General features: G+C 37.9%; 1 protein-coding gene across 1 annotated transcript; it reads left to right on the forward strand.

The window, feature by feature from the left end:
• The first annotated feature begins 105,568 nt into the window (after positions 1–105,568).
• LOC150082838 (sal-like protein 1) lies at positions 105,569–243,561 on the forward strand. The gene is made up of 2 exons (XM_090377622.1): positions 105,569–106,435; positions 237,973–243,561. The coding sequence occupies exons 1-2, from the start codon at positions 106,363–106,365 to the stop codon at positions 242,133–242,135; spliced, it is 4,236 nt and encodes a 1,411-aa protein (XP_090233748.1). The 5' UTR covers positions 105,569–106,362; the 3' UTR covers positions 242,136–243,561.
• Positions 243,562–246,932: the final 3,371 nt, after the last annotated feature.

Below are 246,932 nucleotides of genomic sequence, written 5' to 3' on the forward strand. Positions count from 1 at the left end.
TATCCTCAGAAGTGGTACAGTGTGATCTTACTCTGTCAAATAAAGCTTTTGCAACACTATTCTTATATTGTCCAGCTTGTGCTGAATTGAAATGGGTGTATTGACCTCTACACATGGGTTTTTTAAAAACTGACGTCTTAAGTCTAAAACCCACCCTGGAGATCAATACATCCAAAAATGACAGGGTCAAAGACCGCCTACCAAAAGATCTTAGTAGTGGAGTGGTTTATAGAATAGAATGCCCGGATTGTGGGAAGTGTTATGTGGGGGAAACAAAACGACGGCTCAGGGATCGTCTGGGGGAACATTTAAATGCCATAAGAACCGCTGAATACAACAAGTCTGCTGTGGCCGAACATTTTTGGGAGAAGCAGCATCAAATCTCCCCGGAGGACGCTATTATTTTGGATCGTGCACATGGATACTGGGAGCGTAAATGGCTCGAGGGTTTACGGATTAGTTCATCCAGTAGGAATACAATAAACAGAGATAAAGGTATACGTATTAATCCTATCTTTGAAACAATTATATTAAGGTCGGATGAACGATTTTCTTTGCCACGTTCCCGAGACATTTCCGCTTCCAGTTCTGACCATGTACCGATTGAACCACGTGGAGAAATACCACGTGTGGAGGTACCGTGAGCCTGCTACTTAAGGAGATGTTGCAGGAAGTTATATCACTGTTGAAGAAGGGAGCTGACGCTCCCGAAAGCTTCAGATTTTTAGCGCTTTTAATGTTTTATATTTTAGCAAATTTTATTGTAAATGACCTTTTTATTTCAGTTTTTAGCATTCCGTAATAGTTTATTGTAAATATATATATATATATATTTTTTTTTTTTTTGTAAAAATTGTAGTCATATTAAATTTTAAATTTTATTCAATGGTCGGTGTATGAATTTATATATTCTTAGGCATTAAATTTGCTATGTCCATATATCGAAGCATCCAAAAATAAAAATTATTACCAGGTAATTAATTAATTTACTTAAATAAACTAAATGCAACAAGGCATAATATTCAAGAGTTTTAAGATTCTATATAATATTGGTGTAGATACACCAGAGATAACTCTTAAAGAACAACTACGATAGTAGTGTGAAAGGCATCATTTCGTCTGTATCTCATATTGTGCTCTTCCTTCAACACGAGTTGCCCATGTATTGCACTACATTGAATAAGTAACGCTTCACTAATAGAGAGGACTGTTGTTACTAGTCTTAACACCACCCACCGATGAAAAGCCAACTAGCTTTGAAACGGTGCCGTCTGGGTGATGGTACTCACTGAGAATAAGTAACAATAGTCTTCTCTATTAGTGAAGGGTTACTTATTCGAGGTAGTGCAATACATAGGCAACTCGTTGGGAAGGAAGAGCTCAATGTGAGATACAGACGAAATGATGGCTTTCACGCTACTATCGTAGTTGTTCTTTAAGTTATCTATGGCGTATCTATACTGATATTATATTTATTAATTAATTTCCGTAGCCCTTTATTGCACGCGTTGCAATATATTATTTTCCCATCCGTTTGGTATGTGTCTTTAGACTCTTCTACAAAAGAAATCCATTTTCTAAAAAGCTCAATTTTGGCTTCATTTCGCCAAATACTGTAAAAAATAAGTTGAACGAATAATTCGTTGAACTCAGTATAAGGCGAAACTACTGTAAAGTTTTAAATTATAGCTAAATTGACACTACGGTGTGGTTGTGTCTAAAGAGCCAATCAAAATAACTTTGGATTTAGCCGCTCTTGCCCGCCAACGCTGGAATGTGAAATAATTAAATGTTAATTCCCACGGTTTTTTAGAAATATATTTTAAATCAATTTGATAAATAATTTGTTGATTATCTTAAGACGAAATATGCAAGTTTTATGTCAACAAGTATAAAATATGCTATTAAATATGATATTTCCTATTTTTTTAAAAAAATTATGACCTAATGTGTAAAATATGATGAAATATGAAATTATAAACACGCTTCTTTACGATCCTCAGACCATGTAACATGGACACACTAAGTTTCATGCCTTTATGTAAACAAAAAATGAATATGATAATACATAAAAATCCGAACCCTATTGATAAACATACAATCAAAATCCACAATTGTAAAGGAAGAAAATGGATTTGGGAGTATTCTAATGGCAGCAAAGCTCAAATTGATCATGTCCTTGTCAATTCCCAATGAATTCGATCAGTCTACAACTGTTGAGTATACACAGTCGAATTAAACTCTAGCCATAGAATACTCAGTGCACATGTTCAAATTTTCTCTAAAGTCACTTATTAACAAGAATGCTACTTTTTTCACAAAGAAAATCAACTGCGATAAATGAAATTAACGAACAGTATCAAAACATTTAAGGACATAGTAAGAAAAGCAATACCAACCATTGAGAAATTCTTTCCAAAAGGAAAGGAACCACTGATTTCCAATTAATATTAACAGCTGCTACAAGTGAAAACTAGTAAAGTAGCTGATTTCGACGATATAACATATAACTATATAACAGTAGATGCTTTGAAACATGGCGATCCTATGCTCACTGAGTGTAGTGCAACCTTGGTTGCACTACACTCAGAAACATTGAGACATGAAAGATACAAACTAAACGACATATTAAGAGGGGGGATTATAACTAAAACATTAGATCTGATCTCGCCAATTTAAACACTGGACTCTACGAAAGCTACAAACTGAGAGAGTGAAAAAAAATCAAACACCTGCGAGGAGATTGAACAATTTCGGATCCTATTTCGGATCCAAACGACTCTGAACGCCAAAGAACAAATTGATGTAGTATTTTTAGACATTAAAGCTGCTTTCGATAATGTCTCAATCAATTCCTTGATGACAATACTTGAAAGGCATTTCAGAATACAGGGAGGCCTATTAAAAGTCATCGTTTCCATTCTCAAACAAAGGCATTTCAGAGTAGAACATATAACCTTCCAATCGAACCACGTCGTCTACAGAGGGGTCCCCCAAGGTGGCGTCCTTTCTGCACTATTTTTTGCTGCTGCTTTTGCCCCTTCCTCTCTACGCATCCTGACTGCAGCTCTTACGCAGATGATATAAAACTCTTCATCTCGTTAAAACGCGGTGACAAATCTGACGCAATCAACGCCTATGCCACTGCCCTAATAGAAGAACTTGACCATTATCTTGAGAATATTGGCCTATCCATAAATCCGACCAAGTCAGCACAAATGTCTTTCACCAACTTGAAGAAGAAGATAAACATAGACATCTACATCAATGGTATTAGAGTCCAAATGGTTTCTCATCACACTGATCTAGGGCTCACCTGGGATGAAGGCCTGACCTTCCAACAGCACTTCGCCAACACTAAAGCAAAAACTCTGTCAGCAATGTGGGCGATAAGACAGGAACTTACTGGAGTAAACAACCAAAAACTTGCCACTCACTACATACAAACATGTCTTGTTTCGATTCCCATGTATGCCTCGACGACCTGGTCCTCTGCTTCCCTCACTAACATCAAAAAATTCATGGGTATCGAGTACTGGATTTTAAGGTGGTTGAACCGTGTTAATGGTTACCCTTTCACCATCTCGAGATCAATCATGTATGCCAACCTTGGTTGCACTTCTTGGAATCAGTTGCTCATTACAGGAAATCTGCGTTATCTCTGTCAACTCCTCACCGATCGCTTTGACGCTCCAAATGTCCATAATCTTGTTGTAGGCCCTAGGCTTTCCCGCGCCCTTTGCAATAGTGCATGGATTCCCCTAAGAAACTTATTACAGAATTTAACTATGCTTAGAAGATGTTTTCCGTCTAACATCCACCAAACGTACAACACCCTGAAGATTGATCCCTACAAGTTATGTGATGAGAAAGCATACGGATCTGAGGAGATACAGAAGATGTACCAACACATACAACTGTAGAAGTTTCCTGATTATCTCCTCCAGGATGGAATCTCCCATCAACTCTACTTTGCTGAAGAATTAATTTGTTTTAAATCATTATGTGTTTTGTATGTCCATAATCTTGTTGTAGCTTTATATGTATATATTAGGACACGTATGTGTTTATATGTCTCTACCTTTTGCTTGTGTCACTGTATATATTTTATTTGTATCTGCTTTATTTGCTCACTTTAGATGTTATTTGTTGGAATATAGAAACTAATGGTTACAATATTATATAGAAACTGTAAAATAGAAATAATAATGATATGCGTAATTTATGTACGATTTCTATGTTCTCTCTAAGTTATAATGTACAAATGTATATAGGCACTCTCCTAGCTGAAGGCTGTTCAGGGGTGAAGCATATGTAATAAATTGAATAATAAATAAATAAATAAATTTCAAAGGGCTTAAAATAAAGTCAATCATTAATCAAAGGAAAACATATGTTTTAAGAGTTAAAAAGAGAGATACCATTCAACTAAAGACTGCAAAGAACTACTGCCAGCGTGGAAGAAGTAATTTGAACACCTGTTTAACATTAGGGCTAACACTGTTTACAAAATACCTGCTGGCTTGAAGTGTTCACAAATTAATTGGGAACCCTTCAAGCTCAACAAAATTTGGACAGCAACGGCAAGTAAAAAACTAGTAAAGCAGCTGGTTTCGACAGTATAACAGTAGATGCTTTGAAACATGGCGGCCCTATGCTCACATATCAGTTTTTGTAAATCTGCAATTGGTCCATAACACGATCTTTGCTTATTATGAACGAGCGGTCTTATTATTCCAATCCCAAAGAAAGGCGACCAGACAAAATGCTAAATTATCGGGGAATTTCCCTGTTACCTTTAAAATATACAGAATACTGCTAAACAGAGTAGAATCCTTTATAACTCCAGCAAAATTCGACGTTTGATATAAGGATCACCGATAATCAATATTCGCTTGTTCTTAAATTAATTGACTTTGCTAACGCTTTTGACTCGATCAATAGAAATCAACTATTCCAAATCCTCCTCAGAAATTATGGGACACCCGGGAAGACTGTTAAAGCAAAACAAGACCCGCATGCAAACGCAAACACAAGAGTTTTAATTCAGGGAAAAATGACCGATCCTATTGAAGTGACCGCAGGAGTACTCCAGGGTGATGTTTTAGTTTCCTTCATAACTGCCATGGATTACATCTTTCAGAACCTGGAAGAATTTTCGTTTCCTGTTACTATTGAAACCTTAAGAATCACAGAGAATACAGGATCTTTCCCTTGCATTCGATGCTGTTGTCATTGACAACGATGTTCCAGATGCGGCGTCATATTTTCAGGATAGTACAACTAGCGCAAGATATCAGCTTGAAACTTAATCCACCTAAATACGAACCAATGTTAATCAATTTAACAGGCTCGATCATTCCAAAGAGCTCTGCTTGATTAGGTTTGTGACTTTCAGTAATTATCTATTTACTTATTTGTCGCACATTACAATTTAATCCATTTACAATGTGAGAGACAACTGTCATAGCAATTATATATAAATTAATTATGGATACTAATAAAGAGAATATAAATCGCCCTCGAAGGTTGCAAATGGATATAATCACCATCCTCTCCGAAATGGGTGGAAAAAGCGTGGGTTCGAATTCCGTCAATGAAGCGAGGAATTTTTATGCGCTTTTTCGCAAGTGACTGAGTTAATATCAGGCGAGAGTTTGGTAAATTTTTTTGCCCAGTAAACAGGTAAATCAATCACAGAATACTATATCCCAATTTGCAGACACAATACACTGACCCCCCTCCACGCACACAAGAATATAAATCCGTCTGTATGCTGAAAATGGAACAATAAATATATATAAAAACAAATTAGTTAGATGACATACTTAAATTTTCATTTGAAATAGTGTTAAAATAATTAATTATTAATAAGATTAAATATTAAAATTAATATAATAAAATAAGTTAATGATTGTATGAATAAATTAATGAGAATAAAAGGAATCATTAAAGTAATAGTAAAACGCCAATGAGAATACAAGGAATCATTAACGATTCCTTTATTCCCATTGGTATCTTGCTACTGGATAATTAATTAGAAAACCTCAGGTATAAATAAACTGTTGACGCACCGATTGCCAGAACGTACAGTCGGAATTGAGATTCGTCAAGCAGGAGGCTGGCAACAGGTAACAAATTCTGATTAACTTTAATATCAAATTATTCATATGGAATAGAATAGAATAGGTAAAACTAATAATGTATAATGTAATAAATAATATATATAATGTACTATGCATAAATTGTATATAGTAATTATCCACTAAAAGTTTTGTACATATATAAGTTTTGTACATATATTTATATTAATTTTAACGTAATAGTAATTTGGTTTATTCTTTTTCTTTTTGTCTTTAAAAAAACAGCCTATGTATGGTCTTAGGATGGGTTCTGGCAAGGTTCTCGAAACGTTATTGTAATGTATAGTGATTTGGTTAATAGTTAAATAAACTATCTTAATATTCACGTGACATAAGAGTGGTCATTATAGAAATCTAGGTTCCATGGAAAACCACCACGTAATGTCTTTCTCCAACTACATTAAAGTTAATTATGAGTCTTCGTTTCGGAGCGAGAGAGATTTATCTCTATTGGAGAAGTGCTAATGTATCGTCGATACATAAAGGCTAAGAGTGAAATGAGTAAATATAGACCGGCCACTCTAACTGGAGTGGTAGGGAAAATCATGGGGATAATAATAACGAGTGCAGTTGAGGCACATTTAAATAGAAACGGAACTCTGAATGATACACAACACGATTTTGTTAAGGGAACATCATGTCTAATTGATGAGCTCGATGAGGAAATAATATCGACATTGTTTATTTGGATTTTAGCAAAATATCTGACACAGTTACTCAAGCGATTACTGTAATGTATAAGCGGGAACATGGATAAGATGCTAAGATGGATCTCAGGGTGGCAGTAGGGCATGTATATATTGTATATATACATAGACATGTGTAGTATCTTATGCAGAGCAGCTCCAGAACTTTAGTTCAACTCCGCCATGGTACACTGGGATGATACAGAACTGACCAAAAGGCCAGAAAGATATGTAATGCTGTGTTTGTGCATGTTGTGGCTGTAGAGCATTTTTCCATTTATTTGTACACACAATTCTTTACATTTTATATACAAGAACTTACAGAGAAGATATATATACAATTTTATATACATTAGCATTATCATTCTCATTATACCTATATATATATACTATATTATATATGAACACGTGTGTGTGTGTGTGTGTGTGTGTGTGTGTGTGTGTGTGTGTGTGTGTGTGTGTGTGTGTGTGTGTGTGTGTGTGTGTGTGTGTGTGTGTGTGTTTTACCTGTATCAAGGGTGGCTCCTAGGCTTTAGCCCATCTCCACCTTGCACGTCTGTGGTGGTGCAGAAACTCAGCAAGCTTTTTATCGCTTGTGTATGTCCACCCTGCCATCAGGGAGCAGCCAACACCCAGGCAGCCGCTGCCTGCCCCCAGGCACAAGCAGCCAAGCCTGGGTCTACTATTACCTTAAGTGCCATGGGCACATGGCTGTAGAGCAGAGGGCAGAGGGTTGTGATTTATGGTTACTTTTCAGATTGATCTAACGTTAGAAGTGAAGTCCCCCAAAAACTGGTTTTAGGACCGCTGCTGTTTCTGATTTTTTGGATGCGCGACTCCTAATAATGATTTAACCATGCTTTTCAAAATGTATGTGCCAAAAAAAAATTCGAAAACCAACTCAGAATTTTGTAATTATTCGACACTCCAACCTTTTCGCGCTTTAAGTTGATGGCAAATGAGATAATAAGCAACGTCTCCTTTGATTCGGGAGAAAACATGTAAAGTAGAGAGAGAGAGAGAGAGAGAGAGAGAGAGAGAGAGAGAGAGAGAGAGAGAGAGAGAGAGAGAGAGAGAGAGAGAGAGAGAGAGAGACCATCTGAATTTAAAAAAAATTTAAAAAAAATGCTCTTGTTTATACTTCGGCCCGATCACCAGCAAGTCAGAGGAATTTACCATAAATCATGGATATAATCGTTAATCGTATTTAGTAGTACGAGATGATCTTGAATTATGTTCCGTTCAAAGAACCGATGTTATTGCACTCTCGATCCTGACTACTCGTCTACCTTAGACAAACTACACCAATTACTAGCTTTTAAGGGGAAAGAATGTGTTCAGAATCACTGAACACTGAGGATGAAGCACAGGAAGAAACAAATGTCGTAATTTTAATGCATCATTCAATCATTGTAATTTAATTACAAATACATCAATACATGCAGTGTAAATACATTGGAGCAAATATAACTGTTAACCTCATTGTGTTAAAATAATAATAAAAATAAAATTTCAGCAGAATGATTCTTTCTGTTCCTTATTTACACTTTTGGTCTGCTTCGCGCCCCCTCTCCTCTGAAGTACGAGCTCCGGGGCAATGCCACCGCTGCGCCACCCTAGTTCCACCATTGATGTCTACCATACTACGATACTCCGTACTGAATGTACATATTCGTACTATATACAGTAATAATCCGTCTAGTTATATACCGGACCTGCTACAGGATCAGAGAATTTATAAGAGGACAACTTATATTGCCGTATTTTGCGGGTGGATTTGAACGCAGTATACCTAACTGGAGTGTGTATGGGGGTACATGCGCCCGCACGCGCGTGAAATAGAATAAATTTCTGATATTCCCGCATGGGCAAATATTAAGAATTTATCCCTGTAACTAAGTTACTGCATTCCTTGTGCTAGCCACTTCCCTTTGTATAATTTAATAAATGGTTATTTTTTATTTGTCACTTAGTGATGTGAATACCTACGCCACTTTATTACCTATGTATCTCCTCTGGTTGTGCGATCATTAATCCTAATTAGAGAGGGTGCTGATGACGGTCGTAAACATCCACGTCATGTCAAATACTTTGCACCTCCGTCTTGATTGTGTGACTTCTCTCGAGACAGCGGCTTTGCTCTGAGGTGACGCTTAATATATCAGCGAAGCCATAATCCGTCCGATCCGAGAATTTCCGGGTGGAGAGAGAGAGAAAGAGAGAAAGCGATGGGTGTTACAGACAGCACGTTATCAGCCTGGCAGCAGACTTCAGTGACGGCGGGGAGATGAGAAGTCACCACAAGAGCTTTGGTGCAGTGCCGTGTCGACACCACATGTAAACACTGCGATGAGAAATAAGTCTCCAGGAACTACGGGGTTGTAGATAACAGGACTTGTGGTGTGATTGGTTGGCGACAACAGGATTGAATATTTGGTAGACACAATAGTGTTTGTATCCTGTAAATTATATGCATGGAACTACTATAGAGCGAAAAGTGTTTAATTTCAAATGTAACTGAGCGGATACCAACCTCGCATTAGGAAGTCAAATGTGATTGATAATAAGTACGTATTGGTTGAAAGTCGGCTGGGAATAATACGAACTTATCCATTTAAAAAATATATTTATTGCCACTAGAAGTAAAGTAAACAACAAATTTATTTGGATATTTATTTAGACAAAAAAAAAAAAAAAAAATTGAGAAGTATTTCTTATTTAAAGGGATAAACGAGTAAAAGTTTCCTTGGAAAGTACACCAAGAGACGAATGTAAATCGGCACGAGAAAGAATTATGGCCATTCATTGAAAAAGTGCCAGCCGACATAACTAATCTTCGATGTGATAAAATTATGCTCTTTGTTAGCTCCATTGCACTTAAAGCCCCATCAACAACAACAACAACATTTGTTAGTTTTCCCTAACATATATTCCTATTTCCCTAACATATATGTTACTTTGGAAACGACAATAAAGAAATTAGAAGACAATAAAGTTTAAAGAAATATAGTCGAATGTTGTTGTAAATGGGTTTTACTCGTAGGAGCATTAGCAACTAAGACTATTGTCTGTACATTGCATATGTTCTGAGGTCAATTTTCTGTTTGCTGGACGAAAAACCCCAATTTCAGGGAGAAAAAACCATGCTAACTTCGCTTGAGACCGACTAACTCCACGTTGTGATAAAGGCCCATAAAAATTCCTCCCGTCATCGACGAGACTCGAACTCAGGTGCTCCTACTAACTATGCTACCTACGGGGACCGCGATCCTACCAACTGTGCTACCCCACGAGGGCATAGGTGGATTTGCTGGTCAAATACTAGTCCATGTGTTAATACAAGTTGTTAATACTACATCAAGCTGGTTGTTAATCGTTTCAAGATTTTATTTAACTCTAAATATTTTTGGAATTAAATAAAACCCGAAGTAAATTAGGGTTACAGAACATTCCCGGTTTTAACCGGTACATTAAAAATGCATTTCTTATTATTTGTGTTTATTTACTGGACAGAACTGGCTCCGTCGACCGACCAACTAACTGCGCTGAGCACAGTCATAGCCAGTCCACCGAACACAATACCCGAAGAATATCGTGTTCAGCGGCACAATATTCAAAGTTCGTAGCTACTACAATGGATCCAATGAGATATTTCCGGTAGTGAGACATTTTGGTGCATATTAGCTTTTACCATGCAATGGTCAATGATTTTCTCCCAGAAAATCGCTTTCTCATCCCAAAAAACATATAAACCAACCAGGGCCTATCTTAGGCCTAGGCAAACTAGGCATGTGCCTAGGGCGCGTACTTTGAGGAGGACCCTACTAGTAGGGGGGCGTAAATGGAAATGGACACAGCCAAAATCGGTGATATCCAGTAGTGTAATGACGAGCATGAGTGCTTGTGTTCCTTATAAAATTTGCAAATAAAATATACTTTCAAATTGTGATGTAGTTTCTAGTTTAAATGCGCGTGCCGCCGATATGTTCAGATTTGTATATTAGAAATATATGCAGATTTATTTGCTTTACATTTTTATGTTGATTGTGTAATCCTAATTTTTTGAGGGCCCTATGCCTTATTTGTTTACTATTAAAGCAGGGCGTTAAATTAAAGAAACAGAACGCAGGAGGCGTTCTCAAAAAAAAAAAAAAAAAAAAAAAAATCAAAAGCCTAGTCCACCCCCCTATGATGATACCTGGATGTGCCACTGCCCGTGTATGAAGTTATCATTTGTATTTTATGATTAAAAAATAAGCAATAAAATATATGGTATTCGTCGTATACTCCCGTATACCTTCCCCATACACTTTAAGGCAGGGGTTCTCAAATTGTGATCCGCGTACTGGAATTAAGCTACGACACCATTTTGATCGTCATCGCAAGGTAGACATACAGCAAGTTATTTTAAAAGAAAACTTTTAATTTTATTTATTTTTATGTTTTTTCTTTCTCTTTTTCTTAAATACAAGACAAAATATGAAACTGCAGCTTTTCTGGGTTATTGTAATGTTTATTAATTACGTACAAGTTATCAAAATTATCACGTGCTTAAATTATGCATCCTGATTTTATTGGGTAGTGTACAAATGCACTTAAGGCATTTATTTCCCTTCAGCCGTGTTAAAAGTTTGGAAGGCATTACTGTAAGCCTTTTATAAAGTTATTCAAAGTATTTTTACCCGTTTAAAGCTCTTCAATACTGCGCAGTGTGTGTGTGTGTGCGTGTGTGGATATTTCACTCTTGGAATTCTTTAATTCGAGAAGGAAGAACGGGTAATGGTATTTTAGACAAAGATGAAAGTCTTCAGACATTCAGACGTATTAACCGACAAATAATGACTTCTAACGAAAGCAAAGAGGATGAAGAATACAACTCAGGATACTTAGACATGGATGGTATTATTAGTTTATCTACTTGTTATTAATGTCTTGCGGCATGGTTGTGGAACTGCTGGTGAAGAAGGAAATTCCGAATTTGTTCCCCGATATTAGCCCTTGTAGGAAGATATTAAAGAGAACAGATGAGTTCTCTCTTTATTGCATACTTGCAGAGAGTAGCCTTAAAGCTAATCAGAAATCCACACTGGTGGCCAGGGTAATTGATGACTGGTACATATTAGCTCTCATACCACAGCCTATAGGACGCCCGTAGCGTCTTCTTGTCACAGAGGATCACAGCTTGTGTCTGTCTGATATCCTGCTGACAGCTGCTTGTGTGGCAGGAACGATGGGGGTTAGGACGGCGATATCGCAATGCCCTTCGGAATGACAGCAAACTAAATAATAAATGAGCCATCATTTCTGTGCTGTTGGGGAAAGAGTTTAGCACATTTGAAAGATATGTGATGGATGGATACAGTTTGTGAGGAGCTATCGTAAAACTACTCTCTCCTCCCATTTGTCAAACAGTTTATTCTCAGTAATACGATGTTAAGATTTTAATTTCTGTAGTTTTTAAAATTAAATTAATTCACTAAGTGAAGTAGACATGGTGGGTAAATCGGTTTCGTGCGATTTCGTTGTTTCCTAAAATACGCGATCAAGTTGGAGTGAGTTTTCTTTTAGGCACGAGCACAGACGAATGGTCAAATGTAAATGCAAAATTAGGCAAACGGCTTGTTAAAAAATCCATGCGATACCACAAGTTACGGTAATATTCTTGTAGTACCTCCCCCGCCCCTTACTCTCTTGAAAATTCCTATGACCCCAGGTGGCAGTCTTATAGGATAACAGAAGATTTATTTATTAATCTCCTTCTTCTCCACACTCTTTGTGTAGAACTAAACGGTGTTTTACAAACTTTAATTTAAGCTAAAAAAATGCGAAAAAATATTTCTGAATATATAACTGTTAGGCGTAAGGCATTTCAATATTATCAGGCCACAGACTAATTTAGAGCAATGTTTGACATGAATTAATTTTTAAAAATAATGTGAGAACACGGGATCCTTACCACGTTCCCATTGGAAAATATGATTTTAGCGGCTGTTATCTTTGAATTACATAATCATTCTCGGTATTCAGAGTGAAGCGGATTACACTACTAATTCTTACACACAATTTGATAACTGGAAAAGAAACAATTTATAAGCATAAGTGAATTGTATTTAAAATCTATTGGCGTAATATGCAATCCTCAAGGCTAGAACAGTGGCTACAATTGCTATTCTTCCGTACCGTGTCGAAAAGGATTGATTTCATATCTTTTCAACCCGAAAAAAAAAAAAAAAAAAAAAATCGTACCAGCAATAGAACAAGCAATTTAAACACATGTACTGATGCCTCGTGCTATTAATTGCCTCACCGTTTACATAACCACGGTAACTGCTTTCGCATTTATTCTAAACACAAAGTTATAGGGTCGAATTGTTTGGAATTTGTTTAAGAGTATCCTAAATATCTGTAAATAGCATTTTCTATGATCGGCTGGCTGTTTTGCAGGACGAAAAACCAAAGTTTCCGAGAGAACACGCCATGCAACCCTCGGTTGATGCCAGCTACAATGCACCGACTGAGTGGACAGAAATCATGGGATACCTGCCTAGTAACGGGTAGGCCCACCTTTCGCCCGGATAAGGGCAGTCACACGGCGAGGCATTGAGTCCGCTAATTCACGAAAGCGTTTCACAGGTATTTCCATCCATGCTTCCTGCACCGCTGTCCATAATTCCGTCGCATTCCTGGGTGGAGGATCCAAAGCTCGAACGGACATTTCCACAGCATCCCAAAAATACTCCACAGGGTTCATGTCCGGTGAACTGGAAGGCCATTCCATGGTGGTAAAATCTGCGGAATGCTCTTCGAACTATGTTCTAGTCACCATGGCTCTGTGGGGTGGCGCATTGTCCTGCTGGAAGAGTCCATTGCCCTGTTGGTACACGACGACCACGAAGGGATGCAGATGGTCTGCAAGGATGGACCCGAAACCTGGACCGTTCAGAGATGCATCTAGGCGTACCAGAAGTCCCAACGTGTGCCAGTTGAACACGCCACAGACCATTACCGACCGTCCACCTGCCTGAACAGTTCCTTGTTGACAGCTTCGTGCGGTTTCCGCCAGATACGCCCCCTCCCGTCCGCTCGAAATAGACCCGTCTCCAATTATCCAAGATCCAGTGCCGATGTTCTTTCGCCCAGTTGAGACGTAGAGTCCTGTGTCGTGGTGTTAGCAATGGGACCCTGGTGGGTCGGCGGCTCCCATAACCTATTGCGGCCAATGATTGCCTGGTGGTCTTGGTGGAGACGTTTCTGGCACCTCCCTTGTTGAAGTCGGCGGAGATTTGCGCCACTGTCGCTCTCTGGTCTGGTTGGCTGAAACAATGCAAGACAGGCGACGACGGCCAAAGTTCATCTACCACCTTTCTCCGCCCACAGCGCTGTCCATGATGAGCTGTTATTCCGGAAATGGCGTATTTCCGATACACTCTTGATACTGTCGAACGGAATTAGTGCAATTTCTGTACCACATCCACGATAGAGTGACCCATGCGTTGGGCACCCACTATCATCCCTCTTTCAAAGTCGGTTAACTCATGACGTTTATCCATATTGACATTGAATTACCGTCTACGTGAATTCAGTGTACCTATATACCTGGCATGCGGTGGGTTCGTCACTAGCGAAAGAGGTGACAGCGTCGCTTTGCACAGGAACCAGTTATCCCATGTATTCTGTCCTTTCAGTGTACATGAAAATATCCAGATGGATCCAGTCTGCTAACTGCAAACTTTGGTTTCAAGAATAGTGTGTTAAAAATATATATATAAATATTTTGGATATAGCCCCAAAGAAGGAAGGAAAAACCTGTACGCCCTCTCCCACCTGATGTACATGGATGACATCAAGCTCTAAGCGCAACCGAGAAGCAACTCCAGCAACTATTTCGGATCACCGAAGAATTCAGCAATGATATCAGAATGGAATTTGGTCCAGACAAATGCAAGACCCACAGATTGTATCGGGGGAAATTAGTCGGACGAAACTACTAGCAGTAGACTGGTAAAGAGATCAAAGCCATGACAGGGGGAGAGACCTACAAATACCTGGGAATGATGTAGGCTCAGCAATTAGAGCACAATGAAATCAAGGGCTACCTGACCGATAAATACCATCAGAGACTCAGAAGTCTGCTGAAAACAAAGCTGAACGAAGGAAACACAGTTAAAGCCATAAACACCTATGCAGTCCCAATGCTAACATACTCCTTCGGGATCATAGATTGGACTAACACCGAGCTGGAGCTGGAGTATATCATGAGAAAGACAAGGACAGTGATGACCAAGACCCGCCAACACCATCCGAAGTCAGCCGTGGACAGATTGACAATAGCTCGTAAAGGGAAAGGGGCCTGATAGACCTCATCGAGCAACAATAAACAGTGATAGCTAACCTGAAAGATTACTTACATAAAACGCAGCAGCAGCACACTGCCAGGTCATAAGGAAGATAGACAAGCGGCAAACCCCACTCACCCTAAGCGGAGTCTCCTCCCGTCCAGACGGCACAAACAAAACTAGGAAAGATGGGCAAAGAAGACACTCCATGGCAGACACTATACTGTCCTCCATAAAGATCACATAGATAAAATGGCTTCCAATGCATGGCTCACGAGCGGGACGCTCTTACCCGAGATTCAAGGATTCATGCTCGGCATCCAAGACCAGGTAATAAACACCAGGAACTGTAAAAGAATAAGGAACCATTGCAAAGAAGCCCAGAGTGTCAGATAACACATGTAGACGATGCCACATGGTCTCAGAAACGAACCAACACATCGCCGTGGGATGCAAGGTGATCACCCAGAGTACACTCGTAGAAACGACCAGGTAACCAGGATAATACAATCAGAAGCTAGCAAGGAAATACCAGTTGATCAAAGAAAGTGTACCATATCACAAGTACGAACCCCAGACAGTACTAGAGACCCTAATCCACAAGCTGTACTGGAATTGCGCCAAAACAATGGACAAGACAATCTCGCACAACAGACCGGACATAACCCTTGTGGACAAGAATGAAAAGGCTACTATCTGATTGACATAGCGGTGTCCAACACTGATAACCTCGAAAACCCACGAAGAAAAGATCAGGAAGTATATGAACCTAAGACAGGATATCAAAGAGATATGGCATATGCAACAAGTAATGACCATCCCAATCATGGTGTCAACCACCGGTATGGTGCTCAAGACCTTACATAACAGTCTAGCAGCAATAGATCTCCCAGAGAACACCTACAAGGAACTCCAAAAAGTTTCAACCCTGAATACCTGTAAGATAATCAGAGTTCCACAACCAATAGTAACAACCACCCTGTGCACTTGGTACCAGTACCCATTATGGGGTAAACTCCTCCATCAAAGAAAAATATAATATAATAATAATTTCTTGAGTTGACCGTTTCTCATCTACACATGAAATGGCACCAGCAATGATATTCTTGAGTCAAAGAACAACCTGAGCATAACTGTTCCAGAGCCGAAAGCCTTTAATGTCTTCGGTTCAAAGTGTCTGCATCGATTCTCATCTACAGTCATTACTAAGCAATCTAGGAGGGAATTTCTTTTACTTAATATCGCATTAGGCGCCGAAGACACGATATTTCACGACGGCTCAAATTTAGATTTAGACAATCTAATTCGTTTTCATTTGAAATATAATTTCCAAATGAAAACGAAATTTTGATTATCTCACTCTCGCAGGTATGTTTAGCTATTTGATATAGAATAATACGCATTTCTGCAACTTTTTTTTTATTAGCTTTTGTGGCTTAGGTGACCCACTGTCTTTCTTCTTTTTCTCCTAACGTATAAATATAAGATGTTTTGAGTACTCTGGCAACCGGTTTGAAAGAGTAGAAGAGTTACATAACAGCATAGCAAAATATAAAATTAAAGCAATCAAATATTATGGAAAAATAAATAAACAGCGCAACGAGAAATAATTAAATTAAATTTTAGAACAAAGAGCATAACCGAGAAGCATCAAGTGAAGCGCCGAATGTTATATAAAAGCGAGTTCTTCATTTAGTAATATCTGTGCGAAGAACAAATAGTCTTCCTAATCAAAACACCTTCGTGAGAATTTATTGCAAATGGCTTGATTAGGATCGCCCTTACGAAGTGTGATTTCCACGTGGTTTTATGGCTTGAGACGGTTGAAGCTTGCTCGTCCTTTGGAGTATGCAATTCAGTCCGGAATTAGTCCTGTCATTTTCAATTGTTTGTAGAGTTTGTGTTTAAGCTGAAAGCTTTTGCTCAACTCAGGAGTCCACCATCCTCTCGTACGTTCAGAGACCCTTATTTTCTTTGAGGCTGCATAATTAGAAATTGTGACGAGCCAGCGAGTTAAAAGATCTAAGGCAAGTTGATTATCACATTGCTCAAGTGCATTCCAAGGAATTGCAGTGGCTGCTTCTAGACATTTATTAAGGTTGAGTAATTTTGGGCTCGTCATTGCCTTGGTGTGGACCCGAGTCGAGACGCTGTAGTTTGGAGTTGGAAAATATAAGTTAATTAAAATTGGCATGTGATCAGATTGAAAAGCTATTTCTGCTGTAGAATTAAGTTCACAGTTGCTTGATGACAGCACAAGATCAAGATGGTGGACACCCCAGGTCGGGAGATTATTAATTAGATGGATTCCTAATGGGTGAAGGTTATTAGCATTCTGGACTGAAGATGAACAAGTTGAGGGGAAAAGTTGAAGTTTCCACAGATAACATGCCTTGCCGAGTGACGAAGCCTATGAATGAGCCAATTAGTTATCTCATCGATCGTTTCAGCATCGAGTCATGTGGGGGGGGGGGGGTGCATATAACTGCAATATCAATGCGAGCAGATTTAAATTGGCACGACACAATTAGCCCTTCAAACTTAGTGGAATGGCTTTTGTAATTCTTAGTAACAAGTATGTGTGGTGTTTTATAGAAGAGTCCAACTCCAGCTCTCCTTTTGCCCTGTCGGGAGCAGAGAATCACGTTATAGCCAGCTGACACTACATATGGAAAATCCTCTTCATTTCGGTCACGCCAGGTTTCTGTTATGCAGAGCACACCAAAATACCGTACTGATATACCGTATTCCCCCAGCTTCTTTCTAAACATATCTTTTATAATCCATTGCAATTCCGTTTCATTAGTTTAACCTGCAAAATAAAAGTGAAAATTATATATGTGAACCAGTTTTGGTTCGCATATATAACTTTCAATTTCTAACTTCTACTTAGTACCGTAAACAGAGAGAGAGAGAGAGAGAGAGAGAGAGAGAGAGAGAGAGAGAGAGAGAGAGATAACCAAATCTACAGACGAACATAAATCATAAACAGTACAACTCGGGACTTCTGGTATCTTTTTCAGTTCAGTAAGCTGGCAGTAATTCTCTTGAGAACTTATTTTTTAAAATTATTATTTATTATAAAGCTGCACTTATAACTAAAATCCGAGAGTGATGGCTGTTTACAGTTTCCATCATGTGGAATGCGCTTCTTCACAAAATACGAATTATAGGATTGAAACCAAAAGATAGATTTCCCCAAATGGAATAAACCTTTTTTCACAAATGGAGACAATGTTTCTTTCTTCTTCTTCTTCTTCTTCTTATTATTATTATTATCAATTTATTACCGAAGGAATATCCTTTTACAGCTATGCAGCTAGTTGCTGTAGTTACGTGTTTAGAAATAAATACAACTGAGGAGAAAAATATTTCTTTTACTGCTGCTGTCTCTCCTCTTCTGTGCAAAGAAGGGAGTCCATCACTAGAAGATGTCTTCATCGAAACAGCGGGGTAATCATCAACCTTGATCGTTATCAGACTTGAATCCATCGAAGTATACTGAACGTATGATATTCTCTCCATGTCGGCACTTCATGGAACTCCCAAGTTCCTCTCTCGATCGTCAGCGTTCTGCTAAACGGTCGACTATAAGCCGGGACTACGGCATTAATTTGACATCATCTCAGCTGTTCATATTTATAAAGCCATCAATCCGCCCGTCTATCTCCCGCCGTTCCAAGATCGATCCAAACGGAGGAGAGCCCGTACACTCCGCGATCTAATCCCAGAGCGTGACGGTCTACGTGCTGTCGCGTTGCTTGTTGTCACACGTAATTAGCCAATTATGTCGGCCACGACCCCAATAAAACCCAATAATGATATTCATATTTAGTGACAGAAATGAGTCAGCGAGAGGCGCTTTCAGGGAACTCAATAGCCAACCATCAGCCCGTTGGAACGGTTAACGGAGGTAGCACGCACTTGGAGACTGAGATTTGAAAACAGTTTCGGATATGCAGAAAACATACAATTCCAGGAGAAAAAGAAATATTGCTATTTAATTTAATTAATTTATTTTTTGTTTTATTTTACTACTTTTTTTTTTTTTTTTTTTTTTTGCAAGCGACGTGAAATGGTGAGATAAGAAAGAGAAACGCAAAATTGGAAGTACGATATCGGACGAAGCAGCAAAAATTGTTTAGCAGGTGAAAGGAAATATTAGATGTAGAATATGACTGCTGAATACTTAAGTAAATTATTCAGCAATGAATACTTAAGTAAGGAATGCAAGACCTTGCAATAGATGCTTTTTTTTTTTTTTTTTTAATTGAAATCTCTTTATTTTACAATCTCTGAACAGCCTCATTCGAGTAAGGAATTATAAAATTAAATACAGCAATTATATCTCTTTCTACGTAAAATATTAATCTAGCGGTACTGCAAGCAGTTACGTATGAACAGTTAAGTTTAAGGAGGAAAATCGGTGCATCATATCATTGTATTTCATTTTGGTCAAAGAGGTAATTTTTATTTTTATTCTGTACTTATCAAGTTTTGTCAGCTTTGGTAGCGTAAGGAAATTTGCCAAACTCATTCACAACTTACAAGTTATGCGTTAATCAATACGGTAATGCGTTAACACAATAACAGTTTTTATTACTAAGAAACAGAACATACTATAGTTCCAAAATAAAAATATGTAAAAAAAAAAAAAAAACATTTTAAATTTTCGACTGGTCGAAAAAAAAAAAAACCAGGATTCCGGGAGATTAAACCATGTAACCCTCGCCCGAAATCGAATAACTCAGTCGTGTTGTGACAAAAGTTCCTTGCAATGTTTTCACACAGTGTAAAGTATGGTGATTATAACCACTGCGCTAAAACGTTGCAAGGAGCGTTTATAGTCGGGACATGCAGCATAACATCAATTCAATTTTAAAGATACATAAACCGAACCACTGCCTAGACCGCAGTCTATCCGTGGCTAGATCTTTGTATTAAATTGGGTCAGAAGCTTTATTCTAAATCATAATATCACACACTAGAGCCACTCAGAAAATTCAGTCATCTGCGCAAGTGTTCGTGAATTGCGTGCGTTCTCTGGCTGATTTGCCACTTTTCTGGACGAAAAACACGAGTTTCCGGGAATGGGGGGAGGAAAGGTGAACCTTTCTATCTACGCCCGAGACCATCTCAGCCAAGGAGTGAAAAATGCCCATAAAGGTTCCTCGCGCCACTGACGGGATTCGAATCCGGGCCTTTTCCACCTGGTCTGGGAAGGATGGTGACGATGTACTGTGTTACCACGCAGACACTTTATTCTAAATCAAATTAAATACATTAAAATGCAATTTAAAACATTAAATTCAAATACGAGAAAAGAGAGAAGGAAATGCCACTGAGCATTGATTAAGTCAGAAAGGACTTAGACATCAGCCCACATATCCCAGTGAATCACAATTCCATCCCTGCCACTGGGAGGTGGGCAACTATAATCTAACTTAATTTCTCCGCAATTGCGTTCTTCTTTTAAAAACAAGCTACGAACTCATTAAAGTGAAGAGCCTCTTATCAATAAACATGATCCATAGATTATGTTCTTGCAAAGAAATACCAAGCGATAACTCCAAGCTAGTTCTAATATCCACATAAATACACCTTAACATGATATGCTCTGAAGTCTCATCAGTGCCACATGTACACAAACTGCTCTCACCGATTCCCAATTGAAAGAACCTCAGTGCCAGTCCGTGTCCGGTTATAAGAAAAGTGGCATTTAGTCCAAATTGCAGCCAAGGATGTACCTGCACATTTATAACATCGATTATCGGTAGAAAAAAATGTTTGTCTACCTTTAATACATTCCCATTTTGACCGAAGATATTAAACAATTCCAGCAATATTCTACTCTTCTCATTCTTCGTATCCATTCTTGAATATGCCGATTATCTTTTATATCTCTGGAGTGATCTCTTTAGCGCAATAGTTTGCTTTCTCAAAACAGTTAGTTCTCTAGTCTACCACCAAAAGATAATCTTCTCTCAACAACCGTCTTATGATTCATAGTCCTAGAACAAGCATTAATTATAATCTCCTGAAGTTAATTTACCTGAGCAGTCGAATCTAAATTATCTCAATCCAGCATAAGATCACAGAAATTTGCAAGCTAAACGTTATTTAGCATCACATAGGCTTTGAACCACGGTCGAATCAAACGCGTATACCATTGTATTTCCGCGCATATCAGGCTACATCTTTTCCTATATTTGCTATTCCTGAATATCTTCCGCACTTAACCAAACATTTCTTTGGTCAGTTTTAGGATTTCTTAAGGAAATTTGCCAAACATAAAAGAAATGCCTATTTTATTCTAAATTTGGCAGCACATCCTCGCACACTATTTTAAAGTTCGATTAGAGAAATATGCCAAATAATTTTACAAGGAAGGAAATAACTAGCCATTAAACTATTGATTGGCGTGTGCGCTATAAATTCATTAATCAAATTTGTCTAACCTAACCTAAAAAAGATCATGACATCAGGCTATCTTAAAATATTTTTAAACAGTCCTGAGAGAAATAAAATTTCAACAAATAGGTGATTTTATTATAAAATTATGCATCAGAGCGATTGACTGACTGATTGGAATCATGTCAAAATGGCCAATGAGCGACCACAGGGGCAAAAAAGAAAAAGAGAGTTTGCTAACATAGCAGAAAAAGAATTAAGGCACATATACGCAAAATGCCTGCGTAGCTGGCTGACTTTTCTAGTATTTATATATAAATCAATTCAGATGCTTAATACATTGAACTTATAAATGTTTTCCATGTTATCTTCCCGTCAGTTAACATTATTACTTCAGCCATTACTGCAGAACTTTGAAAGCGTAGTTCGACCTTGAGGTCCCAACAAAAACTTCATTTTCCAATGCCTTCTGTCATAATTGTAGACTCGAGAACATTTCTACGTCTGGGCCAGACCTGTATATTTTACTTTGGCCATATGCCTCTGGATCTATTTTTAACTCTTTTAAGATGGCAACCGCATTAATAAAGAACATCCTACGTAGTCATTCTCACAAGTTTTTTCATCACTCTACACAGAACAGGTTCGTTGTCATTGCTTGTTCTTGTCCTATCACCGACCGGTATTTTTTTCCAAAGATAACGTTAATAACACCTGTTACCATTTGGGATATTGTACGAATATTACGGATAACTATGATCTGACTCCAGAGAAGATGGGATTTGGAAATAGTAAAAAGGTTTCCAGCGATTATGCTTAGCCACATACTACTCAGCCCAATGTGTTTATGAACCTACAATGAATCTTCCAATTATAGACTAGCATGTGAGACACATTCTCTGCCTATTCTATACTTACTGATTCATAAACACTGGGTTTCGTATTCCACTATAAGTAGTTGCATCTGCAATAAGTTTATAAAGCAAAAAAATGTTTCTGCGACAGTGTAGTGTTTGATTTTGCACTTTCACTTTAATGCTTCCACAAGACAGAGCATTACTAGTTGCTGGTATTATGAAAACAATCACTGTGCAATTAGTGTCCAGTCTGCTCCGTGTGACATTCAAGGAGGAGATACCTGCCGGGAATTTTCCCAATCCTTGGCCTTCGCATTCACCTGACCCGCAAATCTTTGATAATTTATTTTTTTTTTTATTTATTATTTTTTTTGAAAGGACGCATGTATAGAAATAATTCAATTTCTTTACCTTTACATTTCCTAAAAAAAAAGCAAGGTTTCTCTTGACCTGCTTCAGGTGAGGAAGAAAAAAAGCGCACCCAGTGAGGTGGCTGCTGGGATTCAGTCCTCTCCAAAGAGCCTTCGTCAAAATGAAAAAAATAGTAATATTCTCTAGATCAAAGCAGAGGCTCAGCCCTTCAGCTCCCCCAGCTACCGAGCGTAAGAAAAATCTTGGGTGTGCTACTGGTCAGGAACGTTATTCTTCATCTTCTTACAGTTATAGACCAGCATGTGGGACACATTCTATGCCTTTATTCCACTCTGCTCATCAGCGTCGCATGTTTTTCAAACCATTAGGAATATACTCCTCTTTCTACTCTCTCCTCTATCACTTACCAATGTTGTGTAGTTCCTACCCCACCACTGAAGAAATATCAGTGGTCCCGTAGTTTCAATGAGATCTGGACATAGCTGTGACGGTGTTGTTGTAGTGTTTATATCAGCTAAAAGGAGTACATATCGATTTTATTTTGTAAGGGATATGGAATTTATCAATGACCCTCAGTCCCCGAAAAACAATATTTGAATTTATATTGATCAGTCTGACAACCCCCTGCTTGTGACTGACTTAGTCCACATAGACGATTGATGTCTCTTGAAAGATCTTGGGATATTTGGTTAATCGATATGTTTCGATTGCATATTTTGAAATTGGAATGCGTAAATCAATGTATAATGAAGTGATTTAAATGATTCAGTGTGTTTCACGAACTTTTTTTTTTTTTTTGGAGAGAATGTGTTCCAAACATGATAAATGGAAATGTGTTGTTCGTATTAATCCATTTAAAAATACTGACAGAAATTAATTTGTTCCTTCAATTAACAAGCAAATAATATAGAAAATTTAGATAAAAAATATATCAAGGCGTTCCGTTTTTCGGCTTTGTCTCTTTCAAATAGACCTAAATATAGTTTTGATTTTATCAGTAACAAACGTTGTTTTATTATATTCCATATGATTTTTTGAAATCATATGGAAAAGCAGATTAAGTAAGTTACTTAACTATATAATATCGGTGTATATAGTTAATTCCCTAAACCCATAAGAAATTATGCCTTGTGCAGTTCGTTTTCTAGCAAGTTACTTATGTATAAAATGTATTTTTTATTATTTTTTTTTTTTACCAGGGCAATAGGCTATGAGAAAAAAAAAAATATATATATAACACGATACAGCACTGGAATTTTCGGCAAACAATCCTAAAAGAAATTCACTGCGATTGATGTAATGTAGATGTACGGAGTTGGATGATATGGTTGAGACTTGACGAGAGAGACGACATACTAGGCAACTGAAGTGTACCTAACTATGAGAAAATCGAAGTAACCTTCTGCATTTGTATCACCTCGGACATCGGGCGATAATTCTAGAATTTTTCGCTATCTCCATGTCCGTTTTTATGTATGTGAGGTGATTCCACGTTTCTCCAACTCTCCTATCTCTCACTGCTAATGGTGCTGGCGCAGATAGACATGGGAGGACAGCAGTCCTGCTGGACCAATCTCCAGCTGCCATCTCCGACTGCTGTACGAAGTTATCTGGGGTCCACCAGAACGGCCGTTTATTAACGTTAGTTAGCTTAACGTGGCAACAGGCCGCGGGAGGTAAATTTGCCCGGTGATTTGCAACGTGTGGCGCTACGTGCTAAGCCTAAACTGCCAGAACGTGACGTTGTCTCTCCGCTAGCATCTGCTGTATCGATCTACCAGTGGCTGTTGGGATCAAATCCGCTTACAGAGTAAGGTTGACTTAATCAGGTGGCCCAGTAGTTTTCAGGGTAAGGAGCAGAGAAAGCTTTCTTTGTTTTTCTGTACGATCACTCTGTCAGAGCTTGTCGCGGAATTGTCGGTAAAGGAGAGGTTCAGATGTGACATTCGGGCCAGCAAAGAACCTACCTCGCGCGGTCTGCACTCGAGACCACTTCCCCAGTCATTAAGTAACGTGCCGTAACAGAGACTAACTTGATTTCTTCAATTAGATATTTTAACCGGATTACGCACACATAACAAAAGCACTGCCAGCGTGACCTCGCCAATCGAATACTAGGTTACGATACACGTGTCGGGTAGTTCGGCTGAACACGCTTGTACTAGACCTGAAATCAAGGAATGAATTCGACAAAAAGTAAGAACGCAACAGTATGATAATAACAGCCGAAAAAATTGGTTTAAAAACATTAACTACTAATCACAACACGAATTACACAAACTACATTGCACACCATTGTGTGCTGAGAACTGTTTTTATTTTATTTTTTATTTTTTTATTTTTTTTTTTTTGGCAAAGAATTTAGATAACTTTGTTATACGCCTATCAGGAAAAAATTTACTGCCACAAAGTGCAATAGTTGTAAGAGTAATTAGCAATTTACATTAATTAAGTAATAGCAATTTACATTAATTAAGTAATAGCAATTAAAATAAATTGTGAATTAATTCTTAATATGAATTTCGGTACAATACAGTTATCACAGATGATTTCGAATCATGGGATGAAGCATGATTTTAAGTCTCCAGAAATATGATATTTGGGTATGTGCTCTTTCTGAATACAAGCATACTTTCGAATTTGAATTTTAAGCAATCTTAATTAAACAAAAAAAAAAAAAAAAAAAAAAAACTGATACCCATCTGTTTCCATATTAGAAAATACAGAGCAAACTATATGTCATTACAGTCGGTACTTTTAAAATCACAGATTCATATATGCGAGCCCTGCCCTCGCGGCTGGAACATTGGTTATGATCGCTATCCTTCCATACTGTGTTGATGGCGTTTATGTTGTTTTGGCGCATCAGCAACTTAAATTATTTTGCGCCGTATATATATTATGTTTGTAAATTACGTGTGGTCGATTTGCCTGTTTTCTGGACGATAAACTCGAGTTTCCCGGAGAAAAACTTGCAGCCCTCACCTGAGACCGACTAACTCACATTACAAACCTAAGGGGGCATAAACTGAAATTGAGGAAAGACAGTTGTCGAATAGATGTGCGGAAATTTGCCTTTAGCCAGCGGGTAGTTGATTGCTGGAACAAACTTACATCTATCGTTGTGGAAGTGGATAGCTTAAATAAATTTAAGGATGAACTGCACAAACTTTTGGACCGAAGGGATGGGTGAAATGGGAAGGTTTTTTTTTTTTTTTTTCTTTTTTGGCTGATGTTGCTTTCTTGCATCATATACATCTACTAATGCTAGTTCTGCCATGTTGCGAGAAAAGCCCATAAAAATTCTCGCGTCATTGACGGGATTCGAACCCGGGCCTTTTGCACCGTGTGGAAAGGACAGTTATGGAAAAGGTCAGGGTTCAAGTCTTGTTTACACGAGAGCTTTATGAGCTTTTTTTTTTTTTTTTTTTTTTTTTCTCCACATCATGGCCGAGTAAATCAGTCTCGGAAGAGGATCATATAATTTTCCTCCTGGAAATTCGGGTGTTTAGCAGACAGCCAAATCAGCCATAGAGAACACACAGTTTACAGACGTTATATATCGATCTCATGGCCTTAACTGTTTCGGGATTTTATCTAAAGCAACCAACTAGCCAACATAAACTGCTGTTTTTTCAGACATGGGTTATGAATCTGAATAGCTAATATTATATGGAGATATGCAAGAAACATTTCTATTACTGAATCCATTATGACTAAAATTCTGGATCGGAGACACCCAGTCCCACCTCCCCAGGAAACCAGAGTATTTCATTCAGCAGGCACACCGGCCACAGAACACATGCCATTTATAGATATGATCAGGTATTTTTCTGCCGGAACCCACCAGAACGGCGTTCAGGAAGTTAAAAATAAAAAATCATATCATATATAATAGGCCCTCGATTTAACGGACTTCGGATTTAACGGGCAAAAAATTTCTGCCCTAAAGTCAAAATTTAGAACCTATTTATATCTGATAGTGTCGCACATCAGTCTGATTCTGCGACACTATCAGACAGATGCGCTGAAAATTCCTTCTCATGAAATAAAGGCTGTTTTACCGCTAGATAATGCACTTTCTCACCCTAATGCTGAGAGGTTAGTTAGCAGGGATGGAAGAATTAAATGTGTTTTTCTGCCTCCTAACACTACTTCACTGATACAGTCAATGGATCAGGTGCAATCGTTGCATGTAAGAGGTTGTATAAGAAGTTTTTGGAAGAGGTGATGGTTGTTTTGGAAGAAACAGAAGACGCAGAAGAAGCTACAAGAGGCACCAGGACACTGCAAAATTTACATGCATACAACGTCAGATCTGCTATCTGCTATCTTCAACTTAGCAGTTGAGTGGAAAGATATGAAGATTACTTAACTACCTTGGCCAATGCTTGGAAGAAGTTGTTGTACGACGTGGAACCTGAAATGGACTTTGAGGGAGTTGAGGTGTGTAATTTTCGGGACACTCTTCTGAGGGCAGGCAACAAAATGCAACTGAGAATGATGTGGAACAGTGGCTCGAAAATGAAGATGATTCGGGCTATCAAATTTTTTGTAAGGTAGAGATTGTGGAAAATCTTCTTCATGGAGAACAAGAGGACGATGATGACAAAGACGAAGAATCAGTTGCAGCTCATCCTAAATTGTCTGTTATAAGACAACATATGGATGACATTATACATTATATTGAATCATCATCAGATCCTGATGTGCTTCCTTATTATGAACATTTTATAGAATTTCGATCTACAGTAATAAGGAAGCAGCACCAAGGTGTAAGGCAACTGAAGCTTGATGATTTCATCAAGATCAAGACCACTTCATCAACTGGACCTGTTTCACCAGAACCCTCTACCAGCAAGGAATTAACACCTCTCCCTCCAAATGACAGTTGTTTCTGACACTGAAAATTGTGATTCTTTAAATTAAGTTAATATTATATATCTTTTTTTAACATTTTTTTGTATTTTTTTATTCAATGGGATTTAAGAATTTTAAAGTATTTTTTCCCTCTAAAATGGATTTAAATGAAAAAACTAATGTTCACATTGAAAACAACTTTGTGTGAGCTTTAAGAAAAAAAAAATACAAAAAAAGTGGTGGAAACACTTCATTAGTTACATCGTATAGTTTTTGACGTGTTTAATTAAAATAAAGTTTGGTTCCTGTCGTAAATTTATTTTTATATTTTGTTACATTTTATATTTTTAACATTTATATTTTTAACAGTGGCGTTCATAAATTACTCAATGTACATTATAATAATATTTTATTCATACTTATACATTATAATAACATTTTAATACATCCTGTACATTTTAAGTTCGTTATTAATATATGTTTTTAAAATACATTCGATTTAACGGACTTTCGGTAATAGCGGACACCCCTTCCCCCAATTAGTCCGTTACATCGAGGGCCTACTGTATTTAAATTTAAAAAATTATTTCTTTTAAAATAAAAACTATTTAGTATTACTAATGCTGTTGGCACCACGATTTTCTAATTATTTTACAGGGGGAGGATACTCGTGCCCTCCTTTCCTAGTGTTCCGGAAGTTTATATTTTTTAAAAAAGCCCTGGATATAATGTACTGGACGACTCATAGCTTTAGATGCTTCGGCTCAAAACAAAACTGTGAAAGAATTCATCTTTCATCAGAACCTTTAAGAAACAAAACCTTTAAGAATTCATCTGGTTTGATCGAAAATCAGAAATTCCTCCCATTGCCAAGGAGAATCGAACCCAGCCCTCTCTAAACGAGTGGCAGACGGCGACGTATCGTACCGACTAAGACCCAACGGAGGACAACGAGCACGAACATGGAGTTGCACACTAATAACCATATAAACTGGTTGTACCAAGTTGAACTGATGCAATATAACCGAAATAGTCCATGTGGTAAAAAATCTCCAAAAAAGCAAAGATGTGACAGAAATTAAAACTTCTGATAAACTCTTCAAATGCTCTTCACTACACTTTCTCTTTAAACACATCAAGACAAATTTTTGTGCCAGATATAGATATTCAGAAGTGTGCACCATAAACTCCCCCCCCCTTACCTCCCTCCTCCTCCATTTCAGTCTTATTCCCGAGGTATGTCTTTCGTTCGGCACTCTTCTCATTCCTGCTAATTACAAATATTTGTAATTACAATTGTGCCAGATATAGATATTCAGAAGTGTGCACCATAAACTCCCTCCCCCTTACCTCCCTCCTCCTCCATTTCAGTCTTATTCCCGAGGTATGTCTTTCATTCGGCACTCTTCTCATTCCTGCTAATTACAAATATTTGTAATTAGCAGGAATGAATAAAAAATTGACATTTCGTACATTTTTCTATAGTGAAACATAAGCGGATAGGGAAATGAAAATGTAATTTATATTTTAATATAAGTAATATAATTTAATATAATATATCGTATTTTAATAACGATTTATTAATGATTTTAATAACTTTAATATATCATATTTTAATAATTTAGATAGTTTAGTTTGAATTCTTTTGAAAGCTAGGGCTCTGCCATGCACTATTTTTGCATATACCTCTCATAACAGGTCACAAGACACACACTAATACCGTATTCAGCAGTCATTGGCTTGAACCCGGGTTCAAGCCAGTGGCTTGAAGACCGTGTGGTCGTCCCTAAGTATAAACAGAAAATTTATTTATTTAATACAGAAGTATACGGACACCACCATTTTTGGAAAAACACTAGTTTTTAACGAACGAATTGATAAGGCGAAAGGCTCACCTTTGGCCCCAATGACCGCATCAGTCTGTCGCAGAACACTTTTCGCCAGTTCTTGTAGCAGGCAGCAGGAATTTCTGTGCATTGCTCCTTCAGTGAAGTCGTCATTTCAGCTATAGAAGAATGGCTTCTTGGCTGTGCTCTGATCTAGCGTTCCAGGTCATCACAAAAGTGTGCGATCGGCTTATTGGCTGGAACACGGAGTGCTCATTTCCCTAGACAAGCCAGACAGTGTATTGGAATTGTCGGAATTGTCCAATATATCAAGGTTCGAATCGAAGCTCCGAGTCTGAATCGTGAGTAGCAGTTTTGCACCATAATCTTGCCGCATTCGTTCTTCATTGTTATCTCGCAGATTAGTCAGCAGAATACTTGGCCGTATGCCATTTGTTTGGAGAGATCTGGTTCGATTCCCGTCGAAAACTGTAGGAATTTCTAAAGTCTTCTTCAATCGAAACTGTAGTTAGCCAAAATCAGCGGAGGGAGAAGGTTCCTCTCGTTAGTTATTTCGTGTTTTTTTCAGCCTGCAAATGCACAACATGCAAACAATCGGCATGCGAACACACGTTCTGCAGATATAGCACACACAGACCATTCCAGGAGCGCCACGTCTAGGAGGAGGAGGAGGAGGGAATATAGTTTCACAATCCCGCAATCAGCAAATAAACTGGATACGCAATTATTATTATTATCATGTTCTTCATTGTGGGCACAATACACTGTGGTGGATGGCGTTCTCCAGGCATTTCCCACATCCACTGTCGACGACCGTCTGATCGGACTGTAATTCAACTCGTCGTTCCGTAGGACCTGTTTCCACTGTTCCATAGTCCAAAAACGATGACTAGGCAGCACTGCAAACGACACATGTCGTTCGTCGGTAACGCGAGTGTTGTGAGTAGCAGCTCTATCACGAAAACTCATTCCATACAGCTTCCTACGACCATGGAACCCTTACGAACATCCTGTGGGCATCTGGTGCTCCACAGTAACGTTTTTCAAAGACGGTGCTCTGTTCGCTTTTGTTCAGGGATTCTTCAGGGATTGACGATTCCTATATGCCAGATTTTTTTAGCCTATTCTATCGTTTGTGCACTTACATCCTTCGTTCTTCCACTTCTTTACTCAATAACAACTGGCAAATGGAGGAAACTCCGGAGTTCGCAAGAAAACCCTTACTCAATAACAAATACATTGAGTGAGCAGTTTATTGATGCACCAACCAAAATTACGTACACTTTGAGAGAATTAAACGTGTGGCTGTCGCGACAATGATAAGTTGCTTATATGGCATTGGACAATTAAGCCTCTTGGGATTTCTCTAACACCTTGCGAGGACTCATTTTGTGTGTTTTTATGTATTATTTTTATTTATTTAAATCAGTTTTATTACTAATAATTTAACCCTCAAAAACTGTGATATCTTTCAAACCTGTCAAACCCTGCTTTGCATACATCTCGTTCGTACTGTCACTACATGGAGAGTGGTTTATGAATAAAATAAATAAATCTTATTTATACCGCGGGATGAGTTTGACCATCCCGAAGTAAAGTCAGAGGAGATCACAAAGTTGAGAGAGAGAGAGAGAGAGAGAGAGAGAGAGAGAGAGAGAGAGAGAGAGAGAGAAACAAAGAAAGAGTTCTAAAATACAAAAACACCATCATATTTAGCAGTCACAAGGCTTGAACTAAGGCAAACTCAAACGCGTGTATAGTACTGCAACCCAAGGCAGTGCAATAGTCCGGGAACCCGAGTACAACGTTGGTTTTGGGCGCCCCTACATTTTGTTATAGCTAGGCTATAACCATTTAAGAAACGTTTTTGGGTCCCCCCCCGTCTTCCCTCTGTGTTCGAGCCCTAGTACATAACATCAGTGCACCTTTCTCCCCTTTTTGCATGGCCCTACGACTGCCAATGAGTAAGGTACATATATTTCGTTCTGAAGGTTAACTCGGAAGTCCGGTAAAAGCATTTCGTCGTTTCTACTAGACGTTGAAAAAATAAACAAAATAATTTAATTTGTCCTTTATTCAGATCAAAGGAAACTTCTACGCATCCGACTTCTATTTTTAGCCACCAAGGCCAATGCAACGTCTTATTCGAAGGTTTGCAAAACATTGGATTAATGTGGTTTTCAAAGAATGGTGGCCAATTGATATCACCTTCACTCCTGGCTGAGTTGATATAATTTCCAGTTACCATCTAAGTCCAGCCTCATCCAGTTCAGAAGAATGCCATTTTCTGTGATTGTGTTGAAGGAGGAGGCTAGGAACGCCGGTTTCCACTTCAAATTATCGTCATTTCGCGATTAATCACCCTTGGCTGACCTGTAGCCGCGAGGCGTGAAAGCTCGTGGAACACATATACTTGTGAAGGTGCGAAATATGGCGTTCTCCGGGCGTCAGTTCTTCCAGTGTTCCTGTTCTGTCACACATGATTACACACAATCTAAACGGTCATGCATATTTGATCAGAGTACACCTTCCCGCTGAGTAACTCCCGAGCTATGAACATGGCGAAGCTACACCTCGCCACGCGCGGGCGAGCAGTGCCGCAGTTGTTGCTAATAACTGTTTTGCATTTATCTGACGCTCCGCTGAACGCCAGGGACGGTGATCTGTGGAATGCAAAGAATGTACGCCATTCGTGTTGCGTGCATGTTCCGAAATATGACCTTTGGACTGCAACCCAATATAACAGAGGCATCTAAACAAACAGGTGCCTCACGCATCATTCGTGAAGAATTTTTAAAATCTTGAGGCCGCTGGAACGTTTTTATTAAGAAGAAATTTTTAAACGTACATAGAATCGAGAACACAAATATAATAATAATTTATTTTATCATTATTAAACTAAATTGCACATTAAGAAATTAAAGGAAAAAATAAATTAATTAAATTGAAAATTGAACTGAATTTTATTTAATTATGATTTACGAAATTGATCCCATTCGCCATCGCCTGAGATTTTTACATTGTTTTCTGTAAATCTTAATTGTCTACAGATTGAAAAAAATGCAGAAAAATAAATGCGAAGAGCACAGTTAAACTCAATTACAGAGGCCCGCTATACAGGGGTCCATCCATTTAGTAGCCGTATGGAGGGATTTGTGTGGTAGTTCTTTTTGGGGGGAGAACGAGTGAACAGGGGAAATGGGTTAACTTAACGACGTAAAATTTGCTACACAGTTTCCTAAGCATACCTTAAATAATTCCTAAAATGGATCAGAGCATTTTTCCAATTTATAGCAATGTTTTCGTAAGCTGAACTGGGGAAAGGTGGGTGGGGGAGAGTGTTTGGAATGAGAATTGAGACCTGTCTTAAAAACTCCCCAGGAACATACGTCTCCATTGCTAGATTGCAGACTGCAGCCAGCTACACTATTAGGTATTAGGTATGTTCGGGGTCTGACGGGACCTGGGATTTCTCCCATCTCCGCGTATGTTCTCTGTATCGGACAAGCCAGAGATTTAAAAGTGTGTGGGATATTAAATTATTATTATTTTAGGGCTGCCTGTAATTAAATACATTAACCCGTATTTGTGTCTGTAAATTGCGTATGTTCTATGGTCGATTTGCCTGTTTGCTGGACGAAAAAACCCCAGTTACTGGGGAGAAAAACCTTGCTATCTACGCCTGAGACCGACTAACTCAGCCAGGGAGTGAAAAAAGCCCATTAAAGTTCCTCGCGTCATCGACGGGATTCGAACCCAGGCCTTTTCCACCCGGTGTGGGGAGGTCGGTGACGATACCACTGTGCTACTGCGCAGACAGTGTGTGGGATATGTACTATGTAGTTTGTTGTGCCCATTGTTCGTCCGGCCTGTTAGCCGCCGGGCCCCTAGTGAGACCCGACGTTACCAATACCCGCCACAGGGAGGCCGGCCGGGTGTTACCAATATTTGTACTCTGGCTGGTCTTGCCACTTACTTTCCTGGGATTTCAGTGGCTAGGACCAAAAAAAAAAAAAAAATTGAGGTTGATATTAGTGATACTTACAAGTTGGTATTAATAGTACGCGACGTGGGGCTGTGCGGTGAAAATGAGTTTTAAAAACAAATTGGTTCGGGCAAGAATTTTGATGTTCTCTTTTGATTTTGAAATGTAGGGCTAAACGCTATGCAAGACAAAAGTTTGGGGGGAGGATGAAGACTGGGGGGAAGAAACTGGAAATAAGGGGCCGACAGAGTAGATGGCCCCTGCAGGTAGTGAGGCATGCCCGTGCCCTACCAGAGTGAGAAAATTGGGGAGGCAAGGAGAGGTAAGCCTCTCCTCCCCAGGAGTTTGGAAAGAAAGATCGGCTCAAGAGAGTGCGGATTTGGGTTGCCAATACGTTGGTATTGGCAACCCAGACGACATACGATGGCACTCTCCCGGCGGGAGAGTGCCATCGTATGTCGTCTCCATCAGTTTGCAGGCCCTAAAAAGCTGGCCGTTGAGTCTCATCTAGGTGGGACACTAATAGGGGGTTAAATCTGAGATGTTATCCTTCCAGACTGCATGTGGTCTGGGTCCTATTTTCTGGTCATTATCTTGGGGTAATAATCAAGTTTACTGGCTGTCATTATGGGGTTTTATCCCTTCCGTGATGTTTGCTAGTCCTCACACTACCTTTTGTCATTATGTAGTGGGTCTATGCTGCAAGGTCTTGGGGCAGTGTCCCTTTGTTCTAATATCACGACTATTTAAAGGTGTTTTTCGCTTCCATTGGCGGTAATCATGACTCTTGTGGTTAGACAATATATTGCCACTTGTCTTTTCCCAGTGCATTTTGTAGTCAGTCCAAGGTCTGTATAGTCGGCTCCTCTGTGTCGTCTCGCTGCTATTTGCAGGTTTGTTTTGTCTCATTCCGTTAAGGTCTTCTGTATATGGCGGTTAGTGTTTGGCGCCTGGTAAATAATCTCTACCAGAGTACAATAAATTACAGGGTACACCTGGCCAGCCTCCTCGTTGGCATAGTACGGACAACGTCGGGTTCCATCTGGGGCCCGACGGCCGATAGGCCAGAAGAACAATGGGCACAACACATGATCCACACACCTTTAAATCTCTGACCTTGACAGAGATACAGCGAACACTCGCGGAGATGAGAGAAATTCCTGGTGCCGCTTGGCCTTCACCACACTTTGTACTTATATTGGATCTTTAGAAAACATTGTAACCACCGCCAGAGAAGTCACCAAAAATGGTTCCTGGTCCTATCCATTGATTTTGCTGGGGCGTTTGACACCCTATGGTGACCAAGCTTCCTTGGCAGACTCAGGAAAGCAAACCTTCCTGGCAACCTTTAGAGCTGCATCAAGCACTACTTGTCACAAAAGAACATCAGAGTGAAAGCATCACACTGCTCCGTAACCAGATCAATCCGTAGGCTCTGTGTTGGGCCCCCTACTATGGAACATTGTACTAGATGACTTCTTAAACCTGGACCTTGGATACGTTAAAACCCTAGCTTAGGCAGACGATCTTGTCCTCATGCTATCAGCAAACAGCAGAGCACAACTTCAAGTTTCCGGTAACCAGACCCTGTCGGCTTTACAAACGTGGACCTCCCAGCACCACCTCGAGATCTCACCATCAAAAACGTGCTCCATCCTGCTGAAGGGAAACCTTCAACTCAACAGACCGCCACAGATAAAAATACAAAATATAATAGTCAAATTGGTTGCACAACTTAAATACTTAGGCTTATATCTCAATAGGAATCTTCCTTTCTACCACATCTCACCTACCTCCAACAGAAAATTAAAAACTACAACACACTGGTAGCTAGAGTCACATGCAAGGATTGGGGACTCAAGAAGAGGACTCCATCACTTTTCTATAAATCCGTCTTTCTGCCGGCCATAACCTATGCCGCTCCCACTTGGTATAGAAAAGTCCAGACTACCGTCAATCAAAGAAATCTGGAAGGGATGCACCGCCCAATCCTGCTTACCATTACCCGGGCCTGCTGCACAGTTACCACTCACGCCCTCCAAGCCCTGGCAGGAGCATTGCCCCCTGCCCTGGAATCTGTACGCTACGGCCTGCTGAATAACCTGGTCAAGGGAAGAGCCATCACCTTCCACGCCTTCACTCTAAACACACTGAACAATCGCTTGACAGAAAAACACAGACTCACCAGGCCCGCTGCACACCTGCAGCGGGCCTGGCATCATCGATGGAATGAATGGCTCGCCAAAGGGGCCACCACAAAGAAATTTCTCCCAGACGTCCAGAAGACATTCCCGAGATCACCAGCCTGGCTCTCTCCGGGGTTACTAACCACCTATCTTCTTACGGGACACGGAGCCATCAGAGGGAAGCTAATCACATTTGGCCTAAGAGATAACCCACTTTGCTCCTGGGAGCATATTATGTACCACTGTCCGCTCTTTGAAGATCTCCACTACTTACTAATTTCTAAGATCCACTTCATCCTGAGGAACCAAGAACACCACCTACTGGAATCAGAAGAAACATACCATGCCTTCTCCAAATTTGCTCAGGATCCATCTCTTTGTGAGACGCAGGACCCTTCCACCACCGCCGCCGCCACACCACCATAACAGACTGTCTTTCCACCATCATACCCGACACAACACGTGCCTGGAAAGACAGTCTGTCTTTCCAGGGACTTGATCAGTTTCCAACCACACTGCATGTCAACGATTCGTCGCAGGGCATAGCCACTGCAAGAAGCAACCAAGCTGAAGCAGAGCCACTGAACTGAAAACGGAGGAACCATGACAATACTTGGCACATTCAACGCTCTAAATCGAGCTATACTGGACATGACACCTTATAAACCCACAGGATACTTGACCATTGTTAGTGACCGCATTAATTGGACAACCACTCCTGGACGTATACTACCCTACGGGTATATACTGTGTGACCACACTGGATATTGAAGAAATATGCAGCTTCGTTGCCCCTGCGCCATCATGGCGATCTAAACTGGGCACTCTTGCCTGGTTTTCTTTTACTCCCCTCCCTGGTAGGAGAGGGGGAGCTGGTCTTCGTCTCCTGGTGGGACCCCTCTCCTGGTGGGACCTGGGCCGGCCTCACTTGCCATATTGGGGGTCGCCTTCTCTATCGCCCCCATACTTCTACCTTTCATCCCCCCCAGTCTTCAGTCTCCCCCACTCCACCTACATCTAGCGTATGCCTCACACAAAGTTCACCTCTTAATTACGTCTAAATTAAATCATTTTACATATAAACATTGGACCTTTCCAATTCTAGCGTTCATCCCTACAATAGTTCCTTTTTTTTTTTTTTTTTTTAGGTCCTAACTGAAATCTCAGGAAATTAGATGGCAGGGTTTGCCAGAGTAAAAAATTTCAAGTTACAGGTTACCTGGTCTGCCTCCACGGGGCTTAGTGTGGGCAACGTTGGACCCCATCAGGGGTCTAACGGCTAAATGAACAATGATACACAACATTACACATACAAAATCCAGACACTTTTAAGTCTCTGGCCTTTACAGTGAACTGTATCACATCCACAATGAAAGCAACGCAGAAATGGCGGGGGAAACCCCCGGTGCCGTCTTACAACTGACACACTTTACACTTATTGGAAATTCTGTTGGCTAAAACGCTCCCTAGTAATGATGCCATTGAACATTTCAAAAAGCATTCTCCACTCTTCCATAGGATGGACCCTGTAAGACAGTCTACACTTAAAGACCAACTTCCTCACTCTAGGGAAGTTCGTCACGTAAAAGATGGGGATATCCTGCGGTGGAAATTCTAACTCAGCCATCTACTCCGAGCAGATTCCTACAGAGCAGCAATTCGTCGTCCTTCCTATAGGTAGAGGCCGGCTGAATTCCTTCCAGACATCATGCATGTTCCATGCAACATGCTTGACTTCTTCAACCAACTCCGGGTCGATTGCGAATGGATATGTCTGGAGTAAACCTACCAAACAACAACTTCTCATGTTCAGCCAGCATGATGTGAATTCGGACAAGTGGTGTTCTTCAACTCCGTACGAGCAGTGCTTAAAAACCTGTTCTGTTAAGTAATTGCCAATGTATATTCGTACATATGTTTTAAATAACCTCTCATTTTCATTCTGTGATAATAATTTCAGTACAATTGTCATTACTAAATGCTATTATCAGTATTGTAAAATCCATCTTTTACAGTTAGAGAACTTATCCTCTCAAATATTTATGTCTGACATGGTTGCCCCTCCCCTGACACATCCTGCCGTGTCTTGGAGAAGTATACTTCTACTTGATGTAAATGAAAATAAAAAAACGGAGTAGTGACGTAGACCCAACGTAGCGTCAGGTGAGGGTGCAAAAGCACATGCGCTTTGAGTGGACTGTGGTGCCTGCATAACTACCACATATAGTATTCATTGTCATAATTGTTGTATAATAGTTGTATTGATTGTAAAAATAATTAACGTAAGCTTCTCTGATCTAGTGGCCGTGCCGGGGTATGTTGTTGTTATTTGTTTTTTAGGAGCATTAGCAACTAAGGCCATATTGCTCCTGGGATATGCGGTGGTCATTCCCTGACCTTTCCGAATCCTCCGTATTTGGTGGTCACAGGCTCGAACCCCAGTCTAATCAAGAAGCGTGTGCTACGCACTACTCCTGCTCACCTGGCTACGGAGCCGTCCTTTGCCAGGGTATAAACGAGAACATTTGTACCAGGTAATCTGGAAATACAGAAAAATTTTTTAAATAGAAATATTTAAATGACTTTGAAAACGGCAGGTAGTCGGCCCCAATTGTGCCAGTATGAGTATCTCAAAACCTGCAACCTTGATGGGATTGTCACTCACCTACAAATGTCTCGAGTGAACCGAGATTGGTAAAATAACCAATCGTTGGTTCCAACAATCAACCACTCGCTGGCTAAAAGCAAACTTCCACACATCTATTCTAAAACCGTATTTTCCCAACTTGAATTTATGCCGCCTCATGTGCGTAACTGAGCAAGCGGAAGAATCCCATCATTACTGAGCTTGTTCAATCCATTCAAGGCGTTATACACCACAATCAGATCACCTCGGAAATGTCTAGTCGCCAGACGCTGCAATTTGTAGAACTAAAGCATTTGGTAAGAGCACTCCACTGTTCCCCTCACCAATCTCGTTGCCCTTCTCTGTACCCATTCCACCAGCTCTACATCCTTCCTAAAATGAGGCCTCCAGACATGCATGCAATATTTAAGATGTCGCCTGAGCACTGCCTTATACAACGGTATAATCACCTCCTTATCCCTGCTAGGAAAATTCCTGTATATCATTCACAAGATCCCATGACCTGCTCTGGCACCTGTCTGCACTGCTCAGAAAACTTAATATCTAACTGCACAATTGCCCCAGGTATTTTTCATTCTCTACCACCTTGAGTGTAGTACCACATAGTTAATACCTTTCTCTGGGGTTACTTCTACCATATGCAGTACTTTGCATTTGTCAATGTTAAACTTCAGTTGCCACTTCTCAGCCCATCTATCCAACTTTTCTAGATCCTGTTGCAGTAACATACTGTCATTACTATTACTAACAACCTTGCCACCCTTTGTATCTCCTGAAAACTTGAACATTAAGCCTGATAATCCTTCATCAATATCATTGATAAATATAGAAAACAACAATGAATCCAACACCATATCCTAGGCGACTCCACTAATAATACTAGTCCACGAAGAGCAGTGTCCACTGATTACCTCCATCTCTCTTTTTCCCACTCAACCATCCCTTTATCCATAGCAGCAACTTGCCCTTAACACCACACTGCTCCAATTTGTACAGCAGTCTTTTATGTGCAACAGTATCAAAAGTTTTCCTGAAATCAAATCGTCAGACAAGATTTCCCCTTAACAAACCCATGCTGTGTCTGAAGTATAACTGCCATAAGATGATCCTGTAGTACTTATTTAATCAGTGGCTCCATTATTGTGTGTGTGTGTGTGTGTGTGTTTGGTAGTTGTTGGCGCATCGGCTTTTGTGGCCATAATGCACCTCCCAAGGTTTTTGCAGTACTTTGATCCAAGCCCGAGGCGGGATTCGAACCCGCGACCTTTGGGTTGCTAGGCAGGCACTTTACCCACCCGGCTGGCCCGGTCGGCATGTGTGTGTGTGATGCTAACCTCGATTGAGGTAAGATCATTTGATAGCAGCGTCAAGCTGGTCACCTTCTTCGCTCTTCTTGGTGTTACAGGATTATTTTATTATATTTATTTAATTTTATTATGCGGGATTATGCTGGCTACATTGAAATGAGCATTACCTTTCTCCCCCTCCAGTTCTTCTCAATGTTCGCGGATTTTCTTGATTCCCTGTGTTCGCCTCGGCACCAATGGGAGTCAGTACATGTAAATCCGACTCTCTCCCGGTGGACGGTGTTCGCATAGTTGTAGCCCGCCTCCTCGGGGCATGGACGGGTTCTAGGCAGGCTTTCTAGATGATCGCCTTCCTAGAAGTGGCCAGAAATAACTAAACAACACCACTGCACAAACATAGCATTACACATATTTCTGGCCTTTTTACGGTGTGCTATGTGTCATTCACAGTGCACCAAGACGGAGTTGAACTAACGTTTTGGAGCCACCCTACATAAGATACAATTTATCCATACATCGGGAAATCCTTTTCGCCTAGGTAAATTCTTTTATAGCCGCAGTATATCTACCTTCAAATGGGTTCTTTCAAGGATAATACGCCATGTTACAAGGTCAGAACTGTATCTAACTGGATCCAGGAACACAGGAGTGAATTCAGCATAAAGCGGTGGCCCCAATCCAGAACTCAATATAATTCAACACCAGTGGGATGAGGTAGAACGAGCTCTTCGAAGTAGAGATCCGCAACCATCCAATTTGCAACAAATGTGAGGAGCAATTGAGCGAACATAGACTGGCATCCCACATGCAGGCTTTCGATAACTGGTTGAGTTCACGCCATGAGGAATTTAAGCTATCCTGAGGATGCTAGAGAAGGATTACTCACTATTCGGTGGGTGTACCTAATACAGTGACCATTCAGTGTACTGTGTCTATAAATTGAGATTATTCCAGTCGGTGTTCTTATTTTACCGGATGAAAAATACGAGCTTTTCGGGGACAAAAAACCGTGCAATCCTCGCTCGAGACGGTGTAATTCAGTCCGTCTCCGGCGAGGAGGACGATGCGGTAAGTCGATGTTTTCACTCTAAGAAATTAGAAGGGAAAGGACAATATCGAAATATGAAATACAGAAATAAGGCGCCTGCAAGCTTCTGAGACCTCCAGGATTTCCTATATACTACAGCAACACATTTCTAAATTATTCCACTGAAAACGCATCTATTCCTATATGCTAACGTTTTTTGACTAAACACTAATGGGCAGAAGTTAAGGTATTAAACAGAAAAAGTATGATAATTGGTACGATACTTTTTTATCAATGAGTTCGTTGATTTTGGGAGGAATTAAAAAAAATTTATTTGTATTTTCAATCCCCCACCCCAAACAAAAATATATGAATCTAATATTGGACCAATGGGGTTCGCAGAACTCAAATCGTTCGTCAGAACCCGTTCTTATCAACGGGTTCTGCCGAACCCCCTGCAGCTCAGTACTCGTACAATGCATTGAAATTTGGAACACTAATATATTATGTTATGATGTAACAAATTGTGTGAACAAATTGTGGACGTCTGAAATATGCAAATTAGCTCATGCGTTTACCCGAAAATCTCTCTATCTTGTAAATTCCTATGACATCTACATAATTCGTCCCAAATTATAACAGAAAATTTATTTACTTATTTTTTATACAGCAAAAACCATTGTAAACCTTAATAGAGTGTATGATTACCCCGAAAGATAGATAATATTCAAAACAGGCTGTCATGATTTTAATGAGAATGTTAACAGCATGACAATTGGTGAGACTGAACAATGAAATTGAGCTCCAGAAACCTAGGCGATATTTATGGCCACCTTATTTGCGACATATTCATTCTAAAGAAATTAGCCCATTAATTGCGCTCTATGGAAGAGAAAGCGTAATCGCCCATTAGAAGAAACTGGGGGACATCTACATTATAAGGTTTATGGATTTCGTTTGTCTCATAGCAGGCACAGTTTCTTTCCAAATGTACAGCTCCATACATGCATTGCACATTAAGTCTACCCAGTCTACCACCTTCGTAGTGGTTTCGTTCTCTAATGTTTATGGGTTGACTAACGGTCTCTCTCTCTCTCTCTCTCTCCAGATGAGGTTTACCGATCGATAATCGGCCTACAGTGTACATCTGGACTCATCTGTATACATCAGATTGGACCAATGCTCTTAAAACCAATTGACAGGCGTTGACCACTCGTCTGCATCAGTTCGCCGATCTTTGCACACAATTTCAGTTAGATATAAGAGGATAAGCTTCCAAACTCACCTATACCTTAACATTTTCCCACCTATGTAGAACACTTTGAAAACCGAAAATATCAAAGCACAGTGTGTATATATATATATATATATATATATATATATATACACTGTGCTGTGATATATATATATATATATTATTTTATAATTTATTTTAAATTTAATTTACAGATTTTATATTATAATTTTATAATATAAATAAAATCTATATTTTATTATTAGATTTTATATTTAATTAAGATTATACAGACACATTCTACTTCTAAGTCAACAGGCACTATTAATTTAGCTGTAAGGGAAAATGATGATCTCTGGCAAGACTCTATTCAAGGTCATTAATACACAAGAAAAAATAAAAGCCTTCATAATGCGTCAAAAGGAAAAATTCCAAAATCTAATTCAATGTCAAATGTATAACAGAATAGTTAAATATTTAAAAAAAAAAAGTAAAGAAGAAAAAGGCAAAAAAAAAAGTGATATTAAAATTAAATAAATAAAAATAAATGTAAATAAAATACCTCTTCCCTCAGCATTCCCAAGTAAACGCTTACAGAGTTCATATCTGTTATTAAAACTAAAGAAAACCACTTCAAAATAATGCCTTCTTCCCACCCCATCCCTACCCCAGTTTTACCTGCAAAATACTATTATCTAAACCTAAAAGATTAATTCGACAGACCTATGAACATATGGCGGACAAAGTAAAATCATAAAGTTGTAAAAATGCTAAGAAAGTTTAAAAAATCTTTATTGAACTTTCCATATCGAATCATACCATAAATAAAATAACTTCAGTTCCAGCAAGCAAACACTATTATATATGCATATAAGGATAAATCCGTGTTATAGGGAGAACTAATTAAAGTAAGTGCTCTGAATCTTGACACAATAAAGAGGAATGAGTCAGATGACCAGAAGCATTCGTCTTTCAAGAGGAAAATGGGTCGTCGCAGACTTCGCTTTCATCAGTTGTAATAGGAACCTAACCACTGCGTTGAAAATGTTATATTGCATTTCCAGTGGTTGAGTATGTTGCTTGTTGTTTGTATGTGGACTTTATTAGACACCTGTAGGAGTGAATCCAGTAAAACTTGAAGAACCATCAGAGGGTATTTCTTTCTTGTTCTCTACAAGCTTTTGTCTTTGGTCATTTAAAACCGCGTTCATCCCGTTCATTTATCCCCCTTTCCCTCCACCGGACGTCATTATTCGTAGATCACCCTTGTGATTATAGTGTCAACCCAGCGCATTCATATGACTTCATTCTATGTTATAAAATTACAGTACGAAAAGGCTTAACCTCTAATGAGATTTCATATCGGAAAAGATGCGGTCTCGAGGTTATTTTATTTACTTCTCACTTATGTGATCAGAACCCTGATGAAATGAAGCTATCCTCATTAGAGAAAGAGCTTCCTCCCTTTTGTATAAATTGTCCATAACCAAATGAGGTGAATAATGACGCAGCAAGGATGTAGGGGAACTCAGCGGGGCTCCGTACAGCAGTGGATCGTTGGGAGGGATGTTCACAACGACCATACACGAGCACAGGAGGGTTATAGCCGAGACGGAATTAGAAGCTAGGGCCTTGCGAGGATAGCGAGATGCAAGCCACATCATGGTGAGCTTAGCGATTAATCTTTCGGCTGACGGGGTGGCCATGTCAGTAGCGAGCCATGAGGTGTAACAATAATTTGATTGGCAGGGTCTCGCTCCTCGGCCCGTAATAATCGTAAAGCGGTCTCACCTAACACCGCAGGGGAGACGAGATTTCTCTCACCAGCCTGTCCTTCTATTCATCATTTCAACCCAGCCGCCCGTCATATCGTGCACGGCCCACTGAACTGTCATCGGGAAGGGAGACGCCACTCCACGTCGTCCGCGTGGCCAAACAGCTGTTCCCTTGACGGCCAAATAACGCGCACAAGAATATAATAGTGCATCGGATGACAAGCGGACATAGTGGCGAAGCAGGAAAAGAAGCATGTCGGGCGACATGACATTTATGTCCGCTTTTAGAGGACACTTCATAACACGATATAACAGGGGTGGTTCTATAAATGCGCGTGCAGGTGTATGAAACCTTCACTGATAAGCAGTAAAGCCAAAGAGCTCAACATGGGCTATTTATAAATGGAGATCAACTACCCCTTGTTTTACTCAACGAAGGTGATTAAGGAGTATCACGTGGATAATTTTAATTTCTTGCTGTTTTAGTTAATTGTTATTTATTAAGCCTGACGTAGCCGAGCGATCAGGAGCGAGAGCGCAGTAGCACACGCTCTTTGAGCGGACCGTGGTTCAAGCCCGTGACTACTAAATGCGATGAACGATTGAGTTCATGATTTATTGTAAACTCCTGTGGTCGCGCCGGAGTATAAGCAAGAATATTATATTTTCTCCGATTATGCCATTTAATTTATTTTAAGCGTTATTTTGACATCAGCATACGGTTTATATAGTTTTATGTTTTAGCGTATTAACTATACGTTTTAACTGTTTCAATCGTGCGTATTAATTGTTTTAGCGTTTTAATTGTGGATCGAAAGAATTCAGCATGTTTTTACACTAGAATTGGAATTGGACTATCATCTGGAGTAAATTTGCTTGTGTCTACTTTGACACATTTTATTCGTAATTTGTTTATTTTTAGATATGTATGCTATACGTGTGTAAAAAATGCATTGTAATGAATTAAATCAAGTTGGCCAGACAAGCTTTTTCAACAAATGCGCTGCTAAGATATTTTGGACTTGAAGACAAAATGCTTGGTTGGCTTTGTTCTGAATTAAAAAATTCATAATGTACATATCCTTTTATATTGAACAAGATCAGCATGCTTTCTCAGAGCAACCAGAAAATTCTTCCAGAAAATTCGGGGCATAACATAGAAGTCAGGATCTTCAAAGTGCTCTCCTTCGGAGTTTATAAGTCAGAAGGAGAGAACTTTGAAGCCGAGTACTTCCACTAAAAGTTAGTGATAATATATTTAGAGTGGATATACTTAAAGGATGCACTTCAGCAAACTGTAGGTGGAAAATCGTTAATAGCAAAGAGAGAGAGATGAAGTTTGGAAATGCAAAGGAAACCCAATCACGTGACATCTTTGAAGCTTCTGAGAGCATTGGAAAACGCGGATGGCGAATGCAATCAACAGAACTCGAAATGGTACTCAAAAAGAAGACTCGGGCTTTGTTGGTAAAGCTGTTTTACCAAAACAAAAACAAACAACTCCATGGCTTCGTTTAGAAAATACAGGAGCTTAAAAGATTAAAATGAGAATCACTTTCGCAAAATGTTCAGCGCAAAATAATGATAAAATTCAACCAAACGGGTGACTTATCCATAGCTCACGGCAGACAACATAACCACTCCCCCCCTTTCCCCACCAACGATTGTTGAAGAGATCGCTCTTTTTGTGGCCGAACATTCCTTGGTCAACAGTCCGTAACGTTCTTCGCCCATTATTCACTGATACCCGTATAAGATCCATGTGGTGTAACGGCTAACACGAACCAATCCACAGCAATAGGAACTCTGCTCTAGGATTTCTGGTAAGAATGGAGACTGACGATATGTGGCCAGGGAACATCTTGTGACCGATGAGGCTCATTTCTAATTAAGTGACAGTGTGAATACTCATGTCGGATGCGGGGATCATCATCTCTAGGTATTTGCTAACAAAGTGCTTCTCCATTGTTCAGTATTACTGTTTGGGTGGGATTACGAATTTTATAATTGAACCATATTTTTCCAATGGGGTTTGGGCATTTGTTCCAGCGACGTGACAGCCGAGCGTTATTGGAATCTTCTCCATCATCGTGTGATTTCTGTTCTTCGTGAGAGGAAATTTTTGGAAACAATTGTTTTTGCAAGATGGATCTCCTTCGCAGAAAAGCCAAAGTGAAAGTAAATGAATCCAACAAAGTAAAGGGAGACACAAAATAATAAGAGCGCAAAGCGTTACAGAAAAACAGAAAAAAGAGCTAATAGACTAGGTTAAATTAAAATACAATTTAGAAGGGTGACCACCTCCACTGCAACTCGATGCTTGGCAGACCGTAGTCCATCGAGTAACAGTAATAATTGCTATATCCCTAACGAGAAATCTCACCTGAAACGCTATGGCAACTGAACACCCAAACGAGAAATAATGAATAAAATGAAATAAAACGAAACAGACAGCCACATGACGCCATAACCTCAGAAAGCCGCAAGGTCAGAGTGACTGCCAAAAACGTGGCTGCATTTATTTCGTTTAAACAGAAATAGCTCGACATCAAATTCACTGATGCAGGCAGGTGGGTAATTTATATAGGTTAAAAATAAAAGGGAAGGATCTAAGTGAAGAGCCCCGGAGTGATCCTGACATAATGGGAAAGAACTAAACGTAGCACTATCTATTATCTAACAGATTTGCTCAGCAAATCTGTTAGATAAGTATTGGGAGAATCAAGGCAATATTGAGGGATTAATTCCAGAGTTTAAACTTCTGAATTAATAAAACATTAACGTGAGCAGTCCATTTCAACAAAAGCAGATGATCTGACAAGCAGCAAACAGAAGTAGCTCGATGTACACCATCAAAATCTTTATCTAGAAAGAGACTCATCTGTTTAAGCACCACAATCCGACTGAGCACTACATCCGTTTGAGTGCCACTATCCACGAGAGCTTCAAAAATATTATTCCTAGCAGTGCGACCAACAGAACAACCATCCAGTCCTACTGTAGGAAGAGTAAGCCTAATTATTTTCTTATTTTCATATTCACTTACGGGTGTCACTTTTCACAAATGACATCCACAATGAATTAAAACTTCAGAAGGGCTACCTATCTGCTCAGAGAAGCCCTTTTTGCAGTACACAGCATGAACCCCCATTAAGAAGCACAATACCTGACATATTTGTGACCTCATATGGTAATTTAGAGAGATTGCTCCGGGAAGTAAACACTCGCTGCTTAATACCATAGCGATGCATGAAAGCCCAGATGCAGTGATATTACAAGGTTAGCTCTGTTTGTGGGGTCGATCAGGATATGAATGTGTTAACAAGAAGCAGTCACAGAATTAGGTATGTCAAGATGCTTACAAGCCGCACGCCCCCCCTCTTCCCCCAAGTATTATTAATTTGTATTATTAATTTTCACAGGTTAAGAAGGTTAGTCTTATATGAAAATAATCATAAATGGCATCATAAAAGGAGATGCACTAATATAAGATTTAAATAAAATTTAGAACTATTACGAACCATCATAAATACTGATGGTCAGAGAATAGCAACAGTGGAAATACATCAAAATGCTTAATATGGTATATTTCTCTCAGTAATGCCACCTGTGTGCACACTAGTGCGGCCGGCGACCTTCCAGTGAATCATTTGGTGGCCTCGAGCACTTGTGATGCTGATATTTTCAGTACGATGATTACAGCTTTGGACATGTTACACGTGAAAATTAAAAAGAAATCAATAAAGTTTTGGCAGATTGGGTTTATTAGACAGTACGAACGGAAATACAATTCTTATTTTTATGCTTATCAGATTCCTTGGCAAGGCCCTGAATTCAGCGGTTGGGTTTTACTGCTAGCATGTTTGAGTATTTAATTTTATTAGAAGGTGGCTATATTATCCTCTATCTTCACTATTTTGCAGATGTCTATTACGTGTCTATTTTTTCAACTTCTCATACCATAAATTAGCCTTCTACAATCCTTCCTACATCTTTCAACAGCGCAATTATACACCATTACTATTATAATTAAAATACATACATTTAAATAAACAACTTAATCATTTTGTAATCATTTAAATAAATAATGCTATGCTGCTACAAATCTAACTAGTTATATTGCTAGTCTTTTATCACATAATATTTGGCACATTTTCATCATTAGTGTGAAGGTTGGAAACGTTGTCTCCCCGATGGATTATTTAGTTTGTCCCTGAATATGCCAACCATGATAATCTATCCATTTAATTATGTTGGCATTATTGTTTTTTTTTTTTTTTTTTTTTTTTCATTATTATTTTTCATTTCTCTCTATTAAATTTGGCCTCATCACAAATTTTAAATATCTCCCTCATATTTTACATTAATACAGTTATTTCTAATTTAATTTTGTTTCTAATTACTTACTGAATTGTAATTTTACGTTTTACTTTTGTATATTATATTTTATATATTTAAATTACATTACTATATATTACTATTGGATACTATTTATATATTATTACTGGGTGCAGATGAAGAACATTACAACTTAAGTTCCTAGAAAACGCAAAATAGAGGAAAAGAAAATGATATTACCAATACCCGCAATCTGGAATAAATGTAGAGGCAAAATTATAGCTATCGCCAAACGTAATTTCATTTCATATATAACAGCCCTCGTGGTACCGCAGTGACTATAATCACCGTCTTTCCATACAAGGTGGAAACAGGTCGAGTTCGAATGCACTCAATGACGAGAGGAATTTTTATGGGCATTTTTCACAAATGTGGCTGAGTTAGTCGATATCTGGAGCGAGTTTGCATGGTTTTTTATTCCTGGAACCTTGGGTTTTTCATCTAGCAAACGACCGATGAATACACGCAATTACAAGCGGAATATACTGGCGCCTCATAGCCTTACTTGCTTTGATGCTTAACGCACAGACATAACCGAACATAACCCAGATAATAAACTGTTAAACAAGAATAAAAAAAATATAAAATAAAACCCAAAATGCGCAGCCTCAAACTACATGCATTATACTTTGAAGTTTAGCGCATTATATTTTGAATATTAAGTGCGCGAAACAATTCGGTGCAGATCTCAAACATAAGAATCACTCGTTGATAATAATGAACCACATTTTATGATTTCACATCTATAAAATTTCCCTGCTATGCGCAGTAGAATTTGCTACAAATGAATGTCTGGATCGTTGAAAGTCGTGACCTGAAAACCCAGAATAGCTTTTTACAAATCGGGGTCACAGATACTTTTTTTTAATACCCCATTCCTCTTGTTTCCTCCCTTTCTTCTCCCGTCCATAGTCTCATATGCCGCATTTAGTATTCCAGCCATGGCAGCTTACGGAGCTCGTATAGGTCGCGTGTCTACATGTTCGAGACACGCTATTGCTCTCCTAGCGAGCCCAACGCGCGAGCACTTTGTTGTGAATCAGCGGGGAAGATGATTTTCGCAGCGCGAGGGCGTTACTGTCAATTGGTGATCCATTCATGTATGAAATCATATCTCGCGATTTGACGACGGCAGCTCATTTTTCACAGCTCACACACAAGCATGCCCGTCACGTGAGTTTCATAAACGATCCAGCAAAAGCCCAGATGCTCGGTTACATTAAATGACGAGAACACGCATCCAAACAGTAGTCGAAGACTGCGAGAAGGCAGGGCTCTCGTTATGAGTGAAGTTGCTGACTAAAGACGGGTTGTTTTCGCGAAATCGATAAATATAATGGGGTCAGAAGTTGAATATTACTAGGTGTTTATACTGAGGGCTATTTAAATTTTGTAATTTGTACACTCGATTCGCATGCCATATTTTAAACTCGTATTCTGATAGGGATTTCTTTGTCAAGAATAAATAATTTATTTTTCAAACATATTCCTCACTCACAAGGCACATAAACTCTAAAACTGAGGAAAGTTTAGAGGTTACAATAAAATTTATGACAAAATTTGATAGGCTTCAAGTGTGCTATTTTTTTCATTTCAAGATAGAATAAGACTAGTCATCGTTAAATGAACTATTACACCACAAACAAATACGTGTATTTATGACGGTGTATAAAGTTTTATAATAGTTCATCTCTTGAACTATATTACCTGCGTATAATTTAAAGACAATTAGTCAATTTTATGCTTATTTATACCTGAAGGAAACAGAACAAAACAATTTCTAAATAGTCAGTATGAAGAACACGCAGTACGAAATAAATTTGATGACGGAATTCAGCCAAGGTACAATGAAAGGGATTTGTCCGAGAAGAAACACAATCGATAATGGGGTTTGTGACATTGCTCGCGTAAAGTGACCAACAGAGTAATTTGTCTAGAGCGAAAGGAAAAAATTTCAACTGGTGGAATAATTCGTGAAAGGCAAGATGGTTTTGAAAGGAGAAGAATTTATAAAATTTATTTGAATGGTATTATTTTTGTGGAGACAAGACAATACTAAAGTAGTAAAAAACTGCAGCTAGAAATTTCTTAGAGACTGAGACGGTTGTAAGTCTAAGATATGACGAAATCAGTTTGACAGTAGAGATAAAGAACAGTTCGAAAAAAGCCTCCTAATTCTTTGAGCGTGTCTGTTGATTCAATTAGAGAATTGTGAAGAATATGGGTCGAAGAGCTCGAGTGGGAGTGGAAGCGACATAATTAGCATTTCAATTGTTTAGGAACATCTTATTATTTTTATTAAGCCAAAGTGAAAAAGAATCGACAAGAATGGAGCTCGTCACTGTTAGACGAATTAGTGTCTTTATAGAGTGTAAGTTTGCCAACGTAGTGTTCAATATTAGCAGACTGAAATACAGTTGCTAGATCATTGAGGTAGAAAATAAACAGAAGCAGGCCTTTAGGCGAGCTTTGAGGGACCCCTCTGATAGAGTAAACGGAGTTGATCTAATCCCCTCTCTTATAATGGTTGACGAGTACCGAGGCATTACTAAGCAGTGATCCCAACAGATATGGGAAAGGAGAAAGTAAACCATAGGAAGAAAATCTGAAAAGAGCGATATGAACAGAGTCAAACGCATATTATACATTAATGTAGGAAATTTAGTTAAGTAAAAAATGAGTGACCAGGGGCGGTTATGAAAGAAGGTTTTCTGGGGGGAAAGGCGTACTGGTTAATATTGACGAATGGTCGAATGCAGGAAACCGAGAAATTTGTAAAGTAGTCTTTAGAAAATTGTGACAATAATGTTAAGAATGAATCGATAGTTTAGGGGTTTAGCTTTGTCGCTCCTTTTTTTGTATATGAGGATAAGGAGGCCTCTTTGAAAGCTAATGAATAATAACGCGTTGAAAAAAAGTTTGTAAGAACTGCCGTTACACGAAAAACTACTTTTCTTGAAGGAAAGAGTAGGGAAGGTGTCAAGGCCAGGGGTGGCAGTCTTTAAAACGAGAAATCATTGAATGAATGTCATCAATAGCGAGGACAAGTCTACAAAAATAGTGATTTAGTGTTGGTTCAAAAGACTAAGTATGGACAGAACATGGCTGCTCGGGAGCAGTTTTGAAATAGGAGTAACAAAACGATTAGCTATGCAAAGAGGAAAGCTGGGCAGAACATTTCGACTCACTAGAACGGTTAGATGCGTATTGAAAAACTGAAAATTACTAAATCATGAATGTGCATTGCATCATTTATATGTTATTTATATTCTGTTATCCTTCGTATGTTTATCTCTAAATGGGATATACTCTATCCACCAAAGAATTATTCGGATACCTGATTCAATAACAAAAGACATTTATTTTATATCAATAACAGTGGGGAAGCTCTTGAATATAACTGCAACCTTTATGGATGCGTTGAAACAGAAAACATTCTTCTAAATCAGATTTCTAAACGACATCCCATAAGAATATCACTATTACTCTGGCGGAGAAGTTGTGTAATTGTCTTGGATACGTCACTAACATAATAAATACTTTCTTTTCATAAAGCAATGTCTTACGTTCAGTTCTTTATCTAGAAAGGGTCCTGATCCCTAGAATTCGTACAGTGAAAACAAAGCAGATGTTTATCATTTACAGGTCTCACACTATATCTACCAAATTCGACTAACTATTAAGTTTTATAAAAAGCGATTGATCGAATATTAAAAGCTTTTGAGGTATTGAAGGTATTGTTTTTTCTTGGGAGAAGAAAAGCCGCCAAAATTTAGTGTACATTTTTTTAATTGCCATTAAATGAAGCATATTTCCACGTTATGCATAATTTGCTTGGCTTGGCATATTCAGTAAGCAATTAATTATTAAAAATTGAATGTTCTGAAAATAAAATTGCATAATAGGGGTCATGAGTTATGCGCACAGATGATCGAAATGCTAACATTACTCAGTGAGGAAAAATTTGTGTTCGTAAGCGCTTGCAAAATTTTAACTGATTACAAATTCGGCGTGAAGAAATTATGTCATTTAAAGATGAAATATTTCATAATGTATAAAACGACTTGTGAATAATTAGAAAAATAAGCTTTATGGAATGGATTGTTTCAGAAAGTACACTAGTTTGGGAGGAACTACCAAATACAGTATGTATAAAAATTTTATTTATGAAATTTCAAATTGCCGTAAACTTATAATTTTGTCAGTTTTCTTTGCTTAAAAATTTCTTCTGAGAAGAGTTGAAAGAGAAGAATTATGATTGGAAGTCACTGTTTTTTTCCAAGGCTGTATTTCAACTTCCTAACTGAAATATTATCTTGCTTTTTGTTTGACATTCCAGCACATAATGGAAATGTCGAAAGAATATTTTCGAAAATTCATGAATTATTGTCAAAATTATCATAATTGGCCACACCACATAATTGGCTTTGCGATACCGGAATCGAGTTCTCAAATTATATTTTGAGAAAAATGTATAATTCATTAAAAGATATTGAAATTTAAAATCTACTAGCAATCACACTAAAAACTACTTGTATTTTCTTGAAAATTTTTCCTGGGATATAGCTTTCGCACACCACAATAATTAAAGTATGTGTTTAGAATACAAACTACATGTATCTCATCTTGTCAATATTCATTAGTCAGACAGCCAATGTAATTATTTTGCGATATATCAAATCATATTTTCTCTTTTTTAAATATTTCTATTCATTTTTAGAGCACACATTACCCAAACATGGCGAAGTTCGCATTGTCCCTGCTCCTGTTTTTTTTTTTTTTTTTTTTTTACTGTCCCGGATATTGGCTTTAAAATTCATTTTGTACAGCTGTGAACGTCAATATTTGGTAACTCTAGATTAGTCCTCAGCTCTAAGTTTTCTTCTTTTTTATTATTGTTTGTTTGTTTTTAGCTTTCCATTTTAAGAATGGCAATTTCTCTTCCGGTGATTTTTAAGTGACTACGAAATCATCCAAATCTCAATAAATATCAGTCGAACCTTTAATACTCTTGGGTTGTAAATTATGGTTACATATGCTCTTGAGGAAAAATGTTATTCGGTTTATCAGCCAATATTCTGATTATAGTCTTTAAATATATGTATAATTCAAACATATCGAAAAGAAAATAAGATATAACGTTGGCAATTATGGTTACATATGCTCTTGAGGAAAAATGTTATTCGGTTTATCAGCCAATATTCTGATTATAGTCTTTAAATATATGTATAATTCAAACATATCGAAAAGAAAATAAGATATAACGTTGGCTTCAGTGTGGATTTAATAGTTGAAGCGAAACGCACATATGCTGTGATATGTTTTTTTTTTTTTTTTTTTGTGCTAAAACAAGTGAGGCTCAGGCATCTGTCTGTAAATTGCTTGTATTCTCCTGTCCTTTTTTCTGTTTTTCTAGTTGGAAAAAAAAAAAAACAGAATTTCAGATAGGAAGATACTGTCCAACCGCGAACCCATATCATTCTCATATACGCGGAAAAACAGCGATCGTAATCACTATGCCACACGCGAAAGTAGATAATGTACTATGAAAGCACCCTGCAAAAAAAAATGTTTTAGACGAGCATAAACGCGTCAATTATCAATACAAGTGTATCATGGCAGTATATAATCAAGTTTCCTGTGTTTAACAAGTGATGGCTTAAGAACCACGAAATACGTAACAAGCAGATATTTAATTAAGATGAACTTTAGCTAAGGGTGGAAGAAAGCCACATAAAGAACAAAAAGCGATCCAGGTCTTGCATTTTAAACAGAACTGATCATTATACTGCACATTATACCGATATTGTAATAGGTGAATCAGGCGATAGAGATCAAGGAAGTGAAACAATAATCAGATGGAGTTAAAAAGGAATATTAAATTTTTTTCTTTGTATACTGTGAGATAGTTTTGTTGACGTCTTCTTCAGTATATTCCTTCTTATATGATCACTAAATTAAGCAATATATAGAAAATTGAACAAAATCATTGTGGATTGTAGAACCTTATCAAGGAAGGTTCTACAATCCACAATGAAATTTGTTTCAATTTTTTCCTATCTCAGCATCTCCAAAGTATTTTAACAATGTCCCACTACAGGATATGTATGTATCTGTGTACGTATGTATGTATGCGCCTATGTATGTGCGTGTGTAAGACAAAAGAGGAGCTTGGCGTCGTAAAATTGCCTCCTGTGAGCTCTAATGTTCTGGTATCCCTTTCATTGTGGATGTGATAATGATCCATTGAAAACAAGAGGCGCTGTTAGCGAGTCTTTGTTTAAGGTTAATTAACTCAATCTCAATTAGGAAGACAGCAGGATGCCTCCAAGATCTGCTTGCGTTCTGAAATTAACTTTAAACACATAAAGTAATAAACATGTCAGGCTTTATTTAGAGGAGACAACAAAGAGAATAACAAATGCAGCAAAAACTTCTTTCGGTTAAAGATAAAAAGTTGAAAAGGAAGCTAAAGAGGTAATGAGTACAAGACCAGATCCCCGCTTCTTACTGTGGAGAATGATTAGCGCATTTTCTCTCTCTTTCTCTATCAGTTCCCATTTTCGTTTTTTTTTTTTTTTTTTTTTTAATCTTCTTTGCACTACTTCTAATGTTTCCAAATAAAACTCGATTGTAGAAATTCCTACTTAAAGCACATACTAACTTGTATTACTTTTTAACTGTCATTATCGGAACATCAAAAGTCACTTTCAAATTTTGAGAAGAACTCATAACTTTCATGGTTATTAAGGAAGCTATCCTTCCTGCATATTGGGATAACCACTCACACTTATAAAGCATCATATTTCTGCAACGCGAGATGCACTTTATTTGACAGTAGCAGCTCCGTATTCTTAGATTAATATAACTTCAACGGATTTTTTTTTTTTATGACAGCTGGTTAGTTCACACTATACCATGAAAATGCGAACGTCATGTTTTCCTTTCCTTTCCTTTCATCCATTCAATGACATTCGTAAAACATGACATGCAGAAAACATGCTGTAGCAACCTTCTGTGTTGATCTCTCAAGCCAGAAAAAAATACGCTAGAAAATGACTTTATTCAGTGGAAAAACAAAGATAATAAAATAATAATATAGAATTCTGTTTGAAGATAATAAAACACACAATTAGCCTCAAATATGCACATATGAAAACTAAGGACGAACAAGCAGAAGCCTGTTATAACAGATGACATAATTATAAGTTAACCCTCTACATTTCCTGTATTCCTCCGTCATTCACCTATATATTCAGTAAACAATGCTTATTTTAATGTATAAAGTAATTCAGTATATATTAGAAAATGCTTATTTTATAATGTTATTATGAAAATAACTTATTTTATTATTATTTTTTTTTTTTTGTTGATGATGTGCTGTAAACTGTGCCTAGATTCGGTATTATCATAAGAGAATTAGTTTAAAAAGTTATTTCCTTTCTTGTTACCTTGTTTGCCAGTGTAATGTTTAAACGAACATTATCAAGCATAGATTTAACTAAATATCTTTAGCTGCATGCGTGGCTAATCTAAATAATTCAAACGGAGCTCGTAATACGGAAGGGAAAAAAAACGGTTTCCGTTCATTAAAAGATAAATGCTAACAAACGCGAAACCGCACTTACATTTCATTTTGAAATTAAAAAAAAGTGATTGATGGAACAAGAGAAGAACGGTGGAGGATGCCACCAATCGCAGAAGGACATGCTGTTCCCAGAGAACTCTAAGAAACATCTTGAAGCGTTCCACAGAGGTCTGTGATTAGAGTGCAAAACTTTCTGTAGAGGTTCAGTTACGTTGGTCTGCTTCTGTATAGCTCGCTATTGTTTTTGAAGTTGAATTTAAAGTTTCTTGAAGCCTGTGTGACAAGTTTCAAGCCGAACCTGGCAGAAAATCTCTAGCGCTACCTGTTTCGTAGTACTGGCTGTCTACTGGAAGCTATTTCTACAACATTATTTATTTCCTGCTGCATCCCTTCCTCCTGGGACTGATCAACATTCGTCATGAAGAAGAATTTATCAGGAAGTAAAGTTATGGTGTTTGTAGGAAGACGTAAATGGAGTGCTACCTTGTCAAAGGCAGCTTACTGTCTCGTGACGAGCCCTGCAGAGAAGTATTCATGTAATATATCTTTGTGTGGTGACCTTCCCATTTATCTTGCTCCTCTACGTCCGGGTATTGAGTAAACTATCAAACTCCAGAAGCAGAACTAGCGGTGTTTGAAGTACAGAAGGGTCATTTATTTCAGGAGCCTGTGGACGGAGCGGTCATTGTATGGCTAGGGAGTCATATTGACAGAGGGAGACACGATTAAATCTGATTAATGGGAAACAGTCTGAACACGCTCACCTACAACTCTACCCATATAAGCCTTAGGAAAAGACACTAATTCTAAACAAACTTTCCTGTCTGGGATTCGACTATTAGTGAGTTAACAAGAGATTAACGTAGAAATCATCTCTTAACTACGAGACCAGCTGAAGATGAGCTGAGTAAAGTGGGCAAAGTCGTAAATCCAGGTTACTTCAGGAAATTTCTTTCTCTATTACTCAGGTAGAAGAGTAGCTGATGGTAACAAAGGAATGGGAATATAAAGACTACACAAAGTCAATTTAAACTCAAAATAACAGCTGTTAATTATTTTAGATCTCTACAAGGAGGCTGAAGATGACAAAAGGAGCTCTAAGACTCAAAAACCCTAAGGGATCTCTAGAAATAAAAAAAAACAGCCTCACATATTGCACATATTAATTTCTCAGAGGAGCGCGTAATGATTAAAAAAAAGCTATAGCTATAAAAACATTGAAAAAATACAGTTTTTTTTATTTATAGCTATAAAATATATCTTGCCATCATGTCCATAAAAGTAGAAGCTTATAACGTATAACTTCATCATTACGTCGTGTATGTGACTGGTGTGTATTTTTCAAAAAAAACCTGGTTTCCGGGATTAGAAACCATGCAATCTTCGCCTGAGTCTGATTAAGCGAGGGTAAAAGCTCAAAAAAAAGCTACTTCCATCTAGTGGACGATCCAATCTAAGTCTTCTCCATATTGTGTGAAAGAACAATTTTAGCAAGACATTCAACTAGATATTAACAAAAATTACAATGCTGACTCGCGCAACATCTATAACAGCACGAATGCTGGTATTTAGCATGTAATTTGAAAAAAAAAAAAAAAAAAAAAAACAGAAGCATTTCATAGAAATTACAAAAAAAAAAAAAAAACACAAAATTGAATAATTAGTACAAAATAAAAACAGAATAGCCTTATTTGCATTTAGCGAGTGGTATGACTAACTATTCATTCACCCAGATGAAGTATCGGGTTTTGCCTTGGTACACAGTATCATAAAAATTACCGGATGGTGACCAGTCATCACCATCACAGTATTTCAGACTGGCGTGGTGATCACACTGCTTGTAGGCTTCTAAGATGCGAGTTGATCATTAATAAACCCTGCCATCAATAAACTTCAAGTAGTGTTCAGCATCTAGATGCTGAACACTTTGACGCATTTCCATTGACAAGAACCTGCCAAACTTTTAGACTTCGTGCGACACACTGTAGAGCAGGAAGAACTCTTAGGGTGTGGGGGGGAGAGGGGAAGGGATTCTCCATTGGTACAGCTGTCGCAAACTGGGCGTTGTAATTCCACACGTTTTCACTTTAATTGCTGCCACCGCAGAGAGAAAAAATCCTTCCCGAAATCTTTTTTACAGTTGAATACTTCCGTTATTTTTGAAGCGTAAGTGGAGAAAGATTATGGAGTATTCAGTATTTTCGGATTTGATGATTTTTGGTTATTTTATTCCAGTCATTCATTACTTACGGAGCTCGTTTCAACCCGGTAAATGATGACTGCTGAAGAAAAAAAAAAAAAAACGTAGCCAGACTGTACAGTGACACCACACTCTTTACCATTTAACAAGCCCATGACTGCTGTTAAATACGATTAACGTTTGTATTGACGATTTATTGTAAACTCCACTAACCTGGTGGTCGTGCTGGAGTATAAACAAAGACCTTTTTTTTTTTTTTAATTTCTGCTTAGCACGACAGCTGGATGTGCATATCTTGTGTTGAAAGTTTTGGATCAAAAATAAGAAGCCCGAGATCACTGTGGGTGGGTGGATTAGAATTCCATATTCCAGGTTCAGTTATGTTGGATGTGATTTCAGGGAGATTATCACTGATAATGGCTGTTGAGGCTCTTGGATTGTCAGACTGATCGATTGTTGATTGTCAGATGATTTCAAGATCAACAGCATAGTTGATGAAGTCTGTTTGCTGGTACCAGAACGGATGAATAGCAGCAGTAAAGGAGTCTGGAAAGAATCCTAGCCTGTGGTACACAAACATCAACTGTTCGTGTGTAGGAATGTTAATCTTGAGGCGGCGGTGTTGCCATCTTCGTCAAAGATTTCAACCTGAAATTTGTGCACGTCACATCTAGAAACTCCTTATTTTATGAAGCAATACTCGTGGCTGTGAAGTTTAATGCCTGTTTAATTGATTTAGTGGCAATCTATATACCCCCATCTGCAGATATTGCAACAATTGACGATGCTACGGGCTGGATAATGAGGAAGTTACACCCTTCTGCTACTCACATTCTCTGCGGCGATTTTAACCTTCCACCATATGATTGATTAGACCGGGGTTCGAGCCCGTGCCCACCAAATACGGAAGATGCGGAAAGGTCGGGGAATGACCACCGAAGCATATCCCCGGAGCAATATGGCCTTAGTTGCTAATGCTCCTAAAAACCAAATAATAACAACAACACCACCATATCTGAGCCCTCTCCTTCAGCGACTAAGGAACAATTTCTGTCCATTAAAGTTTACGATTATCAATGAAGAGCCAACGAGAGGCACTAATTGTCTCGACTTGAATCTATATTCTGGAATTTGCCGATTCAACATTCCACCAGAAACGTCTTTCAAATCAGATCACAACCCAATTACATTACTTCTTGTTCTGCCTATGCCCAGCTACAATTGCCATAATACTGTGGAAAATAAAATCATATTTTCTCCGACTTTTCTTGATCCCAAAATGTGCCTCGAGGGAGCACAGTCTGTTCCATGGCATATGCTTGATGGATGTGACCCAATCCTCGCAGTTGATCTAATCACAAGATGGATAAATACAGTCACCCTCTATGCGTCAGCCAAAACCGGCTTGGTGGACCAAAGATCTAGCGCGCAGTTTCCACAACAAGCAGTACCTTCATAGGCAGTGAAAAATCTCTGGCACAACCCAAGATCGAATCCTATACTCCAGAGCAAAAGCTTTTTTCAACAGACTCAAAGCATCAGCAATAAAGAGATACACCGATACATCGTTTTTTTTTTGTGTTACTGATGAAGTGTTGCCAGTGGATTACCTTCCCAAAAGGCCAGACAGTCACAGAGGTATCTGAGTAAGAACATTAAAGACAAACGTCGAAGAAAACTCATCAAAAGAGTCTTGTTCCACAAGGATAACGCTCCTGCTCACAAGTCTGTCACTGTCGTGACTGCGCCATCCTCCATATTCACCAGATCATCGAATGTAATTTGAAAAAAAATAAAAAAATAAAAAATACCTAGCTGGCATCCATTTTTCACCAATATGCGTAAAGCGCCTATTCTCTTCAACATGTTCTACCGATCGCATGTAATAACTCGACTCTCAGTGGAAGCATTTTCACGAAATTTTATATTTAGCTCTTTTAGAGCGATTTACTGAGCCTTCATAAATTTCATTAAAATCGTACTAATAAAAATCCAGCAATTATGATTTTATTTATTATTTTTTTTTTTTCATATATATCACATAGGCTAGCCATACACCGTATATTGTAGCTGAAGATTATTATGTGTGTTTCAGTGTGCTGATTGCAGGAATGAATGGGCAATATGACGGATGCGCAGAAGCGAAATGTTCTCCATTTTTGCACACATGTCGTTACTTTATGCTGTTTTTTTTTTTTTGTTATTAATCATGAATTATATTAACCAACTCGTTTTCCTAATAGCCAAAACTACAAACCACTACCTCTATTTTTAACTCTTCTCATTCAACTGTAAATACGGATTAATATTTTTGTACAGTAAGCTGCTGGTTTTAAATCATGTATTATAAATAATATAAATATAAACAGAACATAAATATACACTAAATATTTTAAATTATATATTAATTATATATATGCATATTAAGTTTTATGGTATGCTTTTAAATCCTAATGAAGTATTAGTGCATGCATGATAATCCTTAATAAAAACATTTAAAAATCATAATATAGAAATCTTGTGAAACTTTCGGTACGTTAAACTAACAATTATTTCTAATTGATTCCTCCAATGCGTGCTTACATTCCTAATTCTCAGAATACATACCGACACATTCGACTTAACTAAATTTTGCGTTCATTTATAATCATTAAAGAAAGTTATTTATGCATCTTTCTTATTTATGAGACTTGGGTCATAAATAAGAAAGATGCACACAAACTAGAAGCAGCACAAATGAAATTTTTAAGGCCATTATTAGGCTTTACAAGACTAGACCACCAAAGAAATATAGATATCCGCGAGAAATTAAAAGTAGATAACATTGTAAATGACATAAAACGGTATCAGGAAAAATGGATCAGCCACATAGAAAGAATGAACCCAGACCGGATCCCAAAATTAGCCTTTAACTACAAACCTACAGGCAAGAGAGATGTGGGTCGACCAAGACAACGATGGCGAGATCAAAACCACCTCCAAGAGCTACAACGGAACAGGTCTTAAAAGACCTAAGCCGGACCAAGTTCATGATGATGATGATGAAGACAGTTACGAAAAACATTTTGCTTTCGTAAGTCTGCATGCAAGGGATGAACTGCATGTTGCGCGGGTTGAAAAACTCGCTGAGGAAAAGCCCTATTCTCTTCGCCTTCGATCGGTTAACTATAGCCGGATTGAAGATTCATTTAAAGAATTCCTCCAGACTGATATAATTCCAAACTAGAACTCTTTAAACGTGACAGGTGCAAAAGCACTATACTGTCAGAGGAACCTTCAAAAGCACATAACAAAACTTTAAGACCACAATTTAAACATGAACATTTGGAATCTAGATTGATTCGATGTATGTGAACTATAGAAGAATTTGAATGAAAACTTCTTGAAATTTTGTTGTAATTTTGGCATATTTTAAGTAGAATACTTGGATTTTTAGGTATTAGGATATGAGGGACATAACACGAAAGTTAAGTTCTAGCTGGATCTTACAAATATATATTCGAAGCGAATAATGTATACTCTATTCTTCAATACTTGATACAGTAATAATACCGTAACCAGTTTCCGAACACTACATTTAAAAATTCACTTGAAATGTCGATTTCAGATTTATTCAGTGATTATTCAAGTTATTGTCCAATACAGCCGAGGAGGATAGCTCTCAAAGGTAACCACAAATAGTCGAAAGAGTTTGACCGGAAGTTACAATGCTGAAGGGCCACTCTAAGGCACAGTTCTAAGAATCAGGTCTTACTTGGATTTGTATCTTTCATTTGTATGTCACTAGATACGTAACAAAATGCCTCCCACAGACTCTGGTTCCTCCCGAGTAATTCCAAGAAGTCGATGCTAATTGCTACCATACTGTTATTGTTCTGTAGTCAGGAGAAATATTATCATCTCTTTTATGGTGAATTTTGACTCGATAACGCTGCTTCTAATGAGCGCCAGGAGGAAAACGGCACTTACCAGAAATGGGTGTGAGAATTTCGAACTTTCCAGGATGTGTTCTAACGCTTAATCTTTCAAGTAACTATCAGTGATATTTGTTTTTTTTTTTTTTTTTTTTTTGCAAGCGAAATGAGTAAAAAAAAAGTCCACTTAATTCTACGTTTTTAATGCCAATATTAAAGTATTTAGGTACAAGAAGAAATGTGGATACACGCAACTAAATCCTAATGAAATCGATGATCTTTTAGTTTATAAAGAGAATCATTATATATCATAAAGAACAGGGCATGTCACAAATAGACAAAAGTAACAGAATACGAACTGATCCATGGTCGCTGATGTCAATGTTTAAGAAATATTGATATTAGTGAATCAAATAAAATCGAGACAAATCAAATATTTATAAATTCTAAAATTAAATATTTCATAAGCTCAGAATCCTTTTTCAAATATATCGATGGCACTGCTCTATCTTAAGCTGCAGAAAAACTTAATACCAGCTACTGCCTCTAAAATATTAATGCAAATATTAATAAAGTTTCAGTAAATTTAACAACGCAGCATTAAAAACTCAGCATACAGTGTATGAAGTTTGAGTTACTCACTTCCAATTTTATTTGAAAGTTGTGCAAAATTTAGTTCACACAAAATGATTCATTTTCATCACGAAAAGAAAATAAACAACAACATGAAAACGTTTATCAACAATAGTCATAATAAGTAATTCATAATAAATAATAAGCATAATCACAGCTTATATAATAAACTGCACAGTTAATAATACTGTGTAGTAATAATTTCAGTAAAAATAAATGGGCCTGTCATTTTGGATTCCATAGTTTAAGGATAGATGAATTCTGTATAATCCAGAAAAGTTTTAATAATAAATGACATGAAGCTTTCAGGGTTAAATGGGCCCCTTCATCAGCAAATTCTAACGGCATAAAGACGTTAGGGACGAAATTTTAACAGATACAGAGTTGTACGCGCAGTGACGTGCGCATGGACACGTGATTCAACTATTAGATTGCTGCTCATTGTTGTTGCACGGACGTGTGTGGATTTGCTGCCACCGTTTATCCAGTTTCAAGATAGTTGCCTCCAAGATAGGGTGTAGCCTCGTGCCCTTGCAGCGATTCATAGTTCTTGAATTTTACGAAATGTTAAGCGATTCTAGCCAGAGGCGATGGCGAAAGGGGCGGGATTGGTCAATCACTTCGTAATCGCGTTTGCTGGGTCGTCAAGAAGTGTTCCGCGATTGCGAATTGATCAGTCTCAACCAAGGCGAATTGACCTGTCGTGCTCTGCAAGGCGGTCTGGAAGGCATCTCGAGCTCTCTCCTATGTAGCAGCTCCCACAATCTTTGCAAGTTGGGCGGTATACCACACCGCTGCGCAAAAGAGGGTCGACCGGAGTCTTCACGTTAGAAATCAGAGAATGCAAGTTCCTACCAGGTAGTTGCACGCATTTTATGCGGTATTTCCGGAGGATTTTTGAAATCTGGCCCGACATGCCCGGATAATAGGGAATGTAGTCGGTGCATATTGTCATGCGTCGATGACAGTCTCGGGTGGATCGTGAGTTCTTGCACTTGCAATAAGCACTTGTCTAATACGTGGGTTGGATAGCCACACAATTGACCAGGTCCGTTCTCACTCTGGAAATCTTGCTGGAATGGCTCTAAGCACGGGAGAATAGGATGCGGACGGTGCTGTTGAGATGGCTAGGAGCGTGGCCCAATCAGTAGTTGGTAAACTGCCCGCACCACATAGGCTTACGGTATACCAAGGTTTCCAGGTGTGGGCCCACACGTTTCACCAGGAGATCTAAGAATGGAAGGGACTCGTTCACTTCTAACTCTAAAATGAACTGGATGAACACTGACAACGATTGAGGTACTCCAGTATTGTTGCTTCAGAACCGCGTGGGATGACGGTGAAGATGACATCGACGTATCTGCACTATGTTGTAATAGGCACAGGAGGGTTCAGGAATATCTGTTCTTACAATTCCTCCGTGGTGATGTTCGCGATGTTGATTACAACATGGTGCAGAGTGAGAACGGACCTGGTCAATTGTGGCTATCCACCCCGCATATTAGTCGAGTGCTTATTGAAGCGCAAGGGCTCACGATCCACCCGAGGCCGTCATCGACATATGACAATATGCCTACCGCCTACATTCCCTACTATCCGGGCATGTCAGGCCAGATTTCAAAATCCTCCGGGAATACCGCATAAAATGCGTGTAACTACCTGGTAGGAACTTGCATTCTCTGATTTCTAACGTGAAGACTCCGGTCAATCCTCTTTTGCGCAGCGGTGTGGTATACCGCGTAACTTGCAAAGATTGTGGCAGCTGCTACATAGGAGAGAGCTCGAGACGCCTTCAAGACCGCCTTGCTCTGCAAGGCGGTCTTGAAGGCGTCTCGTCCGTGCAACAACAATGAGCAGCAATCTAGTAGTTGAATGTTAATCACGTGTCCATGCTCACGTCACTGCGCGCACAACTCTGTATCTGTTAAAATTTTGTCTCTAACGTCTTTATCCCGTTAGAATTTGCTGATGAAGGGGCCCATTTAACCCAGAAAGCTTCATGTCATTTATTATTAAAACTTTTCTGGATTATACAGAATTCATCTATCCTTAATAATTTCAGTCATAAGACGGAAAGAAAAACGTCTAACAACAAAAAAATTTCAAAAAAAGAAGTTTAATCTTAAAAAATTATTGACGCTGACTTCACTTTCTTTAAACCACCTCTCCGTCTTTCTCTCCCTCTCCCTTTCTCTCCCTATCCGTTAATCAATTAAAAAAATTAACAGCTGGTCGGTCTATATACCGTATAAATAGACCACAAAATTCATGATTCTGAAGGAAAGGTTGGTTATTATAACGCATGCAATATTTCAAACATAAACACATCGTATCTGAATCCAGATTTTTTGCATTTTTTTATATAATTTTATTCTTACTTATTTAACATAGGTTACATTTTCACGTTTAGTAGTTCATTTAAGTTGCAAGCTCAAGCCCGAGATAAACGTTCTCGTTTATATTTTCACTTCATATCATTTGAATTTTATTTTGTTGTTCTTCATATTTTCTTTGTTTTTTATTTATCATTCATTTGATCCCAGATACCAATAAATGGCATACACGTGCGGAACTCATTCATCCATGTAAATTCACATTATGCAAATTTTTGCTAAAATTTTTAAAACACTTTCGAATATCTACTTTATGCCATAATACTCAAGCGGCTAATTTACGAACCTTTCTAAGAGGTCCCAAAGTGATCAAACATCTCATTCAATTATGTAACTTCGTGATTAGATATAATTTATTTAATTCTGGTTTGTGGCATAAACTCGATTCCTCGTCAAGACCTTTCGTATGATATGTCTTTGCAGATTCAAAACTAAAGGGTAAGGTAATGGACAAATATATATTCGAGAACTGCTTTGATAATATTATAAAATAGATTATTTATACAAAGAACGAATACTTTGTATAAATAATGAGTAATAGTGCACAGACTGTATATATTTATGACAAAAGTTTGTACATGCAAATGGAATGGGCAAGTAAGCGTCAACGCCTTATTATGGGTGATTTCAATTTGCCTCTAATTGATTGGAGTAAATGGGAAGAAAACTCGACATGGGGAACAAAATTTTTAAATCAACTAGATGACTGTTATTTGTATCAACATGTCAGGGAAAGTACTAGAGAAAAGAATATCCTAGACCTCATCATCACACATGAATCAGATGACATAACAGGGCTGACAGTAGAGGAACCAGTAGCAGGAAGTGATCACGGAGTTCTACGGTGGATGATGACGAGAGAGGTAGCAGAAGTAAAAGGCAAAGGAATGGGTTTTAATTTCAGAAAAGGAAATTACGATGCCTTAAGGTACTACATGGCCTCTATTCACTGGGTAGATATCGCGCAGAGAATGAATACAATTGAACTGTGGTACGCTTTTAAAACATTAATCACAGATCCCTTGAATGCGTATATACAATTAAAAAAATACTCCACGAGAAGGGTTCCAAGTTGGATGAATAGTGAAGTTTCCGCATTACTTGAGCAGAAAAAGGTGGCATGGAAAAGTTACAGAGCAATAAAAAGTACTGAAGCCTATAACAGCTATAAGGTGATGTGTAATAGAGCCACAAAAAAGGTTCGACAGGCAAAGGCAGTTTATGAGAAATCACTAGCAAACAGAGCAAAGAGGGGGGATAAAGAATTCTTCACATATATAAATGCCAAGAAGAGCAGGACAAACCAGATCGGACCTTTACGTAAGGGAAAGGGGATATTAATAAATACACCAGCTGCCGTTGCAGATGAACTCAACAGTTATTTTGCATCGATATTTACAAATGAAAAACCTTTTGTGGCAATGGGAAATTCTGGGAGCGAAGTTAAAAAATATGTAATTAATGATATTGAAATTTCGCAAGATTATTTAATGAAAAAACTTTCGAGCCTACAGACCAGTAAGGCTCCTGGAGTTGATGAAATATACCCTATAATCTTAAGAGAGGCGGCAAGTGAGTGCATTGAACCATTGATGCTAATTATGCGAGCATCACTAGACTCTGGGGAGATTCCCTTGGATTGGAAAAGTGCAAATGTATCTCCCATACATAAGGGTGGCTCTAAAAGTGAAGTTGGAAATTATCGACCTGTCAGTCTGACTTCAGTAGTAGGGAAAATCATGGAGGCAATGATCAAGGGTGGAATTCAGGATCATTTGGATCGAATTGAAATTCAAAAGGATACTCAGCATGGTTTTGTAAAGGGAAAATCATGTTTAACAAATCTGGTTCGCTATTTCGAAAGGGTCACTCACGAGCTGGATTTAGGGAATAATTTCGACATTGTTTATTTAGATTTCAGCAAAGCTTTTGACTCAGTCCCACATGAGCGGTTGCTTTATAAGCTGGAACAGGTTGGAATCACTGGGAAAATCCTTAGATGGATAGAAGGATGGCTTCAGAGCAGGAAGCAGAGGGTTGTGATAAATGGCTATTCCTCAGATTGGGTTGATGTAAGAAGTGGGGTTCCCCAAGGATCAGTATTAGGACCACTGTTGTTTTTAATTTTCATAAACGACATTGATGAAGGGATAGAGGGCGTGATGTCTAAATTTGCAGATGATGTTAAAATTGGTAGAGTAGTTAATGATCACTGTCAAGCTGAGCTTCTTCAGAGAGACCTAGATAGACTTCATGAATGGTCAGAAAAATGGCAGCTGTGCTTTAATCCAACAAAGTGTAAGGTATTACACCTGGGAAACAGTAATCCCAAAAAAAACTTATTCACTTGGTGGAGTTCAACTAAACCCAGTACTGGAGGAAAGGGACTTGGGTGTTACGATATGGTCAGACATGAAATTCTCTGAGCATTGTAAACAGGTTGCAAGGAAGGCCCATGGTGTCCTATCGATGATCTATCGAACTTTTGCAAGTAGAGATAGGGACGTGATAATCCCATTATACAAGGCTTATGTTAGACCACACTTGGAATACTGTGTTCAAGTATGGAGACCGCACCTAAAGAAAGACATCGAGCTTCTTGAAAGGGTGCAAAGAAGGGTAACTCGCCTGGTGAGATCGGCAAAAGGGCGTCCTTATGAAGAAAGACTTCGAATATGTGGGTTGCAGAGTTTGAAAACTAGACACCTTAGAGGAGATTTGATTGAGGTGTTTAAGGCTCTGAGAGGCACCAGTAAAATGAATGAGGACAAAATTTTCAAGATTATAAATGATGCTAGAACTAGGGGACATAAATTCAAATTACGGGGGGAAATATTTAGATTGGACTGCAGGAAGTTTTATTTTAGCCAGCGAGTTATAAATTACTGGAATAAGTTGCCTTCATGGGTGGTAGAGGCCGACAGTTTGGGGAAATTCAAAGGTCATCTGGATAGTACTTTCGGGTAAGGGAAGCGCATAGGATGATAGGTTTAATTTCCTTTTTATTTATTTTTTATTTTTTTTTATTTATTAATTATTATTATTTATTTATTTTTTTTTTTGTTTTTATCATTGTTTTGTTCGGATTTTTTTTTTTTTTTTTTTGGCTGGTGCAGCATAAGCCATAGGCTTTCTTGCACCATGCGGCCGTTACTAATACTAAATACTAAATAATCGGTTATAGCATACAGATTATTCATATAAATAATAATCTATACACTATAACTGAACTGCAAACTTGTGCAGACTGATTTCTGGCATAATTTCCATATCCTTGCACGTTCCTCACTTTTACGTTCTTAGGCTAGTTAAAATACAGTAAGCCTTCGATTTAACGGATCCCGATATAACAGATTTCTGATTTAACGGACCAGACAAATAATAATAATACAGTAATGTACATATTAATCTCGACCATATTATTTTTTTAGGTTATAAAAAACTTCAGTGTTATTATTAATTAAAAATTAATAATAATTACCTATTTCCATTATTGTTTTGATAATTATCTACTTTTATTTTTATAATCAAATTCAGGAAATTGTTTTTTATTCTTTTTGAAAACGTGTTCAAATAGCTGTTTTCCCAGATTACAGATAAGAGCAGGCGGCGACTTGCGGGCTGAACGTGACTCGGAACACTAAACTGCAGGTCTACCGACTCGCTTTGTTTCGGTCTCAGTCTGCCTCAAGCTATCGTGCGGTCAGGTTGTATACAGTGTTTCTGTGATTTCTGAATTGTGACTTTATTTATTTAATAATTTTGCAATCCTTACAATTTAAAATGGCATCAAGTGACAGAGGAGTTAAAAGAAAGCGTGTGAACTTAAATGTGGCACAGAAATTAGAGCTAATTGAGGAATTAGAACAAGGCGTCTCAGTAGCACGTGTTTGTTTTTACACGGCCTAAAAAAACAAACTGTTTCTGATATCCATAAATCAAAGGCCAAATTGCAACATTTTATATTGTATTAAAGCTCTTTTTTTACATTAAGAACAATAAAAAATTCTCCCACCCCAGGTTACATTCGATTTAACGGACTTTCGGCATTAACGGACACCCCTTTTTTCCCTATTAGTCCGTTAGTTAAATCGAAGGTTTACTGTACTTACATATTGACCCTCGGTACACGGGGTATTAAGAAAACAGTGGACAACGAACGATGCCTGGTGAAAGACTGTTGCAAACAGAGTAAACAGCACTACGCTATAAGGTAACGTTGTTGAGAAAAATGGCAGACAATGACAATATCCGTGACGTCACATCGGGAGGGAAACGAACAAGAAATAAAGAATGCGTGTGTACGAGAAGGAAAGGAACTAGACACAAGGAATAGCCAAGAATGTGTAAAGGACAACCTTTTTAAAATTTTTCTGTGTAAAAGATTAGGCTAATGAGAAAATCTTCTTGAACGCTATGCACTACTTGCTATGACATGTCGTGTCATATATGAACATAAGACCTCGCAGATACTGTCACACGAATAATTTCTTAAATTATCTTCGTAATTACACTTAATGCTAATGCACGCCTTTTTCGTAGTTATTTTCCTTCTAGCACACACACATGACCAGGAAAAGATTTATACTCCTCTCCCCCCCCCCAGTTTCCCTTAGGAATATTAACTGGTCGTCACTTTTCCTACAACTTTCATATTTCTAAATAACATATAGTATTCGAAGACACAGGCGACCACTCGTAATTACTTTTTTATTCTGCCTTTTGGTAATTTCCTGCAATCGCTGTACTGGACATGACCTCACGAATATTGTCCACCGTTCCTTTCCACAACACGGCTTCGCACAGCAGAACAAATGTATTCTGTTCTTCGCAAAAGTACACATCATTCCGTGTTGTAATTGTGAGAAATTTTCTTAACTCCGTGTGTGTCCAAATTTTTTTCAAAAAATTTGATCCAAAGAATGTTTTTAAAGCAAATTTCTGCACTGCCACTATTATCGGTTTTATCGTAAATCTCTAAATTAAGTCCAGTGTAAGAAATAAATATATATTTCGGTATTTACATTAATTTTCATATATTTATTAGATATAAATTCGTATTTTCTACTGTATAAAACAAATTTTTATAAACCATGTATTGGTTTCACTATATATTACACCAAATGACTTTATTTTTTGTTCTTTGCTTTGTTTTTCCTATATCTATTTTGCTTTTATGGTTGGTTTATCGTATCATATTTGTGATATTTCACACTTTATTGGCCTCTAAGAGGTCAGGTGGCACTGGTCTAAATTTATTATTTATTGGCGTATAACATCGGCTGTGATTTGCAGCATACTTAATAGTTTCCAAAAATTTTAGATACATATGCCTTTCACTTTCCTTCTATTTTTATTTCTGTCTTCGTTATTTATTTGTTTATTCGCTCATTTTCAGCTTTTTTTTTTCATATTTCCTCTATTTATTAAGCGACGTGTTGTTGGATATTGCTTATGCAGCCACTTACTTTCGCTGTCATCTTTTTCCTTCTTCTTTCCTTTATTTTTACTGTTAAACATATGTTTTACACTATATTAGATTCTTTATTACATCACTATAAGTACTAATCCAATTACTTCACTGCTAGTTAACTTTATTTGGTTAAATATATCTTGTGGGAAATCGAGACAATCTTTGCCTCTACAGATTAAAAATGTTTCATTTTTTTTTAAAACAGATATGTTTTACAGGATGACGCCAAGTTTAAGCACTTCCGTTAGTTTTTATGTGCCAGATTACAACTTCTGTGCCCACCCATTGTGACAGTTGGCTGAATCTAACTCAAGAGAGAAGGGATACAGCGGTCAAACACTTCTGTTTTTTGTGAAGAAACCTTCGCACCATGACCGAGTTCCTGACAGTGGACATTATCTCTCCTCCTCACCCTTCTCTGCTTTCACTTTAATGCAGTAGACCTATGCGGAATGGTTCTCCTAAAAACTGGTGATACCAGTTTTGTGTCTAGAATGAAGTACTGCATGGCTTGAATGAGCATCTCGACATTCCCATGAAAAGTGAAAACTGTTAAATAGTTTCATGGTATCTTTAGTCCGATGGCATTAAATTTGATCGCATGTTATCAGACAAAGAAGAATGGGAGAAAAAAAAATAATAAATATTAAGCTTCAAACACTGAACTTTTCCATTGAAAAGACTGAACTGAAAAGTCCAAAAAATGGACTTTTCCATTTCGACAGTAAAAGTAGCGACCAAAATTCCTGAAGTGAAAGAGTAAAAGAATAAGAAATGTTAATGATGAAGTTCTCACAGGCTCTTAAAAATGTATTGTTTAAAGCTTATTCACATGCCAGAAGTCATCGGCTAGTTACTTGGTTTGGTGGTTTTGGCGCCTCTGCCATTAAGGCCCTAATGTGTCACAAGAAGACAAATAATACCTTGTCTTCTTGTAACACATCTCTACCTTGTCGAGCTTCTATATTGTGTCTACACATATGTTTTATAGATCGCCTTATGCGCTTTTCTGCGCGAAAATCCACGTTAAAAACCAGTCTTCGTCTGGAGAACGCGATTCTACCACCTCTGTGTTTGACAGACGATGTCCTTTCAATTTTCTTTTCTAGGATAGCATCACCTTTGATATTGTTCTTCATGAAATTGCACAACTTATTTCACCAATCCTCCAAGAATTAGACTGCTCTCAAAATCTTCAGGGTTTCCTCGGGTGACTATGATTCTCTCTTTCTAGTCCATGGATATGGGGATAAACGTCGTTTACATATGGAACAGTTATCGTGATGAGACAATTCGATTATTTTAATAATGAGATCTACGAATTATATACATCTCTACTTAGCAGTATAGTAGAGGTTAGAGGAAAACCCTCAGGTTTTGATCCACATTTTAGTATACCTAAGGCTTCTGCCCTAACCAGTACTACAGCATTCGTAGTTTGAGGCTTTTGTCCAAAATATTTATTTGATATATATCCCTATATAATCAAATATGTGTTGCATAGATTCAAATATGCAAGCTGATTCAGAACTTTTTGGATCTTTTAAAACTTTTTGGGTCTTAAGCATAAATACTTTTAAAAATTCATTATTATAAACATCTCCTCACAAAGAAAAAAAACAGTATCTTTTACTGAATGAACTTTTTAACACACCACAGGCGAATTACTTAATGTCAAGCCTCTTGGCTCTTAAGATTGTTATTGGTATAGTATTCCCCCTCCTCAAATGTAATTAGATATTTTAGTATACCAATGGTTGTGTAATGTAGCCAACATAAAATCATTATGCACTATTAAATATATACCGTACATACTTGAGTTATAAATCCAAAAACTTTGGACATTTTCAAAACCAAACAGTACAAGATTACCTTATATGTGGGGTTGTGTCACGTTTTAACAAAAAGAGAAAATTTTATCTGTATTTAGAATGGGTAAACGTAGCATGGGGGGGGGGATTACATTCTGACATTATTAAACGTGCGTTTTTAAAATGTCTTCAATACCGTCTATTGTATTACTAATGACAATAGACGGTATCTATTGTCATTAGTAATACAATAGACGGTATTGAAGATTACGCTGTTTGTGAGGAATCAAATGACGAAGACTAGTTCGAAACTAGGGATGATAACCTATTTGATGTTCATGACAATCATCCAAAAATTACAGAAGCAGCGAAACTACTTTTTGACGACAACGAAGATGATGATGTGGTTTCATGGTTCTGAATAAAATTATTTTCAAAGTTTTTGCTAATAAACTAATTTTTCGATTACAAACAGTTGCTTCATCATTTAATATTAAGGTAAGTATCTAAATATTTAATATTAAAAAGTATCTTTAATTTTTAAAACAATACATTAATATAACTATTTCATTAATTTACTATCAAAAAAGGTTTTGGATAAAATATAGTAGTTTTGCTCACTTCATCTGTTTTGTTATGCTAAAATGTACAAAATAAGGCAGCATCAGTTATGCCTCAAAGCATATTTTCTACTATCGACTAGTACACGGTTAATACTTTTTCTGACTATTCGAGGCACAAAACTAGGGGTCGACTTGGATTCGATTATCTGTAGTTCACATTATCAAATATCGATTTAGCATGGAACATAGTATCGGATCAACCGATGCAAAGAAAATTTTAAAGAATATTAACAAGCACCATGGACGAAGATTCAGACATGCTTTATCAAAAGAGAATTCGAGTCATGCTTTATAGGAAGAGCAAATCAACGCATTGAATGCACGCAATTTATAGAAGCAACATACTGACGCATCATGGACTTAGCTGCCATGATATTTATTCTAAACAACTGAACCCATCTAATGTGAAAATAATTCAGCCGGACACAAAAACCTGGCTGTAGTTGGTTAGGCTACCACTGCTAGAAGTACTGTAGCTCATTAATCCCATATTATTTATATACTAGACAAATTTTAGAAATCGAATTCGTACCGCTTTTAATATAATCAGCCTTTGTCCTAGAATGAAAAGGAACTTTTCTTTAAAATTAATAATAACACAGGCAACCCACGTATAACACGGAACTTCTACAACATGGTTTCGCTCTAACACGATTGATAAATTGCGGAAATCCTCGCACAACACGGTACTTATATAACACGGTTTCGCTCTAACACGGTTAGAGAATTTCGGTAAACCTCGTATAACAGGGTATTTTTGTGTGGGGGGAAACCCTACTATTATGTTGGATCTAATTTTTCAACGTTTCCACTCTTTTTGAATCCCCGCTGTTGACTCGCTAATCAAAAAAAAAAAAAAAAAAAGGAGAAATCCCTGTATTTTAGTTTGTTGGGAACTTCCCGTGTTACGTTCTGTGCTATTGAACTTGAACTTGTTGAATGGAAAAATCTAGATTTCAAAGTTTTATTACTATTGGACAGCACATCAGGCCATCCAAAAGATTTAAGTCATCCGAACGTTGAAGTTTTTGTTCCTAACGCCACAGTTGTACTGAGTTAATACAACTTCTTTCATTCAGCCATTAGATCAAGGCATTATATCCACCTTTAAAACTCATTCCAGCAGATAATCGTTGCAATGGATTTTGAAAAAAATTGATTCCGAATATCTATTGAAGTAATGAAGGCATGGAAACATTTCTCAATTGTGGACTGTATCATAGCTTTATCGCCGAAAGAAGTAAAACTATCAACGTTAAAATGGGGGTGGAAAAATGTATGATCGAACGGGCAGAAAACGGAATCGGTGCGATAGCAGAACTTGCTACGCCGGTAAGAGGGGGGGAAGGTTTTGCTGATATGACTACTGAAGCCCTCGTGGGTAGCACAGTTGATAAAATCGCCCTCCTCACCACACCGGCTGGAAAATAACAGAGTTCGAATCGCGTCGATGAAGGGAGGAATTTTTATGGGTCTTTTTCACAACGTGGCTGAGTTAGTCGGGCTCGGGCAGCATGGTTTTTTCTTCCGGAAACTCGGGTTTTCCGTCCAGCAAAACAAAAAATCGAACTCAGAACACACGCAATTTAAAGATAATATAGACAGAGTAACATGGCTTTAGTCGCCGATGCTCCTAAAAAAAAAAAAAAAAAGATATGATTACTGAAAACGTTCAAGAATTACTGGTAGAAAAAGAAGCCGGCGTAGCGGATTTGGTGCAAATGGCATCGGAGGTAATATCAAATCAATTCAGACATCGCAGATGAAAATTCTAAACTTCCAAATTTTACACTAAAAACCATAGGGGAAGGCATAAAGTTAGCCGAACAATTAGAATCTTATTTTTTGAATGCACATTTTTGAATGAAATCCCAAAGTTCAAAAGGGAACTTCAAAAATGTTTAGTTTCATATGATGAAATTCACAGATTTATCAAGCAAAAGCAAACAAACCCAGATTATCCTGATTTTTTAAAGAGAGCAGAAGACACACGAAATCTAGAATGGTGTATTTTGTTAACATTTTGTTAACGAAATGGTGTATTTTTGTTTGCTTTTGGAACGTAACCCCCCCTTTTGTACTTTTTTCTTAGTCCCGTATAACACGGTTTCGCACAACAAATTACACGAATTTTACAGGAACCTAATAACCGTGTTATACAAGGGTTATCTGTAATAATAATAATAATTAATTCATGTGTGACATATGAGGTGTAATCAAAAAAGTTCTGGAACTGTACTAATATTTGGAAAATGGTGACGCTTAATAGTTTTTGGATGGATCTCCTTTAAAGTAGTGTCCGTGTCACTGTATATACCGATTTCAACACTTGTGAAACTTCTGAAAGTATTCGTGATATGGCTTCTTTTGGAATTGCTAATAGTTGTCGTGTTCTCAATAATTTCCTCAATGTTGCAAACAAATCTTTGACCTTTCAAGAGGGCTTTAAGCCGAAGAAACACAAAATAAAAAATAAAATTTAAAAAAAATCACAGAGAGCTAAATCCAGTGCTTGGTGGATGGGGGAACGCAGTAATGGAGTGCTTTCCACTTGTTTTGTCTTCAATGAACCTTTGCACCATCGGCTGACTCTCGGGATCATCGGCAGAGGATAGATGTGTAATGAATCCGCAACCACTGGGCTCAAATGGAATCCATGCCAGTTGCATTGATTTCTCATAATTTAACTTATTTCTGTGACAGAGATCATGAAGAAATCCTCGCAAATTCGTTTGAACGTTTTTTTTTTTTTTTTTTTTTTTTCAATATATTTATAATCCGATAAGCCATATCTCATTGAGGTAGATACGCAACCGTTTTTCAGTATTTTTGATCTCAGTATGGTCAGTGCTACATAAATTTAATGTTTGGATATATTCTTGTGATAGAATATTTCCATTATACATATGGAAAGGGCTACTGAATGACGCTCGATTGTGATATGTGAAATGTTGTAAAAATGTAATATTCTCAATCGAAATTTTAGCGAAATTTTAGTTTTGTTAAGAGATTTTCGGTATATGTTGCAGTTATATGCCGTAGCCTAGTGGTCAGGCGCGCAGGTGCCTAAATACACGTGCCTTGAGTGACCGGGGTTCAAGCCCGTGACTACTGAATACGGTGCTGTTTCTTGTATTCAATCTATCATGCGAACTCGTTTGGTCGTCCGGGAGTATAAATAGAAAATTTATTTATACTTAAGCGAAAAACAACAATAAGTCAAGTTTTTCAAGTTACAATATTGTGCGTTTCGCAAGTAGAGGTAAGCTGTCTGTCAGACTCACTGAATTAGGTTTACAAACCAATTTTTCAGTATTTCTTATTTGAGCTAAGCTATGAAAATATCATGCTTTGCATGCTGGGAACATATATTCGCTAGAATCAACGTACTGTTCATTATGCATATACGAGATACCTGAGTCCATTGTTTATTTTCACACGAAAATTACGCTCACCACTTCTGATGCATCTTCCTCAGCACCGAAAAATGTTTTTATATTTTTGTGTGAAAATTTGTAATTATTATACACACATCTCACGACTTCATGTTTTTAAAATTCAAAGAACAATGATATCCATATTGAAATGTGGGTCCATATTTCGTATGTATTCAGTAAATTCAACATACTATTGGTCACACAAATACACTGGTATTCAAAGAAAGTGCATCACCCCTTAAAATTGCAATTGTCGTCCGAATAACGTAACTATATGGCAATATTTCTTACAGATTGCATCAGATAAGATTAACACGCGTATGTGATGATGTAATATTGCATCAGCTGTTACTTTCAGATATATAAGCACGCTCTGCAAGAGTTGCAGTCATTCCTTGCTTGTGTCAGGATGCCGAGTTACGTGCAGTTGACGCCACAAAGAAAGAGTGCTATTGTTGCTTTACGTGAGGAAGGATATTCTTCCTGTCATATTGCTTATAGAGTGTCTTGTAATTAGTCGACAGTCAGTAGATTTCTTTCCAAACTCAAGAATACTGGTTCTGCTGATAGGAAAAAAGGAACCGGACGCAAACGAGTCTCTACGCCAAAACAGGGCCGCGTTTTGAAGGGCTTATGCTTTAAAAACCGTAAAGCGTCTTCGTCTGAGCTGAAAAGAGAATGGGAAGAACATACAGGAGTGGTAGCAAGTGCAGTAACAGTCACAAGACGCCTCTTCAAAAATGGACTTGTAGCCCGTCGCCCTAAGAAGAAGCCCCTCCTCACACAAAAAATGAAAAAGGCCCGATTAATTTGGTGTAAGGAGCATGTCAAATGGAGCCCCGAGCAGTGGAAGTCAGTTATTTTCTCGGATGAGAAGAAATTCAACCTGCATGGCTCTGATGGGAGACAAACGATTCGCCGTAGACATGGTAAAGAATATCATCCAGACTGAATGGTGTCTACAGTGAAATTCCCTACCAGCTAAATGATATGGGGGAGGGCATTTCGCATCGCGGAGTAGATCACCTGCAGTTTACAAAAGGTTCCGTAAATGCCAATGGATACCTGGCTATATTGGAAGGCAAATTGCTGCCAACCATTAGAGACCATTTCAATCTGCCAAGTAACGACATCTTTCAGGACGACTCTGCTCCTTGTCATCGGGCGAAAAGTGTAAATAACCTGGAGAAAATTGAGGGCTTTTGATAACATTTCAGCCGTAATTATCGTGTTTACCAAAACTGTTGTATAAAGGTTACAAATGCTCATTTTGGAATATTTTGAGAGCACCTGTCAAATATTATATAAATTTTGCCCTAACTATTAATAAATATCGTTTGTTTATATTTCTATTTGTGAAGTTAGTCATTAACGTAACATACCATCGCGAAAAATGGTTAGAAATGTGATATTCCTAGGTGATGTACTTTCTTTGAACACCAGTGTATTTTCATATACATTCATTGTGTAATTAGAAGGGTCTTATTGTGGATCTCAATTGTAAAATTTTGATATTCTGTGATCATAGCCGTGAAACATTTTAATCATTTTTTTTAAATTTTGCTAGATGTTCTGTGTATGCTGTAAAAATGATTAAGTGAAATTTAGCAATATTAACAGTTTTTCCCATTTTAATGTGTACATTTTCAGAAAGAGATGTAATCTGTTTGTAAGCTTATAACTTGTTGAACTGAGAACCCGTTTCATCAACAAGTTATAAACCATTTAAGTTTTTATGTTTTGAATGTGCAAAGACGTTGGTATCCATACTGAAAGGTTGCTTTTCACATATACATTGACTAAATATAACGGTTATAGTAGCCTTGTGGTAGCGTTAAACAAAGGTGTTTTCCCCTTTCTAAGATCAATTCCCTCCGTTTTCATCCCCTACTTTTTTAACCCCTGGCCGCTGTGCCGTGACGGGCAGTTGCAACTACATTATTGTAAATCATCATCTATGTAATCTTGCTATATAATCTTGCATCATCTATATAATCTTGCTACCTCTACTCTGCCAGATAGTGACTGGAGGGAGTCCGAGTAGTGTGTATGCGGGGAGCATTGTCGAGGCCACGTTATGTCAAGGATCTGGGTATATTCTTCCCACATGTATGCCATATCCAAAAATTTCATTACTTCATACAGCATGTCCCACCCACTTTTTCTTACTATTGAATACACCATGAATTGTCAAACTAATAGAACAAGCTTATCTGCGAAAAGATCTAAACCTCCCAAGGATTTCCTAATTCATTTCACAAATATACGTGGTCTCAATTCTAATCTCAACGATGTCCATTTCCACTTGCAGTCTGCCAAACCCCATGTACTTTTTCTGACAGAATCTCAGTTATCGGTTGATTCAACTACTGTTCATCTCAGATGCCCAAATTATTCGCTGTATGATTCCTTTCGCCTCAAAGGTGGTACTTGTGCATATGTCCATTCTGATATTCCCTGTCAGAGACTTGGCAATTTGGAATCTCCTCTCTTTGATCTTCTCTGGTTTAAAATCTCTCTACCTCATTGTGTAAAATTCATCTGTTGTCTCTACCGTTCTCCCAACTCCACTAATCACTTGGAGCTCTTTGACTTCCTCTCGTTGCAACTTGACTTTCTCCAGTCCAACTTTCCTAACAGTGAGGTAATTTTCCTTGGTGATTTTAATGTTCACAACTCCAGCTGGCTTCCGTTTTCTAGTCACACCGACCCAGCAGGTCGAGATGCTGAGGCTTTTGCAATTACTAATGACCTAGCACAGATTGTTCATTTACCTACAAGAATACCGGACAATCCTATTCATACAGCCAATACGCTTGATCTTTTTCTCACAAACAACCCTTCTAAGTACACGGTCGAAGTGAGAGGTCCTTTAGGCACTTCAGATCACAACTTGGTGATTGTCTCTTCTCCAATGGAACCTTTATCTCATGGCTATTCCCAACCTCGTGTTGTTTGGCATTACAAGAATGCAAAATGGGATGACCTGCGAGACTTCTTTTCTTCTTTTCCGTGGTCAGATTACTGTTTCAAAACTCCTGATGTCAACGTTTGCTCAGATCGTGTCAGTGAAATTATTCTTGCAGGAATGGAATCCTTTATCCCACACTCCACTTTAAAATCTCGTCCTTTATCTAAACCTTGGTTTTCCAATAAATGTGCTAAGGCTGTTCAAGAGAAGAATGTTGCATATCGTAATTGGCTTGTTTCTAATTCTTCAGTTTCATTTTCTGCCTACACCAAAGCTCGCAACAATTGTAAAGCAGTTATTAATCAGTCCAAACTAGAGTTTGAACAGGCTAAGAGTAGAAAACTTGCTTCTTGCCCTAATGGTAGCCGAGCATTCTGGTCTCTTGCCAAAGCTATTGGCCGCAACTTTTGCCCATCTCTGCTTCCACCTCTGTCCAAACCAGATGGTTCTGTTGTCACTTCAGCCAAGGATAAAGCTGACCTGCTAGCATCCCATTTTTCTTCCAGCTCATGTATTAATGAACTTGGTAAAACACCTCCCACCATTCCCAACACGGTCCATTCAATGCCTCCTGTGGTCTTCCGTCAAAAGGATATCAGAAGGATTTTGATGAATCTTGATGCTAAGAAAGCTCCAGGTCCTGATGGTATTTCTCCACTTGTTCTCAGAATCTGTGCTCCTGAACTTACTCCTATTCTTTGCCGCCTTTTTTCACTTTCTTATTCCAAAGGTGTTTTTCCTTCTGCTTGGAAATTTGCTCATATCCAGCCAGTTCCTAAAAAGGGTGACAAATCCCTCCCATCCAATTATCGTCCCATTGCAATTACTTCTACTCTTTCTAAAGTAATGGAGAAATCAATTAACCGCCAACTCTTAAACTACCTAGAAACCTTCCGTCTGATCAACGATCGCCAGTATGGATTCCGTCGGTGTCGATCCACTGGTGATATTCTGGCTTATGTTACCCATTTATGGACTACTTCAATGGAAAGGTTCGGTGAAACACAAGCAGTTGCTCTTGACATCTCAAAGGCTTTCGATCGTGTTTGGCATAAAGGTCTTCTAAACAAGCTTCCATCTTATGGTTTGCCAACTGTTTTTAGTAATTGGTTATCCAGTTTTCTCTCTGATCGCTCACTGAGGGTGATGGTAGATGGCTCTCTGTCTTCTAACTTCTCCACTAATGCCGGTGTCCCCCAAGGTTCAGTTCTTTCCCCCACTCTTTTCCTCTTGTATATCAATGACCTTCTTCCATTGACTGGAAATCCTATCCATAGTTTTGCCGATGATAGCACATTGCATTCAACTTTCCATTTTGAGAAACCTTGCCCTGCTCAATCAGCTTCAACTTCTCGAAAATCTGCTACCAATTCCTTAAATGCAGATCTTCAGGTAATTCTCCAGTGGGGCAAAGACAACTTAGTTGATTTCAACCCTTCTAAAACTCAGTCTTGTCTTATATCTCGCAAAAAGGATTCTTCTGCTCCTATGCTTATCTTTAGTGACACTCCAATTTCTAGGCAAAAGGATATATCTCTTTTGGGGATTACCCTGACTTCTAATCTCTCTTGGCACAAGCACATTACAAATATTGCTTCCTCTGCATCTAAAAAACTTGGTTTTCTCTTTCGCTCTCGGCGTTACTTTTCTTCCAAACAGCTGCTCACTCTGTATAAATCGCAAATCCGCCCTGCCATGGAATATTGTTCCCACATTTGGGGTGGTGCCCCCAAAATCTCTCTCAGGCTTCTTGATTCCATTCAGAAGAGGGCAGTTAGGTTAATTAATGATTCATCTCTAACGGAGTCTCTCCACTCGCTTTCTCATAGACGTACTGTTTCTGCTGCATGCCTCTTCTACAGATATTTCCATGGGCACTGTTCTTCTGAATTGGCTTCTATAATTCCCGCTCTCTCTTTCAAAACAGTCCGAACACGTGCCGCCACCAGCCAACATCCATTTACTGTCCAACTTCAAACCCACAGAACCAACTTTTCATCTTCCTCATTTATTCATTCAACTGCCGTTTTCTGGAACAACCTTCCTTCATACGTATTTCCTGAAAATTACAATCTACAGAAGTTCAAGTCCAATGTCAACAAATATCTTCTTTCGTCTTCTCAACCTCCAACCCAAGCACGGTACTAAGTACTATAGGTTCTAATACCTCTCGTGTTTGGGGTTCACATAAAAAAAAAAAAAAAAAATGTGTTGCAATAAAGATTTGTGTTAGGACAACCAACGCTGACATAATAGGGCTAACAGAAACGTGGTGCCATCCGGAAATTGGGGATGACGAGTTCCACTATAGTATGTATCATGTATTTAGGAAAGATAGGGAAGGTAGAAGGGGTGGTGGGGACACGCTTCTTATCAAAAGCAGCCTGATCGCGAAAAGAGCTTTTGGTGAGTCAGAAGTTAAATCTGCCGGCATAGAATCTGTGAGGTGTGAGTTAGACGAAAGCAAATGTATAATGAGAGTGGGAGTAATCTACAGAACAGATTGAGAAGAGTATGACGAAAAAGTCTCTACAAGCAGATGGAATGGCCAAGCAAATGTGAATGTCTTAGTATGGATGATTCAATCTGCCCCTAACTGAATGAAATAAGTGGGAGGGAAACTCACCATGGAGAACAAAATTTTTAAATACATGATTATTATTTGTACCGGCATGTTAGAGAAAATACTAGGGGTAACAGCATTTTTAACATCGTCATTACTCACGAATTAGATGACATCAAAGGGCTTCAAGTACAGGAACCACTGGCCGGTAGTGATCATGCAGTCTTTAGTTGGAAAACGAAGAAAGATGTTGCAGTAGTTAAAGGTTAAGGCACGGGTTTTAATTTCGGAAAAGGGAACTATGATAGTTTAAGGTATCAACATGGTATCTATTAATTGGGTGGATTGCAGAGGGAGGGCGAATACATTAGAATCATGACCTCTGTGATTATTGCCTTAAAGGCAATAATCACAGAAGTCATTGTTGTTGTTATTTGGTTTTTAGGAGCATTAGCAACTAAGGCCAGATTGCTCCCGGGGATATGCGATGGTCATTCCCTGACCTTTCCGGATCCTCCGTATTTGGTGGTCATGGGCTCAACCCCGGTGTAATCAAGAAGTGTGTGCTACGCCCTGCTGCTCCTGCCCACCTGGCTACAGAGGCGCCTCACAGAAGTCACGAACGCATATATATCATTAAAAATATATAAAACGAGTGAGGTTGAGCCATATGAAATTAGTGATTTCGAAATTACAGATGATTGTTTATTATAAAAATTTCGAGGTTAGAAGAAGTAAAGATCCTGGACTTGATGGCATATGCCCAGTAATTTTGAAGGTAGTAGCTCGAGAGTGTATTGAATCATTGCAGTTAATTATGAGGGCATCATGGGGCTCGGAAGAGATTCTATAAGAATGGAGAAGTGCCAGCTTATGGCCACTACGTAAAGGCGGTTCTAAGAGTGAAGTCGTTAAGTTAAATACAGACCTGTTAGTCTAACTTCAGTGGTAGGGAAAAATTTACAGGCAATGATTAAGAGTGCAATCCAGGGACATTTAGATAGAAATAGCATACTGAAGGACATCATGTTTAACTAATAACTTAGTAAGCTATTTTTACAGTTCCTCGTGAGCTGGATGTAAGGAACAATTTCAACAGTTTATTTGGATTTTAGCGAGGAATTTGACTCAGTCCCTCATGAGAGATTTCTGTATAAGGTGGAACATGTTGGGATTACCGGAAAGATTCTAAGATGAATTGCAGGATGGCTCCAGGGCAGAGGTTTATGATTAATGGATATTCTTCCGATTGGTGTAACGTCACAACAATGGGTCCCCCCCCAGGATCGGTTCTTGTACAATTGTTGTTTCTGATTTTCATAAACGACATCGAAGAAGGTATAAAGGGCGCGATGTGTCCAAATTTGAAGAGGATGTAAAGATTGGGAGGGTCGTTAATGATCAGTGCCAAGAAGCACTTCTTCAGGATGACTTTAACAGGCTTCAAGAATGGTCAGAAAAGCGGGCTACGTTTCAATGCAGCGAAATGCAAGGACTTACACTTGGGGAATAGTGTAAGACTGCATTTCTGAGCAGTGCATTCGGGAGACCAGGAAAGCCTACGGTATCCTATTGATGATTTATCGAACAATATTCTGTAGATATAGGGAGATCATAATCGCACTGTATAATGCAATTGTAAGACCGAACTTGGAATACTATGTTCAGGAATGTAGATCTCATCTATTTTCATTGAGCTTCATGAAAGGGTCCAAAGACGGGCAACTGACATCTTGAGATCACAAAAGGACGCCCGTACGAGGAAAGACTCCAATTATGTGGACTACAGAGCTTGGCAACCAGCCACTTTACAGGGTATGAAATGAATGAAGCGGAATTCTCACTGTTATAAAGTTCCAGACCTAGGAACCATGCATTCAAATTACAGGGAAAGAAGTTTAGACTAGATCATAGAAAGAGTTTTCTTTTAGCCAGCGTTGATTATGGGAACTGGTTGCCTCCCAAAGTAGATAACTGTCCAGTTTGAAGAAATTCATATGTCAATTGGACAGTTATTTACGTTAGGAGGGAAGCGCATAATTTGTATTTTCTTATCTACTTTTTTTCTTTTTCAGCCGATGCGGCAAAAGTCTGTGGCTTCCTTGCACTATATGGCTAATGCTTATTCTTACACTAAATTCGACATACTATTCGTCAAACAAATATTTCTGTATGCATTCATTATGCACATGGAAAAGTCTGAGCGTTGCTCTGATCATAAAATTTTCATATACTGCTTCTCAGAGTTATAAAAATTCTATTGCAATTAGTATCTAAAATCGGAACTTAAACATGCAACTTTTTGATTTCGTTGTTGTGTAGATCATCCATAAATGTGTTGACCAGATTGAGTGAGACAATGTGTCTGTTGAATAGGTAAAGTAACTTCTGATGAAAAAAAAAAAAAAAAGCACACACACACACACACACACACACACACACACACACACACACACACACACACACGTGACCTTCGGCGAAACATCAAATCAAATTATCTAGAAATCAAATTGGATTATCTATATGTTATAAACGAAGAAAGTCTCCGATGAAATTGTGGCTGTAAAAAATTCAAATTTCATGCTGACTATTTTGTAGTGTGGGTTTTTTACATGATCACTGAATACGTGGAATTTAGTAAAGGTCTGAACTGTTCTCATTGAAATATGCCAATACAGTGGAACCAACGCTCATCCCTTCTCGCTTTAAAACACCGTCTGATGCCCAAGGCAATAGACTGCAATGTTTGTTAAAAATGAAAATTTCCAACAAATCGTCACACATTTGTTGCAAAATGAAATTATAGACAATGCAGAAATCATACATACTGAAACAGGCGGGTCTAAATATGAATAAGAAGAGGTTGATCCAACTCCAAGGCGAAAAATTTCTCATAATACAGGCGCCAAAAACGACCTAGATATAGTTTAACATTATACTGAACAAACCTGATTCAACAGTCAACGATGTGATTTATAATAAAAGTGCAGCGACCATGCTGCAAACCGTAGCATTTCATCATCTAAACAGATGAAAATTACTGATTTTATGTAAACGAATATACAAGTAGTTTTAAGTGAAAATAAGATTCTTAAGGTACGTACGAGTATGCTCATTAATTTTGTTTATGATTCTCCGCTTTAATCAATTTTTTCGACCAATTAATAGCACCAATCAGGTAGAAAGAGGGCTTCTACAGTACAGTATTTCAAAATCAAGTGCAATTTAGCTTGAATCGTACATAAAAATCATGCTATATCCACACAGGTCCCGAATGTAGAATGCTCGCCAGAAAAATCTAGCAATTCATAGCAAGTATAATTTCTGGCAAGATCCACACGTAGATCAGTAAAGTTTACAATAAATCGTCAATACAAATATTTATCGTATTTAGTAATCAAGGGCTTGAACCCCGGTCACTCAAGGAACGCGTGCTATGCACTCCCGCTCCTGACCACTCGGCTGCGTCAGGCCTGTATGTATACTCCTCTAGTTGATGCCTATGTGTTGATTTGGACACATTAGTGTGCAGCTGTTTAATGCTTGAGTGCAGACTAACAACGGAAAAACAGGAAAACGACGGGTCCTAAATCTGAACGAGAAACGCTGTTGTTTGTTGTTTTGGTTTTTAGGAGCATTAGCAACTAAGGCCATATTGCTCCGGGATATGCGGTGGTCATTCCCTGACCTTTCCGCATTCTCCGTATTTGGTGGTGACGGGCTCGAACCCCGGTCTAATCAAGAAGCGTGTGCTACGCACTGTTGCTCCTTCCCACCTGGCTACGGAGGCGCCGAAACGACAAACGCGCTCCCAGACAGAGGGCGAAAGCGCCATCAGAAACTACAACAATGCAAAAGGACCAAAATGATTGCAAGCAGCAGGACCCACCCCTGGATGCTATCCTACCAGAGGGTGCTATTATTTATGAGAAGTCCCTCTTCCTTAAAACGGCCCTTGAAAACATATTCAAGAAACACCCAAACAGGGTCTCCACAGGGCTAAGAGCTCAAATCGTCACTATCTTCCACAAAATGGAAACAGTCCTAGTGGATACACACCTTGGACGTAAAAGAGCCACTACACGGCTACAAGTATATATAGAATGTGAGGCTAACCAAATGCCACAGCACGTCCCCACATATGCCCAAGCGCTAAGGACCAAAACACAGGAACCACCTGTGATGACAATGAAAACTGCACCCAAACGAAAGACACTTCTACAAACTCCGCATCTGGTCATCCTTCGACCAACCTCCACAGAAGAACACGCCACCAGTGAAGCAGTAAAAAACAGTGTTTACAAACTATCAGAGGACCTCAAAACAACCAGAATCAAATCTGTCAGGAAAACGCAAAATACAGGCGTAATAATAGAAACACTAACACAGGAAGACGCCCAAAAAATAATTGCAAACTCAAGGATGCAAACCCTCGGCCTGGAAGCTGTGCCCCCTAAAAAAATAGGACCCAGTATAATTATATATGATACTGATAAAGACCTGACACCAACTACGCTACGTGATGAGCTATATGTAAGAAACCTCCAGCAGAAACATCCGGATGCAGATCCAACAACATTAATAATCCCAAGATACCAAACTAAATCCAGAAGAGGCAGTGCCACCAACTCGGTAGTAGAGCTATCGCCAGCTGCTTAGAGGACCATCAACCAGCATAACAGGGTGTTCATAAATTGGGGCAGCCGTCGCTACAACCAGCAAGTGACTGTCCCTAAGTGTTTCCGGTGTGGCCGTTTTGGGCACACCACTCACACAAGTGCCCAAACCCAGCCAACATGAGGCCACTGCGCTGAGATAGACCATGAATTCAAGACATGCCCCAAGAAAGAAGATCCACCAACATGCGCAAATTGCAAAGAGCAAAAACTGCAGGCGGAGCACTCAATTAGGAACAACAAGTGCCCTGTATACATCAAAGCTAAGGATGCGTACCAACTACGACTTGATTATGGAAGTACTGTACACCCTTAACAGTTTAATCAACATAAGGTACAATTTGCCCAACTAAACGCACACAGATCCAAGGCAGTCGCTGTTCAGCTAGTGAAGAAAGCCAACAAAGAAAACATAAACGTCATGCTTATACAGGAGCCATATACTCACTGTAAGGAAATCAGGGGATGCCCCCTGAAATACAAGAGAGTCCAGACTGATGGCGAAATCCCTTGGGCTGCATATGTCCACATTGTCACAGCTCTAGGAGAATTTTATGCAGTTTAACTCTACAGTCGGCCGGGAGAGGACACCCTCCCGACCACGACCTACCTTCAGACCATCCGTATAGAGTTCCTTAATGCAAGAATCGTTATAGGTGCAGATGTTAACTGCCGCTCTCCGGAATGGTACAAAAAATTCAAATTATTATATTAGGGCCATCCGTAATTTCTTACATATACCCGTTTATATATGATGTTTGTAAATTGCGTGTGTTCTCTGGTCGATTTGTCTGTTTTGCTGGAAGAAAAACCCCAGTTTCAGGGAGGAAAACCTTGTTATCTACGCCTGAGACCGACTAACTCAGCCACGGAGTGAAAATGGTTGAGGTTGTCACAGACATTCTCTCAGATATGCCAGACAAGCTGTACTTGCTACCTGGGAGTCTAAAACGCTGATGGAACTGATATTCGGGTGACATTCAAGTCAAGTGGACCCAATTTCGGCGAAGTCCGGACGGTCTGTGGCAGCCAAATCCTCTGCTTGCACCTTCACGATGGTGGGACTGTTAGTAATCCTGGGTGTAACCTCCATGCACAAGCACATGGTGGGTGACTACCCAGGTGTGAACCAACATAAGCAGGGGTCGAGGTGTGGCGCCCACACGACATGGAGGAATGCCGCCCCTCTATGTTACCAGACAGTACTAGGTTTGTTTGTTTGTTATTTGGAGCATTAGCAACTAAGGCAATATTGCTCCGGGGATATGCGGTGGTCATTCCCTGACCTTTCCGCATCCTCCATATTTGGTGGTCACGGGCTCGAACCTCGGTCTAATCAAGAAGCGTGTGCGACACACTGCTGCTTCTGCCCACTTGGCTACGGAGGCGCCACAGTACTAGGTGGTAGATGACTCTCATCAACCGGTGCAATACCACCACTTTGCTTATTGGAAGCTTGAAGTGGTGGAACCCATGTTTAGTCTCTAGGCTAAGTTCCGGTCAACCCTTCCCTATCTCTTCCATCATGCAGTATGATTGATGCCTTTTGAGGTTATGATGAACATCGTGGAGAGATCCAATATTCCTTACATTTCGAGGGTACAGCTCTAAAACAGTGTTCGCAGGCCGGCCGCTAGTTAGTACACCGGACCGAACCTATTGGTAACTCTCTAGGAGGCTTCCGGATCAGCTAGTGTATAATCTTGCTACCTCTACTCTGCCAGATAGTGACTGGTCCGAGTAGTGTGAATGCGGGGAGCATTGTCGAGGCCACGTTATGTCAAGGATCTGGGTATATTCTTACCATGTGTACGCCATATCCAAAAATTTCATTACTTCATGCAGCATGTCCCACTCACTTTTTTACTATTGAATACATCATGAATTGTCAAACTAATAGAGCAAACTTATCTACGAAAAGATCTAAACCTCCCAAGCACTTTCTAATTCATTTCACAAATATACATGGTCTCAAATCTAATCTCAACGATGTCCATTTTCACTTGCAGTCTGCCAAACCCCATGTACTTTTTCTGACAGAATCTCAGTTATCGGTTGATTCAACTACTGCTCATCTCAGAAGCCAAATTATTCGCTGTATGATTCCTTTCGCCTCAAAGGTGGTACTTGTGCATATGTCCGTTCTGATATTCCCTGTCAGAGACTTGGCAATTTGGAATCTCCTCTCTTTGATCTTCTCTGGCTTAAAATCTCTCTACCTCATTGTGTAAAATTCATCTGTTGTCTCTACCGTTCTCCCAACTCCACTAATCACTTGGAGCTCTTTGACTTCCTCTCTTTGCAACTTGACTTTCTCCAGTCTAACTTTCCTAACAGTGAGGTAATTTTCCTTGGTGATTTTAATGTTCACAACTCCAGCTGGCTTCCGTTTTCTAGTCACACCGACCCAGCTGGTCGAGATACTGAAGCTTTTGCAATTACTAATGGCCTTGCACAGATTGTTCATTTACCTACAAGAATACCGGACAATCCTATTCATACAGCCAATACGCTTGATCTTTTTCTCACAAACAACCCTTCTAAGTACGCTGTCGAAGTGACAGGTCCTTTAGGCACTTCAGATCACAACTTAGTGATTGTTTCTTCTCCAATGGAACCTTTATCTCATGGCTATTCCGAACTTCGTGTTGTTTGGCATTACAAGAATGCAAAATGGGATGACCTGCGAGACTTCTTTTCTTCTTTTCCTTGGTCGGATTACTGTTTCAAAACTTCTGATGTCAACGTTTGCTCAGATCATGTCAGAGAAATTATTCTTGCAGGAGTCTGCGCGTGTAGCACAGTGGTATCGTCACCGTCCTCCCCACACCGGGTGGAAAAGGCCTGGGTTCGAATCCCATCGATGACGCGAGGAATTCTAATGGGCTTTTTTCACTCAGTGGCTGAGTTAGTTGGTCCCAGGCGTAGATAGCAAGGTTTTTCTCCCCAGTAACTGGGGGTTTTAAGTCCATCAAAACAGGCAAATCAACCTTAGAACATACGCAATTTACAGACACAAATACGGGTTAATGTATTTAATTACGGGCAACCCTAAAATAATATATATATATATATTTTTTATTCTTGCAGGAATGGAATCCTTTATCCCAAACTCCACTTTAAAATCTCGTCCTTTATCTAAACCTTGGTTTTCCAATAAATGTGCTAAGGCTGACCTGCTAGCATCCCATTTTTCTTCTAACTCATGTATTAATGATCTTGATAAAACAATTCCCACCATTCCCAACACGCACCATTCAATGCCCCCTGTGGTCTTCCGTCAAAAGGATGTCAGAAGGATTTTGACGAATCTTGATGCTAAGAAAGCTCCAGGTCCTGATGGTATTTCTCCACTTGTTCTCAAAACCCGTGCTCCTGAACTTACTCCTATTCTTTGCCGCCTTTTTTCACTTTCTTGTTCCAAAGGTGTTTTTCCTTCTGCTTGGAAATTTGCTCATATCCAGCCAGTTCCTAAAAAGGATGACAAATCCCTCTCATCCAATTATCGTCCCATTGCAATTACTTCTACTCTTTCTAAAGTAATGGAGAAATCAATTAACCGCCAACTCTTAAACTACCTAGAAATCTTCCGTCTGATCAACGATCGCCAGTATGGATTCCGTCAATGTCGATCCACTGGTGATATTCTGGCTTACGTTACCTATTTATGGACTAATTCAATGGAAAGGATCGGTGAAACACAAGTAGTTGCTCTTGACATCTCAAAGGCTTTCGATCGTGTTTGGCATAAAGGTCTTCTAAACAAGCTTCCATCTTATGGTTTGCCAACTGTTTTTAGTAATTGGTTATCCAGTTTTCTCTCTGATCGCTCACTGAGGGTGATGGTAGATGGCTCTCTGTCTTCTGACTTCTCCACTAATGCTGGTGTCCCCCAAGGTTCAGTTCTTTCCCCCACTCTTTTCCTCTTGTATATTAATGACCTTCTTCCATTGACTGGAAATCCTATCCATAGTTTTGCTGATGATAGCACATTGCATTCCACTTCCATTTTGAGAAACCCTGTCCTGCTCAATCAGCTTCAACTTCTCGAAAATCTGCTACCAATTCCTTAAATTGCGATCTTCCGGTAATTCTCCAGTGGGGAAAAGACAACTTAGTTGATTTCAACCCTTCTAAAACTCAGTCTTGTCTAATGTCTCGCAAAAAGGATTCTTCTGCTCCTATGCTTATCTTTAGTGACACTCCGATTTCTAGGCAAAATGATATATATCTCTTTTGGGGATTACCCTGACTTCTAATCTCTCTTGGCACAAGCACATTACAAATATTGCTTCCTCTGCATCTAAAAAACTTGGTTTTCTCTTTCGCTCTCGGCGCTACTTTTCTTCCAAACAGCTGCTCACTCTGTATAAGTTGCAAATCCGCTCTACCATGGAATATTGTTCCCACATCTGGGGGTAGTGTCTCCAAAACCTCTCTCAGGCTTCTCGATTCCATTCAGAAGAGGGCAATTAGGTTATTAATGATTCATCTTTAACAAAGTCTCTCCACTCGCTGTCTCATAGACGTACTGTTTCTGCTGCATGCCTCTTCTACAGATACTTCCATGGGCACTGTTCTTCTGAATTGGCTTCTATAATTCCCGCTCTCTCTTTAAAAACAGTCCGAACACGTGCAGCCAACATCCATTTACTGTCCAACTCCTTACTCACAGAACCAACTTTTCATCTTCCTCGTTTATTCATTGAACTGCCATTTTCTGGAACAACCTTCCTTCAAATGTATTTCCTGAAAATTACAGTCTACAGGAGTTCAAGTCCAATGTCAACAAATATCTTCTTTCGTCTTTTCAACCTCCAACCCAAGCACGGTACTAAGTACTATAGGTTCTAATACCTCTCGTGTTTGGAGTTTACATAAAAAAAATAAAAAATAATAATAATCCGGCATGGTACAGTGATATCCAGGAGCTACGAGGTGCGGTAAACAGGCAGCGTCTCGAGAAGTACCTTACAAACAGCTGCTACTCAATATTAAACCAGTAAAACAACCGACTTTCTCTAGTACGATGTGGGAGGGCACGATTGATATTTCTCTGGCCACCAGATCTGTCGCAGACCACATCACTGTTTGGACAGTCACTGAAAACTGGACGACATCTGACCACAGAATAATTACCTTCCAACTGAATCGCACAATAGTCAGAAATACTATACCTAGCCAAATGCAGTACACGCATGCAATTCAAAAGGCGGACTGGCCCTTATTTCAGAAAACCTTACGTGCGACTACGCATACACTCAAAACGGAAGAATCAAACCGATATCAACACCAAGTTGAACTGGTGAAGCTCATTACAGACGCTACAGACAAATCCATTAAAAGGAAGAAGCCGTCCCCGGGAGCTGTACCTTGGTGGTCCCCCGAACTGCAACTAAGACAGGCAGCAAACGCATGTCGGAAAAATTTCCAACGCGCCAGACGTAGCTGGCCTGCTGAAGAAGTCGAGGTGCTACGGGAGCAATATCGGACAGCAAGGAATCGATTCAAGGCCAAAATTCGAGAAAGAAAACAACATACATGGGAGAATCTGGTCTCAACAGCAGAAAATGATGACCCTTGGGGAGTGGTCTATCGGGTGACCACGAACAAACTCCCAAGAAGTGAAGTCATCCCCGCAACAAGAAAACCGGGTAGGGGAAATTTCCATAGATGTGGCAAGAATCAATTAACAATATCCTTGACGCCATCTTTCCGGAATGCCTGAACCCAACCACCCAGGAACAAACACTGCTCTGCCAACAAAATATCTCCTACACAGCAAGAAGAACCGTTCAACAGGACTGAGCTGGAGATTGCGGCTGCCAAGTTGTGGAACAAAAAGTCCCCAGGGGAAGATCTCTTAGAACCAGAGATCATCAAGAAGACAGTCGAGACTATCTCGGAGGAAATATTAAAGTTATATAACGAATGCTTAAAAGAAGGATACTTCCCTCGTGCTTGGAGGGTGGCAATGCTCCGACTAATCCTCAAAAACCCCACAAAGCGGCAGGACCTCCCGGTGCCCTACCGACCTATAGCACCCCTGACAGTACTAAGCAAACTGCTGGAATACCTGCTAAGAAATAGTATTAAAAACCACTATTCAAATACAGGCTTAGTGTTCCATAACCAGTTCGGTTTCCGGAAAGGACACTCCACCACCGATGCCCTGCAAAACATTGTAAACGCAGCCACAACAACACATAGGAAATATTTCCTCTTCATTACAGTCGATTTTGCCGGGGCGTTTGACACCCTTTGGTGGCCAAGCGTCCACGGCAGGCTCTGGGAGGCCAACCTTCCAATCAACCTCTATAACTGCATCAGCACATACCTTTCCAACAGATCTGTCAAAGTCACCGCTCCGTACTGCTCAATAACAAGACCAATCTACAGAGGATGTCCACAGGGCTCCGTTCTGGCCCACTTCTTTGGAATGTGATCCTGGATGGATTCCTAAACCTTAACCTCGGAAACGCCACGTCTCAAGTCTATGCAGATGATCTCATTCTGATGCAGGCCGAGGACTCCGGAGCAAACCTGGCAACCACAGCAAACCGGGCGCTTGCCACCCTACAACAATGGGCAGATAAAAATAACCTAACAATATCTTCAACAAAAACAAGCTCGATCCTACTTCGGAGGACCCTGGACATTAAGAGACCCCCCAGATTAAAGTACAGAAATCACTAACAAGCTCACAACAGAACTAAAGTACCTTGGTGTCATTTGATAGGAACTTTCCTTCACTCCCCATATAAACTACCTCCAGAACAAAATCAGAAGTTACACCTCTCTCTCTCTCTCTCTCTCTCTCTCTCTCTCTTGCAAGAGTCACCCGTAAGGACTGGGGTCTGAGGAAAAAGACCCTAGCCCTCTTCCACAAAACCATATTCCTGCCAGTTGTCCTGTATGCGTCGGAAGTATGGTACAAAAAAGCGACAACGGCAACAAATAGAAGAAAGCTTAAGTAAAAAGGCCTACGCACTCTGGATTCATTATGGTGCTACATGATGAAAATATTATAGAAGAAAGCTTGAAATCGTCCAGAGATACATCCTGCTCAAGATCTTCCGAGCATGTAACACAATCAGCACTCACGCGCTCCAGGTCCTTATAGTGCCCTCCCCCTGGACCTGGAGATAGTTCGCTGTGGTCTACTCTATAACCTCTCCAAAAACAAAACTGACACGTCACAATTTTACAATAGATCTAACCAATGACCCGAAAATAGAGAAGAAGAGACTCACCCTACATCTTCAACAAACCTGGCAGACACGCTGGGAGAACTCAACTAAAGGACAAGTAACACGAAAAATCGTGCCAACAATACAGGCTGTCTACCCGGAATATCCAAACTGGTTCTCTCCAGGACTTTTAGTTACGTACCTGCTTACTGGACACAGCGCCATCAGATTCACACTGTCGAACTTCGGACTCAGCGACACCCTCCTTTGCCACTGTGAAATAGAGATGTGTGAACATCTTATGCATCGCTGCTATCTTTATGACGACCTTCGATGCCGCCTTACTACTGAAATTCAATACGTATTAGAAAACCAGGAGGACCGTGTACTGGAAGAGGAGAACAGTTACAAGGCCCTAACAAAATATAATATGCACAAGACCTCACTGACCGAAGACGGACCTTTCCCGTGCCACAGCTACAGCAACCATGATTAACGTAAACCTTTATTCCGCCTCTTCTTCCAATGAAACCACAACCTGACACCATCAGGTACTACTGGAACCTACCAAGCCTGACCATGAAAATCACTAAATGACTGAATCACCAAATGACTGGATGACACCGACTGGACTGGACCGAACACCCGGATATGACAACCACATACTAAATTCACGGACTTGACCCAAGGACCAGACCAACAAAGCAGACATACTGCTATTATCCGACAACCACTGACTGAACCAAACACCTGAGAGTGACAACCATGGAATTAACCAAATTCGACCCAAGAATTTGACCAAACAGCAGATATACTGCTGCTAAGCCTTTTGGCGATCTGTGCCGGCTCTCTTGCCTGGCACATTTTACTCCTTTCCTGGCGGGGGGGTGACAGTCCCCTGTCTCCTCCCCTCTCTCTTTCCCTCTGGTGGGGCATGGGCATGCCTCACTGACACATACTGGGGTCGTCTACTCTATTAACCCCATTCCTAACTATCCTCCCCCCCAGCCTTCAGTCTCCGCACTGTTATTATTTATTTATTTTATTTTATTTTTTTTTGTTTGCGTTGTTATTCTAGCAATCCATCCTGGATTGGGACTTCCCTGGACCGGGATAGTCCTTCTCCTCTTTACTCCTTCCCTCTCTTCATTTTATACAAGTTTTTCTTTCCTCCCTGGGAACTCATTCCCCAGGGAGGAGGACGTGCAAGTAGTAGGGGAGGCCTTGCCCTCCTTCTGCTAGGGACGAGTACCTTGGAGGAAGTCGTCCAGGTGATCACTGCTTCCAGGTATCCAAAAGGCCAAACCACAAAATCACACTACAGAACACACACAAACTCAAAAACACAGGGTTTTTTTTTCCTATCACTTTCTCCCGTGCGGGATGAAAACTTTTCTTTTTTTTTTTTTTTCTCTCTCTCGCCTTCTTTTTAATTTATCTTCATCCAGCATGGGATATTCCTATGTGGAATGACAGTTTTTTTTTTCTTTTACACGCTACACACTGGCCTTACCTTGACAGAGTGTAAAAACTGAACAGAACAACGAGGCGGAGATGAACTTTTGTTCTAGGAGCCGCCCATACAAAAACACAAAAATAAAAAAATAATAAAAAAACAGTGCGGGAAGTGTTTTTGTCATGATGTTTGGACCCCTTTAGGACTAAAGGAGGGATACCTACTTGCTTTATATAGGTTGTTGTACCTAATAAAATCGTCACTCAGTATATATGACATCAATTTATATATAGTTTAGTTCTGTACTTTTCGATGGGCTGAAAACAAATTCACCTCTCGAATTACTTGTGTGGAAAATAAGGTGAATTAAACAATTTTAGATATTCTAAAAATATATAGTACGCTATCGTGAGTTCCATTTCGATCAAGAGGAGATCGTTGTTTCCGCTAAAGACCGAGGGGCAAGTTTTCAGTCACTACGGCTTGGTCTTATGTTGAACTCTTAGAGATAAATACAGTTTTCCACGATTCTGACTAAGTTACTAACTTTTTTTTTTTTTTAAATCATAAAGCATCGTCAGAAAATATGCATTTAAAATTCTGACACACTGCCAGGACAGCTGTTTCGAAGCGGTGGTCGAAGACGCGGGCCTCGTAGCGGGGACCTTGCCGGGATCGAATTCATAAGCAGGATAGCGTACGGGTTGCTGGAAAACTCAAACTTTATTTCAACTTCTATGTTGAAATATAACATCAAACCCAATATTATTTATTCTATCATACTTCAAAATTCCATCGATTAAATTAATACTACTTACTATCAATTAGCGCATTTTGCATCAACCGTGTCTTCTATTATACTTGATGTGGTCGAGTAGTCAGGGCACGAGTACGGTACCACAAACGTTTGCGTTAAAGGTGGTTTGAGCTTTGTGACTGCGATGTGATATGCAGTTATTGATTGAAACTCTTCTAACCTATGTGCTCATGCTGAAGTATAAACAGACCTTTTTTATTTGCAGTAATGGATGAAATATTACTGATATTTAGCATTTGGCATTAGCAGTGGCTAACGATGCAAGAAAGTCGACTTATACACCATCAGCCATTATAAAAGGAAGTGGGATAAGTTAGGCGTGTTAACGAAGATTATGAGAAGTCTTTGGCTATGAATGTAAAGATAGTAGCAAGGATATCTTTCACATTAGCTTATTCACATTAGAAAGAAAGAAAGAGATGAACCGCACTGGTCCACTGGATATGAATGGCACAACCACTGAACTGCACAGGTTTACTGATAAACTCATGACAAATAGCTCAAACTTAAAAATAAGCAAGATAAATCGTGGTGCCTCTAACTGAAACACCTATACACCAAATAAACAACACACTCAATAACTTTTATGTAAATATACACTGAAATCATTCCTATTATGCAATTACAGTGGCTGACAAAAAACTGCATCACCTTAAAAAAAGTAACATTTGTATTGAAAAGTATAAGATATTGTTTGTCGCAAAGCAAAGGTATTGCGTCAGATAACGCTTCTATTGCATCAGACAGTAATTGCAAGATATTGCATCAGCCGTTTCTATAAATACGGCGTTGGAAGAGTATACACGCTCATTAGTATCCTATTTTGCGGAAGTGTAAGCATGGCTCCATATGTTCAGTTGACACCAAGAAAAAAAAAGTGTAGCTGTTGCTCTGTCCCAGGAAGGGCTTTCTGCGCGTGCTATCGCTGATAAAATAAGCTGCCACCGGTTAACAATATCACGGGTGCTGAAATTAAAGCGTGAAAGAAAGAAAGATACAACGGTGATGTGAAGAGACCTGGACCAGGCCGTAAGAGAGTGACTACGCCTTCCCAAGATCGATATCTGAAACGGCTATGCCTTCGTAATCGCCATGTTAGTGCTCCTGATCTAAAACTGGAGTTTGAGGTGGCCTCTGGTATTGAAACAAGTGCACGAACTATCCAAAGACGGCTTTCGGCATGTAGTCTTCATGCCTATCGGCCCAAGAAGAAGCCTTTGTTGACCCAACAAATGAGGAAGAAGCGATTTGCTTGGGCTAAAACGCATGTTTCAATGACAAAAGAGCAATGGGACACCGTCATCTTTTCTGACGAATCGAAATTCAATCTGTATGGCTCGGATGGGAAGCAATATGTCAGAAGACGAAAATCGGAGGCATACCATCCTGACTGCATAACGCCAACTGTGAAGTTCCCCGCTGGTTATATGGTCTGGGGATGCATAACAAGCAAAAGGGTAGGGCGAATTAAGTTTATTAACGGAACGGTGAATGCAGAAACCTACCCTGCTATCTTGGAGGAGTCCCTGAAACCCGTTATTAGGGATCGCCACACAGACATCCAAAAGTGCATTTTTCAACAGGACTCAGCACCTTACCACACACAGCAAAATTGGTAAGTTTTATGATATTTACATTTAATGATGAGTTTGTCTTCTTGTCTTAGAAGGCTTAAAACATATTTACACCATATTTTCTCTCGTTTTTCTCCCTTAAGGTGCAATCATACCTCAGAAATGCTGACATTACAGTGTTGGATTGGCCGTAACAGTACAGATTTCAACCCTATTGAAAATTGTTGGTACATAATGTCGTCTAAAATTGCTCAAAAGAAGCCAACAAGTAAGATTCCGTTGTAAGAGAGCACTGTAAGGGTGTAGTACCACGAAATTGAACAACCGTGTATCTTTATGCCAGATCGTTGCAAGGCTGTAATTGCAGTACGAGGAAGAACAACAAAATATTGAGGACTTATTTTGCTGATTTACAGTACATAATACTATTACGTTAGATTGTCATTTCATAAATACAATAAAATGTATGTTTGGTTGTCATGATTGCTATTTGCATGATTTCTTATATTTCCATTAATTACGCATTTTCCTTTGGGAAGATATTTATGGCAATTAGGTATATCAGGTGGAGTCTTTTTATTGGATTTCATTCACAGAGATATGTATCCCATTTAACAAATGCATTTCGAACATTTCTGCAACCCACGATTGAGCGCAAAACACGTTATTTGCAAACTCACAAGTGATGCTGTTTTTTTGTCCGCTACTGTATATTACATAATACCGGTGGTATTATATAATTACATAATATTCTCTCAACACACTTTCTTTCGTTTAGATCAGTGGTTCTCAAGTGGGCCATATGGTCCCCCCCCCCCCCCAAGAGGGACACGAAAGATTTTCCCAACCAAAAGCGACTATGAGGGATGACGATCACGAGCTGTCAGAAGAGGAACACGAGCAAAAAAAAGGTTGAGAAACATTGGTTTAGATTATCCAAAAGGTTTCGAGATATGCAGAGCTGTAGGAACGAGTTCAACTTATCGGATTCGTCGTGTTCCTGAGGTAATATATGTGAACTCTAATACCTATATTGCACTATCGTTCGAATCCGTACTAAAAAAAAAAAAAAAAAAAAAAAAGGCTCTAGCAACTTGCCGTAATGGAAATGATGATTATTTATTCAATACACAAGCATGCATGGCACATTGATAACTGTTATACTGGTGTATCGGCTGCCATTAAAACAGCTACAGTGAAGTTGTAGACTTCCCTGGCCAGTTAGATCATATCAAAGACTTCTGCATTTATATCGAAGAATTAAAAAAAAAATTTCTTTTTTTTTTTTTTTTTTTTGTTTTTTTCTCTTATATATATACAGAGAGAGAGAATCGGATCTAACAGGCAGAAAATTGAGTGGGGTGCCGCAAAATAAAATAAATTACCTAGGGGTGCCGTTACTATAAAAAGGTTGAAAACCACTCCTTTAGCCAGTTGATTTGAGGCCAAACAATCCAGCTCATTTATCCCTAAGATAGTATCTTAATAAAGAATATAATATTCATGAACAAATAATCGGTAAATAAACTATAGATTTCGAAGATGTAATGACAGTTTAGTGTGTGAAATGTTGTGGTAAGAGTGATTGATAATCTCAATGAATGAAAATTCAGTTTCCTATTTTCGAGCCAAATCCGAGCAGTTTTCATTATTGAAAACTATATTTCTGGTCACCTTTTGACACTGATCTTCTAATTCGGAAAGGACTTTATGTTGTACATACCAAGACAAGTACTGAAAGAAGAACAGTGAAGCTTGCTATAAAATGATTGATATAACTATCTCTGAGAAGTATCTGGAAGAAAAGTTACTGAAGTTGAAATAAGTTAAATCCTTACAAGTGGAGGGCATACGCCTAGCTATACGAAAAAAGGCTGCATGCGAATGTATAAAACCGTTAGTACTCTTAATGAGATTATCGTTACACTTCGGGAATACCCTTATACCAGAGAAACTAAAAATATTTCCACAATAATCCATAAAGGAGGACTTAAAGACGATGGGAAAATATAGACCGCTGAGTTTGACCTCTGTGTTAGGCAAGTCACAGTGTTGGGCTTCTGACAAGACCCCAGTCTGTGGAGTCTGTGATTAAGGATACAAAACAAAAAAACTACCTTGATAAGAATGAAATCCTCAAGTGATCAGCGCACGAGTTCACGAAAGGAAGGTACTGCCTGACCAATCAGGTTAACTACTATAACATCAAACATTTGAATGTAAAAAAAAAAAAAAAAAAAAAAAAAAAAAACTTTGATATTATATACCTAGGCTTTAGTAAAGCTTTTGATATAGTTCCCCAAAGATTATAAACTGTAGTAAATTGGATTAATAAATGAGTATTTATTCAGAATGGACTAATCTTCCTTAATGACATTGATAAGGAAGTATGTTTGGAGGAAACCCAGAGTTCAATGACAATTTCAAAAGAATTTGGAATTTTTTCAAATATGATCTGAAAAATGACAACTAAGGTTTAACGCGTCTATATGTAAGGTCTTGCATATGGGGGACAGAAACCCGATGAAAACTTACTGATGTGGAGGGAGTGAAGGGTAATTCGATAAGAAAAATATTTAGGGGTTGCAATATAATCAAATATAAAATTTACTTTGCAGTATACAGGCGGACAGGAAGGCACATAGTGTCCTATTAATAATTAATCGGAACTTTCGCAAGTGGAGAGAATATTATTACTGTTATTATATAAATAAAACACTAGTATCCTGTCTCTCTCTCTCTCTCTCTCTCTATCTCTCTCTCTCTCTCTCTCCTCCGCCTGGGATTGGCTAACTTGAGCTCCCATTGAAGAGGTCTTTAAGAATTCCTCCATTCTCCGACGAGATTCGAACCAAAATCTCTTCAAACAAGTGAGGTGGCGAAGCCACTAAACTGTCACGAAGGACACAAGGAGGGAGAAGGATGTGATTATTCCTTTATATAAAAAATGGCAAGAACGCACTTAGAATATTGTATACAGGTCTGGAGTTTAAAAAAATGCATAGAACTTCTAAAGTTCAAAGACTGCCAAATAGAAAGGCAAGGGGCACTTATCGTTGACTGTAAGAGGAAAGACTTAAGAGAGACTTGATTGAGATATATAAAGCATGAATGGGATGGTAAAATGAATGAGAAAGGTATATTTTCACTGGTAAGACAGACAAACACAAATATAAAATCTTAGGGAGCAATATAACGTTGAATCCCATGAAATCGACCTTTGTACACAAAGGAACCACTGGAATAAGCTGTACAGTTCAATGGGGGGATTGGATGTGATGTTCATGCTTTGGAGGTAGGAAAAGTATGAGTGATTTAGGAATTTTTTTTGGCCGATGCAGAAAAAGTTTGCTTCCTTTGCATCAACGTTTTTCCATTATACATACTTTATAGATATGTACAAGCAGCACATCTAAAAATTTTAAATACATCGGAAGGTTAATTTACATTGGTGGTCAAAAAAGCTAAGGCATAGTCGAGTTAGCACACTTAACCTTTGTAAACCGAACTGAAATAATAAGCATAGATCAAACAGACGCGAATAACACATGCGTGCGTGTGCAAATCATTCCTACAAATAAATCATATGTGGTTTTAAACAGAACAGTATGATAGTGAGCACTCAGTTTAATTCGGCATGGATAACAAGACCGTCTGAGTAAAAGTCCATGTCATGTTTTAATGGTACAGAGATGTACGGTATGAGATGCATTCTATCCTGCCTGTCGTTCTTCATTACAATGGAGAACGACAGGCAGAATACAAGCAGTCCGATTCGAGGCAGAGGTAGCAAGAGTTCTACTTGTTCCTCTTACATGAAGTATCTCTAAAAGTTGTACAAAGGCAACCAAGGGTTATCAGTGGATGACTATATCCAGTTTTAATTATAAGACGACACAGAGAGCTTGTATTGGACTGGACACACCGAAACGTTGTTCCCATTGATAAGTTTACTCCTTCCGATTAAGAAACTTCCAAATTGTGAAGATGGTCATTACCAATTAATAGTTCGATCACACTCGTAAGTACTCCAGGTGAACTGAATCGTAATTAACCGAATGTCAGCACCAATCAGAACAATTACATAATGTTTGCTTGTATTAGATAAACTTTCACCAAAAATGCATTGTGTTTGTTACCAAATGTTAGGGTTCAAGTTGTTAATATTTTCCAGTTCGAATACTGGACAACAGCAGAACATACTATCTCCAATCGAACTGTATCTCGTCAGAGAAGAGATTCTATGCATGATGATTCACGATTAGTATCCATTTCCTCCTATCGCATAGAACAGTCTGCTTTAACTGGTGTCACGAACAAGTCCATTGGACCCGAAAGCAACGGTTCGATGTGTCATTCACTTATTCAGTCTATAGTCTGATTATTGGCATAGACATATACTTATCCTGAGAATCCTGAGAGAGAGAGAAACTTGAAACCAACCCATAAACATCAGGGACGCTATGGTAGAGGCGTTGTGTGGGCAGGTATAACGAGTGCAATGCATGTACAGAGATGTACCTCTTCACGACACTGTGATATTGGATATACATGGATGAAATTCCATCTAATACTCGCTCCCACAGCGCGTAACTGGTAGAGCAACTCAAAGTGAAGATATTTCACGAATGAAGTGGCAACCGAAATCTCAGCCAAAGCCCATTGACCTTATTAGATGCCATGAGGTAAACAAAATGTAAGTAGTCGCCCCCCCCCCACAATAACACTATGCAACAAAATAGTTTGTCTATTTTAAACTGTTTTTTTATATCTATTTCGTGTTCTGAAATCAATGGTGTCATTGGTATTTTTCTAATGTCAATATTTTGACGGCATTTAAAGGTTTTATGTTTTTGAGACATTTATATATATTACATAAGTGTGTATCAACACGGTAATATACAGCTCGTAGTTATTCGTTTAATGACTTTTTTTTGTTTGCAGTTTGCTATGGCTACCAAACAAAAATATAAGTTATCTCCAGACTTGTTAAGCTGTTTGTGGATATTATATAGGTCTGAAGCAGGTTAAACATAACATCGCTGGCACAAAGTTTTCAGTGCATATGAATCCTATTTTTGAATGCCTACGAGAGATCAAGACAACGGTGTGAGGACCTTATTTCTGCTGTGGTACTTGCAGGTCAACGTTTACGGGATGGTTTCTTGGTAGTAATAAGTGTATACTTTTGCTATACCTCGAATATGGACAGAGTTCACAAACCATCATGATGACCTCTTTGTATTATATGATCGATATATCAAAATTTTTAAATTCTACGATTGAAAAACAATATCCCACCAGTGCATACTAACATACTATCCCCTATTGCTCCGGTGCCTCACAATTAACTGAATCCAGCTTCCAGAGAAGAGCCTTCAAAATTGCATGATGAATCTGAGTAACAGCACAATTGGGATTACACCTCAGGAGCACGTTCAAATAAAGCGCATTTCCCTCGTCAGTAAGAATTGAATGAACTTAGTGCAAATGAGAGACTTAGGTCACACCAAATACAATGCAGAGCTCCTGACATCTCGTCTAAAAGAGTGAAATTTATTGGACTATAGCTGCAAGACTTCTACGTACATAAAAAGGCGTACCACATTGATTTGGTTAGTCTTTATGAAGAAATTGGCATTAGGCAGAATTCAGAAGAGGGATCTTTTCATACACACCTCAAGTAGAAGTTTTAAAGCTGTGTGTGTGTGTGTGTGTTGTTTCGCAATATACACCCATCGATCTCTGTTGCGCACTTTTTTCATATTAAAGAAGACTTTGGAAAATGTGAAGCACTCGTATATCAAAGATCAAGTATGATCAGTATAAATAGGATGTCCGAGAGAGGGTCAAGGTGCTTGTATTTTTTCTGGGATTGCAAATAATTTCAGTAAGTTCCCTTCCTTTCTTTGTCTCCTGGGCAGTAGAGTATAGATTAGCACTACAGGGATGGTCTGCCATAATAACTGAGTGGAAGACTGGCGGACACAGTGTGATAAACAATCCCTTGGGTTGCAAGGAACAAAGTTTTCTTTCACCACTGCATATCACGCTGGGACTGGTCAAACAATTTGTTGATGCAACTGATCCTCGATGTGGCACCTTCAAAAATATACAATCTGTGATTCTAAACTTTCCTGATGCAAAAGTGAAAAGCAGCATATTTATTGCTCCACAAATTAAACAGATGTTAGCTTTACAAGAAATGAAAGAAAAAATGGCTAACATTGAGCGAATTGCCTGGCAGTCGCTTCATCTTTTAGTGATTGACTTGTAATTTTTACCATTAACATTAACGGTGAAAATCACATAAAACTAGTTGGCAAGTTGATTGAAAATCAGCAAACAATATTATAGAGTGTCAATAAAACTTTCACTGTCACCATCGATATTTTTCAGACCAAATCGGGACGATATTAGGGAAGAGCATGGAGACATTTCAATGCAAAAGCGTCAAAAAAATGGGATGAAGCTATGATGAACGACTATATCTGGATTTTAGTTCGGGATGATCACGCTGACAACAAAAGACAAAGACGTTCAAATGTTTTTTTTTTTTTTTTTTTCGATTAACCCGAGGACAGTTTCAACTTTTTAATCTAAATTTTTGTTGTTGTTTACTTGTAGCAAAAGTTAATAGATATCAGATTTATTAACTTTGTTAACAAAGCTGATATAGTATTAGATTTACTTTACTTTGATTTCTAGGAAAACCATTGATGCTATGTAAAGATTAAGGCCATATTTGGAATCAGCATACCTAAGTTCATATAAAAACACCAAGAAGTACTAATAAACAGAACCGCTCCCCTCTGAAAGTTTATTACATTGTGTATTCTTACATAATTCACAAACTGCTGTCCTGGAAGAGTGAGCCTTAACAGTACTAAGAAGCCTCTTGAACAATTACGAAACAGCATGAGAGCCACTTGTAAGTGATGCCTGGTTTGCAGGGATCCAAGCTCATATGACTGCTAAATGCAGTAACCGCGTTACCGTATTTAGCAGTCATATGAGCTCGAACAACTCTCAACTCAAGGGCGTGTGCTACTGCACTCCCCATTTTCAGGTTCACATAAGGTAATTTACATATTTCACAAATAACACGCTTTACCCATAAGTTCCCACATGGTATTATTGTTCTGAATCATAACATAATGTAATCCCATACCGAATTTCATTGATTTGTATCAATTATTTATAAATTAGTTATGATTTAAATACTTTCGACACCAGTGCACTTTTCTTTCTTATATGAGCCATAGTATGAGTTTTTTTTTATTTAATTGTCCCCCCACTCCACCTCTTCTCCGATCAAAATACTGTATTACATTTGAAGTTTCTCGAAGCTTTCGGATATAGAATAAAATCAAGAGCAATTCTAAAAATTCTCATTGGTTTCGGTAAGTTATAAATACTTTATAGAATATTTTTATTTATATTTTAGATCCTTATATATATATATATATATATAAAATATTATTATATAAATATATAATATCTATAGCCTTTCTTAGGTCCTTTCTGATAGTTCTGTGCTTGTTAATCGGTCTCAAGAGCAGCTCGCCCTACCATCATCTCCCCTTGCAGTTCGACGTTTTTAAAATATGGCAACCAACTTTTAAAGCATCTAAGAGACAACATACAGAAGCGCATATTAGAATGTGACAATTAAAGCTGATTACTGAGGAAATCAACAGATATCTCCGCATAAATTAAAAATAAATGATGGTATTGAAATAGTTTACATTATGTTTATAGCTTAAAAGCTGATGCAGCAAAGTAAGAGCAAACAAAATTCTTGTGTTGGTTAAACTGACAATTTGCCTTGTATGAAACTTGAAATTATTGCTACCGCGTGCTCAGTAGCCACCTCCCATCTGTCAACAGGCAGCCTTTCATATTCTCACATCATCCGCTGCCACTTATCTGGTGCGCGCGCGCGCGAACAGTGTGGCTTATGTATTTACCCAATGGTAGACCGATTAGAATAGAGCGCCACCAAGTAACGCAAGTCTGCCGCAAAAGGTGATTGTACAACCTGTCTGGTCAACTGCAAGGCGGGACTCGGTGGCTTGCGTAATACTCACACCTTACCACAGTAAGTAATGTTAACGGATTGGACATTACTAGGTTTTTCAGGCGGCGCTTTTTCTCTTCCCCTTCTCCCAAAGTGATGCACACATCCGAATGTCTGACATTATTCCACGGCGGTGATTTTTTCCCAGTTTCGTGGGAAAACGTTTCCAACTGTAGTCATCTCACGATGAAAGATGGACTCTACTTAATTATCGAATCCCGTCGCTCAAGATGAAGGCAGCTACAAAGCCAAGTTCGCAACTTCCCCACATTTGTTACTTCGCTTGAAGAGAAGCCGGAGACAGAAAGGTCATCAAGTAAACGCATGCAGACTCTTTCTCCCTTGTCCAGACGCTATCGGTGCTTAGTGCCAGCCAAGAACCCCCCACCTCTAGCACCCTCAAACGGCGGGCATCGGTACGAGAGAAAGAGAGACAGAGAGGGGAGAGAGACGAGAGAGAGAGAAGATTGTGCTCATATTTGCGCAGCCCGCTCATTTGTCGCCAGCCAGCCGAGCTTCGTGTGTATGTGTGTGTCATTTGTTAGCTGAAGGGCACAGTAGCAACTCGTGTACCGAAGTGATGGTAAGGTGCACGCGCTTCAGTCACTGGCGGCGGGTCCAAGTAGATAGGGCGTCCCCGGCGTATTGCATCGCCCCGTCAAGTCGCTTGTGTCGGTCAGCATTCAAGTTGCAAAAATTTAATGGATGTCTCAAGATCGAGAGGACATAAATGAAGCTCGCGCCAATAGAAAGCGTCCGCTCACTCTGATTATGATAATAGAAAACATTATTGATAATCATAATTGTGACATGCGCAGTAGACTGCCGAGTGTCAATTAGAGTTTTGCCATCCCTTGACTTTGTCATTTTAGTTGGCGAGGGGTCCCTGAGTATGTCACGAAGGAAACAGACCCGCCCTCAGCATATCGAGACGGCTGAAGAAGTAGCCAGCATCTTGGAAAATGGTAAGTACCTTCTCATTCTTTGCATCTCTCGTAGCCCAAGAGTTTCTCTTTATCTAAGCAGGAGGGGTGTAATGAAGTATACAATATTGAGGGACGATTCAAGTTTACAAAAGCGAGCTCGCAACGTATATTTATTATAGAATATGATATACAATTAGCAAAGTAAAGTACTACACATTCAGTATCATAAAGTTTCTCTTTGACCATCCTTCTCTATGCAATGCTATGCAATTTCTAAGAACAAAATAGAAATTCTCTAGCAGATTTTCAACCAAATACATGAGTCGTATGGTATCCCCGAACGGAATACTATAAATACAATACTTAACACTCCTCTATTAATAATGCGGAACATGATCTTGTTTCCTTCTTGATTCTGGTTATTACATGATCCGCTCCATCGGAGACACCGGACTCCGAAAAACTGACATCGAAAAGCATTTAAAATGAAACTTGTCCAAAACGATATTCTTAACTAAAAGAGTTTACAAAATGGTTGACAAGGAATTTCGGATGCAATCGCTATTTATGGATCAAGTTCATTGAACTCTGTGGCATCGGAAGTACAATCCAGTCCTAACCATTAACCGAATGCGATTTTGGATGCATCAAAACAAGCACTACAAAAGAATATCGTGTGCTAGTACACGAACTTCATAAAAGTACTACAACTTCGTTACTCTGAACTGTTTTATATCCTGGACAAAAATTTGTATCCTTTATGTTGGGCATAAAGTCGCTGAATACAGCGTATAATTCAGTCGGTATCCTTAAAACAACTGCACATATATATTTATTTTATTTTATTTTATGATTTGCATGTATTACATCCGCTTCAAATAATTACTGGTTACTTCTGTGAATTTCAAAAGCCATAGTAGTTATTTCTTATAGAGACTGCAATCTTTCAACTATATGATCCCCCCCCCCCCCTCGAAGTGCGGAAGTTAACTAATAAAAGAAGTATTTCAATAGGATGGGCTTAAAATACAGATTATATTAGCTTTGACAGTAAACAACAAATATCATATAATCGACTCTATTATGTATCTCATATAAGCATATCTAAAAATAAAGACTTCCCCCCCCCCGCGCGTATTGCTTCATCCTTCGGAGGGGGGGAGCGAAGAGCATTAACAGCGCATTGTACATAATACTCATGTTGTCCAGTAGCCAAGTATATTTACGATATTCGTAAAAAATAAGTTGAAAAGGAATATATACGTTCATTAATAAAAACAAAAACAATCAAAAGCCGACCATCCAATTAATAACAGTAATAAAATGGAGATAATCTTTTCCTTTCAAATATATTCCATTTACTTTTATGAAATAATATGAAAATAATGAAACACTACTCAATAAGTAACCCTTAGAGAGCTAGAACTATTTAGTATTAGTATTACTATTATTTTTAAATTCAAGTAAAAAAGCAAAAGCAACAAATACATTAAATACTTCACAAGAAACTTATTGATTACAAATACGAAAACTTTCCCTTCTATATTTCAAATAAATACAGTATATATAACTGCATAAACTTTTGTACTCACCTTAAAGCAAGAAATACATTAAAATCTTATAAACAAAAATATAAAGACGTTTTCAGGCATTAATAACAAAAATAAATTTGTCTTGTATTAGAAAATACAAATGTAAATACTTCGCGAGAAATCTGTTGATTGCAAATAAGAAAACTTTCCCTTCCATATTTAATAAATATATATACATAAGTATTTACATAAACTTTTGTACTTATAGTAAAGCATTTTCATCATACATCACACGAAGTTTTGCTATCGCACAGAGGGTGCTATTTTGCATAAACAAATACAGAAATTTGTCTTTAAAGAAATTCAGCAATATCAGTTAATTGAAGCGAAATAATAATCAAGCACATATCATATAAATGTAATGTTTTTTTTTATACATATTATCTTTATATGGCTAACAACATAACGGGTAAAAATTGATTTCAGTCAAATAAAGTCAAGATAATCAAGTAGCACGGTTTTCGGCTAATAGGATAAAGTAATTTATACATGATAAAGTAATTTGTATAATATTGTTAACAGCAATCTAAGTTACTATGTATAAGCTTCTTTGCTGTGTTAAAAAAGGAGGAAAATTCTAAATTACGTACGCATACGATACGAATTTAATATTTTATTAATTCAGTACTACTTTAATTATTACACAGATATTACTTATTCTCGAAAAGCTCTGAAGGAATGTCTCTTATCACTGAAAAAAAGAAGCAGAAGGGAAAAAAATCTGTATAAAGTAATGTAATTATAATGTACTCTTGTTTCTTGTTGCCATTACAAACGCAAAACATTGCCTAGATCTTTTCCGTGTTTTTCACGCATTGCGTGCAGTTAGAAATAATGCATATTTATACTCCATAAACATATAATACAACGAATAGGTTCTTTAATAAACTATCTTATAATTATTCTAAAATTACCTGTTAAAATTTTCTAACGAAGAGACACGACATCCTATTTCGCTAACTTCTTGTTCACATAGATGCCGCAGACGATCTGCTCTATAAATAATTGCCGCCAGTGCGCGCTGCTGACTGCAAACTCGTAAGTAAACAAGTGGCATATTTGCTAAATAATATTTAAAATCTAATTTATTAAAATATTAATTACATTTAATGTTTTAACTTTGCTTTATTTTATTATATTTTGGAATTATTTAAGATAGAGGACATAAAAAAATGAAGTTAAATAAGAAATATATAGCAGTAATATTTGAAAATAATAAATTTAAAAAATGCAGTACGTTAACGCTTAATTACGTAACTGAGTAATAATAATTCATAATTAATAATTATTTAATAATCGTTGTAAAATTTGGAATTATCTAATAATAAGTTTATTATTATGTAATATTTGTAAATTTGTATTTCATTCAGATTAGCAAATTCTAGACATACATGACGGTATAGCAAATTCTTAAAATTAAGAAAATACAAAGGTTTTGATAATTTCAAATCTTTAAGACAAGCACTTATCGAAATTTCGAATTTTCTTGCGTCTCATTTTTATTTTATTTTTTACTGTGGTCTTTTGAAGGGTAAACTTTAAAAAAAAACTCACAGGAGGCCAATAGCAGAATACTTTTTTATTTATTGCTTATTGCACATTCTTTTCTTTTCTACTTCTAAAACATACGCATATTCATAGAAGGTATAAATTAATACTGTGCTCGAATAACAGTCAGTATAGATTGATCTTAACGCATACTCCATATTTTCGTCATTCTAATTTTCCAAAACAGATTTATTCGATTTTTATTTACTAACTCTGTAGGGTGTTAGGACTCTGTTCAGTCATTTCAAAATATTAGTTGGTTTTGCTTGCCGAATTGTCAAAAATACTATAACCATACAAGAATATTAGTAATCTTTTATTCTTGCCATAATGATGAAATGGGTATTACGAATTAGTTGATCCTATTTTTTTAATACCTTTTGGCAACCTTTTTTACTCCTAATATCTCCGCTTTTTATCCCGGAAATAGGTACTAAAAACTGTTAGCTTCCAGGTATTTCAGGAATTGAACCTATTAATAGTACGCGACTTTTATTCAAACAAAAGCTGCTGTAGCGATAATAAAATACTATATATTGAACAAACTGATATTATTTCATTTAAAATATGTAATGAATTAGGGACCTATATTAAATTTATGTGATTTATTAAACATGGGCTACGAAGAAAGTTATATCAAAACCTAAACTGCCCGGCCAGAAATATTGAATATACACCACAGTAAAATTCAACTTTAGTAATGAAAACAGCACAGTAGCTCTGTGGAGAAAGACGAAAGGCAAAAGTCTATACAGATGCGAAATTTTTGGTATTAGTGCAGAAAGCTGATAAAAATGTGATTTTATAACTGACTTTTCATCGGCCTGTCTGAAAGAATATGGATAATCCATCTAGATGATGCGTGTAAAAGATGGCTTTTTTGGTTCAGGTAGACAAGGGTATTTGTAACCTAATACGCGTCGCGAGCACAGCGACAGCAGCAGCGCTACGGGGTGAATGGCTAGACTAGTGGTTTCAACTGGGGTGCCGCGGCATCTTAGGATGCCGCAACAACATTCCAGGGGTGCCATGTATTTTGGGTTTAAGTTACTTAAACTTATTATTTTTTAAATTTTATAAGTTTATTTCATTATAAAAAGGTGTACAGTATCTTTTTAATTTTGTGGTGATCTATAATTGATGTTTACTTAGTACCTCTATATAAAGAATAAAATTATTATATACTCTATATATATAATTTGTATTATTAAATGTAATTTTTATAATTATATTATTGTAATAACTATCATATAACATATATATTTACTATTATATACACACACAGAGAGAATCGGATCCAACAAGCAGAAAATTGAGTAGGGGTGCCGCAAAACAAAATAAATTACTTAGGGGTGCCGTTATTAAAAAAAAGGTTGAAAACCACTGGGCTAGACAGACCTTCAGTGAGTAACTTGCATTTTATTCTGTTCGCAACTTTTTTTTTTTTTTTATAAATAAAAAAAGCAAAGATTGCCACAAGCTAACAACTATTACAACAGATAAACTCGTAAGCGGCATGAGATTGCGAAAAAGTTGCCTCCAAGCCAAAATCATCTTTCTACTCTGCAGCGATATTGGCAACTTTGTCTGTTGACTACATTTGCTATTATTGCCTTTTCATCATATTCTCTTTCCAAATTATTTCAGTTTCAATTAAGAAGCATGGCGCTCATTCAAGAGAAAGGAGTTTCATTCCAATTTTGAATGGTGTAGAGTGCTAGGGCTCTACACTATTTAGTTGTGCTCTGAAATAAATAATATTTCCTCATATTATTTCCGACCGCAAATCATAATAACAGCGAAAGTTTCATCACTGTATATCTTAGTGTTTAAATGAGTCGACGTTGAAGTATATCAACTTTAGTTTACAAAAATACACAGTTTTATGTGACGCAGATTGTCAAGGATGCGGTTGCGAATAAAGAAAGTAATATCAAAACCTAAACTGCTGGGCCAGAAATACTGAATATATACCACAGTAAAAATCACAATAAACCTATTGTGATTAACTAACCCCCAACTTTAGTAATGATAACAGCACAGCAGCTCTGTTTGCAGATGCGGTGAGGTTTCAAATCCAACCTTGGGTTATTCCTACTGATTTCTAGTAATGAGTGGCAGATCTTTCAATGCTTCATGTATCTAAATGAATGATAAAATTATTATTATGCGCTCTCAGATAATTGTAATGATGCCTTAATACCAAGCACATTAATTGACATCTTAGCTTTGACATCGAAGCTTAATTTTGTTTAGCAGATGAAATTAAATGACGTGATCGGACCGACTATACTCTTATGCTTAGAAACCTGGTATTTTTAAGAATGGAGTCTTAATACATTAAACTGTTATCTGTTAGCACTACTAATTTTTTTTTCATGCACTTTTTATCTGCTCTTGAAATTAATAAGGTGCGAATATTCCTTAGCGTGATATGTAATCATGACAAACATTTTTAGTCCTCACCATACATTTTATTTGAATATATTAGCAGTAAGTTGATCGAAACTGAAGACAAATAAGCTTTGCTAATCGCTAACTTTTCGTTAAACGTCAAATAATGTAAACGATCAGATACATGTGACAATTTTTCCCTCAAAATATTGGTGTCAAACCTTCAAGTCGACGTAAAGAGAGAGAGAGAGAGAGAGAGAGAGAGAGAGACATGCCGCCTTGGTCGACTTTTTCTAGATTCATTTCCGGTTTTGGTCAGCGCCGCTAGAATATCACATGTTCGAATAATGTGTCATTGAAATCCTATAGTAAGAAACCGAACTTTTTGTTCTTGTGAAATTTCTAACCGGATCTCCTTGACGCTCAAAGGATTTCTCGGTGGATTTGGCAATTCGAGCACTGTTACATCACAATTATACCTGCTTATATTTTAACAAATATCTCTATTAATGAGTCGTCATTAACAGCGATAATAATTAAAATATATAATTTATTATTCAGATTTAGTTAAAACGTATGACGAGTTTTACCTAATGATAAAACTATTCATCAGCATGTCTTGGTATTCTGTAGTTTACAACCATAAACCATCTACAGTTCTCCACTGTAGGCAGAATACCAAATTTAGTTACATGCTTTCTCCCATTTAAGTATTGGGTGTGAAATTGTAAAAAGCGTGCGATTGTAAATGCCAAGGTGCTATCCTGTAATGTTTACTTAATTTTTTTTTTTTCAGATCCAATCTCGCTCATGTCGTAAAATCAATTTGGTAAAAACACAAAATAAAATAAAAATTTTTATTTATGTGTTACAACAAGGACAAAAAAATTGTCATATCAGGCAGACCCAAGGGCTATCTTACCTGCCCATGTGTGTTATGTCCATAAATTGCATGTGTTGTCTGTTCGATTTGCAAGTTTTGCTGGACAAATAAACCCGAATTTCCTGGGGATGGGTACCTTGCTGTTCACACCTGAGAACGACTAACTCAGCCATGGAGTGAAAGAGCACATAAAAGTTCCTCACGTGATTGACAGGATTCGAATCCGGCTTTTCTGATCATGTGATCGTCCTGGAGTATAAACAGAAAAATTATTTATTTATTTATTTTTCCATCCGGTGTGGGAGGACAGTGATTATAACCACCGTGCTACCAACATTTATTACAAGAACAGAAAGGACATAATTTCTTTGAAGGTCTTGAGAAGGATCATCAAGCTCTGTAATTCAGTTGAAAATTTAAGCTACAGTTGGAAGCTGTAAACAGTTAATATTTTTAAACCAGAGATTTCCCAGACCATTTGACAAGTTTCTTCTTGCAGTTTAAATCATCACTGGCTTGTAAAACGATAAACTAAGGATTGATGCAGATCAGTGCCACTCATCAATGAGATAATAACAACCATCCACTCATCAGTATGGAGGAACCTCATTAGAGATAAATAACATTGTTTCTACGACTAACCCCACTTACAAAGATTTGTCCTTTCTACAGAATTTTGTCTTTTTCAGCGCTATCTGTAATAACTGGGCCAAAGCTTTGAATTCACTTGAGCCGTTGGCATCCATTCAGCTGAAAGAATAAATGATTCTCAATAATCCACTGGCTCTGTCTTGAACTAGCATGAAATATTATGCTGAAAATCTAGAATAGAATGAATTTCAATGTATCATAGAGCAGAAAACGCAGTATTTTAATGACTAACAAAATATTCACAAAGAAGGAAGAAAACAGACAGAAAATAACGTTAATTAGCAATTAAATTATTTCCTTTAAGCCAAAAGCATCGCATCGACTTGCATATCAACTAAACTTTTTTTTTTTTTTTAGATTTTTAATAATTCGAGTTCTTCAGTATTTAGCACGATTTCGTATTATGCATCTTTAGCTTTTCAGCAACCAAATATCAGAAAGTTCAAATCTTTCGAATGTCTAACGAAAGTGGTGAGCTTGTACTCTGAGTTATATTATATCATCTTGTTGTTGGAGGTGTCTGAGTTATACGATATCATAATAAATAATAATCTACAAATTAAATAATCTCCAATTACTTTTGAACCACTCTTTTTAGATTCAATTTATGAATTTAGGTAGTTTACCGACATTTTCGTCTTGATAATTCGTTTTGAACAGTTGCGATTTTGCAAATCGTCACACTATCACTGACTGTAGAGGTCTGCTGCTATTTGATGGTCTTACGTTAGCATTTGTTCTAAAAGTATTGCCAGTCATTAAGCTGATTCGATATGGTGACTGATATAATTACATAACAGCCATAATTTCAATTTTATTTTAATTCACAAGCTATTTTCTTTGGAAAAATTACGCCTAGCTTTTTTAAAACCTTGTACATCCACTTTGCAGAAAACATAAGACCACTATATGTAACCGAAATGGGGGGAAGGACATAGTGGTGCCTAAATTACACCAAACCCTTCATTAACACCTATGTTTTATTGTGCCAACATAGATCTGTTATGAATATTTCTTTTCACTGCAGGTGTACATTATGTATTTCCCTCGAATAACGCAGGCATGAAAGCTTACAAGATGGAATGAATCATGTATCTTCTGAACGTTACATTATTCTATATATAAATTGATAACGCAGTAGTAGTCTGTATACGTATAAACTACTCTTGCTTTATTGTTGGTTTCGATCTCCTAACCTGTCCTATAGGAAACTAAAAAGGAGGCTAATCATCTTGTTTCTCCTCTTGTAATCGGTGGCAAGTTTAAACTGTGATATCGCTGTACGTGTACCCTTTTCTTGTTATAGGGAACTGTTTGGGTTTTGATCAGCGTACTCTTTTCTGAACTATTCGGCAGCTATAGATAGTAATTTTAGTTTTTATTTCTACTTTATCATATTTTTTTAAAAATCCATTTGGCTTCAGTGTATTTACTGTATATTCTTATCTAAGCCTAGTTTTTTTTTTTTTTTTTTTTTTAAACCCCAAACACGAGAGGTGTTAGAACCTATAGTACTTAGTACCGTGTTTGGGTTGGAGGTTGAGAAGACGAAAGAAGATATTTGTTGACATTGGACTTGAACTTCTGTAGATTGTAATTTTCAGGAAATACATATGAAGGAAGGTTGTTCCAGAAAACGGCAGTTGAATGAATAAATGAGGAAGATGAAAAGTTGGTTCTGTGGGTTTGAAGTTGGACAGTAAATGGATGTTGACTGGTGGCGGCACGTGTTCGGACTGTTTTGAAAGAGAGAGCGGGAAATCTAGAAGCCAATTCAGAAGAGCAGTGCCCATGGAAGTATCTGCAGAAGAAACAATATGTCTATGAGACACTGAGTGGAGTAAATGACGTATAATGTGATAATCTATCATGCGAATTTCGAAGTTGACTTGAGAGATTATCGCATGACCGTCACTGAGTAATTTTCTCGCTATAAGAAATTCAAACCATAGTCATGCTACGAATTGACAGACAACAATATTCTTCCTTAAAGAGTAACCGTAGCAGCTAGCACGGTGGTTATAAACTCTGTCTTTCTGCTCTGTGCAGAAAAGGATTGGATCCGAATCCATCTTAATGGAATGAAGTTTTATGGGTTTTTTCCACACAATTACAAAATTTGTCGGTCTCAGGCGAGGGGAGCATGATTCATCCAGCGAAACAGTCAAATTGACCATATAATACAGAAATTCACAGAATTACAGCACGGTTCACTGTGCCCTATAGACTTAGTTGAATTGATGCAAATTCCACAAAAAAAAAAAAAAAAAAAACAGCCCTGGAGACAATGAGAAGATTACCGAAGAATGAGCTCAAATTATGTTTGAAGGATTTCAAAGGTTTCTTTTTTTATTATTATTATTATTTTTTTAACGACCATGTGTATGTGCGTTTATTTTGCTGTCTAAACGAAAACATTAGATCGTATCAGCACAGCTGTTGTCATTGTGATCTCGGCCAACATCAGTGGCCATATTCATAGATGATCGAATGGAAGTTGATATGCGTACAATATTTGTGTTCTGTCCACATCTCCACTGTTTTTCATATGTGAACTGGCTTCGATTCTTGTGAGGTATTCTTCTGCTTAGTTCGATTTGTTCTGTACACAACAACAGATGACAGCTATTTATTCGAAAATAGTATTCTCCCTGTTCTATTGAAGATTTTGATTTTAGTTTTAATGAAGTGTATCTACTTGTACACACGGCAGTTTTCTTAACATGCTGCTGTCATAATGATCCGCAGTTGATGGGTCCATCTTAATAGAATGTTTGAATTTTTCTTGAAACATTTCAGCTGAAAGTATTATTTTCAAATATATACAAGAACTTACTCCAAACATTTAGGTATTAACTACAAGCAGGCCCGAGATAAGGCAGCCAGAGACGTCGAAGTCTTACAACAACCTTTTTCGATTATCTGTTTCTATCTACATACTGTTAAAGACTTCTAGTGTATGTTGTCGAGGGACCCGAAAAATACCCTGAGCAGGAACTCGAAAATTTTTCTCTCAATACTAGCAAAAACAGTTGATTAAAAACTATTAGCTTCTATGTTTACATCATTGTATACTGAGTGAGTAAAATGATAACGAGATTTCAATTAGCCGTAGCCTAGTGGTCAGGCGCGCGGGTGCATAAGTACACGTGCCTTGAGTGACCGGGGTTCAAGCCCGTGACTGCTGAATACGGTGCTGTTTCTTGTATTCTGTATATCTTGTAAAACTCCTCTGACCGTTTGGTCGTCCCGGAGTATAAACAGAAAATTTATTTATTTATTTTAAATTTAAATTGCGCACCACCTGAGGTGAAAATTTAGCGATTGGTACTAATACATCTAGAACAATTGGACACTTTGGCAGTCTTGTATGCACGGGAAGTGATCCATAAAAAAGCACTGTGATGAATGCGCCCGAACTAGCGCAACTTCTCTTGGATGGCATCTCTCCAGAAGTATATCGACAACTGTACGTCACGTCCAAGAGTGTACGAATAGGCAAATCGCTACCGTGAATCGGTAGATGAACTCTGGAAGATGGCCCTCGCCCAGGACATGGTCATCCAATCAAAAACAAAAATGATCTAGCAGGATGTCGAATTCACATGGACTGTGACGTAAAGGAAACGGTCAAACAGTGCTGCCGATAGCAAACAAAAGATTTATGAGCAGGATAAAAAAAAATGGTACAAATGGGATACGTGCCTAATTATGGTGGAGATTTTTTCGAAAAATAAAGTACTTGTTATTGGTACAAAAAAAAAAAATCATCGTTTTTATTTGACTCGCCCTCGTATTTATACCACTCATTATATTAAAGAATTTTCATTAAGTTTTTCCAGATGCAATAACCGCACTTTCAGATTGCATTACTTTAGATGTAAAATAACGTAAAGTATTGTTATAATTGTTAGTTTAAATTCATTTTTTTCCAAAAGTGTGTCATATTCCAAGGCTAGGAACAGTCCGGAATACCGTTCCGGTGTGTGATATGCATCTGTAAACTCATGTCACTTTTTTTTTCAAAATTCAAGAAAATGCCCTCGTGGGTAGCACAGTTGGTTTAACCACCGACTTCCCCAGGCAGGGTGGAAAAGACATGAATTCGAATCCCGTCAATGACGCTAAGAATTTTTATGTGTCTTTTTCACGTGGTTGAGTTAGTTGGTCTTGGGCAAGGGTAGCATGTTTTTTAATCCCAGAAACTCCTGTTTTTATGTCCATCAAACAGCATATTTACCACAGAACACTCGCAGTTGACAGACATTATATATGGCGTAATATGGCCTAGCCTGATGCACCTAAAATCCTGCAACAACCAACTGCAAGCATATCTTAAATACAGCTTTCGACATATTGATAAATGCTTTCAAATGTAAGTTTTAATCAAAACGCATAATTTTCTCAATGGGTTTTACCTTGTAGAGAACAAATCCAGAGAACCAACTTATATTAGTTGTACGCTTCTTTAATAGCACTTCAAACCGTAACTACATTTCTGACAAGGTATCATCTCAGTGCTCCCTTTTTGTGCCAGTCAATCGACTGCAATCCAGCTACATCAGTTATGTTACCAGGCGTGGGATCACTCCACCTAGATCTCATCCTGAATCGTACGAGCCCTACCTTGTTTATACACTTCATGGACTTGGCGAAATTAACTCCAGATGTCGCTGCTCCATAATATCACAAATCAATCATTCAATCAATTTTTTTTTTCCCCACTGATCGAATGATAACAGTGTACAGGTTTACGTATAGCGCTTGGAGACAGGTACCTAAATGGTGATAATGTCGCTTGATCTTCGCAAACAGGGTAATGTGGAACTAAATGTAGAACTTTTTGTGCGCTCACGATAACAGAACCGATAGAGATGCTGGCTATGATGGGATATCGCCACTGCCTAAACACTAGAAGTCTCCACTAAATAAAAAGTTAAAATTATTACAATGTTTAGAAACAATTTCTTGTCTTTCAGATCTTATTTTTGGTTGAAAAAATTAAAAGGAAATCAAAAAATAGTAAAATCTTAGTAAATCACAATCTTCACTTAAAAATTATTTGAGGCTTGCCATAAATGATCTGTTAATATCAATTATTCGTTTCCGTTTCCAGAGTGAGTAGCTGTTTAGAATAAAAGTAACATTGAGAACGAAAGAGAAAACCAAGTTTTTTAGATGCAGAGGAAGCAATATTTGTAATGTGCTTGTGCCAAGAGAAATTAGAATTCTGGGTAATTCCTAATAGAAATATGTGATCTCCTCTAGAAATCTGAGTGTCATCGAAGATAATCATAGAAGCAGAAGAATCCTTTTTGGAGAGATATAAAACGGGAATGAGTTTTAAAATGATTAAAATTAACTAAGTTATCTTTGCCTCACTGAACCATTACGTAGAGATCAGCATTTAAGGAATTGATAGATATTCGAGGTTGAAGCTGTTTGTGCAAGCAAAGGTGTCAGAAACAGCAAAATGGAGTGCAATGAGTCAGCGAAACTATGAATAGGATTTCCAGTCAATGGAAGAATGTCATTAATATACAAGAAGAAAAGAATGGGAGAAAGAATTGAATCTTGAGACCAAACTGGATACCCAGTTACAAAAACAGTTGGAAACCATAAGATGGAAGCTTATTTAGAAGACCTTTATGCCAAATGCGATCAAAAGCATTTGAAATGTCAAGCTCAACTGCTCGAGTTTCACCTTGACTTACACTGAATGAAAAAATATTGAAAAGGAGTGGTAGACTTAAAAAAAATGAAATCAGAATATTCTTTCTATATTCTATTTGTTTTGATATAAAAAAGAAATATTCTTCTTCTTACCCTTGCTGGTAATGGGTAAGAAGAAGAATATCGTGTTTAAAATAGACATCTTAATACAGGGTTATTCAAAATGAAGTCCGGGGTTTGAATTGTATTGCTGTACACAATTCCGGACTTCATATTGAATAACCCTGTATAAGATACAGAAGAAATGAGAGAAGTATATGAAATTAGCAATTCCTATTAACTATTAGCTACTAAGGTCAGAAATTTGAACCCAATCCTGTCGTTTGAGGATAAATGAGCGAAAGGACGAGACCATTTTATGGAAGTTGTTTTTCAGTTATAGACCTAAATGAAATGAGCGATATGGCCCTCCTTGAATATGGTAGATTCTACGAATATTATTGTTTCAAAGGAAAAGTTACATATTGGTGAGAAGGTTACTTATTAATGCAGAATTCTGCGAGTTATTTCAGGCAATTTAATGCAATGCAAAAAACAACTTGCATCGTTGACTCCGTGTGTTCTTGGGTCGTTGATTTATAACAAGGGACAAAAAAAAAAAAAAAAAGAAACAAAAGAAAAATTACAAATAAAAAAAAAAAGTTAAATGAACTTTAACGTGTGAAAAGTGCTCAAGCATTATATTTTGATGTTTTTATGGAAGAACATATCACGGATCAGAGATTTTAATGGGCAAGAAATTTTTCTCCAGAATAAGTTAGAATGATTAATAACATTGTAATTTCTATCATGTATAAAGCCTGCTAGAGTAAACGAACTGGTAACCAGTATTATACTTGTGGTTAACATAAGAATTTTAAAAGTAATATACTGATTAACCAAAATAAGAATTTCAAAAGTAATATAAGTTAAATTTCTCCTCAAAAAGATTTTTTGCTCGTTTTGTTTTGTTTATAGAACTCTTTCTGCTCTGCAGGCTAGCTTAAATTGTTTTAAGAGGAATATGAGGAGTTTTTAAAAGTGGAGTCGTGTGATACATTTTTTTAGCTGTTAAAAGCATGACATTTTTAAAAAAAATCGTATATAAATATATATATATAGGTTCCGGAACACACCCGCTGATAACTTTCCATTTATACCCTCAACTTTCCGTAATTATATCAATTTAATTTGTAATGTTTTCTCTAAAATCAGTGGGGTTCCCTAACGGTGTTCTGGCACTCCCAGCTCACAAAGACAACCCTTGCCAAAGTTACTACGATTACAACTATAATTTCTGAACGAATATTCAAAAACTTCTTACGTGTCTTTCTTCTGCTAAGAGAAGTTTAATAAAAAATAAATACCACAGTGTAAGCGAAGCAGGGCTGAACCTGCAGTCAACAGAATCCTCCCCACATGCGACCACTATATTCACTGATAACAACACCGTTTAATGCTGTGGGAAATGAATTTCCCAGGTCTTCCCCGCTTTCGAAAGAAATATGAAATTGTCAGACTGTAAATAGCCCGGACTACCACAGCAATTCTGCGCACAAATGGGTTTCTACAGAGATATAATGTTCTTACATTAGTGTCTTCTGTCGTTGTACATTCAAGACAACCAGCAGGAGGTCCATCTGTCTCATACCGCATTCACTACATTACAAAGAGGTCATATTTGTTAGGTACAACTAAACAGTGTCCTGCCCGTAGCTTGTTTTCATGTCGGACAGCATACTAAACCCTAATTACAGTTCCTGCTCTGAATATCTACCGAGAAGACTCTCTCTTTCTGTTTCTCGAGACTCGCTAGACAGTTTGCTTCGGAAGATATCTGGGCTACCGGGGATTCAGGTTACGCCCGTTTCTACATTGTCTCCTTTGCCCCCTCTAGCTGTTTTGAGGGGGGTGGGTTAGCATGCATATGAGCATGCGCACATTGTTCAGTTTCGCTAAAGATATTTATCTGTGGAGAGCAATACACGGAAGGGTTGACAAGAGAAGTCGAACTCTGCCGCGAACACATACCGTAGCTGTACTAGTGGCGGGTTTAGCTTCACTGGTTGCGGTGTTAATTTTCTGTCAACCACACTCATTCGCTCACCACTGAACACAAGTTTATCCCTTCCAAAAAAGAATTTGGAGGATTAGCTATTCGTGCTGGTTATGAAACGTAGTGATAAATATGGGCTCTGTGGACATCTAAAGCAGGTTGTTCCTTCAAAAGTATTAGAATTAAATATCGTCTTCTTTGAACCGAAAGCAAATTAGCACCTCAAATCGCTAAAATGGAGTGCTGAGAGTACGCACGAAATATAATTCCGATCTTCTTTGCTTGCATATCTTTTACCTAACAATAATAATCCCTTTTCTAAGACTAGATCTTTGTATGTTTTTTAATAGAAAAAACAAATGCCTTTTATGCTTTGGAGACTAGAATAATTCGCTGAACGTTGCTGTTTGACTTTGAGCCGATCACTATGTGGTCATGCGTTCTGTAGTCAGCTTCTCTCTTTTTGGAAGATGAAAAACCCACTTTACAGGAGAAAAGACCATGTAATCTTCCTCCGAGACCAACTTATTGCCTATGGTGTGAAAGCCCATAAAAGCTCCTTCCTTGTAAACGTGACTCTAACCCACACCTTTCTACATGGTATGGTAAGACAACGATGTAACCAATGTGTAGTCACAAGGGCTAATTCGAATCAAAACTGTTAAGAATTTATTTATGTAGAACAAAATTTTATCTGCCATAAGGGGGTAAAAAAGGGTTGGAATCAATGTTAATGCCGAGATCATTATAGTATATGGAAAAAGTTTAGAATATTTATCAGTGAAAGGGAAGAGTAATTCACAAAACAAGTCCGTTATATGTATATAGTTTTTGGCCATTCTTTAAGATGAAAGAATTTATTTTAATATGGGAATTTTTAAGCGAAATTTAACATATATTTAATGCCTTTGTATTCTGTTATAACTCAAGTTACAAAAGTAGATTATTGCACGACAAGTATCCCTTGACATACCTGTTTCTTTATGTAGTACTAATCCAGGTAGTTTATTCTTTTTTTCACAATATTTTTTACGATTTGTTTATTATGAGATAAAATATTTCGGTTTGACTTTCAAGAATTAGCATAAGTTGTGCCTATTGTGTTAATTTTATTAACACAATAGGCAGGCAAAATTCTCCAAGCAACGGCAATCAAGTGACTCCAAACTCATACTTTCAATCTACTGAAGACGTTCTATACGTATGTAATCCCTGAACCGCTTTCTCGTGAGTGTTCGGACACACTATGAGACACAGAAGAGATGTAAAAGTTCACAGGAAGCGCCAAAGATACAGCAGCATCCGGTATTTGTTACAGTAAAACGTTTATGGGGTGGTAAATATGAATGTTGACAAATTATCATGTAATTCGTCGGTGTATGTTAGGGTAGATCGTTTGAGCCTTTTGAAGTCAGCAGCCTAAAGTGAAAAAGTAGAAAACCGAGGGCGAAAGAAAACGGTTAAGCCACCATCAGCTAGGCCAAGAAAACTGGCAAATAAAGATTAGAAAACTCTAAAGAGGATGGTAATAACATTCCCGAAGAATCTCCAGGTGTCAACAGCATTATCCATGAGTGAATGACCTGTCTAGTGAGTTACACGGATTTGGGTTTTTATTAAAAAGTTGCAGCACAAAGTCCACCCGGAACTTTAAGCTCAAAATCTCAAACGTCATCCTGGTTTCCACTAACAAATGCCAAATGATATTTAGAGTGGTACAGTGCCCATTGTTCGTAGTCACTGAAACAATGGAAAGAGGATCTAGGTATGACGAATCCCAGTATGCATGTTAAGGTCATGATGAGTAGGTTTGCTGAATTCCCGGAAAACGCGTTCTACCGTTAGCGCATCCTCCAAATGACCAATTTCGGAAGAGAAATTGTCCTTACGGAATTATCCAAAACCGAAATTTTGGATAATTTCGCAGTACCTCTACTCTGTCAGTTATATGGAACTGGATCATTCATGTTCGCGCACCATAATACTTCGTATTATTAATTCATGCTTGTACACACCAGGTTTGAGAAAAACGGAGTTCGGTCCGAGCAAAATTTTTTAAAAATTTTCTTTGATAGTATTAGGACACTTTGCTTTAGTGTCCTAATATTATCGAGAGGAGAATATACATCTGAGTAAAATTACCAAAACTTTTCCTTGAATTACAAAAACCCTTATTGTTGTTAATGCAACTATTCTGGTGATATGAAGGGGCAGTAGTGGGTAACTATCGACATATAACGGATTTTGAAAGGGCATAATCATGGTTGGTAAACAAGGATAATGCAAGCTATGGTGGAAAACTGAAAATCACTCCACTTGATGAGATGATAAAGATGAGAACAATGAAACTTATTACCTAGGCCAACATGGCACTTTCGCGAACAATTTTCAGCAGAACAATTCTCTGAGGTATATTAGGGTAAGGGATTGTTAGATGTCGTGTGGGGAAGGGATGATGCACCACGTGATTTAGCTCGAAAATATAGAAAATCCGCGCAACCAGTTGAGCAAATGGTGTTGAAAAGGAAGTGATACTGTTAAATTATTTCATAGTAGCGAATATGGAAGGGTTCTACGCTTCATGTCAGTAAGTGTCATTTGTAAAATAACGGAAATTTTTCAGACATATTTTTTCATGCAGTAAAAAATAATGAAACTATGAGATTGTTGTGATTTACTAAAATAGTGGACATTGTCTTCTTGCTTTGTGCTATGTTTCAGGACCCCCTGCGATTTCGTTTTCAATCTCTCTCTCTCTCTCTCTCTCTCTCTCTCTCTCTCTCTCTCTCTCTCTCTCTCTCGCCGAGAGGGGGGAAAATATACGTCGTCACATTTCTAATTCTGAATGTTAAAGCATAGAGGTAGCTACTCCACAGGACAGCGACTTTTATATTCTTGTTGTTATGGTTAATGAAATGCTCAGCGTTCAAAAAAGGGCAAAGTAGTCTGTGGTTATGGGCACGAAGATAACCTACTTAATGTCATACGACCTGTAACTGAAGGCAAAATGAAAATTAGGGAAGAAACTTATATATACCAAGAAGAACATTTTGTAGAAGACTAATACCAAATAAAAATAAACTTTGAAAAAACGTGAACTGAGTCTATAAACTATGTCTTCAACCAGCACTGGGGCATGTCACTCACCTAGATGGGAAAGATTACCGAATTTTTTCTTTTTTGGAATTTAAAATTAGTTTTTGGTAGCATAAAATAATGAAAAGACGAATAAAATTCTGTGAATCAATATATGAACATACCTTTTGTTTATATTCGATTTTTTATAATGCGCTAAAAGTATGCAATTATCTCCCATTTCACCCACCTTATGCCCTCCCCTATAATCACTGGTTGGGGTATAAGAGCAAACGTCCACACTGGAGCGGATTAAGGTTATAAGGTCCTAAGGCTAATGGTTCTATTATTTTAATGTATACAGTATTTTCTTTCTTAGGAATGGATGGCTTAAGAACCTAAGGCTTATCAGTCCATGGGTTAATCTTGTCGTGCGTCCATAACGCTTTAGAGGTCGGACGACATTATTAAAGCATTATGGACTCAGGGCAAGATTTTTGTTCAACATGTAATCATGTTACGCGTTGCAGCATGCGGATAAATTAAGTGCATTGCAGGACCTGACCCTTTGTACATGCTGGTTACAAATCAAACAGGTGATAGCAGAATGCTCTCTAGAAGACTGTTGCAAATCAGATGCCCACATCATTGTTATTGCCGTTCCCAGTTGGTGGTGATGTTTTCATCAAGACAACGAACCCTACCACAGAATTTAAAATAGGTATACATTGTTTGAAGAACACTCAGAATATTCTGTACTTCCTCCTTGGCAAGTAATGTCCTTGCTTTGAAGACATTAAGTACCTCAGTTAGAGGAAGTTCTGCAGGCAACATGCTGGATCGTACTTCGGATAGTATTCTGTCATCTCGTGTACCCCACCACTATATGTATGACGTTTCCAACCCTGAAAGATCCAGCATGTTAATCGTAGGTGTTCGTATTTCGATGACAAATGGGTGTACATATAAAACGATGTGTGTGCACATTGCAAATTTTAGCAAATTATATATGGTTATACTAGTGAAAAGGATTCTAAAGCCTTCCATTAGAATAGAAGAATTAGCGAGTGAAAATTGAAAATGAAATATTCTAGAGAAGATTTCAGTTTCAAGTAAATTTTAGTTTAAATGAAAAGATATTTTATATCAAAGGAAAATTCTAATCAGAAGATTGCTTAAAATGCAATAAAGATCCAAAACAAAATACATTTCTGTAAAATATATATATTTTACAGAAAACTTACAACTGTTGTCCGTTCTTCTCTTGGCTGTGGTGGCCATCTGAAATCTGAATTTCATAAGATAAGAACATATTACTTAAAATTAATAAATTATTATATACTCTACTCCCGCAGACCATCCAACACCAGACAAAATTTTCAAATTTTACCCAGATCGCTTAACAAATTCGGTGCTGGAACAATGATAGTTGAACGACATGTCAGAACGATACAGAAACAAAAAAGAAACGAAAATAGCTTTATCGATATCACCGTAACTTGAATCCGTTCTGTCGGATCAATACCCACATTTAAACAAATACCTTTCTTAGGTTGTTAGCATTCTCAAATGTAAGGCCTCAAACGCATCACACCGCCTTTAAATTGGACATCAGAAAATGTCCCTGGGATGTAACGTAAATATCAAAATACTGTACTATGAAATATAAAGTGTAGGCCCTACATTTGCTTGCCAATTTTTGAGATATTGGTAGTGAATACATTAGGAATAATCATCCTAGCCTATAATTTATTGAAGAAAGGCTCTTTTCTTTTTATATCTGCTATTATCTGATATAAACTGATACCTTCGTGCGAAACGAACCCCGAAACGGAATAAAGTAAATTTACAAAGCTCTTTTATGTACACACACACACACAGTTTTCAGCACTGTTCCCATCAAGCATTTAAGGACTTGAGGAGATGGCTATAACCATCGAAACAATTGTCGTGATGGTAGTGGTATTATAGATACATAAAAATTGTCCTCCTTGTAAGGGCCATAGTACAAGTGATTGGGCAGGAGTGGGAGTGCAGTAGCACACGCTCTTTGAGTAGACCGGGGTTCAAGTCCCTGACTGCTGAATACGGTCGATCTGCCAACCCGCACTGGACCAGCGTGGCAGATTATGGTCCATTTCCCTCAGCATTAATTGTTGAGGAGGCTTCCATCCTGCAGTGGGTTGATAATGGCTGCACGTTACCTTTTTTTTTTTACTTATATTTTGCTACTCGTAAAAGAAGCCTTCTGCAATGGACAGCCATACTTTGTGGATGCTTGGAAAAATTCTGTATAACTTAAAATTCGAAACAGTTTCCGCATAAATGCACTGGAAATAAAAATGTGTTATTAAAATTAGTTCTAATATTTTAAATGCGTATCTTCTTTTTATCAATCGGTCATAGGGCCCTCGTACAAAAAGACGAATGCAAAGGAAGAGCTCATTTGATTAGTTCAGGATTAAAATAAATGTTCAGGAGGGACAGTAAAAGTTTTCCTATATTAGTACCAGTAAGACCAAATAATTCATTATATTGATAAATAAAGTAACATTATATCGCAAAAATACTGATAAATAAATCTAAGTTTGTCCATAATTTATGAATTAATGTCCTTGAGTAGAAGACCAATACGTGACTCATACTTCCTGCTGAAATTAATTATGGTTGGTTTGTTGGCCAGAGTTTTTTTGGGGTCAATCGTCCTGAAAGTACTCAGATTATATGTTCGGGTTAATTAAGGTACATGCCAATTACAGACGCCACGTTCTTGGAATGCTAATAACCTGTAATCACCTTAACTATATTATTTATATCACGATCAATGAACTTATATTGTTCAACCAGGTGCTTTTCCTGTAATTATTTTCGGGCTGACCTGTAGTAAATATTAATCAAGTAAATTTGCTAAAAAGCCTCAGTTGTGACACAAATTATTATTTTGTAACAGATTTTTAAATGTTAGTACTATATTAGTACCAGTCAGACCAAATAATGTAAGAAAGGTAATTTTTTAGGTCATCCAAATAATAATAATTATTATTTTTACTCACTATTTCTTTCACGATGGTAGGAAACCTATTTTAGTATTCGACAACCCACTACTCATAGGTGAACTTCATGAGATCCAGTCTTCTGTTATTCCCTGAGATTTTATATTTGTACCCACTGGATAATGCCGTATTTCTCCAAAAATAAATCATACACAAGACACCATACCGCACAGAAAATTTTGCCATATTGAATCATAAATCCTAAGTCGTTTTCATCTTGAACTACTTTTAGCTCTTCGCACCCTAGCTTATACGATTTCTGTTCCCCCTAGATAATCCTGCGTTTAGAAGCATTAAACTTTAGTTGTCATTTTTTGAACCAATATGCAACTATCTGTTTTTAAACCGCTATGGCCTCTGGCTAGAATTGTTAAACACCCCTTCCACCTTTAAATCATTCGCAAATTTAAAAGTTTCCCTTGGGTACTCTAATCAATACCATTTATGAAAATTTCTAATTTTCATAAATGGTATTGACGAGACCCGAAGACTGGCCATTTATGATAACCCTCTGTCTCCTATCTTTTAGGCAGATTGAGATCCAGAGTAGGATCTTACCAGTTACTCCAACATCTTCCAGTTTATACAGAAGACTTCCATGTGGAATGGTATCAAAAGCTTCCCTAAAGTCTAGATATATATTGGCAAAATTGTTACCCAAGTTCGTTAAGGGAGGCCATACCTGTCCAATCTGGTAAAGTACTATGGCTACATCAACGTAATTTATCAGATTAGTCAGCCTCCCCTTAATGAACCCATGCTGTGATCTATTCAAGGTACCATTCTTGTCGAGATGATCCTGAATCGCATCCTTAACTACAGACTCCATTATCTTTCTTACCACAGAAGTCAAATGCAGCCTTTTCAATTATAACTATATATACACTCCTCCACTATAGCCTTGCCTTCCTTTAATCTCTGTAGCATTATCTAATAACTGCTTCTATGAGATCATTATATTACTTATTTTACAACAGTAAAATTAAATAAACATTCCCAAATGTTTGAGCTAGCTTTCGACTGTAAATATCTTTAGAAATATCTGTTAAACTCATCTGTCATTTCTGCTGGGCTCTCTGTGGACCTTCTGCTGCAACTAGTGAAGGGGTCTACTTAATTTCTTCTCTTCCTTTATGTATTGACATATGAGAAGAGCTCCCTAACCTCGTTCTTAGCTCCTATTGCTAGTGGTTTTTCGTAACCAGCTTTCGTCCATTTACCGCATCAGTGGTTTTTATTACATATTCGCTTATAATGCTATACAATTCGGAATCATCTGATTGTATGTTCCTTGCTTGTTTCCTTTTCTCAGTTAAGGCTTAACTTCATCTATCATCCATTTTAGAATCTTACATTTACGGAGCTTGACATGTATGAATATCTTTGTGACTGCAAGAGTAAATCGTTGGAATATTTCCCATAGAATATTTGTACAAGACAGCATTCAGTAGTCTGTCCGGTTAATCGAGTCTAAGAAATATCTCATTCCATTATAGGATCCTCTCTTGAAATTGAAGCTCTTGCTTTTATTTTGGACCATATAGGTTTCTTTAGACACAACCCATTTTATGGTATTGTGGTCACTGCCTGCTGTTGCTACCCCGACTGTCAAGTCTTTTATGTAGTTAGCCCCCTTAGTGAGAATTAATGAATTTAGTATCAGATACCAGGATACTAAAGTCTTTTATAATCTCTTAGACATTATAGGATTAGTAGCAATCGTTCAGTTTGTTCAGAAAACCGTTACCACTTAGTACGTTTCCGATCCATGTATTCCAGTCTATAAGATGGAGATTAAATTACTCATAATGAGACAGTTGTACTCACCAGCCCATTCGGTCTGGCTAAAGAATTTTTGTCGTACTTTAGAGTCATTTGACCTGTAAGATACTTCAACTATTATCTTCCCTTCACCATACTGATTGAACACACGAGTTGCCTTGATTCGACTCAGGGAATAGCCTTGCCACCTTTAGACAGTTTTTGATCAGAAGCATCGCTCTTTCATCCCTCCCTATATCCCCAAAAATAAAATTTTGCATCTTGTATGTCTAAGTGGCTCAGGCTTCTGACTTAGTGGACCACGTCTCAGTAAACCCAACTACAACAGCTTTAGCTGGCTTCATGAAGAGCTCAAATTAATTTAATTTGTTCATAATATGTCTGGAATTGTTGTATAAATAATTTTGTTTTTGCTTTTGATAATCTGACGCAATCCTTGTAGTTACTTAAATGTGTTTTTCCTTGTTATTAAAGAAATTCGCCTGCCTTATTATATAAACAGATTAACGTAATTTTTTGTTAGTTACCGAATTTGTGATTTGATTAAGATTGTATTTTCCAACCTTCTCCATCTGCTTATGTGCAGCTGTAGTTTAGACTAGGCTTGGCCAACTTGAGTCTCATTTCAGTGGAGTCTTTGAAGCTGGCAGCACAAATACTTTTCCAAGGGAAAAAAAAAAAAAAAAAAAAAACGATCCTTTACTCTCAAATCCTTTACCTTGACTTTGCCACGTAAAATATAATTTTACGTGGCAGAACTTGAGAAAAACTCTGCTGCAGAAATGGCCCTTTAAGTCTTTTTCTTTTCTTTATGAAATAAAATTTTCTGTGGATAAGTTGGCCAAGCTCATTGGCAAAGGTCAATTTGGAAAATCAGTTGGAAGTGGCTAGCAATCTTTGCAGCAGATATTGAAATATTAAGTCAATGCAGAGACGAAAAATTTTTTTTTTGGAATATAAATTTCGTTTTATAAACATCAAGATTTTTGCTTTTCTCGTGCGTCATAGGAAAATAAAAAACTGATTTTCAAAGGTAAGATATTAAGATTTCGGCTTTCTTAGGCTTACTTTGCCTTAATTAGTATCGCTTCTAGCAGCTATTAAAATTAAGAAGTAGATTTGCATTATTAAGGAAGTAGACTTCACTAACTTAAAAAAAAACGAACTTTTTTCATAACACTCATCGTATCAAAGCATCAGCATGGTGCCTATTATTAAAAAACGAAATGTCTGCTGGCATTGTTTTAGTTTTTTAGAAGTGTATGAAGAGTGCATTTTCCACTCCTACAATATAGGATAATGCTCAAATAACTACCGGGAATTAAACGTAACTTCCTATTTATGATTTTGTTTTCCAAATAAGACAGACTTCACAAAGCAGGCTTGAATTATCTGGTTGCAACAAGTCAAGCCAAGAGACGTAATGCCATGCAGTACGATGACTCGTTTTTGTTTAGTTAAAAAAGCTAAAAGGCTCAAGGACGTCAAACTTTTACTTTATCAGCTTAAAAACAACAAAAAAAAACCCCTTCTTTATAGCAACCTACATTCACTTTTCAATACTTTTCCCAATGCCATAAAATGCCGATCCAGCTGCTCTTTAAATTTTGTCAGACTCAACCTCGAACACCAAGGAAGAAATTTATTCCAATGGTCGAAAATACGTTGATTAGCTTTCCCCAATATTTATGCTCCGGACTTTGTGCTTCATTTCAATGGTTAAAACTCTACTGTCATTCATTTTGCTGTCGCTCCTCGGTGCTTTATATGATATCTCTCAATCAGAATTTCCCTCGTCCTCGATTCCTAGTTTCCAAGTTCCGTAGTTCACATCTTCATAGACTCAAATGGCTTGAAATAGCTCAGTAATCAATGTGAAGGTACAGCAGTACACATGTTTGAGTTTACCGTGGTTCGATTTCGCCTGACCGCTAAATAAGATTAAAGATAATATCCTTGTCAAGCAACTAGTATTGCTGACCTATGTCGTCGTGCCAGAAAATGAAGTTAAAATTATGGTCTTATATATATATATATTTAATTAAATGACAAATTTGCCGTAATGGTTTATTTATTTATGTTTTCTCTCCTGAGATGAACTTGTTCCTGATATTTTATGGTTCTCTAAAGCAAAACTTGAGAACTACGTGAAATACGAAATTGAGAACGTTATGAATGCGCCATGGAGAAAATAACTGTTATTTAACTCTTTACTCGAATAGTATGCGACAATAGCTATATGCTGTCCTGGTTGAATGATGGTGGTTTTCATGTCTAATGATTTCTAAGTAAATGGTTTGAATATTAAGTCTTCGTATTTATCAAATACGAGTATGCATTAATAAAGATCAAAACTAAACTAAAGTACTGTTGTCAACTTTATCTACACAAATCCTTTGTTGGGGTTATTGGATTATAGTTACACTAGCACCTTTTGAGAGTTTATCAAAAAATCAGCACTGGCTCTTTGGTATATTTCGTGGAAGATGTTTGTCCTGTAGATTTTGTCAGGTGCGCAGGATCTCGCTATTAATTGCAAATTTGCTCAAAAAAAACCGATGATATTGACGAAAAACTTCCTTTATGTGCTGCTTAGCTGTAAAATACACAGAGCTTTTTCATAATGTGGCCTTGATGGGGTCTGGTCCTCATAACTACTATTAAAACTTTCTCCAGAAACGATCCAACACAGTAGCAACAGAAATCATCTTAAGCCTCCTAAATATGCCACTAGGTCTAGCCTACTGTCTATGATCAGGTATGCAAACGCATTTGAAAGTCCATCCATGGCGTGGCATCCTAGATGAGATTGTACTGGTTTCTCCACGTGTCGCAAGTTTGGAAATGTTTGGTTCAAATCCGTCAAAAACTGGAGGAATTCTTAAAGACTTGTTCAGCCATTGCTGCAGTTAGCTGATCTCAGACTAAGGATGTAGAGATTTCTAGTTAGTACAGACTTAGACTAAATATGACCTGAAGTACTGTGACCAAAGTAGTCGATACACCAAAAGCTTCCAATCAACTGACCAACAATCCTAGAAATAGCAGAAAACTGACTGTAATTCTCCTCACACTAGAAAAAGACTTGATTTCGGAGTACATGATAAAAAAGAGAGAAGTGGAAGGATAATGCACAGTTTTATACTGAAGCACAGACTTTTTTATTTAGATAACTTGAGGCCCCCAATAAAAAAGACAGTGAGGAAAATCATTTTTCATTTAAGACTGCCTAGCACTGCAAAGAATCCTTTTCTCTGTCGGGTGTAGTGCCACATCTAAACCTCTGTTATTTACTCAATCCCGAGTAGCTTTCTTCAACATACTAGAAATTCACAGTCAAACCCTTTGTGTCGCATAGGAAATATATATTTCAATGAATCTAAGGTTACTGAGTTCGTTAATTGGATTTTAGGCTTCAGTTTCAATCTCAAAGATGTGATCAATCGTCACCAAAATCTGTTTGTGACTGCTAAGACTCACAAACTGAATATGGCGGAAATTGACCACATTTTTTCAAAATTCTGTACTGATGAGACTCGAATATCAGCTCAACCTCACACTGAACTGTAACGATGCCTTATTTCATTTCTAAGTATTTTTGATCCGTCTGTAGAGTGAGGATCGACCACTCTTTGTAGCCAAGTCAATAGGCAAAGCCATTATTTATTAGTCATTTTTCATCTGTAAGAAATTTGAACGTCTTTTGTCATATTCTAATAAAAGTGAAAACAAACAAAAAAAAAAAAAAAACTTGCAATAGGCAGGGAACAAAGAATCGATGTACATAATTTTCTACTTGTATACTGATTTTAACCAAGGGTTCCAAAGTTACCTATATATTTGGGCACTCTAGGAGTTCAAAAATTGTACCAATCCCAGAACTAATGGCTCTTAAATGGGCCCTGTTTTTAGCTACATTCCAACAACCGCTTTCTTTCCAGACAATGTGACATGTTCTTTATAGTATTACATCATAATTAATCCCGTAACATTTCCCTCTTGCGAACTCAAGCAACCTCCAATGATGAGTAAAAATATCAATGGATTAACTACCGAAAATTTAATATGGCGAGAGGTAAGTTATTGTTTTGTGAAGATGCTTTCACATAAATTGAAAAAAATAATAATAAAATAACAGTAATAAATAAATAAAAGTCCAAAACATTGAATTAAATGAAACCCGAGGATTCAGCAAATGTGTTCATTTTCTTCTGTACCTGCAATTATGAGGGTATTATTGAACATATTTGATAAGTGTCGTGTACTCCGGCACATAACCCAACTTCTGTTTTTTTTTTTTTAATCTGGAATTCGTGCTTGATTTTTAAAGGGAAGAGGAAACTGAGATAAAAATATGAAAAATAGCGAGTAACAAGTTGATTTTGGGGATGCATGACTCCTAATAATCTAACCACCTTAGAAATATGAAATACACGTAACACAAATACGCTGTTACCTTTAAGATAACTTACATAATAAGGTCAAAGCCTACAGGCATTTGTTAAGACGTGACGTTGACCTTATCGATACTATAAGTGTACATGGAAGGCTTTGATTTTGCTTATGTAAGGCATTCTCTATTGCCTCTTCAGTACAAACTGAAAACTGGTGAAGAAGATGAACAAACTGTTAGGTTTTAAAAGAGAGTAAACAATGTATATTCGTTTAAAAATATACATGTAATAAATTGCAAATATATAGGTATTAATTCGTGCCTTTAACTGGAGTTCAGGATTTTATACTCGACGTATAAATCCACCCTCAAAAAAAATTTCAGATTTTTTAGCTTTAAAGATGGACTTGTGTGCTGTAATACACGGTATTAAATTGGAATGTTTTGAACAAAATATGCGGAATTTTCTACCAATTAACGCTACCTTTGATTCCATGCAGAGTACCTGAGAAATACTTAAAGTAACTGCTGCCTACTTTTTTCCTGCTCTTACATAACTACCAAAAGGCTAGGGAACTTTCTCCCCACCTTATATATATATCGGGATCTGAAAAAAATAAATTCCGCTTGTTCCTGCCAGGCATCTGTTGCGCAATATTGGGCCGCAACCCCTGCATCACATGCACTTCTAGCGTAGTTGTCCCGCCATTAGAGCAACGTGGTTGACAATAGTCAATGTGCGAATGTCATGTTCTATCGGTAAACTTTTAAAGAGACATAAAGAACGCTTTCTGTTAATATAAGAGAAATACCATTAGAAACAAAAGCCTGCTTGATTTTCGTACTAGAGTCTAGGTTTGCATGCCAGTTTGCGATAGATGTGAGTGCGTGAAACAGGGAAAGATGTATAAATGTCTCGGTGACTAAACTGACAAGAATGGTCCTCCATTAACAACTATATCTGAGCTTAAACAAAAATCTTTCTTTTGCTTTGAAAACCATTAATTAGTGAGAGGAAAATCACTGTTGGGTCTTTGCTGAAATCAGGACAAATCAGTTTTAAAACTCCACAGTTTCTGAGTAAGGTTTATACTGATCTGATCAGGAGCGTAAATACTGGGATGCGAGGAGAAATGGCTAAGGGAGTCAAATCTCAGCAGAGTCCGAGCATCATACATAGTAAAAGAACACGTAGACCTTAATTCACTAAGGAACTCCATTATAGTAATCCCATTACTTTATTCCAAAGAAAATACTCAAGTAGAGACAAATATGGAGATCTAGGAGGCCATACACCTTTGCTGACTCCATCTTTTTAGAAATAAGCCATGCCAACTCAAAATCACTTAACTGAGTAGGGTACGTTTGCCTGACGTGACCTCAGATACGTCCTACTAATCTTCACATACTTTCATATATAAATAAGAGTTAGCAAAATTCTGGATTCTGCAAAGAGAAGATCATCATGTATTTGATATTACTACGATGTATGAATCTTATATGTCATAGAAATTTCGTGCAGCTCTCTAGAAAATATACAATTTTAAAAATGTTTACATTTGGACCCGTACTGTATAACTAATGCAGATGCAAATTTTTCTGAAGAAATGTTTCGGATAGTTTGTACAATTCTAAAAACTCTTTAAAAAACTTTGTAAAACTGACGCCTGTGTACCAAATCAGAAACTGTATACATGAAAGCATTTATGAAATTACAAGTATTTTGTTTATAATATTTCAGTACAATTTACTATTTGAATAAACAAGATAAAACTAATAAATCTTTAATATAAAGACATTTTGCACATTGTTTCTATTTTCTTAAAAAAGTACACAAGTAATTTAAAACGCTCATATAAACATCATTCATTTTTCTTGATAAAAATTACAGACAGCGCAGTAATGTTTTTAGCAAATAGTATATAACCTATAGTTTGTATTTATTCACCCAAATCAAACCTATTAGAGACTATTTTGATGACTGTTTATTATTTGTTATCGCCGGTGGTTGTCACAAATTAATCTTTACACAATCCCTACCAATACACGTTAAGGACATTTAAACGTACACCTGACTGCATGCAAGAAAAGCGAGAAATTTCAATGTAAGATAAGACCTCTACAAAACAATTAGCAATCATTTTAAGAGAACAAATTACTCCACGTATATAACAAAAAAAAAAACATCATTTACAACACAATCCCTTGTTTTTAGGTCATATTTGAACAAACGTATGGTAAATATAAACATGGACTAATGGAGCAAAAGCGTATCACAATAGGAAAAAAAAAATGGCCGATTTGTGGAAAATGGACTTAGTTTCTAATAGCATACAATAATTAATTTTGATATAGAAATGATCTTATCTATATAGGACACTGGGACACTTATCTATATAGGACATCTTATCTGTAAAGGACACTTATCTATCGATCTGTTAAAAAAAAAAATGAAAACGCCGAAAATTTGGAGTATAAATTCAAAATTTCAATAAAAATAAATTGATAAACATCTGTTAGATAATCGTAATATTTAATAATTTTCTTTCAAACGTGTTTTTAACCACTACACTTCGCAGTAGGAGATTATATTACCATAATTATGCGTCTAGTTCTAAATTTAAATAATAATAACTAGGGGGCATCGCCCCCTGCTCACTTTGCTCGCCCATCCCCGCGCACGCTTTTCTACGTAAAATGTAGAGGTATACGGAGTAAGTCAAATCTTTTCTACGTAAAAGTCACCTGTCGATATGCACTGATCTATATCTAATCAGGAAATGACCTATGTAATAATTTACTTGCGCATTTGTAGTGCGCGGCATTCTCAAGGTCGAATAAATATCACAATGTAAATATTAACCTGTGTTTACATAGGTAAAGTTCTAAATTTAAAATTTAGAACTTTAGAATTTTGAATTTTGCATCCGAAAGAACAGGACTAAAAAATTTAACTGAAATATTTCAAACTATACAAATATTTAAAATATTTACAAAATACTAAACTATTTACAAATACTGTATACAATATTCGTTAATATACAAAAAAAGTTACAATGGAACATCAAATCTTAAAAGGGAAGCACGTGCACGAGGTTGGTGAACGATATGGAGGCAGTTGTCAATAATTAATTGCATTTGTAGTGACGTAATTGCCTCGCCCTCTTCTTCCATTGGTTCGAATAAATGTCACTAGGAGGAAAACTTTTTTAATGCGTAGAGAGATTAAAATTATCTACTTAAGTAACTTCATTTAATTAATTCATGGAAATGGGGCGTTGCTTTACATAACATTTATTATTTCAGCGTTGTATCGCAACAAAAGCGTATTTAATATTACGCAGATGCTTAAACACTAAATCTCCCTCTAAAAAGGTGAAACATTTTAAAAACACTCCTTTCATACCTTTATAAGAATGTTAAGTATTACTCTCCTATCGTATTAAAAAAAGGAAAAAGAAAACCGAAAGAAAGAAAAACGTATTATAGCTTTAAGCTAGGACAGCGTGGAAGAACATCTCCAAAGAATCTCGTGGAAACGGATTCCTCTTCTCGAAGTAACTGAATGCTGTCTAGACGTAAAATTCGGTCATTTTTGTGTAACCAAGTAATAGAACAGGCTTATCTCCAGAACACAGAGGATTACAAGGGATGTCTGAATATAGAGAAACAATAATAACAAACGAACCACCGCAATACCGTAGGGATAATAATCATTGTTTCTTCCTTATTTCCCGAACACATGTAGCGTCCCGCTTGAACTTTTCTCCCCTCTTAATTCGATGTCCACTTTTCCGCCCGCAGAAAGAACATTTCGTACGTAGCGAAGTGACCGTCCGCCGCAGTCCCCAGACACCTTTCTTCTCACCTAGCGTTCATAACGACTTCTCCTTGTGGTGAAGTTGCTCTAGTCAACAGACTCGGTTGCCTGGCAATGACAGGACATGTAATGGTGGAGGCCCAATCCTCTAATCCAAACATCGGCCCTCAATGTGAGGTTGGGCCGCTGTTTATGAGAAACAATTTCATTCCGTAGACCGGGAGGCTGTATCCGAAAGCCTGCAGTTATGAAGTTGGCCGTCACTAGTAGCCTCGGCATTCCCAAAGGGCCTTCGAGCTGACTGTTCCCAGAAAAAGTAAACCTCTCGGCATCCCCGTAAATCTCTGTTTGGACCCCGAGCTAGGTATGAAATTCCGAGCTCTGTCACGGCTGCCGCCGCGGATCAGGATTTACTACGGCAATCCAGGCCGGATGATGCGTTATATTTTCTTCTCCCTCGCTAGCGTCCATCTGTGGCTGGCATGGCTGATCCCGTCAGCTAGCCGCACACATATGTACGGCAGCCCGCCCCCAGGGAAACCGTTGTCCCTTCTCCCTGATTACGGCAGTTTGCTTTATGGTCGGGGACAGTGGGAAATGCCCGTACCTCAGGGCGGGGAAGGTCAAGAACCCATTCCGTGTGCCCGGCTACTGACCGGGCGCTCACACATGTTTCTGACAAAGCCACGAAAAGTAAGAGCTTCTGCGATCATCGGTGTAGGACGCATTGCAGCGACAAGGACGCACTGTGTGCACGTGGCCTGAAGCCTCACCGCAGTTTTATCATCTGTGTGCGTGTGTGCTCTCAATCTGCTGTAGCAGTTTACAGAGGCTTAGTTCTCTCCCCTTTTGCCTAGAGGTGACCTCAAAGAAAACATTCAAATAAAAAGGTAACGTTACCTTTCTGTCATTGTTGATTCGTTGGCACTGACTCCAAACAAAAAGTAAATATGTAAATAACGGTGGAAATAATAGGAATTTTAATACAATAAGTATTTGCTTTTTCTATCACGCACATAAAAACGATATACACAAAAGGAGGAAACTGAAACTGAAAATTACTTCGAGTTATACGTAACTCGAAGTAACTTTCGACTGCATTTTGAGATTTTTGATTATGAAAATTGAGCGGAAAGTGGTCTTGTTATTAGATTATGGTGTGAACGAATCTGATGTGCAACATCGGTGGAGGGGACCATACCGAAAACCCATTCTGTCTAGACGGTGTTACGCTGTCCGGTGACAACTTAATTGAGTCTACAAAATACATCGCTTGTGATTTGAGAGGAAAAAAAGGAAACAAAAAACCTCGAGACTCTAATTTATAAGGTGGTCTAAAAATAATTGGTTGGCATACAGTGTACTGAATGAAATCGTTGGGAAGTATAAAAATTTCCCTGAGGAAAGAGTTGCAGAACTGGTTCAGTAACGAAAAACACACTCAGAGAGACAGAGAGAGTGTTTTCCGAGGGAGTGGAAAACTAATGATTTAGTGGATGCTGCAAACCGAAGCGGTCTGCAGCTAGCGAAGCGTGTGTACTCTTGCCTTATTTTCACAGAAGAAAGGAAATCCAATCTTCCTGGTTTTTTAAACAAAACTGAAACATGAATGTTCTGACGCCGATTGTAAGACTTCGATGTATTATTAATATTTCTATTTTTATTTAAATTCGTGCTTTATTTCTGTTATAATGGTTGTGTTGATTATCTGGTTAATTATATAAACAATGCATTTCTGTATCCTTTATATATTTTTTCGACATTTTTCTGACTACAACTTTCCTTAGGCTTCATATTAATGGCTCTGTTTCACTTTGTGGCAGTCAGAAACTTTAAAAAAAGATATCAGTCGAAAATGACGTCACATTGAGCTTCGGCCTTCTTTTTTTTGGCTCTTTTTTAAAAGAAGGAAGGCGATAACTGATTGCTATTGGAGACTAGTTCCGTGAATTGCCGCAATAATTTTGCTCGTTCATATTGACAACACCACTGCTGTTACGTACAATGAATTTATTGAATATCTTTGACAGTACACTTGTAACTTATAATTTACGCAGACTATAAACTTGGAAAGTTAAAAATGCTGCGAGTCAATACTGGTGAATCGAATGCTTCAGCTATTTCAATTCTTTCTTTGAGGACTTGAAGAAAAAATACTTTTTACAGATAAAAAAAAATTACTTCTGGAGAGGACTTAAAGAACCAGTGAGCACAAATCTTCGGGGAATAACAGAAGACTGGATTTCGTTGTTGAAACTGGAATAAGTTTCCTCCCAACGTGGCAGAGATGGTGAATCTGACCAGGTTCAAAGCGAAACTAGATGCTATTTGGAAATGGGAATATTATGATATTCATAGTACGAATGTGCTGTTTTATTATTTTCAGCTGACAGGAAAAGTCTGCTTCTTTGCATTATTTGGCCTTACGGATTGGGGATAGGCTAATGAAAATAAATTTTCATTATAGAAATAAAAATATTAGAAATACGCGGGCTTCAACTTTGTTTTATAATAAGCTGTATTGAAATCGAGTGTACAAAAACTGAGTTTCTAGTTGATTTTTTCCCCTCTTTGAGATAATATAAAAAATTGTTGTTTTATATTACTACAAACTTGAAAACAAATCTTAATATATTAAGACGTGGATATAGATCCATCCTTCTCTTGTTGGAAATGCAGAGTTTTCACTATTTGAAATATAGTTGGAATGATTATCTGTTGATTCTTGAAAAGACAAAATACAGTAATTTATGAATTCTAAAAGAGATATTTTATCTAATTTATTTATTTATTTTTCTACTGAAGATATTTAAGTAAAAGTAGAAACAGATGAAAATAACTGATTTTTCATATTTTTCAATATTACTCTTCGGGTCCAATATTTCCTTTCCATTCTGTAGAGACTGTTTCTGTTACAAATATCTTCGTTAAATATGAGGCTAATTACCGATGTTGTTCGAATTTAGCTAAATGGAATCGCTTAAAAGAAGTTACATGGAAATTAATTTTTTGTTGGCAACAGTTTACAGCAATGTATCTGAAAGATAAGTGAATTGCAGAAAGTTGGAATCTCAATTTATTCTAGTTTCCAACAAATCTGTCGGTTTGTTTTTAAATGGATTTACTGTGCCACACTCGTTGCTGAAGTACCTTGTATCAATTAACTGTTTTGCAAAGCCGAATTGATTTGAATATATCAGATGGAAAGTTCACATTCTCTCAATTACCTAATTGTCTTTAAAAGTTTTATTTGGCGCACCCACACAATGAAAGAAAGCTTCTTGGCCAATTACATCGTGTTTGTATGCAATCGATTGTTCCAGTATCTCACGCTTATAAATGAAAAACTACATTTTGTATGGTTGTATCCATTCTTATTTAAATGGCTTGGATATCCAGCATTGCAACTCTACCTTCATTGGTAGTTTAGGAGGAGGGTTGGTTTTTTTTTTCTTCTTTTTTCTTTACAGGTTAGGGCCTTCTATAATAAATTCTAGGTGGGTCTCATTTGTTGAAGTAACCGCTTATTGTGGTTATCCAATGCACCGTGTAAACATGAGAACACAGCAATTATCTTCAGAATAAAATTTTAAATGCGCTATTAAAATTTAAAATACCCATATCTTTTTTTTTTATGAAAACCCCAGACACAATAGGTATTGGAACCTATATTAGTACTGGAGAAGATGAAACAGGATATTTTTTGACATTAGACTTGAATTTCTATAGATTGTAATTTTCAGGAAATACTTCTAAAGGTATTTCCTGTTGAGATGTTGTTCTAGAAAACGGAAGTTGAAGGAATAAACAAGGAAGAAGAAAAGTTGGGTCTGTGAATTTGAAGCTGGACAGTAAAAGAATGCTGACTGGTTGCAGCACATGTTCGGACTGGTTTGGAAAGGGATGGGAATTATAGAAGCCAGTTCAGAACAGTGCCCATGGAAGTATCTATAGAAAAGGCATGCAGCAGAAACAGAACGTCTATGAAAAAGAGAGAAGTGGAGAGACTCTGTTAGAGATGGGTCATTAATTAACCTAACTGGCTCCCCTTTTGACTGGAATCTACAAGTCTGAGACAGGGCTTTGTGGGCAGTATCCTAGATGTGGGAACAATATTCCATGGTAGGGCTGATTCGAGATTTGTAGAGTGAGTAACTGTTTGGAAGAAAAGTAAAGCCCAGAGCGAGAGAAAAAACTATTTTCCAGATTCTGAGGATGTAATATTTGTGATATGCTTATGCTAAGAGAGATTAGAAGTCAGGGTAATCCCTAATTGAGATATGTGATCTTTTCTAGAAATCTGAATGTCGTTGAAGATAAGCACAGGAGCAGAAGATCTTTTTTTGAGAGCTATAAGATAGGGCTGAGTTTTATAAGGATAGAAATTAACCAAGTTGTCTTTGCCCAACTGGACAATTACCTGGAGATCAGCATTTAAGGAATTGGTAGTGGATATTCGAGAAGTTGAAGCTGTTTGTGCAGGCCAAAGGTTCTTGGACTGGAAAGCGGATTGCAATTTGCGATCATTAGCAAAACTATGAATAGGAGTTCCAGTTAGTGGAAGCAGGTTATTAATATACAAGAGGAAAAGAGTGGGAGAAAGAACTGAACCTTGGGGATCCCCAATTTAGTGGAGAAGTTAGACAGAGAGCCGTCTACCATCACCCGCAGTGAGCGGTCAGAGAGCAGACTGGATACCCAATTATAAAAAAAAAAAAGGCTATCCGTAAGATGAAGGTTATCTCAGCTGTTTAGAAAGATTTTTTGCTCTCAAAATATGTGAGAGACGACAACTTTTTCCAATTCATGCTGTTAAAAAAAACCAAAACAAAAATCAGATTCTACTGTTCCGTTCTCTTTTAATGCAAACACATGTTTTTGTATCAAAAGAGTAGTGTTGAAGAAAAAAAATGTTTCTAACCAAGATATACACTGTTTCATGATACTGTCTTAATACTATGCATTTAAACGAATCTTTACCGACTATGGAGAGTTACGATTAAGACAAAGTCTTGAAAGAGAAAAGTGCCAGATTTACAAAATTTGTCATTCTTGTTCGGTGACTGTTGAGTCGTTGTCGATAACGTACAAGTCCTAATTGGAGGAAGCACATAGGTGAAGAAACTGCTCACCTAGACATTTTGGCATCTCTTCAATGTTACCTGGCGAAATTCTTGGCAAAGTTTATTCGAAGAAGCTCGCTTGAGTTAACATGTGGATGTCAAAATCACATCGGTTGGCAACGTTTAGCACAGTTTTTTCCCCCCAAAATGTTTATTCTTTTTGTTTTTGTAATCCTTTAATATTTTTTCGTCGGGGAAGTTACTACTTTATAGTTTATTTTAAACCCGAGTAAGTGTGTCAAACCTCATTATGAATGAAGATTTACATATCACTTCATATTTAAATACTAACACATATAAGTAATTCATAATGGATCTGTTCTTTCAATACATACGATTCAGTTATATTGCGCTTTCATGCTGATTTACAACTCCCAAAACCTGAAGTATCATGGCAGGAAAGCTAATCTCTAGCGACATCCATTGATTCACACGCTTGAGTTTATGGATCACTGTTTTATTTGCAAGATTCGTTTTAGTTGTGAATGCAAGTGAGTAGGGTTGTCGTATACCAATTCGTTTCCCAAAATACCACTAATAATTTTTCTGTTTATTCTTTGAGACGGCCACACAGGGTCAAAGGAGTTTAATTTATCAGTAGTTCGTGTTTAATATGAATTACCATTAATGATTAATTCGATAAGACGTGATGTGGGGAAATATTGTCTAATTTATCGTAAATTGAATGAAAGTCAATGAAAAACTCGTGGAAGTTGTCAATGTAGTGAAATCTTAATTTGCTTCACAAAAATGAATATAATTCCTTGATCACCGAATAATTGCTTTGGTTTTCATCATAGACTAAAGAAATACGTTTGCTTCACAAAAATGAATATAATTTGCTTCACAAAAATGAATATAATTCCTTGATCACCGAATAATTGCTTTGGTTTTCATCATAGACTAAAGAAATACGTTTAAAACTTAAAGACATCTGTATGATTTCGGGTCATGTTTTCCTGCTCAGAGAGGGGTTTCATTAGCTGTGGGCAAAGGGACCAAGAAAATTCAGATTATTATTATTAGAACACGATCGAAATGTAACTTCCCTACACGTGTGCTAATGGCTGCGGTTTTCTCTTTTGTCCTGGTGTCGCAAATGAAGCATAAGTTGTCATTTACACTACAAATAAGTTATTTTGGTCTATGAACACTGGCATGACTCCCAGTAAATAGCTTCGCTTTTTATTTTCTGTTACAGAATATGTGTGTGTGTGCGCGTACAAGACAACAACTATCGCTATAGTAGGCCAAGTAATACCCACACAACAATAGGTGCATAGCCAACCCCAACAAGAAAATAATGGTATAGTCAGCACAGTTAAACGGTGCCATTCCCCGGATGCCAAATCCAAGGAGAAAGAGACAATGCTAATTATGCGGAATGAGCGCTTTTCTCGTGCATGTTGTGATACCTGCTATACGATTAAAGGGATGCGAATAACGGAGGGTCTGAGCAGCTGACATAGTGATGCGCTTGACTTCCAACTTCTCCTTCCCCTTATTGTTTCTCTATTTGGCCGAGTTCAGTCGAAGTAAAAATAGATACATCGTACAGCTGGCCTATACTCGACATGTGGAGACATATTTGTCAGAAAGACTGTCTACCCCGTTGTCATGGGGACTACACGAAAATAAAATATTTATACACGCGGGTTTCGGTCCTAGGAACAATAATCTAGCACGCCTCCTCGACAGGATGTTATATAAATATTGTAAAACATACATTAGTGTCTTGGACCGGTATGTGTTGTTACAAAACTGTCGGTTTTGATCCTACGTTTTTATTTGCTTACTTCAAGTTCTATTCTTGAATTTATGTCGAATTATTTATACATCATTTGAGAGTAGGGGCATTGAGATACCAATGAACGTCAGAAAAATTGCTTAGAATAAGTTGTATGGCTCACGTACAAAAACAGACTTTGTGTTTAGTATGAAATTCCTCGCGTTCAGCATGCATAAGTAAAAATATGATGAAGGTTGGGTTTTTTTTATCTCTGCATTTAAAAAGAATACTTTATTTATTTTGGGAAATTTCGAATACTGCAAAACTATCTTCTCACATACACTGATATGTTAAAATCTTAAAATTAATTAAGTTTATATCAGAAATATTTAATTCAGTGTTCTTTTAACTACTCTTCTCTTCATGTACTCCTTTTACGACTTTTTTTTTTTTTGTTTGTTTTATAAAAATAGCTGAAGTATAAATGTATTTAATTAAAACGGAAATTTAAAAAGAAAATTTAATAGTTAGGGTGGGGAAAAAAAACCCTTTGGTGCTGCCCTATTACATAATTAACTAAGATAATATTTCATTCACACACAGATTAGTTTTTCATATGCAAATTAACAAAAATACCCTTTCATTCAAATTCAATATGCGTATGTAGTTTGTTTGTTTGTTTTTAATAGTGATTGAAATTACTTTTATGTTTTCAAGTGGAATAAAAACGCACATATTAAAGTGATACATATAAAACAGCCTAAAAGGCTCAGTTTGAAAATTTGGAACAGCCTCCTGATTTCTACTGATACACTGTTTTGGTGCCTAAAGAGACGTTCCCCTAAAATTATTTATTCTCGGAATATCCCAGATTTTTTAAAAATAAAGGGAATGACACAAGGAGTAGTGTTCTCACCCCTTTATGTCATTCCCTTTGTTTTTGTTTTTCAGTCCACTTATCATGCAAATCGATGAATCATCATCATCAGCCATTTTCAATCCACTGCAAGATGAAGGCCTCTCCAGCAACTTTCCACTTCCTTCTGTTTTGAGCACTGGCCATCCATTTACTACCCAAAAACTCATGAATTTCATCTATCCATCTCCGCCTTTGTCTTCCAGGTTTTCTTCTAGCTCCTTTTGGGTACCATTCTGGTACCCAAGAGGAGCTAGAAGAAATCATCGATTGGTACCCATCTTGGGTACCAATCCATGAATACACAGACATAATACACGATGTACAATATGAACTGGCACACTAATAATCAATGCTCCAAATGATTATTGAAAGTCAGACACTTGAAACAAAAGGATACCCCTCAATCATATCATTTTCAGAATTACGTCCTAGATTATTCTATTTCATAGAATAAAAACTGATCTAAGAATGCTCACTAATTCATATTAAACGAATATAGCCCCCATACAGTCTATGCACAAATTGTAAAGTAGGAGAGAAGACCAATTCTGAAGGAAAAACATCCTTAAAAAAAAAAAAAAAAAAAAACACCTTTCTATTCATCAACACTTAAAAATAAGATTCATAAATTTAATCACAAATATTGTTCATTAGCTCTCTTGATTATTATCCGTTTAATATTGAAAATTTGTATAATTTAATAAAGATGGGCAAACATTTTGTAATGTCCAGATATAGCAGGTGGACTATATGCTGAAGAACAGATAGGGCATAATAAAGGAATTAATCATAGCTGCAATGTTAGGCAGAAATAGCTTCAAGTACAAATCAACGAATGAATATAAACTTTGAATATCACTTTAATTTTTATTATAACCAAAAGAGATCTCGTTTTCATCTCAGCGTTCCCCTAATATATAACATCAATTAGATGGATTAAATACCATCAATTAGATGGTAGTTAATAAAAGCAAAATGGAGCAGGACAGTGGTTGAGATTTCTTCCAGACTTTTTCTGGGGATATGTAAAATAGAGAGAGGTAAAAGCAATCTAATAGAATAAGAAATTGTGTAAAGCACAAGAAGGTTGAGGACGTTGCAACCATGCGCATTTGCTGCGTCATTCATCACTATCATGCATAAATAATGTGGAAATAGTCGTACTGGGCCAAGTGCAAGTTGTGCAGAAAGTAGTGCATTGTGTTTTATAGGGTACAATGAGGATTTATTTGAAGCAATAATGGAAAGATAGGCATTGTCAAAAATCAACTGTAAAGTTTGAACGAAAATGAGAAGATTAAAGGGAAATGGAGAGAAGATATATTGTTTAGCTGTTCAGGGAGTAAGACCATGATCTGGAAGAAGATAAAAGAAACACACGCACGCACAAAGAAAGAATGAAATAAGATAATATCAAAGAAAAGCAAAACGAGTGATGTTATCTCTCCTCTTTATAGTATAGAAAAGCATGTCATAAACGTTCTATGACAGTATCATACGAGAAGCATTGTATTATACGATGTAATACCTCCCTTATTAAAATTAACTGAAAAATAAGCTTTGACTTTCAGCCTATAATAAAATTCATAATTAAAAATTAATAATGGACTTTATGGTTTTTGAAAAAGGTTAATGTAGTATAAAAAATTCACTCTGCATTTTAAAAGAATTTAGATTGTAAGTATGTGAATGTGTGAATTTGAAGCATAAAATTTGTAAAATAGACTGTGTATCAATTACTGTAGTGCATAATTAAAAATAGATTATTAAAATATTTTGTTATTATTTATAAATTATTAAAAAATCGTAGACGATATCGCTAAACATAGCAAGGGAATACCATAAACTAGTTCTGATTTAGTTTGTAATGCTTCCAGGTTAAATTTTAACCACACACCACAATTCCAGTAGCTGAGATGCTGTCAAGTTCAGAAACTTAAAAACTACAGAAACGAAGCGGTTTAGACAGTTTTTAATACGATTACAAATTTCATCAGGCAATTAAAATTTATAGAAGTTTAGTCTCGAATAATTTAAGTTGTGGGGAAAGAGTCATCTCTTTATTACGGAAGTTTATTATAACTGAAATGAGACTTCCCAGTAATCCCAGCATTTGCCTTTATCATCACAAGAATCAATTACCACGGTTGCATTTATTATTTTACGAACTGCAGTTGGTAACTCAAGACTCGTACTCACTCTATTGATTACGTTGTTGCAATCTCATCTTACCATAAAAGATAGTTCTACCAATAAGCTATTTACGGTTTGCCAGATGCCATCTATACAATAAGCAATCAGCCTATATTCTTTTTCCACACTTCATCTTCGATTCCATATTAACAACGTCTTTCTAGAATCCATTATTATATAAAATCTCTTCATAGGCAATATTTTTGGAATGTACTTTCCAATGGAGTCTGCCTTGCATTTGTTCTATCTTTAATTTGATAATAAACATTTCGAATGATGATAAGTGCTTTTAAAAGTCGACTTTATTCAAAGACATTTGAGAGGGCGTGTTATCAATGGTTATTACTCGAGGCCAATATAACGAGCAAACATATCTCCAAGAATGATTTTGATGATGTTTAATAGATTGCTGTATTTAAAATAATGGAAATACTTTGATAACTGAAATACAGCAATCTACTAAAAGTATACGATAACCAGTTAATACATTTGTATAGTAAATGTTAGATGAAGACCTGCCAACGGTCCTCTTGTCCTTCCAAATAAAGAAATATCCGCCATTTTTCACAAACTTATGCTTTCGTATCCTTCGCCTTCTTCCAGATCTAGATGTTAACCCTAATTGTCTAAGTGGAATATTTATTTATCTTGCTTCTGTACTCATTGAAATGCGCACTGATGATGGACGAGTTTAATTCGGTTTTTAGATTAACAAGTACTTAATACGAATATGTTTTATTGATAGATTAGTTCCACGTTTTGTCTCTGACAAAGACAATGTATTATTATTTTTTTGTCAGCAAACTCGGCTGTTGTATCCAAAATGGATGAATTTGCAATTATTTATAAAATAATATGCACTCTTTATAACGTAACATTACTTATCTTAATATATTTTTGTTCCTCTTCCAAAAAAATGGAGGAGGAAACGACCTCCATTTTTTATATCATATAAACATTATTTTTTGTGAAACGGTATTCTACATGCACGAAATATCTTCCCCCCCCCCAAAAAAAAAAAATCTAAAAATTTGGGCAACATAAATAAGTGCTACTTTTTAATAGTCTCGGATTCCGAAGCAAGATTAGCTGTCTTGCCCTTGTGAATATCTAAAAGTAGATCGAACAAAGATGAAAGAGAAAGAAGAAAATTGGTAAATTGGACCTTGATGTAGATAAACTTTGGAGTTAAGACTTAGTTCACTTTAACCTCAAATTAGCAATTTAGAATCATTAAAATTTGTCGATTATTACTTATCAAAGCTCATTAATAAGTTATTTTTCGTTTAAGGAATGATTATCATGATTTCACTCGATGTATAAGAACATACAAAATAAAAGGCTATAATCTGAAGAAATAAGAATTCAAAAAATAATCGATTACGAATTTAATCGCGTTGTGACAGGCAATACTTAAAGATGCTCAAAGAGCTGAACGACCAAACCATAGACCCAAAATGCCTAGGTGTTGCCGTTCTTAATTTGAAATCGCTGACCAGGAGGAGGATAGCTAGCTAGTGCAACTCACGCTGATAGGTGGTAAAATAACTACCGCTGTTCACCGATTACTCTGAAAACACACCCACAGGATGAAAGCACCGACACGTATTTGTAGATTATCAAAAGAGCAAAGGCGGATCGGTGGAGGTAATATGGATCATTACTCTCCTCAGATTATTCCAAAAGCATGTTTTTGAATGTTTTTTTTCTGTGTGATAACACCGAATCTGTAAAAAGATAATTTTTTCTATGCCGTTAGCTTTCTAAACATGAAAGCTGGATCTGGCCCTTGAAAAGTAACAACAATGTGAGGAATTCTGTACTTTTACATTAGTATTCGCCAAGGAAGCCACATGCTTTTGCTACACCAGCACAAAAAAAAAGCAAAAAATAAAATAAAATAGATAAGAATATGCAAAATACGCGCTTCCCTCCTCACGTAGGTAACTATTCAGCTGATCTTTGAATTTCTTCAAACTGTCAGCCTCAACTACGTGCAGAGGCAACCTTTTCCAGTAATCAATACCCCTCAAGCTAAAATAAAATTACCACGAGACCAGACTAGCCACTGTAACCGAAGTGTTACTCATTAATACGGTTTTTATGTACTAAATCACATAAGCAAATAAACAAAACACATTGTTTTGTCCATTACATATTATTAAGTCAAAACTGGCTTCAGACATTTGGTGTTATAACTTTTTGCGTTTACTTCTATGTAATGTACTGAGAGAAAATTAGTAAAAACCCAAAGCTGCAGTGAAAGTAAAAAACAGCTACATTTAGATATGATTTACAGCATTAATGCTGTACACATCTCAGCAGTTATCAACTTCTTGCCAGTTTCGCTTCACCATGGCTGGTGTGACTATGTCGATCGTTGCAGTGATTCTTCTGTTCAGGTCTTTGATATCAGTTGGCAAGGGAGACTTGAAAGTCTGGTCATTAACGTAACCCCACAAAAACAAGTCCAGTGCTGTTAGATTCGGTGAACGAGCTGGACACAGAATTGAACCTGCGCACTCTACCCATCGACCTGGAGAGTGGAACCCAAACAGTCCCGAACTTATTTATGGAAGTGAGGGAGGATGCGCTATTTTTTTGTTGGAGAGCACATTGTTGCCAGGATCATCCTGAGAAATTTGCGTGATCAGATAATTCTCGAGCATGTCTCGATCTACATGACTATTACTGTTCTTTCGGTGAAACAGAACTGGCCGTATACTTTAGAGAGGCTAGCACAAAACACGTTAACTTTGGCCTGTCTCGGGCTTGTTTCAAAACCAATATTGGGTTTTTTACTTCCCCTCATTCGCGTTAAACACAAAACGTTTAAGCACTCTTCATCTTCTACCACCATAGTATGTCCAACAGATGTCTGATGTCTTATCTTATTGTCAGCTGTAATGGCTTGCACCATCTGCAATGGGTGGGTTTAGATGAAACCGCTTAGGTAACATTCTCCACAGTGTTTTTTTGCGACTGGCCCAATACGTTGATTTTTGGGGACTTTGAATGAAGCGTCTCATTTCATCAATGATTTTTCTCACTTACGGCCAATCTTCTGGTCTTCTTATCGTGAAGCAAAAAAATCCGATAACTATAATAGTCTTATACCAATCTCAGTAGAATGTCTGTTCGGTGAAGTTTTGTTGAACCTTGCACAAAACTGTCGCTTAATTTGCATTGTAGACTTCGTTTCTTCCCGCCAAAAAAATACATTTTGCTCTTTCTGCATCACTGCATGTCGCCATCTCTATTTACGGTACAGCAACGCTACAGTTGGCTACTAGCAATCAATCACAAATGAGAATGAAAACTCCAACTTTATCTATTTTTGCCGTCGTCAGCACATATTGATTGTAGTGAACACATTTATAAAATTTTGAAGTTGTGAAGTTTTAATTATTATTATAATTAAAATAATAATAATAATTTTTATTATAATATTTCAATTATAATCCTGGTAATAAAAATTTGAAATGACAAATAGTTATAAGTAATTATACATGAAAATTTCGAATATCCAATTGAAATTGATCTACTTGTGGATATCTTTGTAATGATATCATTTGGAGATGGCAAGCCATCTACTTTTAAAAGAGTCGCTTAGGGATGAGGAAGAATCTGAACAAAAACTCGAAGCAGTATAGGCGCAGGCTGTCCAAATGAAACGATAACTGAATGAGCTTTGATATCTCGATCAGTGGATCCTTAGAACATAAGTAATGGATAAATGTATTCTTCTCTGATGGAGCCAGACTCCACACCTCTTTTGTTTTTGAGTGGGTGGAGGAATAATTCGATATCTTCCTTGTAATTTCATAGAATTTGATGGACATGGTGGTTTTGTGATTCTCTGAGGTGGCATCATCATTAACAGTCTTGCTGTTCCTCATAACAACCCCAAACACGAAATATATTATAACTTAAAAGTATTTAATACAGTGCCTGTGTGAAGGTTGGATTGAGAAGGGGGAGGAGGTACTAGTCGAAATTAAAATTGGATTTCTGTAGCTTGCAATTTTTGGAAAATTGTGTGAATGAAGGTTGTGCCAGAATAAAAGGGATAAATGAGGAAGAGAAAAAGTTGGTTCTGTCAGTTTGAAGTTTCACAGTGAATGGACGTTGAGTGATTGGGGTAAGTGTTCCGAATGGTTTCGAAGAGAGCAATGGAATTAGAGAAGCCACTCCCGAGAAGCAGTGCTGATATTTATAGAAAAGGCATGCAACACTCACTAAAAGTTTATGTGACAGAGTGGACGCAGATTAATTAAGGAACAATCTCATATGAATTAAAAGTATTTACATGACTTACAGCCATCTTTTGAATAGCGTATAGGAGCTTAAGTTTTGAGGACACCACTACAAAACTTTTAGAACGGAAGTAATGCCAAAAGCGAAAAAAATTTTTTTTTTCTTTTAAGAAGCTGTATTTGTGATGTGCTTATGCCAAGAGAGATTAAAAGTCTGGGAAATCTCTAGTAGTGATATCTGATCTTGTCCAGGAATCTAAGTCGAAGATGACATAAGAGGAGTAGGCTCTTTTTGTAAGAAGTAAGATAAGACTGAATTTTAGAAGTTTGAAGTTAACTAAGTTTTCTTCTGCCCATTGGAGAATTACCTGGAGATCAGCATTTAACGGAATCTTGGTGGATGTTTAAGAAGTTGAAGTTGTTTGTAAACGGTAAGATTTCTCAAATTGTAAGATAGATTATAGCATGCTATAAGCACAACTGTGGACAGGATTCCAGTTAATGGAAAAAGGTCGTTAATATATAAGAGAAAAAGAATGGGAGAAGGAACTGAACCTTGGGAAACAACGGAATTAGTTGAGAAGTTGGGTGATAGAGAGCTGCCTGTCATCACCTTAGTGAGCAGTCAGAAAAACTGACTAGCCAGTTTACAGATGGAAATCGATAAGATGGAGCTTGTTTAGAAGATCCTTGTACCAAGCACGATCAAAAGCATTGAAAAAAGCTTTTGGTTGTGTTTGGAAAAAAAAAAAAAAAAAAAAAAACACATTCCATTTGGAAATGTCAGGTGTAACTGCTTGAATTTCATCGAACTTTTCCATCAAATTTGTCCACAGATGAGTAACATATACCAATATCTCAACAGTAGATCGATACTAACGGCGATCATTGCTCATAAGGAAAGTTTCGAGATAGTTTAAGAGTTGGCTATTGACATACATTTCGCCATTACTTTGGAAAGAGAAAATAACTGGAAGGAAGGATTTGTCACGCTTCTTAGGAACTGTTTAATATGAGCATGTAACAAAATGGAGAAACAGGATCATGCTCAGGAGCACAGGTTTTGAGAAAAGGTGAAAAAATGCCATCAGGACCTGAAGTTTTCTTGGCATCAATATTATTCAGAATTCTTCTAACACTCTTTTGTCGGAAGACCAGAGAAGGCATTGAATGAAGTGTGTTTGGTATGATTGGAGATGATTTACCAGGATCGTCGATATAAAAGTGAAAAGAAAAATAGCATGCTAGTATTTGGCTTTATCTTTAGCTGAGGACGCAACAGAACAATCAGATTGTAATAGAGAACAGAAGGACATATGGAAGGGAACATATATAGGATGGTCAGAAATTGTTGTCAATAGCATCGCCAAGAGTCCAGAAGGCTCGACTACCATTCAACAAGAAGCAAGTTTTTAGCTCAATGCCTGCTGAAAATCTAGTTTCGATTGGTTAAACTGATTTACAATTTTTGCGAGCTTTAGTGTAGGCAGAAAATGAAGTTGGAAACTTCACCATAAGCAATTGCGATATGCCTCAATCTTATATTGAACGGCCTTAGCACACATATTGGAAAGAGCCAATATTAGATAAAAGAATTTCTAATATTGATACAGCTATGAATTTGTTACTTCTCTCATGTTTAGTCAGGCTCATGTCAAACTATGAAACAGCAATATGAGATCTGTATAGCTGTCTGTGGTGATCACACTCCATATTGATTTCTTTTATGCGTTTTTCTTGTAACGTTTAATCATCATAACAGTTATTCCGGTCTAATGTTGCTTGCTTTTTATAATGGTTCATTGTATCTCCGTGCAAATTTTCATTTAGATTCCTCACAGAATAAATGTTTTATTTTGGTTTTTGTTGCCTTTATCTTAATTTTGACCACCACTGTACTTCTAACTTTTTCTTAGAAGTACACTGGTGGTCAAAATAAACTGATGGAATAGACAAACAAAGGAGAATACCTGAAATCTCTTTTCAGTAATCGCTCATTACTTTTACTTTCTATTTGGGATTTCTTTATATTCAATAAACTTTGTATTGTGAGAGACGTGTGGAATGTAATGAGATAATATTCCTGAGAAAGCTGATTTACGGATTCTCTTGAGAATATCTACAAGTGCGTTATTTAAGCTGAGCAGTCTGGCCCAAAACGGTGCCTACGGTGTTGTTTTTCGATCTGGGGAAACAGAAAGAAATTGGACTAATCTAGATCTAGTGAATGGAATGAATGGCCCAAGTAGTTAATATCCATTTCTTCAATTATAGCCTGCGCGATCTGCAATCTATATATAGTAGCAGTGTTCTGGTGCAGAATCGCTTAAGTTTCCATAATCCAGTCCCCCCCCCCCCACACACACACACTTGGATTTTTCCCTGAGAGTTGCTATTATACTACTCAGCGATATTTCACCCGTTTTCTGTGTTGGAAGTTGCCTCTGCGAACACTTCTTCCCACAAACATTCGTTTTCTTCCGAACACCATTCATACGTTACTTGAGGGATGGTGCTCGTGATAGTAAATCTTCTTCTTTAAAACCTGCCTATATCTGGGGTTGTGGAGAACCAGCAGAAGCCCTGGATCAAACAGATTCATCCGGTTGGTCCGCCTTTCTCTAGTGGCAGGACTCCAAATCGGGGCTCCCTACAGAGTGTCGCGGTCCAGTGAAGCTGACCCCTTTTCTCCCTACCGTCCCCAGCTCCTGCCTGCATCATGTTATGAATATCAGTTTATTTTCCCAAAATCGAATGCAAAATTCGCCGCTGCAACTAAGGAAAAAAACGCGCTCTTACTTGCAGCCGAGGGAAACTGTAAGTGATAGAACTACAAACTTCTTCCCGCAGTAATTTGATGAAGAAATCGCTCTACTTCCCAAATTCCCTTCGGATTATGCACTCGATATTCCCCTGTTTTTCTTTTGTCCACTCACTGTGAAATCTTTCCTCACTTCCTTTTCGATTAATTGACATTTAAATTTCACTCCCAATTTTATTAGTTTTCGGCTGCTAAAAAATAAAAAAAATAATAATAATAAAAAGAAACACCACCCTTAAGAAACATAACTTTTTTGCCATAATCTAGCAGTGGTCTTTCAGTGCTTCGATAATTACTTAAAGACCGAAACTGCAATCGGACAAAGCCATTAAAAAAAAAAAAAAAAAATGCTAGCAAGATCCGAAAAGAAAACGAACCATCAGAAATTTATTGCTAAATATACATTCCAAATAGATTATTATATATTTAAAGCCGAATACAAAAAACCAAGAACATATTTGAATATGAAAAGAAAGCACCTTGAATTACCGTCCAATTTCGCATTCGTTCTTTTCGTGAGATTCCATTGTGTACATTGGCCAGAAGGACTACATAGAGACGGAACATCCTTCGATGCTCAACTTAAGCATCATGAATTAACTTGGAGCCGCCGTAATGAGCTGTCTGGTCTCAGGTGCCGGCTGAGGTGAAAGTGTGCTTCCGACGACCTTGCCGCAAGGAGGGTGGTAAGGTGACAACGTATCATCACCACCACCACCACTGTTCCCTACTTGACTTCACTCGCGGTGCTGGAGGCGGTCTAGGGAATAAAGAAAATAAATGTGAAGGTATCGTGTTTCACGGGTTTCCTGTACTGCGTGGGGAATCGGGTGGAAGGACGATAGTTGTCGAGAACTGTCTCGCGGCTGACGGCAGTGCAACAGTAACGTCTCACTCCAGTAAAGGCCCTAAGAAAAAAATAAAATAAAATAAAAAATAACCACTACTCACACGAGACAATATAATAACGTCCACATTCTCTTTTACTGACTTCTTTTTGCACTCTCTTCTTAGTTGTGCTAAGCTCGAGTTATGATGGGAAACATGCGAAGAGCATCCCCTACATGGTGCATACTCTTTCCGAGTACTTTTGGAACTATACAGATTTCAATATTATCAATATTAGTTACCTGTCAACGACACGGGAGGTAGATGGCTTTACGATTAAATTTTATTTAAAATTAATCAGATTAAATATACTGCATTTTTATATATTTGTAATTAATTATTTAATTTAATTTTAAAATATCATATATCCACTCTTTCATTTGTTTTATTACTGTATTTTAAACGATATAAAAATTATTGTCCATTTAGTTGAAATTACAAAATATTTGTAATTTTTCGAAATAAAGAAGATGGCGCTTTAGTAGCTGTCTACTTTGACATTGCAGACGAGAAAGACGAAATTTTCGATGGCTTTGTAAGTACAGGGATATATAAAATTTCGTTTTTTATCAATAAAAATACATATTTCTTAGATTAGTTAATAAAAGGAGGAATTACCTCTATGATGAGCCATTGCAGCTCTGCCATCTATTAATATTTCTTAGATGTAACGTATATTTCTTAAAATATGATTGCTGTCTTTTAGGTGCAATTTATTATTATTATTCATAATAATATCTGTTTATAGCTCTGCTTTAGAGCCATCCCCTGAACAGCAGTAAGCTAAGGGGAGGGGATGATTATGCTTAGTTAGCATGCATATATAGTATTACATTTACAATGCGCCAGAAATTAATTTAGTGAAAAATAAGCCAATCAAGCGTTGTAGATTATCCATGCCATTTTTGTAAAATTCTAGTAAAAATAATGTTTAACAAATTGACTGTTACATAAATTTTTATTGCAATAATTTATGTAATGATGAATTTATAGCTTTAATAGTTTTTTTTAGCCGTTTTATAAAAAAAAAAAATCCGGAAAAATTTCCTGCATTATATCAGTGTGGTTGGAACAGAAGTAACGTGGATAAATTTACTCTGTTTCACTCATAATGCTTTGTATAAGTGTACTCATGCTTTTATTATATTCATAGGGTAGTTTCTTTAATTTTAGTGACTTCTTTTTTTTTCTTCTCAATTTCTTTTATCCTAGTCACATTCCATTGCCACATTTCATTTCTCAATATGAAATGTGCCAAATTCTTTGAGTAAAATTAGGGGAGAAAATAAAAGCAAAAAAAAAAAAAAAAAATTCGGATAATTCGATACTTCGGATACAGGTACATATACTTCGTGTGTGTGTGTGTTGCTCCCCCCTAATTTTAAGCCTCGACGAGCCGATCGATTAGTATACAGTTTTGATCTCTTTAATTAAATAATTCAGAATAATTGAGAGCCATTTTAATCCTGACAAATTTTGTCTCTACAGCTTTTTTTTTTTTTTTTTGCGATGGTATCGATTTTTGTACTTCCAGTTCTACTATCGACCAAACACGGTACATTACTGCTTGTCAACTATCGTATTTAGCTGTGATTATAAGTCTACCCGCACTACCATCATCCTATTTCTCCCACCCCCTTCCCCGTATCTATTGAATCCGAAGCGAAACTGAAGAACGGTAATTCGCCGTAAGATTCGTGCTGTCCTTACGTAATTACGATATCTGAGTGGCATTTGATTTTAGCGGGGTTTCTACTGATCCAGATAAAATTTCGTCATAGAACACTTTTAAAAGGTAGAACTGCGGATAAAAAGGCAGTTAATGTACACAATCGGGTTACATTTTAAGCGCGTCCATTACGCATGTTACAAGTTTTCAAAAAGGTGCTGTTTATCTGTTTTATTTCTTGGCGTTTCTTTATGAATTTGGGTGTGCAGATTCCGAATATAATCTCAGTTTGTTCAAAGCATCAATGATTTGCGCAAAAATGAAAGAGAAGTAGTACATGCAATAATGCTATGCTAGTTGTATTAACAATATTTAACTTCTGTACAGAATACAGTATTAATCTTTGCTATATGATTAGTAAAAGTAGGGTTTATACTTTTTAACAAATTAAAAAGTAGACGCTCCTCGCGTTAATCAAAAAAAAAAAAAAAAAACCTTAAAAATGTACATTTGAACATCTTTGACTTTTGTGGTCAATGCCATCATCCCGAACCAAGAACCAGATATAGTCTCCCGCTATATTTTCTTCCCACCTTACTTGATATCTCTTCTCCATTCATTGTATGTCCTGGTGGAATCTCTCCGCATGCTCTTCACGAACAACATCCGGATTTGGTCTAAAAATTCTCGGTGACAGTGTAGTAATGGAGCTTGATTGACATTCTACATTCCATTATTCCTAATTGTAAATCAACTTGTCAACTAGTTCTTTGTAAGTTCACCCTTAACGTTACCAAGAAAGCCATCCACTGCCAGTAATCCACTTCTTTCTTTTCCAGTTCTTGCCAACATGGCAACATTTGTTTAACTTGTGGACCAATGAATATGTCAACTTTCACTTTTGCAGCACACAATTTGGGAAATATAGAACGTATATGCTTACCACCTTGAGGATCCAATGCTTTAACAAATTGTTTGACAAGTCCCAGCTTGATATGGAGTGGTGGAAGCGCAAACTTTATTCCTTGGAACCAATGGATTGTTTACAATACTGTGTGTGTGTGTTGATCTACTTTCCTGTTGTCCAGACGCAGGGAAAACAAGGGAACTGTGAAAATCTTGTAGGAACCCTAGCATCTTGAAGTCCCTACGGACATCCCAGTTATACTGATCGTACTCAATCTTCATTTCCGTAGTCTTCTTCTTCAATGCCAACAGAGTGCGCAACAGGAATCGATGGGTGTGTATTCCTATTGTGAAGCAACGCCCCTTTTGGTTTCTCGAACTGTATAGATGCGTGCATAATTGGCATGCTTTTTTTTTTTGTATGTGGAAATCTTGCAACTGTTTTTTCTAATAGTGTCCGGACATCCCTTTCATTTGTATATAATAATACCTGAAATATAATAATATTTCGCAAAATATATGCGAAATTATAAAACTGAATTTGTATTTGTCTGCTTTTGATGAAATTTGGGACGACTGGCCAAATCTTCCAAAAAGATGTAAATGTAAAATTTTAATGAAAATCTGTCTACTGATAGTAGTAGTAGAGGTAATGTGATGCAATCAAGCAAGCTTATGTAGCATCAGCCAAAAAAAAAAAAAAAAAAAAAAAAAAAAACACCATTTCACACATCCATTCCCTCTAAACGTTTGTCCAATTCCTATTTGAATTTATTTAAGCTATCAACTTAATAACAGATGGAAATCTGTTCCAGCAATCAACTACCCACTGGCTAAAGACAAATTTCCGTACATCTATTCTACAACTGTCTTTCCTCAATTTGAATTTATGCCCCCTCAGATTCGTAATCTGAGCAAGAGGAAGAATCCCATCAGAACTGAGCCTGCTCAACCCATTCAAGGCCTTGTACGCCTCAATCAGATCACCTCGCAGGTGTCTAGTCTCCAGACGCTGCAATTTGCAGATTTTCAATTTGCACAATTTTCATCTTAAGCCTTTCTTGGTAAGACCACCCCTTCGTTTCCCTCACCAATCTTGTTGCCCTTCTCTGTACACGCTCAAGCAAATCTACATCCTTCCTAAAATGAGGCCCCTAGACCTGTACACAGTACTCAAGACGTGACCATTGCCTTATACAAAGGAACAATCACCTCCTTTTCAATGCTAGCAAAATTCCTGCATATCATTGACAAAAAAACCCATGACCTGCCCTGGCAGCCTGTTTGTATTGCTCAGAAAACTTCATATCTGACTACACAATTACTCCCAGGTCTTTTTCATTTTCTGCCACCCTAAGTGGTAGTACCACACAGTTGGTACGTTCCTCTGGGGTTACTTCTACTCATATGCAGTACTTTGCATTTGTCAATGTTAAACTTCAGTTGCCACTTCTTAGCCTATATGCCCAGCTTTTCTATATCCAGTTGCAATAGCACATTGCCATTAACAATCCTGCCAACCTTTGTATCATCTGCATGCTTGGACATTAAGCCTGATATACCTTCATCAATATCATTGATAAATATACAAAACAACAGTGGACCCAAAATCGAACCCTGGGAAACTCCTCTAATAACATTAATCCACGAAAAGCAGCGTCCATTGATTACAACCCTCTGTCGTCTCCCACTCAACCATCCCTTTATCCATTGTAGCAACTTGCCCTTAATACCATACTGTTCCAATTTGTACAGCAGTCTTACATGTCTAAAACTTTCCTGTCCCTCATTGTTAATGAGTCACTGATGTTCAAGAAACATTCCGTGAGCAGACAAATTTCTTGATGTTATCGGAGCAGTAAAACTTATGGCACCGAGACGGTTTTCATTTTGCACAATTATCTCTACCACGGTAATGTGGTGAATGGCCAAAACGATAAATAAATTTTTCAGATTGTCATAAGTTGCCGGTTCGTTCATTTTCTTAAACATAGTCAAAAACGGATTCCCTGATCTTGGAGGTTTGACATTGGATTACTGGCTTAGATACGCTCTATGCCAGGATAGATTTTTTTTCTTGAAATACCCACACAAAATACCATCATGTCATATCTGTCATGTCTGTAAATCTTCGATGTAGGGCGGCTCCCGAACAGAAGTTCAGCTCTGCCTTGAAAGTCTCTGCTCAGAACAGCACTTAGTAACGTCAGTCCGTGTGTTTATGAAGTAATTGTAGGTTATGTTGAGATGCTGTTTGACTGGCTACTTTTCAACCAGGAAGCAGCTTTCTTAATAGCTGCCAGAATTGTCTTCCTCATCCTCCTCTTATCATTTTTGACACCACACAAAATACAAGTGTGGATCTCGGTAGGAAGAAAATTTCTGCTGTGCAGCTAAGACACTACAGCAGTGATGAAACAAATTGCACTCTACTGCCACCATTTGATGTATTCTATACAAAGATTGATAAAACTAAAAAAAAAAATTTAATTCGTATGAAAGAATCAACGTAGTGAACTGAGACAGGTCTTTGTACTGGCAAGATAGATTGATTTATTTATGAAAAGCGCAAAAGTTAACTCCCTCAAATTTTCCAATTCAAAATGAATTAGTGACCTGGGATTTCTCACTGATGTAACGTAAAGATCTGAATTATTTAAACGCATCTGAACAGGTAGAAACTGTTTAATTGCATAAATGTATGGTTGCCAATTCACCTTTAGGAAGATAACTGGACTGTGTAAGGTTCAAGTAATTACACAAAAATTCGCCTGTTTGATCTTGAATGCTACAGTGACTGAAGTATAGAGTAGTCAACGCACCAAAAAAAAGAGCTGAAAATATCTACGCGTGCTATATGATTTTTCCTATCCATAACTTCAAGGAAAAGATCTTTATTACACAGAGTGTGCCTTCACCTCGATATTATACTCTATACGATATCTGAAAAATGTGTAAAATTTGAAATACTCGTGTTATGAATTTAGGCTAATGGCCCACTTTGATCATTAATCCTATTTCTTTAGTTGTTATAAATTCATTTATTTTCTCATTGAGTTTCTTCATAATATTGTAATGGAGTTGCTTTCGAAAGTAATTGTCAAAGCTGTATAATTCCTTGTCTAATTTGAATATACGTGATGGTCATGAAGTAACGTAAAGCAAAGATATATTAATCTACATAAAAGAAAACGTAATTCAACGGTTTGATTATGATAACCCTCCCAGAACTAGTAATCACAGGGTTCAAATTTGTACCGAGAGACCATTTTGTTTCAAACGACTAACCGATGCTTCTTCAATCATCCGCTGTTCTATTAATGATGAAGTATCATCTGGTGAATATGTGGGACTCGCCATCCTGTCAAAAGATATACAGATACGTTGGTAAATGTCCAGAATGACATTTTACCATCATACTTGCATATCTCTATCGAGTTACATACAATAATGAAGTGCCCATTAACATTTTTGTTTCAAAAAAATATGGTCCAATTGTTTCATCAACTTCCATCAGTTATGGAAGTTGATCTAAAACCGGATCACATTGTTAATTGCTCATGTTCAGTTAGTAACCGAGTGACAGTTTTCTTCCACTAACGTAACACAATTATGCATATTAATAGCCCCATAAAGATAAAAGTGTGCAGCGTTGGACCACAAAATGCAATTTAGCCACTGTTGATTATATTCGAGTTGAGTGATACACAGGTGTGCAAAATTCAGACCGTCCGTCTTATTGGCTGAAAGGACAACGCTTGAAAGATCACCTGGTGTTTTGAACTTATCACGATGCAGTTTTCAGGATTCTAGTCATTATTTTGAATATAAATATTTTGAGTATTTGTAACAATTTGGAAACGTCTATCTGTTGCATTCTTCTAAAGTAGAGGATGATTCTTATACACCTCGGCTGATCTTAGAAACGATTTCTGCCTGTTATGAAGTGACTGCCTTTTGGATTTTCATCAGAAACATAAAAAAAAAAAAAGTGTTCTTGTTTATACTTTGACACGACCACCAGGTCAGTGGAGTTTACAATAAAGCAATCAATATAAATGTTAATTGTATTTAGCAGTCACTGACTTGGACTCCGGTCCACTCAGAGAGCGCATGCTATTGCATTCTTTCTCTGACCACTCAGCTACGTCATATGCAGCTTGGTCATATTCCTGTACCAATGCCTTCTAGGATTCCAGCAGGAACCTTTTACTTTCCTTCATTCTTTGAAGGAAAAGAAAGCTACCTTATTTTTACTTAGCTTTTACGGCAGCTTTTGATAATAACAACTGACATAGAAAATACGTTTTCCAAAGAGAACATCACATGCGTATTATCCATTTGCTTTGAAACCTCGCAATAAAACTCAATTAGCATGTTTTTTTGCATTAATATGTTTACAACAAAACATCTATAAGCTGTCATCTGTTTCGTGTATCTGTAACGCAGCTTCTGGTATTAGCAGTTATTACTTCTTTCCAGAGATTTTCTCAATACAGTTATTATTACTATTACTGTATATCAATTCCTACCTGTTTACAGAGACTAGTGGGTATTTAAGACCTATATTTGCACTACATGTAGCTTTTACAATACAAGGTTTGATAATCAAGTTCCAGAACCTAGTCAGTTAAAAGAAAACCAGAATGGAACAAAAAAAGTTTGAATAGTTTTCAAAGTAATCGCCTTGAGTAGCCATACCTTGTGGGATCGCTCGTTGAGCCATTTGAGACATTTTTAAAACTCATTTGAACTTGCCGCCACCAATTCCATTGTCACATTTCTTTTTAATGTCCTCCACACCGTAAAATCGTCGTCCTTTTCAGCGTGGATTCGATTTCAGGGAACAAGTAGTCGAGGGGAAATAAGGAGGGTGGTTTATTACCACCACGTTTTGCCAAAAACTCCTCGATAATCAGAGCACAATGCGGCCTAGTGTTACTATGCAACAGGAACCAGCTTCCTTTTCTCGAAACTGAGGCCTTAGTCGGTGAATCTTTAACAAAACGACTCTTTACTATCGAAGAAAGTGGTCACAGTCTTTTTTTTTTTTTTTTTTTGTTTCAAAGAGCATTTTGATCGCCATTCCATGCTTTCTCTCTCTCTCTCTCTGTTTGTGGATCTATTCGAAACACCACGACTTCATCAACATTTTAAACGAGTTTTTTGCATGCTTCGATCTTAGCAGCTTTTTTTCTTTTTTTGAATCAGACTACGGAACGAACCTATTGTAGATCTTCTGTCAGAATTGTATGAATTGTTTCTCTATGAATGGAAGGTTGTCCTTCCATCATTAGAAGAGCCAATCGAGGATCATACACAGTCAATGGTCGAAATTTTTTTCGACTGCTTCTGGGGTTCGATGCGTTGTTGACGTCCACAGTACTCTTCTTCCAAATCCTCATATTTTTAAGTTAAATTACTTTACGACCCCTCAGTATATCGTATTGTGAAAAAGTAAGTTGTTGCTATGGGAATTTCTGGCGCAAGAGGTTATATCGCGCCTGAAAAACTAGCAACCTTGTTATAGCGTAACGGAGGAGTTATAGTGCTGTGCCTGGGGTGAATCCTGAGGCAGGGGCGGTTCATTCAATCAATGAACCAGTCATGGGATTATAATTTTGAATCAACTGCTATTATACAATTTCATATACTCGTAATCTTTAAAAAAATGAAAGGTGCACGAATTAATTCACATTTAATAATCGAAATTAGAAAATTAGCTTACCTAGGTTCATTATTCACGATTAAATCAAAGAATTTTAACTTTGTTATATTAAAACCAGAATTAATAACACGAAAGCAGAGACGATACCTCTTTTAAAAGCAAACTTTTTAATTTTATGATATTGTGTGTACAGATTACAGTAGACAATAGAGAAGATAAAGATTTTAATTAAATGGTGTAAACTGGCAGATCATCACTCGCAGGTAGTGCGAGTGATGATCTGCCACTAGAAGATAGATCTCGACCTTTTCGGGAAAAAATAAATAAAATTCTAATTTCTTATAACGCTTAACGAACACTGAACTGATTTTCGTTATAATTCAATTTGTTGTACATTCTTGATGTTGTTTTTATCTGTGGGCTTTTTGTGAGTTTGTTTTTTGCTGCATGCTTCGTGAAATGTGGAAGGGAGGGAGGGTTGCTTCTTCATTCTAATTTATGAGACGCGTGGAGAAGGGGAAAGGTTTCGAATGAGAGTGAAATATGAGGACATAATTGACGCACTCGCAAACACCGAGTTAGTGACGGGAAGAAGTTCAACTAGAGAGCGGACGAGAGGAAAAAGAAATATAGCGAATTCACCCATGACCCACATACTGGGCAAGATGGGAGGTGACAGCGAAGGTGAAATATATATGTATACGTAATGGATTTATTTACATACCAAATAGACGGCTGATAACAAATGTGTTGAAAAGAGAAGGGAAAAGAAAGGCATAAGTCTACTCACGTACACTCAAAGAAGGACTATCTGGCATAATGCCTTCCCCTGTTTACTAATTTTATATCGTCAAATAGCTGTGTGTTGCGTGACGGATGCTAAAGGTCACCAGGATGTTTCATTTTATTTTGTATACAGTTGTTTAATTATTTGCCTGGTATCTGTACATTGAAAAGCCAAAGACACCTCATTATGCTTTTAAATCATTTGACGAGAATGTATTATATTTGGTGGATCTGAACTACGGCAAACGCTACCGCGAGTACTACTACTGCAATTTTGCTGACCATTCGGCTACGTTGTAGTTAGTGAACTCCTTCGTGAAGACGTTGATGAAATATCTGTCAAGTATATGCAACTCCCTAAGAGCATATAATAATTACCAGTGATCGAAGTTCGGAAATATTCTTTTAAATCATTTCTGAAAGACGAGAAGTATGACTGAATGTCGACCTGCACCTAAGAAAATTATGAATTAGGGAAATTAGTACAAGCGGCAGAACGCTGGGGTAATCGGTTATGTCCTTTACAGGAAAGCAAAAACCCTAGTTCGTGTTCTCAGTTTCATGCCAGAAAAGCTTCGCGCAATGTTACTGACTACTCCTTCATCGTGAGCTGTCCAAAGTGGACACACTCTTGATAGTAAGCTCCCAAGCCTCCCATTGACTTTCATTACGCGTATATGGCATTGGAGCCATAGTTTAAATAGTCACATATGCTGTTATCTCTCTTTTGCATTTCCGAACTGGAATTCATATCAGTAATAAATACGCCATCAAGTAAAGCTCTTACTGGTCATTTGTTAAAAGTCCAGTAGCACTTCGGCAATGAAAGCTTTATTCGTGACGTGATTTGTTTATATAAGGATTAAAGTTTTAATGAAGAGACTGTGTGAGCATACACCTATAATCTGTTGTTTCCTGTTGAAAAAGTACACATATCAATATAAAATAAACTGTACCCTTGAACAATTGCAAACAGGTACAATTGTGTAGCCCTGTTTTAAATTGTTCACAATTGTACTGTTTATTCTATTTTTCATTCAATTGATTCAACAGTTTATTCAATTATTTATGGGTACAATTGTTCACAATTGAATAAACTACCATTGAACAGATAATTACAGATTGGCAACCCAACAGGATAGCCACCAAACGAAGATTACTGTTCTTTTTGGAACAGTATTTGAGTTAGCTTTACTTTTGGAAAGCTAACTCAAATGCATTACTCAACTTTTATTCTTCCTCATTTATTCTCTCTACTTCCAGTCCCTGAAACAATTTCTTTCCATATGTGGGTCGGAAAATTTAAGTCCATGGTGATAAAACTGTTCTTTTTGTTTCCCACTGTTTAATTCGTCTACCGTACTTTTATAGGGATAACCATACAAAGAAAAAGCAGAATTCTGCCAATTAAAATGAATGGAGTTCAGTTTGCTCACCGAATTTACTATTTATGATTCAATTATGTCTATTTGAGACATGTACTACTGATTTTTATTTCAACTTGAAGTTTATAGTATATTTACAGTCAATTATTGCACTATGCTTGGAGCAGCAATAAACTCGGGGGTAATATGCTTTCATCGTTCCTGAAACAATTTGTTTCAGGAGTAATGGGAAACGTTAAATGCCAAAAGAAAGATCATCTCACTGCTGTTCAGGTATATGTTATTGCATCAGAAGTTAAACGATCATTGAAATTAATAGGAGTTTAAATAACCCTTAGCATTGAGTAGAGCATGCATTGCATCGATAATTCCTGTCCAGACATATAATAATAATTATTGCACCTCCCCAGGCGTGACCCATATCCATATGTATATTGTGTCTTTAGAAGCGTGTGTTCACGGGTCGATTAGCATGTGGTGCGGGCTGAAACACCCGGAATAACCCACTAATCCTCCTCCTCCTCCTGAGATCAACTTAAATACAGCCTCTATCGAAAAGAACTTTAGAAATTTTTCCAGTCAAACAACTGTCAAAACCACTAAGCCATCATAGAGGACCTGTTCAGACATTTATTTTTATTTATTTATTGTGTGTCGCGGTCCCAACCAAACTATGGCAATTCCTCGGCGTAAAATGTGTACACTGTCCAGTTAGTCCAACCAGTAGCAGCAGCTGCCACCAGTTATTTGCCATCCCTGGGACGTGGAGCCGGGCCAGAGATCACTGATGTGTATTGATATAATTTGTGTAACCCATATGGTACTCTCAAGATTGATGGGTTTGTCGTTCAGACATATAGGCTGAATGCAGTAGTACAATAGTGTATACCACATCCGATGCCCTCGTGGGTAGTACGGTTGGTAGGATCGCCGTCCTCACACACCGGATGGAAAAGATGAGTCGAGTTCCGTTGATGACGGGAGGAATTTTTATGGGTCTTTTTCACAACGTGACTGAGTTAATCGATCTCAGACGAGGGTAGCAATGGGTTTTTTTTTCTCCCGGAAACTCGGGTTTTTCGTCCAGCAAACAGAAAATTGACCACAGAATGCACGCAGTTTACAGACACATTATATACTCCAAAAACCACTTACGACAACAACGACTTAGACCATATAGCGCCATTGTGTATTATATATGTGTGTGTGTTCAGTGGCCTATTTGAATATATTTGGGGTGGAAAAACCGGAATAAATCATATGGAAGACCGTACTTCCTCCGCCTGAGATCGGCTGGCTACAGCCCGGTTGAAGAATCCTTTAAAAATTTTGCCCATTTAACGGATCTCGAACCCAAACCTCTCCAAACGATTGACAAGTGAAGAAACCATTATACCGTCACGGAGGAGCCTATGGGATTCGTTTACTTTGGTAAATTCGTCTTGAAGTAGGTCTAAACTGTCTGAACTATCACGCTGCTGTCGTTATTGGGAATTTTTGACATGTTATCAGTTTACGGGATATATATTCATCTCTTCCACAATTAAAAAAGTTGAACGTTTTTCTAAACGTGTTTTTAAAATATGTTTTGCTGATCGAATTTATCTGGCAATCAGTATTCATCTTGCATAGACATGTATCTTTCTAAAAACAATGGGATCCACTTGGGCAGTATGTCTAATTATATTTCTTAAAGAGATTTGAAAAACTGATTAACTGATAAACAGATTATATTTAGAGCAAACAGGCATTTTGTAACAAGGGAAATAAATATTTTATTTCAGAACTGCTAAGTGTATTCAACACAATGTTTTTATTACCTTTTTATAAAAATTTATCATTCTCATTGATAATTTTGTCTCGAAATTAATATAAAGTTTTTTTTTAAATATAACTACTTCCGTTTCAATTCAAAAATTTATAAAGAGGAATATTTGCATATTCACATCCAATTGATAACTAATGTATTTCAAGAGGCCGAGTCAAACAGCACCTAGATTAAAATATCTCAAAAATATCCCCAAAGCGGGAAGGAATTTCTTACAATATTTAAAAAATAAAATAAATTTTCTGTTTATACTCCGGGACGACCAAAGGAGTTTACAAGATACACAGAATACAAGAAACAGCACCGTATTCAGCAGTCACGGGCTTGAACCCCAGTCACTCAAGGCACGTGTATCTATGCACCCGCGCGCCTGACCACTAGGCTACGGCGGCTCTCGTCACCTTTGAAACACTTTCATAATAATTGATTCGCTTCTGTTTATCGCACTGTAAATATGTCCATCTCACACATTAAACAGTTCAAGCTATGTTTTTTTTTTTTTTTTTAATGAAAGCCTCAAGCACGAAAGATATTAAAACCTATAGTACTTAGTTCTGTGAGTGGGTGGTTGAGAAGATGAAAGAAGATACTTGTTGACATCAAGCTTGAATTTTTGTACATTGTAATTTTCAGGAAACACATGGGAAGGGAGGTTATTCCAGGAAACGGAAGTTGAAGGAATAAATGAGGAAGAAGAAGAGTTGGTTCTGCGAGTTTGATGTTGGACAGTAACAGGATGCTGACTGGTTGTGGCACATGTTCGGACTGGTTTGGAAGACAGGGGGCGGGTAGAATTATAGAAGCCAGTCCAGAAGAACAGTGCCCATGGAAGTATCTATAGAAAAGGCATGCAGCAGAAACAGAACATCTATGCCAAAGAGAATGGAGAGATTTTGTTGTGAGGAAAGTGAGCAAATCTGATATAGCAGTCTTTCAGATCCAAATTCGATGAAACATGTACAAATTCCTCTGACCTTTGTAGTCGCTCCGGAGTATGAACAGAAAATTTATTTTATTTATGTTTGGGATATTTATGAGGGACGAATTCTTCACGTTGATCTCCTTCCTCGTGCCAATATCTGCTTTTCTGGGAGTGACATTTATTATCGGAAAATTCTGATAGTCAGACTTTCAAATAAAATCGTCATTGTTTAAAAACTCTCACTCGTTGCGACAGAGGCATATTTAAATAAACTAGATATAATGAAACTAAAAGACTAATTAACAGCATAAATTATATTCAAGTATATTTTTTGTTACAGTAGAAGTTACAAATAAAAATGTATTTGCCTAATAAATGTAAACCTCTTCACCTACATAATAAGTCCTCGTGGGTGGCACAGCGATGGCGCGAGGAATTTTTATAGGTATTTTTTTCACAACGTGGCTGAGTTAGTTGATCTCAGGCGAGGGTAGCATGGCTTTTCTCACGGAAATTCCGTTTTTTTTTGTCCAGCAAACCGACCACAGAACACACGCAATTTACAGACATATTACGTACGGCGCAGTATGGTCTAAGTTGCTGATGCGCCTATGACAAACAACCAACCTGCATAAAAATCCTACTTAAATACAATTCGATGTTTTTAGATAACATAAGGAATCTTGTTTTCCTGTACATTTCTAAAAAAGATTTTGTAGCATCTCATCAATTAGGTACATATATTTCTATTCTTGCTATTTCAGATTTTATGATTTTAACTTGAATTTTGAAGTACAGTGCATTGGAATTACAGAAGTTAATCCATATATAATTATTTTGAGCGCTGTAGTGAACGATCTATTTGCAGTGACCATCACGATAACTGAGAGCAAACTTCTTCTTTCCATTGCATCATTTTCCTTCATGATTCCTTCTGAACAGTCTTTTTCAAACATGAGAAGTCTGTGCTTCCTTTTAGACTCCACTCAACGTGTCTCCGCTATCTGTCTTCTTTTGCAGTTTGGTTTTTTCTAGAAGTGCAGAAGAACACATTAGTATAGCACTTAGGCCTACGCACCTCAACACTGTTGACAGGAGATTGATTCGATTTGCATAACTCACCGAACTCCCTGTGTGGTAGAGCAGGGGTTCGGTTCGATTACTCCCACAATACGTTTTGCTGACGAAACGTTTGCGCAACAGAAAAATGTTCCCCGACAGTATCTTTGTTTTCTTTTTCCGTCTGAGTTTTTAGCTTGATTACTTTTTTTGTTCTGTAATTTTTTCTGTCTTTCTATATGCATTGTGCCCTACGTGCCTATTGAAAAAATTAATTTAAAACTTCTCCTAAAGCATCATTTAATATAAAGAATTATATTAAATCATATTAGATGTACACATATCAGACCGAAACGACGTTCCGATGCACTCTGCTCCATTCAGCCCTTCCCTGCACTGTTCTTTTCTTCATAAAACACCCTCTCCCCTGTATAGTTTATTTAAAAGAGTTTTGTTCCATTTCTGACATAATGGAAAATATAATTAGAAAATCGTGAAGTGTATTGTTTCTCTAGTGAAAGAAGATTTAAGTCTGTAACAGGACGGGTATCTCCAATACGGCGTTTGTCCACGATTCATATATATATATATATATATATATATAAGAAAAAAAAACATTGGTATACTTGTAAATGGTTGTGATCCGGTTCTGACCCATTATGACGTTAACGATATATTACAACAAATTTGAGAAACTTTTTCTGCACAGTTATGAGAGCGCCAATTGGGGCCATAAACAGTCCTTTTCCTGTGTAGGTATAAGGCTCATTATCGTGTAAACCACCTGATTCGAAAGGGCCGAAATGTGAAGTTTTGGGTCTTAAATCAGTTGAATTGACGTATCCTGGCAGGGAGAACTATAATCTTGCTCGAGGTCTGCAAGACAAAAAGCAGTAAAATAGGCCATACGGGCGCCACTCGCAGGACAAACATCGGCTTCCACGTAATAAGATGGCAGGTTCCCCGTTACGACAACTGCGCATAATGAAAGGGGTTTGTCCTTGGCAAGGGCAAAATGCCGCTAAAATAGCTAATGTACCCATTGAGACTGAGCGACCGAATCGAGAAAAGGATTTTGACTTATTTTCTGAAAGGAAACTTACTTTGAATGGGTCGAGATACTAAAGGTTAAATGTAGTACGCCATATTTCCTTCTTTCTAATCATTGGGCGTATAAGAGCACCGAGCTGCTCAAGGACACCCAGCTTTATTTAGTTTTGTATGATTAGGGCCTTCGACATCCAATTTAGTCTATCTTCGGCTTTTGAGGGGGAACTGCTGCTTTCCTTCTCCGCTTTATTTCTTCCTTTTGAGCTTCTGCAAATGCAAGAAGAGTGAAGAGCTATCGCGAACAGTGGAAATTTTCATAACAAGGTGTCACTGTTGATCAGGGGCAGATCCAGACCGTTATGTCGCCTCCCCCAATAGAAAAATACAGTCCTTGAGGAACGATATGATGTATTTAATTGATAGTAGTTGAAAAGCACCCTCAGATTCTGTGGAAGGGACGGTGGAGGCGATCGCCTCTCCCTCCTGGATCTGACGTCCATTCCTCTGAACAGTTCCATTTTTCTGGTATTAAATTTCATAAAGTGAACTATGAGGATCATTGGGTTAGCATTGAATTCTGTAAAGGGTAATGAAATGCTCTTTCTGTGAAAGGCATTACTTGGAAATTAATAATTAAATTTCAAAAGATGAAAAACAGTCTCCGTGTATGTTTTAAAATTAAATGGTTTATACCCAGAGGCAGAAGAGAGGTGGAAAGAACTAATGAGAACCTTATAATTGCTTAAATTCAGTCTTTTACAAAGATCAAGAGATTTTTCTTTATAAATTAATTTCGGAATAGATTAATTATCAGTAGGGTTTATTAATTAAGAAAGCAGGCAGAATTGAGCTCACGATGAATTTAAAATGTGGATCAACTTTAGACAATGAAAAATGTCTCAAGAGGAAGAAGGTGTATTCAACCTCTACGAGGCTTTTTGTAAGGCCATTGCAGAATAGTAGTCAGTTAGAATGTTGGAAAGCCATTCATATGTGATCGAGGTATATTGCGGTCTTCGGATTAAATTAAGTCCGGTTCAATAGAAACCTGTTCGCAGCGGAGTTCAGGAATATTATTTTCCCACTCCATATATCCATAAAGAGGACAGGCTTGGGAGAAACTGACCATCTGCATAAATTACAATGTATTTAATTATTTATTTTCAGATATTCATACAAATAGGCAAAAAATTCTCAATAGCACACTACATGACCATAGAATGCATACAATTTACGGACACAATATACTGACGCCTCATGGCCTTTGTTTTGGCGGAAAAACAAAATCAGGCTTTTTATGGAGTGCTTCATTTTATGAACTTTTCAAATTTTTTTCTCTTTTTTATTTGTTGAATCCTTTCATATCTAAATCCATTTCTATGTGATGTCAATATTTTAACTTGTTTTAATTTTTATTTTTGCCATAACTTCGTTCTGGTTTCAGATCTACTAAAGCAGCAAGTACAAGGATATTCTCTCAGTTGACGTAACGAATTAAATTGTTTTTTTTTTAAACAGGACTTATTCAGTATACTAGCTTTTTATCTCCGAGGTTTTCTGAAGAGTTGGATCCAAAAATAAACTATAAAACTAAAATTTGATAACTGAAAGAGTTGACACCACGTCCTTCCAATACTTATCAAACAATAATGCTCTGAAATGCGCGTCCCGCCTTTCACGCCTTCTCCATGAGGAATCACTGGTTCAAGCGAGCAGAATAGAGCGTTCTATCGATTGCTAAAATCAAATATGGACATAAGGTGATCCGTAGGTGCCATATCGAACAGGACTTTTGCTGACCCCTCTCTGGGGTAGCGCGTCATTACTCAGTCTCCTCCTTCCCCACCCCCACGGGTGTGTACGACAAACTGGATATTTTTCGAAGGTATTCAACTGTGTAGTAGCAAATTGGGAGATACATCCGGTCCTATTGTAAGTGATTTTATTACCAATCATATGTGACCACACGGGGTGTGCCAAATTAAATTTCTTTCCTACACGACCTTTGGCTAAGCTGAACCCTGGTGGCTGCACACACACACACACACACACACACACACACACACACATATTAATATACACGTATATATATAAATCAATAACAGTTACTGACACCATTTAGAATGTATGAACAGCTCTCCACTTCTCTGTACTTAAGGGACAAGGGGGGAGGAAGCGAACAACACGCAGGAGAGAGAGAGAGAGAGAGAGGTAGTAGCCACACGACCCCTGATATTAATCCGACTATCCTGTTGACTTCTAGCTGTAGTGACACGTGCCCAGCCGATAGGATGAGAAATAGGTCGATATTCAACTGAAAGTGAAAACAGCGCAAGATATACTTGCAGCCAGTTGTAATGGAAGTCCAGCTTTCAGATTGGAAGCTACAGAAAGAAGTACTGTATACAAACAAATTGCTGCTACTTGGGATATTATAACACTTCACTTCTCTTTCTCCTCGCATTTCGAAAAATTCAGTTTTCTCAATGACCTCCTGAATGTGGTCGTAAAGTTTTCTTGGCTCTTGTTGCCACTCTCAAGAACACCACACTTCATACATTCTTAATGAACTGGTCGTTGTGTTCATTTAAAATTTTAAAGACAGTTTCTAGGTGGTGACTGCGGATCTTACCATATGTCACAATTTCACCGATCTTGCTCTTGATTTCATGCAACTTCCAGCTTTATTAATCTTCTTGGCCAATTGTTAAAAGATTGAATGTAATTTACACGGATTTTTGTTATTTATGGATGGAAGTTAGCAAGTGTTGGGGTAAAATTGCACCCGATGAATACCCGGTGATTAAAATTATTTTCTCTGTAATGTGAAGTTATTAATAGTACCAGTAAGACCCTGTCAAAATGGTGTCCTTAAGGCAGTTAAGAGTGGATATAATCATAGTGATGCTATATGATAATATAAAGTTGACTACGGATTTTAATGACAGAGTTGAATTTATTATTCATTTAATCGTATAGATGCTTGTACCTGTATATGAACTAACTCACCAACTTGGTATTACATGGCTGATTATTTTCATAACTTTCCACTTTAGGGGCAAATAGGAGTTTCTGTACCCCTAATGGGTTTATCAACTCCTGTTAACAATCTAATAGAATACAGTGTAATGGCATTTCGTCTCTTTAGCTACTTTTCAAATATTGCTAGCATGAAGCATATGTTATGTATATTTAAGCAATATAGAATATCGCTTAAACATATTAGCAATCCCAGAACCCCACATGTAAACGAGAATTGTTTAAAGTAGGCACAAAAAAAAAAAAAAAAAAAAAAAATCCAGCGATTGATGTAAGAAATCGTAATTTGAATTACTCTCAGGATCACCCGTTCATAATGTTTCATTATTTTATTAAATTAAGGATTTGAAAATTATAAAAAAACATTTTTCAGAGAAACAGTTCTTTATCTAACACTTGACGAATCTTTGCAGTAGCACGGTGTATGTAAGTCCCCCCCCCCACATCGCTTGGTAACGGTCCACGTTCGAATCCCGTCAATGACGAAACGAATTTTTATGGACATTTTTTCATAATGTTGAGTTTAGTTTGTCTCAGCAGAAGTTGCATGTTTTTTTTTTTCCTACGAACTCGGATTTGTTGGCTAGCAAACAGGCAAATCGATCACGAAATTTAGAGACATAATACATTGTACAGCAAAAATATTATGACCATCAACCCACTATTGGGTATGCCCTCCTCTTGCCATCAGTACCGTCGCCACACAGCGATGCGTAGACTCTTTAAGGCTTCTGAACATTGCAGGAGATATGTTGTGCAATGTCGCCAGGATTGCATTCCGTATATTTGCGATTAATCCGTGGTGGAGTATCCAAACGTCGGATCTGTCTATCCACGTAATTCCAGAGGTGTTATTCGCCTTAGTAGGCGAATTTGGCAGCCATGGTAGCACCTGGAAGTCACTTTCAAGTTCGGCGAACCACGCTCAAACAACAATACCGGCAAGGTAGCTGTGTGCATTATCCTTCTGGAATACCTTGTGCCATCCGGGGAGACAGTTGCCATGAAGGAGTGTACCTGATCAGCCACAATGGGTAGGTAGGTAGGCAGTTATTAGCATTCAGAGTGCGGTCTAGGGGCATAAGGGCTCTAAGGGAGTCCCAGGAAAACATCCCCGTCACTTGCCTGCTTCTATTGGACCAGGACATAGGAGCGATTCCTCTTCGCAGTTTGTCGCCGTATCCTGCACCTACCGTCCACACGACATTGGAGGAAAGGTAAAGTTTGCATTGGAAAAGGCAACTTTTTTCCAGTCGTCAATGGTCCAATGACGCCGTTCAGATGCAAACTTTAGGCGTTGTTGGTGATGGGTGGCCGTAAGCATGATGGGTACCTTGCCCGGGTGCCTACTCCGATGGCCCATATGAAGGAGGGTTCGTTAGATTGTGGTCTTGGAAACATCGCTGTTTTCCTCTGGTTAAAGTCCATGGTTAAAAAAAAAAAAAAAAAAAAGGAGAACAACAACAGTTTGCTACCAGGCAGGGAAAAATAACCGATTGCTAAACATGGGGTAGTCATAATGTTTAATTGACTGTGTATCCATATACATACGGTTCATTATGGTTTAAGTCGCTGATGCACCTAAAAACTCTACAAAATGAACAATAACAATCACAATGCTTAGTGAAAGATCATATACATCATAATTTTGAGGTGTATGTGCACGGGCAGTGTGCACACACACACACACACCTCAAAATTATGATGAAACAGACTTTCTGGGAGAGAAAAAAATAAAATAACCGTCGTCCGAGACCGATAAACTCGACCACGGAAAGAGTCCATAAAAGCTCCACCCCTCTAGATACACTTTATTATAGCTAAAGAGAGCGTGGTATGGAAAGACGGCGATGGTAACTGCTGTCTGAGCGGCTAGGTCTTATACAAAATAGATCGAATTGAATGAATTCATAAAACTTATAAAATATTAGACAATGAAACCTTATAAACATACTGAGATAGTTAATTCAAAAATTACTACAAGCAATTAATCCTTCAAAGTACAACATGCATAAACATACACTCAGGGATCACTGAATTATGACCACCTATCTAATATTGTGTTGGGCCACCGTTCTCATAGATAACAGCCACTATTTGCTTAAGTCTCCAGATGTCTGAAGTCTTCTTCCTGCAAGGCTTTCTACACGTTCGGAACAGATGACGGTTGCATGCCCATACGGCTCACTTCCCCTTTCGAAACATCCCACAGGTGTTCAATTGGATTGAGGTCAGGCAAATTTGGAGACCAATCAAGATGGGTGATATCTTCACTGTGTTCCTAGAAGCGCTCGTGCACGGTGCAGTCCCGATTACAAGGCGCATTATCTGTCGTCTTGGAATATCCTGTTTCTGTCAGGAAAAAAATGCAATTTGGCAGGGTGCATATGGTTGCCTAACAGTTGCTAGTAGGCCTCACCAGTGAAACGTTGGTTCGTTACACACCAGGGTCCTTTTTTCTTACCAGTAAAACATGCCTCGTATTAAGCAACCACCTCCACCTGTCTAGATAGTGGGCACCATGCACGATGGGTTCTCGTGTTGCTTGCGTCACGCACGAAGGCGTCCATCAGCGTGTTGCACCAGGTGTTTGGACTCATCCGACCAGCATACTCGTTTCCAGTCCTCCAGTGTTCAACCAGCCTGTTGTTGACACCGCAGTCGACAACGGTCAGCGGTGAGGAGAGGATGTCTCTTGGGTTGTCTGCTGTAGAACCCCATACGTCTGAGTGTGCAGCTCATCGTCATTTGGGATATTGTTCTTGCATTCCCCATATGGTATTGCGATGTCACTTTCCGCACGGTGACCTGCTATCCAACTCGTACAATGTGCTGCACCCTTCGCCCACCAAGAACATCCATCTGCGTAATCCTTTAAAGTTCTGTCGGCGGGAGGTGGTTTGACTCGTTCTTCGCCATTCTTTGTACACCTTAACCATAATGAGCCGTGAGCAACCGACAAGATGTGCAGTTTCCAATATGGAAGAATCCGAAGCACGAGCTCCCATAATCATGCCCTTTTGAAACTTCGTGATGTCTTTAGTACGTCTCATAACTGCTACTTTATCACTTTGAGCACGACCAGATACAAATTACCACTGTTTTACCATACGAAGTTGTTTGGCTTTTTATACTGCGAGCTACGCGGCATAGTCCATTACGGACATGGTGATCCCAATTCACTGAGTGCATTTCAATGTAGAAAATATTAAAACAAATGGGATCGCAGTTCCCTTTTTGGGAGAGAAATGTGGTAACTGATCGCTTATTAGACGGTCAGTTTGACTTTCCTGCCTCGAAACGTAACGTATTTTAATGCTAACTTTGCTAAATGGCTTTTTTGCCTTGCATATTAATTAGGACAGAAAAGGAGTCAAAAAATACTCGTAGAAGTGAATTAAATGTTTGAATCAATATACTCGGAAAGGTTTGAATAGCATCATAGTTTGAATGTGTATATGTGTTGGGGGGGAGGGACTGATGTCCTAAATTCGAGTTTTTCATGTCGCCAATAGGCAAAACTATCATAGAATACCATAAGTTCCGAGGACACTAGCATCAGACTGTTTAGAATACTAAACAGTCTGATGATAGTGTAGTATGTCTGTATATTCGTTGGCCCATTTGTTGTTATGCTGGCTTGGAGAGGCTCACGGGAAAAACTTACCTCTCCACCTGAATCAGCTACCTACAGCCTCAGAGAGGCGTTTAAAATTTCTCCGTTCTCCAAAGGGATCCGAACCCAGATCTCTCCAAACGAGTCCATGAAAATTCTCCAGGTGAGCAATTGTCATCTCTAATTACTTCCAGCAATAACTTCAAAGCACAAACACTTCATCGAAGTCTTCCTGGCGCAGTATAACCACAGTTGTTTTTGCGCCAGAAAAATCAAAATCAATCAACTTCATAAGTATTTTTCTCACTCTGCAATCAAGTTAGTCAATAATTTTCCAATCAGTATCATTGTTTTTCTGGAAAATAATAATTAAAAAAAACACAGTCACATAAAACATCGAATTCTACTTCTTTCCTTAATCTGCCTGCCCCTCATGTATATTCTAACTAATTTCTAACTTATTTGCATTTCGCCTTAGTTAACCTCGTGTTTCAGTCAAGCCTATATTTAATTAAAACTCCCATTGTTTTCTTAAATTAGCGTAAGAAATCTAAATATACATTACTTATAATGTATAGTTGCATTGTGGTTTTTTAACTTTAATTAATTTAGAGCTGTTTGGATAATTAACTTTTCTAGCTGTTAACCGCGAAAATACGTCTATGCTTCCTTCCTACCTTCCTGGATGTTTGGGGAAACGATGGCCAATTAAACTGAATATTATCATTTATTTTTCGATGACTGGTTTTTAATATAAGAAATTCCCACAGAAAAAATAGTGTTTGTGAATAAAAGCTTTTGTATTTTTATTAATATGGATACGTTATAATTAGAGCAGGTACTTAGAATAGCCTGACCAGGTTTAAAAAAAAAACAACAAAAAATACATGTTTTGTCGATCCACACACGATACTGCGTAGTGCGCATGCGGATTGCGAGCACATGACTGCAGTGTATAAGTTATTTTTGAAACTTAAATCGTGAATTGAAAATGAAGTACCACGTTAAACCAAATTGTTACGTGTAATAAGGTATGTATTAGTTTGCAAATAAGATAAATTTATAAGGTAAGAGATTATTGGGGATGACCTGTTGATATTAGAGCCATCAACAGAGAGAGAACTATCTTCATAAACAAATTACGATGGCCGAAACAGTGATCTGAATGAGACACTGAGCCAAGGGAGAAATGGAAAGTTACGGTTAGGTTTTTACGCAGCTTTTACTGACGTGATAAGGATATGCAGAGGAATCATTGCTAGGTCGAACATGAAGAATCTCCCACTAAGGACACCAAGACTTTCGATGTAGGTGTCCTTAGTAGGAGGTCTACTTCAAGTGAATTTATTTGAACTCAATAATTTCACTGGAACTTTTTCTGAATTGGCTCCTTCAGTTTCAATGACTAATCTTGCTCAATTATTAATAGAAATGTTTAACTACAACATTAGCAGATCAAAAAAAGTCATATTAGGGCTAACCGAGAACAACATCATCTACCAATGTGTATTATGTCCATAAATTTCGGGTGTTTTCTGGATGGTTTGTCTGTTTTGCTGCACGAAAAATCCGAGTTTTCGAGAGAAAAAACGTTGCGTCTCCTCGCCTGAGACGGACTAACTCGGCCACAAGAGTGAGATAAATTCATAAAAATTCCTCGCATCATTGACAGGATTCGAATCTGGGCCTTTTCCACCAGGTGTGGGAAGGACAGTGATTATACCCACCATGTTACCCACTGGGAGACAACATTAGCAGATCAGCAAATATTCCATACAGTAATAAAGAGAATTTAGAAATGATTTTTTTTTAAAAAATTATAGGATAGATGGCAAGAGGAATCTGCAAGTGTCCCCTTGTAGCGTCATTAGAAAGGAAATGCTTCTGGTATTTTTAGTACACGGTTCTTTTACAATGTGCTAAAGACAAAAGTGACAGAATGATATGCTTGTTATGGAAACCGGAACAAATTTTAATAAATCAATTTTCAGTTTATACTCTGGGAAGGAGGCTACATGGGATCACAGAAGTTCACAAGACAGATTACAAAAACATCACCGTATTTAGCAGTCACACGCTCAACTAAAACGCGTGTACCCTCGTGTTTAGCTATTCGGTTAGCGAGTATAATTTTTATTTATTCATATTTGTTTTCCTTGGCACATTTTTCCTGCCATGTTGTCCCTCAAAATTCCTAGTCCCCATTTTCCTTTCAATAATTAAATGTACTATTAAAATTTTTCTACTTACTTTTCTTTCTTTCTAATTTTTTCTTTTTACTTACTTTACTTACGCAATTAATGATTTTCATTAATTAAAGGATTAATGCAATAATTTAAATTACTGAGCTCATTAATAACGAAATTAGCAGGAATGCAAATACTTATATATATTATATTTACAATCCTCGTATATTAACCTAGATTAATTACTCCTTGAAAAGTGGCCAAAGGGAAAAAAAAATGCCATCGAGGTTTAAATTCTATTTATTGATATCAAGAATTTAAAATGGACTGATTGGCAGCTCAATACAGTGTTCTGTCTAGTGGTATTTTCACTAAAATTGGTCATTTTGCAACCACGGTTCAACGAAAAACAGCTGTGCTGACAGGAAAAATAAAAACGAAAGATAAGTTCTCCCTCTCTGTCTCTCTCTCTCTCTCTCTGGAGATGCGTTTTTCGAAAGGAACCTGTATTCGAAGGACTTATATGCAGCGAGGACAAAGAAACTGCCTCTGTAGATATAAGCTCTTAACCTTTTGACCTAAAACGCGTCTCTACAGCTGTTTTCCATGCTTTGCACTTTCGATTAGTCTTTCCAGCATAAACGCAGTATCAACCAGTCGATCAACTTCCTGTCAGCCTTCCTCAATTAAAGGATCCGTCACCAGAAAGGAAGGGCCATCCAAACTGCAAAACTCATACATTTGATTAACTCCCACTCAAGAGTAGTAAACTTCGGTCTACGTGGACATTCAAGAAAGATGAAGAGGCTGCCAGTCTTCCCGTCACCTTGGATTTATTTCTTTATGGAAAACTCCATTTCATCTAATTTCATAAAGCTGCACCTTGAAAGGCTATGGCAAACGATTCTAACCCAGCCATTGCAGGTGTGCGCAAACTAGATTTTTTTTTCTTTATGAGTAAAGCTCAACTCGCTGTTGCAGTTCACTTCCATCTAACTCGATGAAGAGAATCGCAGTTGTTCAAAAAGAAACTCTTTAGACGAGTGAAGTGATGGTAGCACTTACTAAATAGTCCCTTATCTATGTCAGCTTCTCTATATCTGTTACTCCGCACAACCCGCTAACACAGAGGGCATTTATGGAGGGTGCGGCAGCTCGCGTCTCGTGCAACACAGTTGTCAGCCGTTAGCACGTTTGGGCAACTGCACTTACAAAGAAAACATGAATCACGCTCTCACCATAGAAGGGGAGGGTTGGGGAAGTACTGGGAGTGTTCGATTCAGGGAACTGCTAAGCTCTTCTGAAAGAGGCCGAAGGTCTCTTGGGTAAAATAGGGGATATACACATCTGCCCTTCCTTCTAGCTCCCTAAACAGTAGGCTACCAGACGTACAGAACATTTCATTGCCTATTACCTCAATTACCCGCCAGCCTCTTGAACGAAATATAAAATGCAATAATTCACAATTGCATCGAGGATAAGGGGGCTTTCGTTTTGCTTGTGACATGCGTCATGCAAGGAGGAAGGTACCATTTCATAATCAAAATAATAAAACAGATCTCCGAGCATCTTAGATTAGGTGTATGAAGTCCTCTTACTGCTGTCGAAATATAAGAAGAGTTAATGTCCTCTCCTCAATTTCTGAAATTGGTACCCTATTTCGTCCGATGGCTATTGCACTGAACGTTAATCGAAACTTGCAGGAAATCAAAATGCACAATGGAACTTCGAATCTGGATTTCAACCTTACGTTTGATTACACCAGTTCATAGATTTTCTGAACGCAGTTAATTTTCAATTTGATATTCACAATTATTCATGGGAGACTATACTGGCTACTATGAATATTCTTCTCACTTTTATATCCTGAATTCTATTCTGAAAAGAGGAAATCACTTTTGAAGCATGAACTGTATAATTTATTCCCTACAATCGCCAAACTTGAGATCGCAAGCCTGTAAATCTATTGTTTTCAAGGCACATTAACATTCTCCTAATCAAAGGAAAGAAGAAGAGTTTTTTTTTTTTTTTAACCTATACACTACTTCCTGATTAGTAAGTATAGAAATCTTGCTGGTTGTCTTTTACATTTTGTGATACCATTCCTCTGATTATACTTTGTTAAATTCTGCAGTTAGTTTCTAGTGTTCCCCGCGATACTTCGTCGGTGTAGCTCGACTCGATTGATTAATATCTAAGCTAAGCTTTGGCAAAGTTGGTCTCTCATTATAGTGCTCATCAGGGTTAGAATATATAGGATTTGTTCTGTCAGCGATCTAAATGCAGATTGGCATTTAGATCATTGAAAAATGTTTATAGCATATGACGTAGGATGTACCACCGAGTAGAAAACCAATAAAATCGACGGTCTCCATAAAAATGCTTCGGAACGTATACGGAATAAATTGAACGTTCTTCAGGCTATATGGAGTAGACCAGTTCATAAATAGTGCTGAAGGTGTGCGCAGCCAATATTCTGACATCCAGATGATGATGACAGAAAGTGTTCTTTATGTTACCATCATGCATTAATCCTTTCTTTGCCTTTTGCACTTATGTGTGTGCGTGCGTGTGCGTCCGCCGTCCTACATCCACGTATGTTCAGGTCGGTTATGCCAGTTTACGAAAAACAAAACAAAAAAAAGCACTGAATAACGAAGAAAGTAGAACCTCGACTTGAGTCCAGCTAACTCAAACCTGATTGAACAATTCACCAGAAATTCCTCCGATCAAAGACAGGACTGGACGAAAGACATTTCCAAAGGGATACCAAGGAACTAAGTCACGACACTAACACGGAGGTGTAGAATCACCGTAGTCCCCACACCGGGTGGAGAGACCTGAATTTGAATTCCGTCAATGACGCGAGGGATTTTTATAGGCCCTTTATACAACGTGGCTGAGTTAGTCGATGTCAGGCGAAGGTAGCGTCGTTGTTTTTTCTCCCGGAAACTGCTCTTTTTCATCCATCAAAGAGCAAATTGTCCACAGAACACACGCAATTTACAGACATTATATACCACGCAATATAGTTTAAGTTGCCGATGCGCCTAAAACCCTATAACAACCAACCAACCAATTTCACATAGACTTATATGTAGGCCTATTTATTTATTCGGATCTGAACTCAAAGTGTGGTCTTTGATTCAGACCAGAAGATCGTAATCCCCCCCCCGCCTCTCTCTCTCTTCTAATTTATATTACTGGAGTTAATGAAGATACACTAATCAGTTTGTGAACTAAATATTTATTCATCTGTAAAGAGCACGTGATCACATCTTCCATCTCAAAGCCAGTGCTGGCGGTTAAAATTCATTTAGACTTATCTGTAAATACATATTTAAACGAATGCAGACAAGGTAGTCGCCGTGTGCCGATACCAATCTTTCCCCCTCATTCCATAAAACAATTCTTCCTGAGGTTTTAGTAAGTTGTAATCCTGGTTGATCGGTGCAGCAGAGTATCTGTGACGGTTGACAGTTCACACTAGATCAATCAGCGATCCAATAATAATCGCGAACAAATCTTTGAAATCTGTTGCGTAGAACTATCTCCATAATTTTCTTACCACACTTTGGCAACGTTTTGTTAACTTCCTCCATTAGTTATGTTCCGTGTTGCTTTTCATCCTGGATAACCCATAACATAGAATGGGCCTTTTGAAAAGTACTTAATATAGACACAGATAAAATGATCGATCTCTATTACCACTAGATTTTTCTTTAAAGTGCGCCATAATGCTCATTGTTATTTTAACACATTGAATCACTAATAACATTTTATTTGTTTTTTAATTTTTGAACACGAATATCGAAGTGTTTATTTTTACACCAAAGCAACTAAGGCCATGAGGATTCAGTGTATGTATCGCGTCTATAAGTTGCCATGTATTTCATGGCATATTTGCTTCATTTGATAGACGATAAATCTCAGTTTTCAATGAGGGGGAAGAAGTGACCGTCAACCATTACCCGAGACCTGAATGGACCACAGTGTTAAAATCCTGTGAAAATTCTCCTTGCCTTAACAGTATCTGAACTTTACCTTTACTACACGTTGTGAATGGGCGCCGATCATACCCACTATGACCTCGTACCTACGAGGTGGGTAAAGATTTGTATTCACTCGGAAGTAGTTGTGATAGAAAGATGAAAAATTTTTATTTGACACCACGAAACCTCTATAGTAACCACTCAATTTCTAGTTTCTATCTGATAATTCATGTATTTTTTTTAAATTTGTAGTGCTGAGTGAAGTGAAGTGTCTCAATGGATAAAGTGAAATGCAGATCACTGATTCGGTTCCTCTTCCTGCAAGAGAAAACTCCCAAAACGATCCACGAAGAAATGGTCGTTGTTTATGCAGAAGACTGCCAAGATTAGTGTTTTTGCACATTGGTGTAAACAATTCAAATGTGGAAAAACCTCAGTGCATGATGAAGAAATCCCAGGACGCCCAGCAATCATTGTAACAGAAGAGAGTGTTGCAAAAATTGAGGTATTGATCCTGGAAGATCGCCGTATTAGCGTAACAGAACTAGGTGCAGAGCTCCAAATTAATGTAGAGGCTGTGGAGAACATCATCTATCAACAGTTGCATATGAGTAAAGTGTCTACTAGATGGACTCCCTGACTTCTGACGCCTTACCAGAAGAAGAAAAGGGCACAATGTGCACATGAAATGTTGTTGATGTACCAGGATAAACTGAAATATTGTCACATCCTGCTAATTCCTCCGACCTTGCATCCTGGGATTTTTTCCTCTTTCCTGTGGAAAACACTTTTCATCTAATGATGAGGTGATTTCTTCTGCCCAGTCGTGGTTTGAGGACAGTCAGAGGTCTACAAAACTGGCCTCCGAAAGTGTACTGTGAGTGGAAAAATGTGTCATTTTGTCTGGTGACTATGTTGAAAAACATAGTCACACATGGTGTAACATGAAGTGTAATACTTGGTGTTTGTTTCAACCTTCTATCACAATTATTGCTGGGTGAATGCAAATCATTTTTGAACCCCTCATCCTCGTATAATGGTACGAGGTGTTTGGTTTTGTTAGGGTTCTGTGTTCATAAATAGGAATTTGTAGATGGGGAAATCCGTACCCATTTTCCCATTGAAAACCAAACCATTACCAGATGACAGAATACAGTGAAAGTTTTTATAATCATCAACAGTTGAATACCTGACTTTCCACTATTCCGTCACGACTGTGCCTTACAACCACTAAACTCCAACTGAATGGATAAAACCTTTTGCTTTCAAGTGAGTTTGAGGAAACCTGTTTTGTGGCTGTTTGTTGAGACAAGGCCACATATCAGTTTATTGCATATCCAGACGTGTTTGAGTCTCTTGAGAGCCACAATAAATTTGACATTGCACTCTAAAGATGAACTGCTTGTCCTCGGATAGAAAAATTCCTGTTAATTAATAAGTGGGTTTCTCTATCCTGATGGCTGCTCTCTTTGCCGTTATCCATCGTCAGAAGTCAGTGTGCTATCCAAATAACTTCGTGGTCAAGGCAAATCGAAATGTTATAATAGACGGATTTCAATGCGGTAACTTAAAACACTTCAAGCTTGGATACTCACACCTCACTTGCCTTTGGAAGGTCACCTTGGCTGCTGAACATTGACCGCAGTATATATCCTACCCACCCTTTTGATGAAGTGGCAATGGCTGGGAAAGCCATTTTTGAAGAAAGACAAAAAAATCTTTGGTTCTGGTTGGCCGAGGAACATCGTGGCTAATCTGAATAAAATTTCGTAGAAGTGTATAGTTGTGGTGTAACCCGAATGCAATATGACTTTGATATTGCTGCAAACTTTGGTGTGCCTTTAGTCTGCCGATCCAGATCAATTCAACCAAATGGTAGTTTTAGTTTATAAAGTGAAAATAAGTAAGCTGTTACCACGTACATAGTTCAACGGTGAATATATTATTCTTACATTGTGCGTTTGTGTAATGCAGTCAAAAATGAATCTTATATCCAACCTGTAATAATGACTTGTATTTCGATCAATCTGTAATTATTATCAACGATAATTTATTTAGGGATTAATTGATATACATAAAAAGGGAATTTAATAGAAATTATATGAGATGTGCCAAAGAGTTTTATGCTTCAGTATGTTTTGAATATTACGGATTACGTGCAGGAGAGTGTCCAACCTTTTCATGTTGCGATGGGACAACTAAAAAGAAAGTTTTTTTTAGCGATACTATAATTGCTTCGTTGGGTTTGGTTGTTTATAATATACGCCGAAGCAAATAAGGGTATCAGGCATCGGTATTTGTAAATTGCACGCATTCAATGGTTAGTTTGTCTGTTTTGGGATGAAAAAACTAAAGATTCCGAAATAAAATTTTTGAATCCCTCGCCTAGTTACTTGAGCGCATTATAAAAATGCCCACAAAAATTCTTTCCATTCTAACCCCGAATTGCGAAAATTCTGCCGACTGGATTTCTCAATTTCGACGGAATCGAATTTCGTCCTTTCCAACATGGAATGAAAAAGCAACGTCCCTATGCACTGTATTATCGCTGAGGGATTCTCATTACTTAAGGAATAGCAATCTACTGTTGGAATGTTAATAGTTTTCTATTTCATTAATTCAATGAAATTTTTAATTCATTTTTCTATTATATCAAATTGTTTTTATGGTAGTTTCAAACACGAAAGGTTTTTCAACACATAGTCTTTAGTTCCTATGAAGGTTAGAAAGAGAAAGACGAAGCTTTTGGACATTCATGGGTCTCCATGGCAAATATAGTGATTATTTCGCTTGCCATCCGTTTGGAAAGGTCTGGCTTCGATTCCAGAGTTGATCGAAGGACAATTTTTTTTTCCTCAATAGGGGCTAAATTACACCACCGCCAGAGACTGGCTAATAACTAATTAGTTTATTGAGTCTGGGGTTCAGCAATAAATGGGCAACGACTGTTTACCGCGATGATTTCTAAAATGTTTACAAGAAATCGGCGGAATTATAGTATTAATATTGGCAAAATAATTAAAGAGCGAAGCTTATGTAGCATCAGTGTCTGTGCTGGTAACACAATGGTTATAGTCATCGTCCTTCTCACACTAGGTGGTAAAGCCCCGGATACGAATCCCGTCAGTAACGCGAGGAACTTTTATAGACAACTTTTTTTTTTTCGCTCCATTGCTGAGTTAGTTTGTCTCATGCGTGGATAGTAAGGTTTTTTGCCCAGCAAAACAAGCAAATTGACCGGAGAACATATGCAATTGATGGACATAACACATGTGGGCATATGAAAGCGTTCTTGGGCCAATTTCTCTCAAGTAGCTGTCCAATCTCTCTTTAAATTTCGATGAACTTCCATCCTCCACAAGAGTAGATGGAAGATTATTCCAACGGTCAGTCACTCTTTGACCAAAGGAAAATTTTTGGATGTCTATTCTCCAGCTCTCTCTCTCTCTCGATTTAAATTTATGTGTCTTGCGCATGTCACTTGACTAAGTGTAAATATGTCTTCGGCGTTTAGATTTTTACTCAACACTTTTAAGACCTTCAATACTTTGATCTGGTTGCCTCGCAGATACCTGATTTCCAAAGACTGCAACGTAGAGAACTCAAATCTCTCCCCTTTGTGCTTTTAACCAATCTTGTCATTCTTCTCCATGCTGTTTCCAAATAAAATCATTTTTAAGATGAGGTCTCCAAATATCTATGAATTATTCAATATTTGGTCTTGTCATTGTGTAGAGCAATGAAATAGCTGGTACAGTTCTTAAACCACATTGATAAAACCCCAACTCACTAATTAACAACGATTTTGAGTTGGTGATACCTAAATGGGACGTTGCTCTAGGATTACTGCTCCCCCAAATGCCTTCAATTTTCTAGCACCACGTCAGCCACCATTTTTAAAACCATAAATAATTTATCTATGTCTTGCTGAACTAATATACCCTGCTTAATATAATTAACTACCCTATCGACTTTTGTATTATCAGTAAGCTCAAATATTGAACATGAAATACCTATAGCAATATCATTAATTCGTAAATATTATAAACAGTGAGAGGACCCGGCACTGAACTTTGTGGGACTCCACTTGTAACATTAGTCCATAAAGAGCAGTGCCCAGGGCTGGATTTCCCATTAGGCACAGTGCCTAGGGCCTACGACAGTTTTAGGGCATACAAAGAAAGGGAAAAAAAGTTAAAAAAAAAAAAATAGGGAGGAAAAGGTTTTCAGACTTAAAAATAATGCAACTATAAAACTTCAACATTATACTTTGAAATTAAAAAGAAACAAAATCTACAATATCGTCAATATCTAGATTACTTGTAATATTTCTTCAGATTACAAAAGTTTCTTGCTTCGGCTTCAAAATCTTTAATAACTTCCTCAAAGTCCATAATACGAGTAATATCGTTCTCGCTACATAGAAGTGCCAACGACGATAAGCGATCTTGGCTCATAGTTGAGCGTACACCGTTCTTGATCTGCTTAAGTTTCGAAAATGAACGCTCTCCTTCAGCATTCGATCCAATTATGGACAGATAAATTCTTAAAGCTATGTGTATTTGGGAAACTATTAATCAGTTTATCTTTTATTTGTGCCTTTATTAATTCTGCCAAGATGTTTTGTGCTTGTATAGTGCCGAAAACAATAGGAATTCATCAATGAAGTCTATTTCTTAGTCGGACTAGTAGGTGTTGACTAATGCTGTGGCCTTTGGATCGAATTTCTTCTTTTAACATAGATTTATCTATAAGAAAACTGAACGTAGCATGCAATGTACTGTACGCAGCACGTCGTTTTGTCATTTCTGTGAGTAGTACGTCTACAATATGTTAAAAAACTTGAATTCGAAATGTATCTTTTTCACTTAGTTCTGCTGGTACCACTTCCTCTGGTGGGTCATCAAACGCTTTCTTCCTTTTCCGCTTTCGGTCTTCATATTGTCTGTAATTAGAATTTGCAACGAATTCTTTTGCCATTTTTTCAAACTCATCAAATTTGTTTTCGTCTCGAACATCAATCAAATAATCCAGAAGAGTATTATATAATTTCGCAATTACGCATAACTAAATTCCAGATTCTTGAATTTCTTTATTCACTCTATGTTTTTTAGAAGATCTTCCCAAATTATAGTCATTAATTCTACTTCTAACCTGTTCAGTTTATTTATCAAAGCTTTTGCTTCATGAACCACTGTCGGTTTTTGTTCTTCGCATTCTGAGATATCAACGAGTTCTGCACGAATTTTACTGTAATTTTTTTTTCTAGCGATCTCGCAGCATCGTAACATGATGACCACCTTGTGTCTGATAGATTTTTGATCGAGATTGTAGTCTCCATCGCACTCAATTTAGACCAACCATCTTTGTGGTGAGGCTGCAAAGAATGTGTAGAGCTAATGTAAACTGCCGAAAAAATTAATGGCAGCCAAACAGCTTTCTGTGGATGTGATCCCTACTAAATTAAAACTGTGTGAAGCACATGGAACCCATACTGCTAGTTTGTTGACTTCCTTGAATCTGGTTTGGACTCCAGAATACATCCCACTCATATTAGCAGCGTTGTCATATGACTGAGATTTGTAATTTGCTACATCTATTCCACGTTGATCAAGAACTACCGTGTTGATGCTACCGTGTCAAAAAGATATTTTGCATGATGCTTTTCAATGGGAACAAACATCAAGAAACGCTCATGTACTTCGCCATCTTTTGATACATAACGAATAATGACCGACAATTGATCTGTGCGACTTATATCAGGAGTTGAATCTATGCTGATGCCGTAATATTTGGCTTCTTTCATTTCAGATGTGACGTGTCCCAACACTTTTGACCCTAATACATTTATCATTAGGTAAATTCTTGATAAATTCTTCATATGTGGTTGAAGACAGGTACGAAACATTTCCACTTCCTAGATTTCCGTATGCTCTTTTATAAAAGGATCAAACTCAGATAGAAGATCAACATACCCGAGGAAGTTGCCATTGGTATAATTATTGTGTTGTTCATTATCACCGCGAGAAGCCTCTTTCTGCAAAAAAATTTACTACCGCAACTACTCTTCTTAAAACTTCAATCCAGTATTTAATTGCTTTTTCCTTCTCGATTTGCAATTTTGTGTCAATCCGGGCAGAATTTTGGAACTTATTAGATATATAGGTGAAATTCTCTTTTGATTTTTCATGCGTTTTGGTTCTTGCATATTTTATTTTTTGGCCAAAATTTTTAGACGTTGATTTCAAATTGCACTCTAAATTCTGAGACGGCACATTTTGGGCAATGTGATGAATGAGATCGGCATTTATTTTCCATTTAACTGGATCAGTACTTAAATCTGATAGTGAAACAGTAACAGATGCTTTTTGGGTACTTCCATTCGCAGGCTCTGATTCATTCTTATTTGCAATTACATCAGTTGTCCACGGAATCTACTTGGTCTGGTTCTAATTCTATATCAACTTGACCTTTATTTGTTCCTTCGTAGGTAGGTCTAGGGGTAGGTCTATGAATGCCATCACTGAAATCTTCAGTCGAGAAAGAGCAGGCTTATTGCAGGAGTGGTTTGGAACATTTATTATGTATTTTCATTTTACCCAAAGCTTTTTCTTCTTTCATAACCAGATTCGTGTTTTCGCATATGTCCATCAGACATTTTAAATCACGTCAAACACAGTTAACGCAATAAATTATTCTAGGATCAGAATATGAAACATTGAAAAAACAGCTGACCAGTCTTTTAAAATTCACACTTACATATTTGTGGGTACAACCGTTTTTAACAGGAGTATGCACGTTTAACTTTCTAAACAAGTCAGTTTAACAAGATAAGCATGAAACAACAGTCATCAACAGTCGATCAGCGCAAGCATATTTGTGGGTACAACTGTTTTTAACAGGAGTATGCACGTTTAACTTTCTAAACAAGTCAGTTTAACAAGATAAGCATGAAACAACAGTCATCAACAGTCGATCAGCGCAAGCACGTATGAACGTGTATAAACACGTTCATACGTGCATGCGCTGATCGACTGCTCATACTCGCATTACATCAAAAGATGTAACTCGCAGTCAGTGTGTTAATACAGTATAATTTATTATAAGAAATATTTTACTCCTCTTTTCCCACTTTTCAGAATGAAAAGTGCCTGGGGGTCTACAAACATTAAAATCCGGCCACGGCAGTGCCCATTTATAACGACTGTCTATTTTCTACTACTTAATCATTCTTTGATCCGAAGTAGTAGTAACTTTTCCCCAAAGGCCACATTGCTCCAATGTATGAAATAATTGATGATTCATGTAGTGCTTATTCTATCAAAAGCTTTATTGAAATCCAAATAAATAATATCAAAAATATTCTTTATATGTGATTCTTTTGTAGCAACCTCACACGTCTAATCAGATTGGTCAGCCAAGATCTCTCTCCCTTAACAAATCCATGATTCCATTATAATTCCGTTCCTGTCCAGATGATCCTGTATTACATCTTTACTGAGGGCCTGTTACAGGTCTGAAGTGAATTAATGAGAGAGGGATTATTGTTCAAAAGGAAAACAATGCTTGGAGCGAAAGAAAAAAAAAAAAAAAAAAGGACACGGAACAAACTAACCTTTATTCCACGAGAGATCAAAGGTTAAGAGCATTCGTAGGTAAGGTGAAGACCCTGATCTAATCCAATAATCCACACTTTATCGAAGGTAACTATAAGTGACTTTTTGCTGCCCATAAATAAGTTGGTATTGAAGTCGACTAGTTTACTTTTATCACTTTATGTTTATTAGCAACTTTGTCTTGTAATTTCACTTAAAATCTTCTGTCCTAATTAAGGTTTAGACCAACGCTGCTTGCTCCCTTTCTTCGCTTTGGATAATACTGACAATTGCTAACTTGAATTCTGCTTTAAAATAAAAGCTTCTTACGCTAACTATATTCAAGATAACTGCTATCTCTATGTTATATTATATTATAAATGTATTGCATTTCGTTGAAAGTTACTTCGCATTTTTATTCGAGCGAGTCGATATCTGTTCCATGGAATTACATATTGAGTTTACGATAGTGCACCCCAGATGGCGCAAGCAACTCTCAAAAATACTTAGTTCTAAATGTTTTATCTGCAAATAGAAAGATAACCATCGACAAGGAACCAAAGCGGACAGCTCTTTACAATGCAACTATTCAACGTGATTCCACATCTGTATAGCATACTGGAAGGATGCACGTGGTAAGCAGAATCCGTGAATATTTCTAGAATCGTGCTTCCCGTTAGCACCCGTGAAGGTGCAGATCTTGCTTGCAGAGATCGGTCTCGAAACTTTTAACGAAGAGAGGTCCTTACCCGCTTCCCGTAAAACGACGCCGTTCTGCAGTAGCAAGGCCCGATCGGGTACACCACACTCCTGTAATGCGAGGATTATCACTGTTTTCCCGTACCACGCCGTAGCGATTCGCATCACTGTGAGGATGCGGAAGCTTTTCATTGTAGCTCCCTCAAAGAAGCGCGTCCTATCAGCGGGCTGCTTGCGAGACCGACCCCTCACTGCGACCTTCGGGTCTCTTGGATGGCGGCTGGTGATCCATCAGCCCAAATGATTCAGATATTGACCTATTCAAGTAGGCGGAAGTTAGTCACATGTGTGTGTGTGTGTGGCGCTGTATAATTACTGATCATCTATCTGTAACCTTTCTAGGAATTCCAACGCGAAGGTTAAGCGTAATTCATCATCCTCCGAAAGAAGTGGAACTTGTAGATCTTCAATGCCTTCCGCAACACGTGCTGAAGGCATTCTACTGTTGATACTCATATGGAGATTCCTCTCCTTTATCAACAGCGAGCTTCAGGGATGTTGCTGCTCAGCCAGACTGTGTTTCCAACGTTCCATTCTATTCAGATATCTGTTGTGACAGACTTTTTCTCCCTTAGTATCAAAGTAAATCTTAAGCCTTGTAAAATATCTCTCGTGCACTTTTGAAATTTCAGAATTTGTTTCTAATTCCCACAGATCTCTTTACCAGAATATTATTGTACTTCTGTTGATATGTGTCAAGGGATAAGACACTATAGGTGTCCAATTACTTTTATACAGCAATGGAGAAAAATTCAACACTACGCAAATCCTTAAAAAAAGAATCTATGATATTAAAAAATTATTTATAAAATCTTCTAAGTGATGGGAACATAACTATTTGTATGGAATATTGTACTGAATATTGTACACCGATAATTACAGAGCTGCATATCTTTAAAATAAATGTTGAAAAATTAGTTAGTCCCACGATCGATTTATTTGGGTGCTATTGCACTTTTAACTTTTTTTCCTGCTAATTGCCATGTCTGCTAGATTCTCTATAGTTCGTTTGTTATCAGTCACCGTTCTTCGGAATTGGTGGAGTTGCCTTTCCTCCACTGTTGCTCTTGATTTCAACAGTTTTTAATAAATGTGTCATTTTTAGACTTAGAAAGGAGTGATTTGTCCATATCAACCTTCTGATTCTTCTTATTAACTCTGCATGGTTTTTCTTCCAGCACCATGTTGTGGCGAGTCGTTTCACTTTTAGGAACTGATTTCTCCTCTATTTAAAGGCTATGGAATGTACTGTTCTTCCAAAATTTTAAAGTCTGTTGCTTATCTCTAAAAGCTCTTTTTTGCCATTTTTTAAAACTATCTGTTCGTTTATTTTGACTGTTTCCGATGCACCTTCTGCTTCAATATATGTTAGGGTACTTGCTAGCTTTGCTTTTGCTTCCTGAATGGATAGCCTGGTAATTTATAAATGAAGATATCATCCTGAAGCATAAAATTTCATACATCGCATGACTGGCACAGGCGTGTCATGAGATGTACAAAAATCCAGGATGATATTTTGATTTATAATTTTTTGAGGAATATTATGGTGAAAATTGAACTGAAGGCAATTGGTTAATTGATCTGATCCAAATTTGATGAGGGTGTCCCTTGACTAGTCAAGGTGTTAGGCCACCTTGACGGTTGAAGAAATCGGCAGTTTTATCATCCCTAACGTTTCATAAAGTCGTCTAACTATCTTATTTCTGCTTCGTACTGGCATAATTGTAGCCCCAGTTTACAATAAAAATCCAAAAATTAGCCAAAATATCCAGGAATTAGAAAAGCTATCCAAGATGAAACGTAAATTACAGTATTAGTAAAGAAAATAGGACTTCCGAAGTGAACATTAAAAAGAGTTTAAAATTGTTTTGAAAATGTATACAATGATCATCGTTAGCTGTTGATCCTACGAGTATAAATAGTTTCCAAACAGTACGAACAAAGTTTGTAACTAGTAGAAGTTTAGATAGATATGATTAAGATCCAATATGGTTAAATCGTGAACATTATAAAAATATTGAATATCTAAACAATTTTCACTCATGCAAGGAGCATGGTCTTCCTCCAACAGGTTGTTGAAAGCGGTTCATGGCGAGAAATATTCTACTGCAAAATTTTTATCGACCATTGATGGCTCGATGGCTGCGTTCGTACGTTCTCTCTCTCTCCATCTATCTATCTCGAATGCCTCTGAATTAACTTGTCGCTGACTGCGGTCGTGAGAGGTCTGACGTAGCCGAGTGGTCATGAGCGAGGGTGCAATCGCACGCGCACTTTGAGTGGGCCGGGGTTCAAGCTCGTGACTGCTAAATACGATTAATGTTTGTATTGATGGTTTATTGTAAACTCCACTGACCTGGTGGTCGTGCCGGTGTATAAACAAGAACATCTTTTTCTTTCGGAAACCATCTGAATACCTCTTCAGTTATAGAGTAGCATTCAGGTGACTTCAGCAATAATGAGTAAAGTATCTTCCTCCGCAGTTGAACTCGTACAATTTAAGAATAAAATCGCTTACTGTACATCTGACATGCCATACACAACTATTCTGTGACTATTTTATTGTCTTCCATAAACATCCACTTATAAAGATGTACATAATTTGGTTTTGGTTAAATGTTAAGTGGCCGTTAGGAGATCAAAAAATTCACAAATATTTTAAACCATACGGAATCAAAAAGTACGGTTCCTAATAAAACATAAGTTTTATGTACTGTATTTACTAATTAAAGCGTATTGGAACTTTGGATAATGCGCAATAAGTAATCTCCATTTCAAAAGACCAAATACAACTGAAAGACAATATAGCACGTTCTGTTGGTCCATATTTCAGTAATATAATTCCTTGAAATTCATAATCCTTCTACAAGTAAGTCATAATAATTAAACACCCTCCTCTGAATTTCTTCAAAATGCACGCATAAAATTTTGAATGCCTTTTCGCGCATAATGCTCAATTTGGTTTAACTAGCCCCTGCACCAGAAACTCCCCAGCGTGCATAATCAGTGGATTTTACGTAGACTATCAAGCTCTTGGAATCGCTTTTGAAACATCAAGGATTGTAATCACTGAAAATAAAACTGGTCAACAGAAGATCGTGGCTTAGAAAGCAAATGAATCGCTTAGAAGAAATAACCTGAGATTACTTGCTCAGTTCGTCTTCAGTTTTACGACTGCGCCATAGATTATCGGGCACATTGGGAATGTTCTTTTACTAACATTTCTGTGATTAATTGGATGAATGCACATCCCTCGCCGGATGGATGATGTCGAAAGGCCATATGTACTTTGTACGCAAAAGATTTGATACTGAATCATTAAATGGGCTGAAAATACACTATACTTTTGAATATATCGGAAAAATTTCCGTGGGTGGCAGACTGAAAGAATGGGAAGGGGGAATTTTATTTTTTTTTATCTTTAACACGATACATATCTCGGGTTTCGATCCAGATAAGTTGAAAGCTAATAAAATGCCCGAGAAAGAGCAATGGAAAGTTACTTTAAGTCTCACGTCCTGAGCTGCCTAACCGATTATCTAAAACAACAGAGCCTGGATTTTTTTTATGTCCTAACGTAGCCGAGTGGTCTAAGAAAATAGTACAGTACAATACACACGTTCGATCGTGGTTCGAATTGAAGTAACCGCTAAATAGTCACGTGTATTCGATTTTATTAAGTAGAAACGTAATGTTTAATGTCATTAATGCGATATGTCTCTATCATGTCAGTCTTATGCACTCTCATTCCTCTTTAAAATCTCTCATCAATATTTTTAAGTTTCCAAAATGATTTTTGCTTGAAGAAGAATGTAACTGTTCCTTTAAACAATATTACACTGGAAGCAGTCTTTGAACGATCTCGTTAGATGTTTAGGCTTTTTTAAGAGGCAAGCCGAATTACTCTGATCCGAGAGTTGCAATGATGGCATCTGCAAAAAGATAAATTTAAAAGCTGTTTTGCTGCATATTAGAAATTATACAGCTAATATTAAACAGTCTTTAAAAATTTCAAGTGTTTGTTAAAATGTTAAGGGCTTTCGAACTGGAACATTTCCGGTGATTTGAAAGTTGTAATGTGTATCTCTGGCTTGATCTCTTTCTGGTGTCCACGTAAACAGCTGGTCAAATTTAAACATGTACACTGGCCCCTGTACACATCACCTCAACATGTACACCGACCTCTATTCACAAGCCTTGTGGGTATCACATTTGGTAGGATTGCCGTCCTCCCCACACCGGGTGGAAAAGACTTGAGTTCGAGGCATTTTTATAGGCCTTTTTCACAACTTGACTGAGTTAGTCGGTCTCAGGGGAAGACAGGGTGTTTTTTTCTCCCGGAAACTCGAGTTTTTCATCATCCAACAAAAGAGAAAATGAATTTCAGAACACACGCAATTTATAGACAGTATACACGGAGTAATATGTCCTTAGAAGCTAAAACGATTCTCTTAAGGCTATTTTAACATTTCCATTCTCATTATTTCTTATTTCCATTCTCAAAACATGAGAATGTTTTGAGAACGGAAAAACATTGGCAACGAATGTAGATTCAGGATAAATATTGATTATAAATGTAGCTAAAAGATTATAAATTTAGCTATGTCGCATATAATGCGTGTAAATACACTGAGTGATCACTGAATTATGACCACCTACCTAATACTTCGTAGGTTCTCCTTTTACTCTCAGTACAGCAGCTATCCGACGTGGCATTGATTCAACAAGATGTTGGAAGCGTTCGGGAGGTATGACCAACCAAGCTCTCACCTCTAACATCAACCTTTCACTGACCTTTGCAGTTTTGCCGTCTGGTTGTTGTTTGACCATTTTGACGCCAGTCCTGGTACACTTTAACTACGGCGACTCTCCAACACCCCACCAATTCAGCCATTTGGGAAATCGAGGCACTAGCTCGTCGAGCTCCCATAAATCCTTCCTTTTACCCATCACGCTCGGAATTTTACTACCTACTGAACCACTGACCCCTTATCTATGCTACGCAGGTCGACTAACTGCGCACTCTCGTACCTTACGTGGTCAACGGGTCGCATTCAGTTTTCATAGGGGTGGTCATAATTCAGTGATCACTCAGTGTACATTTCTGTATTTTTAAGAGAAGTGAATTTTCATATTTCAGGAAAATTATGATAAATCAACGTATGGTTATAAGTTTCAAGTATTTACAATAATTCTCAAAACAATGCGCATCGCTGGAAGGGAAGGCAAGCTTTTTCTTAATTTTGAGCAGACTCTTCAATGCCTAACTTCTTTTATATTTCAAATAAAAAATGAAGGGAAAAAAATAAACTGTACACGATTTTTATTTTAATAAATTTTCATTTATTAATCTATTATTTTATTCGGTTATTTTAAGATGGAAGTTGTATAACTGTCTACAAGTGATTCTGTAACGATGTACTCGTATTTCACATAAATTTAATTTAACCAAAATTGCCTTTTTGTGTACTTTTTCTTAATTTTGTTAAATATTTATGCCTTTCGGACACAGCTCGCAAATATTCTGGAGTTTCTCTGTAGGTCCAGTTCTCTTAAATCTATTAGTGGACAATCAAAAAAAAATTCTAGTTTGAGAATTATTTGTTAATCTGGCTTCAGCGAGGTGGTGTGGGAAATGTGAACGTATATAGATCAGTATGAATAAAGTAATCAACGTTTGAGCTAAACAGATTGCATCAAATCCTCACCCAGTTCACGACAGTTATTATCAATCCATGGGAATGTCTAGCAGGAAGGCAGAAACTCTACTGAAATTACAATTAAAAATTTAAAAACTCGCAAATTTTTTAGTTTTAACTCTAGCAAAACTCCATTTTGTTTTCCCACAAAAAAAAAACAAACAAACAAACGTATTTTTTCTTCCCAAGCTTTCTTTTGATTTTATTCTAATTTCTAGACAATATTGGATTTCTCCGCTTCGAATAACATTAACGTCTAGCTCCCTTAGCATAAGAATATCACAATTTCTTCAGCAACTAAAAAGTGTCTCTTCCGTTCCATTTATTATTCTCTTCTCAACAACCATTAACGTATACGACCCTAATGCAACCAGCCTTTGAATATTGTTTGCACATTAGGGATGATGCCCCTAAAAACCTCTCTAAGATTCGTTGAATGTATACTAAAGAGAGTATAACCAGATTAATCAATGACCCTTCTCTTAGTGACGCAGTCCACCTCTAATTTCAAAGGCTTTCACTCTCTGTTACTCGTTTTTATGGATATTTCCACAGGCATGGCTCTTTTAAATTGGCGTTTTCAGTTCTCCACTTTCTCTTAAATCTATTAGAGAACAATGGCAGCGAGCCAACGTTTTCTTTTGCCGTTGGACTTCGAAATCACCAAAGTAACTTTTCCCTGGAACAGCCTCCCTCCTTATGCATTCACTAAGAATTGTCCACTTCAGAAATGAAAGTGTAATGATAATAAGTTTCTTCTCATCCCAACGTATTAAAAATAATGCAAATTCATTAACTTTTAATTTTTGAAATTTCAATAAAAACGAAATTAAGATTTCATTGGCGGTCCAATCTGCTGCTGCTGCTGTTGTTGTTGTTGTAGAGTTTTAGGCGCATCAACAACTTAGGCCATATTGTGTCTAAATTGCGTGTGTTTTGTGGTCGATTTACTTTTGCTGGACGAAAAAGCCGAGTTTCTGGGAGGAAAACCACGCTATCCGCGCCTGAAACCGACTAACCCAGCCACGTTGTGAAAAGTCCCATAAAAATTCCTCTTGTCATTGACGGGATTCGAACTCGTGTCTTTTCCACCTGGTGTGCGGAGAACGGCGATTCCACCAACTATGTTGCCCACTAGGGCTGGTGGGCCAAATATACAAGCAAAGGTGCCAGTTGGGCAATGTCAAAAGGAAGTGTATTAGATAGTATGGTACACTAGAAAATCCACTGAAAGAAAGTGTTCAGTGCTGTTCCAAAAATAAGTCCGAATCGATATTTACCTCTGCAGTGGACACGAAATCTCATTGGGATGTTTTTAAAAATGCTTTTTCACACTTTCCTTGTTATAAGTGACCTGTTTTACTATACATACAAAAATTTGTACATGCTTGTTTAAGATATATTACAGTGACCAGGTTTGTGATGGTTTTCAGTTTTGTATTTCCGTCTGCGCCAATTATTTTCAATCTTAAATTAACTCTACCAAATACGACTTCATAAATTTTTCCGCATAAGGCAATACAGCTAGGAGATAAAAGATTGTCCATCTGTTGCATTGAGAGTAGTCGTAGTAATAGTAAAATATTGTCGTACTTTGAACACGAAGCAGTACTCAACGAAGAACTGGGAGAAATTCGTTCTTCAGAACATGCAACGTAAAAGAAGATGCTGACGGATTCAAAAACTCGGTGGTTAAGTTTATACCAAGCGATCGATCGAGTATTACAATAAAACCTCAATTTCAAGGACTTCGATTTAACAAACTTCAGGAATAAGGACAACTTCTGTTCAACCAGGATTTTCGTGAGTAATATATCCATTGACGTAATAACTGCCTCAATCTGATGGTTTTTACCATCAGTTAAGAGATTTAACTTAACAATAAAGCATTAACTCATAGCCTGTCGAGCGTGTCAAGTAGGGGTGAATTACCCCCATCCCCACCCCCGATAAATAATCATCAGTTTATGTTTGTTTATACTAATAATTTTTTAAACACAATTAAATTTTCCGAAAAGTTTTTGCTAATTTTTGAAAAGCTTGTTATCCGAAAAGAATTTGCCAATCTGTTCCAAGAGTTAGACATCATTGGACTTCTAGCGAGGGAAAAGCTTTAGTTTCCACTGCCACATAATTTCATGAGCTTCTACTGCACAAAATAAGTGCATTATTCAATGTCGCTTTGCTGGATGGAAAATCAGAGCTTCCGACAATAAAAACTATGCAATCCTCGCAGGAGACTTTCTAACTCGGCCACATTAATGAAACCCATAAAAATTCCTCGCGTATAGATGGAAATTGGACGCAGTCTATTTCTACACGAAATCCCTATTATTTATAAACTTTTTCTCATGCAAAATATCGCAATGATTTGAAATTCAGAATGTCCCAGAAAGATGTCACACTTACAAGTCCCCTTGATGAGAGATTTAGTACAAGTGTTGAAATATGCTATCTATAGATGGAGCTACTATCGTGACTTTTAGAGAACGCACAGAAAGGCATGCATGAATACGTAGGAAGTTCGGACCTCATCCACTACAAAAACAATCCGATGACTGCGAAACAAATTTCATTAAGTGTTGTACAAAATGTGTTTCAAAGCAACAAAGGGAACGAATGTTGTAGATATGTTGCAGATGTGGTCAGCTCCTCTAAAAATGAACAGTAATGTTTATTTCGCGTCTGTTATCAACAGTTAGTTCCAAAATGTTTCGAAGACCCTTGATAACAAAAGCCCACAAGATTTCATAAGAGAAATAGAAAACTACTCGGACTCACTCTTTTCTAATTATTCAACCTTTTTGATGTTTTATTTTTTCGAGAAAAAAAATTACAGATTTTAATTTTCAAAGGTACTCGTGGAAATATTTCGCATTTAATTTTTATGATTTGCTTAAAAAGTACGGAAGCCACCTACTATTACTTGAAGAAGAAAATCGCTGATCTTCAGATTGAACTGAATTCTTCTGAATGGGAAACTACCAATTAAAAAAAGTGTCCAGGTAGTCACTCCATTTTTCAGATAACGGGTCCAATTTCACTGTCATACCGGGCTTCTATATTTAAGGTATAAAGGTTTACTTTTAAGGTATACGAAGCATAATACAGCTATAAAATTACATTCATTTACAGATACAATACGTCTCGTGGCCTTATGGATATAACCTACATTTCCAAATGAATGAAAACCTACACTTATATTATTAAATTGTTTTTAATTTTAATGAATACGAGCTTTAAATAGAGCGTTTGTAGGAAATATATACCTTCAGTAGTCAAAAAATTAAAAACGTTTTGAAATTGGTGTCAACAGATAACTAAACGTACGGTACGCAAATATATGGTGTCACGTGTTATGATCTCAAATTTCTTGGTATAGATAGACAGATAGCTTTTGTGGGTTGCACAATTGGTATAATCACCGTTCTCCTCGCACCGGGTGGAAAAGACCCCAGTTCAAGTCCCGTTAATGACGCGAGGAACTTTTATGGATCTTTTTCACAACGTGTTGAGTTAGTCGGTCTCAGGCGATGGTAGTATAGTTTTTTCCTCCCGGAAACTCGGGTTTTTCGTCGACCTCAGAACATACGCAATTTACAGACATATTATATACAGCGTAATATGATCTAAGTTGCTGGTGCGTCTAAACCCTACAAAAAAACCATCCAAACAATCAGATAAATACTATACGCCTTGCTGTTTTTTATTCATTCCGGTCAGGGAAGGCAGATGATCTTTTCCGATGTTGAGAAAGGCGTTATTTTCTGGAGCACGTTTAGTAGGAGCCACAATTGAGAAAACAAAGGAAACCACTGGTGTGTCGAAAGCAACCATCTCAAAAGTATACAGTGAGTGGAAGACAAAAGGGGAATGCAGCTGAAAGTCGGTCCCCCGAGAAGGAGACTATAGAATTTACAGTGTGTGCCAGAATAGAAGGTCCGGTGTGCAGAAAATTAATGAAAAATTGAATTTAGGAAAGAAAGAGTCACTTCTAACCGAACTAGGCGGACGGAGTTGAAGAATCTGAGATTTGGTGGTTGTGTGCCTACATGAAGGCCACTTCTTTCTGTACAAAATCGAGATTCGAATGGAGTGAGGCCGCCGACTCCAAGACTGGAGATGGAACACTTGAAAAAGATCATGTGGTCTGACAAGTCTCAATTTACACTTTTCTTGCATCATTTGTAGAGTGAAGGTCTGATATGAACCTAATGAACCATGCATCCGGAATGTCTCATGTCCGCCACTCAAGTGGCTGGAGGTGGTATCACGGTACGGGGTATGTTTTGTTGGTACGGATCGGGTATGCTCACTCTTAGAAGGTCGTGTTACCTGCAATGAATACCTTTCTGTCGTATCGGACCAACTTCACCCGTCAATGATTCATTTTTACCCGGATTGCGATGGATTCGTTCAAGACGGGAACACAACTGTTCCACCGTGCAAAAATTGTATCTGAATGGTTCGAGGAATATTCTCAAGATTTGCTACATCTATCAACACAAATCTTGAGGAATATTCTCAAGATTTGCAACATCTAATTCTCCAGATCAAAATCCTACAGAACGTTTAGGTTATGTTGGAAAGGACATTTCGGCTTCGTAGTTCTTACCGACCACAATATAGAACCGACGGATACTCTGATGGTAGAATAGTCAAATCTATAGTTAGACTCCTTCAGACATCTAGTAGAATTTGTGCCACGACATGTACTTAAATAGCTCTAATTGGACTTATACGATCAAATATTACAGATAAAGGAACTCAGAGTTACGTTACAAAATACAATATGTAAATAATAGATCAGAATCATCGAAAAAAATACCAAACTAAATGGGAATCTTCCCGATAAGTTGGTATCTTGATTAATCACCCCCTTTTCCTGCTTTTTGACGCTGCCACCAAAACTGATTTTCTTTATCTAAGTCTCTAAAGCAATACAGTCCTTTTACTGTAGATTCAGTACTGAAACAAAACGCTCTGAAAAGAGAGGGACCATTTTACATTTCTGTCAGGTATTAGCCCTGTTGATGAATATTTTGCTAGGTAAATTAAAATCCAATCTGTATAGGAATAAGTAACTGCGTTAGAAGCCACACTTTATTAACTCAAGTAGGTTCATCAATAACATGGCGCAGGTTGATCTATAAACTTCATTTGTTATTCGACCAACAAGAATTCCACGTTGATGCAATGAACAGAAAATGCGCCATAATAGACTAAAGCAGCTCTTTCAACGCAGAATCTTTTCTTTAATGAAACACATCTTTATTTATAGAAATTTCTTTGAACAAAATTCAGGTTGTTTGGTAAATCAGATTAGGGTGAATTGCGAATGGCTTGTCTTCGAAATACAATTTTCTCCATGTTAGTGACACTTCGCTGGACTTAACACCACAGCGTGTTAATCCCTACTTCTTTCCTTATCGTTCATACTGGAATCGTTTAAGGAGTCACATCCGGCGGTGCCAATTCCAATTCTTCCTCTTCCTCCTCCTCCTCCTTCTCCTCCCACCCTCTACTGTTTATTCAAATGCCTGTTAGTACGAGAGAAGCTCATATCCTGAATGTAACTTCTTTTTTCTTAATGAAGTACACACTTTCTGATCCTAATCAGCCCTTTGTAGTCCTTTAATTTCGATGTTTGGCTATTAGATTCTCTTCAGTTCGGTTTGTTTGTTGGCGCTGTTATTTCTCGTGATCTGCGTCATTGTGACTGCCCTAATGAAACTGATTCTCGTGTTAAGCTATTGTTCTCTGTGCCGTTTCTTTGCGTGGAATTTTCAAACTTTCCACCTCCATAACAGTCTTTTCTAACAGGATGAAGGCTAGTGAAAAGTGGGCAGGTATTGTTCATAAGAACACAAAGTCTAATTGCTTGTCGAATTAGTTTACTGCTTCCAATTAACTAGGTGAGGTGACCGAATCACTTTGTTTATTTTCGGATGCTTTACCCACTAGTTCGTAATTGTTAATAAACAAACTAACATATTTAAAAAGTGGCAATCTGTATTCCCATTTCAATCAGAGCTATGATACATCGTTCTATAGGTCCATGTGTGTTATGTCCATAAATTGTATGTTTCTCTGGTCGATTTGTCTGTTTTGCTGAACGAAAACCTCGCGTTTCCAGGAGAAAAGACCTTGCTGTCCAAGCCTGAGCCCAACTAACTCAACCACAGAGTGAAAAAAGCCCATAAAAGTCCCTCAGGTTGAACCTGGACCTTTTTCCACCTGGTGTGGAGAGAACGGGGATTATAACCACTGTCCTGCCCAATGTTCTTACAAGTAAGTGGATATAACAACCGTCCTCCCCACGCCGGGTAGAAAATGCCCTGGTTCGAATTCCTTCAATGAAACGAGGAATTATTTTGGATTTTTTTTCACAACATAGATGGAATTAGTCGGTCTCAGACGAGTGTTGCATGGTTTTTCCTCCCAGCTACTTGGATTTTTCGCCCACCATACCGAACGGGGAACACACGCAGTTACAGACATAATATACTGATGCTTCATAGCTTTAGCTGCGTTGGCGCTTAACACACGTAACCTAAACTCTATACACATCTGGTTCGTACCGTTCACTTCGTTGGGAGGGATGTCCGAATACTTTTTATATGGTAGTGCATATGTTTTGCGTCATGATTACCTGTTTCCAATGCGTCACGTTTAGGCTGTAGTGGAGTACTGTAGACCTCGTAATGGTACAGGGTTGCCTGCTATCTTTTTCAGCTATCAGAATAACCAGCACTCAGTCCGTAGGAGAGCACTAATGGTAGTAAAGAGAAGTAGCAGATGACCAGATTGTTTTCGCATGGATTCCATGGGTGTCACAATTCAATATGCACTGTTTTACGAGTTCTAGGTTTTGTTTGTCGATCAGTTCTTGTCCTTCCTACCACAGAACGGCATAGATTTTGGCTTTTTCTGAAGCAGAGTGCGGGTCGAAGATGAGACCTTGATCCCACATAAGCGACTAGTCTTGTTATTGGGTTATTGGTTACTTCTGCAGATTCTCCAAGGTATATATGGATATTGTTCGTGGCATTTTTGTTTGTATTGATAACTGCACTGATTTTACAGGATTCAGGTGGAAAGGCCTATTTGCTTTCTAATTTCTGCCTAGCGTTGGCGTGCTGGATGATGCGACAAGTTATCGGGAAATTTTGGGCATCTGTACATGGGATAAAGATTAAATATTATTGCGCAGGGAAGTAGTGAAAAGTGCAGTAAAGAGAACGGCACCTTGTAGTACAACCCTTTTGAACGAATACTCAATTTGCATATCTGGATAAAGACTGTCCATTACCTTCAATTTTCGAGTCCATAGGATTAAAGTCAATGGTTGGAGCCGTTTTCCTTCCATATACCAAAATATGGTTCTAAAATTATTTACAGAGTTGGACTTGAGACGTTGATTGGATTCAACATCTCAATTCCAAAATTTTCAAATTATGATCCTAAACTTATTAATCGAGTTAGAATCGAGATTTATTCGAATTTTGTATTAATACCATCTATGAAGACCATATTTATTTGGACTTTGTCGTTAAGGATCTTGATTAACCTGAAGAGAGAGCATCAAATAAACTAGTAGTTGCTTTTCGTCTTGTGATCACAGTGTACAGGAATAGCGGCATTTCTCGAAGATCTTCAGAGGCGAGCAGACTATGACAATAAGCCTCTAATCTTTTTTTTGGTCATTGGGTTTTTTGATCTTAGATACTGGTTTAACCTATCGGTAGTCCCATATTCTGAGGGTATCTGAATTCCCGTTCATACCAAGTGGGAAAAAAAGGCCTAAACTCGATGCTTAGTTGCCGACCGAACTCCAAATTATTTCCCGTTATATTTGGGAATAACTTTTGCTGGACTTTTTCATCTGTGGCCGAATTAGCTGGTAGGTGTTGGAAGCCATGCGGTTTTTCTTTTCTTTTCACGCGGAATTTGTGATTTTTCAAACAGAATCAAACGACCTCGTAAATGAAATATTTCGTGGCTTGACCAATTCATCGTTTGATTATTTTTCCCTCAAAAAGGAATTGCACGTAAACAGTCCCTTTTACCAAAACATCCAGCAAATTGATAGAACCATGAACTATCACACAGAGAAGTGTGTGTGTTCGTGTTTGCGTTCAGCCAATTATCAACTAAGTGAATATTATCTGCAATAGAGCCAGTTGAGATCTAAAACAGAAACGCTAAAACACGTTAGAAGCCTACAAAGATTATCTCAATGCTTGAAACCTTCCTTATACGATAGACTTGTGTTCTTTGAGGGTCTCAGTTAATGACTTCCCACAGATTTTGATCAGGAAACGAGGCCTGTTTCTCTAATTGCAAAGTGAATGTCGCGGCTGCTTTTCCTTTGATGGATAGAGAAATAAATTATTAATTTATCTAAACGGCTATTCTGCACCAGAATGACAGTTTAGAAGAATTAAGCCTTTATACTACTTAAGGAAAGTAATTGTTTCTTCAGTTTATGCTCGTTTTGTCTTAGCCACTTGAGCTCAAGCAGAGTTACGGTTAAAATAATTACGTATATTTGGGGGAATAGCGTGTACCACGTGTAGCGAAATAAGATTACAGACGGAGACACAGTTCCGAAGAAATCCCTTCTCGACTATAATCCGTCTTCCTCGAAACTGATTTTGCTCCGGGAAGCACAGAACGACGCGGTGAAGCGGAAGTCCATCTTATGAGGTTAAATATCCTACCGCTGTTTTAAAGTTGTTCATGTTTTTATCCTCTTGGCGTAACCCACACATTCTCCAGAAGGTGGCGCCTTTCACTACTTGCTCAGTAACTGGAGAAGTTGTATTTTTTAGATCTTCTCAAAGTGGTCGATAGCGAGATCGTCTTGATGTTGGTAATTATACCCTCAGCCTTAATCTTTGACTTATTCTCGAAGGGGACAGTTAGCTAGCAGGCATTGAGTGTAGGGTGTCTTCGAAGACGGTGATTATAAAGCGAAAGCTGAGCTTTCTGCCGTCTTCCTAATGCTATGACATTTGCTGGTAACAGAGAGAGAGGCAATTACTGTGCCAAGAAATGGTTCGGGTGTAGACATATTAATCTAAACACATAAGTCCAGACACAGCATGGGAAGATGAGTTTAGCAAGGTCTGGTCCTAAAGCTGTTCTTTTGCTGTAATTAGTGCGCAGACAACGATACATTTAGAAAAATCCTTTTGCTTAACTCAGTTTTCAAGCTGTGCTCCTTAATATATTCTATCCATCATAATGTTTACTTCCCAATAAGCTCTTTTCTGCCTACAATCCACCTTTTCATTTTGAAGAAAAGTTGCAGTAACATTCTATCTCTGTCAGTATTACAGAATACTAACCGACATTATGTGAGAGCGTTAAAAATTTTATAAAAGAAAAAAGAAACGCATTGAGGCACTTCAGATGAGTTAAATAAATAAATAAATATGTATTATTATTATTTTAAATTCATAACTACTTGCAAGGTACATTAAACTTTTGCTCAGTATTTCGAACTACTAAAACTTTAGCACACGACGTTTCGTGTTCTTGTTAGAAGTCTTTTTCGGTTTATTGTATGGGAGATTTTTTTAACCGAATAGTGAAAAAATAAATTTCTGAAAACCAGTTATCGAATAAAGTTTCTTTGTATATTTTTTTCATTCTGTTTGAAGAGGTTTTTTTTTTTTTTTTTCTGGCAGGGAAACTAAAGAATTGCTATACAGATGTTTTGTAGAGAGATGTTGTTGTTGTTGTTATTGGGTTTTAGGAGTATTAGCGACATATTGCTCCGTGTATATTGTCTGTAAATTGCGTGTTCTGTGGTCGATTTTCTGTTAGCTGGACGAAAAACTCGAGTTTTCGGGAGAAAAAACCATACTACCTCGCCTTTGGAAACGGGCGAGGGTAGTATGGGCGAGCTTTTCCACGTTGTGAAAAAGGCCCATAAAAATTCCTCACCCATGAGGGCTTGTGGAGAGGACTGCACGTTTGTGGTCTTTAAATGTAAACCATATTTCATAGGTCAGAACACGGAATATGGTAACTCTATTTGTGCGTGACCGCTTGGCTCTGGTGTTTTTATGACGTTTCGTTAGATTTATGGAGAAGCCACCAAGTTGAACCCAAAGAAGAGTTTGTCCAGAGTGGTTTGGAATCATTGGCGATTTCGCTGCTCGTTAATGATATGTTAACATCTTTTAGGTGAAGTACAGATATATTCTCAAGTGTTTCTGTGAACCATTTGTCAACCCTGCCACATCGTTTAGCTATTTCAATTTCGTGTAAAATATTAGTGGATTTTCAATTATGTTATTAGTTTTAATCAGGTGATATTTAATACTTTAAGCTATTGATATTTACTGATAGTGAAATTAATGTTTCATCATTAGTTAGACAACAAAATGAGAGTCCAAAATAGAGGGCTGTATAGTTTCATAAAAACTATTCAGTATCGCATCGCCTACAACGCAAAGCAGCTCCACTCTTCATTGTCTCAGGATTTTTCAGGTTTCCAAATATAACTCAGCAGCAGCAGCATAAAAAGCAGCACAAACCACTCCACAGGATAACATAACCTACAAACAAGGGATCACGAGTCTCTCATGTGGTTTGCATAGAAATATTACAAACAGGTATACAATAAATACAATGTCTAGGCTATAAAAAAGGAGTAGGGATTGCATAAAATAGGACCATAAAGTATGGACTCACGAAGGAGAAAAGATTATGCTCCACTTAACTGGCCAATACGTTATCAAAACTATTGCTGAATATGTTTGTCCAGGATCTCTCTCTCTCTCTCGTCTTGCATATACAAAGAAAAATTGTTTATCATTCTGTTTAATCGCTTTACTTTTATCACTTTACTTTTATCAAGGTTGGTATTAGTACCAATCAAAATAAAGTATAAAGGTGAGATTAGATAGATCAGCTTTTCACGAAGGTAAACGTATTAGTGACTATCGATAAAAGGATTGGAAGGTGGATGCTGAAGTACTTGAAAATTAACTTTGAAAGATTTTAGCGACAGCATTTGATATTATGGGACAGCAAGTAATGGGATCAATTGTGGCCCTCTTTCTTTCTTTCGTAAATTGGAATTATATGAGAGAACCTAAAAGTAGAAGGATAACAAGCTGTTGTTGTTTGGTTTTTTTCTTTATGAGCATCGGCGACTAAGGATGGTTGAGTGTGAGAGAAGACAATGAATGGCAATCAATGGACACTGCTCTTCGTGGACTAATGTTATTAGTGGAGTCCCCCAGGGTTGTGTGTTGGGCCCATTGTCGTTTTGTATATTTATCAATGATATTGATAAATTTACAAAATATACAAAGTTACACCGATATTATATAGTGTATATTGTATGCAAATTGCGTGTGTTCTCATGTCTATTTTCTGTTTTCTGTACGAAAAACCAGAGTCTCTGGGAGAAAAAACAATAATATCCTCGCCTGAGACCGACTAACTCAGCCCACGTTGTGAAAAAGACCCATAAAATGTTGATGCGCCTAAAACCATACGACCAACCATACTAACATTTCCTTCAGTTTAAAATAGTCACAACTGATGTTCGCGAATGTTGCGATTGATACAAACTTGAGAGAAATTTTCAAAATGCATTTCTGTGTGTATATCTATCTACAAAACTCAATTGTAAGATAATTGTAAGGTTAGACAATCCTTTGGAGGATGATTTTTGAAAGAGGTTTTGGCTGTGATTACTTCTCGCTCCACACTAAATGCGAGGTCCTAATTAGACATTTGAGAATCTGTTATAAACTTTACGTTAAATGGACTATTTTTAACTACATAATGAGAGTTCCGGTGAAATATAAAATTCAGAAGAATTTCATTAACGTAATTAGGTGCGTTTTTCTTTTTTTTCTTTTTTTTATTTAATTTTGCTAGCTAATCGAAATCACTCTCTTATTTAGGGTTTCTTCAATATTGAGTTGGTTCAAGTTTTCGCAGGAGTAGCGGAAAAATGTACAGTCCGAGACACCGTTGACAGTTTTCCCCACAGACGGTAATGTTCTGTTTGAAGTGAAATGCTGTGTTGTGCTGATAATTAATTAGTTAAGTGATAGGGGAGGGGAAATGAGCGGATGAGCGAAAGACAAAAGCTTGAATCGATAAATAAGGTACTTTTATAAATAAAAAGAGAAAAATGTTACGCAATTAGAAAAGGGGACGGACTTTTCTTTGCAACCATCGGACATGCTTTTAAAATCTTAATTAAAATATAATCAAAGACAAGCTTTCGAAAGTTGAGGTAAATTTTGTATACCCCAACATGCACGCCAGCAAGATATTCTAAAATACAATGGGCGTCCAATTCTCCCATTTGTTTATTCTGCATATCGATTAACTTTCTTGTGCGTTTAACTGCTCTCTAATCAGAGCAGTTCATAACTTCTTCCAGAACCTCATGTGAGAAGTTTATAACTCATGCAAAGTTTCTGGAGGACTGAAGGTTTGAAAATTTTCCTAGAGCTTCCCACTCATGCTCAATCTTCATATTAAAGAAAGACTAGTAGGAGGGAGTTAAACACCAAAGCAATTACGGCTATGAGGCTCAGTATATTGTGGCTGCAATTGAGTGTATTCTTCGGATTTACCGAAGAAAAAGCTAAGCGACCCTCATCTGAGATCAACTAAGAGCCACGTTGTAAAAGCCCATAGAAATAAAATGTACTGGTCTATTTTTTTATCTGAAAACTGCATATTCAGATTTACATTTAGAGCTAGTTTAAGATTTTTATTTGTTATAAGAGAGAGTAGATGGGTAGACAAAAGGAGGAGAAAAAGAAGTTCGTTGATCAAAAGAATAAACTTATGCCCAGGAAGTGGGAATTTCTGGAGAAATCACAAATATTAGAATAAAATGATTTATTTTTACAACAGAAAAAGTACTAGTAATGTGGTCCTCTTGCCCTTGTGAGTAGCACGTTGTATAATGACCGTCCTCCCCCACACTGGGTTTCTCCCCCACATTATGCTTTTTCTCCAGGAAACTTCCGTTTTTCGTCCAGCAAACAGCAAATCGACCACAGAATTTACAGACATGATATATACAATAATATGTACTCGCATATGGTGCAATATGGTCTAAGTGATGAGCCTAAAGCCTACAACCAACCAATGTAGTTCTCAAAGGGAAGGTTAATTATCCATCTTTAGTCAAGATCCTAGAGTTGGCTGTGATTACGGTTTTTGCAATCGAAGACTTTTGACAAGTTCTACAACAGCGCCATTCTCTCTCTCTCTCTCCAAGATATATCTCTCTTTGGAATAAAGGTGTGTGGAGCTTTTTGTAATGGTAGAACAAACAGTTGTTGATGGATGACCTGCTTGGCTTTTAGGACAGACTTGATTCTGCCAGGAACGGCATTTTCAACGAATTTGCAAATTGAAGGCAGGAAGGTATCTCTATACCATCTCTATTGATGAACTTTCTTTTCGCTTATTTCCTAGGCGCCTCCGTAGCCAGGTGGGAAGGAGCAGCAGTGCGTAGCACACGCTTCTTGATTAGACTGGGGTTCGAGCCCGTCACAACCAAATACGGAGGAGGCGAAAAGGTCAAGGGAATGACCACCGCATATTCCCGGAGCAATATGGCCTTAGTTGTTAATGCTCCTAAAAATCAAATAACAAAACAAACAAAAAAGCTTATTTCCTGCATCTAAATTCTTCTGATCGGGTTGACGCGAAAACGTCTTAAGGCCTTTTTAGTCGGACGGGGCAGCTGGTCTGATGTGGAAGTGCAAGATTCTTTTGGCCATTGCATCCAGAAAAAAGACAAGCGTACGCTCTGTTTATAGGATATATGATACCGAATGGCCTGAATTGCCTTGGCGCTAAATCAGAATAAAGATAACAGTTTAAAACTAATTGATCATTATCCTGTTCTTTTGTCCTGGATCCTGGTGGCTTTCGTTTGTTGCTAGTTCAGATTTTGTGCAGGAATTTACAGTCCCCTGGTTTTATATTGAGCAAAAACAAAAGAAAGAAACTTTTTTTTTTTTCAATCTTTTCTCTGACCGACTAACTCGGCCACGATGTAAAAAGAAGTGATTAAGTTTCTCCGATCCAGATGAAACTTGAATTGTACTATATGCGAATGCTTTTAATTCACTTGCGTGGAAATAGATTTCAGAGTGTTTTCGCAGCTTCGTTTTGGAACTGAAAGGTAAAAATGTTAGTGCATCGCTGAGCCCGTCTAGTAAGAAAATTTGTCGAAAAAAATTGCATTTCTTGTTAGGTTTAGGATGCATCCGTTAACCTCCATTATGATGGTTTATAACTGGATGGTTCCCTTTAGCGTATTAAACACTAAGTAACGTCTATTTAAATCGTCTATGTTGGACACACAGATGATTTAGTTTGTTGCAGGCCAATGTAGTACCGAAATTCTGCACAAAATAGGAGGCGGTGTGACCTGAACGTCAGTATTTTAGATGGGGGGGAAGCCCGTGTTGACAACATGATCTGTGCATACTTCTATGGGTATTTCCAGAGGAATGTCGGTGACTCCTTGAAGTTCTTCGTGTTTTTGCGATTAGTAGATCATACATTGGTGAATAGGGAAAATTGCTTTGGTCTATCATCGAATTGTTTGACTAAAGAACAGATGACAAAGTTTTAAGTGTCTTTCAAACTTAATCGAAATAAAAATAAATAAATAACATGGAATATTATCTTAGGGATCACAGATGGCGCTAATATCCGTCAGCGATCCACAATTTCAGAATCATGCCTTTATGATAGGTTACGGACACCAACAACCAGCTGTTCTTCATCCGGTCAATGGTTCCAAATTAAGGACAGGGTCTATGACCCGACTAATTTACAACTGCCGAGGAATAAAATAAAAAGTAATGCTACAAATAAGAAAAAAAAAAACTACCACCGCTTTATGTTCTTTTAAGATTTAAAATAAATTACTTTGTCAGTGGTCTTTTGATTTCGATGATGTGACCCGAATTTTACACGCGACAGCTGGGGATTGAACGAATAAATGGGAATACAATTGGTGTGAAAAAAGAAGTCCCGAAAGACGTACGAGGGACTTTTCCTCCTGAATAAAACATCGTATCTAGTGGAACCCGATCATTTTCATCCTCGTGTATCTATCAGATACGCAGCTAATATGCAAATATATTAAATTTTGATTATTTGTTTATTTAATTATAGTATTAAGAGTAAAATTATTTTCGATTTCATTTAAGGTTTAAAAAATTCCTTAACCTATTCGCAGTCAATTTTATGTGTTCTTTCTGCATCCTATTTTTTTCAATCATGATTTCTTACGTTCTATTTCTGCTAATTAGATATAAAAAGTGACCTTGTTCTATACGTTACCCTATTTATACACAAAAGCGCAACTTATACGAGGTGTGATCAAAAAGTTCGGGAACGACTGACTTTGGAGCCTGAAATTGCAAGGTCGTAACAAGTTTCGAGTTGTCACAACATGTCGAGTGAGTTGTCTGGACATAGTAACGCATGAATCGCCAGTTTATTTGCAGTCAGTCTGAACTGGCGCACTTTGAACAGAAGGTGTTTATGTGTTTAGTTTCATTTTAAAATGAGCGATTTTACTGAGCAGTGAATTTATATCAACTTTAGTTTCAAATTACGAAAAAGTACAACAGAAACCTGCGAAATGTTAAAAACAGATTTCGAAAAAAATGCTATGTGTGGTTTGAAGCCTTTTTAATGAGGTCCCAAAATTTAAAAAAGGGCTTCCAGTCTATTGATGATGGCCCTCGCTCCGGCTCCTTATGTTGTAGGAGGCCGGAGCGAGAGAACTTCAAAATGTTGCAGAGAACAACAAAAATTAATGATTGAATCGCTCATGTTGGCGATCTGTTGGAAGTGATCGATGTTTATCTATTCGCGAAGTTGTTAGTGAAATTGGTATTTCTTATAGAAAATTTCAATCAATTTTAACATTAGATTTGTGAATGCGACGTGTTTCAGCCAATTTTGTGCCTAGCATCGTTACCGATGAGAATCATAGAGAGCAACCAGTTCTTCAATGTCAGAATCTTCGTCAACGTGCCACTGGTGACCCACACTTCGTTTCTTCATTCCTGATAACAAATCATGGGTGTATGGCTATGACCTGGAAGAAGGAATGCTTCCAGAATGTATAGTGTCAAGGAACCTAACGGCCTCTTTATCCGAGTGGTCAAGCGCGAGGGTACAAAAAGTACACGCTCTTTGAGTGACCATGGGTCAAGCTCATGTCACTGCTAAATACGATATAATGTTCTTGTATTCTCACTGTCTTGTGAACTTCTCTGACGTTATGTGATCTCAGAGTATGAAGATAAAATTTTATTTATTTACTTGGAAGGGATCCATCCGAACAGTCGGTAAGCTTCTTTCTCCAAATATTAGTTCTGTCCTCAAGCATTTTGATCACACCTAGTATACTGACTTATATAAACAAGTGAAGATTCCAATCTTCGAAATAAACTATTTCATCTCGATTAAATATCTTTCCTAAGAATTTTTAATTGGTATTAGAATTAAAAATTTCCATTTTTAAAATTAGATTTCATTACATTTTTAAAAATCTTATGTGATTAGCTTATAGGATTAACCAATCGTCTAGGCAACACTGTCTATGATGGTATGTGATTAAAATGTGTGGTCAGTGTATCCAATATATTGCAATGTGGTTTTAATGATATTTAAAGTATAAATGCCCTCGTTCTTCAGTATTATTCCCTGCTTTTGGGAACCGCCCCTGTTTGTTCAAGAAACAATGTATAATGCTTTTAATAGGAGTTGTTGGTCCTGCATCCACATTGACCTCACGCTTTCGTATATAATTACTTTTCTATTATGTCAAAATAAAATCTATTTCGTAATTGCATTCGATAGATTCTGACAGTAAACTGTTTAGCAGTTGTCATCCAGAAATTTCTCTCTCTCTCTCTCAGCATACTACTATTGTGAGAGAATACACTACTCTCCAAAAGAATCCGGACACACGTCGGCTTTACATTGCCGTTGTTGGACTCATCAGCAACTTAGGCCACACTGCGCCTTACATAACATGTCTGTAAATTGCGCGTGTTCTGTGGTTGATTTTCCTGTTTTTCTGGACGAAAAATCCGAGTTTCCCGGAGGAATAAATCATGTAACCCTTGCCTGAGACCTGCTAACTCAGCGACGCTGTCAAAAACGCCCATAAAGATTTCTCACGTTATCGACGTGATTCGAACTCAGGTCTTTTTCATCCGGTATGGGTGAAAAAGGTATTTGTGAAACAATTGAATTTTCCGAAAAGTTTTTTCCAATGTTTGAAAAGTGTATTTTCCGAAAAGAATTTACCAATCTGTTCCAAGGGTTAAACATCACTGGACTTCTAGCGAGGGAAAAGCTTTAGTTTCCACTACCACTGTAGGACACAGCAGAATTTCATGCTCTTCTACTCCACAAAATAAGGCTGACATTGACGTCACGGTCATACGCTTTAATAGCGTGTCCTCCATTGGCCACTTTGACACATTTCAACCTCCCGGTATGTTTTCCACCTACGAATGATAGACTGCAGCTGGTATACTCTTTCATTCCAACGGCAGAAGTGGAACCAGTTGTGCTACCAGCGAGGTTCATGCTGGACTGGCCATCACCCGACGTTCCAGTTCATTCTATATGCGTTACATCGGATTCAAATTGTAACTTGCACTGAACATTCCAACTTTCGTACTTTGATTTCCATGAACTATTCTCGAACGTCACATACGGTATGGCGTGAGACATTATCCTGCTAAAGCAGATATGGGACTATACCAAAGACTTTCCCAGCTTAGACAATTGAATGGAATTGTTCAAAATGTTAAAGTAGGTATCAGCGTTCAGAATCCCCCTCACAACTACCTAGGCCGAACCACGAGAAACAGTTCCACATCATAAAGTGCACCTCCTCTGAATTTCACTGTTGGCAAAATACACTCTGATAGCAGACGTTCTCCAGGCAGCCTCCACACTCACAGCTGCTTAATATGATCGAAATCGGGTGCAGCGAGGTTTCTCAATCCATAAATGGAGAAATCGATTAATCCATAAGTTTCGTCTGGTGATTCTTGGATTACGCGCTGCCTCTCTCTGATGGAAACTGGGTTTGTGGAGCTCCGTACTTGGTGTGTTTCTGAAGATCTCAAACTTAAATTGCTGATTGATAACTTTTGCAGAATTATCTGATAAGATTGTCATAATACCCTTCCGGAGCTTCTGATCGCGCAGAGAAAAGTTGATGAGTCCAATTTTACCAATGTGGACGCGCGATTGTTGAGCCATTACATCTGGCCATACACACGCATGTATGAGGAGCACACCACCGCAGGATATGCATAGTAGCAGTTTCTCAAATAGAGGTATTTTGAACTGCACATAACCCAGTACAGAGGTATTCAAATCTTAATAACGTGAAGTAGACCTATTTTTTATTCTCAAAATAAAGAAACTGCCGATATGAGTAGCCATATGGAAGAGAATTATGGGACACGCCCAAGGTTAATTTCTGCACATAGCTGGTGCAAGAAAGAAAGTGCATGCGTCAGATGACCAGAAGTCGGCAATATCTTGCTCGATATCAGCATGGACATGTGGGGCACCTCTTAAACGTTAGTTCAACTCCGCCGTGATACATAACTCTGTTAATTGGCCAGAAATGCGTGTAGTACAACGCTTGTGTAGTATGTGTGTTGTCGTGTTGTTTCTGGTCACTTTGTTACCAGGAAAGCTTACCCAGTATCCGTCCATACCACAAGAGGTGGCCTACTACTATGCATGTACTGGCCTACTAAGTGGATAAGAAAAAATCCGCACCCAAAAAGGTCTCCAGCGATCAAAAGTATGGTGAGTAAATTCTTTCAGAAACTAGAGATTTCCTCTGGTACTCAGCAAGGCCAGTTCAGTTCCAGGAACAATGACACCAGTGGGGAGAAGAAGGTTCTGCGAAAGATCTAAGTATTGATGTCAGTGGTATAGAATATGTTCCCAGTCTTCTGGAGCACCACAAGAACAGAGTGATGATTCAAAAAAGTTGAAAGTTGCAAGCTTGGCATTAACATAGCCATGAGCGGAGAGTAAGTAGAGAATGTACAGACCACGATGGAACCATTTAAGAGTGGACCCTAACGTGGAAAAGCTGACGTTAGGGCTAAACTTTAAAGTAACAAGACGCTTAGAGGTAGTGGATCATCCGTCTTGCCAACGCTGCATCAAAAGATTACAACAGCGTGTTTTCTCCGCCTTGAGATACGAATCAATATGGATGGAAATACTCAAGGTCACAGGGACAGCATGCCTGATGTAGAAGCACAAGCCTCGGTACAAAAGGAACAGATCAAGAGCAGATAGCCGCTAAGGACTTTCAAGGCAGGAATAGACACAATCCTGAAAGCCTTGCACATTGCCAAAAAGCATTTTACGTTGAATTCAATAAATTTTATACTGTATTATAATCTTCTTAACATGCTGGAACTAGGAATAAATTGGCAAAAGCATAGCTTTATAATTCAACCTCAGGGATCGAAAGTTGAGTTCTCGAGACTGGAGAAATGGAGAAGTGAGAAAGTATATTTTTTGACTTTTTCTAAAAGATATTCCGAGTGTTTACATTTAGTTAATGTAAGCTTACTATCAATGATTCGGCGAATAAATTTTAGAGAGGAAACTAAGGACAGTGATTTATGTTGAAGTTTTGGAACAGGTGGACGAGAAATATTAAGCGAACCCTTAACCAGGATCACCTTAGCCAAAAGGCAAACTCGATACCAGCATGACAACCTATCCAAAACAAGGAATTCGCCAGCCATTACTTATGCGTATGCGGTGGAAACTTCCTTCCTTCCTTCCGACCACCAAGGAATTCCTGGTTCATTACAATGAAAGGTAAGTGTAAACAAAGCAATGCTGACGGTTTTCTTTCATTGTAATAGACTACTGTTGATTGAATTTCTTCGGTATGGTGTCTAGCTAATGCTCAAAGATACCGCGGCACGTTTGCCACTCTACGTTTAGCAATAAACAGCCTTCTGACCGAAATGGTGTTTTTCTCATGCATTACCAAATCTTCCTCGATGCCGCAAATCCAACGTGTGAAACTTTAAACCCATTTTGATGTGAAGTGCTAGAATATCCTGCCTGTGCTATCGATTTATCCCCTATTGACTTTTCCATCCGTAGACCTATTAAGAAGACAATGAAAGGATAAAGATTCCAGTCAGAGGTTAATGCATTTTATGTGTTTTATTTTATTTCAATGAGAAGCAGATGGTCAATGGATTCATTCCACAGAACATTTTATGCGAAAAGTATGTACTTTGAGACATGCACGCAGTTAGCTGTTCTTTTCGTATTTATTAATAAAGGTGTCTTACTCAATGGAGCTAAATACGTTGTAAGTTTCTGTCACATTAGCTTTCGCGGCTAGCACGGTGGTTACAATCGTTGTTCTTCCACACGATGCTCAAAATTTCCTGAGCTCGAGTTCCGTTTAGACGTGAATAACTTTTATAGGCTTTTTCCCCCCATGCCGTGGCCGAGTTCATGGTTCTCCTTCCGAAAACATTGATGGATTTGTGAGTTTTTATCCTGCAAAGCAAGAATACCAAGCATAGAGTACACTCACTTTAAAGATGCAATATACTGATGCCTTTTGTCCTTAATTACCTCGACGACACGAACTATCTAATATATCAATACCAGCTTAATTAATTAAGAAAGATTCTAAAAAGGCTAATGAAAAAAGGCTTCGTGAGGCTAACGAAGAACATGGAATGGTCTTCATTAGCCTTATACAGCCATTGTAAACTGTAGAAGATAACAGATGCATATACAAGTTCCACTCTATACGATGTTATTGTTGTTATAGGAGCATCAGGACTGAGGCCCGTATATGTCTGTAAATTGCACGTGTTCTGAAGTCGATTTTCTGCTTGCTGAAGAAAAACCCGTTTCTGGGAGAAAAAATCATGCTACCAGAGACCGACTAACTCAGCCACGTTGTGAAAAAGGCCCATAAAAATTCCTCCCGTCATTGATGGGACTCGAACTCAGTCAGGTCTTTTCCATCCGTTGAGGACGACGATCCTATCAACTGTGCTTCCCATGAGGGCTTCTATAGGCTGTAAATAAAGGCAAATGATTAATAAACGGCTAATCATGATTCGTGGTACGATAACAGTAAGACGGTTTGTTCATAGAAAAGGCAGAATTGATTTACATCGAAGATCTGATTAATAAATTTAACTAAAACAGTTAATTGATGAAATCTCGGTAGTATTCCATTCCTGATAGCAATTATGCTTCTTGATGTGACAGATCCCATGATCACCTGCTTAACTATCACCGAATATCCAGGCCCGCACTTTTAAAGATTCTTTTACCTCTCATTGCTCAACTCACTCGATGAACCTCAGAATAAAAAAAAAAAGTGCACGCGTTAAAACTCTTTACTACATTAGATAAAACTAGACTCGGATGATAATACAGGAATAATGAAGAGATGGACCAGAGTCTATGAAATAAAATGTCACCGCTGTTCGCCTTGAAGAAGATGGGGGAATACCGTCCCTAGAGACAACTGGTCACTTGGTGAGAGTTTTCCAGAAGTACGATGTTGATTGGCTAGAAAAGTAGAGACCGTTTCTAAACCTCCTGTCTTATCTGGCAGGATCTGGAGTAGTGAGAGCTCACGGTCTGAATTGATAGGATATCCTTGGTCATTACCAAAGAGAGGGAATACGTGTTAGCGCTAGAGGTGCTATTACCTTGAATTGAAGCTAAGTTATTGTTTGGCATTACTGTGTCTCTGGGCAAGCCGGACGGTGGCTGTGAGTGACAGTTATATTGCCCGGCCAGGGGCACACAATAAAATCGGAATGGACGCCACCAGTAGGGAAGAAAAGTTGGGCCATTAACAAGTGGAAACATTTGCCCCTAGCTCGCGCTCTTTCTCTGACAAAATAACAGAAGCAATATATGTTCAATACAGAGGCCATCCGGGCTGGAATGTGATGAAACTGACCGCTCGCTCGGGAGATGGGGATCCGGGAGACGGAAGAGAGAGAGAGAGAATCACGAATCATGGCATCTATTAACCGTTATATGGACTACAACATTTTATGCTTTAAGCAGAGGAAGAGAGAGAGAGAGAGGATCGATTTATTTTTTATATTCAAAAATCATTACACGAGATTATGTGTTGGATTGATGGAAGAGGTAATGATTTTTGGTTCGGCAAGGATGGTTGTAATCTTTTTTAGCCCTTAAAAATAAATCAGGTAAGTAATGATGGGTGTTTAATGCAATGTGTAAAACGAATTGTAAAGATAATCCTTTGCCGTTTGGTATTGCCAGCTTGGAAGGATATTTGTTTTCTATCATTAATATGTGATGGTGCTCGAAGTTTGAATATTAAATGATTTTTATTTATTTGTTTATTATTATTATTTTTTTTGAATGTGCGAAAAGGAAGCTAAACATTGCGTCTGTAAATCTCGCGAATTTTATGTTTTTGCGGGATGAAAAACGGGAGTTATCTTGGAGGAGGAAAACTGCATCCCTAAACATTGAATAATTCAACCACAATGTGAAAAAGCCAATCGCAGTTCTTCGGATCTGGACGGGAATTGAACCACCTTTTATAAATTGTTTTATAAGACGCCACTGCGCTAGCTGCGAGGGAATTACTTTTACAGTTCTGTAGATTGTAAAATATGGGAAATACATGCGGTGGAAGATTTTTTCCAAGGAATAGAGGTAGAAGAGATAAATAAAGAAGAGAAAAAGATAGTTCGATACATCATTCATTCACTCCTGGACTTCAAAAGTGAATGGATGTTAACTAAGTGCGTTAGAACTAGTTTGGAATAATAATAGATGCCATGAAAGAGGTGGAATTTCAGATACCAGTTAAGAACAGTATCCATTGAAAAGGTATGCAGAAGAAAATGTCTGTGTAATAGAGAGTGGAGTGCGTTTGTAAATGAGGAGCATTAATTAATCTGACTGCCCCGTTTTGGATTGAGTCCATGAGTTTAAGAGAAATTGATGCATCACAAACGACTGATGTCGGTAGGACGGATTTATGATTTGTATGGGGCCACTCTCTGTTTAGAAAATCCAAAGAAACGAATCGCCTAATGGACACACCCTCTTTTCATACCATCCCGCATCTCCTCACTGGGTTGTTTAGGTCTTCACAATGTCTTCTAACTCACCGATGAGATTCCAATCCTAGTCGAAATCAGAATCTGGGTAGTGACATATATTTTAAATAAAAAGCATGATACATTTCCATTGGAGATGTGCCTTTTATTTAGAGTTATTTAGAGAACTTCTTCACGAGTTGCCCTGGTAATACCAGGACAACTAGTGAAGAAGTTCTGTTATTTATTTGTTTGTTTATTGTATTTTAGGCACATCGGCACCTAGACCATGTTGCGCCATATGTAGGCATGCCATATATATTATGTCTGTAAAAATTGCATGTGTTCTGTAATCGATTTCCTGAACGAAAAACCCAAATTTCGAGGATAAAAAAACCATGCCATCCTCGCCTGAGACCAACTAACTCAGCCAAGTTGTGAAAAAGGCCCCTCATCGACGGGATTCGAACTCAGGTCTTTTCCACCCAATGAGGGGAGCACGGCGATTCTACCAACTGCGGAGAAGTGCTTCAGCAATAAGAGATCAATGCATTATGTAACAAACCAGTTTTTTCATAGCTATGTACAGAAACAGGGTATGCTGGCATGTACAGTGCCTTTATATTCTGGGAAAGGCCTGTGTTAGAATCCCGTTAATAACATGAGAATCTTTTATGGGCTTTTTTTCATTCGTGGTTGGTTAGTCTCAGACAAGGACAGGATAGCAAGGTTTTTTCTCCCTCAAACTCGGATTTTTCGTCCAACGAAACAGACAAACCGGTCAGAGAACACACGCAATTTATAGCCAGAGTCTGGTTTGGAAGAAACTTATGGCATAATAAACAAACCTCAACCATGGGTGGTTGAGGTTTGTTTATTGTATTTTTAGGTGCATCTTATCTTGCTACGTTCTTATCTTGCACAACCTTAGCTTTAGAACATTTATTGGAAAACCACTACTTTCTGGAGGATGAGAATTTAAAGTGAAATGAGGACCAATTTCATCCCTCTAATGATGATTTCAGTCGACACAATCTTAAAGAAATATTGCATTTAAAGAGATTTAAAAGAGCCCAAGGACAAAATGAATAGAAATCACTCGGATAATCCCATTTCTCATTTATTATTATAAAGCCAAATAATAACAAGGTTGAGTGGTCGCAGGACAGCGGCTCCATTGAGGAAGAGATCATCATCAAGTTGTGATCTGAGATGCTTAGATTACCACTAACATATATCGAGTTCTTTAGAGTCGTATTGCCTTGCTGAACATCAAGAGTGGTGGTGGTGTGTGGTTAGCATATCGCAAAAGCCTTATCCTCTCGACCATCTGGGTCTGGGTAAACAGAAAACTGAAGCCAGTTCAGTTGAGAACCTTAAAATCATGGGCCCAAGGAAAATTACTCCTCTTTTAGGAAAGTTAGATCAGAGAAAGTCCAGTTTCTGAAAAAAAAAAAAAAAAGTCAAAAATAAGTTCTACGTGATTTGTAGAGTTAGGAGAGGAACAGAGGTAAAGAACGATTTTGAGAGAATGGAATAAAGGCATTTTAAGATAAGGGAGCTCAAAAAAGAGGAGATTCGAGATTATGAAATCTCTGACAAGGAATATCAGAGTGGACATATGCACAAGTATCACCTTTAAAGCGAAAGGAATTATAGACCGAACAGTTAGGCAATTGAGATGATTAATGGACGAGGCAACCGATAATTGGGATTCTGTAAGAAAAAGTAAGCAAGCTTGGCAAATTGTGGATGGAAATGGACATCATTGAGATTTGTGAAATGAATTAAAAGGATTTTTAGATTTTGTTCTTTTCACAAATAAATTTGTTCCATTATAGGTGTAGGGGATGAATGTATGAATTTCTGACATTTTAAATAGGCTAATATACATGTCACGATATGCTCAACGACTTTTAGCAGGGATGGAAAAGGCTTCAGTTGGAATCTCGCCAATAACGCCAAGAATGTTTGTGGACTTCTTTCCAATGGCTGAGTTAGTTAATCTCATGAGAAGATTTCATAGTTTGTCCTCCAGGAAACTAAGATTTCTCCTCGACATTTTCATCTGGCAAAAATAGAAAACCGATCAAATAACATGCAAGTTACAGACACAATATTGATGCCTCATAGCCTTAGATGCTTTGACGCTTAACAAGCACCTAACCTGAATTTAACGTGGCCTCGGCAGCTTGTCGCTTATAGACACTACTTGGAGCCTTTGTGGGTAGCACAGTTGGTAGAATCGCCGTCCTCCCACACCGGGTAGAAAAAAACCCCCGTCGATACTCGAGGAATTTTTATGGACTTTTTTACAACGTGGCTGAGTTAGTCGGTCTCAGGCGGGTAGCATGGTTTTTCTCCCGGAAACTCGGGTTTTTCGTCCATCAAAACAGAAAATCGACCACAGAACACACGAAATTTAGAGACGGTACACACGGAGCAATATGGCCTTAGTCTCTGATGCTCCTGAAACCCTACTGCAACAACAACAACAACACTACTTGGATTCTTTCCAGTCATAGCTAGCAGAGCAGAGCAGAGCAGAGCAGAGGCAGCAAGCTTACACATCAACTCAGTGTCACGGACTCTCTTAGATTCGTGGCCATTCCGTTCCATTATTAGAATACCACTTTGTTTTATTTTATTTTTTATTATAACAAAGCACTGATTGACAAAAAAAAATTTCCAACCCACCTCCATGATTTGCCTTTTCATGTTTCAAAGTTCGCAGATTTGAAAAATGAAATTAAAAATTTATCCGTTTGCACAAATTCCGCTCAATACACAATCGCTTATGATTGTTGCTTCCAGAAATTCTAGAGAAAAAAAAAAAATCTCAGCTACTTACCTCTCAAAAATAAGTGCAACTGTGAATTTGTATCTTTTTAGCTATACAACTGATTTGTGCACCACATAATGAGCAGAAAGTCCTCCTTCTCGCGGACTTCCCCGGGATCATTGATTCACGCCTGGTGATCGCCTCCAGTATGCTAGGAATTCAGCGTATTCTTAGATCTCGAGCATGGGGAATTTACCCATGCGCAAGAGCTAAAAATCTAAGAGGCCCAGAGTCCCACAGCGTGAGTAAGCGAGCCTAAGATTTGGTTGCCTTACGAACGGATAGAAACCCGAGAGCTGAATATCAGCTTCATCAAGGTTTAGACTCTCAAGTTTCAGCTTTAGAGATAATAACTCGAAGAATGTCTACTGCAGTCCTCAGGTCCCTCACAATCAAATAGTAGCCATGCGCCTATAACTAGCGTCGCTGCCGCTGGTTGTAGCATCATCATATTTTCCAAACTGTAGGTGGGATACATGACACTCGAGAGTTCCAATGAGATGAAAGTCTGAGAGTGCCAAGCCGGGACTGTGTGGTGGATACTAGAACATCACCTACTCAAAACGCTGGAACAAGTGAGATTCGTCATTCAGATCAACTTGTTTCCAGCTCATAACAGACGTCAGTAAGCCCCTCTTGAATTTACGTTAGTGGGATGTTCTTTTTATTCACAAAAAAAAAACTGCCATATTAGTGTTACTCAAGAACAACCTCATACACCCATGTGCATAACGTCGATAAATTGCGTTTGTCGTCTAGTCGGTTTGCCTGTTTTGCTGGACGAACAACCTGAGCTTCCGGGAGAAAAACCTTGCTGTTCTCACCTGAGGCCAACTAACTCAACACAGTGTGAAAAAGCCCATAAGTTCCTAGCGTCATTGAAGGGATTCGAACCCAGGCTTCTCCATCCACTGTTGGGAGGATGGTGATTTTAACCAATGTGATGAATTACCCTGCACAGAATTAATCCTTAGAAGCAACTCCTTTGGAGAGTTACTTTTAGTTATTGTTATTTAATCGAAAGATTTATAAGTATAGAATAGCCAATGAAACATTGAACAAATAACAACTGACAGAACAAATTAAGAACACAATAAATATTCAACAACATTCCAAGAATTATAATATTCTTTATTTTTTAAGGAGCCCTCGTGAGTAGTACGGTTGATAGAATCGCGGTCTTCCCCGGACCGGGTGGAAAAGATATGCGTTCGAGTCCTCTCGATGACGTAAGGAATTTTGAGGGCCTTTTTCACAACGTAGCTGAGTTAGTCGGTCATAGGCAAGAGTAGCATGTCTTTTTTCTCCCGGAAATTCAAGTTTTCGTCCATCAAAACAGAAAATCGACCACAGAACCCACGCAATTTACAGACGGTATACACGGGGCAATGTTCCTAAAACCATACAAAAACTTGTTTTTTTTTTGTTTTTTTTTTGATTTGGTAGTTGTTGGCGCATCGGCTTCTGTAGCCATATTGCACCTCCCAAGGTTTTTGCAGTACTTTGATCCAAGCCCGAGGCGGGAATCGAACCCGCGACCTTTGGGTTGCCGGGCAGGTACTTTACCAACTCGGCTAGCCCGGTCGGCCCATACAAAAACTGAGAAGGGAGTAAATCACTCTAGTCTACAAAATGAATTGAACCAAGCAATTTTCGAATGGGAAGAAAGTGGCATAGCCACTGTACTGCCAAGGAGGGCTCGAGGGGGAAAAAACCGAATATAAGTGTTTTAATTACACTTCGTTTACATTTGCTGTAAGATTTTCTGCATTATGCAAAGCTCTCCTGGTCACATGAGTCCTGGTTCCTTTGTTTCAATAGTTTGCCAATATCCAGATGTATTGTGTACCGCATCAGTTTCTGCGCATGCAACAAAGGACACGCATCTCGGATAGGTTAAAAGGAGTGGATCACCTTATGACAGCTGATGCGGTGCTGAGATGGAGCGGTAATTATATAAGGAGGACGGAACGCGTAGAAAATCGATTTGAAATAGCGGACAGGCGGATATCGTTCCTAACTATGACAGAAATAGAAAGTACCCATTTTTAATTTTTTAGAAGCGATTTCGATTTTGGTGTGCGCATTAAATGCATTGGGATGAAAATTCGTTTAAAACATCGTCAGCTCTGATTTGACGACGCGTTTAAATGCGTACGGTACTCTACGACTGGTTCGCTTCTTTCTGCTGTCCAGAGACTCTTTATAGCGCGCATTGCCAGGGATGCGCCCCTCGGTAATAATGATTACATGACAATTGAACCGCGATTTTGTACGAAGCTCTCTGGGTCACAAGTCGCTAATGCCTCACAATTCCGTGCCACGGAACAGCGTCGGCTTCATTTTTCAAGTGTAGCGGCAGAGAAAATGAAGTTATAAATGGCTCCTCTAAATCTGGGTAGCGACCGAGAAATATTTCAGGGCCGTCTGCTGCAGCCGCCTCTCTGCATTACCGTACAGACTCCATTGACCATAAAACATCGACTGCACCAGTAGTGACTTGTCCGCGCCACACAACGACCTCGGATTACTACGGCCATTCCGCGGGTACCGTTTATGGCGTTCTTGTTTATTTTGCTTCTCGGTCGTATGCACTAACATCTTGACTCACTCCTGGTCACCAATGGTCATTTCAGAAACGCACATTGATGGTCGCCCGTCCGTCCGCTACGGTGAAGAATGTTAACTATGAGACAAGCTTCCGGGATGCTTTGTTCTCCATCTGACCTCAACAGTGCCGCCAATATTCTGATGCCACACACACACACACACGCACTCAGCTACGCATGTTAATCTCACTTTTCTCTGTCACCCTTGATTTTTGCCGATCTTGTTTATTGTTTTCATACACTTCGCTATAAAACGATGTCTTTCCGATGCGTACGTGCGGCACATCATCTCAGTCGCCACGGGCTTTCAAGCAACAGTCTGCTTACAAAGCTGATCAGGTGATGCCCACGTTGTATTTTATGGTGAACTCCTACTTACAGAAATTCTACTCCAATTCTACTAAATTTTTCTGAAAGTTTTGTACACCGCCTTGAAAATTATGTAAATCTTAAGTTTATATAAAATATATAAAACTAATAAAAACAATAAACAAAACTAATAGTAATAATAAACAATAAATAAAAATAATAACAACAATAAACAAAACTAATAGTAATAATAAACAATAAATAAAAATGATAACAATAAAACTAATAGCAACAATAAACAAATAATAACAAACAATAAATAAATCTAATAACAACAATAAACAAAGCAAATCAAAGCTAAATAAAAAACTAATAATAAAAATGTATACAAACTAGTAATTTCTGTCTTAGATTTTCACAAAATTAGAGAAATATATTAAGTAAAATTAAAATATGTTTATTTATATTTCTTTATTTTTAAATTATCCATATTATTTTTAAAATATAAATCTTTTTTTTGTTTTTTTTCTAATTTCGTTGCGTAATAACTATGTATTGCTTTATGAAGTAAATGCATTCTCCTGATTGGTTAGATTAAAGTTCATTTTTTAGCTTGTCAAAATAAAAAAAAAAAATGCACTTCTATCAGTTTCTCTATTTTGATAAGAAAACTGAACTACGAATGAACAATATTTATTGATTTTACGATAAAAATTGCATTATTTATTATTATAATTTTTTTGGATCTCGAATTTATTTTATAAATATATTGGCCAGTTTTGATGTATATCATGATTTTTGGTTCCTACTCTTTCTTTTTTACTATAAACGCATCGTATTTTATTGCATGTTTTTGAAAGAGCAAACTGAAATTTTGGTTTCACTTTTCAAACATCATCTTATGAAGATTAGAATTTCAAATTTTGTTGTCACTTTATATAATTTTGTTCGGAATATATCAATAAATTAAATGCAAATCGATAAGTAATTTAAATAAAATTAATCTTTTAATCAAATTAATTAAATTTAATCAATTTTAAACTCATTAACAAGTAATTAAAATTGTAACTAAATTATAAATTTAATTAAAGTAATAAATAAAAGTCTTCACTGAGAGGAGAATGTAATTTACTTTATGTACGTAGTCAATCATTACCAGTTTTTTTGGAGTGAGGAGAGGGTTAGGAACAAACATGAAAATCAATATCTGTTCATTCGAAGCTAAAATGTATGAAATACTGTAATGTAAATGGCACTGTTGTCTAAAATCCAGGGGAGAACAAGTTCCCTTGAACACGTCTTATGATGGCAAATATAGTCCATTCCACTTTAACGAACTTTTAAACAAGTTTAATTAAATGAAGCAACCCAAATTTGAGCGTCGAGCAAGATCAGAATTAGCTCACCACTAGCTGGTGATGCTCAACAGGAATACGAGGAAGAAGATATCTCCACGTGTGAGCCAAACTGTCTGATGATGACCACTGGTATAATCAGTAGCGTGTTTTCAAGGAACATACAATGGATTCACTAAGTACTGTAATTAGACTCATTGAGACCGGCTGCTCATCGTACATAATTAATAGTCCTAATAAGGGGTTCAAGCCACCATCCAAAATCTAAAAGTTCACGCATTGGTGATCAATGAGACTGCGCAGTAGCTGTAACTCACTTATAAAGGAGCGTCAACTGGTGTTATGGCAAAATCGAGATCACAAGTGGAAATTGCAATAGAAGTCCAGTTACCCGAAACAGTTGGGACGGAGGGTATTTCGGATAATCGATTCTAAATGAGTAGCTATATATAAAATGAAAGCAGGAAATATATTAATGAGATTAAATTATAGGGATTTGCATTTACTTTAAATATAATTACGGTTCCTGTTAAAATATACAGGAAATTTATTCCAGGATTTATCGTACACAGAGTAAATTCCTGTTTATGGAAAACGAAACTGAGGGAATTTTACTTGTCTGTGAAAGGGGGAAAAAAAAAACAAGCAGGCTGGTTAAAATGCGAGGGTACAGTAATGCACGCGTCTGAGTTGACCATGGTTCTAGCCCTCATGACTGCTAAATACTGCGCTGTTTTTGTAAACTCCTTTGACCCTCTGTAACCGGAGCTGAGTATAAAGAAAATTTTGAAAAAAAATATATAAATAAATAATAATAAAAATTGATAAAAACTTTACTGAAAAAAAAAAAAAAAGTCTACAAATTGACTATTTTTGTTTTTATTTTCAGTGATTTGTTGTTCGGATAAATGTAATTCTTCCGTATATTTTAAAACTGTACAAAAGTTGGCGAGTGTTACAGAAGGTACAAGAGATCCCTTTATGTATTTTTGCCACTACATTTTTATATTTCGCGTTTTGAATTGATATTCAAGCAAAAATTATATTCAAGCTGTAATAAATGGCAATAAAGTCACCAAGTATCATTTCACACCAATCATGGTCTCACCTGGGATGAAAACCTTACTTTCCACAAGACCATTTCATATATACAAAGAAGGAAACATATGCAGCCTTCTGGGCAATCCGCCAGAAGCCTGTTAGTTGTCAGAATACACCCCTCATTTACAAATACATTGAAAGGTGCCTCACGCCCATCGCTTTATACGCATCTGAGCCCCATCGGTCCTTGGTCCCATCAAGTATCGCAAAGAAATTCCTGGCAATTGAATATTAGATTTTGAGGTGGTTGAACAGTCCATGGTAACCCATTCACCATCTCTAGATCCATATTACATGCAAACATGAATATAACAACATGGAAAATCAAAATTCTAGAAAAGAACTTCATCGCTCTTGCCAAACTACTGACTAATAGGATAGATTCCCCCAACGTGCAAGAAATCATCTCAGCGTCAAGAATCCATCCTAGAGAGCGACATAGTCGACGTTATAGGTCAACTCTTACCAACCTCATCTGCCTTAAAGACATGTTCCCAGCAAATATTGAACATTTCAACCAGCTGCAAATTGATCCCAACAAACTATTGGTTGAGAAGAAATACAGGAATAATATCCTGGAAGACTTGCAACGAAGCCTTTGCCTACGGTGAATCCTGACACTGTCATTCCATCTATGGACGCATACATTCAGGAACTCCTGTACTTGAAGACTTTGGCTGTCTTTTTAATAGAGTGTAACTGAATTCATATTGCAAACTTAATTTTCCTGTGTATAAATGTTCAAACCTAAGTTATCTCCCTCATGTTAATATATATATACTTAAACTATACAAACTCCAAAAAAAAAAAAAAAAAAAAAGAAAGAAAGAAAGCTAGGATTCATCCTCATTCGACTACTCGCTTAGTTCAGGGTCAATTCGTAAAGCGATCTAATTCCCTCCGTACCACTTTAGAACTATAAATTTCGTACCAGCTGAAACGCCACGCTTCAGTATTACCGAGATTCGTCCGAGACATCTCCGCCCATCCGCTTTGTAGCGTCGCAGCCCGAAAATTCGTTCGCTTTTTGGCGATAATATTTCAGCTTTCTGGGATCCGGGTTAACAACACGGGAATTTGGTCGTCAGCGAAAAAGTTCGTCCGCTGCGTCTCTTGACGTAGCTCATATGGGAATTTTTTGCGCGCGGTTTGAGACGCATTCGGCAATGCAGGTGTTGTCGGCGAGTGGTGTGCATTGTCCTGTGAAGGGAAGACAGCGAAGCTCTGCCGCGAGTGACAAACTCTTTGTCCGTAATACAGTCCGTAGTCACCGATTAGCCACGACCGCTTATATCGGGGATACGCCACAGGAAGGACGCAAAAAAAAAAAAAAAAGCACCTGTTAAAGTGTAACGACAGCTCGTGCCCACCCTCCTTATTCTCCATTTCCTCTCGTTTGTGGATATTCGTTGTAATGAGGCCCGTTTGCTCATAGAGCGAGTTGCCCTTCGAAGCACGCCAGCATCTAGCGTAGAAAATTGTAAAGTTGTTTTCTCTCTTTTTTTTTTTTTGTCCCTGATCCCCCACAGCGTGTCATTAGCACTGGCTACAGGACCCGTGTTCGAGTCGTACGTCGCTCGTGTAATTACTCCTCTGTTCCGACATTGCGACAGGAAGGGTCTCTGCTTGTGTACATATCAAAAACATGACACGCTCTTAAGGGTAGACGCTAGGCATGACGGAGGAAGGGCAGTTTGATACACTTTACTGGCATGATTTAAAAAAAAAAGTAGCCTATCTCCTCTCAAAAAATGTTATTGACCTTGCGAAACAATTAACGAACTTTATGAGTTTATTGCGCATGCGATTTAATCCGTAATTAGTATAGATAAGCTATTAGTTTTAGTAGTAAATAAATTTTATATTTTATATTATCAACAACTGAAATTTTTTCTTGGTTTTCACTAACCATGACCACATCTTACCTGCTCTCGGGACATAGGTCCCTAAGGTCCAAGCTTTTCGAGTGAGGTCTAGAGCTGGACTCATACTGCTGTTGTGGCAGGATTGAAATATGGGACCATGTGTTGTTTCATTGCCCACAATATACCCATGATCGATCTGAACTCTTGAGTTTAGTTCCAAACCTCATAGAAGATAGTGTTGGCTTACTTGTGGAAACTGATAGTAATTTTACAGCCTTACAGAAATAGTCTAAGGCAGTCTTCACTAAAACATTGCAACTAAAGTCCCAAACTGCTCATCTGGTGGACTAAATTAACCGCATTATTTAAAATTTTGAAATTATTTCTTTGAAGATTCGCCCCCCTGAATTTTACATGTCATTCAGAGAATTTTATAAAATATAAATTGAAAATTTTCTAATTTGAGCTATTTGTGTGAGCGGAATTCAAATTTTGACGTTTTTCAATTCATACAGAAGATAATAGAAATCGGCTACTTTGGACTATTTTTCAGCTTTACTTTACAGTGTTGTATCTCTTTTAATATTGGTTATTTTGGCTCATATTGGAAACCTGGAAAGCGTTTAAAAATACTTAATTTACATAATTATTACATCCACGTCTAGCGGTAATTTCAGGAATAATATCTCCATAAATAACCTTCCATATGACAGCAGACTAGATAACGCGGCCACAACTCAAAAATTGAATTTTTACTGTATTACGAACGGGAACAACTGCAGTTTTTGAACTTAAACTGCCTTATAACTGTTTATAAACACTGCACCATCTAATGATAGATCGATAGATACAGAAATACTAGAGCTACAAGAAAATAAGAATATTTTGTCTGCAATTAGAGATTGATTAATATAAGGAAGAAAAGAATCACATGTATGGACATTTCTATTTACTCAAAGAATTTCCAACTAGTAAATGTTTAAATTATGTAGAACAAGCGACGTGGATATTTTCTTTTCTGAACTTGGACAACTGTGTGCAACCTTAACAATAACCTACAGGACTTTTATCTTGGTTTTTAGGAACTGTACAACTGGACTGTGACTCTTATACTAAATAGTGCCTATTTTGAACTTTTGAAATTTGCTAAGAAAATCATAAAGAAACTTTTTATCAAGAATTTCCAACTAGTAACGCTTAAATATGAGAAATAATTGTTGTGGGTGTCTCGTTTCTCCTAATCTGGACTAAGTGTACAAGCGTAACAATAACCCACAAATCTTGTTATCTTCGTTTTTCAAGACTTGTTAAACAAGACTGTGACTCTCATTGTAAATCGTGTATAAACTAAACTTTGCTAAGAAGAGGCAAAACATTGAAAATAAACTGTACTCCAGAAATAGAAGGGGAAATTGATGTACAAAAATGTTTGTACAAAATCTGTTGCATACTTGCTGGTGTTACTATTGTAAATAATGTGGATATAGATTAATAACTTTGACCCGTACTAGGCCAAGACTTAATTTTGACCAAAATCAGGATTTGAAGACCTAAGTGAAGATCCATTACTACTAGTGGTATATTTTTTTTATTTTATTTTATTTTTTTGCTGGTACCCAGGATTGGGCATCCTGTGTATGGGATTGTTTTATGCTGGCACCTGTAGGTATTGCACTACCTCCGGTGGGCGTGGGATTAATATACTAAATAGCACAGGACAGTGGTAACAGACCCAAGCCCAGCTCCTCGTGCTGGGGATGGGCGCTGAGCAGCGGTTACCCGGGTGTTGGCTGCTCGCGGGTGGCAAAGTGACCTGGCATTAAAACAGAACACACAATTACACTATCACCAAAAAACACACTTTTTCAGGCCCGTCATGCAGATGTTCTGCACCATAACAGAGAACTAAGGTGGAGATGGGCTTAGGCCTTAGGAGCCATCCCGATGCACACACACACACACACACACACACACACACACACACACACACACACCACGAACAAACGATTCTTTACGTTGAATGTCATTCAATTATTGAGTGCACTATTATGCAGATTCGTAATTTTATAGGTTGTCAACAGACAGCGCCACAATGCACTGAATAAAAATAACTAAATAAATTTTCTGTTTATACTCCGGGAAGACCAGAGGAGTTCACAAAATACTGAGAATACAAGAAACAGCAACGTATTTAGGAGTCACATGAATTCGAACTATGGTCGCACAAATTAAAAAAAAAAAAAAAAACAAAGTTGACTTTTTCCAATTGTGAAAAATGTAATTTCTTTTTCCAATTGACTCAGAAGATAATAAAGAATGATACTCGTAAATTTTATGTTTCTAGCATTCTTTTACTTGAAGTTATCTTATTTTCATGGGATCTCATTTAAAATGATTGCCATAATACTATGGGGGGGGGTGAAATCGGAATAAAATGTTCGCATTGATCAACAGAATACGCTGCGAGTTTAGTTTAGAATTGACTTTTCATTATCGAGTAATACTCAACCATCGGAAACATACATTAGTGTGCAAAACTTAAGGACCTGTCAGGTTTTCACCTGTAGCTTCTCATATGAGTGGCCTAGATATGGGAAAGCATACCAAAGGAACCTCGTGAGGTACAGAAATGATGAAGGAAACAACATCGACACAAAAACGGAAACAAAACGGTACAGAGGGACTTTATTCAAAAATGGCAACATAGCACTGGCTGCCATGATACAGATGCATCACTGCCAAAGATGGAATAAAGGGAAGAGGTGGTCCTCAGTAGGAGATATGGCCACCCCCTAATGTCGATGCAGACTTTGCTCCGCCTGTTCATACTTAGAATAATGTTGACAAGTTCTTGCGGTAACATCGTCCATTCCTCTGTCAGAGCCATCTTCAGCTGGTGAACATTTTCTGGTGGGTGTGGACGTGCCGCTAGGCGTCCCATATGTTCTCGATGGGATTTAGATCGATGGAACAGGCAGGCCAATCCATATGAACAACATCCTTACTTTCCAAAAGCATATCAACAGCTGCAGTGCGATGGGGTGTGGCGATATCATCCATAAACACGAACCCGGGGCCAATGGCATCTCGGAACAGACGCACATGGGGAAGGATTACCTCAGTACAGTATCGTGCACCGGTTACAGTACCGCCTTCCAGTATCTGGAGTTGTGTACGCCCATCCAAGATAACGCCTCCCCAGACGAGAACACCTCGACCGCCATATCGATCCCTTTCAGTGATATTTGCGGGATGATACCGTATGCCAACCTCTTGCCAGATCAGCTGACATCCAGAATCGCTGCTGAGACTGAATGTATTCTCATCAGTAAAGAGTACCTTATCCCGTTGCGCTGCTGTCTAGTCCTTGTTCGATGCACTCCTGTAACCGGTGTCTCCGATGGGCAAGTGTTAAAGGGACACAGCGTACTGGCCGTCGGGCAAACAGTCCTTTGTGGAGTCCCTTGGCCACAGTAAATCACGATATCCTGCGTCCTGTGCTCCTGTGCAGCTGGTTTGCAATGGATCCCGTTGTCTGGTGTCGGTCCCTCTTGGCCTGTAGGAGTATATAGCGGTCATCATTGGACGTTGTTTTTCGTGGACGACCACCACTGGTCCTTCGAACAGCTGTACCTGTCGTTCTGAAGGCCGACCACGCACGTGAGACGATGCTATGGGCGATACCAAACTCTGCAGCCGCACTCCTCGCACTTCGATCTTCCTGAAGCTTCTCAATTATTCGACCCCGGGTAAAATCATCCAGATGTTGTCTACTGGCCATTTCCTTGTCTGTAGCTGTATGAAACCAATCGAACGTCTGTAACAATCGTGCTCATCATTCGGTAATTTGCACATAACTGCTGAACTGCTGCTTTTAGCTGTTTATGTGAGCCCTCTCCTCACGATTAAAATTTTTGCATGTGTACCAGCTTTCTACTGAATGGCCACAGTTATGCAAATCGCCAGAGGCTGTTTCGTTTCATTTTGTGATTGTAACGTTTAGAAATAGTGTTGGTCCTCTAGAAATAGTGGTCCTCTAGAAATAACCTTTAGAAATAGTGGTCCTCTTGTAACCTTTGGAAATAGTGTCCTTAAGTTTCAAAACACCAATGTACTTCTGTATATACACTATAAGAGATATGTATGAAAAACCTTAGGATAAAAAGAATTTCTATTAGCTGAATTTTTTATCAAATTTGGAATGGCAGTACAATTTTTTCTAAATGATCCGAATACAGTGTAAAATTTCCTTGTAAAGCCATTCAGCAAGAATCAAATTGTAATATGGGGATGGATCTGGTAAAGACAATAGGCAGTACCTAGAAAGAAAAATCGGATGGACGTAAAAGTTTTTCAGCGTTTGATCTGTTAGTCCTGGGAAGGTTACAAGCTGAATTCCGACTCCATAGCTTTCCACCCCCCACCTCCTCGCATCCACCAAATTTCCTCCTACAAACACAACCATTTTCAAAATTTTATGACCGATTTTGAATATTTCCTTGGACGCGTCTTCGAAACTTCGTGCTGTCCCATTTCCCCTCTACAACGGTTTCCCTCTCCCCCAAACAAGAAATATACAAATCCTCATCTCACAGCTCCCCCGACGAAATAGGATTTATGTGAAGAGGTGATCGGAACGGGAACTGCTTTACAAATCAGTATGTGATTTTTCCGATGATTATATTTAATATATAAGCTGTTTTATTTGTGTATATTGTACTACTATTTTAAGAGTATATTAATATTTGTTTATGTATTCACAAGTTTGTGGCTGTTTTCCATTTCAAAAGATGACAAAAAAGACCAACACCAATTTAAATTTAAAAAAATTAAAATTTGTTTTTAAATTTAATAAATATACTTTTGATCTCATTCGTGAGAGATGTTCTGTTTATTTACCCTCAGCAAGAAATTCGGTGGAAAACAAAACCCTCAGAAATCCAACATCAATAGTTGGATTTCTGTGGCTTTTGTTTTCCAGCTAGTTGAGTTTCACACTCCACTTAAAGATGATATTTAGATCTTAATTTCTTCCGTTAACACCACTCTGCGTACTCTTATTATTCTCGTTAATAAACTAACAAAGCGGGAATCATAAATTATTGCGTGGGTGGGATGGGCCGATGGAGGTGTACGTGTCTGTATGTGCGTGTGTGTGTGTTAGCGCTTGTCACAGGAGTAAATGTCAGTAATGGCCCGCTACCGTCTTCAGTGTGTAAATGTTCATTAGCCCACCCATGACAGAAATTCTATTACTTGAGCGTGACTGCTTCTTCGGAACACTTCAGAAAGTCTGGCACTCGTCACTGTACTGCGGAAAATCCCCGTTCTCCATGGCGGTGGGGATTAAACAGGAGACTGCACTTCGGATTCCGCTCCCAGCGTGTAGTTAGGCCCTTGTCTGCGTAATTGTTCTTACAGGCAGCTCTTGTGTGTGTCACTTCACTGTCGTAATCGGCCTGGGTCCGGTAGGAGTTAAGCTGATCACAAGACATGCTCCAATAAGCCTGTGTCGTGAAATCTGAAATAGCACTCACCCTTATTATATGTTGGCTTGTGCAGAAACACGAGATATAACAGCTAGGCGATGTTACATCCTCGACTTATCTTTAATCTAAGTCAAGAAGTATATGTCTTACGAAATCTCAAGACTGTCTGTAGCTCTTCCACAATTCCTTTATTGGTCCTCTAATTAGAGCAACTAATCCACCCCAATACATATAATTTGACATCAACTCGGTTTTTGCCAAAAAGAAGAAAAAATCTCTCCAAGAAGACGACGGACAGCATGTTCGTCAACAGAATCCATTTTGTAAATGATGTGCGCTTAATTGTAAACAGTGAATACTTGGACTTTTTCCATAACACGTGTCCCATGTTGGCACTACGCGTACATCCTTGTACCGAATGTTAATTTTGAAGTTCATTGAAACCTCTCCGCCTTTCTTTACTGTCTTATTCCAGCAGGACACTGCCACTACATTGTAAAATCAACAAATTTCAACCCAACAAATGAAATGAAATACCTGCCTTAACCCAACCTAACTTCCCACTACAGTTTTCTAGCAAAGAACTTCGGAACTATCTTTCAACTGTACAATCTTTCTTTGCTGCTGTGTTTATAAAAGAAGTATTGCAGGTCGCATTCGTTCCAGTGAGATACTATTTATGAGCACAGCGTGTAATACAGCTTGGAACGCGTATTTTTTTCTATTAAAGTGCAGAGGGGGTCGATGAATATCATAGAAACCGGGCTCCTTTATACATTAAACTTCTTATTCCAAATAGAGCATAATCAGCCGATAACAGTGATTAATTCTTATGGACATAACTATGAATCATGAGAAAGAATCTAGCAGAACTGTCGTACGAGGCCAGAATCGGAGTCAACGACCTGTAGGAATGTCCCAACGAAGGACTGTCGCTACCATTCGGTCGTCAACAGCATTACGTCTTTAAAAACTTCCCAAATGTTGAATATTGGACACTGAGGTAATTTCATTAAACCGTGGGAAAATTCGGCGAAACTTTTCACTTTCAAGATAGATCTACCAGATCTAAGCAGCATCATCATCACATATCCTTCCAATAGACGTCCCAATAAATGCCACTGGATTCACTCGATCTAATCTGGACGAATTCAGGAGTCTTCACAGAATGCCTCCTTTGAGCAGAATGAAAACTGCGTTGAACTCTGACAGGACTTATAAAACTAACATCCTGCATCAGATTAGTCTTTCAGTGCAATATTTACTCTCTTTCTCTTATTTAAAAATCGATCAAATCTTTCTCACAATCCTGTATAATGTCAGAAACAGCAACCTGTGTTTCTTTAAGTTTGCCTATTTCAGTGTGGATTTTAATTTTTAATTTTTTTTAAGATATAAAAATAACCTAACCGCTTATGATCAATTGTTTTATTTTATAAAATGGCATTTATAATCATTTTCATATTAATGTAGGCTCGCTAATATCTCATAATATGTAAAACAAAAAAGGAATCCATAAAATAATGAACTCTCCACCCAAGCCCTTGAATAATTGTCAATGTTTCCCACCAGTAAAAGGGTTGACGACTTCCCATTTAAGGGATCCAGTTAATTATTGGTTATTAGCACTCAAAATTACAGGGGTTTCCTTGGAATGCTTTAAGAAACGAGATGGTGGTTAATAAAATCTCTTATTTTTAATAATGAAGTGTGTACATGATGTTACATTTGAGTATGACGAACTAGTCCCTAAGCGAAGTAATTTCTCTCTTTCTCTCTTTCTAGGTATCAATTCAGAGAGCGATAGTGAGGATGGAGATGAGCACGTGTGTGGGAAGTGCCGTGCCGAATTTGCGGAACTTTCCCATTTCCTTCATCATAAGCAAGTGTGCACCAGCAAACGACCAGTACTGCTGCCGTCTGAACAGGAAAGTGACGAAGAGCACTTTCAGGCGGAGGAGGACAGCGACGGAGGTCAAAAAGGTGATGACGACCAGCAGCGCCACCTGTTGCCACCATCTCTGCATGAAAAACCCGATTCCTTGGACAGTGGTGACATCCCGACTCTGGTAGCCACGACCGCTCAACTCTATGTAGGCGACGACAAGTTCGTAGATTCGCACAAGAACGGCGAATCGGCTTTAAATCTTTCTTCCTCCTTTTGCGATGAGGATAGAAAGGGGTCCTCTCCACATCTACCTCAAGTGTTTTCCTATCGTCTCTCGAACACCAATGTCAAGCTGGAGGTGTTGCAGAACACTGCCGTAGCCATGGCTCAGGTACCCACCCCTCAGGGCTCTAATCTGGCTGCCCTGCAGTCGGCGCTGTGCACGTTACAACAACAACAGCTCGTGCAGCTACAAGTCATCCAACAACTTCAAGCTCAGATTCTAGGAAGTTCCAACAATCCAAGGCCTAATATGAGCACTCCACCCATCGGTACCGCAGCTTTGACCCCACCCCAGAGTACTCAGAGTAGTGCGGGAGTTGCAGCCCCCTCAGTTAGTAATCCAGCAGTCCCAGTATCGTCTCGGACAATAATGTCCACTAGGGTGTTGTCGCACAGCGATAAACCGACAGAGGTACAAATAACGGAGGGTAGGATGTGCGAAACGATGCACCAGTCGGCTCCGTTACCCCCTCCCCCTCCTCCACCTCACGAGCCTAATACTCTGCAACTGCTGGAACGCCACACGGAACAGGCTCTGCAGAATACACTGGCTGGAAGCTCCTTCCTGTTGAATGAAATCAGTGGGACCGAGGTGTCTAAACTAAAGAAAAGCAAAGGAAATGACAATAAACCTTCGGAGGACGTATTCAAACATCAGTGCAAATACTGTGGGAAAATATTCGGAAGCGAAAGTTCTTTACAGATCCATCTTCGGTCCCACACAGGCGAGCGACCTTTCAAGTGCAACATATGCGGAAATAGGTTTTCCACCAAGGGAAACCTCAGAGTTCACTTTCAGCGACACCAGGCTAAATGCCCTGACATAACTGCACTTTCCCGTGACCAGAAGAATGGACCCCCGTTTGAGATCGGGTCAGAAACAAAACCCTTTCTTAATTTATCTCCTCTGGAAAGACCGGTGTCCAATTCTTTTCCCCAAAACCAGGCCTTGGATTATTCAACGACTGGTGAATCTCCAAACAGCATCCACTCACCCCACGAAAATAGCCCTTCCCATCCAAGGAGTCTTTCACCCAATGATCTCTCCAATTTTTCTAATGGGTCCATCGAGGATGCTGCAGCAGGCAATAACCAAGACAGAGGAATGGATTCCAAAGCGGAATGTGGGGCATCCGATAATGAAGATGAAGGGTCTCGACCTTCTTCTCATAACTCCCAAGAAATAGCGAAAGATCAGGAACAAGAAGATTTATTAGTTGCTAAATCAAGCACTTCGGGTTTTCCATTATCCGTCATTCCACCACCTTTCACATCACCGCCTTCATTTTCTTCTTTTTTTCATCCTTCCACGTATGCGACGTCAGTAGTCTTTAGTTCTGTGTCAACCATCACTACCTCCAACGCTACATCTGCTTCCACCAATGCTGCAGAGGGGACTATGACGGCAGATCCCAACTTCTACCAGGATCTTCTTCCAAAACCAGGGAGTAATGATAATTCGTGGGAAAGCCTAATGGAAGTTACAAAGACGTCCGAAACTTCGAAGTTGCAGCAGTTAGTAGACAACATTGAGCACAAACTCAGTGATCCAAACCAATGCATCATTTGTCACAGGGTACTCAGCTGTAAAAGTGCGCTTCAAATGCACTACCGTACCCACACGGGAGAAAGGCCGTTCAAATGCAAGATCTGTGGCCGTGCGTTTACTACCAAAGGGAATCTGAAAACCCATATGGGAGTACACCGAGTGAAGCCACCACTCCGGGTCCTCCACCAGTGTCCTGTGTGTCACAAGCAGTTCTCTAATTCCATGATACTTCAGCAGCACATTCGAATGCATACGGGTGAACCACCAGATTTGCTGAGGGCGGAAATGCTCAGAACTGAAATGAAACCGTCATCTATTTTAAATCCACCTTTCATAAGACCACCCCATTCATCCCCACAAAACTTAATTAGCCCTCCAAAATTACCACCCACATCCATCCACTCATCAGATCCACCTGCAGACAATTTCATACCTCAGAGTGTGTCTTCCACCCTCACTGCCGATTCCGTCATCAAAACCACAATCGCAACCGAAAGCGTCAAAGGAGACGAGTCTGCTGCTCCATCTCCAGCAGTCAGTAACATCAGCCACGAATCTGCTACCTCACCAGTGACCAAAGATGAAGCACAACAACCCCTAAATGCATCCTCTCTTCCCCCTAGCAGAGACATTTCTCCAAGTTCAGAGCGCCCATTGCCACCCAGCCTACCGGCTGCAGACCGACCTCTGTCTGCCGATATTCCTACTACTCCTTACACAGCTTCCCTCGCTGCTTTGGAAAACCATGTAAAGGCTATCAACAGCAACAGCACCCACCCTCTTCCCTTCTCTCCATTTGGAGTGGGCCTCTCCGTAAGCAACTTGCTGCGTCATGATGCAGTTCCGTTTCTTGCAAGGTCTCGCAGCGATGTTCTTGGCACTAGAGACAAATCTCCTGTCTATTCAACCCCTCCTGCAAGAACTGTGGCTGATATTTCTAGGGATGACCGTCCATCTCGAGGATCGCTAGTCAAAGTTGAATCTGCCACGTCTACCGTCTCTACACCGGTAACTCCCAGCGTAATTACTACGGCCTCGGATAATGGTGCACTAGACCTCACTCCAAAAGGGTCTGTATTATCGAAAGCCATTACCGACCAAGTTCCAAATTTTTTCTCTCCTTTCCAAGGAATTCCATTTCCTTCTCCAGGGGCAAGAATCTCCACCACGTGCAAAGTATGCTACAAAACATTCGCTTGCCACAGTGCACTAGAAATTCATTATCGCAGCCACACCAAAGAGCGACCCTTCAAGTGTGAAATGTGCGAACGAGGATTTTCCACCAAGGGCAACATGAAACAGCATCTGCTCACTCACAAGATACGAGACCTCCCGAACCAGTTGTTCAGCTCAAGATCACAGTCCAGTGACGGACTTCAGGAAAACATAGAAGATGTTGTTCAAAAACCTCCTGAGGAAAATCAGAAACGACCTCTGAGCGAAAGCAGTCCAATACTCCCGGTCCCAAAGCGTCCACCTGGACTGCCAAAACACGTTTGCCACGTTTGTCACAAGCCATTTTCCAGCGGAAGTGCTTTGCAGATTCATATGAGAACGCACACTGGAGACAAGCCATTCAAATGCACCATTTGTGGAAGGGCTTTCACCACGAAAGGAAACCTCAAAGTGCACATGGGCACACATATGTGGAACAACAGCACATCTCGTCGAGGTCGTAGGATGTCCCTTGACCTACCTCTTTCTCTCACTCCAGGAAAACCAGGCGAATTTCCTCCACCACGTCCAGATCTCTATTTCCCTTACTTACCACCTTCGTATCTCAATGGCATGACAGCTCCAAAAATGAACGAAATCTCCGTTATCCAGTCAGCTGGTGTTAACAGCGTACACACGACATCATCGACATCTGCTGTGCTAAATTCCCCATCACCCCTAGTCACCAGCTGCCTGAGACCCATGCCACCAGTGGGTAGTGGAGGGGAGCCACACAGTTCAGGAAACTCTCTGAGATCAGACGATGATAATACGCCGACCACGAATTCCTCACCCCCGTTGAACTCTCCCGAGCTGGCTGCTTCTTCTGTCCATCCCATAATATCCCATTCTAGCGAAAGAGGAGCTACTTGGGGTTGGAAAATAGCGTGCAACGTATGCAGTAAAATCTGTTCCTCGTCAGCAGACTTGGAAAATCATCTGAAGAGTCATTACCAACAGGCAAAGAAAGAAACAATAAATTCCTCCCTCATAACTGAAAGTCTTGATTCTTAAGTCGCGGTTTTCAAGATAATCGTTTCTTATCGTATTTGTACACGGACTTATTAGAGTTCCTAATTCACACTAGTCCCTGGAAATTAATGATACTCATCGACGCAGGAGCGTACGGGTCTGTTTCTCCAGTCAAGTTTAGTACTCATATATGATGGATCTCTGTGACGATTATAAGCTTCGTGTCCAACAGAATTCCATCTTCTTTATTTGGCAACGAGGCCAAAGAAACTTGTGGCAGGCAGTTTCACATCATTTCGTTTGATTAGTGACTACGCAGTTACTTTTTCTTTCTGTGATAATTCATTACAGCAAAGAAACCAACAATAGTTGGTTACGATAAACATTGCACATAAATATTCATTCCTCATCAGAAATCATTGTGCTGAGTAATCGATTCTGTTACCAAATCGTATTATGTTTTAGGAGTTCGCTATTACCCCCTTACCCCCAGCTGGGCCTTCGTGCTAATGCTTTCAATATTAGATGAAGATAAGTTCAGATTGACGTCGTGTGTTTCACTCCATCTTTCTGTTTCTGCTTGCGCATCACTCAAGTCATAGAACATTAGTACGTGTAGATCCTGTTAATGTAGTAACTGTCTTTGTTATCTGTACTGCAGATGTTAACAAGTATTTCGGTAAGCAGTATAAATACAGCGGTGGTCACTTAGCAAAAGAGCTAATCAGTGGAAGTTAACCAATAACAGAAAGATCTGGACAGTGATTTTCATCAGTTTTACGTTGATAGCCTTCTAGTTAAAACCATGTTAACGCTCCCAAGCACAAGAACCATTGTTATAATGAGCAAACATTTGTCGAGGTTCGTGTGCTAGTTATTATGGCTATCGCAGTGCACCATAAGAACTGTTTAGAAAAAATATAAACTAGCTGTTTTGAAACAAAGAAAAAAATCTTTATCAAATTAAAAATCCAGAACGGGGGACAAAGTGATATACCATTATCATTACAGAACGATCAAAGACTGCAGGAAGACTTTCCTGTCATTTCATTTTTGTTGTTGTTATATTGTTATTGGTTGTTGTGATCAACCCAGCCCTGTCTTCAAGTTCCACGAAGGGTGGAGTCATATCAGTGTACAGAGAAAAACAGCCCTACGTGGAACAGCGGTCGTCAGGCAGAGGGTGTCCCTGTGGTATAGAGTGTGTGGCAGAGTAATTTAAATTGTTTCTTGTTTTCCCGAAGCCGTGAATCTCTCATGCTTTTAAACAGTGTCGTTTTTCTTTGTTTTTTTCGACTATGTTGTGTTGAACATTCTGAGCGTTCGTTCTCACTCTTTCGGAGTGATGGCTTGGGTGTTAAATATATCGGTGTATACTAAGTGTAAAAATTGATGTTATCCTGTGTTTTATAAAGGTTTTCTTTATCCAAAAGCCATGGTGGAAAAAGAAGCACCAAAAGAAGGGTACTTTTAGTAAAGGAGTCGAGTTGTGTGTTTTTAAACGAATAAATTTTCATCATTTTTAATATTGTCATTAAAGAAGTAAAAAAATATTATAATAATATACACCGGCAGGTGGAGTTAATTTCGCGATAAATTTAGTTCATTTCCCATTTGTCAGCTTCGAAATTTTCGTTACCATAGCAATTATAAATCACTTTGCAATCTGAGTTGAATTTACACGTAGGAGAATAAAATTTTATTAATAATTAATAAAAATAAAATGTTAATCGAAATGACTTATAAGTATAGTAGTAAAGATATTAATAATTAAGTTTATGAAAAATATATTATTAAAGAATTATTTAATAGAAAGAACTTACCTGAAATATTTTAATATAAATTATGTTTTTTAGTTGACTCTACAATTAGAATTATTTTAGGATTCGTTTCGAGATCCAACGTATGAATTTCATTTTTATTTTCTTCTCCTGCCAGTGTGTGTTATTTCATCGCATTTTACTTATTATTTTTAGGTGTCATTAAAAAAGGCCATTTGGATAATTACATAATCAAGCATTTCAACTACGAAGCATTTTAAAGAGAAGCTGATGGAAAAAATAAATTGTAAATTCGATTATAAAACTAATTGCTTTCTACCACAAAAAAAAAAAAAAAAAAAAGTGACGCAAACTGAAGCTGGCCAAGAATGATGAATTTTACGTTCATTAGGAAGTTGCTTAGGGAGGATGCCCTGGTGAAGTTTACTGATTCTCATTGTACCCATTCGTCTCTCAGGACTCATTACCTCACTATACTACACTATAATTTATCTCTGTATTTTGTTAGTACTGTGAATGTGTCGGGTGATACCAGTTATGGCTTATTACGCGCCTCTCTGTTAACACAAAAATCACACACAAACACACACACACACGCACTGAAGATGCCTGGAGCAAAGATGGGGAGATTCTAGTCCATAATCTCAAAAAATGTCTATCTGTTCTGTCTGTCCCACTGTGGGATGATATTATCCCGATATAATGTATAAATCGTGCAAAGAACAAATGAATGCTTAGCATCATATTTTAAAATAATTTCACAGACGTTTCCTTTACTGTTCGAAAAACATGTTTCTTATGACGTCACGCTGAACATGTTTGGCAGCCAAAGATCTGTTTCATTGAACATCGGGTTAATGGACTTGTCGACTGGGTACTATTCGACATTCATTCACTACTGTGATAATTCGCCATTTCTCTAGTCTCTTCTGACCTTTAATACTCTGATTCCCGTGAAATAAACTTCATCATTCCTGATTTTTTTTTTGACAAACGTTGTTAAATCCAAATACTTTTTAACAGTGCAACACTTGTATCCCTTAGTAGTGTTTTTAAAGGGGGATTTGTGTTGTTCTTACTGGATGGGTGAAACTGCCACAGTGAATAAAGGTGGAAACCATTACAGAAAGTAATTTATTCAATTAGAATTGGGAAGGGGGAGGAGGAATGCTGTCTACTCCGGTGTGCTTTACTCCAGGCATTGGCAGTGTAGTGAATTGTGGTATTTAAAAGTTGTAGTTGATGCTCGTTTTTCCCCTCCACCTCCCCTCGCACATGTAAACTCTTCCATCCGAACCGTCAGACTTGAGGAGATTGCTATTTTTGTAACACATGTAGCTAATTCTGACGATCCGGACGGAATAGGGCGGCACCACGTGATTTCGGTTGTCTTCTTCAGTACCACAGCATCAGTTTCTGTTCTGTTGTCAAGGAAACGATGTGTTAGATTAGGTCTATTTCTATTTTGTCATACCGAAATGTAAGAAAAATAAAGGTCTTTTAAGAGAGGTAACTACGTGTTCGAAGTCTTTCTCTGAACACACACACACAGTTTTCACAAAGTTGTCCTAACCATATTATGTTTTCACTAATTTGAACACACATTTGTTTTTATTTATATATATATGTATATTTTAATTTTAGGACAATGTTTCTCTCACGAGTAATGGAAAGAGGAGAACTGGTGTAGTATGCCTCGATGGTTGTCAACATTTATAATGAAAACTTGTGCAGTAGAACCTGATAGCCAAGGCAGGCCGAATATGATCCTTTGCTGTTCTACAGTTATACATTACGACTAATGTTTCCTCTATTATGTTAAGTTATTCGTTGTGGAGAATTTATGCATCAACGGGATAAGCGGTTGTAGAATTCCAGAATTTAACATCTGTAGACCTTACAAATGTATAAACGTTGTCTGTTAAATAATATAAAATATATATTATAATTTAGCTATGGTATCAAAGAAATTAGAAGTTTTTGAGGCCTTTTGTTTAAAAGATTAGACGCTTTTTTGATAGTGTTTGACAGATATGTTTGAAAATAGTGCAATACCAGGGCAACTGGTTGCAAACAAAGTTTGTTCAGCTGGAAGCATTAAGATCCTTGCATTAACTAGGCAGTTTAAATCCTGCGGACTGCAAAAACACAAGAATACCCATCTTATAATAATAATATTTTTATTTTATTATTATTATTCTTTTATTTTCTTGTTTCTAAAAATTAATCTAAATTTCTAAAAATGTACTCGTGTATTTTTACAACAGATAGGTCCAGATAAAAGTATTGCAGCTTAGGACTTGAAAATGCTAAGTCCGAATAGGTTTGATTTTAAATTTGTTTACCCAAATAGTTTGGAGCTACTGTCAACCACCCTTAAACTTTACAATTCAATCACTGGATGATCAGCAAGGACAGCTTTCTAAACCTTTAGAAAAATACCCAATTTTCACTTTCTTGTGAGACTTCACAAATCTATACAAATAATGAAGTTTCCCTTTCAAAGACGAACTTCACTCAAGGTATTTGTAATGAATTTTACAACTAGGGATGAAGTTTCCTTTGGTGATTCTTGTTTTCTTTAAGACACCCTGAAATTTAAAAGTAGTGAAAGTTTTGGGGTTTTTTTTCTTTTTTTTTTCACCTCGAGATTAATGGTCTTCACTTCTGTTTCATGGAGTATCAACTGTAAGCAAATCTCTTGCTGAAGTATGTGGTGATGTACTCAACTCAACTCATTCTGACTTAAGGCGAAAAAGCGAAACCCGACGTCTGAGATTATCTATCACTCTCTGGGAAACTTTTGTCCAGCCCACAAAGTGCAATTCTCGATTTCTTCACACGCAGTCACTAAAAGGAGAAGTCTAATTTTCTCGAAGTAAGGAAAGGGAAACTTTTCTTCGAAAACTTTAAATTGATGTGGCAGAAGTCACTCCAATTAACGATATCAAAGCGAAATTCTAGAAAGCTTAATTACAATGTATAGTAAAGGAGTCAGCGTTTTTCAATACTTCGACAGTGGTACTTGATGTACTACAGCTTGTAGTACATCAAGTTA

This window comes from Mastigoproctus giganteus, chromosome 7 (assembly GCF_048544385.1).
Source record: "Mastigoproctus giganteus isolate SK-2022 chromosome 7, ASM4854438v1, whole genome shotgun sequence".
In the NCBI taxonomy this organism is placed as follows: domain Eukaryota; kingdom Metazoa; phylum Arthropoda; class Arachnida; order Uropygi; family Thelyphonidae; genus Mastigoproctus; species Mastigoproctus giganteus.

Coding starts and splice junctions, on each gene's coding strand:
- LOC150082838 (XM_090377622.1), top strand. CDS start 106,363: ATGTCACGAAGGAAACAGACCCGCCCTCAGCATATCGAGACGGCTGAA. Junction 106,436..237,972: donor AGCCAGCATCTTGGAAAATG/GTAAGTACCTTC, acceptor CTCTCTTTCTAG/GTATCAATTCAGAGAGCGAT.